This window comes from Lepisosteus oculatus, chromosome 24 (assembly GCF_040954835.1).
Source record: "Lepisosteus oculatus isolate fLepOcu1 chromosome 24, fLepOcu1.hap2, whole genome shotgun sequence".
NCBI classification, from domain to species: Eukaryota; Metazoa; Chordata; class Actinopteri; order Semionotiformes; family Lepisosteidae; genus Lepisosteus; species Lepisosteus oculatus.
In genome coordinates, this window is record NC_090719.1 from 2,868,945 (window position 1) to 3,147,413 (window position 278,469).

Sequence of the window (278,469 nt, forward strand, 5' to 3'; positions counted from 1 at the left end):
GTCCGCCGAAGGGACTCCTGTTACAGTAGACACGCACACGGCACACAGCGGCAGAGCGGTATTTCCCGAGCGTCTGTGATGCACAGCGACGGAATAACCGCCTTCTGAAGTTCCTCCGGTGTCATTTTTTTTTTCTCTCGTCACGTTTATTTTTCGGTTTCTCACAGGCGTGCGTGTGTGACTCCGGGAAGCGTACAAGGCCGTAAATAAAAAAAACAACAACCTTTTTTTTCCCCCACACCTGTGCCAAGCTCGGCGGGCCATATTAAAAGGACACATTCGCAGGTTCCTCGCTTTTATTTCGAATTGTTGTCACTGTTAGGCATTGCGATGTTTCTGCCTACGTTCGCCTTTACACCACAGTTGGACGTTTTTCCTTACACGATGAAATACACGACTGTAACCATCGCCAGCACAGCCAAAGGCCTCATTGTGGTGAGCAGGCCTGTCACTTAGTTCCTGGGTGGCCCGGAGTCTCCTGGGCCTTTTTACTTCTGCCGAGTTCTGTTACATAATTGGGCTAATTATTTAATTGACTGCAAAATTGCAATCCGTCTAAACGGGCTTTGATGTGATTTAGAGGTACGGTTAATGAAGTGAGGGTTTTGAGCGATCAGCTGCACAAGACCTTAAAAAACCTAATTAATACACTAACTAGGGTTAAGCGTCCGCCACCCAGGTTGGTATAAGAGAAGCATTAGGCGCTCCAGGTACGCGGTCTGAGGTCTTCGGTTCTCTAAGCGGTGCGGAACTTTGCAGACGCTCCCTTGCCGCCGGAGACCACAGGAATGTGCGGATTCGAGCGCTCCCGCACGACACACATTCGTCTCTCTCTCGCTGTCGGCGAGAAGAGCAGCGCTTAGCGCCTCAATAGAGTCACAGCAGAAGTGTTCATTTTCGAGCAACGTGCACGCTAACGGCCGCCGCACTTCAGCGATGTCTTGGAAGAAACAAAACAAAACAAAAAGGTTTCATTCCTCCCAGCAGGAAATATTTCAAGCTCCGAAGAGTGGGACAGATACCAGTTCTCGCATTCTAGTGTTCAGTAAAACTGAAAATCACACCACAGACCAACCTTTCGACTTGCATTAAAAATCTCCCAAGACAATCTTGTAATCACGGGTGCAACACCTATATGACGTCTATGCATGCACCTTCACATTTTCAAACGACACTTCAGTGAAAAAAAGTCCTATTTCTGTAGTGTGAGTCTTAACTGAATGCCACAAATAATTTCTAACTAGCGTGCCCTCTGATTGGCGCTCAAGGCCCGAGCACCTTACGATCAGATGACACGGGAGCTAATCTGTGCTGGTGAAATGCGACTTATTTTAAATGCTCTTTGTTTTTTGTTTCATCTCTCCGCAAGGTCAACCTGTCGCGGACGTGCATTTTGAAAGCGCTTCTGAAGTTCTGCAACCCGCACGAACGCAACGGGGATTCAAACGTCCAGAAAGGCAGCTAGAGACACAACACCGGCGGGCTTTCGCGGGTGCAATGAGAGGATGGAAAACTGAGACACATGCAGAGCACTGTAGCGCTAATACTCCGGAATAGGTCCCCACTGCACGCCTTACTGTGCGATTTGGCGCGCTTGCTCCTGACAGAAGACGTGACAGCATGGTGTGGGCGGGGCCAGAGGACTGATGGGCGGCACCCCCGCCCCCCTGGAACGGGTGTGACGTCTCCCCGGAGGAGGCGGGGCCCGGGCGATACAGTTCCTGACCACGTGTTTGCAGAGCGTGGGAAAGAGGCTAGGTTTTCTTCCCAGCACAGGGGAGAAGGGGAGATCATATATCGTGCTACCGCTTAAAGCTCAAGGCTGCTCGACTATAAAAGTTGAGGGTGAAGCACCGAGCCCAGACAGGGGGAAGGCTGAGCTATTTAAAAATAAAAAATAAAAACCGCACGAACACGGTTAGGAGCAAGCATTTCGGTGCCCTGTGTCTGAGCCTTACAAATATGTACAAATCAGATGGGAATCAAGGTTTAATTTGGGCACAGAGGGCGTAAAGGAAACCGCGGCTGTGAAAAACAGTTGCAAGTTGAAACAAAGGCTTTCTCCTGCGCCGCGCACAATGCCACTGTCGGTGGGAGCTGGATCTGAGCTACCTTTTCCCATTTTCCTGCCGAAAGCTGTGACTGTGACCTCGTGGCCCCGTTTTGTTTTTTAACCAGAAGCGATCAGCTGCGGTTCGGTATTTGTTTCAGAGAGGAATAAGAAGCATATTTCCCACCCCTCCCAATCTGTGTAGAAACCGTTTTATTTTGAAGGTTTTTTTTTTGTGTATTAGACGCACAACTACCCTCCAGCCAAATGTAGGGGGGTCACCTCTGAATCTAACGCTGCGCGTAGCTCTCACAAGCAACACGGCTTATATAGGGGTAGTCAAAATGCCGTCTACATTACAAATTACAGGGGTTACTATGACAAAAAAAGGTTTCAAAAGCATACATATCGAAGTTTCTAACAGTTACCTTACAATCCTTCGCCACCCGTGGAGGAGAAAACCAAACCGTTAGTAAAACAACTGGCTTTTATACTCGACGACGACATTTCGACCAACCCTGTATATATTCACGATAGAATGACCCTGTCACAAAATACAGGCGGATGGGGGAACTGTGTGATGTTATGAATCATGTGAAGGGGTCACCCATCTTTAAACGTCGCAAACGCCTCCCGACAGCACGCTCTGACGCGTTTTCAGCCACCTCTCCGAGGAGAGCCATCGAAGGAGAGTTCACGGGTGGGCTCGGAAAACAGAACCCCCCCGGTTCAGCTCTCTGCCTGCACCGGCGTTCAGGACTTCCAAAACCTCCACCTCCCGAGCACCCGGGCAAACAAGCGCTCGTCGCATGCTTTTTGGGAAAAGGTACCGATCTCGAGATATTGATCACCGCATGCTCCGGGAGGGCCACTGTGATTAACCAGTCGCTCCCGAGAGCGCGCCCAACCCACCTGAGGTGTTGCGTCAGTGCTACTTCACTCCCTGGACGAGAGGTGACTGGGCACGGGTGTTGAGCTGCCCGGCTGCTGCATGCCACCCCTGGGGGGGGGGGGGGGACTCTTAAACGACAAGCAAGAAGCAGCCAGGCGTTCCCTAAATGCCTTCACACCTGCTGAGCCTCAGTGGTGAGCTGCCAGTGGTGAGCAGCAGGGTGATCTGGCTGCTGGCACCCATCACCCCACACTTAATTTAGAGAACTGCGGCCCTTATGAGTCGGGGGGTCCTCAGCTCTTTGCTGTGGAATCCCAGTGGTCACGTGCTCCCAGTGGATCCGACTCGGCTGGCTCTCCCGCCAGGGTTTACAGATCACCGGACGGGAGAACAGGTCTGGGGCTGGCTATCCTCCGGACAGTCCAGAATCCGTGCCATTCCTATAAGGCTGACCCTGCGAGGTGCGTCCCTCCCACCCCCCTTTCCTGGGATCGCTCAGGGCCTCATGCCGGAAATCCGGGTACCGGTAGGGATTCGACCTCCCGTTCCTGGTCTCTTTCCGTCTCCGCATGCGCCCAGAGGCCGGCGAGCAGGGAATTCGGTTTTCATGCCTGCCCACCCCAAAAGCAACTCCCATGTAACAACAACAACAACAACAACAACAACAACTGCCAAACTCCCTTATACTCCAAATAGTCTCCACTCCACAGTACCCTGTGAACAAACGCCAGCTCTTTTTTACGACACTGCAAACTGTGAAAGCACGTGGCACTGGCCACACACATAATTCCCCTGGGGGGGGGGGGGTTGGAGATGGAAAAGGTCAATTTGCCAAGTCCAGGATTCCCAGCCTGAAGGCAGTTATCTGGGGACCACTGCCTTTTGTGGGTTTCTGTCAGAGATGGGGGGGCATCTTCCAAACTCCAGTCTTATGCCCGTGTGACCACTCCCTCCCCCCACACAGTGCTCAGCCTCTGCTGATTCACACTGCACCCTGAGCCCTGAGTCACTTCATCTCCCTCCTCTGCAAGCAAACATCTCCCATCAAGGTGCTCTGCTCTCCTTTGGGCTCTTCTGAGCAGAAAGGCACCTGCTCACGCCGGAGGGTCTTCAAAGCAGGGGGGGGGCCAGTGGAGGCCGAGAGCTGCTGGAATTCACAGATGCGCAAGAGAGGCGATTCTGAAACAGTGGTGTATTTATTAGGCGAATTATCGCTTACTGAGGCGACACAGACACGGTAAAACAAGTCCCCAGCCTCGGGCCGGAAAATGCGACACCCCTGCGGGAGAAGAGAAGCATTTTCCTTGCCAGAGCAAACCCATCCGAATACAAAAACAAAATTAAAACACGTTGTTCCCGCTTGGACTCGCCGATTATTTGAGGCGTCGGAAGACGAAAGAACTCAAATCTGCATCTCCATCGCGAAGCTTTAAAAGAAGTCTAGCAGAGACGGGATCATTTTTTGGGGGGGGGGGCAGAACAACAGAAGGTCCCGCTGTCATAAAAACAGGCTGACGGGTTTTAAAACAATCCGAGCTTTTACCCAAGAGCCCTACGAGGCAAGACTCGGGTGGGGGGGGGGAAACTCGCTAAAACAAACCACTCGTTCTCCTTCTGCGGAGAACTCCTCTGAGTGCACTGGCGCGCACTGGGTCTTTCCCGCCTCCCTATCCCCCACCCTCCCGGGGCCTCGGGATTATCCTGGCTCTGCCGTGAGCACTCCTTGTCGGGAGTAAACAAAAAAAAAAGGGGGGGGGGGGGAATTATTGTCAATCTGCAACATGAGAAAAGCGTTGTGTTGCAAAGCAGAAGCAAGGTGTGCAGATCCTACAGGGGTACAGACGACAGGCAGAAGGTGTGGACTGGGACAGTACTGGTGACTTATTGTTGAAGTCTGCTGCTGCAGCGGCTTCTGGGACGCCCTGTAGCGCCGAAACAGGCTGACCAAACGAAACCCTTGCTTTCGGGCTTGCAGACCAGGATGCCAAGACAAATCGGGGGCGTTGGGGCCCCTGGGGGGGGGGGCCTGCGGTCAGTCGGTCAAGTCCTGGTAGAGGGACTCGCCCTCCTCGATGTGCAGCACCTCCTGCAACTGGGACAGCACCCTCCCGAAGTGGGAGCCCTCCCAGAAGACCTTGCCGCAGCTGGTGCAGACGTAGAAGAGCTCCACCTTGCGGAGGACGCCGGGGGGCACGGCGTGCAGCTGCAGCGCAGCGCCGCTGGCGAAGGTCAGGGTCCGGGGGTCCATGTCCGCCGGGGGCGCCCACTGGCACTGCGAGGCGTAGCGGGGGGCGTCGGAGGAGGGGGGAGCGGCGGCAGCAGCAGCCGGGGGACAGCCCTCTTTCGCCCTCTGCTCCGGCTCTTCGGAGCCACTCCCCTGCTCCGGAAGCAGGCCTGGGAAAATCAGAAACGCACAGCTGATGCCCTCAAAGGCTCTAGGGCAGCCCATTCGGCGGAACGTTTAGGCACTCCCAGCACGGAACGAATTCGGGATAACGGACAGTAACCGTAGCCGGGGGGAAGGCGAGGAAGATTAGTTTCGTCTACATTCTTCTGGAGTTTGTAACTGCACTGCGGTGGTGGCGGCTCAGGAAGCTGGAATGGGATCGCTCAGGGCTCCCAGCCTCTGCGATTACGCACCTGGGTGCTCTCAGCTGCAGGACAGGACAGGCACACCTGGGGCGGCCCCAGTGACTCACTTCCTCCTCCTCCTTCACTGCTGTCCCTCCACGGAGCGCTCTGCCGCCAGGTGCCAGGCGGAGAGAGATGCGTTACTGCGCAGGTGCCTCCCTCTTCTTCCTGTCTCACACTGATCCAGGCGGCACCTGTGCCCCGCCGCTCAGCCTCTGTGCACCGGCCCTGACCACTTCCTTAGCCCGTGGGTAACTCTGCCTGCCCCCCCCCCCACCCACCCACCCTGGGGAGCCCTGGAGGTCGAGCTCCTTCTGCAATTCCCAGAGAGATCCGACTAGGCCCGCGTGCTCGACCTGAAGATCAGGAGCAACGCCCCCCACAAAAAAAAACTCACAGAAAAAAACTTAAGAGGGATTTTCTCCCGGCTGGAATCAAAGAACAGTCCCCTCTCTGCCCTTTGGGAATTCTTTTCACGGTCATTCAACATGCCTGTGGTACTCTTTTTTTGTTGTTTTTTTTGTCGCTCCAAGCTGACGGCCCCTCTGCTGGGAGACCGCTCTCACAGGAAGTTGTATTAGTTTGATTTGCTTTCCAGCACAGAGACCAGCGAAGGGAAAACCGACGTCGGGCTGGACGCGTATTCCCGGCCGACTCTGCCCTCCTCGAGCCCGCAGGCAGGACTGACGGATTTCTCGAGCGGTTTCCGTCCACTGCAAGGAAACTGTGGCCTTGCGGAAGTAGCATTCCAGATTTTGTCAGCTCCCTGGTCTTTGAAACAGAACCAAAAGCTGGGAAGTACATTTAGCACTCAGCACGGGAGACATGTCTCTTCGCAAAGGGTGCTGGGAGTCTGGAACGAGCGGTTCAGCCATATTGTGAAAGCGGTTGCCTGGCTTTTTTCAAGTAACGGCTAATAAGATTTTTCTCCTGTTCTTATGCCAATAACCACGCAGACGTTCTCAATCCAGGAACTACCAACCACAAAAAAAAAACCCTAAAAGCTCCGTGCTGTCTGATGGACGAATACACCACACTGGGGACATCCCAAGAGACAGCCCTCAGCAGGCTGGGAGGACTCATTCCCTCTCTCTTCCTCCTTTTTAAAGCTTTAACAAAAGATTTCCCATGGCCTCCGTCTGCCGACATACTGGACACTCAAGCTATGAGCTTGAAGTTGTCGACGCGCTGATGAATTAACAGCAGACACGCCTGCAGGACCAACAGGCCGTCTTCAGTAATATTGCTGCGTCCTTACCAGCTTAAAACGATCCCCCTCTGTGCTTTTTGGGGGGTTTATGATAAAGTAAAATGAAGCAATACTCCACTCCACATCAAGTCTGCAAAGCTGTTATCCAGCAGGGGAAAGGCACCTGGGACGGTTACTGAACAGGCCTGCATCTTCAGGCTTGCATTCCAACATGCGCCGCGCTGCCCACAGGAAATGTATACGACGACAAGCTCAGAGCAACCCTGCTTTTGAGCCGGGAAGACACTTCGATATATCCTCACAGCTCAGATATGCCGCCCTCCCCCCTCCGGCCCGGTCAACGCCTCCTGCGACGGTCTGCGCTGTCTGTACTTGTGTGTGTCGCTCCAGCGCGGTACCCGCTTGTGGGGCGCACGTCTCTGTGGCTAGCTGGAGAGGTGCACCCCCCTAGAGGTGCGTTCAGGGGTAGGGTGGTGGGCAGGGGATCCGGACTTAGTGGGGTTTAGTCGGAGCTTTGGAACACCAGCTCCTCGGGCCGAGTACACGCACCAGATTCCCGAACCTGCGGCTGCTCTCGTCCCGAGACACTAACACTAAGGACACCAGTCATCCCGGTTTCTCACTTTTCTCCCCCCTGCCCTCTGGTTAGCGCTACAGGAGCATAAAGGCACGAACGTCCGGATTCAGAGACAGTTTCTTCCCACAAGCTGTTAGATTACTGAACTCTACCCCTACCACCGGCTCACACTGGTGGGGTTTTAGTTTTCAAAGATGTATGTTATTCAACTTGTTGTGACTGTTGGTGCTGGTGCTGTTCTGTTTACCCCAGCACCAGCAGGGTAAAACGAACCCAGCTCACGGACTTATTAGTGGGTCGGCGAGGGGCCAGGGCTGGGGGGGAGGGGGGGGGTTGGTCGGTGTGTCTGAGGCGCCAGGAGGCGATGACGCGACAGGACCACGCGGCCCAGGATGCACTGGGGCCGGCTTGCGCTCCCCCACCCCCCCCCTCAGCCCCGCTGAAGTGCCCCAAGGGGTGACAGGTCGGGGTGACAGGTCAGGGCAGGCAGGCAGTCGCTGGCCCGCGACGGGGGTGGGGGGTGGGAGGGTATCCCTTTGCTAATGGGTGTGTTTAAAATCGTAACAGTCAACACAGGGCCCTTCTGCCTTCTGTTTCGTGTGGCATTGTGGCTTCTCTTACACCCATTAGATTGGGTTTCCCAGGCAGCGCTGGGCAGCGCGACTTTCTCACAGGCTGGAGGGCGAGGGAGGGGCCAGGAGCTGACCTCCGTCCAGAGACAGCCCCGACTCTTTCTTCTGTTCTTCTGCTCTCTCTCAGGGCCAGGGCTGTGAGAAAGTATTTGAGCAACAGGTGACAAACCTTTACCAGGCAGCTCAGATTAACCCTTTCCCCTCCGGGGGAAAACCTTTTCGCCTTCCTTGCTTTGCCACACGACATTCTGAGCCCAGAGGACACTATACATATTTTCTAAAAAATAGTGATCACAGACCGACTGGGTCTGTGATCACTGGGATCAGTGATCGGTTACCATTCAGACCTAACTTTAACAATGAAGCTAAGCCACTGCTGCAGAAAATCTAATCAACCCACCAATTAATTCATCAATCTCCACTGGCTCTAATTAGCCCAGCTGTAGGTACAATATAGCAATATATTTAAAGAAGAGCATGTATTTACAGTGGAGTGACATCAGCAATGTTACCGATTTTCCTCTTGTCTTTAGGATCCGCAACTTGTGACAGGGGCACGGACACATTTTGATGTGGACTTTTTACGGTAAAGACTGCCTTTCGGAAGAGGCCATCGATTGGAGATGGCAATGACGCTGGGCACGAAAGAACGTATTTGAAGAAACGTGAAATGGGTGAACCTTCAGGTAATGTCTGAGACGCGTGGAGGCAGGAGTTAAAGTGCCCCTCGTAACGACGTCACAGTCGGAGTTGGGGCGCTGTGGGTATTCCGAAAGAGGTGGCCTTTTCAGTTTTAAAAGGACGGGACATCATCAAGCACATGAGCACATCAAGGCATTATCAGGTGGACTAACGAAATGACATGAAACGCCACATTACTCACTGCCCTTACTCGCCGCTTGTCCTGCGAAGTTAGGGCCTCTGAACCGTCGGCTCATCTTTATTTTGCCAACGAAATCCTGGACCAGGAACTCTGGGCTTCCTGCTCCCAACGAGCTCTGTCGCAATCTGCTCCTTTCTTCCGGCCCGCTTCCCCGACTGCAGGTGAACGGGGTTGCGGCTCCGACGCGCTGAGAGAGGACCCTGGGACCCACGAGCCTTTCCCAGCAGCCGTCAGTATGACCTCACCTGCCCGCCCCGCGGTGAGGAAGCCGCGATCACGAGGAGATCGCGTTCTCCGGCATTGCGACATCCTACTCAGACATCCCACACCTGCCCCCCCCTCGACACCCTGCCATGTGATGGACAGACACAATGGAATCTGTCTCTCGATCTCGGCAGCCTGTTTCCGCTGCGGAGTGACAACTTGGCAGCTCATATCTGAAGCCCGAGTTACTGACTCGTTTATTGAACCGGATTGGCCACTTTAGAACTATTCTGTACGAGGGTGACCCGGTGACCAAGTTCATAGCCATCGGAGGGAAGTACGTTGTGCAAGTGGCGTTCCAGCTGGGATCTGAACCCCCCAGCGCTCTGGGCAGGGTTGGTTAATTGGAATGTTTCTTAAACAACAAATCAGCCTAATTGATCACTGAAACCTCTACAGCATTGCAGCATGCATTTAAGGGCATTCCTGAGAATTAGGACATTTAGAAAATATGTATAGTGTTATATATTTAAATACAAATATTACATTTAAATATTTAAATAATATATATTGTGTTCGCAATCTGTAAGTTGTTTAGTCCAGCTGTTCGAGCGTCTACAGTGACTATAAGTACTATAGAAGTCAAGACAGCCAGCAGGGAGTTTGAAGGCTTAAAACTGGCAGCAAAAAAGCAGTGAGAGGAGGAAAGTACATTTTTCTGCTTATACCACAAGGCAGAAAAATGTCGAAGCGCTCGTATACTGTGGTTTTAAAAATGACGTTGTGTATATACTGCAACATTAATGCATGCAAAAACAATATGTCCTCAATTCCCAGGCCTGTAAAGTTTTTAACCCGAGGTCTTAATGGCTGACCTGAACCAATGAATTCCGTAGCCGGTAATGCCGACTGTTTCCAGGGCTCGGGTTGATACGGGCTCGACCGGGTTCACGACTCACCTCTCTCGCGCAGCAGGCGTTCCATCTCCTCCCTCGACATCCTCATGTAGCGGTCCCCGTTGCACACCTGAGAGCAGACGGAGCAGGGTTACAGTGGACGCGCAGGGCAGGGGCAGGCAGACAGCACCCCTCTCCGCTTCCTCTTTTACTCCCGTTGTTACCCTGCTCTTGAGACGAGAGGCTTTCTAAACGCAGCCACACGCACGTCCGCAAGCAACACAACGGGTCACAGGCAGGCTAAACCCCTCCAAAATGGCACAGGGCTGCTTCCGCCAATGTCGGGCAACGGCATTCCTAAAATTAAATGCTTTTTCCCTTTTCTCTGCCCCCTCATCTCTGCCATTATTGCTCCTAAATCGTGTTCTAGCTTTGCTTAACAGCACCCTGAAGAAAGGTCTAAACCCTTGCAACCGTAACACGCCGTATTCACAAATGTTCACATTTTGTCACCAGCAATCCTGGTTTTGTGGGCGACACCTCTCACCTCCTCTCAGACACAAGGATCGGGGGGGACAAGCGGAAACTAAGCATGGGAGAGCTCCAGATGAAAATCCGAAGACGTGTCTCTACGTAGAGAGTGGCAGGGGTCTGGAGCGACCTCCCCTGAGCATGTTGCGGAAGCGTGACCACAGTGGGGGGTCCTTTTAAGAAAAAGTGAAGGGATCGCCAAGCCTGTGGCACTACTAAAAAAAAACCCACAAACGTCTCGTTGGCAACTTTCTGTAACTCCCTTTTGATACAGTGCACCAGGCCTCAGATCTCAACACACGTATGCATACATGCTCAGCCTAAATTAGGACGCTGGGAGAAGAGCTCGCCACTGGCCTGAGAGTGTACACGAGCTCACCCCAGCTAGGGTATTCGGCAAGAGGCAGAGTGCTGAATGCTGTGCACGCCAAGGGCAGGTGGCAGAAGAAAGGGTGCCAAGAGATCATATCTCTCCGCCTGTCCTGTGCTCTGCTTTTCACACTCATTCTCAGGCTGTATCGCGCTGCATCTCCTCCTCGCCTGCTATCTCAGGATCTCTGCTGTCACACTTTCTCACACAGCGCGCCTCTCTGCTAGCGGCGGCGGGGGCGGGCCTGTCTGGGGCTCGGGAGGGCACAGAGAAGCCGTGCAAACCGCCGCAGGAGGGGGGGGGGGGGGGGATGAAAGTCTCTCAGGTGAGGCAGCTGCTCACCTGCCCTCTACCCCTCCGGGTCTCTAGAGTGGCCCGATCCGCTCGGTCCAGGAGCTGGAGCCCGTGTAGGATGGGGGGGGGGGGGGGGGGGGCTGCGCAGGCCGAGCTGGCCCACGCTGAGAGTGCGGTCAGGATCCGTCCCCGAGCCGAAAAAGGCAGAAGCGGCTCTCCAAGGGAGCTGGGAAGACGTGCAGCTAAGTGGGACAGGAACAGAAGGCGCGTTTTTTTCTTCGCGGGGGTGGGGGGGGGGAACGGTGATTTGCCAGCGGCGCTCGTCTTCAGCTTTTCCCACGTTTCAACTCCGTTCGTACCACGCGGTTCCGTGTCTGTGCTGTGGTTTGCCTGTGGTTTGCATCATGCCCCGCTGTAGAGGGTTTATCTCGGCGCGCTGCGGTATGCTACGGCGGATCTCAGCACGCCGACGCGAGACATCACACCTTCTGCGCAGGAGGACGGACACGCGGCCGGTGGGAAAATGTGATCACGCCTCGGGCAGAACCCCCCCCCCCCCGAATGAAGATCAGACTTTATTGATCCCGAAGGTCATCGGCAGCCCAGCCCAAGAAAAGCAAGACAGACATCAGAATAAGTTCAAATTAAAATAACTCCAGCACGAGAGTAATTCAATAAGTATACAGAATACAAAATAAAATAAAGTTGGCAAAATAGGTGTGTGCAAGATATGCTAATTATCACTATAAAACAATAAAAGACGTGCAAAATACGCATAGGTGTGTACAGATTGAAACTACCCCAGCATAAACAGCATACTAATGCAGTGTCCAAAACTCCTCACGACATTCCACTGGGATGCATCCCGGCATTCAGATTCCCAGCTCTCATGCCATACCCTGGGCAGTAGTCTCTCAAACCTCTAGGGGGATCCAAGAGGGAGACCCCCCCCCCCCAAAAAAAAGATCTGACCGAAAGGAGGTCTTTGCTGCGAACGCCTGAATCTGCCCCAGCAGGTTCCCGGCCCGTCAGGAAGAGCCGCATTTTTAAAACGAGGCGCCGGGAGAGGCCCGGAACACGCCTGACCTCCTCAGGAATCCGCGCCGACTCCGGCTTCCGGAGTCTTTTCTTCCCAGAAGTCACCCACCTGACGCCAGCTGGGCTTTGAGCCCCCCTGTCGACGCAACTTCGGCGGACGGGTTTCCCCCAGAGCACCAGCCACACCATCCGAAACCTGCGGCAGGTTTAACCCCCCTCCCAAGCTCAGTTCAACACAACTCCTCGTGTCTCGCGGACATCAGGCTCTCACGGAAAAGCCCTACGGTAGGACCGTGCTTTTTAAAGCGTCTTTTCACGGGGCTGGCAGGCTGAGGCCTGCTGGAGGTCCTGCGCTCTGCTGTTCCCTGAGTGAAGGCACACCGGCCAATGGCACTCGGGAGAAGGCGCTCGGGAATGTGCCCGGACAATCAGGCCCTGCGCGCCAGGTCGCTTCCTGCCACACGGGAGTCAAGGCCAGGGTCCGCTTCAGAGCGGCTGAGACGCCTGCGCAGGGCTGCCAGCTTCTCTCCACCAGGGCACGGCGGGTCAAACCGGCGCCGGAGGGACCCGCTTACAAGCCGACACGTGCGCGCGTGTGCACAAATAATTTAAAAAAAAAAGGCACAGGCGACAGAACCCACAAGATGCACACAGGGGCCTGGCTGGCAAAACAAGTCTCCCTCGTGCTACAGGCCATCATCCTACTGACCGGTCTACTGGCCATCCTACAGGCCGGGCTACTGGCCATCCTACTGACCGGTCTACTGGCCATCCTACAGGCCGGGCTACTGGCCATCCTACTGGGCAACGCAGCAGGTGAGGACCAGCCCCGCATGGAAAGACTCTCCAGGCTTTATTCTCCCCAGACAAGGGCCGCGCTGCCCAGAAGCCCTCAGCAGACTCGCACAGCAAGGACAGGCTATGGGGGGGGGGGATTAAATTACAGGTCCTTCGCAAGGTGGGCACCCCCTGAGAAACACGACACCCCTCCCCTCCCCGTGGACTCTCGAGGTTCGGTGCCGATGGCTGCCAGTCGTGGGAGGGCACTGCGGAGCCCTTCTCGGAGGCTGGCAGCAGCCAGAGCCTTTCCCAGGGCGGGGAGAGCGAGAGAGAGGGAGCGGGCAGGCAGCTTTCCCAGGCCCAGCCTCCCTCCTCAGGCTGCTCCCATGGGAAAATCGTCTGCCCGCGCGGGAGGAGGGGCCAGGCGCCGGCGAGGGTCACGTGTGCCGGCCGGCCGGCCAGTGAGGGGGGAGTGATTTGATTCAAACGGGAAAGCTGGGTGTCAGGTGAGTCGGGGGGGGGGGGGGGCAGCCAGGCGGGAGGGTAACAGGGCAGCAGCGTGGGAATCGCTGCCAGAGGAAGGACGAAATCCAGCCCTTTCTTCTCTCTCGCTCTCTCTCTCTCTCTCTCTTTTCAAACGCTGATTGACTTTGGAACAAAAAAGAAAAGAGTAATCCCCCCCCCCCCCCCCCACACACACACGCACACAAGCCACTACCCTGCCAATTCTGCAATCCCAGCACTCCTCTCGGGGACACAAGCCCCACACACCCCCTTGTCACCCCTAAACGGGGAAAAAGACGGGCAGCCCCACACCCCCCCACTGCCTGCCCACCCGTGGCCGACTTGAGTGACTCATTACCTAGATGCACCAGACCCCTGACCCGGTGAATCAGCCCCCGCAGGCTGGGGGCGAGGAAACACTCTCCCATTATTGACAAAACAGCCTTCAAGACTATTTTTAAGTGGATCGTCTTAAAGGAAGACTTGGCAGGTTAAGAGTCCGCACAGAATCAGGCGGAAAGCACTTTACCATCGAAGCCCTGAGTCCTTTTCTTTTTTTTTTGTTTTTTTAGAGTTTTAAGCTGGTCATGCGATTGTGGAGGTGTTGTGTGCAGCCCGAAGACCGGAACGTTACCAAATTGTCTGTCGTGAAACAAAAGCCGCTGAGGTGTTTCAGAAGGGTTTTGTGATCAAGAAACCCTCTTTGTCACTGAACGCTGACAGACATTTACTTAAAGAGTTAAAACGTGAATCGGACTGGGGCTGCGACTAGTTTGGATTTGTCAGAGCGCGTGTTCAGATGTCGGCGAGGCCATCCAGCTGTCAAACATACCACGCTCTCTTGTGCGCTGCCACACCTCGTTTCCCAGGGGGTACACATGTCTGTCTTGCACATCTGGGGGCTTCAGAGTCGAAGCGCGTTAATAAGTCATGACCGAGCTGAGCTCCTACTCAGCGAACAGGAGTAACGCCAACAGGGCAACGACTAACTGGGTCTTAATCGCTGACACAGCTTGGCATTGTCATGCAAGAACTGCACGGCCATTACACATGAGCCCCAGTCGGTCCACAGCCCTTTTTATAGGATTCTCAGATCGAAATGAACGCTCCCCAGACACCAGCTATCAGTAGAGAAGAGAACAGAGTGATGGTAGAGTGATCTGCACCAGCAGCCCCACCTGGGAGACACACAGCGGCCATTCTGGACCAGCAGCCCCACCTGGGAGACACACAGCGGCCATTCTGCACCTGCTGCCCAACTGTACAGCAGATCAGGGGCATGAGCGAGAGAGCGCTTCACTGTTCAAGCTCCAAGTGGAGTTTAGCCAGGACCACAAGGGCTAACACCTCTGCTCCTAAGAACAGTAACCTAGAGGCTTTAATCACCAAATGGCCAAGACCTGAAATTAACATCTCATCTGAAGATTGATACCTCCGACAGCATTGTGTCCTGTCACCATACTGGGACGCTGGATTGAAGCTTCTAGTCCACAGGGAAGAATATCGCCTACTGGTTCACTAACATCACCATCCTGGCTGTCTTTGGGGGGTCTCCCATCCCAGTACTGATCAGGCCTAGGCCAGCTAAGCTTCTGAGACCGGGACACTGATGGGTTCATTAGTTACTTTAATTCTTCTGTAATCAAGTCCAAAGTCATTCTGCGACACAGTGTCAACAGTGTCTCCCAACCTTTATCAATATCATAAAAACAATCAATCAAACAACGAAAGGAGCGACTCTCTGGAGTTGAGAACAGGCTGCTGATTGAGTGATTTAAATGGAAATGCCGATACCTGTATGCACCCCATCACTAAGATTTGAAACTGGAATAAGGAGCAACTTGATGTTGACGTGAGTGGGGGGGGGGGAACCAAAAAACACCTTCACCAGTGGGAAAGAACGTCTGTTCGATCCACGGCAAACACAGGCCTTCCTCCAAACCCTTGTTTGCCTTTCCTATTTCGCCCCGTCCTATCGGGATTTCATCAGATCCAACCACAGTTCACAGAGAGAGAGGCTGGCGCCCGGCCAGCCCGGCCGAGTCTGAACATTCTCACGGAGACACACCTTAGAGCTCCGTTCCCAGCCCCACTGCCAGAGCGCGGCAGCCTTCTCCCTCTCTCAAACACACACACACACACACTCTCTCTCGTCAGCCTGGCCAGAAGAGGAGCCCCCATGAAATCGGTATTTCTTGACGCAGCTAAATAAAAAAGAATCCACAATCTAGCGAAGGCACGGCCCTGACTGAGAGGAAGCTGGTGTCTCTCTACCCTCCTGACCTGCAGTGCGGGGGCAGCGTCTCTGATCCTACCCTTGCTTGCTGCTGCTCCTGCTCCTGTATTCGATTTTGACGGTTGGGAACCAAACCGACGCCCTTCGCCCCTCGCTGTTCCAGCCTGGGGGGGGGCTCATTCTGAAAGCTGCACGCAGCACATGGGAAAACGCTTGACATGGGGTTCGAAGCCATCGCTTAGACGGTACAGGTGCACACTTGGAAGCCAAAAGGGGGGGGGGGGGGTGTGATAAGGGCCCCTTCTGAAGCTGCAACAGGTGACAACATGATCACGTGTTTGGAAGGCAAAGTAGGGACTTTTACAACCGACTTATCAGACGTCGCAAGCGCCAGGGGAAGGTTTGTCAAAGCCGTCTCTATGGGCAGCTGCGGACAGATTGGCGTGACTACACGGTGGAGATAGGTCCACTGCGCCATTGCGTGACAGCCGGCTATGCATTTATCTCTGGGCTGTGTTAAGGGTGTGTGTGTGTGTGTGTGTGAGTGTGTGTGTGAGAGGCCGTAGGAAGCCCCTGTAATTGTCTACTGGGTCCCAGCCTCTCCCTCTCTCTCGACCCACTGAGCAGCTGTCAGCAGGCCCAGGGGTCGGAGGTCAAACACCGTGGCCCCAGGCTGACCTGCACACTGAGCCAGGGTGACCCCTGAGAGGCTCCGACAGTATCCCACCAGCTCCCAGTACAATAGGCCCTTTGTTGGGGTGTGGGCATCTGAGTACAGGTGTCTCCCTGCACTGTTATTTTAAACAGGCTCGGAGCTCTCAGCCTGCATGCCAACCTGCTCGACCGCCTGTGAACGCCACCACGGGCCCAGCGCGGGCGTTGTACACATTCCTCAGGAGGTCTGTTCCTTTATTGCTGTGCATTTATTGCTGTTTTGCCTTTTAACTCCTTGCTGCCGGCATTCAAACACGGGTCCCACTCTGAAACACGGGAAGTATTTCCTTGCCTGTGGAGCTTTTCCCCCCCACATCGGGCCAGCTGAAAAAAATGCAAATGCTCATTTATGCCCTTCGCAGCCCTGGTTACATAACATGCTATGGAAAATTGCTCCATAAAATAGTTTATGACCACTACACAGGAAGCAATAAAACGGCAGTGTTCCTAAACTATCATATATACCGCCTTTAAAAATCACCTGAATTGCAATAAAATGACAACTCGCAAACTTCCACATGAAACGAGGCAGCCTCAGATCAGAAGAACGTCTCATCGGAAAAGTTCCGACTCGTACCCAAGTCCCTAATTTCCGCAGGGATAGGGCTTCTGAACTCGGAGGCACAACAGGAAGGGTCAGGGGACCAGCTGAGCAAAGGTCGCCCGGAGGGAGGGGAGTAACCAGACGACATATCGGCACTTGAGAAAAGGAAAGATCGCCCTGGATTAGCGGCAAACCTCTGTTGTGGCTGCATCTTTGCTTTACACACAGGGCGACAGCACGCACGGAAGAGCTGGGGGCCCATCGCCTCCCGAACTGCAAATGGCCTGGATCAACGCCCACGATGTTAGGATACCGAGTACTGTAAGCAGGCAACCAAACCATGTTGTTTTTTTAAATTTATTTTATAGCCAGGTCTGAGCACATTTATCTGGAGATTCTGAACGAGGAGGAGCCCTGTTTTGCCCCTGGAAGCGTGGCTGTCCGAAGGCGCACTCGAGCCTCTCTCTTTGGGGCTGACGGAGTAAGGGGAGAGAGAGAGAGAAAGAGCGAGCACACAGCAGCTGTGGCTGTTACACGGAGATCAGGGCCTGGGTGGTGTGTGTGTGAGCTGCAGCAGAGCTGTGAGTCTTCACAGTGCGTCTTCCTGCTGTGACCCACAGTGATAATTCACCGGGCTCTTCCCTGTGTAGTGTATTGTCTGAGCTGTGTGTGTGTGTGTTGCGGAGGGGGGGGGAGAGGTTAGCACATCAATCAACTGCCCATTAGCACCGCATTCCTCCAAGGAACTCCCCTCCTCCTCCTCCTCCAAATCCCTCCTCCCCAGCTTCTCCGCAGGGCAAACATCAGACCGCGGGCCACGCATTCCTCTGCTGTTCCTCTCCGGCCCTGTCCCTCTCCCTCTCCAACTCGAACATGAGCAAAACTGCGTCTCTCCGCCGCCGCTGGCCTCTCTCTCGCGCGCGGTTCTCATTCAGGAGCGGTCGCTCTGAGATATAGGATATGTCTTGTCTGTAATATGTCTGTAGATTTTATTTGACTTTTATTTTCTGTTTTGTTCCATGTTGATTTTATTCTTTTCATTGGCTTTGGCAACGTGTTTTCCCGAAAGCCGGAAACATGAGCTGACAAGGTGACAGGAACGTGTCTAAGAAGGGTGCCGGGGATAAAAAATTCAGGTGGTGAACGTCACTTTTTTTTTTTTCTACGCCAAAGTCTTAAATGTACTGTAGGAATTCTTTATTTACGATGGACTGAACACGTATCTAATCTGTGCTAACATTTTGATTAGGATAATCAAATTAATTTTGGCGGAGCTCGGGTTAGGCACGCGGTTAGGTGTGGAGTGGTCTGCCCCTGACCCTGTTTTCCCCATAAGCCCTGTTGTTTTTATGGTGCGACTTTGTATAACGCGAGGTTTTACAGGCACGCGTCCATCGCAGAGACGCCTGTACAAGTTATAACCAAACAAGTCACCCTCCCTCCTCACATCCCCCTCTCTAGCACTTCTCCTCTCTCCTCCTGCCACCCTCAGAGTCACAGACGTGAGGATCGACCGTCCCCCCCCTCTCTGAAATCACTCTCCGCTCACAACAACGCCCTGAACCACAGCTTCCTGACCCCCAGCTTCTCTCTCCCTGTCTGTGTGTCACACGGAGAGCAAGCTGGGGTCTGCCCAGAAGACAAGTTCCTAATGCAAGAAACTGTTTGGCCCATGAAGCAACTGATCAAATGGCCTTCTGGTGCACAGACTGGGGAGACACCCACCCCCTGCTGTGGCTGCAGGTGTGAGGACAGGGGTGTGGGGGTGCCCAGGCGCGGGACCCCGCAGACAGAGGGAGACAGATGCAATTACATCCCAACAGCACACACCCAGGAGACAGGGAGGAAGGGGCTGGTGATTCTGACAGAGCCCGCAAATCCCTCCCCTGCCCACACACACACACACATACACATACACACACACATACCACAACACCCTCCCAAAAGCCTTACAGTACCTCGCCATCAAAGGGACACAGAATCAAAGCAGTTGTAAAAGCAGGCTGCCATACTGCAGCCAGACAGACAAACACCTCCCCGGCTTAACCGCACTCTTGTACGAGCATGAAAAAGCTTCCTGTCATTAAAAGAGAGAGCAGTCTTTGGCGACGGACAAGGCGGAGTGGGAGCGACAGCGGCCTGTTTTTCTGGAACCATCTGGAGGCTACAGCCCCCGCAAAACTCCACTGGGTTTTACCGGGGTCCGGCGGGACCGCTGTGCCCATCTCTACCGGGATTTTCCCGGGGCGAGATCTCTGCCAAGCGCGGTGCAGACCGGGGAGGGAGTGAGGGGAGATGAGGGAGAGTTTGTCGGAAGGTGTGGAGCCGGGAGGGGGGGGGATAGAGACCTTCCACTCTTCGGCTGAGCTACATGAAGGGAAGCCACAGACCCAATAAGAGTGTAAAAACATCAGATGTAAGGAGGGAGAATGGGTGCCAGCTCACGCCACTTCTGCACCCCCCTTCCCCAGATGCAAAAGAGCTTTTGCCCCTCACATTGCAACTGCTAATCATGACCGCCTTCATTAAAAGGGCGACTGTCCCCATGTCAGCAGTCGAACGCCCCCACAGTTTTAACACTCTTGTGCTTCTATGTCCGAGAGAACAACCTGGCACAGAGGTCTGGGCAGAGATTCCCGGGCCAAAGACCTCACTCGGTCGGGGGGGGGGGGCTTGCCGCCTCTCTACCTTCTGTGCTCAGTTTGCTCGGTTTCTTATGCCAAACCTTTCAATAGTTAGTCCTGCCACCACTCTAGTATCCCAGAATTCCTTCCACATGTTCCTGAATAACGAGTTTCTTAGTTTCTTGGACGAACGTGTCGGCAGAAGAAAATCAGGACTATTACAATTCTGCCATCTGATTTTCCCCTCTCTGCCCCAAATCTCGACCCGGCACCTCTGCTGCAGAAGATAAAGCAAACGACAGCGAGGTAAAGGAAGTGCACAGCTCTCTGCCGGCATGAGAAACCAGGGAAGATTCTGCAGAAATGCACCGAGAACTTGTCATTGCGACTGAGCACAGTTAGAGAGAGATCACTTTATTGGCCAGATACAATTTCTTGCACTAGGAATCTGTCTTTGCGCAGACCCCAGCTTGCTCTCCATGAGACACACAGACAGGGAGAGAAGCTGGGGGTCAGAGCGCAGGGTCACCCATTTATACGGCGCCCCTGGAGCAGCTGGGGTGAAGGGCCTGGCTCAGGGGCCCAACGGAGTAGGATTCCTCTGCCGGCCGCGGGATACGAACCGGCAACCCCCCAGCCACAGGCGCAGATCCTGAGCCACAGGGCCACCACTCCGCCTTGTTAGCTGGCGTGGGTGGGTGGGGGGAGAACAGGTGGCGATCTGTGAAGGTGCTATCAGGGTCTCGGCAGCTCCTTCCTCCAGCTAGACAGAGGTGAGACGCCGGGGGGGGGGGGGCGCCACTGCGTTCCCAGGACGGAGAGGGGGAAATGTGAGGAGCCGTCAACACCTGGGCCCTGGGAACCGGGACAGGCAGGGTCACAGGCCGTGGGGTAGGTAGGTGTGAAAGAGGGGAAAGGCCTGGGCTGTTCACTCAGGATGGGACAGTCAATTAGCAAAGGGGAACTAACAACACGCACGTGTCAATCAGCCCATTTGTCAAGCAAACGACCTCCCCTCTTCCCGTCCTCCCCTGTCCAGCGACGCCGTGCTGCCTGGGAAATGTGTCGGGTTCACCCCATTAAGGATCTGCCAAGTGATCGATAATAAGGCCGGAGGAAAAGAGGGGGTGGCGTGGGGGGGAGAACCCAGGCTAGGAAAAGCTGCAGATCACAACATCAGTGCTGACGGACACCACTCGGATTCTGATGAGAGGAGACGGGAGAAAAGGGAGAGGAGGAGAGGGGTACAGTAAGACTTAGACTGGGGTGACGGTGCGAGAGGGGCCTCCTCTTCGCTTCTAGAACCGGAGCAGTCCACAGCTTTTGCGCGCTCAAAGGAGCGGCTGTGGATCCGACACGCGTGAAGCGTTTTTCCCTCCGTTTTCCCACACGGAACGTCCGCTCATTCATACGCTCTGTTCCCCCCCCTCCCAAGTTAGCCGGGCTCCACTGACACGGGCCGGGCCGGGCTCCCTGCGGGTCGGCGCCGGCGCCACGGCCGGGCGCCGCCTGGGGTAGCGGGGCGACACCGGAGAGATCCCAGGCCGAACACCGCCAAGCCCGGGAACTATTTCCGCCTTCTTGTCTTGGCCGCCTCTTAAAACGAGATCAGTGCGGCGTCCGTGCCGACGTTGCCGGTGCAGCATCGCCCTGCCACACCGTCTCTTCCTACCCCTCTGTCCCCTCTCGCACGCGCTCACTGCTCATCCGTTCCCATCTGGACGCCTCTGAAGGTGTCAACACAGCAACGGCTGCCTGCAGAGCCCCTCCTGCGCTGCTGGCTGTCGGCGCAGAGGGCTGGCAGCCCAGCTCTTCCTGCCGGGGGCCATGTTTATCTTTCAGGGAGGCGATAACTCCGTCCAGACATAACAGCAGCCCTCGCTCCCAGAAACAGACCTCCGAGGGAGCTACGGGGGGCCGGGGCGCGGCGGCGTGAGCGTGCCGCTGCGTCTGCGCGCTCACTGCTGCAGCCGCGGGAGGGCTGCCCGAGACCGGCCCGCAGCTGCGGAGAGGTTCGGCCCGACGCTCGCTGCCCGAGACCGGCCCGCAGCTGCGGAGAGGTTCGGCCCGACGCTCGCTGCCCGAGACCGGGCCGCCGTGGAGAGGCTCGGCCCGACGCTAAAAACCGATGTCATAGCGCAAGATCAGGGCGACAATTACCCCTGGAGCGAGACTGGACCGGAGCTCTGCATGGCCCCCGGCTGGAGAACACTGCTCTCGCCCCGGGGAACAGACAGCCTTCCAGGCTGGCGGGAGTAGGACCCGGCCGTGCTGAGCTTCAGCCCCCTCCATGAGCGAACTGGTCTCCACCGGACTGACCGCGCAGGACGGATCTGCCCCTCGTCGGGGAGAGGAGCGAGAGAGGAGAGGTGCTTCCCTGCTCTGGGCTCTCCGGCTCTCCCCCTCTCCCTCCCTCCCTTCCCAGGCCGCCCGAGCACCTAAACTCCCTCCTGGGAGCCGCGCCAGGCCGCGTTGCGTAATCCAAAATATTTTCACAAGCACACACAAGTATTCGGGGAATGTTATTGTAATGCTCCGTGATTCATCCCGGTTCTAAATATTGACTTACTCACGCTGGGCAGGAGTGCGTTCCCTGGGAGAGGTGTGGGAACCAGCCGCAGTCGGGCCCTTCGGTTGGAGGAGTCAAGAGCTGGGGTGTCAGGGAAGGGGGGGGTGGGGTGGGGGGGGACACTGCACGATGGGGCACGCACAGCGCACCGCAGGAAAATCTGCACGAGCGGCCACGATCCCAGGGATCTGCCGTTCTCCCTCGCTCGTCCCCAGACTACCTTCTCACCTTCTTTGATCTCCGCGGTCCGCCTTCTGCGGCCCCCGTCTGCGTCAGGCCCCGCGGGATGCCCACGGCCCGGGCTGCCCGCTGCAGAAGTGTGGGATCCCGCCGCACGCCGTCGTGCGCTGGGTGGAGGCCTGGCTGCGCGTGCGCTCCAAGTCCAAGCTCTTTTAGGCGTTATTAATTCTTTTTAACGGGACAAGTCAAGGTTGATTCCGTGCTGAAAAGAGAAGGAAAGAAACACAACGTTTCGGCTGTGGAGCCTTCTTCAGGTGTCGCACACACAGAAGGCTCCAGAGCCAAAACCTTGTGTTTCTTTTCTTCTCTTTTCAGCAGGGAATAGGGAAGAAACCTCGACTTGTTCCTTTGCAGCCCACGCGTGCTGACGCAGCTCCCTACTGGTATTATTTTTAATATCGGCTCGGACCTAACATGCTTTTCCGGTCCCGGATGTCCGAGGATCCAGCCGGAACAGGCCGTTCTCGAGGATCCAGCCGGCTGCAGGAGCGAGGGACCCCTGGCTGGGGGGGGGGGGGGGAGGTCGGCTGTCCCCCAGAACTGGACCGAAGCCGCAAGGCCATTGTGCTACAGCTCCCGGGGACCCTACAAATCACAGTTGACCCAACTCCGGGCACGCTGCAGACGAAATTCAAGGCAGCTGGGATCGGTGTCCACTTAACGCCTTGACTTTTCCTCCAGTGACAAAAAAAACTTCGGACAGATGCCCTGAAATTAAGCTAGAGAACAAATACCAAGCGAGTCTCAAGGTCACAGCACGGACACGCTTTATCTCCCAGTACCTCCCGCTGCGCAAACACGCCACGCCCCTGTAACCCCACAGTCCCTCTCACTATCCCGCACGATGAAACAGCATGCCAACACACGGGCAGCTCTCTGTGGCTTTCGCCAGCGGCTATTTCATACCTGCTGCTGCCCCGTAGGACAGCTTGCCAGTATTTGCAAGGGGAGGTTGCCGCGTGAGACAATACTGGATAGAAGCGCTCAGACTTTGCTGACCTATATCCGGGGGCTATATCAGGACCACCAGCCCAACAAGGACAGGGGAGCACATTCAGTCAAGCTGTTCCTCTCTCCTCCCCCTGCTCTGCAGTCCCCCCACTGCACGTGTCACCCAGGCGATGCAGGGAGTGGGCTCCCCCCCCATGTGCACGGCCCTCTGGGATACCCTGGGATGACGAGCGCTGTACGGATGTGACGGCAGTGCCACCTGAAAGCCGGCTCTTGCTCGTCAGCCTGTTTCTCCTATCGCTTAAGACGGTGTCCCAGGGCTGCCTAGCACCAAAAAACCCTTCTCGGCGTCACAGACAGACCACACCGCTGTGCTTCCACTCTCACCACCCGCTGCCCCGGCCCTGCGGAGCCCCGCGGCCTGCTGGCGTTGTGATACGGCCTCCTCGCTCTCGCCTCTGGCTCGAGCCATCTTTCGGTTTCTGAGAGCCGAGGGTTTTTTTGGGGGGAGCAGACGGTCTTAAGAAGGGCAAGGCCACGGAGGTGAAACCACCCTGCGGGATCCCAGCCACCCCGGCCACAGACCGTTCTCCTCCCCGCGCTCTGGCAAGCGGTACCTCTCTGTTAAAGCAGGGACCACCGGGGCTTGAGAACAGTTCTACCCCACTGCAGTCCGCATCCTCAACAGCTAACTGCACTGCCTCAGACTCAATGCACCTCTGCACTTTTTGCATTATCTACCATGTTTTTTTCTTTCACTACTATATATTTATTGTCCTGTTGTAATCACTTGTAATGTTCCGTCTACATTATGTGATGTCTGCAGTACTGACAGTGCCAGATTTCCCATGAGGCACTGCAGGCACAGTGCCTAGGGCCTACGATGGAGGGAAACACGAGTGACTAACGAGAAACGAGCTGGAGCAACTTGTTTGCGATCGCCTCTAGGTGCTCCAAATCAATAATCACACACCATCCAGCGGCTCTTCTAGAAACCAGAAGTCTCGAAGGGATGGTCGCTGGACTCGCTCCATCGATCACGCGGTTTATCATTAGAAAAGTTGAAAGTGCATCATATCAGTCGACATCATTCAATTGGCGTTTACCCCTCTTTTAGCACATTTCAGAGAGAAAGTGCACCAAAAACCCGCGCACACCAAAATCCTGCCCTGTGTACTGTGTAGCTCCCAAGAGATCAGCAAGAATAAGAATTCCAATGTACATGTATGTATGACTATGAACTCCTCTACTACTACACTCATACGGGGCAAAATTAAAAGGCTGAGGACATTCGCTTCCCCCTGTAGGCCTCCCTGGGACGGGGAGAGAGGACAGCACACCTGCAGCCCGGCCCCGAGACAGTTCAGTTCGGGGCAGGCATGCACCGTCTCGGAGGGGCGTGTCTGCTCTCCACCCTGCGCCCCGCACAGGCATGGAAAACATCCTGGGAATGCCGAGAACGGGAAAAACAAGCCCACCCCCGCTCGCTAATTACGCCGGCTCAATTATCCGCTAAATGAGCCCAATTATGCAACTCCTTCTCTTCCCCCCTCCGGGGGTTCTGGGAGGATAAGCTGATTGAGCGACGCCCACAGCGAGGCCTGCAGGCTGGCGGACTCCCGGGGGTCTGCCTGCCCCCCCCCCGACCCCCCCGTCAGAGATGCTCGGCTGTGGCTGCCTTTACCCCACCTATGGGCTTAGATCTCGGCCATCAGGCGCCTCTCGTTCCACAAAAGTCTCGCAGGGGCGCAGTCATCTACCTCATCTCCTCCCCTGAGCACTTCCGGATCCCCAGCTTCAACCTGCACCCCCCCTTCCCTACCCGATTTGGGATATGGGATGGCCTCCTAATAACCCCCATCTCTGCACTGGCTCCATCACTCTGCTCTCCTCCCCACTGAGAGCTGGTGTGGGGGGAGCGGACTGGCGCATCATCCAGGTGGGGCTGCACACTGGTGGCAGCAGTGGGATTCCCCATCACCTGTAAAGCGCTTTGATTGGAGTGTCCAGAAACGCGCTCTATAAGTTAAAGGAATTATTACTATTATTCACCGATCTGCCCATCATTCTGGAGCCCTCCATGCAGCTCTGGTGACCCGCTCACTCCTCCGCTGGCGACAGGACCCTCGCCTGTCTAGCACTGTCCAGAAGGAGGCCAACGCGGCACAGTTCTGTCTGCTCCTCACATCGGGGTGGGTTGGGGGCATGATTTTTAACAATAAACTGCCCTCCCCCCCACCCCCCAGAGCTCTCCCTGTCTGGATTCACCCCCCACCCCACCCTCATGCAAAAGAGCTGTCCCTTTCTCACACCCCCCCCCCCCCCCCCCCTCTGTCCGCCCCAGGATTAGTCCTGCCTGGGGACAGTGAGCTCTCTCTGATGACCCCTAACCTCTGATGGCTTAAGGATGCCCACCATCTCCCTCTGTGTTCCCACAGCGCAAAATCCCTTTATCTCCCTTCCCACTTTCCCACACTCCCCGCCTCATGGAAAAAAACAAATCAACAGAAAAAGCCCGGCATCTAGGAGTCATTCTAAATATACCGACGGAAATCCCCCCCGTTGCAACCTTCTAAGGTTCTTGCCACAAAGATGCGCCACACCCTGCTTCCTCTGTCTGCACACAGAACCCACTTGCTCACCAGAAGCAATCGCATCTGAAAAAAATCCCACATGCTTCCACAAGCAGAAGCTTGCACTTCCAAGCACCTGAACTCGCTGACTCAAAGCCTCTGCCTCCCACACGATCGCAAGCGCTTCACAACAGAAGCTAATCGTGCAAACGCGCATCCTCCCATAACACCCCCCCCCCCAACACACACACACTTCATGATAAGGAGATCCCTCTTCTTATTAGACAATAAACGCCAAATCCGTTTCCCCGCCAGAGAGGTATTCTTGAAAGGCCACAGATCAGATTCTTTTTGCAGGGTGATCTGATCCATTTCCAGGTTTCGTGTGCAGGCTCGTGTGCCTGGTCATGGATGGAGCTGACAAGCAAAAAGGGTTCATATTATTTTAACTCTGCACACCAGGCAAAAGCCAGAATAAAGCTGCTGTAAAAGGTTTAATTCACTGGCCAATATAAGAGCCTGCAGCCTCTGTAAAACATGAAATGGATCATTTTGCTCTGCAGCTGGAGTCTAACACGTGCCCTTGCCCTTTAACAAACGTACCTGTCAACCCAGACACATGACGCAGTCATAAATCTTTCGAATTGCCAGCTCTGGAACAAGACCGTGCACGAAGGCCTGGAGAGAGACTGATGATCTGCCCAAGTACAGTTCTGATCCGTATCTTTACACTGGTGCCCTTCCTGCCAAACGTTTCCAAAAAAAGTGCAATTCGGGATGATAAATGAGGAAATTGACAGTACCAGCCTGGCACAGTTCTGTAACAAATCTCTTCTGTAAGACCTCTTTTTTGGACCTAGGAGTTGCAGCTTTTCCGATAAGGGGACGTATCTCGATGGAGAGGGAGCCAGATGGCCGAAGCCTCCGGCCCTAGTTTTCCAAGTTTTTTTTTTTCATGCTTTGGGCCTTATTATTAAAAATCCCTAAAAAGCACAGAAAACCAGGGAGAAATTAACGAGAAAAGGGAGTCCCGGGCTTGAACGGGACAGCTAGAAAGAGGGCGAGAGAGAGAGAAACTGAGAGAGGAGGGGATTAGAGATAGAGAGAGAGAAAGACGATACAGTGTCATTCTCGAGCCATGGTAAAAACAGCGAAAGCACGAGATGGATCTGGGTAGCTGGGGGGCTGGGGGGCTGGGGGGGCTTGGGGGGTTCCGATGTCATTATTTGAAGCAGTGATTAAAAAAAAGGACAGAGAGGAGGGGGGGGGGGAGAGAGAGAGAGAAAGAGGTTTTGGAGGGAGAGCAGAGGGAGAGAGAGGACAGTGACATTCCCAGGCCTCAGTCGCAGAGACGGAAAAAGAAAGAGAGAGAGATAGGGAGAAAGTTGGGGGGGGCAGGGGGTGTTTTCCCAGGCGGCAGGTCCTGCTCTGGTGGGAGATCTGTGGGAAAGTGGGGGGAGGGGCTGCAGGCTGGCTGGAGATTAGGCCGCTGCCCGGGCCTGCAGAGAGGGAGATAGGTGCGGACTTTATAGCGTCCTGCCTCAGGGCCAGAGCCGCGCGCACCCACCCTTCTGGCGGAGGATTCGCCCCCCCCGATCTTTTCCGCGCCTCTTCCGGATACTTCGGGCCGGCGTGACGGCACGGTGCCCCGTCCCGGCCCTCTGAGGAAGCCAGCAGGGCCCGGGGGAAGACGGGCAGAGACGGGAGAAGGAGATCGGAAACGCCGTGGGAGCTGCCCCGATCTGCGGATTCCAGGCATCGGAATCCCAGGAGTAAGATCTAACTGGGGGGGGTGTAGTCAAACGATGTCAGAAAATCGCTGGTGCGGATCTTTCGGCCCTATCCCAGGTCTATCCCCTACAGGTTTTGTATAAAGTATCATCCATCCTACACCACCTTTCACACCCTTTGTTTAATTTGTTTAATTCCAATGACTCCCCTCAGAATGCAGAGACAGATTCCCCCGATCTAAAAACAAACGGGTGAGAAATACGTTCTCAATGACACCTGGGACCACAGCCCTGCTCAGCAGATGATCCTCTTGTGCACCTATATGTGTGCTGTTAATTTGTACATTTCTCTTTTTACTGCCTGCTGCTCTAAAATAAACTGCGACTTCTGGATAGTAAAGGCTCTCTCTACTCCAAAACCAACAACAGCAGACGCGTCTCAACCTACTCGGTTGTATTGAAGTTTCTTTCAAGAAACAGCTGGATGCTACTAACTACCAAATCGGCCTGAAACGTCTGAATGCTCAGCTCACTACTGGCAGCCCCACTGACGGGGACACTACTGTAAAAAAGGCGCCGTCCTTCGAATGAGATGTAAAAACGAGGTCCTGACTCTCCGTGGTCATTAAAAATTCCAGAGAGTTGCTTGAAAAGTCTTGGTCAAATATAACATCACTTTATTAACCCTGTACAATTTCTTGCATTAGGAATGTGTCTTTTCGCAGACCCCAGCTTGCTCTCCATGAGACACACAGACAGGGAGAGAAGCTGGGGGTCAGAGCGCAGGGTCTGCCATTGTACAGCGCCCCCGGAGCACCTGGGGTGAAGGGCCTGGCTCAGGGGCCCGATGGAGTAGGATTCCTCTGCCGGCCGCGGGATTTGAACCAGCAACCTTCCAGCCACAGGCGCAGATCCTGAGCCACAGAGCCATCACTCTGCCCCGGCCTTTACCAGTCATGGCCTCCTAATAACCCCCATCTCTGAACTGGCTCCATCACTCTGCTCTCCTCCCCCCTGAGAGCTGGTGTGTGGGGAGAGGATTGGTGCACTCTGGCTGCCGTCGCATCATCCATGTGGGGGAAAGTGCTTTGAGTGGAGTGTGCAGAAAAGCGTTACACATGAGTAAAGATAATAATAATAATTGCTTACACTTATATAGCGCTTTTCTGGACACTCCACTCAGAGATCTTTACAGGTCATGGGGAATCCCACTGTCACCACCAGTGTGCAGCCCCACCTGGATGATGCGACAGCAGCCATCGATAGATAATGATTATTTTCATAAGAAGAGGGGGAGAAGGCTCAGGAAAACACGAGGGAGAGAGAGAGAGAGCAGGGGAACTAAGCAAGCTGAGAAACCAGCAGCGGATGAAGAGAGGGGGCAAGGGCTTGCCAGAGGCGCGGTGGAGGAGAGAGGAGAACATTCCTGGCCGTAGCTCCTGCCAGACGGCGGAGCTACACGGGGAGGCGGCCGGCACTCTCGCTGTGCTGTGTGTGTGTGTGAGGTAGACAGCTCAGAGCGAGCGAGCGAGCGAGCGCGCCTGGGGAAATCACTCACTTGTCACTAATGGATTCAACTCTGACCTCCAGATGTGCTGTCCCCCCCCGAAAGGACTCCCCCCCCCCCCCCTCCCTCAGAGCAGAATGACCAGGATTCCTTCAGATCAGCGTCACACTAAACAACACAGCCTCTCAACATAAAAGCCTGCAAATCTGTAGCGATCAGAGCTGTCTTCCCGCAGTACTCCTGGAGCACCAGGAGCAATCATCAAGCTTTGCATAATCATGTTGTTTCAGGCCCGATACCGCGGCAGTGCTTAATTTACTCATTTTACAACGTTTAAAAGGTTTCTTCTGCGCCAGACATGTGTTAGAATCTCAGAGCCTGACACGTCTGACAGTCCTGCCTGTGACTCAAAAATTTGGCGAACGTGTCAAGACTCGTAGACACGCAAAGAGTGATACACACACACACACGCGCAGACACACAAACAAACCTACACAAGTCATTCATCTTCTCAAGGAGGCTGGTAAGGCCAATATCCTAACGCAGTACTGCCCTGGACGGCGAGAGGTGAAGCAGGGAAGGGACGTTCACCGTGTCCCCTGAATCAGGGACTCTGTCCTGAATATGGCTTTAATATAGATGCGAATGGAAATCGGCCAGACCAGTTACAACAGTGAGTAACTGCGGATTCTAGTGAAAACTGCCAGGGGCAGCCTGACGAATTCAGAGGAGACACATCGGCTCGAAAAAACTGGGGGTTCTGCGCGTTGGCAGCTGAGCTCGGGTCACAGGGAGAGACAGCGGGAAGACAGGGCGTCTTGCAGACAGCACTTGCTGAACATACAGGTTCGCCCCCCCCCCTGCTGCTGCAGTAGCAGCTTCATGGGAACTGTGAGCCACCAGCACCCAGAGCCCGCTCTCCGGAACGCCACGCTGTTTACGGAACATAAGGACGGAGCTGCTGGCGAGAAAACAAACACGTTATTTTCCGTACTTTTTTCATGACGAAACGGAAAACGCAGTGCCGCCCCCCCCCCCCCCAGCGCCAATTCTCCGGGGAAAGAAAGGGAACTTCCCCCCCCAAGAGATAAGAATTCTCTGCACTCGAGGAGCCCCGTGCTGAAGGGCCTGGAGAGACCGGGGAGGCGGAGGGGAGCGAGACAGGCGGAGGAAGACGAGTTCGCGCCGGGAGAGCCGAGCCGCCTGGAGGAGCAGGGCAAGGGGGCAAGGCGGAAAACCCGACGCGTAGATGATGGAGAAATAAACCGACTGCAGGGGAGAGAGAACAGATTCACGCAGGAAAAAAGGAGAGAGCTTACTGAGAGAGGAAATAACACCAGGGTAATGAGCAGTCAAGACAGGACAGGGCCTGCTGCAGCATCAGCAACAGCATTTAAATATCACTACTGGGGAGAAAAGACCCCCCCAGACTGATGCCACTGGCCCGATGTCCTACACAGCTGGAAATCTGGGTGAGTGACATGTTTTTCCCAGCGTCCACTACTGCCTTGCATCTTACTGCCTGCCTCCCCCTGTTACCTCCTTCAGATCGCCTGGGGGTCAACAGGTGGGTTCGGGGCTCTGAGAACCCCGCTTTCTTGTCCAGGCGTCTGCCGCCCCCCCCCCCCAAGACTGAACTCTTGCCACCCTACCAGCAGACCCCTCAAACACGCCTCTCGTTCTGGAGCGCCTTCTGCAGCCCCGCGGCCCTGCAGAGTCTGCGAGAGAGAGGGGCCAGGGCGTCTTTACACAAAGAGTGGCGGAGCCCTGCGGCACGTGGAAGCCGACTCCTCACTGGGACGGCGGCGAGGCCCGGTCGAGGGGGCCAGCAACCTTCCCACCAATCTCACCATCTCGGGGACGACAAGCAGACCAGGCTCCCAGCAGGCGATTTGGGAGGTGGGGGAGGTACCTCCTGCAGGGTCTAAACCTGGACACGACCCATGGGTGGAGCGCAGAGACGTCCACCTGCAGAGAGCTCGCGCGCAGAGCCGGGGCAGCCCTGCTGGTAACACGCCACCCCTCCTTAAACGAGCCAATTAGTCTCCGCTCGGGCAGAGAGGAGAGGAGCAGGGGGGGTGGGGGGTGGACAATGCTGGAATTCTTAGTTCATTCATCGCCTCGAGTTTGTGAAGCAGCACAGAAACAGCAGGCTGCTTTCGAGCCCCACCGAACCCGTGAGGTCTCGCACTTGCTCCGATCCCTTGCTTGCGCCCGGAACCCCAGAACCCGTCCTGGGGGTGCAGCTGGGTAAATCCCCTGGACTCTCCACCCCCTCTCCCAGTGTCTGCTCTGCAACAGCCAGGCGGTTTGACGACCGTCTCCGGACTGGCACAGCGGCCTAAAACGGTTTCTGGATTTTAGAGGGGAATCTTAAAACAAAAAAAAGAGAAAGAGAAACGCACCAGGCGGTAGAAGTGTGGGGTTAGCGAGGAGCCAAGGGGAGGAAGAGCCGTGTGCGTTACTCACGCCATGAGAGGGTGAGACCGCGATGGACGCAGATAGAGAGATCCCAGAGGGGGGGGGCGTGGGATAAGGCCCCTGTGAATTTCGGGCACAAAGCAGGGCCAGGCCGAAAACTTCAAAGCTTCCCAGGGAGATGGTGTCAACGAGCGGGGAGGGGAGGGAGAGGGGGACACAGACAGCGACCTGAGAGGCAGCGAAGGAGAAGAAAAAAGGAGGGGGGGGGAGAAAGAGAGAGAGAGAGAGAAGGGGATTAAAAAAAGGAAGCCAAAGACAACGACTCAGGAGAAGAAAAGGGAATAAGGGGTGGGGGGGAGAGGGGGGGGGGGGGCACCTCTAGTGTGAAAGAAATGAGGTAACAGCAGCGTGAAGGGCTGAGAGAGTTCCTGCACCCCAGCCCCCATCCCCACCCCCCCTCCCTTGACTGCAGAAACAGCCCCAGTGAATTCCCCAGGGCCAGAGGCAGGTCCCTTTCAGTCTCCTGTGACCCAGTAATTATAAGTGTGGGAACGGAGTCTCTCTCCCAGCCCCCCCCCCCCCCCGCTCTGCTGCTGAACAAGCCCGCTATCTCACAGCGCAGCGCTGATAGGCATGGGAACGGCACTGTGGGAACCAGCGACAGGTTCACAGATAGCGACGGACACGAGAGAGGAGAGGACGGAGGGGGGAGGGGAGGGCCAGAGGAAACAACAGTTTTCAGCACCGTAGGGACGGACGGACAGATGAGACGACCGAAGGGCTGGCCGGACGGGCACGTACGCCGACGCCGAGGCAGAAGGGCGAGGGGTCGACCCACGAGGACGTCCGGCCGGAAACGGCAGCGGAACACAGGACAGGACGGCTCCCGGTTTCGTCCTCCCCCTTCGACAGGCGGCCGGCACGGGCAAGACCCGCTCGGCGACCGGCCTAGCGTCTTCGAGACCCCAATCTCCGATGCTTCGGCTGAGCCTTCGGGACCTGTCAGTTCTAGAACTGCTAGAAAACAGAGCTGGGGGCCTCCGGCAACCCCCTGAGTCTTGAAAACAGGAGACGGGTGCCCCTCTGCTTTATTTACTTTTTTAACTGAGACACCGGCGTCCAATGTCTCACAGGCCTGACGATTCTACCACGGCAGTGGCCCTCAAGCCCCAGAGCCGAGAGCCGACAGCCTAGCCACTAGAGGAAAGACGCCTTGGGGTTGCACAGGGTGCCTGCGCTGGGTGACGGGCCCTCCAGTCTCTTGCCCAAACCACCACACTGGCCCACAGGTGCCGACATCGGGCTTTCATGTCGGCGTCGTCAGGCGCCAATCCGGCAGTGCTATCAACCCCCTCACAGAACTGTAAACGCGCTCAAATGAACCGATTTCACCCGGTTTTCCGATAAACCACACGCAGGAGGTTTGATTCGGCCCAGGTAAGCAAATAATGAAATGGAAACAGGTCATCAAAATAGGACGAAAACCCAAGACCCTGTGGATTTAGGGCCGAGAAGTAAAAGAAAAATAACAGAAGCCCCAGCCGAGCTCTGGACTTCTCGCATACAGTAAAGCAGCTCGGCAGACAGTGGAGTCGCAGGGATCCGGTCGGGAAGGAGCCACCGGGAAGGAGCACGGATCCAGCTGTCCCGTGTCGGGATCGGCGGCTCCCTGTCGCTCCCTGCGACGGCCCGCTCCGCCGCCGGTCCTGCTCCTGGACACAGGGCGCAGTGACTGCTGGGGCCACGAGCTTCACAGGCCCTCCCCCGGCTTCCGACCGCTGCGCCGTTCCTATGAGAACGAACCGGGCTTGGGGGAAGGACCGCGCCGGGACTTTCTTTATTTTTAAAAACACGGCATTTTTCCATTCCATTTTTATCCCCCGTCGCTCGCTGCTCGCAAGCTCCCAGCCCTTTCCCAAACTGACCTCACTGACCCTTGCCCTGCCCCCCCCCCCCCCTCCTCCCATACCCTCCGCCCCCAGTACCCCCGCCGCTGCTACTGCTGCGGCCTGCCCTCCCCCCCCCCGGGGTCCCCAGAGGGTCCCTCAGTCGCCCCTTCCCAGCCCCGGCTGCCCAGCGCTCCCAAAACAAACACTCCGCGTCGACCCTGATAGCATCATGCTGGCCCGGACATCACCCAGCAGAGGAAATGCCTTGCAGGAGCCTTTAACCCGCTGCTGGCCGGGAAGCGAAGCTGAAACGTCCCCGCGAGGGACCCATTTCGGGTCCGAAAAAAACGCCCGCGACCCGGTTCTCCAGGACCGGAACGTTTCTGCTGGGACCTCACGTTCTGAGTATGGGGGCCTAGCTATGCCGAGCTCGGCGACAGAGTCCAGAGAGCCCCTGGAGTGTTCCTGGACAGCCGGGAACGAATTCACAGGCTCTGGGACGCTCGGCGTACTGTAGCTCTGCGGTGCCACCCCCCTGGCCCTGCATCCCGGGCCGCGCGGCCTAGCGCCGTGACGCCGGGTCACCAGATTGGGTGGGTTGAGGTACCTCCGCGGTCGCCGCAGGGCAGTATGGGTTTCTCAGCCACAGACCGTTCAAGGTGGGATAAGCAAATGCACGCACCTGGGAAAATACGCAAAGAGTTGTGAAGTGCCACTTCCAGATGACGGCCCTGCCCTGTACTACCACGACTAATGATTGCGCAGCAACGAAGGAGAAACTGAAAATGTTCTGGGAGCGAGGGGTGCAGTCACCCCGCGTTGCGAAAAACAGGGCTTTACACATCAGGGGCAACTCAGGGGTAGCCCCCACCCAGGTGACGCGTGAAGTCATTCTGCACCAGCAGCTCCAGTGCACAGCAGGAAATGGGGAGGAGAGAGAAACTGCTTCACCAGCAGGAATTAAGGGGAACTTTAGAGAGGCCAGACATCAGCTACGACACCAAGATGAACACACCAACACCCCTACGCCTACGAACACAGGTCTTGACTAGGTCATTAAAGCATCCCCTGGCAAGAGCGCCACCTACTGGTCTACCAACAGGACTTCAAGCCCCGGAGGTCTCCTAGCCGGCCACGCGTGCCGGGCTAGAGTCCGGCAGGGAGAGCTCTCTCTCTCTCTCACGGCTCGCTCCACTCTCGATAAGCCTCGCCAATCCTCCTAGCCGGAGCAGCATGGAGAACAAGCGACGTTAACCCACCCGGAGCAAAGACGAGGGCTGGAATGCCCCTTGTATCTGTACACACTTAAGATTTTCTCAGTGGAATTATTTTCGCTAAGCCATGCAGTAACTAAAAAGCTAAGGCTGCTGGTGGAAGAGTGGAGCCAGTAGAGGGCTCTCACCCTGCGGTCTGTGGGTCCTAATGCCCCAATATAGTGACGGGGGCACTATACCGTAAAAAAGGTGCTGTCCTTTGGATGAGACGCAAAACCAAAGTCCTGACTCTGTAGTCATTAAAAATCCCAGGGTCTTTCTCGAAACGAGTTGGGGTGTTACCCCGCTGTCCTGGCCATATTTCCCTCTGGAGTTTACCAGTCATGGTCTCTTGATAATCCCCATCTCTGAACTGGCTCCATCACTCTGCTCTCCTCCCCACTGAGAGTTGGTGTGTGGGGAGCGGACTGGCGCATCATCCAGGTGGGGCTGCACACTGGTGGTGGTAGTGGGATTCCCTATTACCTGTAAAGCGCTTTGAGTGGAGTGTCCAGAAAAGCGCTCTATAAGTATAATGAATTATTATTATTTATTATTAACCTCCCTTCGGCTCATACCACACAACTCGCCGTGCTTTTGAGGCTCGTACTGCACTTTACCACAGAGCACCAGAGACAAACCGCAGCAGAGGGACAGCCGGCTCTCGGACCGGAGCCAGGCCCCTCTCCGAGCCGGGCTGCTGTCCAGGACGAGTCGGCGCCCTGTCCCACCGATACACGGCCAAGCGCTCGTTCTCGGAGAGCCGGGGAGCCAGCAACGCAGCTGGGGAGGACAGCCGGATGATTAAAGCTCCCTTTGCGGCCGGTGCACGTCTGAGGGGTCCTGACGAGAAACCAACACCGTAACCGTACTAACCTGCAGTGAAAAGGCCCGCACCGTAGCGTGGCAAACCTGCACTCGCAGAGAGGGAGAATCTGCCCAGTCATGCTGTGGACATGCTGAGTCACAGGTAGGGGTGGGGGGGGGGACGATTCCAGAGACCAGGAAACTGCAGCATCTTTCAGGGGACTGGCCATCGGATCCCACCAACGAGGTCCACTTTGCGATCTCCTTTTTAAAAACCCCAAAGTGGCCAGACATTGGAGAGCGCCTGGGATGCGTTCGGCTCCGGCAGGAGAACAGTTTTACAAGCAGCTCCGCTCCCCCGGGCGCTGCGGTTAGGGGGGGGAGACGCGCTACTGTACGAGGCAGCTGTTTTCCAGCATTCGGGGCAGTTAAAGCGAATGCGAAAAAAAAAAGTGCTCGCGGAGGATCTCATGTAATATTATACTGTTCAGGAAGGAAAGAAAAATGTGCTGGAAGTTGACACCACATCCCCCCTCCTCCGTCAGCTCCGGCAGGCCGGACACACAGAGAGAAGAAGGGGGGGGGGGGGTACGTCTCAGGGGGTCAGTGGAGGGGGGGGGGGGGACCTGATAAACACACAGTCTCATTAGAGTCGGCCCAGCGACTTAACGAGCGTTTAATCCGACAATTAGCATTAGGGCTCTCGAAGACCGCTGGTGCGGTGCTGGAGGGAACTGTGGGATCGCAGCAGGAAGTCAGCGTGTCTGTTTGGAAGGAAAAGAGGGGGCAGAGAGTTTGTGTGTGCGCGTGTGTGTGTGTGGCGGGGGGGGTTCGTTTAGTATGTCTGTCGACCTTCCAGGAGCTTGGACCTCTGTCTGTGCAAACATGCAAGGGGCTCCCGTGTCTGCGCACAAGGATGGCAAAAGGGTTCTGAGCTCATGTCTGCAGACTGAAACCTTAAAACAAAAACAAACTTAAGACGAGTTTGGACCACGGGCGGGAGCCAGCTGTGAGCGCGGGGAGCTGGGTGCCGGTCACAGCGACAGGACGTGGGAAGAGCGCAAGGGCAGGTCTAATAAACAGAATTCGCCCCAGCCAAGTCCCTGCACCGATCTGCCCTTGTGGAAAAGCCCGTGAACACAATGCACTCACCGACCGCTCATCAGAAGCCCATCTGGGCAGCCCCCTAAACCGGGTTCCCCCACAACCTGGGGCACTCAGACATTCATGCCTACAGACCAAGTTACACACACATCACTCAATTGAATGGCGCCAGCAACATTTCAAGGACAAAGAGAGATCCCAGCATTATTGCAATCGTTCTGGCGAAAGACTTCTTCTAAAAGCCATTTCTGACGCTGTGACGTCAGTGAAGCTCCCCCCCACAAGCCCAGGCGCCCACACTTGACGAATTGACGAATGACGAATTCCTAATACAAGAAATTGCATATGGCCAATAAAGTGATCTCTAATAGGGCGATGAGTGGACACACCGTGCTGTAGGAGGCGCCGTCCTCATTATGAACTGGTGTCCTGGCTACTTGGGCGTTAAAGATCCCATCCAGGGCACAGTACAAGAGAACGGGGGGGGGTTTTGCCCCCTGGTGCTGTGGTTCCACTCTCCTGTGGGTTGCATAGCCCCCCCACCCGTGTTCCCCCTCGATTCGCCTGCTTCACCAGGCCCCGTCTGCTGTGCTTTTGGGGTGCTGGTGCAGAATAACGACAATGTGGCAAAGGGGCGAACGGTGTCCCCTTCCTGTGTGTAAAAGCGCTCCGAGATCATGCAGGATGAAACCCGCTACCGGAATGAAAATGATGATGAAACGGCCGCTTCAAGCTGAAGGAGCCGGGGCGTGGCCGGGATTGGCATGAAGCCGGCAGGTGGCTTGGTCCTGGCGGCTTCCCGCCGGGACATGAGCCGGGCCGCTGCTTCAGAGACCCGACGAGGTCCGGCCGGCCAGCAGGGCAGGGGTTACCGGGCGCTTCGGCCACCAGCACACCCCGAAACCAGCCGGCCGGCGAGTCTTAGCTCAAGAAAGCATGCGTCCCCTTCTAAAGAGACGACGCGACGAGATCCGCTGGAAGAAAAAGCAGGCCGGAGCTGTGAGAGGAGGAGGAAGAGGAGACGGGCCGGGGCGCAGGGAGAGAGAGTCCTGGGGCAGCGGTGCTCGGCTCTCCCGTTCCCAGGCCCGCGGCCCTAATTGCCGGATTTCGGTTCACATCCTCCTCTCGGTTTGCATTAGCGTCCGGAAGAGTGCCGAGCTGGAAAAAGCCAAGAGCAGCGAGCGGGAGAGCGGAGTGGAGGGAGGGAGGGAGGAGAGAGGGGGCCGGCGAACTTGACCAACGCGCGCGACAGCTCCTGCCCGCGGCGGAACGGAGGGCCGGGGGACGTCAGGGCTGCCCTGGCACTGACATCTGCCCCGCTGACGGACTCCTGTCTCCGGCCACCTCGATGACTCTGCGCCAGAGCCGGCGCCGAGAGCCGAAGCACAAATAACCTCTCCAGCTGCCCGGCGTGCCTTCCGCTGTCGAGCCCGGTAGCACCGCTGGCAGCTGGAGAGGTTATTTGCGCTTCCGCTATCGGGCTGGGCCGGGCCGGCTCGCCGCCAGCCATAGAGGCCCAATCGGATGTGGATCTCCCCAGCGGCGGGCGCCGCACGGTGACCGAACGACGTCCTCCTGACTTCTGTTATCTCAGCGGGGCAGGATCGCGTCAACCAGCACCGGTTATACGTTTCAACAGGTCCCAAAAAAATACACTGAGGGCTGACAGGTCGAGTTCATCCATCCCTGAGAGACCACCCACAGATAACCTTTTAATAAACCGGGCAGAGGGAGGATAATCGCTGCCTTACCTCCAGCATTGCAAGATGTAAATACCATATGTATGCAGTCCTTTGAGACGGGCAGGCCTGAAAAGCAGACTGTGAGATCATTGGGGGCAGTAGAACCTACACAGACCGAGCGCCCCCTACTGGCCCCCCCTAACACCTCTTCCAGCAGCAACCTTAGCTTTCCCATCCAGGAGGGATGGTCTCCCATCCAGGTACTGGCCAGGCTCACGCCTGCTGAGCTCCAGTGGGGCTGCCAGCAGGGTGAGCAGCAGGAGATCTGGCTGCTGGCACGCGAACTACACTAGGCTTTGGATTTCTGTTGCTTCCTCTACACCCATCGCAACAGTCCGTCACAAAACCGGCCTGCGCTGACCCCCCCCTCTTCACTTCCCCTTCCTCGGGACAGTGGTGTCTCCGGTTCTGGGATCGTGATGCCTGCGCCCGCGGGGGTCGCGCTGGGGGGGGGAGCTGTGCACCGACGAGCGAGACGGGCTCCGGGCGCTCTTCCCTCCTCGGAAGCGTGGAGCTCCGACCGGGAAGAGGGAAACGCTGCCGACAGGGGGAGCGGAGAGAGGAGAGCCCAGTCTCCCACCCGGGAGGCCTGGGAAAGCTCCAGCCCCACCTACCGGCAGCACGGGGGAGTGCACGCCTCTCCGGCAATCCGCACAGGAGACGGAAGAGGCACAACGTCAACACCGTAACTTCGGACCGGAATAGTACACTGCAGGGGAATGCAGCAAAAAAAAAGATCGATAACATAAGACAGACAGACGCCAGATACCGGCCCTTCTTCAGTCTTCCACACTCCACGTTCGATGGTGGAAATGCAAACTGTAGGAGCAGTAAAGGAAGCCCAACGGGACAAAAGTCAGGATGAGGTAAACACCTGGAAGCATGTTACATGTTATTTAAGTGTAACATGACTGGAGGCAGATAAATGCAGGGCCTGTCATTACTAGTGCAATGTACTATTAAACACCCACTAAGAATGCCGTGCACAGGGTTGGTTGCCACATTACAGAGGAGAGATTGCTGCTCTAGGATCGATTCAGAGAAAAGCACTGCACAGCAGAGTAGCTGAAGAATAAGGGCTTTAAGAGGGTCGGACAGTACAAGCCCAGATTGGAATGTAGCTAGGGCCAACACCCTTGCTCTTACACACACCACTCCAGGATCTTTATTGCCCAAGCAGTCGGGCCGTCCTTTAGATAAGATGGTTTTTAAACCACTACTGCACATTGTCCCCTGGTCACCATGGTCTGTATTGGGCACTCAGCTCCAGAGCGAAGTGCACCCCCTACTGGTCCACCAGCACCACTTACACCATTATCCTGGATTTCCCTAGGATTTACTTAGTCTCCGAGATCTGACCACATCAGGCCGCAAGGTGGTGACACCCAAAAAAAAAATCAAGAGAGATATAAGGGGAAAAAAAAAGGACGAGTTGGGGTTGAGTCAGATGCTGCAAGACTGAAGTGACTAAAACAGGCAAGAGGTTGGACACAGCTGACTGGATCGCTGCTCAGCCAGGGAAAGAATGAAGTGGACTGGAGTCCCTACACCACCCCGGCTGGGCACCTCGTTCCCGATACCTTCCCACCCCTCCTGTTAAGAAGAGTATCCTGCCTCTTGGTCTTATATCAGCTTCCTGTTAAACACCGAGCGCTTCGGAGGCGACACATGCCCGTGCATCTCTCGCCCTTCCGAGCCCGGGGAGACCGGATCTATTCGGGATGCACTTTCAGCCGCAGGAGAAGTGCAGAGGACCCCCGAGCGAGTGGCAGGCGCCGTGATCCCTGACACACGGCCCCCACTGGCTCGGATCAGAGCTCGTCCTCCAGTCCTGCCCTCGCGTCTCCCAGCGTCCCTTTACGAGCGACCGCAGCCGATCGCACTTCCTAACGGAACGCTTCCCCTGCAAGAAAACATCCTCCCGTTGTGATCCCCGATTCCCCCCCCCCACCCCCAATCTCTGTCAGCCCGCGCTTCTCTCCCTGTCCTCCTGCAGGCATCTGGGGGCCCCCTTGCCAGTCCTATCTAACACCAACACCACATCTCCCGGCTCCCGCCCCCCCCCCCTCCAGTTCCTGTTCCGAAGAGTATAAACAGCGCTGTCTGCCCCAGGCCAGTTCTCATGACATCACCGCCCGGCAGGAATGCACGGCCGGCCTCAAAACATTTTTTGAAACTGTAAAACAGCTCGCGGAGGGAAGGAAGCGCTCTCTTCTCGCTTTTCGCGGAGCTCTGAACTCTCTCTCTCCCCCCCCCGAGGAGGGCTGCTGCGAGGGAAAATATTTAACCCCTCGTGCTCCCGAACGACTGTCACATCCACACACCTCCCCGGACAGCAATGGAGGTCATTCAACTGAAACTGGACTTGCAGTGCTGACCGTCCTCTCCACTGAAACTGTAACCTAACCTGCGCGACCTCGCCACTCTCGGACCCGAGCAGCTCTCGCGAGCCGCGTTCCCTCTCCCTCCACGCACCTCTCATCGATACCGAGGATCCGGCGGAATAACGAAGTGGGGGAGCTCAGCTCGGGGAGGGGGGGGGCGGTTTAAAAAGCACGCTCCAGCGAACCTGCCGTGCACGCTTTCAGAAGACCGTGCAGACTCCACACAACAAGATCGCCAAAGGCCACAACTGGAACCCAAACTCCCACAGGTCCAGGCGCCACAAGCCCCGCCGCACAGCGCGCACAGCGGCCTGACAGCGAGACAGCGGACCGGTGATCGCGGCCCGCCGAATTTTTTATAGTCTCCACGCGTCCTTCCACCCTGCTCTCTTCTGCTTGTGTGCGACTGTGCCGCAGGGAGGTGGGGCCGCCGGGTAGAGAACCCGACCCGAAAGCAGGGACGACTGCCAGTGTTATTTGTTGCCTTTCTTTATTTAATCGGAATTCCAGCCCCCCCGCAATCTTATCGGCAGCGCGCTCCCCCTTTTCCTCCCGGCCGCGGCCGCGCTGGGAAAGAGGCGAGGGGAAATGACGCGGCCCGGCTCATTGTGTCGGCTCTCTCGGCGGAGGAAGAGCCCCATCGAGATTGCTATCGGGCTGACGGAGCTGTCCGGGCGGAGGGGGGGTGGTTTGGGGGGGCTTTGGGGCAGGAAGACCCCCCCCACCACCACCACCGCATGCGCGAGACTTCGCAGACAATGGGGGGGGTGGGGTGGGGGGGCACATCAAACGGAGCGGCACCGGCAGGCCCTGCTGGCCTCACGGAAGAGCGAAACAGGGCCCAGCGGGGCCAACGAAAACAGACCAGGTCGCTCCTCTGTGCACAAACACACAGCGATGACAAACAGGACATTCCTGGTGGTGGTGGTGGTGGTGGGGGGGGGGCATTGGAATTTTATACGCCAACCCAACCGGAGACCAGTTTTGCTGTGAAGGTGGGTGTGGTGGTGGTGGTGGTGGTGAAGAGTCAGGGCAGTGTGTGATATTAACCCCTGCCCCTGTGCCTGGGACAGGAGGAGGCAGGGGGAGTTACCCCTCTACCGATCACCAATTCTTCCACCCATTTTGCGACGGGGGATGAACCCCCCCAAAAAAAACCACCCGAATTTGTCTTTTCTTTGCCGTGTCTGCGGCCGAACGCAGAGGCGCCCCGATTCGGATGAGAAGACCCGGCTCTCCGGCACCTATCCCTACACCCACGGGAGACGGGGCTGCACCGATCTGACCCGATAAGCCCATCCCTTGTTCGACAGGAACACTGGGCACCGCAGTGCCCGACGGGGAGAGGAAGCACCCCAAGAACCCCCAAGAACCCCAGGTGTCAGCTGGAAAAGGGGGAATCTCATGAAGGGCGAGCCTCTCCCACAACACCCTACTAGAGGAACACAGACATCTGCACCCTGGGGTCCAAATGACCCCCGGCTCCACCACCCAGCAACCCTGCAGACTGCTCAGTTACAAGCAACGACGCAAAAAAAAAACCCAAAACATAAATTCTATTAAACACCTCCACTTTTAAATAAAAATACAAAGGCCAGAACTCCCCCGTGTAGAACAGCTGCTTCCAGGTCCGGTTCTCCATACCACTGGTCCGGTGCACCAGTGGAGCAGAAAAACACACAGACTGTAGTCGGCACGTCGACAACATTTTGTTGGCTTCCGTACAAGAGACCTGCAGCTAACAAAAAAAAAGTATGAGAAAGAATCATTCAAACATGAAGGACGGGAACTGGTCTGGCTGCATATTTAAAAAGCCCACGTGACGTCCCCTTTTCTTCTCTTCCTTCACCCCTCTTGCCTCTTTCGCAAACAAGAGAACAAAACCACGGCCGAGGGAATCCGGATCGGGGCGACCCCAGAGAGAGGTCAGAGGGAACGGGGCGAGTCTGGGGGTGGTGTGGATGGCACAGGGGGCTCAGGCTGGGAGAAGACCTTACCGCTGGAGCCGGAGGGCGCAGGCATGCCGTCGCAGAGAGAGACTCCCCGAGTGAACCCCGAGACAGTGCACTGTAGACGCAATCACGTCCCCAGTGAACCCCAAGAACTGTGCACTGTGGACATGATCACGTCCCCCAAGAACCATGCGCTGAGGACATGATCACTCCCCGAGTGAACCCCGAGACAGTGCGCTGTAGACGCAATCACGTCCCCCAATGAACCCCAAGAACTGTGCACTGTGGACATGATCACGTCCCCCAAGAACCATGTGCAGTGGACGCGATCACTCCCTGAGTGAACCCCAAGAAGCGTGTGCTGTTGGACATGATCACGTCTCACAGTGAAACCCCAGAGCTGAGTGGTGTGGACACCATCGCTCCCCGAGTGAACCCCAAAAAGCGTGATCACCTCTCCAGTGCACACAGGGAGCTGTAGGCATCGCTGCCTGATCGGTGTCCTGACTCCGACGTACAAGCGAAGTTAAACAGGTTTGTAACCGAACAAACCTTGAGGTGGGCTGAACCCAGAAGCCACCGAGGCTGGCAAAGACCCAGGAAGTCTATTTTTTTACACCTCACAATGCACCAAGTGGCCGACAGCTCGCGGTTCGAATTACAGGGAAGCGCGGAGGGTTTAAGACGGGGAACAGTGAGCAGCTGAGCAAGACGCTGTATTACCCTGGGACTTCCTGAGATACAGACCAGACAGATCTGACAGACGCCTGTGCTCGGCAAAGGGGAGGGACAGCAACTTGCTAAACTAGAGGAAGCGGACAGCGGAGGTCAAACCCGCGTCCAATTAACAGGTGCAAGTTCACCACCAGGGAGAGAACACAAATGCCGAAAGCGCAGGACGTCGGAGATGAGCGCACCTCCTGTTTGGTCTCGGGGGGGGAATCAATCTCCCCGATAAGAAAGGAAAATTCTGCAGAAGAGAGAAACAAACCGGCGTCGGGTGTCTGGGACGAGCTGCCCGGCCATGTGGTCGAAGCCGATACCCCGGCTTCTTTCGGGAACCGGCTGGATGAGATTCCGGGATCAACGAGCTACTATAAATACCCAAATGGGCCAGATGGGTCCCTTTCTTTCTTGTTTTTCTAAAGGCAGGCCTGGCACCCGTTCGAGGTAAAAAAAAAAAAACCTTCCACAGGGCTCGCCCTTCTCTTTCAAGCCCTGGCCAAACACGCAGACAGCCCGCACAGTTAAAACGGAAACTGGATTAAAAACGACACCTCACGGTGAACGTGGCCGCTGCGCTCGTCGTGGTCGCGGAGTTCAACCAAGGGAACGCCGCGAAAAATCAGTCACATGTCTGTGGGGCTGGGTTTTCGAAAGCTTGACCTACCAGCCACAAAGCGAACTTTACACGATAGGCTACTTCGAACTGTCAGTTACACGACTCCGTATGTCTCTTAAGCCAATCCTATTTGGCTTTTTAGTTATGGAGGCAGAAAAGAGACCCCCCTCCCCTTCCCCCTGGGTGCCTGCTTGTCGTCATTTTGAACCGCTCTGTCTTCGAGCCACAGCGAATGAGAGAGACCAGTGAAGTTTGGATCTCTGAAAGCAGAGAGTTTCGAACTAGGTCTCGGAAACGCACACAAAAGAGAACATTTTCCATGAGCAAGAGATCCCGTTGAAGAAAAAGCCCAAGGGAAAATTTCGAGTCAAGGTGGAACGCGACGCTTTCGGGCAAATCTCAGAGCCACCGTAGCCCCCACCGACCCAGCACGAGCCGAGCAGAACCTGGGTTCCCCCTTTTATTCCCGGACGGCGAGTGCCGGTCAGCCTGTCGGCCGGGACAGCCCTGCCAGCCTTCCTGCAGCGGACCGACCGGCGTGCCAGTAAGCCCAGCGCTCCCCGGGGCTCGGCCAGTGTCGGTTTTGCCGGCGGCGTGCCCGGCGTCTCGGTTTCGCGGGAACAGGGCCGGGATCTGCCCGGAGCGTCACAGCTTAAGCAAGGGTACGGCCGCCTGAGTGAACTGACAAAAGGGAAACACAAAGACAGACCCCCCACGCGCACACACACATATACCCTTCTCCTCCCCTTTGAGAAATATTTGAGATTGTTTCCCTTGGAATGCTTTGGTGTTCCTGTGGAATGTCCCCTCCCTCCCTCCAGCACATCTCTGCCTTTTCACCTACAACACCTCCCCCCCCCCTCCCTCTCCCTCTCCCTCTCCCGAGCTTTAAATCTTCCCCTGCTTCCAGGGAGGGGATCAGCATCACAATAGATAAAGGCGAAAGGTGAGGGATCTAAGAGGGGAGGGGCTAAAGCATTTAAGAATGGAGACGGTGGCTGATGAAGACTACAAATCTCTGCTTTTACAACCTCTGTACCCCCCCCCACCACACACACACACACCTCACCTCCTCTCAGCCCATCCCCACAAAAATCACTGACTGCTCACGTCCAGCCTGGGGTGCCCTCCAAAGCAGGGCCCGTCCGGCGGCTCGTTCACCGGGCTCAGTCGGGCCGGGCCTTGTAGATCAAAGCCCAAGGCCGAAACCTCAGGCCTCATCTCGCATCCGAGACCCCCCGACCCCCCCCACCCCCTTTTTACGGTGCGGAAACTCTCACAGTTCTTTCGGCCTTTCCCCCCCTCAACAGCCCCCCACCCCAGCATCAATCTCCCGTCTCCTTCATCCTGCCCCCCTCTTCATCGCTGCCTGTGCCTCCTCCGTCCAAAACACACAGCACACCCCTCGGTGTTGTTCACACTGGGGTCCCCAGATCGTACAGTGAAAAAGCTCAGCACAACTATTGTGCAAGAGCACAGTTTCACGATCAAAGAGCTGCACAGTGTACCGTAGCAACAACAACAACTAACATTTCAGACGAAATCCTTTAGGAATGATGTTATAACAAGGACATCTGTAGAGGAATAGGAGGGAGTCAGAAAGCTTGCTGCTGGAACAGATCGCTGTAAAGGGGTGGAAAGCCAGTTTGGTGAGAGAAGGGGCCAGGTAGCCCAGGGAGGAGGAGAAGATTTAGCGGGAGGCACAGAGGGTCGCTGCAGAATTGGATTCAAGACGTTCAAGCAGGGAGCTGTATCAGGGTGTTATCCTGCAGCACACAAATGCAAAACGCGAGGAAGAAAACCCCATAAAAATCCCACGGGTGTAAAAGAAAGTGCAAACAGTAAGGTGGTATAAAAACTTTGATGCAATTATTCCTGCATTTCTGAAAACCTGATCACCCCTTCCCAGTCGCCCTAGGACACTGGGGATTCAAGGATCTCCAAAAGGTGTAAACCCTGTAGGACTTGCCCGTCCCGTTGGTACCGGTACCGGTACCGGTACCAGTACAGTACTGGCCGATACCGTCGAACGGGAACAGGAAGAGAGGGGATTCCTGACCCACAACGCCCCTGAGGGGTCTGGAGAACACGCAGGCTCTCCCGGAAAGAGAAGGAAGAATTCTGCAAGGATCCGTCTGTGCTTCCCGGCCCGGGGAGAAGCGGACGGGGGGGTAAACTCCGCCCGCGCGCCCGGTCGGCCACACGCCTTCAGCGGGTCCTCGAGCGGCGCTCCGGCCACAACATGGGGGGAAAAAATAAATAAAAAAGATGAATAAGGAGGGGAGGTGCAGAGAGAAGGAATTCCTGCGGCTGAGAGAATGAAACGCACCCCCCCCACACACACGGGAAGGGTTTTATGGAGTGTCAGTTTTCACAGGATGTGAGAGGGGACCGAAGTTTGAAAAGAGCCAGCGGTGGCAGGGTTAATAATCACCCTGATCCCATCAATAGGCAACCCCCCCCCCCACCCCCCCTCCGCACAATAGAGGAGATTCCCGGCTCAGGAATTTCTTTCTGCTGGGATGCCCGAAGAAAGCCCTGGGAGGGAGCTGAAAAGAAGAGAGAGGAAGGGGGGTGTGGGGGGCCCACCCACCCTCACCTACTGAAAAGGCTTTTATGGCCGGCTGACAAAGGGTTAAGTCCGCCTGGGAGGGCCATCGATCACTGCCCCCCACCACACACACACACCCTTCTCACATACAGTTAAGACCCCCAGGGCTCCTCTAAGACAGCGGCATCGCCACGGACGCCCTGGGAACCCGCGAGCCGACCAGGCGGGAGTACCGCGACGCGGTCACGCAGCAGACAGCTCCAGGTGCGCCCAGGAAACCGGTGGCAGAGCACAACGTAGACGACAAGTAGCGGGGAAGGGTGGAGGGCTGGTGGTGTGGGGACAAATCGTCAGGCAGGGACGGTGACTCGCAGAGCCGGGCAGTCCTGCCTTTTCGAGGGGCGCGATCCGCAGAAGAGGCTGCGGCCCGGCTAAAACCCGGGAACAGATCGCCCTGCCGCGCGGCGGGAGTCTCATTGTCCAGGCGACAATCTTTCTATGTCTCTCATCCACACCCCCAGTCGGCACACAGGGACAGAGCATTTAATTGAGCAGTTCAAAACTGCGCATCTCTTACAAGGGGAGAGAGAATGAAGGCCACGGGGCTCTGAATACCCCACGCCCTGCAGATCTCTTTCCAGACATGTAGCTTAATGACCTTCCTCTAATTCCTTCTTCCTAGGCCCTCAGGTGTTGTCTAAACAAAATGCACCTTTGTGCACATCCCGGGTTCGGCTCAGGTCATCCCGGGGGCCAGTGCCTTTCGCGGGAGCGGGAGCGGGAGCGCGGCTTGACGTGACCCTTCCCAGACACCCCCGCGCACGCGCGGGAATCCTGGAAATGTGGCTGGCACTGGGAGGCTTGGCGGTGCCGATCCTGAAAACTGCCCTCCATGTGGAAGAGGTAGGGGGACCCCAAATGATCCCAAACCACGCATCAGCCAATGAGCAGTGCCGGATATCCCATGAGGCACTGCGGGCACAGTGCCTAGGGCCTACGAAGGAGGCAAACACAAACGAGAAACGAGCTGGAACAACATGCTTGCGATCGACTCTATTGATTTGGAGCACCTAATCGCACGCCATCCAGCGGCTCTTCTAGAAACCAGAAGTCTCGAAGGGATGGTCGCTGGACTCGCTCCATCGAACACGCGGTTTAGCATTAGAAGAGCTGAAAGTGCATCATGCCAACCGACGTCATTCCAGTTGGCGTTGACCCCTCTCTTTGCACATTTCGGAGTGAAAGCAAACACCAAAATCCGGCCCTGCCAACGAGCCCCCCGAGTTCGCTACGCCACCCCCTCCCCCCAACAAGCCGGTGCCCTCCTCCAGCCTGCCACCCGTGCCAACACCCACGTCAGGAACGGGGAAAAGGAGGGGTGACTCTTGGCCGGAGTCCTGGCACCGCGTGGCACGACGCCTCTCGGACCCACAGCGGCAGGCGGGTTAACGACGCCGATGACCACCAACGACCGCTCCGGCCGAGGCAGGGACCGCCAGGCACCCAGCGCGCCGGCGACGCAGCCACAGCCCCAGGTAGGACCAGCCGGGGCTATGGTTTCCTGCAGAAGCCCTCGGAGTCCCTGTTCTCTGGCCCTATCGCCTGCCGTGCTCCCCCCCACCCCTCTCGCTCCAGCAATCTGCAGAGCTGCAGGAGACCCACCACAGTCTGTTCCGCACAATTTAGCTCTAATGTTTCTCCCCCACATGGAACAATTGGGTAGCAGAGATTGGGGGGGGGGGGGGGGGGGGGGGAGCTGGCAAAATCAGAACCATCCCCTGAAGCCCTCGTATCTAAAAAAAAAAAGGGCAGCCATCACATCAGCTCTCGAACAGGAGACCTCTGTTTTGTCAGCTGAGATGTGGCCGTGCTGTGGGGAGGGGGGGGAGAAATCAGGTGGAGAGGTGTGTGTGTGTGTGTCTCCAGTCTGAGCGACAGGTACAGCACGGTTTGCAGCGGAGGAACGCCAGCGCGTGAAAGCCCGTTTCGCAGACGAGAGGCCATTTGGCCCAGATGGCTCATTTGGCATTCCGCTCTCTGATCCAAGCTGCTCCTCCGAATGATCAAAGCATGCGTGCGCCCCCCCCCAGCCAGACACCCACCCACCCAACGCGGCTCTGCGGTTTACTCCAAAAACTGCGGAGTCAGAGTCAGGGGCTCTCCGCTCCTGTGATTCGCCGCAGGCTCGGAGAGAGTGCGAGAGGCTCGGGGAAGTCGCCCCCCCGCTGCTGGCTCTTAGTTTACAGACATTGGAGACCTCGTCGGGGGGGGGTGGAGTGGAAAAGCACGCTCCGGTTTTTAATCCAAAGTGTGCTTCTTTTCTAAAGGTTGCCCACTTACATCTGGTTAACTGACGCGTCCGGGGGCTGGCGAGTTCACAGTCCTGTTTGCTGGCTGGAGAAGGGCTCTTGCACGTTAAAAAACCCGCCGTCGATTTCAGAATTTTACATCACTAGAACCAATGATCGCCGCCCTTGCGTGAAGTTGGACCCGGGTGCATCAGCAACGCTAGGCGAACCCCGTTCAAGAGCTGTCCTTAACTCACGCGCACAAGAAACGATCTGCTAACGAGTTCACAAACGGTCGGATTAGGCAGACACATCCTCCTGATGCAAGTCACGGACGTCGGGGATCGCTTGGACAAAACTCTGCTCGAGAAGGCAGAAAAAGAGCTATCTTAATAGCAAACACGTTGTGCTTGCCGAAATGAAAGTTGCGTCGGACGGAGCTCAGTACTAACAAAGAACTGACCACAAATTCCAGAGCCCACAAAGTGTTACTACACTGCGAGTGCATGCCTGATTTATTACACAACATCAGCGTTGGGATCCTGTCCAGAATCCTACCAGTGACACAGGAAAGCAGACTGCACAGTTTGATTTTTTTAACCTTTGTTTTGCTTGGAGTTTGCTGAAACAGCTCCAGTTGAATCTAATCTCCAAAGACTAATCACTTGCAGGCTCAGCCTACCCCTTATTTTCGAGAAAATATGGTCCAGTAAATATACTATTGTTCCACTAAATACCATACTTATCTCGAAAACACATGATTCAGTGGAAATGCATTTCCGAAACCTCCAGTTACAGGAACAATTCTTTCCAAACTGTTATTGTTTAGTTCTACCAATACAATAATAATAATAAAAGGCTTCAAATGCTTCCAAAAACTTCATGATGCCTTTCTTGCATTTTTGCGCAAACCCTCTGCTCTTTGAACAATGCTTTCGAAAACCCCCTATTGATAAAAAGCACATTGTCTGAAACCTCAACTAGAATTCTTTCAATCCATAAACCGCAGCTCCTAATTGCTAGCAAAAACATTTAGAAATCCCATTCCCTGAAAACATTTCAAACCAACCTCTTCTTCAAAACAGATTTACTCGAAATACACAGCGTAGATGGACGAACCAGCATCCTACTCATTAAAAGCATTTACTGAAACAGACATGTTATGGATTCAAGAGCCTTCACCCAAAACACTTGTGGCCGGGGGCTCATATTAAATGACAAAAACTAATATGAGCGATACTGCTTTGCTTGGAAACCCCAGTTTATAGAAGAAATGTTATAACACAGACTAGTTTGATGAGAGAAGTGGCAACAATTTTTCCTTTCCGTGTTACAAACAGCCCTGTTCAGTAGGGAGTGCATGCCCACCTTCTGAAAGCAACGAAAGTTTTAATAAAACAATTTAAAAAACCAGCCCTATTGGGTCCAGATATTTACAGCAATGATTCAAAGCAGGGTTACCCAATCCCCATCCTGGTGACCCCCACACCAGCTGGTTTCCCCTTCCAGCCCGCCTATCATCAGATAACCGAAACCCCACTTGATCTAAGACAATTGATTCGATCGATTCAATGTCAAAAGGCAGGGATTTTATTTCACTTCCAAAACCCCGCAGTTAAAGCTCCAATGTGTTCAAGGGCTGGGAACAAACAGCTCAAATTAAGCGCATTATTAATATTCTGATCATCATCGTCGTTATGACGTCAGTGCGGGGTCTGGTCGTGTGGCCGAGGGCTCGGCCGAGAGCCACACCGGCAGGCGTGTGGGTCACCAGCACCGGGATCTGGGAAGCACTGGGAGATGGGCCCCCATCCGGACTCCGACGGGAGAAGGGGCGCAGGGGTGCGGGGGGCCGGGACCTTACCTTGCAGCGGCTGAAGATGGCAGCTTGGGTGACCTGGACGTTGAAGTGCTTGAGGACGCGGACCGCCTGGTCACGGGCCTTCTCCGAGCAGTCCACCACCAGACAGCGCCCCTCGCCCACCTGCGACTTCAGCTGGGGGACAGGGGCAGGGTCAGTACCAGTACCAGGGACAGGGGCAGGGGCAGTACCAGGGCTGGGTAAGTACCCGTACCAGGGACAGGGGCAGTACCAGTACCAGGGACAGGGGAAATACCAGGGGCAGGGCTGGGTAAGTACCAGTACCAGAGACAGTGGCAGGGTCAGTATCAGTACCAGAGACAGTGGCAGGGTCAGTACCAGTACCAGGGACAGGGGCAGGGGCAGGGTCAGGGTCAGTACCAGGTGCAGGGACAGAGGCAGGGTCAGCACCAGTGGTAGGGTTAGGGTCAGTACCAGGTACGGGCTCAGTATCTGTACCAGGGACAGGGGCAGGGAGAGGGGAGGAGTCCACACAGAGCTCTCACTGGGCTTTAGTGCACTATACAGTGCTTATACCATGATCTTTTAGCACCTTACAACACATTACTGTGCTTTCACCCTGATTTCACTGTGCATATCAGCCCGCTACCAGCTTTTTCACAGTACTGTGCACCAGCCCCCCCCCTCCGCGCTCACTTACTGTCTGGAAGGGGAGCCCAGAGGTGAGAATGACGCGGCCCTCTGTTCTGGCGATCTGTGGAAGAGAACAGTCTGCTCAGGTCTAACGCTGGGACAGTGGGAGGCCGGGGACAGGGCGAGCAGGCTGACCCCCCCCGGCTGACCTCGGCCGCGAGGCGGTGGTCATCGCTGCTGTCCAGCATGTGCACGTCCACGCCCACACAGCGCAGGTAGCGGCCCAGGCCCTGCAGCATGTTGTCGCAGACCACGCGCAGCTGCTGGGGCGGCCGGGGGCCGGGGGCCGCGGCGGGGGGCCAGGGAGACGGGGCTTCCGCGGGGGCCGGCCGCCGAGGCTCCTGGAGAGACAGGGAGAGGGAAGATGGGGCACCGCGCTGCATCCCGACACAAACCCTCCCACCCCCCAACTCCGCTGGCGACGGCCCTGACCTCCGGCGACCCGGGCGGCCGGCGCCTCTCCCGCCATTTCTTCTTCTCCGGGGGCGCGCGGTGGAAGTCGGCGGGGAGCCCGAACCTGGCGGGGTCCCGCGTCAGAGCGGAGTACACGTCCAGCAGGCAGTACGCGTCCGCGGCTGGAGAGAGGACAGAGAGAGACAGGGTGCGTGAGGGCCTGGGCTCCGGTGCCCCGCCTGAGGCCGCCTGAGGCCGCCTGAGGCCGCCTGAGGCCGCCTGAGGCCGCCTGAGGCCGCCTGAGGCCGCCTGAGGCCGCCTGAGGCCGACTGAGGCCGACTGAGGCCGCCTGAGGCCGCCTGAGGCCGCCTGAGGCCGACTGAGGCCGCCTGAGGCCGCCTGAGGCCGCCTGAGGCCGCCTGAGGCCGCCTGAGGCCGCCTGAGGCCGCCTGAGGCCGCCTGAGGCCGCCTGAGGCCGCCTGAGGCCGACTGAGGCCGCCTGAGGCCGCCTGAGGCCGCCTGAGGCCGACTGAGGCCGCCTGAGGCCGACTGAGGCCGCTAGACTCCTCTGCAGGGAGACACTGAGCGCCACGCTGTTGTGCTCCCCCCTGACCAGCAGGGGGAAGGTCCCCCCCCCCCACTCCACCACGGCCTACACTCCCGTGTGCACGAGGGCTGTGCGTGGGTACACTCTTCCTAGGCGTGGAACTGAACGGACACCGATGAGGACGCAGCCCTGGTTGCTTTCAAGAAAAGCCTGGGTGAGACTCTGGGATAACCCGACCAGACGAGCTATACGGACCTCCTCTGGGGTAGAACTTAACCGTAGCTCTGTTGAGGCCAACCGTATTTTGCTTTTCCATGCTTAAAAAGAAACGGAAATGCAGAAGTTTCAAAAAGAGAGGGGCACGTATAGAAGCTTTCTTACCATCCCATTACCGAGAGCTTCTCTACACGTCTTTCCCATTTTGACCGTCTTTTTAGAACCATTCTTATTTTATTTTTCTCCCACCTCGTACTCCGTGCGGGTGACCGACCCTTGTTCTGGCTCGACCGCGCGTTTCCAAACTCGGCGCTCGGCTTTGCTCACGCACGACACGGACCTGCGCGCGCGGAGGCAGGACGGGATGGAAAACCGTCGCCAACGAAGCGCTTGGGAATCTCGAGTCACACACGGGGGGGGCACCGAGACGGACGTCCGACGAGGGGGGAGAGCGCGCGCGAGGTGAAGAGGGAAAAGCAGGAGGGGGGGGGAAGAGACTGACGGCAGGGCGGCCGTGAAGAAAGTGACAGAAGGAAACGGTTCAGGCAACAAACGTACGAGTGGGAAGTGAAGGCGAGCGGAACAGATGATGGGAAAGATACCCTTGATGGAAAACACGACGGGCGGGGGAGCGACGGGTTCACGTCACGGGAAGGGGGAGGGAGCAGGACGAGGAGGAGGATGGAAGCAAAGAGACCGGAGGCCACGACGTTCCGGCCCTGCTGCGGACGCGCTCTGACCCACGACCTCCGACCTGCGTAGTAGAGCTGGCTGGGTCTCAGGGGCCGTCTCTCCCAGTTGGACAGCTGCTCGGTCTTGTCCAGCGGCTTGCCCAGAACCTGCTGGACCAGCAGGCTCAGCCCTTTCTCCGCGGGTCCATTACTGGCCTCCACGTTCCGTGGTCCTGCTGGGAGGCTGCGCTTTGCTCGCTGGAGCTGCAGGGACACACACACACATACCAATCGTGTTTAACAGCCAAGCCACGATCAGGTTCCAGATACCGAATGCTCATGGCCGTGTTTTGGGTACATTTGCATGGATGGGGGATGGAGTTCAAAGCATGTTTAATAAAAAATAAAAAGCTGCTGTTGTTCAAGACCTTGTACAAGCCGCAGCGAACACGGGGATAGAACAAACAATTCTGTTAAAAATTCTGGAAAAGGCAATTCAGCACACAGGCAGGAGAAAACTCATTTTTTTCAGCCATAAGAGATCACCAATTCGTGTCCTAAAGGAGGACTGCAAATGCTTGTCGCAGATTCGTGACAAGAATGACAAACGTGAGGAGGGACAGAACCGGCCCGCTCTCTGTACGGAGGCACGCTTGTGTTGTCACGTCACAGGGAAAACCACTGATTGGCCGGGCCGGGTTATGGGAGCACGCTGCAGCTGCTAACACTGGAGAAGGCTCAGAGAGCGCGAGGGGTGGCCTCACGTCCACGCTCGACCACAGCGCTCAGGCTCGGAGCGCGTGAAGGGAGATCACCTGTTGGTGTGTAGAGAGCAGGTCCAGGACGCTGGCTTCCTGCAGGGGATCCTGGCAGAACTCCGGCCATGTGGCGGACAGGCTCCGCAGGTCTCCTGACATCCCGTACCCTGGACCAGACCAGAGAGAGGGTTTTTTTTAGAATGTGTGTGGGAGGGGAAGGGGGGGCGGGGGGCGTCACTGATGGTTGATTTTTTTTTATCGTGTTCTTATCAGGAAGCAAGTGGCTGTGAAATTTCTGTGGTCGGCAAGCAGCAAGCAGCTCGTTTTGTCTACCTGTGAAACCGGAACAAAATAATTAGCATGGTTAACAAAAACTACACTAATGTCAACGTACTGCTTCTTATTATTATTTTGTTATTATTGCTTGTTATTAATGCTTTAATTTAATTTAATGGCTATTTTAATTGCATTAGCTATTAAAACCAATTAAAAATTTTCCATTTCATCCAGATATAAATGTACGCATATTTCAATGGAAACAAATTCCTACTGTATTCCAAACCCTACGCGTGTAATTTGAGAAGCCATCTTTAAAGGCGCTATATAAAATACAATTTATTACTGTTAATATCACGCTTAAAACAAAACAGTTCAACCGAAGGCACGTGGTGCTGAAAACGCTGACCCGATCGCAAGACAGAATCCCAAACATAGGCATGAATCAGGACAGATCTTCTGCAACGACCAGCCCAGGACAGCACTGGCACTGGAGTATTCAAATTGAAAACCTGGGTTTTAAAATGCTGAGCATGCATTTTAAAATGGCTAATTACTTACATTCTGGATAAGCAGGTTGTAATTGATTAAGGTGAACCCTTAAGATTAAGAGACTGTTGCTTTACCACAGCTTTTTGTACGCTGGGAGGAATATAAATGTTGAAAAGGAACAAAGCCTATTTATAAATATCGTCGAAGAGCGCAAAAGAGAACAGGATCGTATTCAATTAAAGTAACTGAGGCTGTGAGGGCTGAAAAGCTGACTGGACTCACCCAGCTTGGTGATGCTAGGGTCAGCGAACAGGGACCGAATAAAGCCGGCCAGCTCTGCCAGGCGGAGATGATCCTCATGCCCGCTCTCGCATGGGTCCAGCAGGAACACGAAGCCGGGCACTGCCAGCTGGATCAGCGCCGCGGGCGGCTTGGACACCGAGCCAAATCGGGCGCGCCACTCCATGTCAAAGCCCACCACTGCCCCCGACTGTCGGGGTACGAGGGGGGGGTGGGGGGGAAGAGCAGGAATAAAAACATGAGAAATCGGATGGAGTGTGGAAGAGGGAAGGACAGGGAGAAAAAGAACACGTACAGCAGAACCCAGGAAAGTGCAATGTTTTAAATCTGTCACAGTATGTTAAGATTTCTTCTGCTTCCTTAACACAAATGCAAAAAAAAACACCTTAATCTGAAGCCACATCCTGTCAGAATTATCAAAAGTATGAAACAACTCTCAAAACATAACAATGCATAATTAAAAAAAAAAACTGAGGAATGCAGACAATGGGGTTGTACCTTGAGCACAGTCTCTTGGCACCATCTCAGCCCTTCTACAGTGTCCAGGAAGTGAATGCTTTCCTTTGGCACAGGAAGCTGGTAGCAATTGTCCTTCCTGTGCAGGGGCAGCTCCCAGGTATCCAGAGTGTCTGCAGTGTCAGCCTGCTGGACGCTGTGAAAGTCCGGAAGGATAAAGTGAGTCAGTGGGCACTGCTGCCACAGGGTACGAGTGATGGCACCAGGCAGAGGGAAAAGGGACAGAGGGAGAGGTGGGAAGGCAGCGTGGACTGGGAGAGGCAGAGGCAGTGTGGGGCAGTGGTTAGAGCTGAGACACTGGAAGAGGCAGAGGCAGTGTGGGGCAGAGGTTAGAGCTGAGACACTGGGAGAGGCAGAGGCAGTGTGGGGCAGAGGTTAGAGCTGAGACACTGGGAGAGACAGTGGCAGTGTGGGGCAGAGGTTAGAGCTGAGACACTGGGAGAGGCAGAGGCAGTGTGGGACAGAGGTTAGAGCTGAGACACTGGGAGAGGCAGAGGCAGTGTGGGACAGAGGTTAGAGCTGAGACACTGGGAGAGGCAGAGGCAGTGTGGGGCAGAGGTTAGAGCTGAGACACTGGGAGAGGCAGAGGCAGTGTGGGGCAGAGGTTAGAGCTGAGACACTGGGAGAGGCAGAGGCAGTGTGGGGCAGAGGTTAGAGCTGGGGAGGGGGGCAGGAGGCAGCACGGACGTGTGGTTACAGTTAAGGGACTCGGAGAGAGAGGTGTGGAGGACCTGAGGGTGCCAGGTTGATTTACCACTCTCCTCAAGTTTCTTTCTTGTGTTTTGGCAGTGCAGCTGGAAAAGAAGCCCAACTCTCCATTCCTCCCCCCCTCCCCCTAAAAAACTTGGAAAGACCTAAGCTGTTCCAGTGGGGTGGAACGGAGCAAACCTCTTCTAAACAAAATCACCGCAATTTCAGTTTCTCCCTGGGCCACTTCCTTCAGAATTAGGATAAATAAGAGCTGAATTACAAAAGGAAAGGAAGAAAAACACCAAGAGAAAATTAGGACTAAAACCAAATACATATGCGCGGACTCCTGTCCAAACCTGCGGGCTATTGTGCTTCTCCAAAATTTTAACATAAAAGAAGAGAAAAGCCAGGCATTCTTGCCAACGAAATGATTTATTTACCAAGAAAGAGTTGCAGGGGAGGCCCTCTCGGTGCAGAAAAGCCGCAGACAGATTGCACAGCGCACAAACTGCTGGGGCTGTGGGCTGCTCGCTGGGGCTTGGCATCTCGCACAGAGACCCGCCAACGGCACTCGCACCTCCCCTCTCACAGAGCCGCGCAAGTCAGGTCCCCCGGACGGCTCGTTCCTGCGACAGGCTGGCGGTAAGGTAACACCGCCATACTTCAGATGATAATACTTCCTTACGCTTACAAAGCGTTTGACAGGTAATGGGGAATCCCACAACCACCACCAATGTGGATGATGCGACGGCAGCCAGAGCACCTCAGTCCGCTCCCCACACACCAGCTCTCAGTGGGGAGGAGAGCAGAGTGATAGAGCCAGTTCAGAGAGGGGGATTATTTGGAGGCCATGACTGGTAAAGGCCAGGGGGGGAAATTTGGCCAGGATGCCGGGGTAACACCCCTACTCTTTTCGAGAAACACCCTGGGATTTTTAATGACCGCAGAGAATCAGGACTTCAGTTTTATGTCTCATCCGAAGGACGGCGCCTTTTTACAGTATCGTGTCCCCGTCACTATACTGGGGCATCAGGACCCACTCAGACTGCAGGATGAGCGCCCCCTACTGGCCCCTTTAATACCCTCTTCCAGCAGCAGCCTTAGCTGGACCCAGGAGGTCTCCCATCCAGGTCGTGGCCAGGCTCACACCTGCTGAGCTTCAGTGGGGCTGCCAGTGGTGAGCTGCAGGATGATAATGGCTTCTGGCATAAGTCTGCACGATAACCAACGAAGCACTGCAGCTGTGCATCTAGGATTGCAAACCAAAGACCTTTCTTGACACACGCTTTTGGTGGAGCTGAGGGACTGTCCAGCAAAAGCACAGAACCAGATGCCCTGGGATCATCCAAGAAAAAAGCAGGATCTGCCCCCCTTCCCACCTCCCACTTGTTAAAAAAACAAGGGGCTACAACCAGGCAAGCAGGATGCCCTGAACTGGCTACGAGCTACTGTGGTGTTTGTGTCTTCTCCGTTTTGTGCTTGGTGCTGTGCGTGCCGAGACTGCTCGTTTTCATGTGACCATGCAACTAGACGCTAGGCTCGACTGTCTCGCACAGGCTTGACTGTCTCCCACAGGCTTCTCGGCCCTCTGGAGCAGAGCCCAGGGCTCAGGGAGATCAGCAAACAGTGCCTCTGGCTGCTGGTATGTCTGTCACGCTGGTCTGGGGGAAACCAATATTTGCATTCACTGTTTGGGGAAGGCAGGGCCGGGGCCGACTCAGGCAACGGAGCAGGGGCTCCCACTTACAAAGGTCTGGTTTGCAGGCAACGTGCTAACCTGTCAAAGCAAACTTGAAGATTCCCAGCCCTCCCTTCGCCTACTGAAGAAAACGTTAAGAGGCGAAACGGCTTTTCTTCTCTGCACGAACTAGCGCTGCTGACCCAGGAGTCCATCAGGCGCGGGACACACCATCGCCCTCGAGGGCAAGAGGGGGGAGAGAAAATGTCGCAGACGGGCAAGCAGCCCAGCTTCTTCATTTGGTGGCTTGCAGCTTACTGACCTGAGGGGTTCCATCCTGCTCTCTGTTTAAAAAAAGCCCAGTTCATTCCAGACCTTCACAACACTTTCAGCGAAGAAGAACTTCCTGAATTCATCCCTGAATGCACTTCTCCTTTGTTTTTCCCTCCCACTCGTGCGGCTGGGTAACTTTCTATGGATATAATACTTGCGTCACGTCTCCCTGCAGTCTCTCCCTCTGCAGGACTGAAGATATTCAGTTCCCTTAACCCTTTTTCACCTGAGAGCCATGCAAGAGGAAGTGGTCGGATCCAGAGACGAGGATGCCTGGGTGCGCGCAGTGGGGGGGCGGGACAGAGCGAGCGCAAGGAATAAAACACGCCAACAGAGAGACAGAACGACAGCAGGGAAGGAAAGAGATGCCGACACATCTGCCCCCCTGCGCGCTCCTTTTGCTCCACGAGATCCTGCACGAATTCAAAACACCAGTTCGAAACGCTCGGCTGCACATACCGGTGGGAGCAGAGCGTGGGCGAACGGGGCGGTTGGCAATTTGGCTGCCGAAAGACTTGGAAAAACCGAACTGGGTCATGTCACGCTAATCAAGCTCTTCAATGAACTTCTCCATTTAAAAAAAAAAAGACTTGCAGAAAGGCACCAGCGGCGAGCACCCAGGCAGGCAGACCAACTGCTCTTCTGTGCACAGCAACACACCTGGAGCCCCACAGCAGAAACACGGGATCAGAAAACGGGACAAGCGCCCACCTAAGCCAGCAATGACCGCGGTCAAGCGGTCTCATAATCGAACGAGCCGCACCCTAGCGGAGGGATGAAAGTTTTCCTTGAAGGTCGGGGCCACCCAGTCCTGCGGGGTACCTCGCTCGTGAGAGGGAGCGGCGGGCACGAGCCAGCCAGCGGACGGGTCCTTACGGTAGGTGCTCGGGCAGCCTCTGGACCTCGCTCCACACGCCGAAGGGCAGCCGGTCCCTGGGAACCCGGTACCGCAGGGCCCACTGGGCGGCCCCGGCCGGCGCGCCGTACTTGGCGAGCAGGGCGATGAGCTGGCACTGCAGCTCGCCGTGCTCTCCCACCATGGCCTGGACGAGAGAAGGAGGGCAGAGGTCAGAGGGCAGAGGTCGGCTCCGCACGGCACGGGCGCGGGAGCGCATAGCAGGCCGCTGTACTCACGCAGACCACACCCGTCTCGAAACCCCCCGGTTTTCAGTCCACCTGCAGTCCCAGTTACAAAACTAGGTGTAACCAGTCTATAGTTAAAAAAACCAGCCACCAATTAACTAGCTGATTGTGTAATTTTTTTAAGTCTTAATCAATTGCTTATTGAAAAATGCAACTCCAGGAAGGCCTCTATGGACTGGAGTTGTCAATCCGTGAAACAGACTCAATTGGGGTCCGATTCTGCCTCCGGACCCCTGCTGATGCCGAGCCCCCCCCCCCCCCCTCCTCCCCGCCCCACACATTTGTTTCAGGGCTGCTACAGAGCTGCAAGCACCCCCTCCATTCCCCACGTGCCCTTGTGCGGTCAAGCAGAGCGCGGATTTCCAGGAGACGCGCCAGGCAGGGTTTATAAGGGTGGGCCGGTCCAACCTGCCCGGCCAGTGGGAGCAGTTGCGTGTGCATGCGCCCACGCACAGACAAACACGCACACAAGCACACCAGGCACAGTCACGGGATCCCGAACACGCCGGCCACACGGGGCCCGTCCCGTGCCAGCAAGTGTCCTCGTCTCACACTGGCATCCTCAGCCGCTCAGAGAACAGAGACAAGCTACGCTGGCTCTGCCTTCGCAGGGCCTTGGTCACACTGCATGTCAACCAGTAGGTCAGCTCAACCAGTACTGGACTGTAGTTTTAGTAGGGGGCTGCGTCAGCACGCGTAGGCTGCAAAGGAACAAGTGAACGTTTATTCCCTGCTGAAAAGAGAAGAAAAGAAACAACGTTTTGGCTGAGGAGCCATCTTCAGGTGTCAAAGGCTCCTCAGCCGAAACGCTGTGTTTCTTTTCCTCTCTTTCCAGCAGGGAATAAACGTTCACTTGTTGCAGCCCTGCACTGGGTTAATAGATCAATAAACTCCCTTCCCCCTGAACATCACTCACATCATCGTCTGGCACTGTACTGTTCTAGACCTGGATTACCACAACTGTTTTTACTTTTATTGCACGACTGGAGGTGCAAAAGGTGCACAAGTCACAAGAAATCAATTCTTTTGGAGCTCCAAATGGCTGCAAAAGTTCAGTTCAGAGAACATTACAAGCTCGGTTTAAGAGAGAGTCCTGCCCGAGCGCAAACCAGTGTGAAGAAGCAGAAAAAATAAATTGATTGAGTTGAAAATCAAATGTGTTAATTTAGGGTTATCTGGCATAAACTGCAGCAGAACGTAAAGAGCCAATAATTGTACCTTGAGGCTTAGCTTCTGCAGCTAGTTTTACAAGACAGGTCACAACCCATAACGCATAGAAAGGCCTGTTCATCATGCCTCCAGCACCGATAAGGCTCCACATCCCTAGCAAACTAATCAGGCCGGTGTACTGAGTAGAAAGCTGCACCTTTCTGAGACGTGTGCTACTGGACCTGAATCCGTTGAACTTGATCTCTTGAGCGATAATAAGGGGCTTTGATTCATGCATATTAAAGGTCAGTCCAAATGATTGCTTCACAATCAAGGGCCAGAAGCTGAATTTAAGAAAACTGCAGACATGAAGTGCTTCTTTACACAAGAACTAGATGTTTGGAAAACATCAGTAAGACTGATGCCCAGAATGGGATCATTCTTGAAACTCCCAGAAGGCTTTATAGGATAAATAAAAACTCACACTTGTGTGAACAAAAACCAGGCTCTTGCTCTCCAGCAAGACTTCAGTTTTCCATGGACTGTAGACTTGGGTGTTTTTCAAATTCAAGTGAACTTCTCTGGGTTTTGCAAATGAAAACATTTTGACTTTGCATAAAAAAAGCTCTGTCAAAAAGAGCATAGAAAAGCAAAATGATTCTTTCTGAGCTTTAACGCCTCATTAGGGGTCAGATCTGATGTCTGAGGCTTTTGAAGTTGTGGACGTGTGCATCTGTATGTACACCAGTGGAGGGAGAGCTTTATCGCCAAAGGTCTTATGCAAAGGGAGCAACAGCCTCCCAGTCCATTCCTAATCAAAGTATTAATTGTCCATCTACCTGAACATGGTCCGTCCAGTTCTCTTCTGTCATGCTTTTCTGAAAAAGAGGGAGAGTAAAGGTGAAAGTCACCTCTGTCAATATTCCATGACTGTTTACTGACAAACATACAGGACAAACCAGCAAGGACAGGGGGACCAGTGATCGCTGCACTAGACTGATACACAACAGCCTGCTACATCAGGCCCTGCTGGACACACATCGTTAGTCCGATATGAAGAGGCAAGTGCGTGCGCCATTTTAAGCTTGGCGTTTTGACCAAGCTGCATAATGGTTAATGCTGAAGAAGCACATTTCATGCAAGTTTGAAGGTTTTGGGAACCACGACAGCAATTCCATGGACTTGCATAGATCCATTCATTTCCAAGGAAATCCAGAAATAACTTCCAGATAGAAAGCACCCTCTGGGAATACTGCTCTTATTGCTACCTGTTCATGCCAGACACTAAACGTCCTACCGCAGCACAGAGACAGAAAACCGCCTCACCTCCACAAACCTTTTATACATGAGGAATCTGAGGGAGTCCAGCCTTCTCTTGAAGACTGCATTGGGGCACAAGGCTGGAACAGAGGAAGGCAGCAGGATTAGGGACGATAATAACTGTTACCCCAAAAAACTTTTACAAAAGAGAGCAGGTTGTAGAACTATTTTCCTCGCAGGATGCTACCTTTGGCACAGTTCATCTGATCTATTCTGTGCTGTTTGTCCTTCATCCCCCTCATACAGCCCCCCTGGCCCTGCCTGCCCTAGGCTCCAGGCCTTGGACGGGCCGACTGGTCACCAGAGTCTCTGCAACGGCAGCTGTCGTCGATGCCACCATTCACCCCCTATAGTCAGCTCAGTTGGGTTTATTTGTCGTACACACCAGTGCAGTGAAATGCTTACACGGGTCTCTCTGGACAACAGAGGCGACTGGCGCCGATGACGGCTAACAATACCATCATCATCATCTGAATTATTACAGTCACACAGACGAACCACGCAGGAGAGGGGGGTAGGAACTCCAATATCGACACGAGCCTCAGCTGTCCGCTGGAGCGCAAAGCCCACAAGCGGAGCGAAGAAAACAAACAACGAGGGAATGTGTGGTCCGGGGGGGGGGCGCCCCTCATCAGAACCCTGCTCCGCCACTGCCCCCTGCTGGTCACGGCCCGGAGCAGCAGCCAGCCTCACTCCTCCAGCCCTGGCGTTTACAGACCTGGGTCGACGGCGAACCGCTCCATCAGCCGGAACACCTGTTTGCTGAGCACCTTGGGGTGCAGCCGGTCCCGGTGGTGCTGGGAGAGCTGGAGTTTGGGGTACCGGCTACAAGATAGACAGAGAGAGAGAGGGAGTGCAGGCCTGTGAGTGCCGTGTGAATGTCTGCGCTTTCGAACTCAAGAAATCCTGTTAAAAGCACGCTAAGGCACGCTAAAGTATGGTAAGGCAAAGCTAGACTCTGGAAATACATGGAAAAGGACTGTAAATCCACAATACACTCACAGGAGATCCACTAAAACGCACTCAACATTTACTATGGTAAACTTATGGAACGCTCTGCAGCAGAAAGGAATCTCCACTGAAAACCGACTTCAGACGGTACCAGCTCAATTGTCCACCCCTCGTCTATGACAATACCCATCCACCCTACCCCAAACGATATAACCTCTAACCCCAACCTGCAACCGCAATGCAAAGCTGTTGGAAAAAGACAAGACAAAGGGAGGCTTTTTTTTCCATCGAAGTGTGAGGCATTACTGTGCAGCACTGATAAATGTCCCTCTGTCACTTCCTGTCCCTGTTTTTTTTTTCTGTGTGTGCTAATTTCTCCCTGAAGGTTATTTTTGTCGAACTAGTATTTCAGAGTGGCAAATAAGAGAGAGAAAATAAGAATTGACAATTGCTCTAGGCTGGAGAACCTGAATTGGAGGATGTGCATTACTCTGCTGATGCCCTTACACGGGGCAATTTAAAATTAATAAGACAAACACGTTCATCAAACACATTTTGATGCCCTCGGGGGACGCTCGGCAGCAGAGCCCAACAACAATACAACATAAAACCCTCACCGAGAAAAAAAATCAACATTTCAAAACAAATGATTTAACTTTATTCAAAAGTAAAATTGCAGGGGGGGGGGGGATTCCCTCAATCTTTTTCTGGTGCACCTCGTGGCTCAGAGGTGGCCGTAGCGTCCATTCCAAATGACAGCCTTCAACAGACGGCGCAGATCAACCTCACAAGCTGCAGAGCACCTCGCGCAGTAATTAGATAATAAATGCGGTCAAAAAATGTAAAAAATGGTTGGTGGAAATATTTCCTTTCCCGTCTTCCCCTCCCTTTCCCACAGACACGGAACAGACGAGGCTCTGTGTGCTCAGAGAGGCAGCGGGGTCATTAAGCCAGCTATGGGCTACTGCGTGCGCTAATGACCGATGGCGACGGCTCGTTGGAGAAGGTGGTTGTGGTTTCAGCGCGTAGCTACGCGCTCGTCCGCTGAACCGCTGCCCGCAGAATTAATCCCAGCGGCGCGGCAATTAAAAAGGATCGACCCCAAGACGCACAGGGGCACTGGATCAAGCAACATCAGGCAGGCGCTTCGGGGACGTCTGCTACAAAAGCAGCAGCTGTGTTTTATGACCCTAAAACTACACTTCATTTCTTAATTGAATGGGTAACCCATGTCAGTTCAGCTGAGAAAAGTCCAGCTTCTAAAGTTCGTTTTCTTTCCAATATCTGGAACAGACATCGCGCTTCCTGTGTGAGAAGAGGCCGAAAGAGGATACGGCAAATCCGAGAGTGGAAAAATGGGTCTTTGGCATTTTCTTCCAGTGCGTTACCAATGTGCTAAAAAAAAAACCGCTTATCGCATTAAATCTCCAAAACTCTTTCCCATGTAAATGTATTTAAAAAAAAAACATTTTTAAAAGACCTGTATCTTAAAGCAGTTCGATTAGGGAGCTGCGTCAGCATGCGTAGGCTGCAAAGGAACAAGTGAAGGTTTTTTCCCAGCTGAAAAGAGGGCCTCCTGGAGAGCCTGTGGAGCCTTCTTCGGGTGTCCACAGCCGAAACGTGTTTGTGGACACTCTTCTCTTTTCAGCGTGGAATAAACCTTTACTTGGTCCCCTGCACCTTCAAGCCAAACATCAAAATATGAAATTAAAGAAGAATGGGGTGCAATAAAGGGCCTACATTCCGAAATGCATTCCCACCTAGACTCTTCCCGGTAGCCGGCAGGCTGGGAGGGGTCGAGATCCATACCTGAGCAGGTGTGCCAGACTGAAGTCTGGGCCGCACCAGGAGTCGAGCAGCCTGACCAGCCGCTCCTGCAGGGACGGGTGCCCGCGCACCAGCGACTCCACCAGGCTCTGCTTGTCCAGGAGGATCAGGGGTACGCACACCTGTGTGGGCGGAGGGGCGCGGTGAGTGTGGGCACCGCGTGGGAAACACCAAAGGCGCCCTGCTGTCCCCCCCCACACTCTGAACCGCTCAATTAAAAACGGTCTCCGGCCAGGAACCTGGGGATCCACCACCAGTTATAACCTCAAAAACCTCTGTTGCTTCACACTGTATGGACACCACATTAATTGCCACTCGATTGCCATTTAAATGAGCAGCAAGACCTTTTCCGGGGTGCAGCTCCAGCTACACCTCCCTAATTATTCTCTCAAGGGTCGTTAACCGATTGACAGTAACTCGGAGAGTGGCAGAAATCCAGACGGAGCGCCCCCTTCTGAGGGAACTGTTGCACCCCCACGCTCTCCGGACATCCCCACCTCCTCCACGTCCTGGTCTGCCTGCAGCTTCAGCTTCATGCTCAACAGCGCCGCCTGCAGGGGGGGGAGAAGATAGCGACGCCCCCGTGAGCGACAATAGAATAAATGTGGCAGTCGGTAACAAAAACCTGTTCCAGACAGCGGCTGCAGCCTGAAGGGGGGGGGGGGGTTGAATCTGCCCCTCACCTCTCTGTAGCTGCCACGGGCCAGCAGTTGCCCCCTCTGCTCCAGCAGCAGGTCCCGGTCCAGGGAGGCCAGCTGGAAGATATTCAGCAGGGCATCGGCGAAACTGGGCTGGTTCTCCACGATGAACCCCAGGGCCCGCAGCTGCAGGGGGCGCACCCTGGCCGCCGGCACCCCCTGCAGGCCAGCCTGGGGGTGCAGCCTCTGCCAGTGCAGGAACTCGGCGAAGATGCAGTAGCCCGGAGACGAGCTCTTCCCCTTCTGCACCCCGGGGCAGCCATCCAGAACCTCTAGCAGCCCTTCGAGGGGGTCTCCCAGGGCCGAGAAGCCCCTCTGTGCCACGGCATGCAGCTGGGGGGGGGGGAGGGGGGGCACAGAACGAACACAATCTCAATTGTTTTGTTCACCTCAAGCACTGCTAAGCACACACACACACGTGCATTAAAACACAGGCGCCGGGGGTGGAGCCAAGATCAACGTCAAGTCAAAATGGTAACGGAGGCGTTTCTGTGGACTTTGCACTCCAGGGAACACTGGGGAAAAAATAAAAGGGCTTGGCTGGCCACTCGCCCACCTTCTGCAGAATTCTCGCAGCTCGTAATAGTACATTAGGATTTCGACAAAAGTCACACTGTCTGTCTACCTGCAGTGCTGCTCCACCCAATGACAGCCTTGCAATGTGAAAGGGAAGACCTAAGCCTGAAACTTGGGTTCAAGGGCTTTCAGAGCTGCAAAAGTGCACATGGATTTCTCCATTCCTCATGAAGGGACGGGCCTGTCACACCCCTGCCATTTACCAGGCACTGAATTTGGCTCAGATTTGCCTGCTCTCGGGCTTCTCGAACCCTTCCCAGTGGTCACCTTCCATAGCCGAGAAGATCCCGAACAGGGGAGCCTGACCGAGCCCAGCACAACGTTAACTAAAGACCCCCCCCCGACGACCAGGGGAGCGTGCAGTTCAACTATTTGAGCAGCATCGCGGTTGTGCGGCTGACCGGGTTCCAAATGCATCCGGTTCCAAAGCCCGCTTTCTTCAACGCTGGGCGAAACCGAAAGAGTTTAAACTTAGGTGGAGATTCCAAAACGCCCCGCACATCCAGAGGACCACGCCAGATCACACATTTGACATCCCTGTCATCCCAGGCCGGCAGAACCCTACCTCTTCGAACTCCTTCCTGGCCCACAGAGCGAGCAGGGCGTCTCTGAGCTGGACGGGGTCAGCGTCTGGAAGACAGGAAGGTACCACTTTACTCCCTGTCCTGGGGGGAGCGCTGGATCAGTCTAACGGGGTGCTGGGGTGGGGGGGTTGGGGTAGGCGGACCACTGGGTCAGTAACACACCCAATCCTGGAAACCCAGAGGCCTCCGTACTTTGGCTTTCACCCAGCCCCTTCGAGGGCGACGCGCCCGGCTGACGGAACGACTGGGGGGCAGGTGGAAACTTGCGGCCTTGTGGAAGGGCGGGAGCCTTACAGCCTGTCACATGACCCAGCGAGTTCCACACTTAGGCCTTTTGCGCGGCACCGAGCCATCACAGGAACTTCCTTGCGGTCCGGCTGCTCCACGCGGCCTCTGTGGTGGAAACGGTCATACGGGGGCGATTCTATCGGATCACCACGGGCCAAACGAAGGAGCAATTTCTGATTTGTTTTTTTTCCTGCAGCCCCGCCACCATCGGCGAATCGACTTCCTCACCGAAACGCCGAGGAGAGCGGGGGGACTTCACGCAGATGGACAGGTGACAGGTGAGCCCCTCCTGCTTTGCGACCCTTGACACCAGCGTGGGGGGGGGGCCACCGCGGCACCCACTTGGGGAGCGAGTGGGGGGGGGGCACGAGACCCCCGCTGAGCTGCTGCTCTGCTGGAACATTACTGTATCACAACCCTGAGCCTTACCGGCTGTCGCCGCCCACGCAGTAAGAAACCAGAGCTGTTCAAGCCGCTTCCCTGTTTATTTCGTGCGTCTTGGAAGTTGTTTTTTTTAGACGGGACGGCATTGCGTAACTTTCAGCAAGCTGACAGCGCACGATGCAGTGGTTCTGGTGCACGCTATGCGCCCTACAGCTTCCCGGTACACGGCTCCTGTGGGCTGTACCCCACTCTCACCCCCCGACAGCGCACAACCCCAGCCCTATCCTACATGGTGCCGAACTACGGAAGCAAGATGGAAGAGGGGGGGGGGGGGGAGACCAAGGGGGATAAGCGGAGATCTCCTTGCACCCCCTTAGAGCCCAGGCTGTGTGCAGGGAGCCGTGGGATCACAGACAGCGCACGCAGGCGCACGCAGACCTCACACGCACACGCCCGCTCCCGGTGAGCCTTCCCTCTTGCCGTTATCTGCAACGCCTCTGCTTGCAGGGAAGCCTGGGCTCTCTGGCACGGCGGGTAATAGAAAACACATTTGCTCCTCTCAGCGCCGGGCCCCAGCGACAATCAGAGAGCGCGAGCGGGAGGAGGGAGGAGGGAGGGGCGGCTGGCACCCGCACAGCATCGTGGAGCCCAGCCGCACCAGCTGCACCAGCTGCACCAGCTGCACCAGCTGCGCAGGCCAGAGGACGCCGAGCCCCGGCGCAATGCCACCTTCACCTCCAAGCACTTAAAACTTCGCAACAAGCTAACTTACCTCTCTCATTTGCATTAGGTCATCTCTCCCCCTCCCTTTCCCAGTTATCATGCAAAGGCTACTTATCCCCTGCTGCCCGGTGTTTATTATTTCAAATATTTCGAATTTTTAATTAAAGGGACCACACACCCCAGAGGAGCTGCCCAGGGCCATAAAGAACGCACAACGCCGTTCTGATGCACCGAAAACACACGGCTTGGACGGGACGGATCGAACACTCACAGCCTAACAAAACCCCTGCAGCAGGACCCTGCACAGCACGTCGCCGTCGGCCTACTGTAGGTACAGGCGCTCGTGGCGAATGCCGGCTGAGCCCCGGTGATCACACCCTGCTGGACCGAGCCCGGACTGGCTGGCTGAGAGAGGGGCTGGGATTTCTCAAGCGACACAGGGGGGCCAATGACCAGGGCACCTGCGGTCCATCGGGAAGCGTGCAGTGTATTCAGCAGACACAGCACCTCTACACCCCCCCCCCCACCGCCACTCAATTCTAAACATGCTGCAGTCCCCGCAGAAGAAGCCAAAAAGAGAACGCGCCGAGTCGCAGCTGCCAATTCCAAAATGGAACAAAAAGCGACAGAAGCTGGCAGATCCGTCACTAAAGGAGACACAGGTGGATCGGCTTTCGCCGTTCGATTTCTGAGCTCGATTGGGGATCGAAGCAACAGCTCAAGGGGCAATCGGATCCAACTAGGCAGGTGCCGCCAACGTAACCGAGGGGCAGGGAACCGCCTTGGTTTTTCGGAACGGCCGAAAGGCAGCCGCAGCAATTAGGTCATAAGCCCGTCGCCGTCGCGGGCCACCTGCCAGGTCACGGCACCGCTGGGCAGGTACCACGCACACACGGAGCTCCGCCGGTGGGCGAGACAGTGGCCCAGCTCTCCCTCACTGCTTCCCCGGTGAAGGGGGGGGGTGGGGGTGGGGGAGGGGGTTCACAGGGGGTGTTTTTCTTGGCCAGGGCAAGATCCTGCTATCGGGATTCAAGATTCCCCGAGACGGGCTGCGGAATGGGAAGGAGTTGCTTTGGGAGGGGAAGGTGGTGGTGGTGGTGGTGGGGGGGGGGTAGATTTCGGGATAAAAGGGAAGCAAAGGGGAGACGAGCCAATCTAAACAAACCTCCCCTTGAGCAATCCCATCTGCTTGGACCTGCCTCGCTCCTTGCTCCCTCTCTCTCTGGCCGCCTTCTTCCACGCCAACACTGCCCCCCCCCCCAGCCTCGCTTCCCCCAGTTCCTCTCCTCGCTTTCCTGCAAACCCCCCCCCCACACACACACACACCACCTTTCTTCCCCCACCCTCCCCCCTCTGTTTTGGAGAGTTCTGCGCTTGCCTCGGATATCCCCAGGAAAAGGCAATGCTTTGGTCATGGTGTAAAAATCCCAAAGCCCTGAACTGCAATAACCTTCCTGACGGAGCGGTAGCCTGGGAAAATTCCTTCGCTGGCCTGGCCGGGCCGGGCCTCCCCTGAGCCATGTCACCGGGATGAACCCGGCAGCACAGTGGGCTCTCTATTCCATAGGTGCTGCCCGCCGACAGCGTCAATGCGGCATTGTCCATTCCATAGGCAGCAGGAAGTTCGTCCTGTGCACTGCCGGTATAAATGCTGCATTGTGCATCTAGAGGGAGAGATGGCAGGGACTTCCTTAGAGAGGCCAGAACGAGCCTAGAGCACGACCTGAGCTAATATTTTGCAGACGCACATTGCTCAGGGGCGGGGTGGGGGGTGGGGGGGTTGACTGAGAACATTATAAAACACGGAACAAAATACCGCAGGTGCTGACAGAGCCGGGTGACTTCAAGCGCTGCTTACGGGAGGGTTACCGCCTTGAAGCCTAGCCGGGCCGGACCCGATCGGTCCTGGCAGGGGCGGAAGGGTCCCGTTGCAAGTACCTCCTGGACCAGAACTCAATCTCTGGCGTAACGCTGTCCAGAATTTGAAAGGGGGGGGGGGGGGGGGTTTTGCTCGATCTTAAAAAAAATGGCGGTGACCCAATCAGACCGGCGGGCTTCCAGGCAATCGACGAGAGTGGGCCGGACCGGGGCGAATAAAACTTGGGAACAATTCAGGACCGAAAACAGGAGACATTTCTCCGGAGGGAGGATTATCGGAGATGGATGCCAACTCCCTAATCAAGTGGTAGATGCCGCCTTTTAGTCGGAATCCTGGATTATCGCATCCATCTCGCTCGTTTATGTTGGGAAACTCTTTTGTCAAATGTTAAAGCTTTGAAAGCGTCCTCAGGAGCACATCTCCTTTCGCTTTTCCAGCTAAACCTAATGGCTCCCACTTGCACAGTTCAGTTTTTTCCCCGGCACCAGCTTCTCATCAGCCTGTGACACACAGACGGAGCCGGGCTCTGGGACGGGAACTGGACCCCCGGCCACGACTGCGTTCCTCCGCACCTGCTCTCCGCCGAGGGAGGCCAGGAGCAGAGGAAAGCAGGATGTCGTCCGGTACCTCTGGGGGGGGGGCCGATCAGCAGGATCCGTGGGTCCGGCCAAATAACCCTGTCCCTTCTCTCTCTCTCTCTCTCTCGGACTCAGGAGAGCGCTCCTGCTGGAGCTCCCCGTTCCCAGGCTCCGGCGCTCTCAGGAGGGGGCAGGAAGACCTGGCACGGAGCTGCCCTTCCTGCCGGGCTGAGGGCACTTCCAGGCAGCGGGGCGCCTTGCCAAGGCGGCCAGAAAAACAGCGCCGGGGCGGGGAGAGGAGCAGGGGCAGGGAGCAGGGAGGATAGGGGGCGGGGAAGCCAGCGCAGCCGGACGGGGGAAAGACAAAAAAAAAAGACATAGCATCACCGCGCAGGTGGAGCACTGGAGTATGTCTCTCCCTCGCTGTGTGCAGTTTGGTCTCAACCGCCGACCACAGCGGCTGTACTGGCAAAATGAAATCGGTGCTCTCGGAGCACGCAACGCAAGAGGGAGGAGGGGGGGTGGGAGAAGCTGCTCGTGACGGAAGGAGCGCCCCCTCTTCCGGAAGAATGAGGAAGAACCGGAAGAAAACAGGAGGGATGGTTGAAAAGAAAAACACAAACGGTATATCCTGGCCAGGTACTGCACTACGCAAAGGCGCTTTCACATTTGACAAACAGCTCCCCCAACATAAGCGCGCGGCAGGTCTCCCTCGGGAGCTCCGACAAGGCTCGGACAGCGCGGGGGCGTTTTGTCCACCACCAGTTTGGCGCTCATGCATCACGGGAGGACTGGAAGGGTCTCCGATTTGCAGCTGCATGAAAACAGCTCCCCCCCCCCAGGAAAAACTGGTCAAACTCGGCTCCGTGATCTACCCGCAGGAACACTGTGACCCCCCCACCCCCCACCCCCGTGCTTCGCTGTCGGGAGGGGCTGCAAGTGCCAGGTCACGCGTCTTCAAACCAGCCGGACTCCCTCTTTAAAAAAAAAACCCCTTCAGCGCTATTGTAAACACTGAGAGACAGAAACCCCTGCAACTGGTCCCTGCATGGCTACACAAGACAGGTCTGGCAGGAGCTGCTTGAGCGGGTTTTAGTCCAGAAATCGAACCGCGGCGCACCGCGGTTCATCCCTTTCTTTGCCTTTCACTCTCTCCCCGACGCGAGGACTCCTGTTTCAAGCGCCGCTGACCCGCTCCGAACAGGGCCGGCCGCGAGGCGCGATCCGCGGGCCAGACCTGCCTGACCCAGTCCTCCGGCCCCAGTCCTCCGGCGAGGAAGGCCTCACCGAACAGGGTAACAAGCAAAGAAAACATTTGATCTGTGGGCTCCCTCTGGATCACCCCCACCCCAAAGATACGCTACATTAATCCACCCCCCCCCCTCAGGTTCCCAGGGCATGATCGCTGCCCCACTGCAACACTCTGGGGGCTCTCTGCCCACTGGGGTGCCTCAGACGGCTAGGGTGGTCCCAACAGTAGTCTAGGGCTCACAAAATGACACTGAGCAGAATACAAGCCAGCCTTCAATGCATTCCTAAAACATTCCAGATGGAAACGAGGGCCTGCTGCACGCCGCCTGGAGGGAGCCGGTGGTGTAAGGGTTAGGGTATTGTTCGTGCGGGGTTCAGGATGAGGGGCTTTGTTTCCAACACACGATTAATCAGCCACAGGGGTTACAGAGCTTACGGCAGTCACGTCACTGAATCATTACACTGAATATGATCAGAATATAACCTGCACCCTGTAATCTAGAGTGACGTCCACAAACGCCCATCCAGGGAAGAATGTACTCGCAGAGCCTGCTGTCAGCACCTCGTCACCTGGTTTTGTTTTCTTATCTACGTGAACCCAGCGTCGCTCCTCCGTTTCCGCGACGCGGCGCTGCCGGGCTCTGGTCCGATCGGACTCCCGATCGATTCCTTCGATCCACAGCGGGGCAGCACAGGGAAGGGGCTCCTTCTTCTCCCGGCGGGCGAGAGCAGGAGCGCTTGATCCGCCCTGTCCCTCCCTGGACCTCCCCGTCCCGTCCCAAATTGTCCCACCTCGGACTGTCCCTCCCTGGACCTCCCCACCCCACCCCGGACTGGCCCTCCCTGGACTGTCCCACCCTGGACTGTCCTGTCTCGCCCCGCCCCTGCACTCACCCCGGGCCTCGGAACCTGCGCTCATCTTTCACTCTGGGACGTCCCGGGATGACAGCTCCCCCGGCCGGCCTGCTGCTCCCGCTGCCCTGGGGGGAGAGAGGAGGCACAGGGGTGAAACAGCGCCGCTGCAGGGAGACTGGGGCTGGCATCTGGGGGGAGAGAGGAGGCACAGGGGTGAAACAGCGCCGCTGCAGGGAGACTGGGGCTGGCATCTGGGGGGAGAGAGGAGGCACAGGGGTGAAACAGCGCCGCTGCAGGGAGACTGGGGCTGGCATCTGGGGGGAGAGAGGAGGCACAGGGGTGAAACAGCGCCACCTGCAGGGAGACTGGGGCTGGCATCTGGGGGGAGAGAGGAGGCACAGGGGTGAAACAGCGCCACCTGCAGGGAGACTGGGGCTGGGATCTGGGGGCCGCGGGGAGTGCTCATGGAGCTCTGGGGGCTGCCGAGTGTTGTGTGTGTGTTTCGGGGTGGTGGGGGGTACCCCAAAAATCCTGGAGAGGCCTCAGTGCCCGACAACGGGCCCTGCAAATGAAATTGCTCGTTATAACATCCCCCCCCCCCCCCCCCCCCCACACACACACACACACACACAACCCCGTGCATGCTACACTGAACACGTTAAATCTCCGTTGGGTTCCCCATCTTCACGTGGTCCGACCCAAATTTAACCCGAGAGGCAGGGGACGTCTGGGGAGGGGGGGGCGGGGGGGGGTTCCCCCCTGAAAGTGCCAGCTTGGGGGAAAAAAAAAAGAGGTCCCCCAGCAGGGCGCCCCCCTGTCCCCAAATCCTACAGGTCTTCGCCCCGTGAGGGGCTGGAGGGGGCCGACGGCAGCCCGAGGTGTCGGGGCCACGTCCCCAGCTCTCTCTCGGCTCCGCACAGGCAGCGGAGAGGAAGGCTGGGGGGGCCGCTGGCCCAGGCCCAGCTGCCCTCTGGGAAACGCAGTCATAGACGGGGGAAGTCTGCCAGCTGGACCGGGGAGAGAGTTTCTGCTGGGTCGGAGGATGTTTTCTTAGGTCTGGAGTTGGCTGTTTCTTTTTCTCTGCTAACACAGTGGGAGTCTCTTGGCTCACAGCCCCTCACTTTGCAGCTCAGAGGAGTGTGAGCCAGGCTCCCACAGAGCAGGGATGCTCTCTGCCGCCCTCCGGTGAAGGGCCTGAGGCACTGCGTCACCAGCCCCCCCCTGGTGGGCTAATTCTAATTAGAATTAGAAGGAATTCTAATGCAAAGGGCTCTCAGTTCTTTCTGTTCATGCCGACCCGGGCAGGAACGCGTGGGCTCCGTTGTTTTCTGAACTGTCCAGATTTTCTGTCCATTTCATCCAATTCGGAGATTTGAAGCTTTTGAACTGCAATATTAAACTATCAAGGGCTGAACGTTGCTGTTAGGCCAGTTAGGAACACAGCTGAAGACCACTGTTAAAAAGTCATCTAGATATATTACACAAAAATAATTTAAATGTTCACAGTCACATCTTATATATGTAATCTGCATATAGCCACATGTTCATAAGAATAGCACTGCCTTTGTCGCCCCCTGGTGGTCATTCCCTGACAATACAGCTACGGTCTCCAATCGGCACTTGATAGTACAATAAGAGATGGTTTTGCCCTCATAAATTCAAATTCTTCATATATAACAATTCACACCACACCTTCATATATAACAATTGTAAATACACACAGTAAGAACCTGTGCAGAGAAATGGGCTGCTAATTCCTTAAGAAACTAGGCCCAAAAGAACAGGGTGATAACACACATTGCCCGAGACTTCACCAATACCACTACAGCAAGGACACTGAAGAGATGCACGTGTTCACTGCTCGCACTCTCCTGACCAGGTCAACCCAGTCAATACAAGAAGTGATGCAAGATATCGGTGCAAAAAAACCCAACAATCACTGTACGTTACTAAACAGTTTCTCGCAACTGGTTTTACAATGAGGCACGTGGAGTCACAACAACCTGGAAAACGACGGCACTTGCATAATCTATTTTTTCCGGCCTTCACAAGGTGCAATGAGGGATCTTCCCTGCATCACGGATGGAGAAACAGCCCACCGACAGACGCTGAAAATCTCTTTTTTGACCCCGGGCACGTCTCTCACCCAGCCATGCTCGACTCCAGCCAGAGCTGGCGTCTCTAAAGTGCGTCTCTCTCTGGCTCTCTGAGACCGCCCGTCCGCTGCCTGAGTGCGAAAAGAGCCAGGGGATTATTGCTGGGAAAGGCGAACGGTCATCACTGCCCAGAACTGCCCTGTTCGTAGCAAAGCCAGCGCTCAGGTTTCTCGATCAATACCGCAAGGCCTCCGATCAATACCACAGGGCACCCGATCAATACCGCAAGGCCTCCGATCAATACCACAGGGCACCCGATCAATACCGCAAGGTCTCCGACCAATACCGCAGAGATCCCCATCAATACCGCAGGGTTCCTTGATCAATACCGCACTGCCCCTGATGAAAATCGCAGATCCCGATCAATACTGCAAGGGCCCTGATTAATACCGCAGGGTTACAATATTCTTCTTCTTATTAATCCCTTACACTTCCTGATCAACACCGCAGGGCTCCCAATCAATACCACAGAGTCCCCAATCAAAACCTCCTTCCTTTGCTTGTATGAGAGGTGGAGGGACACACCCACTAGAGAACTGTGATGCCACAGGGCCCTTCTGCACCAAAAAGACTGAGAGCCCCCCCACCTTCCTTCTTGAGCTCTCTGCCCTCTGACCCAATGCAGTTACCCTTCCGTTTCCAAGGGGGGGGACGGAAACACGGGAAAAAAAGACGACAAAATCCTCAGTGTGCAGCCCCACCTGGATGATGCGCCAGTCCGCTCCCCACACACCAGCTCTCATTTGGCCACTGGGGGGTAACACCCCTACTCTTTTCGAGAAACACCCCAGGTTTGTTAATGACCACAGAGAGTCAGGACCTCAGTTTTACGCCTCATCTTTAGGACGGCGCCTTTTTACAGTATAGTGTTCCCCTCACTATACTGGGGCATTAGGACCCACACAGACCGCAGGGTGAGCGCCCCCTGCTGGCCCCACTAACACCTCTTCCAGCAGCAACCTCAGTTTTTCCCAGGAGGTCTCCCATCCAGGTACTGACCAGGCTCACGCCTGCTGAGCTCCAGGGGGGCTGCCAGCAGTGACCAGCAGGGTGAAAGAGCAGCTGGCATAAGTCTCTCAAGCGCGCAAAACAATTTTCCCTGGGATAACCGGGATAATCCGCATTCCAAAAGAGCTCATCACTTCCCGGGAGAGGCGCTTCTGGGAAGAAAGATCTGTCCCGCTGGTTTCCGGTGAGGAGGGGGAGGCTAGGCCAGGGGGTGAAGGGGGTCATGTCAACGGCTCGGTCCGGAATATCTGGGAAAGCAGGGAGAAGGGAGGGCCCGGATGAAAGCTTGCTCAGGGTCCCGGCCTGAGAGCCGAGGAGCGACACCTGGCTGGGAGCGGCCTGCCGCCTCTGGGGGCGGGAGGCTAAGGAGGGGGCACGAGGCAGGCCCACAGCCACACTCCCGACCCCCCAGGGGGAATAAAGACCGGCACGGGGCCGGGGACGCAGCTCAGCAGATTGCTGGCGTGATGCCTCCTTTTGTCATTGTAATGCCCCCCCACCCCCGCCAATTAGGGGAACAATAGAGGCACGCGCTCGATCCGCTGGGAGCCCCCCTACTCCCCTCCAGCACCGTGACGCTCCAGCAGACGCAACGCCAAGCGAACGCCAAGCTACTCGCTCAGCACCCCCCCCACACCACGCCAAGTAACGGCCTAACCCAGTCCGCTCCCCCACACACCAGTTCTCAGTGGGGAGGACAGCAGAGCAATGGATGCGATGGATGATGGATGATTTGGCCAGGACACTGGGGCAATACCCCCTACCTCAGCTTTCCCAGGAGGTCTCCCATCCAGGTACTGGCCAGGCGCACACCTGCTGAGCTCCAGTGGGGCTGCCAGCGGTGAGCAGCAGGGTGACAGAGCTGCTGACAAACACCCCAGCTTGGTGACATCTCCGTTTCAACACCGCATCACACTTCTCACCGAAAGCCCGTCTGGATTTTTTTCCCCATCCGATCTATCTGATTTCGACTCCCGCTCCTGAAGGGCCTCTCGTTTTTACGCTGCGCAGGAGCGAAAGTCAGCTTAGACCGTCTGCTGAAGAAGCTGCCCTATTTCATTTCCAAACGCTTGTTTTTTAACCAGCTGTGGAGAAAGTTGAGACTGAAAACAAGAGATCCCGTCAGTGTATTCTACACAGAGAGCACAGTAGTAGAGAGCCGAGGAGTTTACTGCCATAATTACACGTACACTGGGGTTCTCATGCGCTCTGATCTCTCGGGACACACGCAGTACAGCAGACAACACCACACAACGTAGACAGTACATCACAGAATAATTACAACCAGCAACAATAAATGAAAAAAAAAAACACTGTACACCAGGCAAAAAAAGTGCAGAGGTGCACCGAGTTTGAGGGACTGCAGTTATAGCTGTTGAGGTTGCATACTGCAGTACGATAGATGCTGTTCTTTAGCCTGATTAAGTCTAGTTGCAGTAATAATTAATAATAATAATAATAATCCCTTACAGTTATGTAGCACTTTTCTGGACTCTCCACTCAAAGCGCTTTACAGGTCATGGGGATCCCCTCCACCACCACCAGTGTGCAGCCCCACCTGGATGAGCACCAGTCCGCTCCCCACACACCAGCTCTAAGTGGGGAGGAGAGCAGAGTGATCCGGACGCCAGATCAGAGATGGGGGTTATTAGGAGGCCATGACTGGTAAAGGCCAGGGGGAAATTGGGCCAGGATGCCAGGGTAACACCCCTACTCTTTTCGAGAAACGCCCTGGGATTTTTAATGACCACAGAGAGTCAGGACCTCGGTTTTACGTCTCATCCGAAGGACGGTGCCTTTTTACAGTATAGTGTCCCCGTCACTATACAGGGGCATTAGGACTCACACAGACTGCAGGGTGAGCGCCCCCTACTGGCCCCACTAACACCTCTTCCAGCAGCAACCTGAGTTTTTCCCAGGAGGAAAGGAGTTGCAGAGTGATATGTTCCAGCTAAAGCGGGTCATCATTACAGTGGTTGGGGCGTTCTGACCTTGGAAAACTCCGGAGAGAGAGAGGCGACTCAGCAACTTACACGCGCAGCGAAGGGGCACCGCCGTGACTCCAGGCGCAACAGCGACCCCCACCGGCGGCGCCTGGGAGAACACACACACAAGAGACAGGAATGAGTCGGCAAACGCGCTTCACACGAAGTGAAAACATTCACACATCAGCTGGCATCAGACTCTTCAGACATCACCCGCGTACTTACAGCCGGCAAGGTCTCAAACTGAGCTCCAAACAGCGGCTGAATCACAATATTGCTCTGTGACACTCGGGACACTGTATACGGGATCCTGTCTCCCATCCCGTTTTCAGGAGCGCAAATATTAGCCATATTAGTAGACTTAAACTCGCCGAAGGCACATGAAATACAAACGTGAAGCAAGCGAGTTTTTTTTTTTTAATTTTAACGTGGAATTGTTTTTTTTTAACCACGAGTGCGGAGGTGAACGAGACTTTAAAAAAAAATCAAAGCTCTTCACTAGTTCATCTCCGACACAGACTTACACAGGTGGTTGTTGTTGTTGTTGTTGTTGTTGTTCTGGTTGGCTGTTTTTTTTTTTAATTTTTATTTCGTTATCCTGCCCGGCTGCTGCTTGGGTCCACACGGAAATTGTCAAGCGCTGCCTTCGGGACCCTACACAAACACACACACACACGCACGCACACGGTTAAAACAAACACAGCTGGCTAAAATAACGTTTTAAAAGAGGGCGAGGAGAGGAATAACTAAACTCCCCGCAAGACAGCCGCTTTTCTCCCGGACGCGACAACTGGACGAACCCTCCTAAGTTTCTGTGCCGTGTCCACCCGGCCCCGGGTTGTTGTTGTTGTTGTTGTTGTGTTGTGGTGCTGTCTGTGAGGGGGACAGGGCCGCCTGTTACCCGGACCGCTCCTCAGCGCGCGCACACGCTCGCGGCGGCGGCAGCGGCAGGAAGTCGATTCGATTCGCCCGTCGGAAGCGAGCGCAAGAGGGGCACGTGAGCGTGCCCCGCGGAAATGCTTCCCCCCCCCACCACCTCGGAACCTTCGCGGGCGGTGCCGCTTGTTCGCTCCGTGCCGCCACCCCCGTTACGCATGACGTGTTCAGCAAACGTGTGGATTTCGGACTGTAATTATCCGCGTTAGGACCATGTTACAAAACATTCTGTGCCTGTATATATATATACACACACGTTCATCAGTACCGCGAATTTGATCAAACGACTACTGTGATATTCTCACGACGTTTTAATCTGTTAAAATGACACTTTCTGGATTCGTTTTTTTGTGGATATTGTAGAATTCGTTACGATATATACAACGTTGTGTTGGCTTAGAGTCGCAGAACTTGATCTTTAAAAATTTAAAGGTGAATGTCGGATTTAAGGAGTTTGATGTTATGTTGTACGTATTGGCAGATGTCATATGAAAAAACATATCTAATTATATACACAGAACGGTCTGTTGCTATTCACACCTTTAATGCTTATAAGGTGTAAATGCAATTTTGCTTAAATTCCAGTCTTCAAAATAAGGCAAAAGGCTCAGGTGATGTAAGACATTTAAGTAACTGTTATGGTATTCAGGTCTGTAATAATCTCTGGCATCGTAATGCTTTGAGTTTTTTTTTTTGTTCACTTATCTTTTTAGGATACCTTTTCTCCTTTGTGTTGATGTTCAATAAAAAAAATGAAAGAAATATTCTCAGGAAGTGTCGACTTTATCATGGAACTATTTTCTCTGATGAAGAGCATTTGTTTTCTCATATAATACTAGTTAACCACATAAGCAAAACTCCCGATGGGTAAACAAATGTGGATTTTAGATGTTGATTTCAAAGCAGAAGAGGGAGACAGTTAAGTACTGTTTATTTAGAAGAACGAGTAATAGGTTTATTCCACGCTGAAAAGAGGAGAAAGAAAACACAGCGTTTCGACCTGAAGGAGGCGCCGCGGACGAAACGCGGTGTTTTCTTCTCTTTTCAGCAGAATAATCCTATTACTTGTTCCTTTGCAGCTTACGCATGCTGACGCAGCCGCCCACCCGAACTGTTTATTTAGAGGTTAGTCGATTAGCCTGCCCCGTGCTTCTCACAAGTACGCCCGGAGGGGTGTGTACACCAGAATAAAGAGACCCCCACCGCTGCAACGACAGCTTTCATTTTGCATTTTGTATTTGACTAAGGCGCGGTGTCCGCTACGCGCGGCACCTGGCAGGCTTGTCACGTGAAAGGCGCGCCCTCGCTGGAGCCGGGGCGTGCTGCCTGGCACCCTCGGTCACGTGAGCCCCCCCCCCCCTCCCCTCGGGCCCCTGGTTACGGGGGAAAGCGTCGCCAAGGAAGTGGAACGTCCGGGCGCCGCGAGGGGAGCAGCAGCGGTCCCTGCGTGTCCAGCCCCACGCGTGTGCAGGACACTACGCGTGTAGGTCCGAACAAAGCTGGCACCGGCACTCTTCCAACCCAGAGTGTGGAGGGGCGCCCGGGTAGTACTATCTGCCTTTTTAACGGGTGAGAGACTTCAGCATCCCCTTGCTGGGTGAAAGACAGCCTCTGTCGTTTTGCGATTTTTTCTCCCTCTCTCTCTATATATATTTAAAACATTTACGAGCCGAAATCGGAATCGCACGCAGTAGAACTGTAATAACCGGCCGGTCTTGGCGGATCTATGAAATACGAGCGCACACACGGCTCCAGCCGTGTCTGGGACGGGAGATCGACGGTGCCGCTCCTCACGGCGTGTCGGTCTCTTGTGCGGCTGTTCGTACGAGACTTGTATCCTTCCAGCTCATGCAAACCAGCTCAAATTCCGCTCCCTAATCGCGCCGTACAAATAACACAGTCCCGTATTTGAATAGCGCCATGCAAATGCGGGCAGGTTGAGTTTCCTCACACCCGTGCTGTTGGACGCGCCGTTTCTTCCTTGTAACTCTCGGCGGATTTTAGTCGTTTCCTTCATCTTCTTTTTTTTTTCTTTCGGGCGCGTAACAGATGAAGTCAAGCCTGAAGCCGGTCTCTCTTACAGCCACCCTCTTCCTCCTCTGCGCCCCCAGCGGCGGTATTGACTCTTTCCTGCTGTTACCGCCGCTTCTTTGGCGATGCTCTGGGGATGTTTGGTACATTCTCCGGAACACCGCAATCATGCCAAGCGAGCGGAGGCCGTTCGGTAGCTGCTGGGACTTTCCAGTGAGGCGCCAGCGCGAATCTGCGTATCTTGTTCCCTCCTCCCACCCCCCTTTGTGTAAAGAAGCGCCAGTTTCTGGAGACCAGCTGGGCGTCAGAGCGCAGGGTCAGGGTCATTTTCAAACAGCGCCCCTGGAGCAGCTGGGGTGAAGGGCCTTGCTCAGGGGCCCAACAGAGTAGGATTCCTCTGCCAGGCCGCGGGATTCGAACCGGCAACCTCCCAGCCAAAGACGCAGATCCTGAGCCACAGAGCCACCACACCCCCTCTCAATACCAACCATCCAGAGCCTGTAAGATACCGAGAGTCTCGGGACACACAGGGGCTGTCCCCATTAAAAGCTGCGAACTGAGGCTTTTCCTGCACAGGGGGTCAGGCCTGTAAATGGCAGCAGGGAGATCAGAGTCGCGCAGGCTCTGCTGGGGAGACACAGAGGAGACAGAGAGAGCGAGGCAGGGCCTCAGCTTATCCTACTGAGCCGTAATGCGGAGTAATAGGATTGACGTGCACCTGCTTCTGGGACGAGCAGGCACTCCGGGGTCCAGCCCCGAGAGTCGGGGGGGGTCGGATCCCCGCGGGTCAGAAATAACCGTTTCCTCTCTCCCTCCTCCCCCCACGCCGGCAGACCCAGGGGACCTGGCCGGGCCTCTCACTGCTCTCCGCCAGGCCCTTCCGGCGGTGGTGGTGGTGGGGGGGGTGGCGATGGCACCCGGAGGCAGGCCGTGACCCAGCGGACCGGCTGGGGTGGGGCGCCGGCGCAACCACGCATCCCGACTCCTGACCGGGCGTCCGCGGACATGGGGAAGCGGCAGAGCAAGGTCAGGCGACGGACATCGGCCTACAGGTAGGGGCCACCCCCCCGGGTGGGGCCGCCCCCCTCGAATTGCCCCCACGCCGTTATCTGTATTCCGAGATTCCGACAGGCACTTACTTTTGCCGGGGTTATGTAGATCGGACCGGATTTCTACCGTCATTTCCCCCGGCGGTCCCTCGGTGGGGGGGGTGCACATTGGTGGCGGTAGTGGGATTCCCCATGACCTGTAAAGGGCTTGGAGTGGAGTGTCCAGAAAAGCCCGATAGAAGTGCAAGCGATTATTATGACTGATCTAAGCGCGATAGAAGTGCAAGCGATTATTATGACTGATCTTTCGCCGGGTCGTTTTTGTTAACCCAAAGTGTGACCTTTGGGAACAGCAATTTTTGCCGGCTCTTCATCGGCTCATTTGGGCCGTTTTAATTCAGTGCGGGATGCCAGACACTAGACGTAATGATAAATAATAATTCATACGAGTCAGAAAGTGCTTGGCCGGTTTATGAAATCCAGTATTGCGCTATCCCAAGGAACAATACTACTGAACCGGCAGGCTTATCTGTAAATAGGACGAAGCACGCGCCCAGCGAGCTACTGCTGCAGAATGTAGATTTGCACATCAGCGTGTATCCCCAACATCTTCATTATTACCCCTGGTCTTCAGCTGATGTATCTAGAAAGGAGGCCCTGGTGGGTTTGTGTAAAAACCAGTCCAGACGTGGAAAAGCGCAGGATTGTAGTGAGGCACTGGTCACGCCCTGATGTACAGCAGCACCTAACCGATTCAAAGGTCCTGCTTTCAGGCTGTGAAAAAACGGACAGGATGACGTGATGGCAAGCAGGCAGAGGTGGGGGCCAGGCCCAGAAAAAAACAGCTTTAGATCAGTGAGGTGCCTCCTAGATTGAACCAGCTGTTCATCTGAATAAACGAGACCCTCTCCTCTGTAGCTGCACTTAGTTAAGATCAGATCACTTGATTGGCCCTATACAATTTCTCGCATTAGGAATTTGTCTTTTCGCAGACCCCAGCTTGCTCTCCCTGAGACACACAGACAGGGAGAGAAGCTGGGGGTCAGAGCGCAGGGTCAGCCATTTATATGGCGCCCCTGGAGCAGCTGGGGTGAAGGGCCTGGCTCAGGGGCCCAACGGAGTAGGATTCCTCCGCCGGCTGTGGGATTTGAACCGGCAACCTCCCAGCCACAGGCGCAGATCCTGAGCCACAGAGCCCCTGCTCCGCCTGTTTTCACCGCGCAGAAAGGGAATAATTGTGTCTCTGCAGGGCCGTGACGGGGGCGGAAGACAGCTCTCCCGGTGAGCAGGAGGTGCAGTACAGCGCCGCGCACAGCGGCGCCGTCAACTCAGTGGCGGCTTTGACCTCCGACCTCTGCGTATCTGGGGGAAGCGACAAGGTAACGGGGGGGGTGTATGGCGATTCTCCCTTGGTGGGTGGGTGGGGCACCCATCCTCAGCCTCCCTGTTAGAAGATGAGCCCCCTTTTCCTCTGTAAAGGGACACCGTGGAGCCTTGTGTGATGAGGCGTGTGTTCCCCCGAGCACCCACTTGGAAGATTTCTGCTGCCAGGGTGGAATCATCAACCTGCCTCCTTTAAAACGCGCTAGTAGGGAATATCACCTCAGCAACATTTCTCCGCTGAAAGAAAGTTTCTCTGCCCGGCTTCCTTCACAAGATCGGGCCTTGACGTCACGTCCGTTGTCACATGTTCTATACCGTTCGGCGTCGCGGGAAGCCGGAGCCTACCCGGCAAGCAGCTCATCGCCATCTCTTTCCTCCCAGGCTGTCGTAGTGTACAACTGGAGGTCGGGCCGGCTGTACCAGAGGCTTCAGGGCCATACGAGGGAGGTGACGAAGGTAGGTTCATCAGCTGCAGTCCCGAACAAACGCCCAGTATCGTCCGAAGCGGACGATCCTTGTCCCTGGTGGATCGGTGAACTCATAGTCCTTACAAGCCCCTATCTCTTTCTCTCCGTGTGGCTGAGCGTGGAGAAAAGAGGAGGTGATTTTCCCAACTTCCCGAGCTTCTCCTCTCCCCCCTGCCTTGCTCCGGGGGGGGGTGGCTGACCGCCCGCTGTCTGCGCAGGTGGGGTGCGTCTACAGCTCCGGGAGGGTCTTCAGCTCTTCCAGGGACAAGACCGTCCTCATGTGGGATCTGGACAGAGGGGACCAGCCGGTGGGGAGGTTCTGCGGGCACGACCTGGTGGTCAGCGGCCTGGCGGTCAGTCCAGGTGGGGACACTGCACACGCGCCGGTACGAGAGACGCCGCGCCGATACAGCCGCGCAGAAGCCGCGACCAGCAAACAAATAGCACTTTAGAAGAAAAGGCGTTCGGTTATGTTGGATCATTCTCCAATATGACACATAGCTTACTGTGAACTTACAGAGATCATTGTTGGGAACCAGTTATTAAAAGATAAAGGAAAACTCTGGTGAAAAAGTAATACAGGGAAAACAGGTCATGGGGGATCCCCTCCACCACCCCCACCAGTGTGTACCCCCACCTGGATGATGCGCCAGTCCGCTCCCCACACACCAGCTCTCAGTGGGGAGGAGAGCAGAGCGATGGAGCCAGTTCAGAGATGGGGGTTATTAGGAGGCCATGACTGGTAAAGGCCAGGGGGGAAATTTGGCCAGGACACCGGGGTAACACCCCTACTCTTTTCGAGAAACGCCCTGGGCTTTTTAATGACCACAAAGAGTCAGGACCTCGGTTTTACATCTCATCCAAAGCATGGCGCCTTTTTACAGTATCCCTGTCACTCTACTAGGGCATTAGGACCCATATAGACTCCAGGGTGAGCGCCCCCTACTGGTCCCACCAACAGCTCTTCCAGCATTATGTTTAATTCCATAAACGGACACTGACAGACTAGCTCTGCCAAAATGGACTGTTGTCAATAATTACACCGTCATGCCACTGTTAACGGAACCTACCACAGTCCCGTGCAAGACCGTGACCCAGCTTCAGTAAATTAAAAACAACCTGCGTGCTCCTCAAATTTGATCGCATCTTGAGGTGTAAAACAACGCTGTGATTTGTGTCTTCCCAGACGGCTCTCGGCTTTGCACGGGGTCCCGGGACAATTCCCTGTGCCTGTGGGACATCGAATCCGGGGAGATGCTGCTGAAAAACACCATTTCCAGAAACCTGGTAAGGGAGGCTGTGTGGTCAGTGGCCCACTGGCCCCCAGTCCCGTGCTGTGAGATGAGAGGCCCTTCCTGCTGGAAACCGCAGATCCCGAAGGAGAAAGGGAAATCTCAGAGGACGCATAACTGGCGATAAGCCAGTGAGATGATAATCATAGTAAAGAGAGAATCAGCACTGACGAGCGCATTTCAAACCACAACGAAAGTAAGATGCACACAGTAACTTGTTAAAACCTCCAATTTCCATCACAAAATAAGACAAAATTTCCAGGTGTGCGCCATGTTCTGCGATTCGGAACGAGGCGACCAAACTTCTCGTGCCAGGAAGCAGCCCTGTGCCATTGTAAACAAGCAGGCTCGTGAATCCAGCTCTTTTAATCCAATAGAACTATTGCTCTCGAGTTCGAGACAGTTTTGCCAACAAATACTACTCACTTGTTAACTCTGCCTGCAGATCACCTTGGAACATCTCTGCGGCCAGGCATCTGCTTTAAAACCTGTACTTATCCGCTCGTTACATCACAGCACATCAGTCAGTGCAGTGACTAGTGAGCAGGAAGGGCTGCCTCGCGTCGCAGTTTGTGCACAAGGTTAATGAATTTGTGTGTCATTTGAAATTTGGTAAAATGGTTCTAGACCGTCAATGATGTCAATGGATTTTGCTACCGAGATTTGAGAACCGGTCTGAGAAAGTGGGACTGCGGTTAATAAGCTGGAGGAACAAGAACACGTACAGAAGGTGGGTGACAAACGAGGGGAGGCCGGTAAACCGTTTGGGAGATGGAGATGGAGATACTGTGGCCCCCCTCCACTCTGGGCCTTCACACAGCCCTGCCCCTCTCTTTGCCCAGGTGACGCACCTGTGCTGGGTTCCTGGCGGCTCCTGCATCCTGCAGACGTCCGAGGACAAAACCATCAGGTGTGTAGCCCCCCCCGTGCACGAGTCCCCCCTCAACCCCCCCCCACCGTCATCACTGCTCCTGCCTCCCCGGTGGTGGTGGGGGCGTCCCGAGCAGTGCCACAGGGTCACTGAGGGCGCCCCGTTTTTTCTCGTCGCCCCCCCCCCTGCAGGCTGTGGGACAGCCGCTGCCTCGGGGTGGCCAGCGCCTTCCCCGCGAAGCAGCACATCCAGACGCACTGCGACGTGAGCCCGGACGCGCGGTACTGCCTGAGCTGCAGCAACGGATTCGGGGGACAGGGGTGCGAGGCCACGGTAAGGGGGCGAGGGGGCGCAGGGCGCCAGTCTCCGGCCAGGAGCTTCTCGCTTACGGCCCGAGTGTTGATTCCCGGATTCCCGGATTCCCATTCGGGAAGCGGATCAGAGGGCGGCACAGCACTGGGGCCCCCGGGTTCGACTCCTGACCTGGGGTGCTGGCTGTGTGGAGTTTGCATGGTCTCTCGCGGTTCGTGTGGGTTTCCCCTGTCCAAAGCCATGTGGCAAGGTTAACTGGCTTCTGGGAAAACCGGCCCGGGCGCGAGCGGACCCGTGCTTGTGTCCATCTGTGCCCTGGAAAATGGGACAGTGGGAGAGTGGATCAGAGATGGGATTGAAAACGGGCCGTGGGGGGAAACACTGGTTTGCAGAATGTAGGCCTGGAGCCAAGAGGAATAACCGGGTCCTTAGTACTGCTTGACGTGAGAAAGGCGTCATCCCGTTACGTGACACCACAGTGCGATTTCCCGTACTCTCACGGCAAGTTCCTGTCACTGCCAGGGACGCCTTGTTGCCTGGAACTGCATTGTTTAGGCAACTGTTCTTTCCCCGTTCCTGCTGAGAATTTGGTCAGCCTGTTAATCAATAATTTGCAGTCATTCGGCTCTTACCTTAAGGGCACAGTCCATGGATAAAGCCGTTATGCGAATACAGGTTTCAGCAGCAGAGAGAGAGAGCAGCTTTAATGCTGGAGTGCGCTCTCCCACAGCGAGGCTGAAACGGTTCATTTGTTTCGACGGGCTTTAGCACAGATCTTCAAAGGAATGGCGTGGCCGCCGTGTTCGTTGTGACCGATGCCAGGGGTTAGGCTTTTGGGAGGGTAGGAGACTTGCAAGAGCTTCGAAAGAAAACGGTCAAAACAAAACGCTGGAGTCAAAACTCTCCTTGTCCTCCTGCTGGCCCCTTCTATGCTGCATGAGCCGAGGCCCTCCCGAGGCAGAGTTAGCGTTGCCAGTTGCCAATAAGGCTGAATTCCAGGGTGTGGGTCTCTCTCGGGGGGAAGGGGTTGTGCTTTCGGAAGCTTCCCCTTAAAGATTGAGCACCCCCCTCACCCCCACCTGCCTTTCAGAAACGTTCAGTGACTCATTAATAATACTGATCTCTGTTAAGACGTTTGGCAGCGAACGTGCTGGTGTCGGAAAACAGCGGATGAAGGGATTAGTTGAAGTTCGAGGCAGGAGCTGCGTCGACATGTGGGGGCTGGGAGGAAGAGGGAGGAAGAGGGAAAGGTTATATCCCTGCTGAAAGGTGAACCAAAGCGACACGACCTGACGGGGGGCTCTGCAGCCGAAATGCAGTCTCTTTTCTGTTCCCTGCAGCAGGGAATAAGCCCTTCCCTGCTCCCGTGATCAGATGGGTCTGTTTGCTGCTGTCCCCTGTCCTTGCGTGCCGCTCGGGGGGTGGGGGTGCAGGGGGGGGGTCTCCCATGCTAACCCGGCCCTCCCGCGCGCCGTCTCGCTCTCTCGCCCCGTGTGCGGTGTAGCTGTGGGACCTGCGGCAGACGGGCGCCTGGGCCTGCGAGTACCGGGGCCACCTGCACAGCGCCTCCTGCTGCCTCTTCCTGCCGGCCCGCCCCGGCGAGCCCCCCGCCCTGGCCACCTCCTCCCACGACGGCTCCGTGAGGGTCTGGGACCAGAGCTCCGCAGGTAGGGGCCCCCGGGGCCGGCGTTCGGGGAGAGGGGTGGGTGGGGCGCGATTACGGGACGGGGACGGGCCCCACGGCAGGGTGCTACGGCGCAGATGCAGTGAGGATCCCAGAGCTGCACACTGGAGGTCTCTCGCCCTAATAAAGAGAGCCTGATCTCTCTTCATTTATTAGATCTCTCACACTTCGCTCCACGCTAAGAGTGAGAACACGACAGCCGGGTAACACGCCTGCCACTCACCCTCTCCTGTGTTAGACGCACCGAACGGCTTCAAAATTGTCCCTTATTCCCCCCCCCCAGATGAAAGGCATCTCTAAGGGTTCGGGGGAATATGAATCACCCGCTCGATCAGTCCGTTTTATCGTTAGACAGGGCCTTTCACCCCAGAGCATCCTCACAGCCAATAGTCGACCCCAGTCGTCTCCCTAGCAGCAGCGGTGGCCCACCAGCCCGAGCAGACACATGGAAACCACGCGGGGAAGGGCGTTTTAAAACCGAGAACAGTAGGGGCCTCTTTCCCCCAAGGGGGGTGGGGGGTGGGGGACTGGGACAAGACGCCAAACCCTGTTAATTGATTAATTATAATTGCCTACACTTCTAGAGCGCTTTTCTGGACACTCCTCTCAAAGCGCTTGACAGGTGATGGGGGATCCCACCGCCGCCACCAGTGTGCAGCCCCACCTGGATGATGCGCCAGTCCGCTCCTCCCACACACCAGCTCTCAGTGGGGAGGAGAGCAGAGTGATGGAGCCAGTTCAGAGAGGGGGGTTATTAGGAGGCCATGATTAGTTAAGGCCAGGGTAACACCCCTGCCCCGCTGTTGTCAAATCCGACATCCTGGCCTCTTCCGACAAACGGCCGGGTGAGATCCTCGGATAACTTCGCTGCCCACCACCACCCCCCCGCGAGGCTCGTCTCGCTCGCCGCCCCTGTCCCGCCGGCCGCGCGCAGGATAGTTTCTAGCAGCGTTTTCGCGAGGACCGGCCTGGGGCCTGACGGGCTTTCCCCTGCGCCTCCGCCCTCTTGCAGCCTGCCTGGCCGCGCTGCAGCTCGACGGCTCCGGCCCGCTGTCCTCGCTCGCCGCGGGCGACGCCGCCAGCCTGCTGTGCGCCGCCTTCAACACGGGCGTCCACCTGCTCCGCACGGAGCGCGGCGGACGGGGGGTCCAGCTGAGCGCCCAGGCCCGCTGGTGAAGTGCCCGCCTGCCCGCAGAGGCGACTTCCCCACCGGCGGCAAGAACACTGAAGCTGCGGCCAGCGGGGAATTCGAGAGGAAGGTCCGCGTGTGGCCAAGGCTGCACGCCTGGAGTATGGCGGGAGGGTTCGATCACCGGTACAGGGGAGCTGTAGTCCCAGTTTCTCAGACTGGTTATTAAATCCGTTACAAAATAGATTCCTGAACAGCATTGGGAAAAAAAGGCACCAATTTCAAATTAAGCATAAAATCGGGAACGTGGTGAAAGGCGCTGGCGGCGGCCATGTTCCCACAGACCCCTGCTCTTGCGGGCGAGAGCGAGAGTCCGCAAGAACCGGGACGGGAGGCGGGCCTTCCTGCTCACTAGTCCCCGCGCCGCCTGATGCACTGCGACGGCCCAGCGGAGGAGTACGGGCCGGGCCGCGGCCATCTCACAGCAGAAGCGGGGCCACCGCGATCTGCAGGCGGAGTGAACGAGGAGGAGGTGGTGGCAAAACCGGCTCGCAAGCCGAGAGGACTATTTCGATTGGGTTAAAAGAGCTGCATGCGCAAGCCTGCTTGTCGATAGTGTCGGGGGCTGCGAAACGCCACCGGGAGGTTTGTTGCCTCGATCGGAATCGCAGAACATGGCGCTGCGCAGACCTGGAAATTGAGGCTATTTTGTGATGGAAATGGGAGGTTTTACAAATTACTGTGTCCGTTTTACTTTCTTTGGGGTCTGAAATGCACTTCATCGATGCCGATTCCGTCTAACCCCGCAATATAAAAATAGGCCTGTAGTTCCCCTTGAAGGCGTGACAAGCCTGGCCTACCCCTTCCCTGCCTTCTTGAGAAACGGCGGTTTAGCGCCTTAGCGTAGGTGAGGAAAGTTAAGCTTACAGACAGGAAAAAAAAAAAAGTGAAGTTAAATAACGCAGGTAATCAGCTACATGCAAATAGATAATGCGATGGTGCTTCCTTTAGAAGTGGTCTAGATCTCAGGTTCATCTGGTAAATAAAAAGCAATTTCATAAGTAGATTGAATTTTACATTTTAAAGATGGTTAAAGATGGAGTCACCTCTAGGAAAACCGTACATTTTGTAGATTCCCATGTTTGTATGCTGAGGTTTAACTGCAAAGATCAATTAGTGTCTTGTTATCTGAATGCATGTTGAAGGCCACCTTTCTTAAATTAGAAATAATCTTCTGCCAAGCCATAAGCAGTCGTGCTAAGAAGGACAGTCTGGAACAACAGCCTGTATTTGCACTGTATACTCATAAACTCTGCAACTGCACTTTCAAACAGATTTTAAAGAAACATGGTCCAAATCTGCAAAATGTTGAATACAACACTAATTTATTTTAATAGGAGTAAAACAATAAAAACTAGCAATATGAAGAGCTGAAGACTTCCGATTCAGCATTTCTGAACTCTCTCTTGTAGGCCACAGGTGCTAAATACACCCACTGATTACCGAATCACTGTCTTTCCCAGCAAGAACCAGCAAATTAATTCAGTTCTTCATTTACTTTCCGCATATTGAACAGAGCAAAGACTAGTGATTTTAGTTTCTATCAGGTAATGTGCAATTAACTGTTTCCTCCCTGGTCACTCCAGGGGGTTTTCGTACTGCGAAATAATGAATTGTAAACACTTGAACAGAAAAGTCGTAACACTGCTGTGACACTGTGCTGTTGTGTATCTGTTTTGCTTTTTTGGAATAAACACTAATGAAGTTTTTAGCAGTACCAACCTTGCAGCTTTCTCCTTTGTATACAGCAAACCTGTTCTGCAGAGAGCAGATCTTTATCAGTGTTATTTGGTGTCCAGCATGGAAATAGACCTCTGTAAAAAAAATGTCTTTATTTCTGTGACTTGAGCATTGGTTCCTAAAAAAGTGTGTGTGCACGCTCATAAGCTCCGGGCTGATCTGGTTCAGTGTGCATCTGAGTTTGGGAAAAGAAAAAAAGTAAATACACATTTTACACTCCAGTGCACTTGCAGACATCGTTCAGAGTGTTTCAAGGCAAGACCCGCTCATCAAAGCCCCTGCCCTTCCAGAGTTAATAATAATAATAATAATAATTGCTTACACTTATATAGCACTTTTCTGCACACTCCACTCAAAGCGCTTTACAGGTAATGGGGAATCCCACTACCGCCACCAGTGTGCAGCCCCACCTGGATGATGCACCAGTCCGCTCCCCACACACCAGCTCTCAGTGGGGAGGAGAGCAGAGTGATGGAGCCAGTTCAGAGATGGGGATTATTAGGAGGCCATGATTGGTAAAGACCAGGGGGAAATCTGGCCAGGACACTGGGGTTATAACCCCTCTCTTTTCAAGAAACACCCTGGGATTTTTAATGACCACAGAGAGTCAGGACCTCGGTTTTACGTCTCATCCGAAGGAGGGCGCCTGTTTTACAGTATAGTGTCCCCATCACTATACTGGGGCAGTAGGACCCACATGGACCGCAGGGTGAGCGCCCCCTGCTGGCCCCACTAACACCTCTTCCAGCAGCAGCCTCAGTTTTTCCCAGGAGGTCTCCCATCCAGGTACGGACCAGGCTCACACCTGCTGAGCTCCAGTGGGGCTGCCAGTGGCGAGTTGCAGAGCGATATGGCTGCTAGCTAGTGACCAAGGGCTCCTGCTTGCGATCTCTGCAGCAGCTCAGAAGTGATTAAGGAGAGCAGAAGACAGATCGAGGTCGAGGCTGCAGGGATGATATTGGGTGCAGGGTTAGGCAGGATGAAGAGGGCAAAAACGCAGGAGCGTCAGTGGCTACTCACCGCATTAATTTTTGACTTAAAGCTGGACCCGTCTCCTGTAGCTCTCAAAGACTGGAGGATTCAACTATATTTCGGCCTCAGGAAATGGAATTGTCTGAGAGTGTCCCATCAAGGGGTGACAGGGAAAACTCCAAGGAAGGTCCCAGATGGACAATGTTAATGACCCTCTTCGCTCCAAGTTATAAAAGGGCAATTGAGCACAACCTTGTTCTCCCAGAAAAATCGCAAAATCAGGCCCCACCTTTCCCAGCCCTTTTTAACCAAGGCCTGCATCTGAATACAGTTCAGAAAATGTTTGCTAGAGCTTTGGTTCTTTGGTCTCTTTCCCCCCCCTCTATTTTCGGGAAATCACAAAATCGATGAGCGAGACGGACGCTCCAGACTAGTTTTTCCTCTCTATCCAGATCCGGATGGACAGACGGGGAAAATCTACCCCTCTTCGTCATCGATGGGTGTCACACGTGGCCCTGTGGTGCCAAGCGCCTGCAGTTCTCATTTCACACTGACCTGCCAGGACTGGAAAGCAGTGGTTTGATGCAGATTCCCAGCCTGTGGCTTCCCCCACCCCCACCTCCTCTGCCCCCTAGTCATACAAGCACCAACGTGCCCTCACACGCCCCCCCCGGTCAGCTCCGCACACAATGGCCAGGCCGAGACTCACGCCCTCCCTGCCTGTGTTTGATGCTCCCTGGAGCCTGGAGACCAGCAGCACCCCGGGCAACACAGGGGACACGTGCCAACGACGTTTCTGACACTTTTGAAAGGCAGTGTTGTAGGACCTTGCCCGTCTTGATCAACACCAGCCCGCTGAACATTTTGGGAAAAAAAGTTCAGACCTCACAAGACACAGTCCTCCCCTCACAAGATAAGAAGCATTCATAAGCATTAAGATCAAATTTATTGGATTCTTATAAGATCTAATTAATAGGAATTAGATCCTGCTTCAAAATCCACATGGATCATGAGACAAAAGTATTTTGAACCATCATTAACAACACAAAAGACCTCATTCCGGAAATGATGTTGTAATAGCTTCATTGATTCACTCATATTTTGAAAACCTGTCTGAAAAATCTTTTCGTACAGAAAAAAAGTGAAACATTGGGATGACAATGACGTTTCCAAAGCACATGACACATTACGTGTGTGTCTCGAATACATGTCAATCTATTTGAGAGACGTCACACGGCCTTTTGGACAAACCGAACTATTTTGTGCAAAAGATGGTAGTTTATAGTGCATTTTATTCTTTCAGCCCTTGTAGAATCTAATACACCACTCCATAACAGTCTTGAATGCAGTGGACTAATTATTGCTTTTCTTTAAACCAAATTGAAAATATCAGCACGGATTTCTTCTCAAGCCCTGCTTTCATTGTGCCGGTTTGATTTCCAGAGTAAAACAAGCCGACTCCCTGCGTCACAAACCTTCACAAGCCGTTGCAAACTAAACAGCGACTGTGCACCCCTCCAGAACCAAAACAGACCAGGCTGCCGTTCACAAAATTGTAGAAATTGAACAGATTTAGACGCTGGAGGAGATGGTTTCTCTCGATCGTTACACATTAGGAAAGCACCTGGGCAGAGCGGTGGCCCTGTGGCTCAGGATCTGCGCCTGTGGCTGGGAGGTTGCCGGTTCAAATCCCACAGCCGGCAGAGGAATCCTACTCCGTTGGGCCCCTGAGCCAGGCCCTTCACCCCAGCTGCTCCAGGGGCGCCGTATAAATGGCTGACCCTGCGCTCTGACCCCCAGCTTCTCTCCCCGTCTGTGTGTCTCATGGAGAGCAAGCTGGGGTCTGCGAAAAGACAAATTTCCAATGCAAGAAATTGTATAGGGCCAATAAAGTGATCTGATCTTCTCTCACAATCTTAACTGCTATGCAACCGGCTCGAGCAGTACCAAAGCATTTTTCCCCAAATAAAACACGCTCTTGAAGGGTGTGCTCAAATTCTTACCACCACAATACAGAATTTCAGATCTGAAATCTGCTCAGACAGAGATCCGGCTTCGTGCTCTCAGCAGTGAGGTGTACTGCTGACCGAATGTCCTTAAACAGCTTCTTGTGCAATAAAGGTCAGATTTTTTTGGCAAAAAAAAAAACTCAGTTTCCTGCAAACGTGGGACCACTTCTGAAGCAGTCTGGTCCAGTGCAAATTTGCCACGTTTTGTTTCCTCTCTCTCAAAACTCTCCGATTATACTGTAAATGGGAAACATTAGCAGAGAGACACTTATTCCTGTAATAGCACCGGGTTGCAACAAAACCTGCTTTTCTCGGTAGCACACACGCTGGATGGGACTCCAGTCCATCGCCGGGCACACACAAGCACTCGGAGACGCCTTAAACCCAGTCAGACTGTCTGTGCAGGGTGGAGGAAGCCAGAGAACCAGGATACAACACATGCAAGCCTGGGGAACATGCAGACTCCGTACAGAAGGAGCCCCAGTCCAGAGTGATGAAAACCGTACATTTAGCTTTTTCCCCACCCAAATTTATAGTCTGTCCCTTGTTTGAGCTGAACTTTCATAGTGGTGTACTTCCTCTCGCCATATTGGGAGCAAATTGTGCTCTGGGTCCTTGGATCCTGTATATCTTCAATCTACAAGGAGAACCGGAGCAGTGTTCTTAAAACGGGACACAGCCCACAGTTCCATCCCATCAAGTTATTGCACACAGTTACTCGATTTTGCTGTGGTAGTTCCATTACTCTGTACAAAGCCTCTCTCTGCTTGAGCACGATTTACCACCCTTCTCAAGCCTTTGAAAATTGTCCAATCAAAGCTGCGATTAACAGCAGTATGGGTCGTTCTTAATGTCCCCGTTACCCAAAGTGCACTATTGCCATGTGCAATAAAAACAGGTTCGTTTTCTCAAGGAAAAAAAAATAATCACCTTGCAATATCCAAAGCCTGAAGTAACCTAGGGAAGAGAAATGTCAAAGAAAAGCTGGGGCACAAACGACCTTTTGAAAATATGCCAAAGCATCCGTTACAAAAATCATCTCTACGTCAACTTTTAAAGCTGCAAACAAATTTCAACTTTACACCTATTTCAGACCCGTCTCGCCCTAAATATGTTAGCAGTGTTTTTGAAATGTAGAATCAATCCGACTTCCAATGCATTTCAATATGATGAAAAAAAGACTTAACTCGGTCAATAAAACCCAGCTTTCTTGACAGATTTCTCCTTCACGCGTTCACAGAGCCCTGCCGGTTTCAAAACCAGGAACCTGGGGAGACGGATCGAGACACAACACCCGTCACACGCCTGAGCAGACACCAACACACCCATGTCCGGTCGCAGGGCTCGGTGCAGGTGCATGGCCAGACGCAGATGCTTGTGCTGAAGGTTGATGGTTTATACCCCTGTTGGGGTGGGGAAGTCCTGTCAGGGGAAAAAAAAACAAAAAAAACAGTTTTTGGTGGTGCCGATTTCGAGGGGGCGGGGGCTCTCGTTCAGGGGATGCGCTGTGTGACGTAGATGGGGAAGAAGATGGTGCAGAAGAGGGCGACGAAGCAGACCGCGACCAGCAGCAGCAGGCACCAGAAGCTGTGGCACAGGTCCTGGCAGGCCAGCGGTCTGCGGTGGGCCCTGACCGTCACCAGGTTGACCGCCTGACCCGGAGCTGGATGGCCAAGGGGGCTCCCGGTCAGCTGGACCTTGACCAGCACGTCCTGGCCGGGACCCGGCGCCAGCGACCCCGGGTTGTAAGCCGGCTGGGGTTTCCAGTAGCAGAGCTGCGACCTCTCCAGCCAGACCCGCTGCAGGTTCCCTCTCTGGTCTGGGGGCAGCAGGGCCACCACCTCCATGTTGGGGGGCAGGCAGGGGACGCCCCCGAGGGGGAGAGGGACGGGGGCCCGACAGAGGGGGCACTGAAAGCTCTGGAAGGGCTTGAGGTAGAGGCACATCTGGGCCAGGCACTGCAGGCAGAAGGTGTGGGCGCAGGGGGGCAACAGCAGGGGCGTCCTGAAGGCGTTGTCGTAGGGGGCGAAACAGATGGGGCACTCGGGCGCAGGGGACGAGGCGTCGGCCCCTGGAAACGCAGCGCCCCCTGCAGGGAGGGGGCTGGAAACGGCAGCCAGGCCTGCTTGGAACTCCATCTCGAGAGGGCCGAACTCCTTAGGTCCCCCAGAGAAGGACGCCGTCTTGCTCCCCAGAGGCAGGAGTGGAAAGAGCCGAGGTGGTGGTGGAGGCAGCCGGAGGACTCCGAGCAAGGCTGCAACACGGTTGCGCACGGCCCCCGATCCACGCTGCAAACCGCTTATTGCAGTCTAACGGACAGCCATCTGCAAGCCAGCAACCTGCAGGACCAGTAGGGGCAGCCACTCCGCAGCAGGCAGTTTGCAAATTCCCGCTCGGCGAGCTCCTCCACAGCACCGCGCACGAAAGCTCCAGCCAGCTTTTTGTGCAGCCCCGCGGCGATCTCGACTGTAGTTTACCTCGCGGCCCTCGGACCTGCGGCCGGGCTGGCGTTGCGGCCGAGGACGCACCTCTGTCGAGTCCGAGCAGGGGGCTTCTCCCCCCCCCCAGAAAACAAATAAGGTACTGGGTGCTGATCTTGGCGGAGCTGTCAAAACGATGCCAAATGGAGGGGGAAAAAAAAACAAAAACGGAAGGGGTTTTTCGCCAGGTAGCCGAATAAGGGATCAGAACTCCCAAAAAAAGTCCACGTTGTCTTTCCGTCCCGGAGCGCGGGAAAAAAAAAAAAAACCCTTTTTGTCGTCACTCAGCTGGGACACAGGCAGCCCCCTCCACCCTCCTCTTCCCCCTGGGAGCCAGTCTAGGGCTCCCCGGACTCCAGTGGCGGCAGGCCCTCTGCCTGGAGATGCACACACGTCGGGCGGCTCGCCGGCCCCCCCCCCCTCCTCCTCGGGTCTCTGGGAACGTCAGCGGGAAAGCTCCCTCTCTCCCAGCAGCATTGCCGCGCACAGGGGCTCAGAGCGGAGACCTGCCGTGTTGTGGCAGCACAGGCGGCGGAGCCTGGGGTAACTAGGCTACAGCCACAACAAAGCAGAGCTCCGAGCCTTCAGGGCTCCAACGCGGGCCTGCCAAACCGCCGCGGCCCGCCCAGCCCGCCAGGGCAGCCCCAGCTGGAGGGGGTCGCCTGCCTTCTGGAACAAAAACAAAGTCGCTAACTTTAATCTGGCAGCAGCGCGAGTTGGGCCACTAACAGACTCGGGAAGAAGGCGCTGGGTGTCGCACTCATCCTTTATTAATGCGTTCCAATAAAAAAAACCCAATGAATTATAAATGGGGCGGTTTTCAACCCTGGAACGTAAAGCACTCATGATTTCGTTTCCTTCCCTTAACCCTCCTGCTTCCGGGGAACGTCTCCTTCCACCTTTGCCTCCTCTTGTGAAATGCGATGATTGTTGTTTTTGGAAAAAACAAAACAAACACTACCCCCCGACACAAGTCAACCATTACTAAAGTTGCATTAAACGTGCCGGGAGGGGTCTGGGAGAAGCCACAGTCCGGTTGAGTGAGGAGAGGTTGGTTTTCCTGTCCCTTCACGGACGCGGCTGAGGCTAGCGAGAAGAGGAGGTGCTGGCGTTGAGGGGCGATCAGGGGAGATGGGCAGGAGGGTCAGGGGCCGGAGGCCGGCCTCCCGTGACCCCTCCCTCCAGACCCTGAGCAAATTCCCTTCCTGGCCCGGGGGCAGCTGGGACATCATCTCCGTATTGGGTGGGAGGCTCGGGGGCCCCCCCAGGGGGTAAGGGGACCAGGGTCCGGCAGATGGGACACTGGAGGCTCTGGGAGGGCTTGAGAAAGACGCACATCTGGGCCAGGCACTGCAGGCGGGGACGGAAGAGTTGATTTAGAAGTCCAAGGAAGCCACCCGGGCGTCAGTTACACACTGCGCCTGAGTGCCGTGCAACAGCTCCGCCGTCGCAAGCTGAAGGACAAGAGCATTGTGCCGCGGTAGACAAGCCGGAGTTCCCGATTAAACCTGCTCATCGAGATCAGGCGTTCGGGCTGTGAATAATCAGTCGGCTTGAGAAAATCACTATCACTTCTGGGCTGAAATCAATTTACTCCATTTCTGGAAGTAATCGACTTAGATTGTGAAAATACCACATTATGACATTTTCACACTGTTCACCAAATTTAAGAATACAGAATTTCCTTCTAAGCACTGATGCTTTTGCAGAAACAGAAACTGCTGCTGCTAACTCAGGCAATGGAAAGTCCCCACTCAACAGCTGTCAAGAAACAAATCTCAGATTCTCGTCTTGCAGGCCTGGGCTGGACCTCTCGCTGTATGATAACAGCTCCACTGTTGTCCCAGCTACTCCAGCCGTCTCTGTTTTCTTGTTCTCCTACCCCTCTTGGCAACTTCGTGTTGGGTAAACAGCTGCCTGCAAACAGCACAGCTCCCTCCCAGCCCTGGTATCTTCTCGGCTCCAGCCAGAAACGCACCTTCCCATTCCTGCTGGCTGTCACTTACTGGAGCGGAGAAAGTCAGCCTTGCTTTTAGAACGGACGATTTCTCCACTGCCCCTGTCCCTTCTCACGAAGGGGAGCCCCGTCTGCTGGGAGAACTCCCTGTATCCAAGCCCAGAAAACCTCAACACCCCCCTTCAATGCACAGAACAATCTAGAGCAACCAGCCCCCAACTCGATTGATGAATTGTGATTGATGAATTCCAACCGCCTTCACAAGTACAGCGCTCTGCTCACCAGTAGCTCAAAACCGAGCGCTTTGCCAATTTCATGCCAAAGGGCATGACCTTCGAGCCAGTGTCCAAGCTACCCCCTGCAGGTCTACATTAATTCTTCACCAGATTCAGCATCAAGCACACTTTGCACATTTCTCCAGGATTCACAATATATATTTATTCCACAGCCGTATTGCACAAGAAGTCACGCATTTTGAAATTCCTTGCAGTTATTGCTTCAGTATTTGTATAACAGCTCCCATATAAACAGAAAACACAGATTTCCAGTTAGTAAGCTCATTCCACTTTACGGTTTATCCCGTATATTGATTTTCTGGGCAATGCTATTGAGTTTTAGTAATAACCAGCAAATAGCAAAGCAAAATAATGAGATCCCTGGAACCGTCACACTTGTGACAGTATTTTCTTGGTGGAATTTTTGGCTTCCGGGACATAAAATGTGGGATTCTTGTTTCTGTCGGTTGTTGAAGTTGCATCCGAGCCGACTCCACGCCAGGCTCACTTCAGTGGGTCAGTCAGACCCTCGTTAAGAAGGAGCAGATGTGCAATTCAAATCAAGAGCTGGAGTGGGGGGGAAAAACATCCCCCCCCTCTGATGGGGGCCGGGTCGGGGAGGAGAGAGGGACAAGACCGCTCCTACAGCAGCGGCAGGCGGAAGAGGGCGAGATCAGGGTCCGGCCTTCCCATGATCTTCCATTGCAAACTCCACGTGGGGCGACGAGAACTCCCCAGGAAAACCACTTCCCAACTGGATCGTTTCTGCGCCGCGGCGGAGAAGAGACGGCGCGATCTCCGAAGAAACCCCTGGAGTTTCCTTGACATCCAGCGTTGGGTCACAAAAAAAAAGACATCACAGCTCCTGGGCCTCGGGCAGAAAGCCACAGTATGACCGACTCGTTTGTGCGGCTCTGTGCCGTGATCTTGCAGGCGGTAGCCCGTTGTGCAACGCACATGTGGGGTCCAGCACTGCTGGAGGGTTGGAGGCGGGGGGTTCATTCCCATGTCTCTCGTCTGCTTCGTGCTCCAGAATCCAGGATGAGCCGTGGCCCAAGCGGGCTCCTCTCGTTCATATCCTCGCTCGTGTTGCCGTGCCCGGCCGTCACAGACGCCCCGTTTATCAACCACCCCCCACTGTGAGCTCACGCCGGCAGTTCCCCCACTCGTCTCCAAGGGCCCCGCCTCACCCAGCGCGAGGAGCACAATGACCATCTTTCTCTTCCTCATTTGACTATTCTGTCGCCGTTTCCTTATTTTATCCCAGAATTCAAATGAGGCCCGCAGAGTGAGCGAGCGAGCGAGCGACAGCAGGGACCGAGAGGGAGAAGGAGCGGGGTTGCAGAAGCTGGTAGCAGAGGGCTCCTGCAGGCACTGGCCGGAGGAGCAGTACGTCCCACGGGCACTGACCGGTAGACTCACCTGGCTCCGTGCCAGAGAGAGCGTCCAGCAAGTCCGACTACCGCCCCCACCACAGACACGGCAGAGCTTCTCCAGCGCCAAGCCAGGGGCAGCGTCTGTGGGCACACGCAGGTCAGGTGAGTCTTTTTGGATGCGAAAGAGATTACCAGCCTCGGACCAGCCCTGCCGATACTCCTGCGACATCTCTCTGCCTTAGAGCCTGAAGAGTTTGCCATTTGATCGGGTGCTTCACCCGACTGAAACTGCGAAGTATGGACAGGCACGTTTGCAGTGAAGTTGTTGTTGATGACGAAGATGATGATAGCACCATTATAGGGGTATCTGTGTGAAAGCGTGGCACAGAGAGAGGAGGTGCAAAAGAAAAATCTCTTGGGTCCAAGTTGGTATTAACAATGGTCTAAGTCAGCTAAAGTTCTTTCTTCTGAAATCAGCTTTATGCCAAGCAAATGTCTTTTCAAAATTCAAATTTTCCATAACACAATTCAAATTTTCCATAACACCCAGGCTCTTAAGCTCAGCGGTTTCAAGCATGCAGTTCAGCACAGACTGGACTGCCAAGCTGAACACCTACTTCCTAGCCACCTGTAACAGGAAGTACAGTAATGCAGCTGTAGAACTTCTCTTTCGGTCTTTCAGCACAGGAGAGTGAAACCCCAAACCGAAGAGGAAGAAAATGAAAACCGATCATTCCTCGCCCCTGACATGCGCTGAACGGTCTTCAGAGACCTCTAAGTATACTGTCCACAATTCTGACCACCACAACACAAAAAACACATTGTGCCACTACAGAATTAGTTCAGAACAGAGCAACCAGATCTATTTCCAAGCTTAAAACAGACATCTGTTACTGACAGAGCCCTGAATGTCTTGAACAGAGAAGATAAGAAATAAGATCACTTTATTGGCCCTATACAATTTCTTGCATTAGGAATTAGTCTTTTCGCAGACCCCAGCTTGCTCTCCATGAGACACACAGATCAAGACGAGCTGATCCAAATATTCAAAATCCTCACAGGTGCCGACAATGAGAACCCAGTAAACTACTTCAGAACGAACAGGGAAACGCAAGGGGAAACGACATGGAGGCATATTTAAAACGAGAAGAACCGGAGACACGTCTGTACGGGGCTGTGGGAGTCGGGGACAAGACGCCCACAGTGTCAAGAAGCGGCTCTTTGAGATCCTGGGATAAATTAGTTACCAAGTACAAGATGAGCCAGGGTGGGGTAGTATCACTGCCCGGGGATATGCCTGTGACCCGTCTTATCTTAAGAGTTGTAAAATCGCAGAGGGAGGCCCTGTTGTTTCCAAGAGAGTTTTCTCTCACTACATTGCCCAGGCCAGTTTGTTGCTGCGGGCTGGTGTGACGTGTCAGGGTGAACACTGTTTTTCTTCTGCCCTGGAAAATGCAAATGAGCACAAAGCATTCTGCACTGATCTGGTTTTCTCTTTCACCTGGCAGCCACGCTGCAACACTGACATTTAAAACACCTCACACCCTCTCTCCCTCTGGGGACAGTTTAACAGTTTAGTGCAAAGCGGAAACTGGCGTTCGGTTTTAAAGTGATAATATAAGGAATATGCCTTTGGATAGAGCTCTTTTCACCCCCGATGGTTCCAGCAGCCCCACTGCACAACAGATCAGGGGGAGGACCAAGAACCTGCCTTTCCAATTTAATTAAGAGAGAATGTGCGATTTAGGTTTTACATTCGGCATAACTGGGATCTAGCCTTAATCACGCTTGGCTAGGCCCAGAGTTGCTTTTCTTGCATCTTCAGCATCAAACCTCCACTGAAAACAAGGTGCGCCCAGTACACAATCTGCATTTCGCTTTGCTTGGTATCCTGATGGCGGCAAGCCTTCCAGAAACTCTGAACAATTGCGCCAGCTTCGTCACCCTTCACCTCTCTCCTTTCCTAATCTCCCGCCTTTCTCTTCCCATTTCCGGTTGAGCGTCTAACCCACCGCGCCTACGGCCCCAGCCAGTTTCGTCTCTGCTGTAGCTTGGGCCTAGAGAGCTACAGAGAAAGGTTCCCGCCCCTTCGTTTGGAGTCCCACTAGTTGGTGCTGGCCCTCAACCGTTTCCCTCCCAAACTTAGTCGATATTCCTAAGAGTGCAGCTCAGAATACATTCTTATCCACTACGCGTAGCTAACGTCAGAAAGCAGCAGCTCTTTTCCGTTGTCTGCATCAGGCTACTATTCTGGACTGCCGTTTTGCTTGACTGCCAAGTGATGGTTCTCTTCCCGTTTCTGTTTCACGCTGCAGTGACTGGAAGAGCAATATCTTCTGCTGCCTACCACAGACTTCCAGAGCTGTCTTTAGCTGTACTAGCATCTACCCAGGTGGAAATGTTCTCCATTTCCTTTTATCCAGATAGCTTCAAGGACTGTTGTGCACTGGGTAACATATGCATTAATACTGGTTTTAGAGTTTTATCATGTTATTTTAGAAACAATATAATACAGGTATTATTGTATTATATAGACTATTGTTCTTTTACACTGTGTGGCAATTTATTTCCCGACTGTCATGTTACTCTGGAACACAATGGGCTACAGTGAACAACACTGATGTGCCCTCACCAATCTTTTTTTCCATTTTCTCAATCCCTGAAACCTGAGCTCGTAAGCATGACAAAGCAACCAAACAGCACAGGATATTGTTACTTAACTGTTCCATTTCCCTGTTAACGTTAATATTCCCAGTCCTACACGCTACAATCCGAGATTTAGCTGTACCCGATTTCACAATGACACACGAGAGAAGCATTCTTCCATCACAAGGCAAGGACAGGGAAAAACCAAGAATATCTCATGTGAATTTACCCTGAAAAACAGGAAGGGATAAGCTAATAAACTTGGAGGGGGTTTTCCTGGTCTAGGGAACCATGGGAGCTCAGATGGCAAGGGCGTCTAGCTCCTGACCAGAAGGTCCTGGGTTCAATCCCAGGTAGGGGTAAGTGATGTAGCTCCAATTCCTTCCAGACAACTCCCAGGTCCACAACCTGCTTTCCAACTGAGTACCGGAGGTTAATCCTTCCAGGGGTAATAGGCTGGCCGGAGCGTGATACTAACCACATCACCTCCACCTCCAGTGTCAGATGGTTGAGAAAAAATGGTGGCCCTAGTCCCCCATGGGCCCTGATGGCCTGAAAAGAGACCTTCCAGGTCTAGCTGGTTTGCTCACAGGGTAGAAACCTGGAAGAACTTAAAACAAAACGGAGAGGGGCCGATGGGTTTGCCAACTCTCCCGGGCCCGGAGCTGAGCTACGTAGGTTCGGAGAACGGTTCTAATTGTGTTGTTCTGCAGGTCGGTCCAGCACCATGACAAACGTGGACAGCGACCGATGATCCGCTGAGGTCCAACCCCCATCCCAGCCCCAACGGGACACAGGGGTCAGCATGGAGCCGGAGCGCGAGCCACAGTTCTGGGGGGGCCCGGGCGAGGTCTCCCCCGACCTCGAGTGCGCCATCTGCTTCAGCCAGTTCAACAACGTCTTCCGCACCCCCAAGATGCTGCAGTGCCAGCACACCTTCTGCCTGGAGTGCCTGGCGCGCATGAACGTCAAGTCCTCCCAGCCGGACACCATCCGGTGCCCCCTGTGCCGGGGGCTGACCCCGCTGCCCAACCTGGGGCTGCCCAAGCTGGACAACAACCCCGCCATCCTCTCCTACCTCCCCGAGGCCATGCAGCGCGTCTACAGCATCCGCTTCAACCGGAACAAGGGGCGGCTGCTGGTGAAGAGGCCCACCGAGGTCCACGGCCTGCCCCCGCTCTGTACCGTCAGCCAGTCTCTGGACGTGGGGCTGCCCAGCGACCACGCCGCCAGGGGCCAGAGCCAGGGCAACGCCCTGATGCACATGTCCAGCAAGCCCCTCTGCCGCGCCTTCATCATGGTGTCGGTGGTGCTGTCGATGGTGCTGCTCACCTGCACCATCATCTTCATCATCAGCAGGAAGTAAGAGGTGGCCGCCGCAGCCCTGCGGGGAGACGGTGGGGGGGGGCAGGTTCCCCACGGGCTGCACCGCGGCACAAAGCACATTTCTTTGCAAAAGTAGGCCAAGAGAAGAGTGTAATCGGGACGACTTCGGAGGTGGCTGGCCTTAGCGCCATGGAGCAACGGAATGCCCTCTTCTCCCCGACCGGTTTACCGGGCGACTGGCATTTCGAGGACAGGAAAGCGAGACCTGATTTTCCTAACGACTTCCCACAGCTGGGCTGGGTTTTGACAACTCTTTAGAGCTCAGCTTAGAAATTCGAGGAAGAAACGCCTTTAACCCTTAATTGACGGTGAACGTACTGAATTGCCTGAAGACTGAAGAGCCGACAACTGTCTGTTTTACCTCGTATGTGGAGACGCATTAAGAATGCAACACCAATACAGAGTACTGGTTTTTACCACCCATCGGATGGGTTTTTAGTAAATGTACATGGGAGAGCAGGTGGCTCACCTGAGAGATCATCGTAAGGCTCCGACTTAAATATACTTCTGTATAATAACTTCATATGGAATAAGTTATCTACGTTATTACTTAAAGGAACGGATTTAACATACAAGGGCACTTCTGGAAGAAATTCTTAAAACAATGATTAAGACAGGAAAAAATATGCGGCAAGATATTGTGTAAATATAGAATACAAAAGAGGAAAGAAATATTCTATGCACTGTTTATATAAATTTACATACATATACAAAGCACGGAATACATCGCATGCAGTTCTGTGCATCCATCACAAGCCCCATGTTGCGGCTTATCTGCATCGTCTGGCACATCACGTTGGTTTTGGAGGGGGAAGTTTCTCTTTGAACCTCAACTGTAGTGCTACACTAATAAAACATTCTTCCCCCAAAAAAAATCCTTGAACTGAAATACCCCCACCACACAGGCATGTTGTAGAATATATGCAGCACCTTGTAGAAGTCTTCAGACCTTTCCTGTGGGATCCCATTTAGTGAAATTCACAAAACGATGCGTACACCTTGTTTTCCAAAACATACATGTTTTACTCCATTAGACTTAGGCCTGCCACAGCAAAGGGTTTGAATTCTTGTGCGATCGTGACCCTTCAATTGTCGGATCATAGGGTCTAATGATAATTTCACTGCATTCATTTTTGTGTGTGAAGTTGTGTGAACAGCCGGGATTATTAAAAAGAAGGATATGGATCTCAAGAGGACTGAACCGAAGCCCAGGGAGGCTGTGCCAAAGGTGTCATTAACCCATACAACGAGCACACTAGCGCATTGTATTCAACACTATTCAAGCATCAGATCTCACAATAGACCGGTTCTCTAGCCTAGATCATTCTGGCCCAAACACGAATTCACAAAGAACGCCTACCTGTTCTCTATCCATTCTTCTGCTGATAGCCTTCACAGGCATTCATTACCTTTGGAACAGCGAGATACCCCTGTCCCAGCTCACAGGTGGAGGGGTGGGAGGTTGTTCCTCTCAAGAGCCTCCAACCCCGTCAGACGCAAATCGCAACGTCTTCCCAAGCGGAACAGCAGGCCCCGCTTAGTGCGTCTGACAATTCGAGAACTGGACACTAGAGGGCGACATTGCTGCAGGTTTCACAGGGCAGGGACAGAAACGGGCTTCGCTCCAGTCTCGGGGCCGGAGAGACGCGCTCTTCCCCCGAATTATCAGCTGGGTCGCTGGCCGCCTGGCTGCCCCCCCCAACCCCAGCACAAACCCCAAGCTGAGGGCCTTACTGAGGAGCGCAGGGGCTGTTGAAACAGCAGCAGCTCTCCACAAGACCTGCCTGTATATACACAATTCAATGCAAACAGGTTCTGTTAATTAAACTCAGTACATTACATGCAATAAGCATCTATTAAATTCTAGGTTTATGTCTGTACGTATAATGTTTCCAATTATTAATGGAAATCCCACACTTTACTAGTGGTAAAGAGGAGTGTCTCCAGCATTATAATGTAGGGTTTCACAGAGCTGTTTGCCCTGAGGTATGCAGATGGGGGGGGGGGAGAATATGTGAATATTCCAAAGAAACACAAGGTGTCATCTTTGACTCACGAGGTCTCGGTAATCGATTTGCTCAATGCCATCTGAAGGTTAGGCACTTTCCTTCAAGTACGCCCGAGCGAAGCAGCCTCGCATTATAACACAGCAAGATACCACAGCACCGGTCACACTCCAGGTGCTTCTGCTCCTGCTGGCACTGCGCCTGGATAATAATAATAATAATAATAATAATAATAATAATAATAATAATAATAATAATAGCAGCTTACACTTATATAGCGCTTGTCTGGACACGCCACTCAAAGCGCTTTACAGGTAATGGGGATCCCCTCCACCCCCACCAGTGTGCAGCCCCACCTGCATGATGCGACGGCAGCCATAGTGCGCCAGAACGCTCCCCACACACCAGCTCTCAGTGGGGAGGAGAGCAGAGTAATTAAGCCAATTTATAGAGGGGGATCGTTAGGAGGCCATGATTGCCGATGGGAAATTTGGCCAGGACGCCGGGGTTACACCCCTACTCTTTTCGAGAAACGCCCTGGGATTTTTAATGACCACAGAGAGTCAGGACCTCGGTTTTACGTCTCATCCGAAGGACGGCGCTTGTTTACAGTATAGTGTCCCCGTCACTATACTGGGGAATTAGGACCCACATGAGCCGCAGGGTGAGCGCCCCCTACTGGCCCCACTAACACCTCTTCCAGCAGCAGCCTTAGTTTTTCCCAGGAGGTCTCCCATCCAGGTACTGACCAGGGTCACACCTGCTGAGCTCCAGTGGGTAGCCAGTTGTGAGTTGCAGGGTGATATGGCTGCTGGGATACACACTGCCGCTGCCAGAGGAGACCACGAGCACTGCAGGAGCAGGGCAAGACGGAGGAGGAGAAACAGGGTGGATTAAGGAAGAGAGTGGAGGGACAGAAAAGCAGGAAGAGAAAGAGGAGCAAAATTGCGGAGAAGCAGGAGACTGAGCACAGGAAAGACAGGCAGAATGGGGAGACGCCTCTTTTCCCAGCTGGCAGGCTCTCTGGACCACAGAGGAAGGCAGGAGAGCCTTGAAATGACTCGCTGGTTGGGGGTCAAAGCTCTCCGTTAAAAACCCGACATGAAAATACTGTTTGTCACAACCAGTTAGAGACACCAGTCTGCCTACGCACGCAAGGGCGAACGGCCCCATTGTACAGCTTAGAAGGATTCATACCATTGTACGCAAGGCATTTTGTTTAGGGTGATCTGGCCCACTGGTCTTCTTCCGAACACTCAATCGGGGAACGGATTGCGATATTGTAACCAGAGCCAGAAACGCACTTTTAGTGCCTTTCATCAGGAACACCAGCGGCTCTGGAGACTTAACATTTGTTTGCAGAACAGGCCGAGTCCTATAGTCTAGAAGCCACTGCGACGGGGGGTCAGTCACCCAAGCAGCTTCAAAAGGCACTAGCCCACTGCGACCGGGGGGTCAGTCACCCAAGCAGCTTTAAAAAGGCCCTAGCCCACTGCGACGGGGGGTCAGTCACCCAAGCAGCTTCAAAAGGCCCTAGCCCACTGCGACGGGGGGTCAGTCACCCAAGCAGCTTCAAAAAGGCCCTAGCCCACTGCGACAGGGGTCACCCAAGCAGCTTCAAAAGGCACTAGCCCACTGCTACGGGGGGTCAGTCACCCAAGCAGCTTCAAAAGGCCCTAGCCCACTGCGACGGGGGGGTCAGTCACCCAAGCAGCTTCAAAAAGGCCCTAGCCCACTGCGACAGGGGTCACCCAAGCAGCTTCAAAAGGCACTAGCCCACTGCGACGGGGGTCACCCAAGCAGCCTCAAAACTGGACGCATGTCCCCAGGGTGGAAGGCAAGGCAGCAGAGGCTGCTGTTGCGACGCCCATGAGCCGAAGCCTTTAATCAACACGGCGCTTTCCTCCTGTTCCGCGAGACTCCTGCACTGTTTGCCCTCACACCCCGTTCCTGGAAGTCCTCAGACAGGGCAAACAGCAAACATCGCCGTGTGAAATCTGGGAAAGACCAAAAAAGAACCACAAATCTCAAAACAGGCCCTCTGCCCAGGAAGGAGGAAGTGAGCCATGAAGTCATTTGTTGGTTAAAGAGCTTTGCAGTTTGGATAGACACTAAGTCAGTTTCCTGCTCTCAATTCCAGTAAGCCAAGACTGGAGCAACAGCAGTCAGTCCCGCAGGACATGAGAGCAGACTTCCAGCAATTAGGGACGCAGGTGCTACCGTAAATAATATCTGATTGCGCTTTATGCAAAACGCAATGAATCTCCCACAACACACCTCTTTAACCGATTTTCACTGCCAGAGTCGATACGCTTTGACAACAACATGGGAAACCTACTCTCAACATTGCACAAAAAAAAAAATCAAAGCTAACATACCGCCCCAAAGTCTGCAAAAACTGCGGAAGTGAAAAACTTACAACCTACACTCCTCATCCGAAGCCAAACCTTGGTATTCTGCACCTGGGTGATGATCTGCGTTTTTTTTTTTTTTTACCGCTAGTCAAATTAATCATAGGGTTCTCTGGCGGGGATCCCTCTATGTGCTCTCTCTTCTTTTACAAGCTTGTCGGAAATTTGTAAAAGACAAATCGGAAAAAAACAGGAGACCATTAGGAGCGGAGCCGCAGCTTTGTAATCGAATACACAGCCACCCCCCTCCCTCGGACTGGGTGGGCTCCTTCTGCAAAACCAAGCCCCTCCGAGGGGAGAGAAGGGGCCGGAATATCCCGGCTCCGAACTCGACTGCGGTTGAGGAAAGACAGACAGATTGTGGGAGAGTGGGGGGGGTTTGCTCAGCCGGCTGTGAGCAGACCCGGACCCGCAGGCTCCGTTCCCTGAAAAGCCACGGGCAGATTCTGGCGAAGCTCCAGCCCAGTAGCCGAGCCCCTTTTCCCCCGGGGAAGCCCGCCTGCCCCGAATTCTGGATCTGGCAGGATCAGCCCGGCGTCACGCGTGAGGAATCGGCAGCGGGTGGAATCGGCATTACAGAAGCCGCCAGGTATGCTTCCTGGGCTTTCTCCGCGTTGGTGGAGGCGTGACTCCGGCGCCGGTTTTCACAGCTTATTCACCCCCGCGCTTCCTCAAGCACTTTCACACACGCAGGCCTGGGCGCCTCTTTACTCAGGGCTGACGCGCGCCCCCTCCCCCCTCTCACGGCAAGAGCCAACAGCCCACCTCTAGGAAAAATCCCTCTCGAGAAACGGGCCACCCATGTGGCTTGTGAAGGCCGAATTTCCCAATAAAAAGGAGCAGAGAAAGCTCCTATGGGATTTGTTGGGGGTGAGATGGGAGATGAGAATGAGTTAACCGACCAGCTCCGCTGATGGTGGGCTTTACCGTTTAAATTCATGGACTCTTTCAACCTTGTCCAGCAGAACGCCCTGCGAAAGGCTTGCGCAAAGCCTGCCATCCCTTCAGCTCAGGTGAGCGTTCAATAGCTCAAAAGCTCAGCTGGGATGAAAACCAGGAGGCTCAGAGCTCAGGACTCCTACCCCAGCCGGCGGGCTGAAAAACCTCCTGTAGGCACAGATCTGCTGCTTACAGGACATCAGGCCAGCAGGGGTAGGTCATACTGGGGAGGACAGATGAATATAGGGGAGAAATGATCTTAGTAGAGAGTTTTTGTCTTTATTTTCAAGGACATTTTCCAAGTGATGCCTTGCTGCTCATGTCTCTTCCAAGAGTTTTGCCCACGATGTGGTTTTTTTTCTTGTATCCCAAGAAAAATAGGTCGGAGAAAACCAAAAAGAGACAAATCGACTGACCGGCCGCTCCCAATGAACGGCGCCCCCAGGCAGAAAACAGAATTCGCCCCGGGGAAGAATATGCCGGTGTTCGATCGTCCTTACCGTCAGGGGACCAGACGAGCCTCAGTAAAGCCTCTCTACTGAACCCGTGAGCTCGTTGGCACCCAAAGTGGAGTGGAATAATGAGCACTGAGCACCAGGCCCGGACCCCCCCTCTCTAACCCCGCCACAGTTCAACCACAGGAACAGGAAGTGCTCCCTCCAGCCGAACCTGGCCCAAACCCACCGCCCCCTAATCTCACCTGCCAGGGTCGATTTCACCCTGCTGCAATCTGATTTTGTGGTGGAGATGGATATTGCTTCACACGGTTTTGCGGCTTTAGAAAGCAGATCTCTTCTGCAGGGTTGCATAAACCAGATGCAGGCAGAACACCAGTAAAACGGAGCCCCCAGTTGTTACAGAGGAATCAGGTTTGAGGTGTACAGGTCAGCGCTGCCCCCCTGCCCAGACATGCCGTGTCTGGGTTGCGAAGTCTTATGGCGGGAGGCACGAATGATCATCTGCGACGCTCCCCGTCACACCGCGGTAGGGGCGCTAGCGAGCTTCCCCTCGGCAGACCACAGTGCCTGGGACTCCTGTCTGAGCTGTAATCAGATGCCCGAGGCCACAGGCGCGACTCTGTGTGCAATTGCAAAGGGCAGCATGGGGACTATTTTTATTAACATAAGTGTAAGATCTTTGCGAACAGATCTGGGGGGGGTGGAGGGGAGTTTTAGATGATTGGCAGGTTTTGGCCTCATCGTCACCGAAACCCAATCGAACAGCTCCAGACATCATTCCAGCCACCCACCAGACACCACCACAGGTCCGGACTCGTTCCTCAAGGGAAGCGGAGGAGAGCTCATGCTCCTGAATAACCATCCCCGACGCATGAGGAAATGACAGTCTCTCGTGCAACGGGCAAAGCCGAACCTGATCTCTGGGTTCCTTGACCCTTATCGTGGCTTTGATTTAAAACCAAAAAGCCGCTGCAGAAATGCACAAACCGCTGAAGTCAAGGAATGATCTGAACTGGGGAAGAAAAACAAACAAACTGTGGGGTTTTCTTTAGGCTGTTAAACATTTTTTCCCGCCCTGAATACACACTTGGGATTTCTCCCTCCTGTGTGGAGCAGAGGGATTCAAGGGCTCCTTGTGCCAGTTTTTTCCAGCCTGAGTAAACTCCATTTGCGTCAAGGTGTGACGTTGACACTAGACAGGGCCGACCCCATGCGCTCTGCTCCGAAAACCGCAGGAGCCATCGGAAACGTTTGGGCTCGGAAGAGAGAGACCAGATCCGTCCAAATTCTTAAAGCGCTCGCTCACCGGCAACTCGGATTTCTGGAGTTCAAACGCGGAGTTGTTTCTTTAAAACGTGCGCATCACAGGGCAAAAACCTTCAGTGCAAAAACTTCCAAATCGGAATCCGGAGAAATTCAACGTTTGCCCCTTTACGCTAGACTGAAGAAATCTGCTCTTCAGGAGAAGTTTGGAAAACTGGCGACATTTTTTTAAAAATCTGGGCGTGGCCAGGCATAATCTGTCAATACATAACCTAACCTCAAAGATAAGGGTATCTTAGCACAGGAACTCTTGTGTAATTGATGACACTGTTGAAGTATCTCTTGGCACAGCACCGAGTGTGAAAGGAGGCGTAAGAACTCCAGATATGGCCTTGTACAACAATACACTGCTAAGAGGAAACATCTGCCAATCTGTGTTTTTACTTCACAAAAAAAGACCAGCTTCGGCTGGTGATATTCAACCCGGAAAATGGAGAAGAAAAAAATCGCCAGGCAAGTTTCTCAAAATTGACTGGAACACAGCTCTCCTAGTCAGCACCCAGTCTCCGTTTCATTTGAAGGCTGTTTTGGGTAAATTTGTTTTTCAATTAAATATGGGGGAAAGTGGGCATCATCACCGATCCCAAATTTAAATTTGCCCATCGTTGCGTGGGCACGTGGCTCAACCCAATGAACTTAATACAGACCACAAGCAGAAACAGCAGCTCAGTGAACACAGGAAGCTCTTCTTTGCACAAACAGCGGGGAGGCTCTGGAACAGACAACCCAGCCATTTAGTCAAAACCAATTCAGAAGCTTTCTTCGAGACATCACTGAATTAAATTGTCAGAATATTGAGCTACTCACAAAACAGCATTGCAATCCAATATATATCCTGATCTGTTCAGATCTCAGACAGCCAGCAGGGCTGGGCCCAGTCTATACTGGGGCGAGACTTCAAAGGAAACTAGGTTGCTGCTGCTGCTGCAAGTGGTGTTGGTGGACCAGTAGGAGGTGCTCTTCCCACTGGACAAGAATTTACAAACAATTCTCTAGGCTGGGGTCAACAGGAAGTTGTCCTTTGGCCGACGCCTCCCATGGGGAAAAATCTCATGGCAGCGCTCGGGCAGGGATGTTAAATCTGGTGCCCTGGCTAAACTTCACTCTGGGCTTAAAGACCCTCAAGTATCCACTTAATTCAACCACTGAAGTCCTTTCCCACTTCTCCCTCTGACCAGCTGGGAAGGGGGGCTGCTGCTTGGCAACCAGTTGGGGCCCACACGTCAGTGGAGAACGATGGGGGTCCCCCTCCTGTACAGCAGGCCAAAGTGTTTCGGGGTCCTCCGGGATGAGCAGTTATCATTAACCATCACCGTGAGATGGCCCAATTGGCCTCCAGTCGCCTTACCGCGGCCAAAAGGCTCTATATTCGATGCGATTTATTTTTATATAGCGCCTTTCACAACAAGGTCGCCCCAAGGCGCCCAACAATGCAAGTGAGTGTACATTTAGTCAATACAGAACAGAAGACAACGGAGGAGAGGAACCAAAAACTCCCGAGTAAGGACTCCTCCTCATTTGTTTGACTCCCAAGTGGAAAAGTAGCGGAGAATCCGTGCAATGCGGATCCAGCCCAGTGTCCAAGACGGCGCCGTCCATCGACGCAGTAGCACAGCTGCGTTTTCGCCGTTCAGCAGGCAATGACGGAAAGGAACGCAAACACGGGGGAGAACTTCCCAGGCAGACCTCGGAGAGTCATTCGGGACTCCGACGGCAACTATTTTAAAACGCACACGGTCACGGTCTCAGGATACAGACGGAGGAGCGCGTGGGCTGGGGCGCTGGGGAGGGGGAGACGCTGGAAAAAGCCTTAGTCAGGGCGGGAGATGATGAGATCTGTTTGCGCGGAGGCGCCGCTTGGCGTCACGGGCTGACCCACAGCGCGGAGGGAGAGAGAGCCGTGGGGCTCAGCAGACGGGGAGCACGATGCCGTCTGTGAGTGAGATGGGACGTCCGGGCGGCTGGATTCACCTGTGATTCAGCACCACTCACAGACCCAGGCAGCAGGCGGAAACAATCTGGGAATTAAGGGCAGATCACAGTTTTCCAGCCCCCTCCTCAAATAAATAAACTATTCCCTCAACCATACCTTTCAAAATTGTTTAATTAAAAGGCGCAGTCAGCTATAAAAGTTGCTTAATTGACCGCTACTAAGAGCTCTGGTCTCCCTAGGGCCCGAGTCCGAGAGCTCAGATTTGCAGAATATAACTGTAACAGACTGTTTTTATGCCACCACATGGTAGAAAAGAGATTTCTGCTCTGGAAGTGGTTCAGAGAAGAGCAGGCGGCCAAAAAGCAATCCTACAGCTTAAGCAAATAACTCCGTACAGACAGGCTGGGGTAACCAGAGCGTTTTAAACTTGAATACCAAGCCCAGCAGGGGAATTCAGACAGTCAGCCCAGCGGATCGCCCCAAAACCAAGAAGTGCAGGACACAGGGGGGAAAACGACGTTTCAAAACGTCAGGAAGTGCTTCTTTAAACAAAGAGGGGGGGGGGGTGTAGGGGTCTGGAACAAGCTACCCTGTCAGCGAAGTCGATATCCTGGTTTCTTTCACAAAGCAGATGAAAGAGATCGTCAGATCAATGAACCACTAAAAAATAAAACTCCTCTGCTTCATAACAGTTCGAATGTTTATGTTCTCATGACAAGGTAAGTTAAACAGGGGGTTATGCAGTGCGATGTAGATATGAACAAGTATGTATTTATATACTGTAGCCAGACAGCTCGATATTTACACTGGGGAGTTATGATTAGCCACGCGGTCAGTGGTATGCTCCAAACGACAACAAAAACCGGGTTCAGACGATGGTCAAAAAGACACGTGGAAAATCTGATGCAACGCCCAGCAGGAAGTTTATTCGGCCACGGCCAACTGTGCAGAAAGGGAAAAGGATATCGTGAGTCACGAGAATGATGCAGACCCAAAATTTTACCGACCCCCAAAATCACAGGAAACGGTGAATTCACACTGAAGTGTAAACGTGACGAGATAAAAACTGGCCTGGTTCCATCTGGTGCTTAGTCAGCATTGGAAAAAAACCCTCGTAGCATCACAGCGGTGCTCCAGCAACAATGTCTTTCAGCATCAAAAATTAGGGTAACTGGCTCTTCAAGCCAAATACCAGAAGAGGCTCGTCTGTAGCAAATCATTTAGCTTCTCACTTCACTCTTAATACATCTATATATATATAACATGTAATTATGAACATAATTCATGCTGAAAAGTTGAACTAAGAAAACACGACTGCTTTTGTGGGTTTTTTTTTATTCTAGTTTTTCAGCGTGGAATTAACCTCCACCTGCTCCTTCGCAGTCGACATACCAATGCAGCTCCCTGCCCGACCCGGTTCAATCCGCACCAGGCCCAGAAGCTGAAGCTCTGCTCCGGGAACGTCTTAGAGGTTCACCAAAAAAAAGCACGCAACTATGCCAAAAACCCTTTCAATTCAAAACAAACCGGCCCAGAAAAACTTTTTCGCATTAAAAGGGTATTAGAAATGATCACAAAGAATCGTTTTAGAATCCGATTCTAGAACAGTTCCCCCCCCCCCCCCCATCTTTCCCTTCTTATTCAGTTCACCACTGCCACCCCTTGTACCAGGACAGCGCCAACCCAGGTCTTTAAATTGTTTAATAAAAATAAAAAAGCAGGACTGATCGAACGGCTCACCGGTTACTTCCTGTAGCGCGCTGCTGTGGTGGAAGGGAAAGGCCGACTTGGATCCCCTGAACCGTGGATCCATCGCGAGCCCCCAGTCACGCCAGGAGACACCAGCGGGGGATCGCCGAGAGGGGGCCTGCAGTCGCTCGTCCGGCCGACGAGCTGCAGGGGGCGCACAGCCCTGCGAGCCCGCAGCGGAGGCAGAGGAGCTCAGCCTGGTCACCTCGACCCTCAGGAGAGCTGCATCAGGCGCGGGCGCTGCCGTCTCTTCAACGGGGCCAGTGGACCACTCTCTCTGGGGGGGCACTGAAGCGGTGAATGTGAAACCTAGCAAGGCGCGTTGAAGGTCTGGCCTCCGTTGGGGGGGGTCACGGCCACCCCTCCGATGGGGTGCGGCCGATGGGATTCCCACCAGGATGACGGGGGGCTTGCATGGAGCAACTCAATTCACCCACCCTATCCACGCCTCGCCCAACGCAAACGAGGGAGCGGATGAAGACGCTGGTGCGCCAAGGTGGGCCTGCTCCTCGGACACCTTCCCCCAGCTGACCTGCAACAGGCCAGCGGCGCAGGGCGCGGATCGGATGGCCGAGGGTTATCCGACTCTCATCGGACACGTGGGAAAATCTCAGGAAAGGAGCCTCGGCAGAGGCGGATTCAGCCAGTCTCAACTCTGTAGTCGCCCTAGAAGAGGATATTGTGAATCATAAGAATGATGCAGACCTGCAACTCAACTACCAAACATGGGAAAGAGTTAAGACATTGTGATGGGGATGATTAACATGCCACAGGGGCTTCAGCAAGATTTCTTGTAGGAATGGGGGTGGGAGGAGGAGATTGCTGGAGGAACAGAACCAGGAGTGAATACTGGAGCTCCAGAGGGACCTGGGTTCCTCTAGAAATACGGCCGTATAAGAACAGCAGACAGCCTTGCTAGACTTCAGTTTCTTACTGTGGTTGCGGAGGTGCACAGGGAACCTGGAGTCCTCGTCTTCGAGGCGCAATTGCCCTCCTCCTCCTCCTCCTCCCCAACTGAGAGCTGGTGTCGGGGGGGAGCGGACTGGCGCATCATCCAGGTGGGGGGCTGCACACTGGTGGCGGGAGTGGGATTCCTCATTACCTGTAAAGCGCTCTGAGTGGAGTGTCCGGAAAAGTGTAAGGAATTAAGAATATTACTACAGCTTGAATAGTTGTCTCCATAGTTGTGAGGAGTAGGTCTATCCACAGCCACCAGAGGGCGACTAAAGCCCCACTCAAGGTCCAGAGAGAGAGAGACTCCCAGACTCAAACACATCACAGCACAGATCAAACAGCAATATCTCACACACACAAACACAACATAAACTGGAATGCTACAGAACCTTAAACAGACAATACACACTAGCTGAATATTTGACCAAAATAAAAAATAAACAGAAACAGACCCTGACGAAGTACAGGCTCAGTGACCACAACCTGGCCATAGAAACTGGGCGACACAGGCAGACCTGGCTGCCCAGAGAGGACAGGCTGTGCTCCCACTGCCAGCAGGGAGAAATAGAGACAGAGGTGCACTTCCTACTGCACTGTGACAGATGCTCTGGGATTAGAGAAACATTCTTCCCGAAATTCAGAAATCTAATCCCAGAGTTCCCACACCTGCCAAAACCACAACAGGTCCCAATCCTACTGGGAGAGGGAGGAGGGAACTCAGCTGATCTGGCAGCCCAGTATGTGATCTCCTGTCCCAGCCTGAGGAACAGTGAGTCCGTCTCCCAATAATGCTCCAGCCGCCTACAGTATATGTCAATATTTTATAATATGTCTCTGTTGTAAATGTCTGTAACATGTCTGTAGATTTTATTTTACTTCTATTTTTTGTTTTGTTCCATGTTAATTTTATTATTTTTATTTGCTTTGGCAACACTGATTGTACCCATCAGTCATGCTAATAAAGCACCTTGAACTGAACTGAGAGAGAGAGAGAGAGAGAGAGAGAGAGAGAGAGAGAGAGAGAGAACTGGTAGCTCAGTTGAACTGGCAGCCCAGTATGTGATCTGTCACAGCCTGAGGAACAGTGAGTCTGTCTCCCAATAATGCTCAATCTGTTTACAGAATATGCAAATATTTAATGATATGTCTCTGTTGTAAATGTCTGTAGATTTTATTTTCATTTTTGTTCCATGTCAATTTTATTATTTTTTATTTACTTTGGCAACACTGATTGTACCCATCGGTCATGCTAATAAAGCACCTTGAATTGAATTGAGAGAGAGATGCACATGCTCATCAGGGTGTGGGCCAACTGCAATGCCAACTATATGACTGGAAACTATATGACCCTAGCCCGCTCTCTACAGCCGGGAAGGACTGGGGAGGGGAGAGGGGGCTACGTCTTTTGTGGGGTTTTTTTTTAGGCCGAGTGAGACATTTCTGAGCCATGAGGCCCGGCCTGCAGCCAGGGCAGGTGTGAGCAAGTGGGGAAAGAGCAGCCAGCCCCCACCACCCCCCAGCAGCACAGACGTCCCAGGGGGGGTGTCTGGATCCACTGGCTGCGGCGTCTGTTCCGAGCTCACCGGTTCCCGCGCCGATGGTGGAAAGGACACCAGCCTGGGCAGCTGCCGGAATCTTAACACGTCACGCTAGCAGAAAGAGGGAAAAGTACAGGCCTCTCTATTTGTTCGGGTGAAATGCGACATGCAAGCCTCCTAGGTCTTCATCAGTTGCTTATTAAAATGACAGTAAGCATGTGCCATCGCTGAGTGTTATTAATATAGTGCGCCCATCCCGAATTGCACAGCAAAATGCTCAATCAACCGGGCTGTTCCAAAGAACCGGGCTCAGCCTTTTCCGAAGAACTCCGACAACCCAGCGTGACTCATCGCACACGGCTCACAGGCACAACGGTGCACGTCGAAGGAGACGAGTTGCCACTTATCCCCGATCCCAGTCCCGGAGAAAAACGTGGAAAAGCCGAGGGGGGGGGGGGGTCCCTAGAATTGGGAAGATTGGATTTTCCCCTACCTTTAACGGAATGGAGAGGCCGATCTCGCTCTAGAATCAGATTACTTAATTAGCCATATACAATTAGGAATGTGTCTTTTCGCAGAACCCAGCTTGCTCTCCATGAGACACACAGACAGGGAGAGAAGCTGGGGGTCACAGCGCAGGGTCTGCTATTGTACAGAGCCCCAGGTGCAGCTGGGGTGAAGGGCCTGGCTCAGGGGCCCAACGGAGTAGGATTCCTCTGCCGGCCGCGGGATTCGAACCGGCAACCTCCCAGCCACAGGCGCAGATCCTGAGCCACAGAGCCCCCGCTCCACCCCGTCCTGTCTAGGACAGGACAGCCCAACCCCGAGTCTCGACACGCATAGAAACACCGGCCCCCCACTTTAACCAAACCAGCTGATCCCCCAGTTCAGACGTTAAGCAGCACTTTCCTGACAAGAAGCCAGCAGGCTCCGATCTGCCCCAGTACAGGCCGCCTCTCCTGCCCTTCCTAACTGCTGCCACACAGACACAATCACTCCTCCCCTCTCCCAGGCCTGCTAGCACTTGACGCGGCGCAAAAGCGATAGTGGAGTGAGAAGAGATCGGACTTGGTGTCCTGCTGCTCACTTCCAATAACTTGTCTTTCGCTGCCAGAAAGCGTGGCGGTATTTTCCCCGGCCGCAAAGCCCAGCCCTGAGAATCCGCCGACAGGAAATATCTCACAGACCCTTGTAGTTTCCAGCATGTTCCCGCTGTCGGTTAGTTCGGGCCGATTCTCGGGACGTCGAAACGAGCCGATATACGGGGGAGACGGAGCCTACCTCGTACTTTGGCGTGAGCTGGCCTGGCTGAAGAAATGACAGGCCTGGTCAGCCATCAGCCTCATGGGGAGCAAGCGAACTGCAGGCAGGCAAGCATGTCTCTACACGAGCGAAGATGCAAGATTAGAATCTGACCTCTTGAACGTCTGTTAGAGAACACCCATTTTACCCCATGTAAGAACTAGAGCTTTTTTTAAAAAAAAAAAACCCCACCCAATTAAAATAATCTACTTCAATATTCTTGAAGTTACAGAAGCGGATGCACAACGCATTTTAGACCAATATTTCAAAGGCGATTTAGTTTTAGAAGTCATTTCATTTTTTAACAAGCTGGGGAATGCCACATTGGCAAATGAAAAAATTAGACGGAACTCCAAGCAAATTTTTAACCACCTCGTTATGTATATGGGTAGGGCTTTGAATACAACTGACACACTGAGCCAGGAAGGACTACACTTAAATCAATCTACTGACAAGAAAGGACAGTTCTTTCATTGTGAAATCGCAAACTCTAAGTGAAAAGAAGCAGGAACCGAAAACCCATTGACTTTAAAATCCTTCACCACACTGATCCAGACTTCTCCATCATTTGAAGAATTCGGCTCCCCCACCCTGCCCCCAAGTCCTTTCTGAAAAGGTTTTTATCTTTTACCTCAAAACCGCTTTGTGACAAAAGATGAACCGTGGAGATACTCAGGAGCAGTGAGTGGGGACATGAGGCTATTTTATCAGGTTTATCAGGTTTGAATGGCATCTACAGTGGGAGATTGTTTCACACCCACAACCACCAGCAACAAGGGCCAGGGAGTGGGGGGGACTTTTAATAGACTGGAGACGAGGGCTAAGAACCAAGCCAAGAGCTAAGGGAGGAATGCAAGCTCCACCTTCGAAAGACTCCAGAACTACAAATCCCAGAGGGCCACAACCCACTCCCCCCGCCGCAATAATAATTGCTTACACTTCTATAGCGCTTTTCTGCACACTCCACTCAGAGCTCTTTACAGGTCATGGGGGATCCCACTACCACCACCAGTGTGCAGCCCCACCTGGATGATGCACCAGTCCGCTCCCCACACACCAGCTCTCAGTGGGGAGGAGAGCAGAGTGATGGAGCCAGTTCAGAGATGGGGATTATTAGGAGGCCATGACTGGTAAAGGCCAGGAGGGAAATCTGGCCAGGACACTGGGGTTATAACCCCTCTCTTTTCAAGAAACGCCCTGAGATTTTTAATGACCACAGAGAGTTGGGATCTCAGTTTTACATCTCATCTGAAGGACGGAGCCTTTTTTTACAGTAGTGTCCCTATCACTATACTGGGGCATTAGGACCCACACAGACTGCAGGGTGAGCACCCCCTACTGGCCCTACTAACACCTCTTCCAGCAACAGCCTTAGCTTTCCCAGGAGGTCTCCCATCCAGGTACTGGCCAGGCTCACACCTGCTGGGCTCCAGTGGGGCTGCCAGCGGCGAGTCGGGCAACTGGACCGAACCCCAAGAGGTCCCTGCTCAAGCCCCTGCAATGCACTTGCATCAGTGGCTGTTGCACAAGGGGTGAGCAAAGAAAGATATTGCACTAATCGCACACCGATTCACCCTGATCGTGCTCCGTTTCAACTCGCTGGTTATTTCGGTTACCGCGCGATGCAATTCTTCCCTTGCTTGCATGGCTTACAGTACACTCGCACGTCCCATCTCCCAGCGGCCGCAGAATCGCAGCCCAGGCCCACGCGTCTGCTGCGTCATCGAGCCCCCGGCCCCTATCAGCAGCTCATCGGCGTGATATTCCGCCTCAACTCGAGCGAGGGAGGCAGATCTGAAGAGCTGTGCTTCCTCTCGCACCGAGATAAGAGCGCAGCGGGGCTTGAAAATGGAACAGGGCAACAGCGAGTGAAAGCAGAAGTGAAAAAACTTGCCAGGCCGAGACAGACATCCAGAGTCTTGCCCCTCTATCCCTTTTCAAATCCCCACCCCCATTGCATTTCCCCAGATTCCAACAGTTAGGCATGTAGCGTTAATGTGCATAAAATGACCTGCCAAGCAGGTGACAGTATTACTATTGATATAGTTGTTTTTTTTTTAGCCAGCAGCCATATCACCCTGCAACTCACAACTGGCAGCCCCACAGGGCACACAGAGGGACAGACCACACACTCACGCCAGGGCCAGGTTTCCCAGCAGCCAATTAACCCAACGTCATGGCTCTGGAGTGTGGCAGGAAAGCCATGCAACTGTGGGGAGACCATGCAAACTCCACCCAGACAGCACCCCAGGAATTGAACCCAGTGCCCAGCGCTGTGCCACAGCACTGCCCTGCCATTACTACTAATAATAATTATTAGCACTACAATCACATTTTGAGGCAGTGGACTAGATGCATCTTGATTAATCAAGATGATTGACACTACCGGAGACCAGACGCTTGGGTTTCACTGACAGCTGCCAGTCGCTCAGCTACCAAGTGATTCTGCGAGTTCTGCTTCACCTGCCCAGGTGAAAGTGTGGAAAGTGGAAAGTGGGAGAGAGAGAGGAAAATTCACACAGTTACACTCACAGTGACAGGCAGAACACTCTAGGTTCAAAACTAGTGAAGTTGTGCAGTTGTAGTATCCTGTAGGATACAATTCTCCATTTAATTAAACCAACTTCCCCACCAGTCGGTTGGAACTTCCAGCAAAAACTCCTGACACAGCAATTGAACGACTGACAGTATTGTAAGGCTGCAGTCTCCAGGAGCTGAATGTCTGGACAGCCCAGGGATGTGGCCATCTCTGTCCTTCCAACCTGTCCCATTTTCCTTAGCGGAAGAGACTTACACCCCCTTCCTCTGCAGCCTCAGCCCCTCCCAATCAGCTCGAACCCCACTCCCCCCAACACCTCCCCGAAGAAACACCCCACCGCCCCCCGCCTTTCACAAAAAAAACACGTCTTTGATCTTGCCGTTGCTTCAGATCAGCTGGTGCAGGAAAGAATTCCGACTAATCTGCGGCCGAGTCTGTCCTTTGATCGCCACAGGAGGGGGAGAGGGGCCGAACGAAGCAAATTCCTAAACCGCAGTCCACTCCAACACACGACATGCCCGCCCCCCCCCAAAAAAATGCATTTAAACAGGATTGAAAAAGGCCTGTGATCAACTAGCCTGCAGGAAGACGAAGACGTGTTCTTTTGGGAAAAGGAAAGCAAGTCGCAGAGGAAGAGACGGGTGAAGGAAGAAGGCATTGATCCGAGCCCGAAAGCCGAAAGAGGCGTCTGTGGGGCTATTTTTAGCGCCCTGGCTCCTCGCCGACAGTTGTGCAATTCTGGAGTATGCCACGTCACTGCAGGACGGTGCAGTGGTGAATCAGCCTTTGCTGGAGGGAAGTGCTCCTCTTCCCCTGGCTCCCCCGAAACTTGGCAGAATTTAACAACGTTTTATGGGTCTCGATGAGCAGGGAGCACCTGCTGCTCATAGCTGGCCTGGGCCGCCCCACACCACCGCGGGCTGCGGCGCACGAGGAGCCCACAGACGGCTTGCATGAGAGAGCAAAGCGTTCTCAAGCAGGGAACGCGACAAAGCTACCCGACGCAAGCAATCAAACAGCAGACATACCACCCTGGAACTCACCGCTGGCAGCCCCACTGGAGCTCAGCAGGTGTGAGCCTGGCCAGTGCCTGGGTGGGAGCATCCTAGGAAAGCTAAGGCTGCTGCTGGAGGAGGTGTTAGTAGGACCAGCAGGGGGCGCTCACCTTGCGGTCCGTGTTGGTCCTAATGCCCCCAGCATAGTGACTGTGACACTATACTGTAAACAGGTGCCGTTCTTCGGATGGGACGTAAAACTGAGGTCCTGACTCTCTGTGGTCATTAAAAATCCCAGGGCCTTTCTCAAAAAGAGTAGGGGCGTTACCCTGATGTCCAGGCCAAATTTCCCCCCTGGCCTTGACCAGTCATGGCCTCCAAATAACCCCCATCTCTGAACTGGCTCCATCACTCTGCTCTCCTCCCCACTGAGAGCTGGTGTGTGGGGAGCGGACTGGCGCATCACCCAGGTGGGGGCTGCACACTGGTGGAAGGGTGTAAAGCACTTTCTGGAGTGGAGCGTCTAGAAACGTACTTATAAACTACACAGAGGCGCTGACAAAGTCAACCCAGTGGACGACTTCAGAACGAACAGGGAAACTTGAACCAGAGGACACAAGGGGGGGGGAAATGACACAAAATGCATTTAAAATCCGAGAACAGGAGGCACTGCTTTGCACAAAGGTTGGCAGGAGCGTGGAACAGGCTACACAGCCGTGTGATGGAAGCCGAAAAACCAGCCCACCTATCTTGCAATGGCCTAGATCGTCCCACCCTCCCCTCTTTTGTAACCTCTTATGCAATCAGCTGCAGGCATGGCTAGGGGCGATGCAAACACAGCAGACACCCTGCTAGGAAAAAACAAACAAAGAGCTCGGCGGAACCTGTCCGAGCCGGGAGCACAGCCACGCCACTGCTGAAGGGTGGGGAAGCGCGGTCAGTCCTGATCAGCAACAGCGTGGCACCGACGAGGTGAAACCAGGGGGCTGCTGCAGCCTCGCTCTGCAAACTGCTCGAATCTTCCCCTCTTACGGGCAGCCCCCAGCGCAACGCAGAGCGACGTGCTCAGTCGCTGCCCCCACAGACACAAGGGAGAAACGCAGCAGGTCGTCCAGTTGGACGGGGCCCTGCAGCAGAAAGCAGGGAGGTTGTGTAAGGCAGTGCAGTCCAGGACTGTGAAATGTGAAGGGGGGGTGGGGGTTATGATAATAAAACCTTAGGGAGGGACTGGAGTGAGTTGGCCCTTAATCCTGAAGCTTTGCTGCCCTGAGGCAGAGGGTGTAGGGTCAGCAGGGCGGGCAGCCATGTGAAAAAAGGCCCCCAGGCAAGCAGCAGTCAAGAGGAGATAGAGGAGAGGCCAAGTGTCATTAGAATGGTATTCTAAACTATGCCTGTAAATACAGGCCTGCAGTTTACAGCTAGAGTGCGTTTAGGACACGGAAACTCTGAGCCCTTCCGCTCTCACACAGCGTGCCCGTCGCGCCAAACGGACCGGCCTGCCCTTGGCAACAGCCGAAAAATGCCAACGGCCCTTCCGTTTCCATTAGGAACGCTGGAACAGGGAACAGGGAAGTTCATTAATGCACAGCTGTTGTCATCCTGCGGCCCTTGTTCTCGGTTCTTATTGGTAGAAACCATTCCAGCAAGCAAGCCCGCGCTGCCATTTTGCAAACTTTGTTGCCAACGGTGCACTTTTGTGGTCCACAGCCGGCGTCGCGCCCGAGTCCCGACGTCACCGCGCTCCTGAAGGTCGGAGCAGGAAGGAGCTCGGGCAGCTGGGGGGGGGGGTCGATCGCTGCACAACGCGCACGGCGCCCCCGCCAAGCCGGACTCGCGAACGAGACGCCGACCACACACGCACGCCGGCTCGCACGCCTGCGGTCACTCGCACAGCTGCGCCCATCTGGACAGGGGCGCACCAGCACTCGACGGCTTCAGAAACACGCCGGCCGGGGAAAGAACCAGCAGGCAGAACCCAAACAAACGCTCCACTTGGAAACACTTTTGTTAAAACAAAATTCGGCAGGAACTAAATTCCTATTAATCCCTAGACTGCTACACCAGGAAAGGCTGCACTGCCAAAAAACTTTTATAAATTTTCTTTTCAGCATGTGACTGAGCTCTTTGTTTCTCTGCAGATCTCCAGGACCCATCATAAAGATCTGCAAAGCTTTTATTCTTTGACAGAATTCATAACTTGAACTTGAACTTTATTGCCATATGTAACCGGTACTGGTACAATGGAATTCTTACTTACAGAAAGTCTCTTGACTGTAAAACAAGTGTCTCTCTCCGCCTTACAACCTCTGAACTGATAAGACCAGCACTGCCCAATGCACAAGATAAAATCTCACCCTGACATAGTTGGTACTCCCATAGTACTGCATTCCCCCCTATTCCCTATTGTTTCTTGCACTTGTATTTCTTGTATTTTCAGCTTCAGGGTAAACTTAATGCATCAGGTTTCCGTCACCTTCAGCTAGTTATACCATAATAGTCCCCATGCAGGCCCGGCGTCTGCGGATCTGCATTACAGCTCAGCTCTGTTAATTAGACCAGTTCCCCCGCCCAGAAAAAACTTCTACCAGCTATGTGAGCGCTGCTGCTGCTTGAAAGAAACTCCGAAAACCTCCAGAAATGCTGGTCCCAAGCTAAAGCACCTAGTCCACTCAGCCTGTCCCGTACGTCTGTGGGAGCTCGGAGGAAACGGATGGACCCAAGATGACCTCCCCCCGCCATGAGCGCTCAGAGAGAACATGCAAACTCCACCGAGACAGACACCTCAGACCCAGGGGCGGCAGCGCTCACCGGCAGGCCAATCGCGCGGCCCCCGGGAGAGCACCGATCTACAGCCTCGGAAAAAGACTAGCGTGCCCGATTTGCCGGTTGGTGCTTTCCCTATCCCTTCTCTCCCAGGTCCTCCGAGAGCCCTTCAGTTGAGACTCCGGACTCCCGTGCTGCCCAGGCCAGGTCGCCACTTCCAGGAGAGAGAAGCGCAGCAAGAGACTCAAAACAAGGAAGCCGAAGAATTTGCATGAGGGAGGAGAACCGAGGGGTGGGGGTGGAGCTGGAGGAGGAGCTGGTGCCGCAAGCCGATAGCAGAGGAGAGCGCGAGTAGGGGCCGCGCAGTTGTGATGAGACCGAGCGGCGCTGGCGACACCTGGCTCTTGGTGTGCGCCCGCCCCCTGCGCTACTGCCTCGGATTGTCTGCGGAGCCCATGGGCCAGCCGCTGGGAGAGTGAGAGCCGCACAGCGAGGACAGCAGAGGACTGACGGAGCTCCTGACCCACAGCCCAAGGTAAGTCAACCACCTTGTCCCCTTCCTCTCTATCTCCCTCTGCTCTTTCTTCCTCTCCCCTCTGCAAGAGCAGCATGCACCGAAGCCAGGAAGTGGAGAGCACCTCTTTCTCTGCACTTCTTCGGCGCACGCAGAGTGTCCGGCCGCCACAGACCCCCCCTCTCCCACGTCTCGGCACAAGCTTGTGCGACACTGTTGTGCAGAAGCGTGCTAGGCGCTGCTGGTGCGCTAGTGCCCTTGCGCTCGGATGTCGAACCGGGACCCGTTAAAAAGGAGAGACGCAGGTGGAGCACCGTGCGCAAGCCCCCCCCGAGCTGCAGAGAATTTCTGGCAGCGGGAGAGGAAAGGGTGATTCTGACGAGGCACGTGAACCGATTTGACACCTAGGAACATCGGGGATGAAAGGAATTGTGCAGCATCGCTGACCCCTCTCCTTTCCATCCAGAACTTTTTCCGAGTGGGAATCCAGAAGCACGCTATAGCGCAGACATCTGAACACATGGCTTACAGATTGTCAGCCATCATCACTCACAGCCTTGCGTCACTTGTCTGCCCTGCGCATTTAATCCAAAGCGAAGAGGCTCTGTATTAGTACTTACTGAACCTTAGGAGTCTGCACAAGAAGTTCCCCCTTCCACCTTTTTATAAACAGAACTTCAGCTGGGGCTTTCAGTCATAAAAAACCCTCAGGAGTTCATCCTGCAGTTTAGTGTGTGTGTGTGTCAGCAGCAGGAAGGAAATTCTTCCCGTGCCTAAACATACGCGTGCTTATACTCCTCCAGCTCTTTTTCCTGGGCTAAAATCGCATATCGTCCTGCAAACGCAAGAGTAAATATTTCACATTGTTTTTTTAAAAAAAAGGAAGCCAGCAGCAAACTCTGCAGGAAAGCAAAGAGGTGTTTCCAGCAGAACTGTAGAGCGCAATTTTTTTTCCTAATCTCCCCCCCCCGACTCTCTCTCCTAACTCAGATGCAATCTTTGACTATTTCTGCAGACTTTCAGCTCTGCCCTACCTACAGCTTCCACTGTTACAATGTCGGCTCTGTTGAAATCTGCACCTGAACTACTTTAAAAAAAAAAATTCAAGAAAATCAAGGAGCACGAGGAATGTGCTTGAGGCCTTCCCTACCGTCTCCCCCTGGGGCTGACTTTAGCTGGTTTGGTGGTTACTTCACACACTTCTGTTTTAGGCAACAGGGAGCTGGTGTCACATTGCAGCTTGCGCCAGACTTCAAAAGAGCACAGCTGGGACAGGGGCTGTGAAGTGCACTACATCTGCGAGTCTTCAAGCGCACGATTGTGTAGCGCGTTCCTACAGAATCGGGGGCCCCTTCCACCGCGGTTTTATCATCTGGCCCGAGACATACGACACAGCACCTCGAAACAGCCGCGATTGCACGGCGCTTCCTAAACTCTAAACCCCCAAGCTCTGGAACTCTTTGCCCAAGGATATTAGAGAGTCACCTTCTCTAAACTCCTTCAAATCCAGACTCAAAACCTTCTTCTTCAGAAAAGCCTGTGCTTAACTGGTTCCATTCTTCACCCCTCTGCTCTTCTTAATACCACCTTCCATGGTCTCCTCTATTGTTATTGTTGCAATTATAATTGTGTCCTGTCTTGTGAAATCTTATTTATTGTTGTAGTCTTCTTATTTATTGTTATTGTCATCCTGTAAAGCACTTTGAGAAGCCACTTTTAAAGGCGCTATATAAAATAAAGTTTATTATTAAACCGAAGCTGCGATGGCGGGCACACCCCACCCTGCGGGCACCTGCCCCCTACGACACAAACCCGAGCCCTGACCCACTCCATCGGTCGGTCGATTCTTTTGCGCCCGGTGCCAGTCCTTCAACGCGTCGGGCTTTACGCTGCCAAGAGAACAAATACCAGCTACTAGCAACCCAATAATAATAATAATAATAATAAACTTTATTTTAGATAGCGCCTTTAAAGGTGGCTTCTCAAAGCGCTTTACAGGATGAAAATAACAATAAATAAGAAGACTACAACAATAATTATGAAGATTTCACAAGATAGGACACAATTATAATTACAACAATAACAATAGAGGAGACCGTGGAAGGTGGTACTAAGAAGAGCAGAGGGGTGAAGAATGGAACCAGTTAAGTAAAGGCTTTTCTGAAGAAGAGGGTTTTGAGTCTAAATTTGAAGGAGTTTAGAGAAGGTGACTCTCTAATATCCTATCCAATGAGCAACTAAATGAGGCCAAGCACACCCCTCTCACGTGTTCTTCTGCAATTTTAATCCCCTTTAACTCGGCCTCTGCTTTTGGAATCCGAGGTTTAAGCACAACCAGATTCTACCAAGTCACAGGTGACCCTCCCCCTGAGAGATCCCAGGTGCTCACACGGACCCTGTGTCTCGGGTAACGACAGCCCGGTCGTACCACTCAGACTGCGGCGCATATCTACTGCAGTACGTGCTCCGATCACAAGGAGCGAAACGGCAGCGTGCGGGGGTTTATTTATGGCTGGAGTGACCTCCATTTGCTTTCAGCAGTGGCCCCAAGAAAGCAGTTCCGCCCCCCCTCATTTAGTCCTAGGGCCCAAAATGCTTTGCAGAAGAGCAAAAGCCACCATCAGCAATTCTGCCTGTGGTTAGGTTAGCTCTTTGCAGTTTGCAGGCTGGCACAGACCCAGATAGCACTGTGCTTTGCTCATTGCCTATGGTCCTGTCAGCACACACATTGCATTGTGGTGTCACCTGACCCAGGAGGGCAAAACAATGCTTTTTTTTTTTTAAGCTTGACGTGACTGGGCATGCACTGCAAGCTCTCAGCATTCTGGGACCTCAACACTGCTGGTCTTGCTCATGCCTGGGGCATAAACAGGCTAAGGACTCCCTGGCCCCTTGTGTCTTTTCCTGTACCTGCTGTGGAACTGTGGAACCACAGAAGCCACCAGTGCTGCCCAAACCAGCCTCTACTCCGCAGGTGGGTATTTAAGTCCAGGAGTGCGCTCTGAAAGGAGCACTCTTCCACCACTATCACATTCGATAATATGGCCTTAAAAACATACTCAGGATGAACCCAGAAACAATCCTTCCCAGGAGGGAAAACCTTAAAGAGCCTGGTTTGTGGGACACCTGGTCCCCTATTTTCAACAGCACTCCTTGAGAGTCCTCACATTGCCCTCTCCCCCCTGCTAACGGGGCAGACAGCACATGAGGGTGAGCCCCCCTTCCCCTGGCACCTCCCCAGGAAGGAAGCAGTGGCCACAGAGCTTCTCTCTGGGTCAGAACGCAACCCTGGACGAAACTTTTCTTCCTCCGTCCCCTTGAAGCGCAAAAAAAAAAAAAAACACGCTTCCTCTTTCGTCCCAGGTTCCAGCGAGGGGAGGGGGGGCGTTGCCTTACCAGCCTCCTCGCCCAGCGCCAGGGCTGTAACAGCCTTCACGCTCCCCGCAGGAAGAGCCACCCTGAAGCTGCTCCGTGCCCCTCAGGACAGCTGATCTTGACACCCCACAGGGGGCGGCGCACTGCCTGCGGTAATCGCACACCGTTAACCCCGCCGCGCCACGATTACACCTTGCAGACACAGCCTCACGGGACAGGAAGCACGTTTCCCCACCGGGCTCGCGGTCTCCGTTCAGCAGAACGGCTCGGACACAAGACGAACACGTGGCCGGGGTCCTCCTGGGCCACACTCCCCCCTAAACTCTACACCCGGGGTGACCTGCGCTGGCACCCCAATGCCACAACCCAGCAGGTCCCCCTCCTCCAATGTGAAGCGCTTTCAGAAAACAACAAAGTCCTTGTGTGTTTTTATAACCGATTCAGGGCTGGTGGTGGTTTAAAAGAAAAAGAAAAACGCGTTACAGACCGGACCTCAGGGCACAAATATTTTAAAAAGCACCTTAAACGCCTAGACACCCACGTGTTACTCTCTAGAGCCTGTGACATTTTCACATTTTCGCCTCTTGCGCACGGCTGATGGAATGTAAATGTAGGCGCAACGGTCTTGCGACACCTTCGACACTCAAGGTGCTATGTTGTTGCTCAAGCGGTGGCTTAAGCACGCTCACGCAACATCACAACAACGAATGAGTTTTCATTCATTCATTCATTCATTCAACCGACACAGAGCTAGATGCGGCACCGACAGCGGTCGGCCCGAATCCATACTGATTTTTTTCCCTCCCTCCCCGCCTTTGCCGGAACGGGAAATGACGTAAAACAGCTTCCGGAACAAGTGGCCACGGCACTACGGAGTAAAACAAAGTAACCAAAACATGCAACACAAATAATTTCTCTAACTTACTACCTCCTAGAATGGCACTGTCCCATGTTGATGCTTGTGGATTTCAATTTGCGGTGGTATTAAGCAGGACAACTCTGATACGCATTTTACAATACATGCAAGTCAATCAATTTAGCAGCGTTACTGGCGCTCACCTTCCGGTGAAAAACTTCCTTCTTCTCCGTTTGCCCCCGGCGAACTCTTCAATAACGGCCACCGCAGGGCGGAAAAAGCCGTCGCTGATAATCACGGCCCACGCTTACAATATCGCTGGAGCAATAATTTCCCCTCCTTCGCTGTTGAGCAGAGGTGCCCTCTTTTTGAGAGTGCGTGGACAGTAGGAGACAGGTGTCCACGGGCAGTGCTAGCTGAACTCTCTGCAGGGCTCTTTGTAAATCTTCTGCGGCCTCACACTAACATTTCAAGATTAAACTACATGTGAAATCCAGTCTCAGGTGACTGGGCGGCACCACGTGTTTCGATCAGGAACTCTTGGTGTAATTGGAGCTGACTGCCCAGTTAATCAGTTCAATTAGTGACAATTGCCACCCGAAGAAGGCTCCACAGCCGAAACGTTGTGTCGCTTTTCTTTTCAGCGAGCAATAGACCTTCACCCGTTCCTTTACAGCCTGAGCATGTGCCGAGGCAGCTCCCTACTCAAGCAGTTCCATTCGTTTCACCCTGACGCCTCCTTCCGTTATAATTTCGTTCCAGCGCCCCTGGAACCCACCTTTAAAGACAGAACAAAGTGAGCAGCTGTGGTCAAGATTGTGCACGGCCCCGGCTCTTGAGAGCCGCAATATCCGGTGCAGCGGGACTCGCTCCGCCAGCGATGGACGAGGCAAAGGTGTGTCACCTAGTGACACGGAAAATCAAATCTAACTCGACGTTCCAAAAACAAACAAAAAAAAAAACAGGAGGGAGGTGTGTAAAAAGTATTTTCAGTTAAAATTCTCATTTCGGTTTAAAAATATGCCAGCATATCTGGCAGAACCTCTGCTTAAACTCTCGGGGTCCTCGGCGACGCGGGCCCAGTTTGTGCCCGTGTCTTTTAATCGATTTTACGAGCACGCGTGCTCCACCTAAAATAATCTCACATAATCGCTGCCCCCACACACCCACCACACGCACACGTTTAAAACATCTTCCCCTGAGGTCAGGTGCGTTGGCAGCAGTTTCATCGCTGGGAGGAAAAAAAGAAAACGAAACGAAAAACAAACCACTAATTTCGCTCGTTTGCCTGAACCGGCGACACAGAGTCGCGCTGCCCCGAGCCCCGCTCCGCCGTGCCAGCCGAACATCAGACTCGGCCACCCTGCACACACGTCGCGTCGCCCAGGTCGCCAGCAGCTTCTCTCCCACCCAGGGGAGAGCTCGCACGCTGTCGCCACAGACGGGCATGGAGACACCTGAACGGACGGGGGAGATGTCACCCCCCCAAAAAAAGAAATTAGCCCACACCGCGTTTTATTTGTGTGGGGAGGGGATGGTTCAGGCGTGTTCCTCGTGACAGAGCTAAAACCTCAGACACTTAGAAGCTGCGGTTCATAACTTGGGGTACACCCCCCCCCCCGGGGGTGTGAGATGCTCTTTCTGGGGGTGCGAGACTTTTTTTTTAAAAGGTTAAACCACGCAAAATTAAGCGCAGGCTCCTTCCATAAGTGCAACTATTTTGTTTCACCCAGCCTGGGTATTTCGAGGTCATCTTTAAAAAGAGGTCGTTGTTACACGTCTTCCTCTACGGTTGTGCTGTATCTTAAGGTTTACAGAAATTGACTTTCTTCTGCGGCTTTGGGGCAGGGGTGCGAGGGGGTTGTTTTGAGAAACAGGGCGGGGAGGGACCCGCGCGTTTTCCCGACTCGACGGAACCTGGGCGATTCACTCAGGCGCCGTGTTACCCGATCTCGCGTGTTGAAATAATGCCCCTATTTTTCTTACATTTGACTTGAAATGGAGAAGTTGTTTATCTCGTGGGTGTATCTATGTAAATTAGCGGCCCCGCGCGTTTCTTAGAACTCAGTTACTCAGCACTTTCTAGGTTTACTGTAAAAGTCCTCTGGTGATCCATCGACCACAAAAAAAAAATGTCCTAGTTCTAGTAGTGTTTGAGTAAGCCCGATTCAGCCCCGTGGTTTTCCAGGACTGTTCAGCTCGTTGGTCAGTATTTCCACGGAGGTCCACAAGGAGAGGACGACAGTCCTTCCAGGGCTCGTCTGCTGCTTTGCCCCCACAGACCTGATTTGCCCTGCATCCTCTCCTGTGACTTTCTGCCCCTGGTGGCCTGAAGGGTGAGAAAGCGCTCAGAGCTGCAAACTCCTGACCTCTTAACCCCTGACCCCTGACCTCTGCCTAAACCGGTGACCCAGCTCGGTCATAAGAGGCAGTTCAGTGGAAAACCGAATTACATACCAACTGTTTTAATTCCCATCACAATCTTCTATTCACAGAGTCGTAAAACGCCTTTTGTACAGCAGGGTAGAGTTATTCTCACCCGTTAACGTTAATCTGTAGCAGAAAGCGTAAAAGTTATCGACACTGTTTGCAGTCACCATGGGTTACCAGTTCTCGCCAACAAAACAATGATTTGCGTGCACACACCCTATATCCAAATGGCCACATCTCCTTATTGATGTTAGACATTATTAGACAAAAGTGGTCCATTTAAATAAACCTCATGCACGACACAAAATGCCCCTTTCCTTTTTTTTTTGTTTATTTGCACGCAGCCAGTCCTCTCACCCTGTATCTGTATTCTGTATTTACACACATAACCATCCATTTGTGTTTCAATGACTGGGCCTGCCTGGGTGCACTGAATGTGGCTCGTCACTGTTGAAAACAGGAATCTGGCGAACGTCACGAGCTGACACCTTCGTGCTTGAGTATTTGAAATCTGGAAAGCTCTGCGAGACCGAGCCAGAACTGAGCCTGCACGGAAATTCCAGGAACTACAGGAAATTCTGTGAGGATCCTGTTTATGGGGTGATGGAGGGGACTGGGCAGTGGGAGGGGAGCCAAGAACCAGCTGCAGCAGCACTGCATTGGATGTCCTGCAACAGAGCCAGAGACATCCAAGCTGTCAAAACACAATGGAGGCACATATGCATTTTAAGCAAATGCAGAGCAAACAAGCTTCAGGCGGATGCAATCTGCTATGCAAAAGAGCCCGCGACTCAGTACGGTACAGTTGCCGGAAATTTCGGACGAGGACAGTTTTTTTCTCTGCAGGGAAAACTCAAGATTAGTCTCCCTTGCTTATTTCCATAGACCTGCTCTAGCCGGGAATTTGCATGCGGATACAATGCCCGTGCCCATCATCAGCTCGGTTGCCTGGTGTGGGCTCATATAGATGTGTTATTGTTAAAGCACGCAGCCACTTGGGTTAACAAAAACATCCACCTCGCCTTAGGGCTGTTTGCTGAATGAGTTACCTCTGCCTGCCAAAACCAGTGCTTAATAAGGCTTAATTATTTATTCTGTACATCGTGGTTAAGGAAATGAATAGTTAAGCGTTGTTTCCACCCTGCAGAAGAAACGGACTGGGAGATGTCACGCAACATCAGCTGTAATTTCCAACCCACTGGCTGATAAAGCCAGCAAATCTGTTTTTCGATGGGTGCCGGGGTGGCGGGGTTTTACACTTTGGAGTGTCCATTCCTCCCGTGCGCTGGGCAACGATGTCTGAGAACCTTTCTGACAACAGAAATAGAGCGGATTTCAGATCACAGCACCCCTTTTTTAGAAACAAAGTCTTCTGCGCGAGAACAGGCTTAGCAGGGAGCAAAGAGCACGGTGCATAAATCCCCAACTGTATGAACAGCAAGTCAGACAGGCATGTGCTCATAGCCAGCAGCCATATCACTCTGCCACTCCCAGCTGGCAGCCCCACTGGAGCTCAGCAGGTGTGAGCCTGGCCAGTACCTGGATGGGTGACCTCCTGGGAAAAACTAAGGTTGCTGCTGGAAGAGGTGTTAGTGGGGCCAGCAGGGGGCGCTCACCCTGCGGTCCATGTGGGTCCTAATGCCCCAGTATGGTGACCGGGACACTATACTGTAAACAGGCGCCATCCTTCGGATGAGATGTGAAACTGAGGTCCTGGTTCTCTGTGGTCATTAAAAATCCCAGGGCGTTTCTCAAAAAGAGTTGGGGTGTAACCAAGGTGTCCTGCCCAAATTTCCCCCCTGGCCTTTACCCATCATGACCTCCTAATAACCCCCATCTCTGAACTGGCTCCATCACTCTGTTCTGCTCCCCACTGGCGCATCATCCAGGTGGAGCTGCACACTGGTGGCGGCAGTGGGATTCCCCATTACCTGTAAAGAGCTCTGAAAAGTGCTCTATAAGTGTAAGCAATTATTATTAATTATGTGAAAATGAGCATGCAGGCTCCTCACCTGGTAAAATTTGGTAAAATGGTCAAATTTGCCCGGACTTGTTTGAATCACACAGGCCTGGATGGAGAGTTTCAAATATCCCTGACTTAATGCCGCCCCCATCTCCCAAGACGAATGCTCGGGTCGGGGGGGGGGGTGTAGTTTTCCCACTTATTAAAAGCCCACTGGTGTTCACTGGACATATCCGCGATAATTAACACGCAGGGAAAGAGACGTGATCCTAGATTTCCGAGAGCGGATTTCTGATAGCTGTCGGGATCAGTCAGGCCCCAGGGATCGAGGCTTCACGTGGGAACCTGTGCTAACCCCCTGTCTGTCCGCTCTTCCCTGTTTTCATCTGCCCAGATGTCTGAGGTGGACACATCGGAGAGCCCGATGGAGGAGGAGAGCCAGACGGAGGCCCCAGCCCACAGCCTCTCCAACTTCTCCTCCAAGCTGCGGGCCATGATCCGGATCCGCCGCAAGTACCAGGTGATGAAGAAGCGCCGCGCGGAGATGAACGGGGAGCCGGCCCGCTCCGTCAACCCCATCCAGCGGGCCATGGCGCCTGAGGTCTTCACCTTCGACCGCGCCTCCCTCAGCCCCAGCCTCCTCCGCAAGAGGAAGAAGAAGAGGAAGTCCCGCGTCCTGTTCCCGAACGACAGCAGGAAGTACCTCCCCGCCAAGGAACGCAGCCGGGCCAAGAACTGCCTCTTCATGCTGAGCATCATCGTCTTCATCCAGGTGTACAACGCGATAGAGAACCTGGATGACCACGTGCAGAAGTACGACTTGGAAGGACTCGAGAAGACGATGAAGCGTGAGGTGTTCGGCCAGAGGGAAGCCATGGAGAGCATCCAGGAGCTCCTGACGGATTATCTCTCCACCTACGCCCACAATAAGCCTCTGGTCCTCTCCATCAATGGCCCCAGTGGCGTTGGCAAGAGCCATCTGGGCCGCATATTGGCGCGGCACTTCCGCTCAGTGGTTAGCGAGGAGCTTGTCCTGCAGTACTTTGTGTTGCACCACTGCCCCCTAGAGGACCAGGCCCCGCAGTGCGCCCAGGAGCTCTCCACCCGCATCGCCGAGATGGTGAACCACGGGGAGGCGGAGGAGAAGATCCCCGTCTTCATCTTCGACGAGGTGGAGTTCATGCACGGCGAGCTGCTGGACTCCTTGCACGGCCTCTTCCAGGCCAACCAGACCAACGAGTTCCTGAACGCCATCTACGTGCTCATCAGCAACATCGGCCAGGGGGAGATCACCAAGTTCGTCCTGCAGAACTCCTCCAGCAACGACTCCTTTGGCAAACACAAGCTCGGCCAGGAGCTGGGGAAGCAGCTGAGGGGCAACCTGGTCCACTACCACTCCGTGTGGGCCGAGGCCGACATCGTTCCCTTCTCGCTCTTGGAGAAGAGCCACGTCATGGCTTGCTTCCTGGACGAGATGACCCGGGAAGGTTTCTACCCCGACAGCTCGCACATCGAACGCTTGGCCGCGGAGATCTCCTACTACACAGCAGGCGACCGCGAGTACTCCATGAACGGCTGCAAGCAGGTGGTGGCCAAGGTCAACCTCTTGTAGTGCATTCCTGGGGAGGGGAGGGCAAAGCACGTGGACCCTTTGACCTTTGACACAGGAAGGGGAAAGAGGGCGCCGCCGGCAACGGTGGGCAGGGCGGGCAAACTGCAGGCAAGCGGACCCACTGGAGCCTCGGGGAAGAGACTGCACCAGGGGAGATGTGTTGGCAAGACTTAAAGCACGGTCTTTGTCTCCCGTGCGGGGGGGGAAGGCAGGACAATGAGTCAAGCTGCCAAGAGACTTAGCAGCCATTCTGTAAAGTGCAGAACAATGTTTTGTTTTTTTTAATCACTGGATCGGAATTCTTTGAGCTTTAATTTATTTAGCTTTGGCCAATAAACCTCTTCTTGAAAAAGCCATCCAGGTGCTGAGGTCTTTAAATACGGTATGAGACTCTGACGCCATGACGTGACTCTGACATGCATGTGACCACTGTGTTGGCTCTGCTAGGCCGTGACTGTAGAAGGAGCGTTGAATATGCTGGCCCACACGAAGGCTCTGAAGCCCCACTCTGAGCTCTGCAGTGGCTCAGCGCACAGCAGCGTCACGCACCCCGGCGCGCGTCTGAGACAATGCGATCTTGTGTCGAGGGCTGGGCTGCACTGTGGGTAAGAGGCAGCAGAAGTGTAAGTGAGCTGGACGTGAGCTGGGGCGGCCAACGTGTCACAGCTGGGAGCCGTACGGAGAGAAAAGTGCAAGAACCGAAAGGGCCGAAAATTGTGAGCCGTTGCACAAGCCGAGCGCTAAAACCTGTGCACAAAAATTGCAATAAAACTCACCTGGCCTGGGTGGGTGGGTGTTACGACCCCAAGTATCTAGGGGTAAAGGGGTGTTACATTTAGGATAATTCTTTTGGAAGCAGGGGGATTCTGGTGAGGGACTAGGAAGCGTGATAAAGGTAAGGAACTAGAGTGGTGCCAAAGGAAAGAAAATAAACAAAATGGAGCTGGCTAAGACAGTGAGGGAAAGCTAATCTGACTACAAAAGAAAACCCAAAACACACGGTCTTCGGCGTCTTCAACACCCTAGCTAACCTGCACTGACTACCCAAAACCATACAAGACAAATGGCACTCACCTGTACTAACCTAGTGTACTAATACAAAATCAACTAAGTGTGTAAAGTGTACCCAACAACCTAAACTAACCTTATATACAAAAGTTCACACAAAAACAAGTGAACCAGGAATGCAAATAAGGGAAAACAAGAGTTATCAACAGGAGCAGGGTACAAAAGAACACAAAAGTTGAACATGTAACACTGGGGCAAGGTAATGACAAAACAAGGATGAACACGCAAACAAAAGTACAAAAAAAAACAAACCAACAAATGAAGCCAAAGCAATAACCAGGAGCAAAGTCAAACAAAAGGCCTCTCTTTGCTGAAAACCTCCATGTTATATAGTGAATAAAATGTGTTCTGATTGGCTGAGGGCTGATTGATGATGACATCATATTGAAACAGTGGTGTGATGGTTGGCCAATGGGGAAGGGAGAACAATCAAGGGTCAGCAGTGTGGAACATAGAAAAAACCCACACAGAACACACACTGGGTCTCAGGGTGAAGGTGGAGAGGGTGTGTGGAAACCAGCTTCCTCCCCATGTGTTCTGCTCTGTAAGAGGAGTAAGAGTAAGGAAGGGTTAGAGTAGGAGTAAGATGAGTAAGAGGAGTGTGGTGAAACACGGTGCATTACTTGTGCAAGTCGGCACTGCCTCGCGGCTCCTGGGCCTGGTGTCTGATGTCTGTCTCTGAGTTTGCACAACTGCAGGTTAGCGTGCGTGCCTCACTCATCTCAGGCCAGGTGGCCGGCGCCTGTCTGTGGGGAGTTTGCATGCTCTCCTTCCATGCTGGCTTCTCCTAGGTTCCCCCTTGTGTGCCCTCCTAAAGCCACGCCGACCAAGTTCGACCGGCTGTTTCCGAGTCGTCCACCCACCTCTGGACTGGGTGGAACGTGCCATTACCAGGTTTTCTATAAATGGGAATATTTAAACCAGGGGATGCAGGAGTTTTGCTGTTAATGCCGACAACTGCGGACACCTTCTTTAATCTATCTGCAACTTTTAGCGCTCTCCCGCTGACTCAGATCGGATTGAAACATTCGGGATGGGGAAACGAGGATGACCGTACCTCAGACAACCTCTCCCCCTCAGCTGCCTGTGGTCTCCCTGCCTCCTGAAAGTGCTCCATTCACAACACACAAGGCGAGCCTGCTAGTTATCGGAGCATCGCACATGTTTCTAATACTATAATCATTTAAGACACTCCCAATTCGTAAAGCCCATAATAACTGGAAAATCATCATTCAAAACACAGACAAGATGCTCTCCTTTACAATCGATCACAGTCCACATGCCAGTGGGCACAGGAATTAGCCAGGAATTCTGGGTGCACAGGTACCCCAAAAGTAGAAATCACACAGATTCAGCTCAGACAGCAGAGTCTGAAGAACTACAGCGCCACGTCAGGTGCATAAAAGTGGTGATGTCTCTCGGATATCACTCTTCCTGCGAACACGACTTCTCACTAGCATCCCTGCTCGTAACGTTTCACAACAGACTCTCTGAGCTCTTTCTGTACACCCCTTGAAGACGGCCATCTTGATCGGCTTCTGAAAACAAAACCCCCTTCCCATCGTTATTTTAGCTGCGCAAAAGATCTGCGCTCCAAACTTCATACATCACAAACGTTCTGAATGCTCACAAGTGTCAGGAGGCCATCCCATAGATTTATACAATGCAATACATGCGGGCAGTAAATGTGTATATACTGCACGTCAACACACCGTATACACATCAGCGCGGATTGACTGTAATAAACATTTGTGATCACAGCTCCCTCTTGTGTAAACACGAAGACAATGTAGGGAATGTATGCAGGGAAATAGCTTGAGAGTCAAGTCTGAATTCTGTTCATGTTTTGCTTCTAATTTTGTTTTTATAACTTTAGATCACCCCACATTGCCATGTCAGGGCAAAGAGAAGATAACATGGAACTGAATTACAGCTTGGTGGCAGATAGGGCTTTATTCTGGGGTCCCGGCGTACAATCGGCATGGAGTTTGCACGTTCCCCCCCCCATTTGTGAGGGTTTCCTCCAGATTCTCCCACCGTCCAAAGACATCCTGTTAGGTTAACTGGCTTCAGAGAAAACCTGCTCTGGGGTGTGTGTGTGTCGGCCTGCAGTGACGTCGTCGCCTGGGCTGGGGGAGTTCTCCTTGAGCTCGCTCAGCTGGTTCCCTGTTGCGTTACGCCGGAGACCCGGGGCTCGCGCACCCAGGTGCGGCGGGGTGGAGCGACGGTCACGCGACAGGCTGGTGTCCTGTCCAGGGCGTAGCCTGCCTTGCACCCACGGCTTGCTGGGACAGGCTCCCCTACGCCCCTGAATGGGTTAAAGCAGATAGACGAATTACTTTCATTCACAGCCTCTGGAACCTACGCAGGTCCCCAAACAGGGGCTTTCGCACGGGATCGTTTCTGACCTTTCAGGCATCAAAGGAGCACTCAGCATCTCCTTCCGCGACAGCGGTGACGCACTCCAAGGGCGATGCGTTTCTACGCACAGGGACTAAAGAAACAAAGCCGCGCCGTTGTTTGTGAAAAGCCTTGCGCAACGCCGCAGGAAGGGCGCTATATGCGTCGGGCGCACGTGTACCGGAGGAGGAACGCACGAGGGCTGGAAAAAGACCCACTCAGCCGCGGTTTTGAGCAGCTCTGGGAGGGAGCACAGGGAGGGCTGTGTTTGGCAAACACTGATTATCTAAGGCAGAGTGTGTGGTCAGTGTGGTGCCTGTTGCCGTGCTGTGACTCAGCGCGTTTTCCTTCAGAGACACGCAGCCGTCTGTTTAAGAACCGCCGGCTTATCTTAGCGCAGGCCTCCACACCCCCTGTTGCCCACAGGGCAGCTCTTGCAATTATCGAAGGTGGATATTTTTAGGCCCAGGTTCAGAGGCATGTCTCCTCCCACATTCCAGGGGAAAACAAAAGGACCAAAACTTGAAAGGGCCTCGTCTCAGGTCCCTGGAGTCACATGGCTCTGCCGCTGACTCAGATGGGGTTGAAAAGGCCCAGATCTGGGCAGATCAGACACTTCCAGTTCCGTTCTTTAATCCTTTGTCTCCGGCCCAGTTCAATGCACAAGGGGTGTGGCGGGGTAGGGTAGCAGTATCTCCCAGGACCCACCTGTTTTAATGTTTAACATTAAGCACTTTTCTGGACACCCCCCTCAGGGCTCTTTACAGGTCGTGGGGATCCCCTCCACCACCACCAGTGTGCAGCCCCACCTGGATGATGCGCCAGTCCGCTCCCCACACACCAGCTCTCAGTGGGGAGGAGAGCAGAGTGATGGAGCCAGTTCAGAGAGGGGGAGTATTAGGCGGCCATGACTGGTAAAGGCCAGGGGGAAAATCTGGCCAGGACTTGAACTTGAACTTGAACTTTATTGCCATATGTAACCGGTACTGGTAAAATGGAATTCTTACTTACAGAAAGTCTCTCGATTGTAAAACAAGTGTAAAAAACAAAACTAAGTGCAAACAGTGCATCAAGACAATGTACAAACAAACTTCGGGGTAACACCCCTACTCTTCTCGAGAAACACCCTGGGATTTTTAATGACCACAGAGAGCCAGGACCTCGGTTTTACGTCTCATCCAAAGGACGGCGCCTGTTTACAGTATAGCGTCCCCGTCACTACACTGGGGCATTAGGACCCACACAGACCGCAGGGTGAGCGCCCCCTACTGGCCCCACTAACGCCTTTTCCAGCAGCAGCCTCAGTTTTTCCCAGGAGGTCTCCCACCCAGGTACTGACCAGGCTCCCACCTGCTGAGCTCCAGTGGGGCTGCCAGCGGTGAGCTGCAGGGTGATCTGGCTGCTCCCTAATGTGGGTGGGAAGGGGTAAGCATGAGTTTAGGAGGCCCGGTTTGGGGGTGTTTCTGTAAATATTGAGCCGGCAGCCCAGATGCTGTGTGTGTCTTGGTGTGTTCGGTTCCGGATTTGTGTATCGGGCTGTGTCACTCCAAGAAAGGGAGATAAGAGCCTCTTTTTCCCAGCTGGCCTCATCCATTACAGTCTTTGCAAGGAAGCAGATCCGGGAGCAAGCGGAACTGATTCATCCGAAAGGCAAAATCCTACAAAACCCTACACAGAGCCCTAGCAGTGGCTTCTGGTTGATGTGTAAGGCTTGTGTCATCCACCCATCCACCTGTTGTCACGCACTCCTGGTGAGGAACACAGAACCCGGAGCTCATCCTAGAGACAGCGGCCAGACTCCGATCAGCTTCCAGTTCTGCCGGGGGAGAGAACTCAGCAGGGCTGCGGCCCAGTGTGTGATGGGACTGTCTCAGCCTGAGGGACAGAGAGTGAGCCTCTCAGTTCATAGTGTTTGATTTAGGCGGTGCCTGGAAACGTCCACTGATGTGTTCTTTTTAAAAAAAAAAAATGTCTGTACGTGTTCTGTTCATCAGGTGGGTTTGGGCAAAACTGTCAATATTCAGCCAGGCCAATGCAGCTCTTCGGACCGTAAAACATCCGAATCGGAATGAAGGAGTCGGCCCGTCTTTTCGGAATGCTGAGAAGAACACGCAGACTCCACGCGGAATGGGCTCTGTGGCTCAGGATCTGCGCCTGTGGCTGGGAGGTTGCCGGTTCAAATCCCACAGCCGGCAGAGGAATCCTACTCCGTTGGGCCCCTGAGCAAGGCCGTATAAACGGCTGACCCTGCGCTCTGACCCCAGCTTCTCTCCCTGTCTGTGTGTCTCATGGAGAGCAAGCTGGGGTCTGCGAAAAGACACATTCCTAATGCGAGAAATTGTATCTGGCCGATAAAGTGATGTTATTTTTTATCTGATCTGAATGGTGCTCCAGTTCAGACTCGAATCTAGGACCCGACAGCTGTACGGTAGCGAGGAATCGAGAGCCATCGGGGGCTGAATCCTCACGGATGTTACTGCCGGTGCTCGAGCCTGCGGGATCGATATCCGGCCGGGAGCCCCTCCGTGCTGCTCAGATTACCGTCAATATTTGGAGGGAATGGAAGGGTTGTCAAAGAAACTCGATATATATTTAGGAAAGGAATGTCAACCGAGAGCAACACCCATCCAGAGGCGCTGAAAGCATCGCCTGTTTATCCCATAGGCAACGGAATAAAAAAAAAATAAACGTGTTTTTTGTTCCTTCTAATAAATGAAGTGGGAGCAGTCTGTGCCTCCTGGCGGGCAACGCTCCCTCTAAGCTCACTGGGTATGAAATCGGCGCACGGAGGAAACTGAACGGCGCACCAAAAAATTAATAAAAAAAAAATATGATAATAAAACAAAGCCGGTCGTCCATTGGAAAATGCTAAATTGACCAAATGGGAATGACTGCGAGAGGTCCAACCCGGCTGTGGGCATTATTATTATTATTATTATTATTATTATTATTATTATTATTATCGCTACTCGATCATCGATATCTATGCTCTCGTAGTCTCACAGCTCATCGCTCCTGCTCGCTCCGCACTCGGGTCTCTACGCCCGGGCTCGTCGAGTCGCTGCTTTTGGATCTTTGTGCTTCTGTAAGAGTGACTATATTCACAAAAAATAATGTCAGGTTTAAGAACTTTACACACACACGCACGCTCAGTGTGTGTAAAACACCCATGTTTATGTCACTGGAGGGGGGGAACTTGACATTTTGGCGCACACCGGCCATTCTGAACGAAGAGGGAACACTGGTCTTGGGTGCGGCAGGGACAGTGGCGGTGATCGTGCCGAGGGGTCAGTTCCGGTCACGGAGGTCCAACCACAGCCACCTTCTGGGTGAATGACACTGGGTTCCAACACGCCCACACCTTCCTGGACCCTGGCCGTCCAGGCGCTCTGATCTCACCAACGCTCCGGCGGCGCCGGGAGTGACAGAAAGCATGAACGTGCCTGTTTTCTCTCTCCCTCGAAGTAACAGGCTTTAACGCACGTCTTCTGTCCGGACAGCTGTCTCCTCTCCTCCTTCTTTTCAGTGCTCGGGCAAGTCCAGACCCACGGCCAGCCGCTGTATCTGCTCGGAACCCACGGGAGGAAACACGGGCTTGAAGTTTCCCTTCTCCTCCTCCTCCTGCTTGTGGTCGCCGAGCCGCGGGGGATTAGGGGGGGGGGTGGGACGTGTAAAATCAGGACAGTGCCCGCCTGGGCCCTCTGCGCTTTCCAGGAACGAGACAGCGCACTGTGATCAGTTCTGAAGGGGGGACTGTAAATACAGGAAATACTATGAAATAATTTGAAAAAATATATATATTTAAATACAAAAGGCGAAAAGACAACAAACAGGGGTACACACGTACAAATATACAGATGGAAAAAACCACACAAAACCAAAAAAACACACTTTGTCCACAGTACAGAGGTTATGTGGCGTTAGGGTGTTACATTGAATAAGTTTATCTGCTAAAATAAGCCTCACCCAGCTTATTTTAAAAGACTTTCAGTGAATGAGACCACAGCTTGAACGAGTTAGAAAAGTCTTCAAAGCGTATAGGATGCTTTTTTTTTCCTCTACACGTGTGGATGTCACATTTTGCAAACAAGAGAATAACGGTTACCACGACACGCACTCCTCCGGATTCGAGACACCAAGGACAAGATCTTTAAAAGCTTAGATGTACACGGTGGAATAATTAGGAACTCCGGAAACCTTTAGTGAAAAACAAAATAGCCAATCGCTAGACGACACTGGCGCTCCTCTCGGTCTCAGGGAAATCGCAGGGAGTTACGTTGCACGACCTATGAGACGCGAACCAGCCCGTGGGCGGTATTTTTGCAGCGATCAGGGAGGCAAGCCACACGTTTTTTCTATCACCGCCATAGTTACTGTTATTCGTTTTAACTTCTTTTAAGCAGCTTTGGCATTCGGCGAGGGGCGAGAGGCGGCGGCCAGTCCGGATGGACAGACTAGAGGGCCGTTGAAGCCCCCGTTGGCTAAATGCACACGGGCACTGCGGAGGGCAGCCTTGCAATGGACCCCTGCCCCTGTCCCGGCCTGCCGTGCGCTGTGCGCCCCAGTTCCGCGTGCGTTTTCCGCTGAGCCCCTGATCCTGGGCTTCTGAAGCTGCTCACCACGCAGATGCGGGTTGCAGTGGTGAGGGGGGCACTGGCACTCTGCCCCCCCAACAGGGCTGCGAGCTCCGCTGTGTCACCGGCCCCGGGGGGTGTGATGTCACTGCTGTAACCTGCTCAGCTCTGCTGAGCCCCCCGTGCCTGAACTCCTCCTACTCCTCCCCAGCCACTCTCCTCCTCTTTAATAGGACGACTGCAGTAAAAACACTGCTGTGAGAGGCGGGGAGCAGGGAGGAGGGCCTCAGGTGTTCCTCCCTCCCTCCCTGAGGGCAGGGCCCAGCCTGTTGCCTACTTAACCAGCGAGAGGAGAGCCAGGTGGGGGGGGGAGACAGAGGCTGGAGAGAGGTGTGAGCGGAGGCGAGCAAGCTGGAGAAGGAGAAACGACCGGGTGCCGAGAAAGAGAGAGAGAGAGAGAGAGAGCAGGACGCCGAGAGGGGGAAGAGACCGAGGAGAGGCGCTGCAGAGGAAAGAGAGGGGGCAAGGGCACTTTGGATACTGACAGAAAACAGGCCTGCTGCCAAAGAGGGAGAGAAAAAACCGAGGCTCAGACGAGAGCAGCAGGCCTCCTGAGAGACGAGAAAACAGGGCACCACCGGGCGTCCCCGGCTCCGGAGGACTCCCTGCTCGGCCCTCTGCCCGCGGCTGGCATGTGTGCCCGCTGTCGAGACGCCCTCCCCCGGCCCTGGCAGGGAGTGCAGGCGGGACAGACGCCGACCGCCAGGCTGCTGGCCGACCCCCCGCGCCCCCGGCCCAGGGCCCGCCGCCCCCCGAGGGTGCTGTACCCACCCCAGGTGAGGAAGCGCATGCCCCGGCGCGAGGCGGGCAGCGCGGCCAAGCGCTGGCTGGCGCTGCTGTGCGCCGTGGTCTGCCTGCAGATCTACGCCGAGGAGGCCCAGCCGGAGCAGGGGGCCCGCTCGGACCCTCCCCCCAGAACGGCGCGGGGGGCGGGCTCGGAAAATCACCCCCTGGCCTCTCCGGCGCCTTTTCGCGGCCCGGAGTCCGAGGCGCCGCCTTTGCCCTCCTCTTCCTCCTTTTGGACCCCCCCCAACTTCCTGCGTGTCGCTCCAACCGGACCTCCGGGGGGTCAAAGGTCAAGTGTCAGAGGGCAAGGGTCAAAGGATCTTGGGGGGTGCCCCAGGCCTGGCGTGTGGTCCTAGCCGAAAGGCAGAGAGGGCAGCGTTGCCGTTCAGTGACGCAACCTTTCCACTCCGGCTGACCCTCGATCTGATCAGCTTGAACTGCAGGCGCGGAAACTGTGTGCTTCATCCTTCCTCTTGTGAGGGTCAGAAAGGAAAGATGTAACCACATCCTACAGTAATAACGCTGACGGGTCCAGCGGTCTTTCGCAACGCAGCCTACCTACTCTAGAGGAAGACAGCTAGGGGTTTTTATGACTAGCAAAGCTGATAAAATGCTCAGGTATGTTTGTTTTTATAGTATTTATGTAGTACTTCTCTAATGATAAAATGAGTAAAGGGCGATCAATGTCTCACTGTATGGGGAGATAGTTCTTTGAACCCTGTGAAAGTTCCCTGCCTCGGGCTATGATGTTTCTGATTTTCAGGCACAGGGTGGTCTTGTTGTCTAGCAGCTTCAGAACCAGGACAGAGCAGGTAAAACAGTAACAGCAGAAAGTTGGCAAATCACCCTGCATGTCTGGTGCCTGCTACACTTTTTGTATCTGGTAATAGAAGCTTATTTATCCTGGCTCCAAGCCTGGTTGGAACACACCCACATGCATCAGCACACACACATATAGTGTAGCAGTTGGGAGAAATGCACTTTTATTGGGCCCGTTTTTATTCCTGCTGGATCAAAAATCTTTTTTTTTTTTGCCTTCCCTGGCTATACCTAAGCAGTTTCCTAAAAGTTCAAAGATTCAAAAGTTCAAAAGAAACTGTTCAAAGGAATTCATTCCTGATTAAGCCAATACCTTTTGTTTACATTGACAGATGCAGTTTTGTATGAATCTGTATTTAAATTGCATCCCTCTTGTTCTTATCTGCATTATTCTTGATGTTCTAGAATTGCACCACTGGAATATTATTGCACTGACCTGTATTGAATTCAAATTGTACTGTTGTATTATGATTATTGCACTACCTTGATTGGTATTTTCTCTGCCTGTGCATCCCGCCCTGAACTAAACAGCCTGTTAAGCAAATAAATAAGAAGAAGAAATAAGAGTGTTTTGGTTATTCTCGGTCAGTGCTTTCGATCCCTGCTGATGTCATACCATTTAGAACTCACGTCCTGCATGAACAGTGTCTCACCTACGTGGCTGAAACCCAGCAATGATGGCAGCCAGGGTGAGGGACAGTGACACACAGAGATTGCTACGGAGGTGCCTCGACATCTCCTTTTTACATGCATTTAAAATGCAGAACAGGAGGCACGTCTTTACACAAAGGGTGGGGGGAGCGTGGAACAACCTCCCCTGCCATGCCCTAGAAGCCGATACCCTGGGTTCTCTCGAGACACAGCTGGGTGATGAGATCCTCAGCTCAATTTAGCTACCGACTACCAAGCGATCTTTTTGTTTTTGAAGTTTTCAGACCATAACAATCTTCCAACACCCGACCGCAACAAAACACAGCAAGCTCATGTTAAGGAGGGGAATAGGAGGATAACCGACAGCATTTCTCAGACGTGACAACATGATCACGCCATCAGGTTTCATAGAAAATGTAACCACCGAGAGTCTTACCCAGAAAGATGTTAAGCTTGAAATGGTTAGAAAAGGTCAAAGCCACATGAGCAAGACCAAGAGAGAGTTTACAGCACTAGGATGAGGTCAGTGGGCACCGAACCCTATAGTCTGACATCAACATCGTCTGGATCTGACTACACTCTCTGACACATCATGCACTGATGACATCATCATGCACTGATGACATCAGCACTGCTTCTGCGAAGACTCCTACAGCTGGACCCCAGGTGCAGGGTAGCTTGCGCCACAAAGTGACTGCAGAAATCTAAAGCTGAGCTTTAAGGTAGCTACATATCAGAAAGGTCATTTGAAAAAAATGAATATCAAAGCTGTACAGTAGTATTGAATATATGGAAAAAAGACTCAACTTTATTAAAATAAGATGGGAAACAGAAACCAACACAATGATTTCTAGGGATCAGTGGAATTATGATGTGTAGATTTCAACAGGGCTCAGACTTGGAGAGGGTTCTGTTGGGAGAATTTGACCCGGATTTTTATCAGCCCTAAAATTCAAGCCAAAAAAGGCAGTAGTTCACAATGTTGGGAGATTCTGTGCAGAGCAAGATGCAACTCATTCACACACATTTTGCTCATGCCCAAAAATACACCAGTACTGGAAATCTGTAACTCTTAATAATTTAGTAAATGTGAAGATACCATTTGAATTTTCTGTTATATATACTTGGGCAATTTCGACCTTGATGATATTGAAGGAAAGGGTAGATTATATATTAGGGATTCTTCTAGCAGCTAGTAAAAAAGCAATTACACAAAAATGGCTTCTAAAAGAACTTCCAACACGGGCACAATGGGTTAATGTTGTGAATGAGATCTATATCATGGAAAAAATAACCTTTTCTCTCAGACTGCAGGCTTAGCAAAGACTGGGAAACACGGATCCAATTTATCTCCCTACAGGAACCCGATTCTAGTTTATGAGAAAATATGCAGTGATATCTGTGTGTGGACCGTTTTTTTAGTTTGTTGTGTTTCTTATCAGACAACTGTTTGGCCCTCCATACCTGCTGGCATAGTGGACATAGTTCGTTTTATTTATACAATGTGGCAGAAAGGGAAGATGAAGGCAAATGTTTATCCTGCTGTTATGGTTCTGTCGTTTGTGAAACCCTTTCGTCGCTAAATTTTAAAAAAAACTGAGCTCGAGACCACCTCCTGCATCTCTGACTGAGCCCCGCTCCTGGTGATCTGCTTACGCTGCAAAAGCGCGGGGGCTTGGCTAACTGTAAATATTTTGAAAGCCCGGGCGCGTCACCCATCCGGTTCGCGTGCTCAGCGGGGCTGCTTCTGACCCCCTCTGACACCTCGGCCCACGCTGGGACTTTTTTTTTTTGAAGCCTCCATCCCACCGTGCCGGACAACGTGGGGCCGCGGGGGGAGAAGAACTGTTTTTAAAACTGAGGGGGCGGGAGTGGAGGTGACTTTACACAAAGAGTGGCGGGAGACTGGAACGCGCCACTCCGCCGCGCTGCTGAAGCCGACACCCGGGCTTCTTCCAAGAAAAACAGCTCGTGAGATCCCCAGCTCACAATGAGCTGTTCGAAGAGTGGCCGGGAGAGCCACCTCTCTCATTTGTAACGTTTCGCCTGGTTCTTGTGTGAACAGGTGAATGAATGATCCCAGAGCGTAGCGTCTGGTTATTGTACGCATGAAGCAATGACTGCATCTATTTGTTGTCTTCCCAAGTGTCATTTCTTATTGTTTCTCAAGCCACACAGTGTTCTGGGATTCCTGCGCAGACAGCTCCTGGTGCCAGCAGCATGTATCATTGAGAACTGTGCCATGGCTCTTTTTCACTAAGTGGCAGGGCGGCTCTGTCAGTTAAGCAGGGCTTAAGACAGGCGAATGAGCTCACTACACAATCACGCCCTCATTTTCCCTGGAGAACAGAACCATCTACTGTCACAAAGGTCTTTCTAGACAATTCTATCTGAAGCTGATCTAGATCGGATAAACTCGCCTACCTCGACTCCTGAGGCTCAGTTTTGGAGAACTAATGAATCCATACCAAGCCTGTCCGGACTTGAACGTTGACTTTTAAATCACAATCATTGATGATATAACTCTTATAACCCCTAATGGGAATATGTCAATTTACAGTTTCCGATAGACAAGACTGTAATACTCTTAAATTAGGTTAAATCAACTGCAGTTCTGTCATGGGTAATTGACTCATTCAACCTTAAATATTTATAGCCTGTGATATATTTGAAGTCCTACTCCTCGCTTGTAGGGAACAAGCATGTGCTATTGGAGCATGGTATCAAATTTTGTGGTTCGTTTTTTTCAGTTCGTTTTATAAACGAACGGAAAATCGACACAGATTATCTAGGCAACCGCTGTTCCTCAAACGTGGTGCCAATTTGATCGCTAAAAAATGACTATTGACGAGTGCTGTCGTCAATAATTGCCAAACAAAACACAGTCCGCGTAGGACAGAGGGGCGTGGGGATATGAGGTGCGAGGGGCGCATTCACACATACACGTGCTGGGAAAACTTTACAGCTGGAAAGCAGAAAGGAAGAATTTGAATCTCAATCCCCATCAATCTCATTGATACCTTCTATTTACTTTTGACACACGGAATTGAATTGATGGGCTTTCCCCTTGAATTCAATGAAATGCGTATTTCATTTGCACAGTTCATCATTTCTGCTCTTACCTGGGTTATTTTTCATGTACTAGATTTGCACCACGGTAGTGCTACTAGTGCCGCAACTTGTATCGAACATCATTTGTAATGTATTATTGTTGTTTTTGTTTGTATGTTTGCTGCTGGACTGATAAATGAATGAAACCCCATTTATTCCAGGAAGGAGGATAAAAAGAAGGCTATTTCATTCCGAAAGCAAGAAAAAAAAAAAGATCTCCGACTCTCGGCGGCCTGCTTTTTCGTTCTCGGCTGACATCATACGGTTCAGAACTCACGCCCTGCATCACAGAGTCAGCGATGTTGGCAGCCACCATGACCGACAGTCACACACAGAGAATGCCTGTCATTTCAGTTGGGAAATCTCTTTGGTTTCAGCCCTGAGAGGCTGAGAGAGAAATACCTCACATAGTTTTGGGTGCTCCTCAATGCAAATTCTCTCCAGTGTCGTGACTCAGCAGCATTTCCTCTTGGATTTCCCTCTGTGTGATTTGCCAGCTGCGAGCGGCACATATAGATATGTAGAAAGATCTATATCACAGGTGTGTGACCTGAAAGGGCTTCCCACGGGAATCTGGGCCTGGTGACAGCAGCTATCCTCAGCCAAGAGGGTGACCTCACCGATTCTTAGAAGGGAACAGCCCCCTGAGAGGTTCAGTCAGCCCAGGTGGTAAGAACGCAGTGATGTCACCCTGAAACCCAGCACAGCAGTCCCAGCAGGCCGGGGAGACAACTGTAGCAGGTGTGCAGTCCCTGGAGGACTGCCTGTCCCGCCGATCACAGGCATTCGGTTGTCCTCAGCCGTTCGACACTCGTTTCTGTGGTTCGCCTCCTTTCCTCTCCTAATCCTCAACACCCAGGTGTGAAGATACCCAAAATGCTAAATTCCCTTTATCTTAGCAGCCCGCAGGACTCTGTCCTCATACGGCTTGGCGCACTGTTAAAAGAAAAACAAAAAACACTTTCCTGGTGTTTCCTTGTGGACGAGGCTTAGGGGGGCGCCAAAGGGGTCAACGGGTCTGGACCGTGGTTGGGCCTCAGCACTAACTGCTACGGTTGCTAGGGTTACCAGCGTCAGGGGAAGGGTCGCACCTGGATCTGATGCGGGGAACTGAGAACGTGTGGGGAGAGACTCGGATACCCCATGGGAACCCCCCCGGGCGCCGACGTGCTTCTCCGGCTGCTCCGCAGACCGCGCTGAGGATATTTCGGACATGGCGCTGGCCGATACAAGTTGCGGCACTAGTAGCACTACCGTGGCCCGGACATGTACCCCAACAACACCCACTCGTCTCTGTGCCCCGAAAGAGATGGCAGCCTTCAGCTCAGATCAGTGTCATGTGCACAAGCGCAAGGAAATGCGGACGTGGATGTGGGGCTCCCGATACAAAGACATCAAGGAAACACCGAAAACATAAACACGGAACAGCAGCAGCAATAAGTTAAATAACATACATCTTAGAAAAATAAACCCCACCAGTGTGAGCCGGTGGTGGGGGTAGAGTTCAGTAATCTGACAGCTTGTGGGAAGAAACTGTCTCTGAACCTGGACTTTGTGCCTTTATGCTCCTGTAGCGCTTACCAGAGGGCAGGGGGGAGAAAAATGAGAAACCGGGATGACTGGTGTCCTTCGCGATAATTCCAGCCTTCCTGGGACAGCGAGCTGTAACAATGTCTGAAGTAGAGAGAAGCTGTCCACTGATGGACTGGGCTGACCTGACCACCTGATGCTCAGGTGACCTGCGTTCAGGGGAATTGTGTTCAGGTACTGTAACTCGGGCTCAGGTAATGCGTGTTCAGGTAACACACATGCTCAGCTAACCAGCATTCAGGCGAATTGTATTCAGGTACTGTAACTCGCGCTCAGGTGACCTGCGTTCGGGTCAATGGCGTTCAGGTACTGTAACTGACGCGCAGGGGAGCAGCTGAGCTAAATTTAGATCCCCTGACCTCCCTGGTATGCCGTTTACCTGAAGCCAGATAATCCGAGCTCCGCTCAGAACAAAAGACATACAGGCATGGGGGGGGGGCTCGGTGCCCCAGAGGGGAACAGCCGCAGGCCGGTGAAACTGGATGTTTTAACGGCCTCCTTTGTCGACTGAAGGTCAGCGAAGACGTCAGCCCGGAGATACGGCAACTCTAAATTTAGCGCGTTCCTGCTCTGTCAAAACCTTTTGTTTGCGTTTTCCCATCCGCTCTATTATTTTTTTTCCCCCAGCTACTTGGCATGACAATCCCGGCGAAAACGCTTCAGGAATACGATGAGGATTGAGGCTGAGAGAGCGCCAGTCGACCGCAGCGCACGACAGCCCCCTACTACAATGCAGTTTGAAAAAAAAAAGTGGGGGGGGAACGTAATCATTTCAAAAGCACGGATACTAAGGCATCTGGGCGCTGTGATTCACAAAGACGTGATCTCATCTGCTGGTATGTTTTCTGTAAATAAAACACGGCCGTTGATCAAACTTTTAACAGTCACCACGCCTGGAGGGGTCAGAGACGAAAACGGTGTCACGGCTCTGGAATCGAGCAAGCGGACCTGTTCCCAGGGACTGGGGAGTGTCCTCTTGTCACAGGCCCGGGGAACCGAATCTCATCGGCCCTGTGCATCCGAGAACCCCCCCGTCACCCGACTGGAGAAGCCGCGTCCGCCGAGTGGTGGGGCTGCTGGCGCAGACTGGCTGCAGTTCAGGGGTGCACAGAGTGGGGGGGCTTTCCCGTCTGTACTCCCGAGACCCTCGGAGAAGACGTGTGCCACCAGACACTGCAGGGCATGAACAAAACGGGACGCGCAAAGCCCCCAAATCAACGTAATTCATTTTGACGGCGCAACACCCCTGGTGAACAGAGGAGGGCGTCCTGGACGGATTAAATAAACGATGGATTAAACGATACAAGCGCTGTCAGGGGGAGGCCCGCTGTGTCCCTGCGGCGGTTTTAAAACAGACACGCCCGCCCCTGAATCCCGGACAGGCACTGAAAAGGAGGTTGGGACCCCTGATCCTTCATTATCCTCACGAAAACTTTCCTTTAACCAAATTTATTTGTATAACAACAAACCGCTGCGTCAGTCTATGTGTGTGTGTGTGGGGGGGTACTTCTGTCTTTTGGGGGCTTTGTTTTTCTTCAAATTTACTCACCACACCGACAGGTAAACATATGCCCTCCCACGCAGAGGGGGAAATAATGTCTGATTCACGGGGCTATCTTCAAAACATCCTTTTCTGAACGCGAAGTTCGTCTTGAAAAGCACGCCACAGCTCGGCGGTTTTCCAGAGGAGAGAGAGAGAGAGAAAAAACACGGCCGTGTTTCCTCCATTTTAGAGCGGCCCTCGAGCACCTCCTGACCTCGCGAGGCGCCTGTGTCCACAGTCACGCACGAACACCCGAGCAATCCGGATGGCGTCGAGAGGACAATTTTCTTCATTTCCCTGATTACACGATAATCCGCCATCAACACTTGGCTGGGAGGCGGTATTATTTATAATTGAGGGTTCTCTCTTTTTTTTTTCTCCTCTTGCAGCGTTAATTAAAATGAAGTCATTACCGGCGCGGCGCCTCCAGTCACAGTGTGAGTCACAGTGTAATTCACGTTAAAATGTGCACACGCGGTTTTTTTTTTCTTCTATAGACATTCCTTAGGCCCCTTCTAATCTCATGGTATTGCTAAGATGGTGTAACCATTACTTAAACCCTGCAACACCCACGTTAGGACACCTAACGAAGCACAACTTATACTTCTGTCTTGCCCGAGACATTACCAACGGTAAGTGGGCCCCCCTCTTATCTACGCCTGCAGGCTACCCAAAACCCATCTTAAATTGGCTCCATCACTCTGCTCTCCTCCCCCCTGAGAGCTGGTGTGTGGGGCTGCGCACTGGTGGTGGTGGAGGGGAGTCCCCATGACCTGTAAAGCGCTTTGAGTGGAGTGTCCAGAAAAGCGCTCTATAAGTGTAAGCTATTATTATGATTAATTATGATGAAAACCAACAGCAGCACCCGGGCAGCTGCACGTCCGCCCGTGTCCGTGAACGTGTCCTGGGCCGCCGTTTGGCGAGCAGCGGTCGTGGGTTGTTTTGTTTTTGGGAAGAGCAACTGGTTTTCCGGGCAAAAAAAAAAGCACGTTTTACAGCCGCACAAAGCGCAGTGGAGGAGTTTAAACAAAAGCTGCCTGTGTTCTGGGAGCTAGAGAGAGAGAGAAAGAATCCGGAGGCTGTGCTGGAGGGGTGACGCGGCCCCAATGTCAATATTTTCCTTCTCCGTCCCGCCGCGGGATAACTTTTGTTTTCGGTTGTTTCGCGGAAGGCGTCCAACTCCAACGCTTTTGCTTGGAGGGGGAAATACTACCCTCATTTAAAAAAAAAGGGTATCGTGTTGTATACTTATCTGGGCATTTCGCCACGCTTTCTCTGAGATGCGATCTCTGCTCTTGCAATGGCTGGTACCGCTGTAGGCCGGGGGCACCGCTCGTCAAAGAGGTTTCGAGGAAGTTTCGAGTGATATTCATCGCTTGTTCCACAAGGAAACAAGCGTTTGGCGCGGAGCTAGCTTCTGCCAGTCCTTTATTTTAGATCCGTGCGTATCTCTAACCGTGGTATCTCTAACGCCTGCTATTGTAGACACAGCTAAGGTGGGCCCGTCCCCACTGCGGAGATAAGGGATCCCTTTGAAATCAGGACACCCCGCTGCATTGTAACGCGGGCCGGAACAAGCGAAGGTTCATTGCCTGCCGAGAAGAGAAGAGAAGAAACGCGACGTTTCGGGGGGGGGGGGTTGTCGCCCGGAGAAGACTCCACAGCCGAAACGTTGTGTTTATTTTCTTCTCTTTCCGGCAAGGAATGAACCTTCGCTTGTTCCTTTGCTGCCTACGCGTGCTGACGCAGCTCCCCAATTGAACTGCTTTAAGATACAGGTCTGTGACAAATGGGTTTGTTTTTTTAAATACATGTGCACGGGAAGGAGTTTTGGAGATTCAATGCGATCAGCTTCTCCCCACCATCACTTCTAGCACATTGTAACACACCGGAAGAGAGCCAAAGACCCATTTTCCACCCTCGGATTTGCCGTGTCCTCAATCGGCCTGTTCTCACGCAGGAAGCGCGATGTCTGCTCCAGAGATTAAAAAGAAAACGAGCTTTAGAAGCTGGACGCTTCCCCAGCTGGGCCGCCGTCGGTTACCCACGCCATTGAGAAATGAAGTGTAGTTTTAGGGGTCTTAAAACACAGCTGCTGCCCCGAAGCGCCTGCCTGATGTGGCCGAGGGCGCTCATCGGGAGACCGTCTACGGACCCATTCCCAACGCCGAGGCCAGAGACGGGCCGGCCGCTCGGCCAGCGCTCCGGAGTACAGTCCACGCCTGCTCGGTTCGGGGACCCCGCCGGACACCGCGTTTCTCACACCTGTATGTGTCCTGAGAACAGCTCCTCCGCGACGTGACGTGCCCTCTGGCTGCAGAACCGCCTGCTGCCGCCGCTGTCGCGCAGTCCGCGATTCAGATCAGCAACACCCGCTGAATCAGAAGGGAGCGTTTCTCAGAATAAACGAGATCATTGTCAGGACCAGAAGGTCACCGAACGAGTCTTCATTGTGGGCAGCAGCAGCAATAAGGGGACAGATTCGGTCAAACGCAAGGTGTCGATACTTAAGTCAAAAGCGTAAAATTATGAATACGGTGTAAAAGGAAGACACTCTGTGCACCTTTGAGCCATTAAAAGATATGTGTTGCAGGTAGGGCGAGACGTGTATGACGGGAGTGCTATTTTTGATGCGGCTGTACACCATATACCTAGAGAAAAAGGCAAGCATGTGTTTTGCCGTTAACCACCTGTCTCAGAGATGGTATTATGCGTGACAGCAAGCACGCACTCGTGCGTGGATTCTGCCACACACACACACACAAAAATCCCAATAAAATTCATACAGCTGTTATATCAATGATGTGGAGCTGGGTTTTGGAAGAAAGATGGGAACTTTCTCTTTTGTGAAATACGGTTCTAAATTTGGACAGCGCTGTGACGCGAGTCGGGGGGGGGGGGGCGGGACAGAGGGCTCACCGCTTCCCTATAAAAACTGGCAAAGCCGGCTCGTAGAGCAGATCGCGCAGCAGTTCTGAGCAAAAGTGGTGTGTGAGGCTAGAGCTGAGCTATTTCGAGTGTGCTTGACGACAGACGTTTCAAGAGCCCTCAGACGCCAGAGATGTACGTGAGATCAGACAGCCTGGTTCTGTCCGTCCCCGCAGGGAGCTGCTACCCCGAGTACAGCTCCTACAGGCCCCTGCCGCGAAGGACCGAGCCCGAAATTTTCACTTTCGAGCCGGTTGCTGTGCTCGAGCAGCGCCGGAGCTCGCTGCTGCGCCCCCGGAAGAAGACAACGCGGGTCATGTACCCCTCCAAGGTGCGCAAGTACCTGCCGCCCGCGGAGAAGAGCCCCGCCAAGCGCTGGTTGCTGGCCCTCTGCTTGGTGCTGTCCTGGCAGATCTACACCGAAGACCCCACGGCGGAGCCCGCAGCGCCGGCCGAGAGCGGCGCCCCGGCCGCCCCAGGCGGCGAGGATCTCTCCTCCCGTTACCAGTTCCTACCTTTCCTCTCCGCCGAGCTGCCCCTTCCCGAGGTGGAAAGCTTCGCAGCCCAGGGCCCGCAGGAGCAGGAGGAGGAGAGGGCGGCCGGAGCCGAGGTGCCGAGCGGCGGCGCCGAGGCGGAGGGCGCGCCGGGCCCGGATGAGAACGTCACCTGCCCCGGCTGGCTCTCCGACGCGACCGGCTCGTCTCCTCGCAGCGGGAAAGACGGCTGCGCCCTGGATGTCCTCTCTCCTCTCTACCCCACCATGTGAAGTGGGAGACCAAGGAGCAGATGGACTTGAAACGCACATTTTTATATATCTATAGAAACTTAACACCGGGATGGTGAAGAAAACTGTGCGTTGCGCCGAGAAGCTCTAAAGTCGAGTGAGGACGACGGAGGAACATCGAGGAGACGCGCGGCTTTGGAAAAAGAAGCAGAAAAAAAAAACCTGTTGCACTTAAACGGTGGGAAGACACCGCAGAAACTGACTTGAAACTTTGTTGATATTTTGTATTCGTGAACTGAAAGCAAATGGACACTTGACTTTGATGTATGAAGTTTTAATGTATTCGGTGTTCTAGCTGGGGGAAAAGTGTTTCAAAACAAAGAAGCACCGTCGCCCGGGTTGGGGAAGTGCAATTACTCTTGACACGTTTTTCTCTGTGGTCTCAGGAAAAGCTGCGAAAACTTCACTAAATCTGAACAAACAGCTGCAATACTTGAACAGTTTTCCATGCATCATTGTTTGTATTTATTGAGCCTATTTATTCATTATTCTATTGTTATTTATTGGTTGGATGTTATTTATGTATTTAAGTGGGGAGGGGAATTAAAATGCTCGCTAATAAAACACTTAAACCCATCTTCTGTTTTCTCCTGTTCTAAATTCATAATCGGGGAAAAAACGTGAGCCGCACAACACGTACAGAAATAACGGCAGGTCTCTCTGGGGGGGACTTAATTGTGGAGAAGCGTTTCACACACCTAGTGCTGCCGGGTTTATTGACGTTTGTCGAGGAAACGCTGAGAGAACGTGTTCTCTTCAAGAGTAGCACAGGTTCGGACTGCAGCGGGTTGTTTTTTGGAAACCGAAACCTACGTTGTCTCTAATTAAGTAAATCAATTAGTTCACGCATCGCAGCAGTCATTTCGTACGGAAACAATCACTGCGTTCTCCCTCATCAAAAAGTCCGGCTCTCTAGCGCACCGGAAACGTTCTTTTCATCGCGGATTGCCTGGAACTGCCCCTGCGGTTGATGACGAAACGGAAGCGGATAGTCTTTACCCTTGCGCCACACCGCCTCAGAGGGATAGTTTAGTGCCTTTATGCTGAATGGGGAACCCAGAGGTTCTCCAGTGTTTTTCCGTCGGTGCGTCTGCAGATGACTCGATACAACCACCCCCCCACACCCTCAGCTTCATCATCTCAAAACGGTGGGAGTCGAGTCGGAGCTGGGAGACGGAACTGGTTACAGGTTCATTTCTCTCATTCCCAGTTAAACCACAGTCGTCCAGGAAATCCCACTCCCGGCACCTGTGATCTCAGCGTGTTTAGCCGCCCCACGACATCATTAAACCCGCAGGACGCCTCGTCACTCTGTTAATTAGACTTTTGTCACTGCAAGCCCAGGACTCCTGGCTGTGCCGCTGCAGCGAGGCCACGCGAAACGAGAGCGCGGCGCAGGAAACTGGCGACTCTTAGGGGCAGCGCCGACGTCCACCCCAACCCGGGATGTTGGGAGAGCCGGGCCTGGTTTTACGGAGAGCCTGTCCCCCATCCGCGCACTCAAAACGCCTGTGCACGCAGGACACCACAAGACGACACTGCTTTCACAAAGACGTCAGGTCCGGACCGGGGGGTCGGGTGCTGCGTGTTAAACTCACCTCCTTGCAAATGACTGCTATTCTTAGATTACAAGAGTGCTAATTTCTCCTAGCGAGGGGGTAGCTAAAATGTTTGTGCCCCGTTTCAGGGGCAGGGCGTCAATAATAATAATAATAATAAGGTTTATTTTATATAACGCCTTTAAAGGAGGCTTCTCATAGCGCTTTACAGAATGACATAACATAAGTACATTACTTTATGAACCCTTTACAATTTCTTGCATTGTGAATTCATCTTTTCGCAGACCCCAGCTTGCTCTCCACAAGACACAGACAGGGAGAGAAGCTGGGGGTCAGAGCACAGGGTCAGCCATTGTACAGCGCCCCTGGAGCAGTTGGGGTGAAGGGCTTGGCTCAGGGGCCAAACAGAGTAGGAGTCCTCTGCCGGCCACGGGATTTGAACCAGCAACCTTCCAGCCACGGGCGCAGAGCCTGAGCCACAACAAAGTACAAAACGAAGATACCAATAGCAATGTGTTTGTTCACCCTCTGAGTGCTTGGTTTTGGCAAGCCTGGCTGTCCTGGTAGAATTCAGACTGTGGGGGGGGGGAGTTTTCTGCTTTTCCTTCTCACTCCTCTTCCTCTTTTACGGGAACGAATCTGAATTTGAGCTTGGAGCACCCTTGCAACAGCCTTGTGACAAGGAATTGATTGCAACCAGGAAGGCTCATTTTTCTGGAAATACCCAGGACTCCTAAAACCCTGTAATATTCCACCCTGATCTGGCACCCAGAGAAGTGAACGGAGAACAGTGAAAGCCAAGAACAGGTTTGGTGAGGCCTTTCTATTAGCTGAATTCATTTGGTGAAGTTCCCCTAGACCACACCTGGCTGGCACATTTTTCCCCAGGGATGAGGAATTTTACCAGCGTGAGGAAAGACAGAAAAACTCTCCAACAGCAGCACTCAGGCCCTTTGTGATGGCACAGTCATCATTCCCTCCCAGGGCAAGTCCCAGCTTGCAACACGCTGAGTTACTCAGAGTCAGAAAAATGGAGTTTGCAGTCTTGTGTTAAAATAAGCCATAATTAAAATAGTGCAGTCCTTTTTTTTTTAGAAGAGGCGGTCATTTCTTATAATCTCAGCAGCCAGGATGAGTGCTGGTGAAAGAGGAACGTATATATTTGCCGCGTGGAGTTCAAAGAAATCACCGAGGCGGGAGCACTGAGCTGTCAGCCTGGGCAGGGCTTGCAGATCCGCCTCTGACCCACAATGGAAACTGCCATTGCTTATTAAGAGTGATTTGGGGACAAGCCAGGAACTGGTCTCTGGGGTCTGAACACCATTATCAAGACACAAGACACACTTGTTTCAAGAATGTATCCTATCCGCTACGTTGTAAAAGCACAAATCACCATCTACATTTTTTAAACAGCTGCTTGCATTGATATTTTGACTGTATTTGGCTGACAAGTTTATGCAAAGCAATGCACATTTGCTCCCATATGTAGAGGGCATACTACTGAAGCAGTCTGAGTGAAGGATACAGCTGCAGGGTCTCATCTGGGTCTTGTAGCCATAATCGTCCTGTTATGATTTCTTGGAACTGGTCTTAAAATGGGAAACTTCCATCCATCCATTTTCCAACCACGTCTTCCGGTTCAGTGTTGGTGGGGGAGCCGGAGCCTATCCCAGCAAGCAATGGGCCCAAGACAGGGTACACCCCGGGCAGGACGCCAGTCTATCGCAGGGCACACACAGACGCAGACACGCACACGCTCACATGGAGGGCCAGTGTGTCTTTTGGACTGTGGGGGGGGGGGGGGGGAAACTGGAGCACCCAAAAGGAAACCCACGTGAACACAAGGGGAACATGCAAACTCCACACAGACAGCACCTCAGATCCAGAATTGAACCCAGGGCCCCAGTGCTTCAAGGCAGTAATGCTGACTATTACACCACCCCACTGACCATAATGGGATCCATCTGCTTGAATCACCTTGGATACGAAAAACAACGTGACTAACTGTGACTGTCCCATTCCCTTTATTAACTCGGTGGGCTCCTGTCCCCACAAAAACACCCCACAGGCCTTGGGCTTCTCTGACTCTTTTTGTTTGGAGGATTCCTTTCCTGCAGGAAAGAGAACCCTCAAGCTCAACACAAAACCAGACTGCTTTTTTTAACACTAACAAGTTAGACTGCTCCTATCTCTCACATAGAGGTCAGATCAATTCTGAGTAACTTCAGAGTAAACCTGTTACATGAGGGCGTCCAGCGCATGCAGTTCTACGCTATTGGGGTGTGAGGGGAACCCCATTATCTTGAATGGGCTCTTTCTACCCATTATGAAGCTGTTTTCCTTCAGAGCCTCGTGTGAACAGGGAAATCAGACTTCAGATGTCTAATTTAAATCAAACCAAAACAAAAGTCAGATCCACCGCGATCAAAATAAAAAAGGTGTTTTCAACAGCGGGAACGTTTTCCTGTGCCCCTGCAATGTCTAAGTCCTCTCTCAGCAGATGAACCATTGCCGTTGCAAGTGCCAGGCCTCGACTGCAACCAGACATCAGTTTGAGGAAGAAGTTCATCCAACAGGATGTGACATCGTCACGGGGGGGGGGGTGCCTTCCTGTCTCTCCTTCTCCCTCTCTTCTGAGCCGGAATTCCTTTGGGCTGACCCAGCGCCTGGCAAAACTGCTCCGATCCTGTCTTGTGCAGCTCTAGCTTAGAGAAGGGTAGAAGGAGGAGGAGGGATGAGAGGCGGATTTAGGGAAAAGTGAGAGGGAGAGACAGAGGGCTGGGGGGGCAGTTGGGAGTGAAAACTAGCAGGGAGAGGAGGAGAGACAGAGACAGAGCGGTGGGGGAGGTGAATGAAACAGACGGGGAAGAGAGAGAGAAAGAGTCTTCTTCATGTCCCGACAGGAGGAGAGGGTGTGGAGCGCCTGAAATGGAAAACTACCCAAATCCACAGTTCCCAGCCCTGTAATGTAACACGAAGACGCTTTCATTTTTCTGTGTGGCGTCCTTTTGAAAAGCAGCACCTGCACGGAGCTTGAATTCCAATGCCTTGATCTGCCACGTAGCAAGAATTGCACCGCATAGGTATTCGTGTTAACCGATTCAGAATACAGAGCGCCGCTATGAATTTCATTCGAGGCAATTGATTTTTATATAGCGCCTTTCACGACAAGGTTGCCCCAAGGCGCTTAACAATGCATGTAGCCATACATTTTGTGAATAATAATATCTTCATCATAATAATAATAATATCTTCAACGGTATATTTGTGGTGGAGTACTCATTTATTTAAAGTACAGATCTATATCCTTAACAGGCACCCAGATTTTTGCCATGTCTCCCCCTGAAGGTTCTGAAATCCTGACTGCAGGTGATCTTGGATCATTTAGAAAAAAAATCACAGATATCGCTACCCTGCACTGGGCTGCCTCCTGGTTCAGTATTTATTTCAGACGGCAGCTGGCGCAGGCGGAGGTTTCTGTCACCTGCTGGTTGTTGCTTGTGCTCAGGTGCTGCACCGCCAACTTGGCCGCAGGCCTTCCCAGCAGGCCCTGCTTCCTGTGACCTTCTCCTCACCTTGTGTTTCCCAACGCGATTGCACCACCCGCCGCGAGAGGATGGGATCGTGACAGTGGGGCAAGAGCGGATTCCTTTCATCCCTGCTCACGAGGGAGCGCAGCCTCTTGGGAATGTCTGGCATGCCGGGGTCCCACAATGCACTGGTGGGCGGAGTTCAATGACAATAAACTTGAACTTGAACTTCAACTTGTCATTCCTCGTGGATTTAGCTGATGCTGAACCCTCCCTGCCTGCCAGCACCACCTGCTCACAGATATGTCTTCCTCAGGAAGGAGCAGTCCTCAGGTGCGTGGGGGAGGAGCTGGAGAATCTCTATGTGCGAGAGTTTCCCCGCAGTGTCACTATGTGTAGAATGTGTTCCTGAAGGGCACGAGAGTCCCGGTTTCCGGAAATGAGCGTCCGGTATGAACACAGTACTGGTGACATGATCGGATTTCTGCCCCTCCTCGAGTCCGCAGGTGAGCATCCACGCCCAGCTGCGCAAAGCAGGCATCTTCGTCACACCAGGCCTGTCTTTCCAAGAAGTTGGTGACAGCTTCCCTAGCAATGCTTGAGAAGAAACTATGCTCAAATGAAATGCCATCTTCTTTAGATGTCACATTAATTCTTTGACAGAGGCGTTCATCCAAAGTAACTTATGTTCGCACCCATTCACACTGGTTAGTAGTTTACTGAAGAAATTCAGGTTGAGGAACTTCACTCTGGGGCACAACAGCTTTGCCTCCCTGCTGGGATTTGAACCCACAACCTTCCAGATAAAAGCTGAGACCCTTAACCACTGCTCCACACTATAGCCTGGGTTAAGTGATGCCCCCCAGTTGTGTGCGTGTGTGAGCCCTGTAAAGGCCTGGCACTTCTGTATCTGCTTGGTTAGACTTCCACTCAACCTGTCCTACTTAGACTATTTTCAGCTTTTTAAAATCATGTCACTAAAATCGGACAGATGCTACACTTGACCATTTGTTTCTTCAGTAGCCCTTTAGGCTTCTACAGTGCTGGTAGGCAACTAGCAAACAAATCAAATGTTATTACTTATACTGTTCACAGCTTTTTGAATGAAGAGTGACCAGGGCTGCATGTCGTACCCCTGACAAAGTTATAAGAACTGAAGCCTTCGAAACAGAAGACACTTAAGCATTAAGCAGTCCTCAAAGTCATTTACAATGTCGACCCAATGGACTTCTTCATGTGCATTCAAGACTTTACACAAAGGGTGGTGGGGGTTTGGAACAAGGTAACCGGCCATGTTGTTAGAACAGATACCCGGGTAGGATCTTTGCATCATTTAGCTGCTAGCAACCGAACAAGCCAGACAGGTGGACCTGAGCTTCTCCTTTGGCCCTGGCCTCGTTTAAATACTGGAAAGCTTGTGATCGGGGAATACACACAAGGCCGATGGCCGGCTGGCTCAGGGAGGTTCGGGGCCGGATGTTGCAACGCCCTGAATCAGGAGCTGATGGCTCAAGCTCCTGTTGGCCATAACGCAATGCTAGACCGGTGGTAGTTTCCACACCCGCTGACCACAGGAGTGTTCTTGTGATGAAAATGCAGAAATGCCTGACTCCACTTCCTCTGAACCTTTGCCTCTTTTTCTTGCTGTTGTGTGCAGTTCCTGAAGCCAGCAGGGCTGTGGCGGCCCACCGCTGTCATTGGCTAATCCCTGGCCCGTCAGGTCAAAAGCCCCCCTGTAAGGCCCACTTCTTCAAAAGTCGACCCCCACGACTGGGCGTCAGGAGCTCCTCAGCCCAAATTCTCATTGCAGCGGAGCTTATAGCCAGGTCGCAGAACCCTGAGCTGGACTAGTAGTTGTTTTCATCTCCTGAAACAGTGAAAAAAAAGATATCAGATAATCGCAGTGCTGTTGAAGGCGATACCCTTCCAGGGGGCTGGGGGAGATCCTGGAATCGCTCAGCTACTGGTAACTGGACCAATAGGGTGGCTCAAATGGACTCCAGATCGGTCCAACTTTAAAGGCATCGGGGGATTTGATGACAAACTCTCACGGCGTCTGGGATCTCTGCGATCGGCTTGGATGTAGGTGAAGGGAGAAGGAGAGGGAGACGAGGGTGTGTGTGTGTGTGTGTGTGTGTGTGTGTGTGTGAGTGTGACACACTACAGGGGGTCATGGAACTCAGGGACATTTCTGCAGGCTGTGCGCGGGACGCCCCGTCCTATATTCGCACAGGCAGTGACGTCAAGGCCCAGCCGAGATGCTGCCCGTAGATCAGAACGATAAATATCAGATTATCTTCTCAATAAAAAGCCTTCAGTTTGTGGTCCACGCTCAAGCCGCAAACAGAAAATGAAAATAACGACTGTGTTCGCCTTTCTGGCTAGGAAGAAGCCCTCCCACACACACACTAGATCTTAGAAATTGCACATTATCACTGAAATACATAATGTGTAGGACTTCCCAGGCTCGTCAGAGGAAAGCTCCGAGGAAGACAAGATGATTGAAGCGGTACCTGTTTTAGTAATAGATTCATGAGTCAGTGAGGCTGGGGGTGAACCTTCTTTCAACGCTGTCTGATTCTGGTCCGGTTCTGTGTCCGTGACCAGGCCTGTTTACAGAAGCAGCGCTTGAACAGCCGGTCCTGATTGACCAGCTGATTTGGCTCCTTACGACCCGAGTTGCAATGAACACCTGCAAGCACAACCGGCCCTGGATGGTAACCCCCCCCTCGTGCCCCCCTCCCCGACCTCCAGATTTTCCCGTGTCTGCCCCCTGCGCTCGGCTCGTGACAGGCGCCTGCCCACCCGCTCGCACGGATGTCTCCCAGACTCCGGGAGCTCCTTCAGGAAACAAACACAACTCCCCCCCCCGGCAGGTGCTGAGTGATCTTCCCCCCTTCTTCAGGTTCCACTCCTGGCTCTTGCACAAACACTGACCGAGTCTTACACAGTACACCACAACAAGCTGGAGCATGATCTAGCGCAGGGGTGTCCTGCTCCTTTTCGCTGCAGCCGAGCTCTGGGTTGGAAGAGCAGCTCTAATGATTTAACTCACAGCAGAATCGTCGACACTTCTAACTGGGCTCGACGGCGATTCGCGGTGAACCGTGCTCTTGCCAGAGTGCATGATCTTGGCAGTCAACCTTAAAAGACCCGAAGACAAATCTGTGGTGAGCATTGTTGCTTCGCAGCTCTGGGGCTCTGGGTTCAGCTCTGGCCCTGGGTGCTGTCTGGGTGGAGTTTGCATGTTCTGTCCCAGTTCACATGGGTTTCCTCCCACAGACCAAAGCCATGCTGGTGGGTTAATTGGCTTCTGGGGAAAATTGGCCTAGGTGTGAGCGTGCGATGGACTGGCGCCCTGTCCAGAGTCTACCCTGCTTTGCACCCCTTGCTAACTGGGATGGGTTTGACACTCCTGATCCTCCTGGTGTTGTTTAAGACAAGGACTCTTCCCACACTGTTTTCTCTCCCCTCCTGCAAAGACCGTTAAGACTACCAGCTGCAACAACCTCGTTATGAAATAAATAATTGACGAGCTGCTGGCAGGAAAGCCTCACTAGGAATTTAGCTACGTACTGTCTCCTGCACCTGGCTGACAGAGAGAGGCCCATTCACAGCCTCTGCTCTCCCTCCTGGCACTGGACAGAGGCCGCCCTGCTGGTTTAATGGAGAAATCACATTCCTTCACACCGTGAGCCTGGGAAAGAGACCAGCGGACGTGACTCGACTGACTGATTGGAGTCTGGCAGAGCTCAGCTGGAATGAAAAGCAGAACGCCCTGTGGCTCCCAGGACCTGGACCTGCACTTGGAGTGAGCAGCTCTGTCCTATCCGGTGGGGGCAGCGGTGGTCCAGTACGGGACCTTACAATCCATTCCAGGCCTGCGATGCAGCCAGTTCTTTTTAAGCGATAAAACTGAACTAATCAGCGATTATTCAACAATGAAACATCGGGGAATGTAGGGGAACACATCTGTCGGAATGAAGGGGAAGGCCTGCTGTTGGACTGGCTCCCTGGACGATGACACAAAACGCTTTGGGGTTGTCGTTCTTTAATGCGCTCGAGGAACCGTAGGCCTCTTCCTGTGTCACGAGTGAAGCAGTAGCAGCAGCAGTAGCAATAGAATAGGGGCAGTAGGAGCAGCAGTAACAGAGGAAGAAGCAGCTGCAGCAACAGTAACAGAAATAGCAGCAGAAGCAATTACAGTCTCAGCAGGCGCAGTAGCAGTAGCAGCAACAGGTACAGGAATAGCAGCAGCAGCAGAAGCAATTACAGTCTCAGCAGGCGCAGTAGGAGTAGCAGCAGTAGCAGAAGACGCAGCAGTAGCAGCAACAGGCACAGGAATAGCAGCAGTAGCAGCAGCAGTAGATATACAGTAGCAGGGGCATTAACAGCAATAGCAATGCCAGCAGCTGTTGAATAGGAGCACCAGCAGCCGTGGCAGCAGTAACAGAGCCAGCTGTAGCAGTAAGCAGTAGGAACAGCAGCAGCGGCATCAGGAATAGTAGATGCGGCAGCAGGCAAGCGAGAAAACGAGCCGAGACACCCGCGCCAGCTCGCCGCCGCCGAACTGCTCTCGGGCTGATCAGGCTGATAAGGGGCTCGGAGAGCGATCTGAGACAGGATGTGCCGACACGGGCACAGAGAGAGAGGGGGGGCTGCTGAGATCTGAGGTCAGTGACAAAGGATCCGCTGAGCCGGGCTACACAGCGCCCCCCTGCTGTCGGATGAGTAGCTGCTCATCGGAGTTGCCCACAGGAAATAGAAAGACTGGATTTTCCCAGTGTAGGCCCAACCATCTGAGGATACGCTGTCTCTCAGATCGCACTGCCCTGCACTCGGGGAGCACTATCCCTGCAGCCCCACGGTTGACCTTTCGAGAGAGGTCAACGTCCAAGCCACACTCCCAGGGAGCTGGGGACTTCTCATTTCCCTTGGTTGTGTGCGGAAATAACAGCATCAGGAAATATCTGCAGGCAAATCATAGAGCCACCCAGCATGTTCCTGGAAATCTCACCCTGACTCAGCACAACCACTGTGTGGTTACAGATGATAGGTGAAATGTCACGTACCTCTTAGGCAAGGGAAAGATGCAGCAGAGCCATCCAGCTCAGGTAAAGGTCATCTATCTGTCTTCGGGGCTAGTGCAACATCTGAGGAGGGGTTAGGTTTGGCTGTGGTGGTGCCAACCCTACTGGGAGAGGGAGGAGGGAACTCAGTTGAACTGGCAGCCCAGTATGTGATCTCCTGTCCCAGCCTGAGGAACAGTGAGCCTGTCTCCCAATAATGCTCAATATGTTTACAGTATATGTAAATATTTTATGATATGTCTCTGCTGTAAATGTCTGTAATATGTCTGCAGATTTTATTTTACTTTTATTTTATGTTTTGTTCCATGTTAATTTTATTATTTGCATTTGCTTTGGCAACACTGATTGTACCCATCATGCGACTAAAGCACCTTGAATTTGAATTGAAAAGATACCAGGCATGCACTCAGAAACAAAAGGAAACGGGGCAAATGTGTTATTTTGAGAGGAAATCATGGTGGTTATCAACTGCTTTTGTGGAGATCAAAGCAATGCCCTTGGTCCCGCTGTTACAGGAAACCACCAGTTATTTCTATAGTGTGGAGATAGGCTGCCACCTGCTGGACAGTCTGGGCCATCGCAATCCCATTTCAAAGGGGTTCCAGTGAGGCAGGTAGTCTTCTCTATGACTAGAACACGGGCGACCCTCACTGGTCCAGCTGAAAAAAAAAACCTCAAGCCTGAGAAGCAAGCTTTTAATGACACCTCAGGACCTTATCGTTTGCAACCAGCTCTTCAGACATTTCTATCACGGCCCATCGCTGTCTTCAGGGTTACTATCCCTTTCGATCTGGAGTGATCGCAGTGTGCTGGGTGGGCCTCCAGGATATCTCAGCTTGGCGCTCCAGAGTCTCTCCTTGTCTGGCCGTTTGCTGCAGAGTCCTGAAGGTGCTACCGGTGTAAGAAGGAGACGGCCATGGCCTGAGGGCCAGCTTTTACCCAGCAGTGGAAGGAATGGCCCCCAGTGTGTGCTGGATTCGGGCAACACATTTGTCTGCTCAGCGTGGCCATGCTTGTCTGTAATACTGCATTATCTGCCTGCCTCTGCCCCTCTGTGTCACACAGCCCTGGAGTGTGAGTGGTCGGACCTGTGGACAGTCACAAATAATAATAATTAATTAATGCTTATACTTTTCTGGACACTCCACTCAAAGCGCTTTAATAATAATAATAATAATAATAATAATAATAATAATAATTGCTTACACTTATATAGCGCTTTTCTGGACACTCCACTCCAGTTGTGAGTTGCAGGGTGATATGGCTGCTTTACAGGTCATGGGGAATCCCACTACCGCCACCAGTGTGCAGCCCCACCTGGATGAGGCGCCAGTCCGCTCCCCACACACCAGCTCTCAGTGAGGAGGAGAGCAGAGTGATGAAGCCAGTTCAGAGATGGGGATTATCGGGAGGCCATGATGGATAAAGGCCAGGGGGAAATTTGGCCAGGACACCGGGGTAACACCCCTACTCTTTTCGAGAAATGCCCTGGGATTTGTAATGACCAGAGAGTTTTCATTTTATGTCTCATCCAAAGGACAGCACCTTTTTACAGTATAGTGTCCCCGTCACTATACTGGAGCATTAGGACCCACACAGACCGCAGGGTGAGCGCCCCTGCTGGCCCCACTAACACCTCTTCCAGCAGCAACGTGCTTTTGCCAGCTGATATGCAGGATTATATGGCTGCGGGCACAGAGAGACACAGGCTTCCTCTGCATCACATGGCCCTGCAGACTGTGTGGTTGTACCTGTGGACAGTCACAGAGACATGCAGGACTCTCAGTGGGCCCCTCCAGAATGTGCTAGATGGCTGATCCAGAGCGCCCTTTTTCCTGTGGCCCTGGGATGGCCAGGAGTTCCCATCCAGGGGGATCCGTCACAACCCCCCGGTCCCGTCTTGTGCAGCTCCCTCAAGGGCCTTGTGTATCCTTTCTTCCCCATCTGTGTAGTCAATTAAACAATTAATTATTTCCTATATTAGACATACACAGTGTAGGGTTTTCCTTAAGGTCTTTTAGACAAGGACCCAAGACACCGTAGACCCGAGAGGAGGTCAGTAACCCTGCCAGTCTGATGGCTCCTTTGGTAGAAACAAGCTGGCTGGGTAGCTTATTCCCTACTCCCACAACTCTTGGCGTAAAGAACTGGACTGCTTGAGAAGTGACTAAATCCGTTAACTTTGGTAAAGGCGTTTTAACGCTTTGGAGGCTGATTAGAAATGCTGTCTTTTCCCAGTTCATTAAAAATATTAGACGCACTTTTTAAGCTTGTGACTCAGATTGGGAGCTCAGATGACACCATAATTTATAATCAGGTCAAGATGAGCTTTATCTTGCGTGCATTAGTGCAGTTAAAGGGAAACAGCAGATAAAGCACCATAGTCAAAGATAGTAATAACACAAACACTCTTTGCAAGACAGCTCAATTTCCATATATTGCACAAACATTTAGAGAGCTAGCTTGCAGTGTGATATCATCAACACTCATAGCTGCATCGCCACCTACCTGCTTTTCAGCTCTCAGCCTAACGTCTGTACAGAAATAACTTATGTGCCCTGTCCAGTACAGTACAGTTTGAAAACCCAAGCTTGTCATATTATGATGTGATGACTCAGACTGTCCAGCAGGTGGCGTCATTGCAGCCCGATTGAGGGTCCTCCCTCCGCCCCCGTTAATCTCGTGCTCAGGCTCTCCTGCAACAGATACATATGGATGTGTTTAAATATTCCAATCCCAAACACAACCCCTAATCTTGAAGAAGGATCCAACCACCACCTTTAAAGGTCACTTATTAAAGGATAAATAGCAGTTCATATGAGGGGTATTACGGGCTCTGTTCCAAATATCTGCCTCATTGGCTGTGCATGGTGTGGAAATATACATCTGGAATATGTGAGTATGGTTTTCATGCTATTATAATAATAATAATAATAATAATAATAATAATAATTGCTTACACTTATATAGTGCTTTTCTGGACCCTCCACTCAAAGCACTTTACAGGTAATTGGAAATCCCACTACCACCACCAGTGTGCAGCCCCACCTGGATGATGCGCCAGAACGCTCCCCACACACCAGCTCTCAGTGGGGAGGAGAGCAGAGTGATGGAGCCAGTTCAGAGAGGGGGGTTATTAGGAGGACATGACTGGTAAAGGCCAATGGGAAATTTGGCCAGGACGCCGGGGTTACACCCCTACTCTTTTCAAGAAACGCCCTGGGATTTGTAATGACCACAAATGACCATGGAGAGTCGGGACCTCGCAAATACAATCACAAAATCAAACCCAATGGTGAACAGAATAGTAAAGCAGAGAGCCAAACGTAATGTAATCGCATGCGACCCTCTAGATTTGGAGTTGGCAGCCCTGTGTAAAGTGCACGCAGACGTATACGTGCAGCAAATGTACATAGTCCCGAGAACATTTGCTGCCCCCCCCGGGTGAGGATGATGTCATCGCCGACGCAGCACTGTCTGACCCATGAGCTGAGCCGGCCGCCGCCCCGCCCCGTCTCCGCCCGCGGAGAGGAGTCGAACGCGCGACAGCTTTGTCCCCTCCAGCTCGCCCGCTTCTAAATGGCCGTCATTTCCACACGAACCAACTACCAGGTGAAGAGCGAGGAACACGCCGGAGATAAGCGCCGAGGCACGGCGAGAAATCGGAAAAAGGGTCCCCAGAGGCGTGCTTCTGCAGAGTCGCCAAAAAAAAAAAAAAACACCCCAAAACGTTGCGCCGTCTCGTCCGCCAGTTGTGCGCCGGCTTTCCGAGCGAACCGTTGGCTAGCGAATCGCGTCCGCAAGAGGAGCTCGCCGGAATTCCCCTCTTGTGTAAGGCTCGTATTTCTGAAAGGAGGAAAATGTGACGGACACAGGACACAGGAAATGCAGTTGGAGATGTAGCCCCCTATCCGTCTTTTCCACCTTTTCCGCCTTTTCCTCCCTTGTGGCGAGTAACGTAAAGAGTGAAAAAGAGTGCATTCGGGGAGGGGAGCTCTGACTGCCCCCCCTTCACGGTCAACCAGCGGCTGTCAGATCCAAATTCAGAGGGCTTTGTTGGCAAGGCCAGTGGATTGCATCGTTGCCAAAGTCATAACAAAGCATTTCGAGACCTTTCCGATTCAAAAAAACACACTGGTAGACATTTGCAAAGAAAACATTATGATGTGAGCCTCGCTGTGAGCTTCCTCTCATTGTAACAGTCAGGCTGGGAGCAGTCCTGCTTCAGACAGGGTGTGGAATTCGGGGAATTCTGGGAATACACTTGTCGTTGCGGATGAAGAACGTTTGTCGAATCCCTGAGTACCTCCTGCAGGAGGGGGTGGACCTCTGTCACTGCTTGCAGGAGGTTTCCCTCTGGCGACATAACGTTTCACAAACGAGCTTTGTGCCTCTCTCGAATCCCGGGAAGAGACTCCCGTTTTAACCTGCAATAAGAAAAAAAGATGGAAAGACGGGGGCATTTCAAGAAATTCCCATTTCACTTGGAAAACCTAGACCACTCAGAGAGAGTTGGCATACCATTTGTAGTCCAATTTACTGACCTAATTTATCTCGTCATGCTCCCAAACTTCACTGACACCACCTACGGCCACCGATCTTAAGCTTGAACACGATGAATGTAAGAGGCCATCTAGTGGTCCTAGTTGCCCATTAAGGCGTTAGTGGCTAAATTGATCCATTTGATCAAAAACACCTTACACAAAGAGTTGTGGGAGTGTGGAACAAGCTGCCCAGCCAGGTTGCGGAAGCTGGTTCATCCAACTGTTTCCTGAAGGAAGCCAAGGCATCAGCTTCACCAACGTGGCTGGGCAGCTTGTTCCACACTCCCGCCACACTTTGGGTAAAGGGTGTCAAAAAAGACTTGGAAATCAGACGTCAGCTTGGAAAAAAAGTGTGGCATTTCTGTTCAGGAAAGTTTTGGCGAAGCTTTACAATGCGGTAGTCAGAAACAAAGGATATAATATCCTCAAAAAGAGTTGAAACAAGAGCAAGAGGAAAGAATCCTAGTCTTAGAGGACTTCTGTAGACAAACAGAGGACTAGACAAGGAACTAAATCCCTTCAGTCTGGAAAGAAAGGAGATGGAGGGGAGATTTGATCTAATTAAAGTAATTACATTCCAAAGAGGTATTGACCACTTCACACTAGAACATTAGAGTCTCAACTGGAAACTAAAAGAAACTTCGTTTCCGATGGAGAATAGGAAATGCTTCTTTACACAAAGAGTTGTAGGTGTCTGGGACAGGCGTCCCAAGCAGGGGGTTGAGGCCAAAACTCCGAGCTCTTCCAAGACGGGGAAGAGCTGCTATACTACCTAATGAGCAGGGAAGGTCTCCTCTGGTTTGGATACGTAAGATCTTATGCCTCCCTTGTATCTGAGCTGGGCTAAGTGCCACATTTTACCACGTTGCACACAGAAATGATGTAATTACACATTTACACAGCTTCAATAAGCAGGGAGCAGATGGATATTTTAGCTTTGAACCTGGCCTGGTTCACACTGCTGTCATGCAGGATGTGGGTAAAAAAAAACTTAGGCCATTTAATTCTGCGTGGTAGACCTTGCGCCATTCCATCAGCCACCTAAGGTGCCTTTAGGAGTTGTGTAATGGGTGACCGGGCTGGAATGCGATCATTTAGCGTTTTCTTTGTGGACCTGGGTTGGAAGGAGATCTGTCGAATATGCGGCACCCCCAGGGGTACACAACCGAAAAACGGGCACAGAGGGTTTAAGTTTAGTGAAGAGGGACAGCGCGCAGCTCTCAAGCTGCTCCCATTAGCTAAAAAAGTTCATTTACATGTGTAGCCCCTGCAGCCCCCACACTCCTAAACCCCACCTCTTAAATCCTCTATCCCCCACTGACACCCCTCTGTTTTTGCACTAAACTCAAAATCCTGCCCCTGCTGGAATTTTGCACTGGACTCAAAATGCAGCCCCTGCTGGAATTGTGCACACAGCTGCAACCTAAATTGCCAGCAGCCATATCACCCTGCAACTCACAACTGGCAACCCACTGAAGCTAAGCAGGTGTGAGCCTGGTCAGTACCTGGATGGGAGACCTCCTGGGAAAAACTAAGGTTGCTGCTGGAAGAGGTGTTAGTGGGGCCAGCAGGGGGCGCTCACCCTGCGGTCCATGTGGGTCCTAATGCCCCAGTATAGTGACGGGGACACTATACTGTAAACAGGCGCCGTCCTTCGGATGAGACGTAAAACCGAGGTCCTGACTCTCTGTGGTCATTAAAAATCCCAGGGCGCTTCTCGAAAAGAGTAGGGGTGTAACCCCGGTGTCCTGGCCAAATTTCCCCCCTGGCCTTTACCCCATCATGGCCTCCTAATAATCCCCCTCTATGAATTGGCTACATTACTCTGCTCTCCTCCCCACTGATAGCTGATGTGTGGTGAGCGTTCTGGCGCACTATGGCTGCCGTCGCATCATCCAGGTGGATGCTGCACATTGGTGGTGGTGGAGGGGAGTCCCCATTACCTGTAAAGCGCTTTGAGTGGAGTGTCCAGAAAAGCGCTATATAAGTGTAAGCTATTATTATTATTATTATTAAATGCTGCTTAAAACCAGGCCTGTCCCCAGGCCCCGTGATGTCATTGGTGACGTCATGTTTTGTCTCGCCGCTGCGGCCGTGTTTTATGTCCTCACCTGTTGCGTCATTCGGCCTGGGAGGCCAACACGCTGCACGTTCCGTTGCACTCGGCCAGGTATGACGATAAGCCTGAGCTTAATATCTCAAAGCCTGCCCCTTAGAAGTCAATCAGAAAATGCGTACAACGACCATTTCGATTATGAAGGGAAAGTGAACGAGAAAGAGGACACGACCTTAATCCAGAAAAGCGCTATATAAGTGTAAGCAATTATTATTATTATAAATTATTAATTAATCATTTAAGGACGACGTCAGGAGGAGAAGTGATGACGCTCCTGCCTGCTTTCCGCCCTGAGTCCACTGTATGGTTTCAAATCTTACAAACCTTGACGATTGTGTGGGTGTGGGTGGGGGAGAGTCAGAGTGTCGTTTACCTCACAACCAGCACAAGGGAAATAAAAACAGCCCCACAGTCCTCATCTCCGTTCCGACGACGGCGGGGGGGTCTTTTAAAAGTGAATGCTCGGTAAATAATTCATTAAAGAGACAGGGTGCGTTTCTGACGAGGGAGAACCGGCGAGTGGGTGCGGGGACAAAGGTTAGACAAACTGAACCACATTACTGCTGCTGCTCCTAGAAATGAACTTGTTATTGTGTTATTGTCCAGTCCAATTCTGTGACTGTGTGGACGCCGTCAGTCTGGAGCTCAGGAACGGGACGAACAGCGCTCTCCCGTGTCCTGGGAATCGGCTTCCCTCGCTTTCCCTCCCTCCCTCATTACCACCCTCTCCTCCAGTGGCCGGAAGGGGGATGTGATGTCAAAATCACATTGAAACTTTTTTTCCCCCATTTTTTTTTTTTTCCTTGTGTGTGCAGATCTCCCAGATACATTTTTAAGGACGGGAGAGAAACATTTTTTGTTTAAAAAAAAAAAGAGAACTTGACAGGAATCGCGGCGACCTGTGATTTCTTTTCTGTCGAGACTGGATGAGGCCGGGGAAGGGACCGGGGGGCGGGTGGTCGAAGAGGAGGTTTTCTTTGGCGTTTTAGAAGAAGACCACCGGCGAAAGAGCGCAACAGGTAAATTATTTTTTTTTCTCTCTCTCTCTCCAAAAGTTGGGGAAGGCGGTGTGGAATGGAAGGACAAAAAAAGTTTTCGATTTGTTCAATGTGTGTGTGTGTAGGGAGGGGATTGCGGCCGTGTAAACGTGTTTAGGCGATTCCGAACCGGGACAGAAACGCGGGGCGGATCATATGATCTCAAACACTGAAGCCAGCGGTCTTGTAGTTTTTGTCGCTTTTTAATATATTTTTTTTAAAGCGAAGCGAGTAAGGGAGCTCCCTCAGAACTTTCTCGGGGCTCCGAGAGCATTTCAGGTCTTTGTTCGCGCAGAACTGGGGGGTGGGGGCGCGGATTAATGAGCAGGGATCGATCGACCCTTTTTTTTTTCCTCTCCTCGAGAAAACGGAGATCCGCTCTCGAGTTAGCGCTGGCGCGGAGGAGGACCGTGAACTGCAAATTAAGGGGCAGTTCAGTACAGCTGGTTGGCCCGGAGTCGCTTTGATTTTCTTGTTTTGCACGGGGGGGGGGGGGAGTGGGAGTGTGTATTGGGGGGGCACTGGCGTCTCTTTATCCCCCAGGGCTGTCCTGCCCCGTGCAGGAGCGTGCTAAGCGGTGGGTCTCGGGGGACCGCGGTGCGGGGATCCCACCGGATCCGCCGCTCGTGGACTTTTCCCCGGGGGGAATCTGCCCCGCGGGATCAAGTCGGAGGTCACTTCTCCTCCTCCAGAGATCCCCTTCTTGCGGGAAATGCAGTCTGAAAGCAGACGGAGCCTGGGCACGTACAGGCATCTGAGCGCCCGGGCGCAAGGCGCTGATGTAGCCTATCTGTGCAGCCGCTTTCTCCCACTCGGTTGTGAGAAGAAAGCGGGGCCGGACCGGCGACGACACCCCGGAAAAACAGCTGGAAAAGAGACAGACTAATGTTGCCCTGTCCGCCGGGGTGCCTACTGTCCCGGGACGGCCTGTTTTGTTTAGTTTTTTGCGCCACCCCCCCGAACGCCTCACGCACACGTTTCCAGAAAAGCGCAGCGACACGGCTTCGCCCGGCTCACACGCACATGTGTGTCATCTACACGGTTAATTTCTGAGGCGAGAGCGCCTGGTTCCGCCGGCACCGCGGGGCGGCCGTGATCTCGCCAAATCACAGCGAGGGGTGTGTGAATATCATGATAGAATATTTACGTTTTCCTTATTTTTTGTTCTTGCATATTGGAGCATTGCATCCGCTTTGCTAGTGCTGCGAAAGCAGGAAAATGTATTTCCTGTCTTATCGATCCTCGATCCCGATGACGGGCAGTCGGTTATTTGGGGCAGCAGGGAGTAGAGACTGGGTCTCTGAACTCTCCTCTGGGGGCTCAGGCCCCTGACACTGTACCCTGCAGCCCAGTCATCCCCAGATCTCCCACCTGCACCCCAATAACGTGCAAAGTGCAGCAGACCCCAGCCTGCTCTTTCAGGCCTCTCCCAACCACACAGCGTCTGACTCTCTCTGATTCCACTTGGTTACGCTTACGAGCACAGAATCTGCCAAGCTTGCAGACCATGGAGACCCTCAGTCCTTTGACTGGAATTCTGCTCTCCCGCAACACAGGAGCCCTGCTGGTCTCAGGTGGACTGGCCTCTGGGTTCAAGGAGTACCGAAATCCTGATACAGGGTCAGTAAGGGGTCCTGGAATTGGTATATTTGACCTTGTGGGGGGTGCCGTCTGGATGTCTTTGGGGTGCTTAGGATGTTGCAGTGAAGGTTGGGGGTGTGGCCTCGCACGGAGAGACTGTGCACGATCAAAACTGGCACCTCCCATGCTTGTACCTGGCACTTGAAGCACTGTACAGGCTGTGGGACCCTACCCACCCTTGGCAGAGGGGGGCAGCCATGTGTCTGGGGGCGGAGTGGTGGCTCTGTGGCTCAGGATCTGCGCCTGTGGCTGGGAGGTGGCCGGTTCGAATCCCGCGGCCGGCAGAGGAATCCTACTCCATTGGGCCCCTGAGCCAGGCCCTTCACCCCAGCTGCTCCGGGGGCTCTGTACAATGGCAGACCCTGCGCTCTGACCCCCAGCTTCTCTCCCTGTCTGTGTGTCTCAGGGAGAGCAAGCTGGGGTCTGCGAAAAGACAGATTCCTAATGCGAGAAATTGTATAGGGCCGATAAAGTGATCTGATCTTATCTCATGTGTGTCCCTGCTCAGTTGTGAGGCCTTGTGCACATAACCTGGCCCTGGAGTTCTGGGTTGGCTCTGTTGATACGAGAACTGGCTATGTCGCAGAGTCTTTAATTCCATAACCCACGGAGCCGGTCCCTGGAGAGACGCAGACGCCAACCTAAAATCCCTCCGCAAGATCCGAGACTCCTACTGCATAGCTTCTGGATCCATGTCAGGTTTTCTGGCTGCTGCCACTTGGCCATAATTGTGCATTGCGTCATTTCCATAATACTTGACGGGAATCTTTTGGCGTCGCTCGCACCTCGGTGCCAGTTTATTCCGACAGACGTTGGCGATCGGGCAACACCCCGGGCGCCGACATCTCATCGTTTGGCTGGAGGTGCCAAGGCCTTGACGTTTCGCGCCCGGAAAGAATCCCACTTCTTCCACCACGGTTCCCGCTGCCTGCCTCTCCCACTCTGTTCTGGCACGAAGACGTCTGGCAGGGGAGGGTCTCCTCGGGCTTCCCTGTGGGTGACGGGAGCCCAGCCGGATCCTGGGCCGAGTGCCGGGGATCCACACCCTCTCTCTTCGCCCCTCCGGCCCGCAGTTTTTGCCCGCGGGCAAGCGCCTCCTCCGATTGTCTGGAAGGATCCGCTTACCGCCAGTAGCGACTGGCTTTGAAGAGATGGGCGCGGGGCCTGTCCCTTCTCTTGCTCAAGAAGGCGAGTCTAGGGGCAAGGGCACAGCCGCCATGTGGTTCATCTTGTAAGGAGTTCTCAACCAAAGATCACACCAAGGTGTCATTTGGGGACAGGCAAATCCTAAGAGATACGGGTCGATTCTGCTTGGGTTCTCGAGTACCAGACACCTCTCCGTGCTCATTCGGTACCCAACCGGGTGGACGATGTCGATGCCTCTGCCTTGGATTTTGAGTTCCTGTCTTGGGTCCCCTCGTAGACTTCTCTGTCGAAGCCTAAAAAGGCTCGGTTCCTTCAGCCTGGCCTGGGGTGGACGTTCCTCGATGCCCTGAGACGTCTCCGTTTCCTCTTCTCTGGACTGATTTCCAGGGCAGCGGTATTACTTGTTACTGAGCAGAAGGAGAGGACGGTATGTTTTTTCCCGAATCCGCGGCTGCCCGAGCTGCCTTTGATCCCTGTTAACCAGAAGAACGTTGGCCAATCGGAGCTCCTTTCCGGGAGGCGGGCTCAAAAGCTGGATGCAATTACGTTGCGCGTGTCGGAAAGGACGCCCTGTGGGTTCTGATGGAGGGGGCGGGGCCGTGGGCGGGGCTTGGGGTGGCCGAGGGGGGCGGGGCGTCCCGCCTCTCGGAGCTCTTGTGCAGCTGTCTGGAGTTTGATGTCCAGGAAGAAGACACCGGCCTGCTTGCTGTGAACTCGGATGGCTCCCAGCCAGGGCTGTACAGCGCCGCCCTTTCTGTAAGATCAGGTACCTGGGTCAGCGCGGAAGTTGCTGCACACTTTTTTCCCCAGGCAGGGGTGACGGGAGTGTGTGATTTCAGCTGCCCTGGGGAGGTCCTGTTACAGTATTTTTTTCAGGAGTGGGGGGTGGGGCGGTGGGGGGCTTGTAAGAGAATCTGGGCGGCCTTTCACCCCCTGGATCCCATGGAGCGGGACTGCTGTTAGGAATCCGGCGGGTGGATAGGACTTTCTTTCCATGGGTCGTATTTATAAACTCTGAGCTGGGAAAGATTTTATCAGGTGTGCAGCGTCCGGGCCCTTCTTGGGTTACATTTTCTCCCCCCACGTCCCTCCCTGGAGTTCTGTTAAATCCCCCCCACCCCCGTTTGAAATAACACACCTGTGAAAACAGAGCATGGAATCTTGCCCCGAGCCTTCCCACCAGAGAAGGCCAATATTCTTTGAACCAGGCTGATTCCTCAATCCCTCAAGGATTGTCTTTTGCATGGACAGGTTACAGGAACAGAATCTCTTTAGTTTCTTGGGAGTGGCTGGTCCCACTCGGTCTCCGAGTCTCCAAATGTCCTGTCCGAATTCCAGCAACGCTACGCTCTCCTGGGGTCAATCAGCAGGCTGTCCAAGGCCTTTAAGCTCAGGACAGCATTGTGATTGCTAACCTATTAATCAGGAAGACCCTGTTATCTCTCCCCCCCACTCTCCCTGGTCTGTTTTCTGCCTCTTCCTCTGTGCCCACATTCTTCACCCTCTGACCCGGGTACGATTCTCGCACTGGGCCATGTTCAAGGTGTTGCCGGAGTGTTGCTGGCTTCTTTCAGGAAGCCCTTCTTTTCCCCATTACCTGGAGAGCGCTCGGAGTGGAGTCTCCGGAAGAGTGCCGTGTAAGTGTAAGGAATTCTGACGAAGAAACAGCTGGAGGAGGTCCTGGCTTCTACATCAGCCAGAGTGGCTACAGCTGAGACCAGCCGTTCTCAGGTTCATGGTGGAGTGAAGGGGCTGAAATTGTGCCAATGGAGGCTGATGAGCATTAAAAGATGGGTTGTGTCCCTTGCAAGACTGAGGCGAGGGGTGGACAGGCACAGTGATTAGATTGGTAAATGTGGAGAAGAATGTCTAATCCCAGAATATTTGTCTCGCAGTGCAGTAGGAAGTGCACCTCTGTCTCTGTTTCTTCCCGCTGGCAGTGGGAGCACGGCCTGTCCTCTCTGGGCAGTCAGGTCTGCCTGTGTCCAGTTTCTGTGTCCAGCCTGTGGTCACTGAGCCTGTTCTCTTTGGACAGCCAGGTCTGCCGTGTCCAGTTTCTGTGTCCAGGCTGTGGTCACTGAGCCTGTCCTCTCTGGACAGCCAGGTCTGCCTGTGTCCAGTCTCTATGGCCAGGCGGTGGTCACTGAGCCTGTACTTCATCAGCATCTGTTTCTCCTTGCCTCTCTCTCTCTCCCCTCTTCTCTCCCTCTGTGCTGTCAGAGAATTCTGGCTTGAGTTGAAGCTCTCTTGCCAACTCAAGCAGCGCTCGGGGTTTCCTTTGATGGTAGCAGGCTGGAAAGCTCACCACAGGGAACCCAGAGAACACCTGCCGAAAACTGGGCTCCAAGCCTCCTCAGAGCTGCAACCCCGAACAGGGGTCTCCTGGGCCACTCTGAGACAGCAACCCCAGTGTTAGCAGAGCTGAACCCCAACATCTTTATTCTACAAGAGCGAAGACATGACCTTGAAAATCTGCAGAGTTGCAGACTTGTGCGACTTATCATTAAACTGAGCACAGCCTTATGAGGTATATAAGACTGTATGAAGAGCATACCTAATTTTAACAATTAGCAGCCAGTAAAAGCTGCTAATTGGTCAAATGAATATTTCTGGTCTTGACCAGAGCTCTCCCAAGGGCGTGTTGAAGAGACCTGCTGGTTAGGCTAGTTTGTGCAAACATTCCCAATGCAGGAAGAGGACAAGTGCTCAATTTCCCTTTGTCGTCTTTTTTTTTCTTCAGAGGTCACGCCTGCAGGAAGTAGCAGAACAGGACAGGAAGTGACATCGCCTGCCGGGTTTCACAGCTTTTCTCCAATCAGCGCGCAGAGCCCAGGTGACTGGTGAGTGCGAGGGCCGTGATTGGTGGACTGGTCAAACTGTGGAGATGGATGATTTGTATTGGCTTGTAGCAATACTGGTTGTATTCCTTTGAGAATACAAGTGGTGGTACTGGGGGACTGGGGCATCATCCAGGTGGGGCTGCACACTGGTGGTGGTGGAGGGGATCCCCATTACCCGTAAAGCACTTTGAATGGAGAGTCCAGAAAAGCGCTATTTTTGTGTAAGGATTATTATTATATCTGTTTCCTAAAAGCATCCTGTAAGATGATTGAGATAAAAACCTGCGAGTGATCGTACTTTGTGTTCCTGATGAGCATAGCCAGGAGGGTCGTATGGAAAAAAAAATTAGGGTCTGTTGGAAACTGCAGACATTTTGTATTCACCTAACACAAATGGCACACACAATATGGTTTTCATTTCTAATCTGGTGCTGTTTGAAACAAGACATTGCTCTAAAATGAGTCTAGAGAAGGATAGTATTTTACATGGGAAACAAGAAATGGATCTGTTTGTTCGTAGTCTGGAATAGAGGAGGCTATGAGGTGACTTGGTTGAAGAACTCCACATCTTCAAAAGTAGAGGTCGTCTTTCGCTTTCCAACAATCGAGAGACACATGGGCTAAATAAGATCAGATCACTTTATTGGCCCTATACAGTTTCTTGCATTAGGAATGTGTCTTTTCGCAGACCCCAGCTTGCTCTCCATGAGACACACAGACAGGGAGAGAAGCTTGGGGTCAGAGTGCAGGGTCGGCCATTTATACAGCGCCCCTGGAGCAGCTGGGGTGAAGGGCCTTGCTCAGGGGCCCGACGGAGTAGGATTCCTCTGCGGGATTTGAACCGGGAACCTTCCAGCCACAGGCGCAGATCCTGAGCCACAGAGCCTCCGCTCCGCCCCAACCCCCTCTTGCTGGAACTCTTGTCTTATTTTCTGGCGTCCTGTCCAGGGAGTACAGATGAAGTGGTTAAAAAATGGACAGCTGGACGAAGGGAGGGCAGATTGTACAAGACCAGAGTGGGGTTTAGCCAGGAGATAACACCCCTACCCAGGGATCAGTAGTGACCAGTACTCGGCACCTCTCAGTGCCATCAGAATTGGTAAAGAGTGCTTTAGGAATGGGCTCCATTGAGCTGCAAATAATGGGAAAATTGAACCAGTGGGATGAACGTCTTCTTCTGGACTTTGAGACGAGGAGCAGAGAGGCAGGCCGCAGTTGGCTTTGCTGAAGGATTCAGGGGCTGTAGGCCCTGCGAAGCAATCGGCCCGCTGCTTGGCGCGCCTCTCTTTTGCGTCCCAGGGGGTGCGCGCGCTTCGGAAACAGAGGTTCCGATGCGCCGGGGTGCCGCGGTACCCGGCGTCTCTGTGTCTCGGTCACCTGCAGGGCTGCGTGCTTTTGGACGTCAGCTCCAACGGTACCCCATTCCTTCCCCCCTTGCCTTCAGGGAGGGGCCCCTTTATCTCTCGGCTTCTTGCAGTCGAAGGGATTTCGCTGTTGTTGTTGTTTTATTTGTGCTCCTAACCTGTTCTCGCTGCAACGAGAACCAGATGGGGTGTCCCAGCGCCCCCCCAATCCCTTCTCTAGAGGAATCAGCTCCCCGAAACGTACTGCTCAAGTGGACAGGGCGCCTTACTGACTCCTGATGCATGAGCAGCCATGCACTGCACATGCAAAAAAACTTCTTTTCTCATCTGATGCATCTGCTGATGTCTGTGCTGACCTTTGGCCTGCAAGTTGGATCTTAGCAAAAAGACCCCCCCCAAAAGATTCTCCAAAGACCACCCTACACATATGTTTGTGGGAGAGTTGCAGGGGGGAGGAGGATTGGTGTAGCACAGTCGTCTCAGCCCTGTTGCTGCTGGAGCATAGGGTGCAGAAACCCCTCTCGCCACCCCGGCCCCCGCGCTGCCTGGAGGGGGTGAGGAGGGGGGGGGGGGGTGTTTTTCCGAGCACACTTCGTTGTTGTTCCTGGAACGTTTAGCTCAGCACGGGGAAAGGCGTCCCTGGAAGAAAGGAAAATGCGAGGTCGGCCTGCGGATTTCTTGAAAACGCAAATAAAAAAACGGAAAACGGGAAAAAGACACGCGCACGTTGGGGGTTGTGGCGTTATAGGTCTGCTGTGTGCAATTTGTTTGGAAATTGCACGCGTGACTTGCTTGGTTACTGGAGTTCCTGTGGCTCAGTTTGTGCTTTTGCCTTCGGGTCTTGTGCTGGAAAGAAGACTCGGGGTGCGCTTTTCAGGTTTCGGAAGCCGTGGCGTCTGCTGTATATGAAGCTGCAGGAACATGTCAGGCATTTGGGCACGCTGTGCTGATGAGCTAAAAAAAGGCACGTAACCTGACGTGCTTAGGGTCTAAGGCAAACGCCCTGCAGTTTGGAAGGGCTTCACAAGGCACGTACACGCACTCGGACACAGGCGTTCACCCTCACAGGAGTAGGGAGGCGGGGGGGCAGCTGGGGCAAACCCCCCGTGACGCTGTGAGGACATGCCGATTATACGGAGCCCTGGGTCCGAGAGCTGTGAGGTGGCTGTGCTGCGCTGCCCCCCCCCCAAAACTAGCAGTGCCAGCAGCCTGCACCCTGCAACTCACCGCTGGCAGCCCCCCTGAAGCTCAGCAGGTGTGAGCCTGGTCAGTACCTGGATGGGAGACCTCCTGGGGAAAACTGAGGCTGCTGCTGGAAGAGGTGTTAGTGGGGCCAGTAGGGGGCGCTCTCCCTGTGGTCCTTGTGGGTCCTAATGCCCCAGTATAGTGACGGGGACACTAGACTGTAAACAGGCGCCGTCCTTTGGATGGGATGTAAAACCCAAGTCCTGACTCTCTGTGGTCATTAAAAATCCCAGGGTGTTTCTCGAGAAGAGTAGGGGTGTAACCCCGGTGTCCTGGCCCAATTCCCCCCTGGCCTTTACCAGTCATGACCTCCTAATAATCCCCATCTCTGAACTGGCTTCATCACTCTGCTCTCCTCCCCACTGAGAGCTGGTGCGTGGGGAGCGGACTGGCGCCTCATCCAGGAGGGGCTGCACACTGGTGGTGGCAGTGGGATTCCCGTGACCTGTAAAGCGCTTTGAGTGGAGTGTCCAGAAAAGCGCTATATAAGTGTAAGCAATTATTATTATCATTATCATTATCATTATCATTAAGTGCCCTCATCCCTGCAGCTGGACTATGGGATCGTTCCGGGATGTTGGCGCTGCCGGGGATCACTCTGTTTGCCGGGATCCCGGAGAGAGTGCTAGGAGAGGGATGGATTTCCTGAACCTCTTCGCCAGGAGCAGGGCTTGTTTTTTCTGAAGCACGAATGACGGCCAATTCATTTTGCAAAACTTGCACACCCTCTTGGGGGAGGGGGGGGGGCGGAAAAGCTTCGATGCATTCGGAAAGCCTTTACACAAGTCAGCTGGGGTGGAAAACGAGGGGAACGAGAGCCCAGCGATGACGTTAGAAAATGCCTCGAGTGATAGCTGGAGATGTTTGAACCTTGACCCGACAGAGTGTTGTGACATCCTGGAGAAGTTGTCGTTGTTGCCGGGGCAACGCCGAGTACAGCCCCTCCTGCTCTCGGGCAGCTGTGAAGTGTCCGGGGGTGAAATCCGCCAGGTGGGCACTGGAGCTGGTCTCTCCGCGGCTGGTGGGAGACGCCAGGGTTGTGTGGTGTGTCGCGGGCTCCTCTGTTTGTGTTTTTCCTCCTCCTCCTCCTCCTCTGAGGAGGGCCTGGGCTCTTCCGGCTGTTTGCCCTCATTGTTCCCAGCCGGTCATGTGACGCCCTTGGAAATATGAGCAACAGCAAAGGAATCCGATAGCTGAGCCGGGGCTGTGAGGAGGCCAAACATTACATAAAACAGCCGGGACTCTCTCTCTCTCCTTCGCCCTTCCTCTCTTCCCGATTCAGTTCAGTTCAAACAGCTTTATTACAGGGCTGAATTTCAGTGTAGCCAAAGCTATATACCACTAACACAACATTTACTGCAGTTTACAATACAGACACATCGTACGATATGAACAACATAGAGCATTATTGAGAGACAGGCTCACTGTCTGCTCCTCAGGCTGGGACAGGAGATCACACACTGTATTATTATTATTATTATTGAGAGACAGGCTCACTGTCTGTTCCTCAGGCTGGGACAGGAGATCACACACTGTATTATTATTATTGAGAGACGGGCTCACTGTCTGTTCCTCAGGCTGGGACAGGAGATCACACACTGTATTATTATTATTGAGAGACAGGCTCACTGTCTGTTCCTCAGGCTGGGACAGGAGATCACACACTGTATTATTATTATTGAGAGTCAGGCTCACTGTCTGTTCCTCAGGCTGGGACAGGAGATCACACACTGTATTATTATTATTGAGAGACAGGCTCACTGTCTGTTCCTCAGGCTGGGACAGGAGATCACACACTGTATTATTATTATTGAGAGACAGGCTCACTGTCTGCTCCTCAGGATGGGACAGGAGATCACACACTGTATTATTATTGTTGAGAGACAGGCTCACTGTTTGTTCCTCAGGCTGGGACAGGAGATCACACACTGTATTATTATTATTGAGAGACAGGCTCACTGTCTGTTCCTCAGGCTGGGACAGGAGATCACACACTGTATTATTATTATTATTGAGAGACAGGCTCACTGTCTGTTCCTCAGGCTGGGACAGGAGGTCACACACTGTATTATTATTATTGAGAGACAGGCTCACTGTCTGTTCCTCAGGCTGGGACAGGAGATCACACACTGTATTATTATTATTGAAAGACAGGCTCACTGTCTGTTCCTCGGGCTGGGACAGGAGATCACACACTGTATTATTATTATTGAGAAACAGGCTCACTGTTCCTCAGGCTGGGACAGGAGATCACACACTGTATTATTATTGAGAGACAGGCTCACTGTCTGTTCCTCAGGCTGGGACAGGAGATCACATACTGGACTGCCAGTTCAACTGAGTTCCCTCCTCCCTCTCCCAGTAGAGCTCTCTTCCCTTCTCCTCCTTCCCTGTCTTCCTCTCCTGCTCTCCCCTCCTCCCCCCTTCCACCCGGGTCTGTCTGTCTCCTGATCTCCCTTGCTGTATTTTCCTTTCAGGATTCTGGCCATTCTGCCCCCCTCCCCCCCCCCGTCTTGCACTCTTCCGATCTCTCCCTCTAAGAAGAAAAAGAAGAACGGGGCCAACAGCACAAATCCCAGGGTCTTCCCTTTTCCTGGAGAAAGAGAAAGTTATATTGTTCGGCTCGGAACAGCTGGTCAGCTAAAACGCCTGGCAGAGACCCCATGTTTTCCACTCGGGAATGTCCGCACTGAGTAACAAGAAGAAATTAGGCAGACGCACAGTGCAGGGGTCACATCAGTACCCGGGTGGCTGAAGCTGTTCTCATTGGATGTCCAGTGCAGGTTATAGCACTGCCTAGTCTGGCTGATGAGACCCACCGCCCTTAAGACTCAGAGGTGTCTTCAGGATTTCAGAAGGGTTGACCGATGGGCTAAGATCTTCCACCAGCTTTCTTGGGGTTATTAGTGCTCTGGAGCAGGAATTTCCAGTCACAGACTTCCGGAGCCCTGCGTCTGCCTGATGTCGCCGAAGACGGAGCTCGAAACGTTTGCTGATGTCCAGCGCGTTGGTTCACAGCCTGGGGGGGGGTGGTGAAGGCCGTAGATGTCTGGGAGGGGGAGATGTAGTGCCGCCCCCTAGCAAACAGGTCGAGCGGACGTTGGCGGCTTTCAGAGCTCTGAGGCCCGGCCTCTCGGGGGCGGCTGGTCCGATCCGCGCCTGTTCTGAGTCTCGTAAAATGTGCCGCGCACGCAATTGAATCGGCGCTCCAGTGAATTAGCTCATTTGGACGGCAGGGCCAGGATTGACACCTGTGGCCATCAAGATGGAACGGGGGGGGGGGGGGGAGTTGGCCGGGATATATATATATTTTTCTTCCTGCTTCGCTTCGGCAGTTCAGCCATTCCAGTCAAGGGGAAAACCGGCGTTTGGAACTGGCGCCAGGCTTCTCACGTCACTTAGGACCCAGCGGTTGGATAACAAGCAACGTGAGGTTGTGTTATGATCTCCTTTGTCGTCTCTTTCTAGGGGAATCGGTCCTTCCGTCTTGCCCTGCGGGGGGGGGGGCGATCGGTTCTTCAAAGACAATCTCTTTGGCCGTTTTCCCCAACTGCTTAGACTCCCTCTTAATAACCGACTGAATGGCACAGCCCTGGTGTCATTGCTGCATCTCTTGGGTCAGGGACAGAAGGTGGCCTCTTCCCTGTCAGTCTCCAGCTTGAATCCCGATGGTGGCCTGTGAAACAGCCAGGAGAGAGGAGAGAGCAAGGAGAGAGACACGAGGCCAACAGCACATTGTAAGCTTGCAGGACGAGGAGGAGGGGGTGGGGGCTCTTGCATTCCTGTGGAATGGGCTCATCGGCGATTGCGTCAGCGGTTTTTGGCTGGGGAGTCCGGCGGAGCAGCAGGCCTCGGAGCCCTGTACTTATCTCTTCGGGGGACGGCCAGGGACCGCTTAACCTCGCGGAGACGCGGCGCGGCGACGGGCTCCCAGGGGCGAATTTCAAAGCCGGTGGCTCTCTTTCTCTCTCTCTGGGGGTGTTTTGGTTTTGCCAGAGAATCCAGAAAACGTCAGGCCTGTTTTTTGAGGTGGTGGGGGGGGTCAAACAACAACAACAAGAAAAGGCAGTCCTGTCCTGGGTTTGGGCACGGGAGACCCCGACTTCCCAGCAGCCCTCCTGTTGTCAAGGTAAACCTGGCTGTCTTGGGCTGGCCTGGTTGCCATGGGGATGGAGGCCTAGTTCAGATTCAGGTCTGAGGCTCTCCTGCCTCTGCTGTGAGCCTGTGTTGTGCTGTGTGTCGCAAGACGCTCTTCTACCATCACTGACTCCTTGACACAAGGGAGCGGAGCTTTAATAATCAGCTGATAGGTCTTTGTTTTCTTTTTTTTTTCTGTGTGGACAACCCTCTTTGCTGTGGGCGACTTTGTTTGGCTTTGTCTAGGCTTCAAAGTTGCTAGGCCCACCCCCCCCCCCCCCCCCACCTCCTCCTCGCTCCCTGTGCGTGATGCCTCACTCCTCCCCTGACTTGAGCAAGTTTCTCTGCGCGTGAGATTAGGCCTCTGTGTTTGCACTTAAGCCTGCAGGCTCTTGGAGGTATGTTTCTGACCTTCGGGGAGAGAGAGAGCTCTCTGGCACAGCCCGAGGCTCGAGGCAGTGCTCCAGCCTGCCGCCAGCGAGCCGGCCTCGAGAGACCTGTGAGAAACGAGAGAGAAGACAAAACGTCACAGGGCTGCAGAGATGGGGAGCGAGAGAGGGAGTGAGAGAGGAGGAGAATAGAAATAGGAGACAAGATGGGGCTCTCTTTCGGTAAACGAGTGAGAAACAAGAGGGAGCCGGTTTAACGTTGATGGTTCCAGAGGAAACAAAAACATTTCTGGGTTGTCTTCGTTGTCCTCTTAATGCACATGGGGGACCTGAAGGACAACACAAGGACAGGAAGTGTGTGGTTAGGGAGGGACGAAAGGTGGCTAGAGTTTGCCAGTTTTATCCAAGACATCAAAATGTTCCATCCATTCTTTTTCTAAACCGCTTTACCTAGGACAGGGTGGCTATCCCAGCAAGCAGCAGGCACAAGGCAGGATGGGATGCCAGGGCAGGGCACACACAGACACGGACAGATACACACAGTTTTCACCAGGGCCAGTTTTCACCAGAAGCCAGATAACCTACCAGCACGTCTTTGGGAGCGTGGGAGGAAACCGGAGCACCCGGATGAAACCCACGTGAACATTGAGGAGAACATGCAAACTCCGCACGGATAGATCCCCATTGCAAGGCGGCCAGTGCTAACCTCAACGCCACCTCCTTTAAAAACATATTACAGCAGAAAAGCAGTGTGCATCCAGCTGTCCAGTCTGAGGGAGGGGGTGGGGGACTCGTGCAACAGAGCAAAACGTTGCAAAGGCACACTTCTGTACTGTTCCCAAGTGAGCTCTCCCCCAGGACGGAGGAGCTGTGAAAGGAGAACACGAAGTTTGAGGAACTTAGTTTGCACACAAGCAGGATTTTCTGCTCAAGTTCATCAAAACGCATTTCAAAACTGGATTTCAAAAACCCGCTGAGGCCCAGTGAGCAGAAGCCTTTCCTTGTGGGAGTGTTTTGCAAGGCAATTTGAAGTCCGTCTGTATTCGTAAAATCAGCGTAGAGGCCCATGTGTGTCAGATCTGCGTGTAAACTGAGCGCAGAACGTGCCACAGTTCAGCCCAGGACAGAGAGAGAGAGTCTTAAGTGAGGTGGAAGAGGAGTGCCTGCTCTTGGAGCTGCCTGCCCCTTCCCTCTCTTAAACACAGATGGCCTGTTTCTACTTCACTCTTGTCTGCTGCCCTTTCTCCCCCATCTCGGGACATTTGACCCTCTCATCTTTTCTCTCTCTCTGACCTCTCTGAAGCTCTCCCGTCTTCTCTCTCATTGCTTCACTTCTGGCGCGTTTCCCAGATCTCTGCCAGTGATGCTGTTGCAATCCACACACCGTGAGCAGCAAGCACACTCTGTCTTGCACTAACATACTTGTGCACACACTCTCTTGCACTAACATACTCGTGCACACACTGGCACCCACTAACATACACATGCACACACTCTTGCACACTTACATACTTGTGCTTGACACTGTCGCATACTAGTATACTCGTGCACAAACTCTGCCTCTAACGTGCTCATACACACACTCTTGCTCACTAACATACTTATGCACACGCATTCTCACACTAACATACCCATGCACAAACTCTGCCACTAACATACCCGTGCACACACTCTCTTGCACTAACATACTCATGCACACGCACTGGTAGAGATGGAAAATACCCCTGCACACACTCTCTAGCACACTGGCATACTAGTGCACACACATTCTCACAATAACATACCAGTATGCACACACTCTCTCTTGCACTAACATACTTGTGCACGCACTCTTGCTCACTAACATACTCATGCACAAGCACTGGCTCCCACTAACATACCCATGCATACACTCTCTCCTACTAACATACTTGCGTGCTCACAAACTCTCACGCTAAAATACTAGTTCCTGCACACTCTCGCACACTATCATCCCCGTGAACGCACACTCAGACACTGACATACACGGATGTGCAGTTGCACACATATATTCCCTCTTGCACAGGCACGTCCGCTGTCATGACCACACACAAGCTTGTAATTGCACACCCTTTTCTGTGATGTTTCGAGTGACTTCCTGTTTACTCCTGCTGTAATTTAATTTAGGTTTTCTAATTCTCCTCAGATGAAAGTCCACGCTGGGTTCCCGTCTTCAACTAAGAAAAACTAAAGCCTTGTCCTGCTTTTTCCTTGCTGTTCTGTCCGCTGCCTGAACTGAGCTGCTTTTTCTTCTGTTTCCTTCTCTTTCTCTCTCCTTTCTTTCACCCGCGGAGACGCAGAGAGACACGAGACCAGCTGCCAGTGATTAACACCCCCTTCTCTCCCTTTGTTTTCTCCTCGTGTGCTTCGTGTTCCTTGTGCGACGCGTCTTGAGTTCCTGGTGAGAGGCAATGTGTTTTTCATTGCCCTGTCAAGATTTAAGTTTTATTGTAGATGTTAAACACCCATCAACCGCACAAAACACTTTTCTTCTGTTTTGCTGGGGAATAAAGACAGATTAATTAGGCTGGGATGGGAGTTTATGGGAAACCACCACAAAGATAAAAGTGAGCTGCATCGTGCTGCTCGTGTTAAGCCTGGACTCTCTCTCTCTCTCAGCTCTGCGGGTCTCAGTCAACTAATGAACATGTATTCATCCCACTCTTTGTCTGTTTTGAAAGACCCAAGTGTCAGTCAAGTCTATGTCAACCCATCTGCCTGTGTGTCTCAGGGCTGTAGGTCTCATTCGATGTGCGTCACTCTGTTGTTTCTCTCTCTGCCGCCTCAGAGATGTAGGTCTCGGTCTCTGGCTCTCTGGACAGACGCCCCGGACAGCTGCCCTGCCCACAATGCTGCTCTTCCTGCTGCTGGTCCTCCCAGGTGACACACGTGGTCAGATAGACCCTGGTGAGCACCGGTCCTTACGCACCCTGATAACGACCGGTGGTAGCAGCCCAACATCATAAATCGGACTGTGATTGGTGCTCCATGCAGCTTATAGTAGCAGCCAGACCAACAGCCGTTCCTCAGTGACTCTGATAACATTGTGTCCATACAGACTGAAACATGAGCTGGGCGATGTAGCCTTTAATAAGTATCATTGTAAAGTAGAATTATGGCTCATGCCTGGTATATATAGGCTGACATAATAGCCAGACCATATAGAAATTAATAGGTTTATACGTAGTCTGTTCATGTAGTAGTCTTTACAAACTACACTCAGACGGCTATACTGCTATACACACTGTAGTTACATCTGGGCCATGTATGCTGTAATAAGATCTGCACAGGAACCAGTAAAGGTTTATTTCTTGCTGGAAAGAGAAGAAAAGAAACACAACCTTTCCGCTGTGGAGCCTTCTCCGGGTCCTGAATAAACCTTGACTTGTTCCTTTGCAGCCTGCGCATGCTGACGCAGCCCCCTGCTTGTGATAACACTCAGCCAGACCTACGGCCTAATTGTGAAGCTCGTCTGTGTACCGTAGGGTAGCGCTTTCTCCTCCCTGTGTGGAGAAGAGAGCCGCCCCCAAAACACAGGGCTTTGTTTATGCCTGTCTCCATGGTGCTAGCTGTGGGCACCTTGGCCCTTTGTGCCCCCCCTAACCTCCCCTCCCTCTCCGCTCCGCAGCACATTGCCGCTACCCTCTTGGCATGCAGGATGGCAGGATCAAGGACGACGACATTACGGCTTCCAGCCACTGGTACGAGTCCACAGGCCCACAGTATGCCAGGTATGTATGGGAGCTGGGACTGCTCTGGCAGTCCTGGGACCTTTCAGACTTACCTGAGCATTCAGGAAGAAGATGGCGCTGATATTTGTCCTGTCAAAGTGCTGAAATTCGTTCTAGCAGACTGGAAGTTCTTTCTTTCATAAAAACCCCCACCCATTTCTCTCTCTCGTTCCCTGGCTCCGTCTGTCATGCCGTTGTGCTCCGCCTGGTTGTGTCTTCATGTCTCTCTGATTTCTTGCTGCAATTTACTCTCGCCCTGAGCCGCCGTCGTGGGAACATCAGTCTCGGGTGAAAGCCAGGCGGTAGGCTGGCACAGCGTGGGAGTCCTGCAGAGATGTAGCTTTGTCAAAGACCCCGGGTGGTGAGGTCGTCGTTGGCAATCTCCAGTCGGCAGGCGTGTGTGTGACTGTGCGTGTGCACGCAGGTTGGAGAGGGAGGAGGGCGATGGGGCGTGGTGCCCCGCCGGGCTGCTCCAGCCCACCGACGTCCAGTACCTGCAGATCGACCTTCGCCAGCTCGTCTTCCTCACCGTGGTGGGCACGCAGGGCCGGCACGCCCGTGGCAACGGGAAAGAGTTCGCCCGCACCTATCGCCTGGACTACAGCCGCGACGGCGAGCTCTGGATCTCCTGGAGAAGCCGGACGGGAGTCAAGGTGACGGGCTTAGCCGAACCCGAGGGGAGACCGGACGGTTTTTCGCGACCCGGCTGGGGTTCTCTATGTGTCCTTGTGCCCTCCACTCTGCAGCTCGCGCTTCTTGCCATCTGGGAAATAAATCGGAAAGGGCAAGGCCACTGGAGGTCGAGTAATATTTAAAAAAAAATGCAAATTTGCTTTTCTGGTAAGGCGGTGTCTCTTCTGTGTGGAGTTGTCATGTCAAGAATATAAGGTGGTCAGTATCTAATCCAGCTATTTCTGGAAAGCAGCTAGGGCGTCCCATTCAACAGCAGTGATTGGGCAGCTTGTCCCATGCTCCCACAACCCTTCACTTCCTTATCTTTGTTGTTGTTCCCATCAGGGAAATTTGAGGTAAAAGACATAACATAGTGCCAAAATCCTTTCAGTAAAGAAGTGCTTCAGCAACACGCTAAGGGAACCTGTTCCATACTTTCCTGTCTTCCCCATGTCGGTGCTGCTATCTTCCTTTACTCTCTATTCCTGCCACGTTCCAAGGACATGCTGGCTAGGTTGCTTGGTACATCCTAATTGTCTTTGTGTGCACTGGTAACCCATGCGGGGCTTAGTCTTGCTAATATGTCTGGGATGGGCTCTGGGGTAATATAACCCTTACCAGGAAGAAGCAGACTTCGAATCATGGATGAGTATTATAACTGAGGCCTGCAGCTCGTTGACACCAAAGGAGAAAGTGTTGAAGCAGGATCAAGTTTCCCTTTCCAAAATCATATATTCCCAGATCCTTGATCCAGCTAAATAGCATCCCAATTTTTTTAATATCACTCTCTCTCTCTTAATCTCTGTGTCCAGGTGATTGAAGGGAACAATAATCCCTACGACTCTGTGATCAAGGATCTGCATCCCCCCATCATCGCCCGCTATCTCCGGGTCATCCCTGTCACCAATGTGCCCACCACAGTCTGCATGAGAGTGGAGTTGTATGGCTGTCCCTGGCATGGTGAGACTACCCGCAGCCTGGTTCTGCTGTGATAGAGACGTTGCTCTGTAAAGGTTTTTAATCAGTATTATGATCTGTAGAAGGTAAAGATATTGGTCTGTGATGTATGGTATTATAATCTGTATTTAGTAATGATACTGGTCTGTAAAGTATGAAATTATAATCCCTTATAATAATGATGTTGGTCTAGAAAGTGCCCTATTGTGGTTTGAATTTAGTAGTGATATGGGTCGATATAGACTTAATTTGTTATAGTTCAATTCAAGCCTGATACTGCTGTGTAAGATACTGTATTGTACTTTTCATTTGCGATTGGAGGTGGAATCTAATATTGAGCACTGCAGTTTCAATTCACTAGTTATAGAGGATCAAAACACACTGTACTGCATATTTTGGTCTTCTGAAAGCAGATTAGGAATTGATTTTCAAGAACCAGAATTAAGTTACAATTTCTGAGCTGTAAAAACGGACAGATATCAGACAGAATCCGATGGTCATTCTCTCAAGCTTGTTCAGTCATTGTCTGCCCTGAATCATATGATCCTGGTTGCTTTACGCAAGCGATGGTCGTAGCAATAGCCATTCGTTTTGTATATGTCACGTTCCAGCCCAGTGGAAATCCCATGAGTGAATTTATATTTGAAAAATGATTCCAGGCTTCAGTGATAAAAAAAAACCTTCATCTGTATCGTTGCCAATGTGTAAAACTACAAATCAAAGTAGAAACAGTAGTAGGTGTCTTTCTTCCTCTGTCTCATTTCTGTAGCCCCACAGCTTATCTTCCTGGGTCATTGTTTAGCTGATACAGTGGTAATATCATGTAACAGCCAGGAGACTCCAGCAATGTTCCCTTTAAATGGAGTTGTCAAACCCGCGGTGTTATAAATTGGGTCTCTCAACAGCAAGCTGTGCACTGTTTGTGATAAAGGCGAAACGAGACTTTTTCAGTGACGATCCTGTCGTTCCTCCTTTCTGCTTTCCCTGTCCCTCTGCTTCCGCTCTGTCCAGATGGGCTGGCGGCCTACAATTCCCCAGAGGGCCAGGTGATGGCGGAGCCGGGCTATTCTATCGCCTACCTCAACGACTCCACGTACGACGGCTATCAGGAGCGCAGGTAGCGTCCTCCCTGCTGCACTTCCAGTTCTCCTTTGCTGCCTCTCCTAGAGCCTTAGGATCTTTTCCCTCTTCCTGTAGGTCCCATTTGTTGGCAGCACCACTTACGGAAATATTTGGAAATCTTGTGAAATCTCTAGTAATTGTAAACGGAATGGCACTTACAAAAAACATGAACAGCGGGTCAGCAGCTCCACTGTAAAACGCTTTCTGAGCAGATCAGACTACGCGTTACTTAATCTGCTGACGTACGAGACTGGAAGGTTGCAGGTTCAAATCCTGGGTTTCGGCGGCACAGCTGTTTTTACCCTTGTGCAAGGTGCTTCGCTTCGATTGCTTTAGTCTCCTTGGACATCTAGGATAAAGGAGTCAGTCTAATCAGTTATTGTCAGGATATTATTTCAGTATTTTTCTTATTTTTCAAGCTGCCCCTGTATGGTGTCTTTAACTTTTGGAGGAGCACTAAGTGAATGGAGAGGGTGCTGCTCCCCCTTGTGGGAAGCTGTAGTACTGCAGGTGGCTTCCAGCAGTGGAAACAGATGGTCCTCATCTAGGCTGCAGGACTGACTGAAGCGATCAGTAGACTGTGTTGCTGACAGTCACAGCTGCTGCATCTAAGTTGTTTCTAACTCCAGCCCCATTCAGCGCCGGTCAGGTCCTCGGGCATTGCTAAACTGCAGCCGTGGCTTCTGCGAGTGTACGTTAGCGTGCGGTGTCACCCGCGCAGGCATCTCTACGGGGGGCTCGGCCAGCTGACGGACGGGCTGATCGGGCGGGACGACTTCCTGCAGACCCACCAGTACCGCGCCTGGCCCGGATATGACTACGTGGGCTGGAGGAACGAGAGCCAGGGATCTGGGCACGTGGAGATGGAGTTCATCTTCGACAAGCAGAGGAACTTCACCTCCATGAAGGTACAGCGTGGGGGAGGGAGGGCAGAGAGGCGACAGCAGGGAGGAGAAAGAGGCAGAGATGAGAAGAATAATCCTTACACTTATATAGCACTTTTCTGGACACGCCACTCAAAGCACTTTACAGGTGATGGGGGAATCCCACTGCTGCCACCAATGTAACTTGGAAAACCTCCAATTTGCATTACAAAATAAGACCAAATTTCCAGGTACGTGCAGCACCACATTCTGCAATTCAGAAATTCACGTGAGCTCGGCAAGACCAGAGATTTGTGACAATATGGAGACTTACAGCCACTTTCACAAAAGTTCTCGATTGTGTGTTTCACTCGGTATTTGAAAAACGTATTCAAGTTACTACGTTACCGAGAGGTAAGTGTGGGTACCAGGGTGTGGAGCGCAGGTGTGTGTGACTGTGTCACCCCCTGCTGGCAGGTGCACTGCAACAACATGTTCGCGCGGGGGGTGAAGATCTTCGCGGCGGTGTCCTGCCTCTTCAAGCCCCGGCTGATCGCGGACTGGGAGCCCCAGCCCGCCGAGTTCAGCCCGGTGCTGGACGACCGCAACCCCAGCGCCCGCTTCGTCACCGTGCCGCTGGGCGGCAGGCCCGCCAAGGCCCTGCTCTGCCGCTTCGCCTTCGCCGACACCTGGATGATGTTCAGCGAGATCTCCTTCCAGTCTGGTGAGGGTGCCAGATACCTGGCGGGTGGGTGGGGGGGGGTGGATCTCTCTCCCCGGGCCTGGTCTAGCGGGGGGACCACCTGTGTTGTGAAAACTCAGAACAGGGATTTATGGACCCCTAGGGGTTCGTGACGGTACTGCAGGGAAGTTTCGCGAGATTGTCCAGTCACTCTCCAATTCAATTCAGTTTGAAAAATGTATTGATTTTCTGGAAAGTAAAATCTGTTACGTTAAAACAGTCAAGTTTTGCGGAGGAATCCTACTCCGTTGGGCCCCTGAGCCAGGCCCTTCACCCCAGCTGCTCCAGGGGCGCTGTTTAAATGGCCGACCCTGCGCTCTGACCCCCAGCTTCTCTCCCTGTCTGTGTGTCTCATGGAGAGCAAGCTGGGGTCTGCGAAAAGACAGATTCCTAATGCGAGAAATTGTATAGGGCCAATAAAGTGATCTTATTTTTACCTGGACTTTATATGCAAAAACCAACGATTGAATTAACTGATAGAATTGGCCCTGTATTTACTGAAGGTTTGATTTAGTTCAAATCTCAAGGGGTTACTTGAGGCAAATAATTTATGTTGAAGGGGGCTTCCGCTGAGAAAAAAGGTTGGGAACCCCTGAGTTTAGAGTGTCCTAGATAATCGTTAGAATAGTAGGTAGTGATGTATTTAAATTCTCTTGCTGCGAAACCGATTGCAGTCTGATTGGGTGATCTCCCTTCCCTCTGTCTCTGTCGCTCCGTCTAGACATGGTGAACCCCAGACTCATTCCCATCAACACCCAGTTGCCGTCTGGACTGAGCACCTCGAACCCGGAGCAAGAGTTTTCGACCCCCACCCCCACCCCAACCTTCAGACAAGGTACTCTCATTCGTCTCAGTGCTGCCTTGACACCCATAGCATGAACAGCTGGGACACAGAAGACTGTTGAGCGTCTGTAAAGCTCTTGCAACAATAACCGAGGGCGTGTTGTGTTAAAGGGATGTGTGCAATATTGAAACGGTGCAGTACGGTCCTCGTTTTACAATGCAGAGCTTATCCCCGCTTACTGATGCAGTTCTTTGATAGGCTGATGAAAGAGAGTGATTTATCCCGCTGCATTAAGATCGTTTGACCCTCAAACCCCGCCCCCCTTTTTTAGAAACCACGCCCCCGGACAAAGATCACCAAGACGACAGCAGCACCTCGGTGCTGATTGGCTGCCTGGTGACCATCATTCTGTTGCTGCTGGTGATCATCTTCGTGATCCTGTGGTGTCAATACGTGTGCAAGGTGATGGAGAAGGTACGTCACAGGCCTCCAGGCGCCTGGCCTTGGCTGTGGTCCTGGGACGAGCGCGCACGGTGTCCTCCTTCGTCTCCGGGGCCGGGCAGCTTCTTCCAGCGACTGACAGCCCCTCTTCCCCGTCCAGGCCCCCCGCCGCATCCTGGAGGAGGAGGTGACCGTGCGCCTTTCGTCCTGCAGCGACACCATCGTCATCCAGACGCCCCCCACGGCCCCCCAGGTGGACCCCCCTTACGAGCGGGTCTACCTGCTGGATCCGGAGTACCAGAAGCCCCCCACCCCGAGGCACAAGCTCCCGGAGCTGTCCCAGAGCGCGGAGGACTCGGGTACGGGCCGGCGGGCGGGCGGGCACGCTGAGCATAGTGAGACTGAGGGATCGTGGGACGGGGACCGGTGATCCCTGCCTGCTTGTCACGTGGAAACCGTTCCAGTCCTGATCCCGGCTGTTTGAAGAGCCCTGGGGAAGTGTGCCGTTTATCTCTTCTTGCTGGAGCCCGTTTCCTCTTGTCTGTCCAGTTCAGTTCAGTTCAGTTCAGGATCCTTCATTGCCATGACCTGGGATGAGGCTGGCTGGTGTCGGGTCTCTCTCTTCTCACCCCTCGATTCTCTGCCCCCTCCCTCTCTTTCTCCTGCTCTCCCTGTCTCCCAGCAGTCACGCTCAGTAACCCTGCCTATGACCTTTTCATCCCCACCTCCCCCCCCCTCTGCTGGCGGGAGATGGGGCCTCACCTTGCCTGGGTCAATGGTAAGAGTGCCTGACTCTGTCCCTTTCCCGCCCCTGTGTCCCTCTCTCCATCCCTCGCTTCCTCCTCCTCCTCCTCCTCTTCCCCAGTCTCTCGCCCTCGCGCCCCCTCTGCGCACCACGGTATCTGTCGCCGGTCTCTCCCTCTCTCGGCGTGCGGTCAGGGTTCCTCTGGGTCCGCGCTCTCGGAAGGTCGCATTCGATGGTCTTTACAGACAAGGCTGCGGGATTACTGTCTCGCCAATGCGAGAACAGTTTGTAGACCTTTACAAACATTCGGGATGGCATTATAATATTATCTGAGAGGCTCACTCTCTGTTCCTCGGGACGGGAAATTGCAGCATGGGCGGTCAGGTCTATCTGTGTCCAGTGTGTGTGTCCAGGCTGTGGTCACTGAGCCTGTGCTCCCTGGGCAGCCAGGTCTGTCTGTGTCCAGTGTGTGTGTGTCCGGGCTCAGGTCACTGAGCCTGTCCTCTGTGGGCAGTCAGGTCTATCTGTGTCCAGTGTGTGTGTCCAGGCTGTAGTCACTGAGCCTGTCCTCTCTGGGCACCCAGGTCTCCTGTGTCCAGTGTGTGTGTCCAGGCTGTAATCACTGAGCCTGTCCTCTCTGGGCAGCCAGGTCTCCTGTGTCCAGTGTGTGTGTCCAGGCTGTGGTCACTGAGCCTGTCCTCTCTGGGCAGCCAGGTCTCCTGTGTCCAGTGTGTGTGTCCAGGCTGTAGTCACTGAGCCTGTCCTCTCTGGGCAGCCAGGTCTCCTGTGTCCAGTGTGTGTGTCCAGGCTGTGGTCACTGAGCCCGTCCTCTCTGGGGAGCCAGGTCTGCCTGTGTCCAGTGTCCGTCCGGGCTGTGGTCACTGAGCCTGTACTTCGTCACTGTCCCTCGCCCCGGTCCGACCCCCGGCCCCGGTGTGTCCCGGTCTCGGGGTCCGTGTCTCAGTGCGCTCTGTGTGTGTGTGTGTGTCCCTCAGTGTGCAGCGGGGACTATGCGGAGCCAGACCTGACCCAGTGCACCCCCCACCAGTGCTTCCAGAGCAGCGTGCCGCACTACGCCGAGACGGACATCGTCAGCCTGCAGGGTGTCACTGGCAGCAACATGTACGCCGTGCCGGCGCTGACCGTCGACTCGCTGACCCGCAAGGACATCTCCGTGGCCGAGTTCCCCCGGCACCGCCTGCTGTTCCGGGAGAAGCTGGGAGAGGGGCAGTTCGGGGAGGTGAGGGGGACGGGCTGCTCTTTCACGGCGGGCAGGGGGAGGAGTCGGGGAGTTTAGGGCCGCCGGTGTGAAAAGGAAAAGGCGCGGTTCGGGGGGGCGTGTCCAACGTCAAGCCGAGGTCCCATCGCAGGAGACTTGTTTCAGGGGGTGATGTCCCGTCTGGTCCCAGAGTATTTGTCGCAGTGCTGGAGAAAATTCGTCTGTTTCTGCTGCTCCGGTTAGGAGCACAGCCTGTCCGCTGTGGACAGCCAGGTCTGTCTGTGTCCAGTGTGTGTGTCCAGGCTGTGGTCACTGAGCCTGTCCTCTCTGGGCAGTCAGGTCTACCTGTGTCCAGTGTCTATGTCCAGGCTGTGGACACTGAGCCTGTCCTCTCTGGGCAGCCAGGTCTGTCTGTGTCCAGTGTCTATGTCCAGGCTGTGGACACTGAGCCTGTCCTCTCTGGGCAGCCAGGTCTGTCTGTGTCCAGTGTCTATGTCCAGACTGTGGTCACTGAGCCTGTCTTCTCTGGGCAGTCAGGTCTACCGCAGTCAGGTCTACCTGTGTCCAGTGTCTATGTCCAGGCTGTGGACACTGAGCCTGTCCTCTCTGGGCAGTCAGGTCTACCTGTGTCCAGTGTCTATGTCCAGGCTGTGGACACTGAGCCTGTCCTCTCTGGGCAGCCAGGTCTGTCTGTGTCCAGTGTCTACGTCCAGGCTGTGGACACTGAGCCTGTCCTCCCTGGGCAGCCAGGTCTGTCTGTGTCCAGTGTGTGTGTCCAGGCTGTGGTCACTGAGCAGAGCAGGATGATAAAGCGTTCTTCTTGCCCTCCGCCCAGGTGCACCTGTGTGAAGCTGAGGGGCTGTCCGAGTTCCTGGGGGGGGTCCCCGACTCGGACGGCAAGCCGGTGCTGGTGGCCGTGAAGAAGCTGCGGGCCGATGCCACCAAAAACGCCAGGTGGGTGCCCTGTGGAGAACGTGCGCAGCGCGGCGCTTGTGGTGCCTTACAAGGTGGAGGGGTAGGGTGTTGGGGGGGCCACAAGTGTAGCCCTCAAGTAGCCTGAAGGGCCACTTCACATCCCCAGCTTCTGTGAGCTACAGGGTGCTGCTCAAAGGTGTGAGCCCTGCCTGTGTTCAGGTGTTCCTCAGGGGTACAGTGCAGGGACCACATCTCTAGCGCTTAAGATCCTTAGAGGGACCACAGGATCTGTTCCTACATTATGATTTGTAGTAGTAGTAATAATAATAATAATAATAATTCTTTACACTTGTATAGCACTTTTCTAGACACTCCACTCAAAGTGCTGGGGATAATGGGGAATCCCACTGCCACCACCAATGTGTAACACCCTCCCCAACACCTGGATGATGCGACGGCACCAGTGCACCAGTCCGCTCCCCACACACCAGCTCTCAGTGGGGAGGAGAGCAGAGTGATGGAGCCAGTTCAGAGATGGGGGTTATTAGGAGGCCATGGGGGAAATTTGGCCAGGACACCAGCAGTAACACCCCTACTCTTTTCGAGCAACACCCTGTGATATTTAATGACCACAGAGAGTCAGGACCTTTGTTTAATGTCTCATCTGAAGGACGGCACCTTTTTACAGTATAGTGTCCCCGTCACTATACTGGGGCATTAGGACCCACACAGACCACAGGGTGAGCGCCCCCTACTGGCCCCACTAACACCTCTCCCAGCAGCAACCTTAGCTTTCCCAGGAGGTCTCCCATCCAGGTACTGGCCAGGCTCACACCTGCTGAGCTCCAGTGGGGCTGCCAGGTGTGAGCTGCAAAGTGATATGGCTGCTGGCTGTAAAATAACAATTCTGTATTGCCTTAATATAAACAGCACCCCTACTTTTCCTCCTGAAAAGCTTAAAGACTTGGAAAGCAGGGTGATTATGAACTGAGGTGTGCAAGTCCACCAATCCTACACTGAAGTCAGTGAGAGTGGTGATGTTTTGCACAGGTACAAATGGGACAGTAGGGAGCTTGTTTGCATTGACAGGAGCCGTTTACCTTAGTCTGCCACTAGGGGGCAGCAGCATCATTAGTGGCCACAATCCAGCAGGTTTTACAGAGCTGGTAATAACTCCCAGCACCCACACAAATGGGGAACAGCATTCTATCGCTACAGTGCAGCCAATAATAATATCAATGAGGTAGTTAAACGTGGAATAAAAACTGGCGATAGTCCAGACTAATGACCTCTCTTAAGCACAGCCGTTCTCCAAAGCAGTGCATGACCACTTCCACCATTTTTTGAGAGCTAGATGTGGGGGCAGTTTGACCCTGTACGAAGGTAGCCGATGATTTCCGTAGGAGGCCCGCAGCTCACCCTGTCTTGTGTCTCCGTGCGCCGCAGGAACGACTTCCTGAAGGAGATCAAGATCATGTCGCGCCTGAACGACCCCAACATCATCCGGCTGCTGTGCGTCTGCGTCAGCTCCGACCCGCTGTGCACGGTGACGGAGTACATGGAGAACGGGGACCTGAACATGTTCCTGTCGCAGAGGGAGGTGGAGAGCACGCTGACCCACGCCAACAACATCCCCTCGGTCAGGTCAGCATGGCCCCCCGGACTTCTGCATAGCTCCTGGGTGCTGCGCGCGTGGCCTCGAGAGCTCCTGGGTGCTGCGCGCGTGGCCTCGAGAGCTCCTGGGTGCTGCGCGCGTGGCCTCGAGAGCTCCTGGGTGCTGCGCGCGTGGCCTCGAGAGCTCCTGGGTGCTGCGCGCGTGGCCTCGAGAGCTCCTGGGTGCTGCGCGCGTGGCCTCGAGAGCTCCTGGGTGCTGCGCGCGTGGCCTCGAGAGCTCCTGGGTGCTGCGCGCGTGGCCTCGAGAGCTCCTGGGTGCTGCGCGCGTGGCCTCGAGAGCTCCTGGGTGCGTGGTACTGCAGTGTGGCCCCACTGCCCGGCTCCATCCGTGAGCCTATGTCCAGCAGGTCCAGCAGTGCCCCCAGGGCTGGTCCACGCCAGCGTGCTGATGACCCCCTCTTTCCGTTCTGTCCCCCCCCCAGCCTGGCCGACCTCCTGCACATGTCGGCCCAGATCTCCTCGGGGATGCGGTACCTGGCCTCCCTGAACTTCGTGCACCGCGACCTGGCCACACGCAACTGCCTGGTGGACCGCCGGCTCACCATCAAGATCGCCGACTTCGGCATGAGCCGCAACCTCTACAGCAGCGACTACTACCGCATCCAGGGCCGAGCCGTGCTGCCCATCCGCTGGATGGCCTGGGAGAGCATCCTGCTGGTCAGCGCACCCCTGGTGCTTGTGTGTCTGTTTGTGCGTTGTGCGTCTGGGGGAGAGAGTGTGTGTGTCTGTTTGTGCGTTGTGCGTCTGGGGGAGAGAGTGTGTGTGTCTGTGTTTGTGCGTTGTGCGTCTGGGGGAGAGAGTGTGTGTGTCTGTGTTTGTGCGTTGTGCGCCTGGGGGAGAGAGTGTGTGTCTTTGGTTGTGTGTCTTGGGGGAGACAGTGTGTGTCTGCTTGTGTGTTGTGTGTCTCGGGGGAGACAGTGTGTGTCTACTTGTGTGTTGTGTGTCTGGGGGGAGAGTATGTGTGTCTGTGCTTGTGTGTCTGGGAGGAGAGAGTGTGTGTGTTTTTGAGTCTGGGGGGGAGAGTGTGTGTGTGTCTGTGCTTGTGTGCCTGGGGGGGAGAGAGTGTGTGTGTCTGTGTTTTTGTGTCTGGGGGGGAGAGAGTGTGTGTGTCTGTGCTTGTGTGTCTGGAGGAGAGAGTGTGTGTGTGTCTGTGTTTTTGTGTCTGGAGGGGAGAGAGTGTGTGTGTGTGCTTGTGTGTCTGGGGGGGAGAGAGTGTGTGTCTGTGCTTGTGTGTCAGGGGTAGTGTTTCTGTATCCTGTGACTGTATTTGACAGGCTGCGGAGTTTAGATCGTCAGTGAGATGTGTCTGATTGTGAGGTGTGTGACTGTGTGCCTGCGTGTTACCAATCTTGACTATGTAGGTATGCATCAGAGCTACAGTACATAAAGCCCCTTCAAGGGTTGTCTGTCATTTCTCCATACCTGTGCTTTGAAAGCTCCTGCGTCACCCTTTCACCCGTGTCTTTTGCATGATATCACCGCGGACAGGCCTTCACGCTGCTTTTATCACAGTGTGTGACAGTCGGCCTTTGTAAGAGAAGATAGGCTGAAAGAAGCAGAGGGGGGTCTTAATATCGGAGCCAAACGTGGTTTACATTTCCAGTCTGTTGGCACTCGTTTGCCGGGGCCTGAAGATGGTGTGGTTTCTGCACGCAGGGCAAGTTCACCACAGCGAGTGACGCGTGGGCCTTCGGCGTGACCCTGTGGGAGATCTTCACACTGTGCAAAGAGCAGCCCTACAGCCTGCTGTCGGACGAGCAGGTGATCGAGAACACGGGGGAGTTCTTCAGGAACCAGGGCCGGCAGGTACGCTCACCTGGGGAATGGGGGGGGCACGCTAGGGTGTAATGTTCCCACCCCCCGGTCTGCCAGACAGACACAGACCTCTGGGCTTTAAAAATATACATATTGCCTTTTAAACTGACACGTAGAGGCATCTGGGTGCCCCTCAACATGAGTGAAAGGCACTATATGAAAATAATCTTCTATTATTACAACTTTATAAAGACTGGGCACAGGACCGGATTTTGGTGTTCATGGGTCCCAGGCTCTTTAACCCCGAAATGTTCAAAAAGAGGGTTAAACGCCAATTGGAATGACGTCGACTGACGTGATGCTCTTTCAACTATTCTAATGCTAATAGTTGAATGCTGGAGGAGCCCAGAATCCTAGGCTCAGAATAAGATAAGATCAGATCACTTTACTGGCTCTATACAATTTCTTGCATTAGGAATGTGTCTTTTCGCTGACCCCAGCTTGCTCTCCATGAGACACACAGACAGGGAGAGAAGCTGGGGGTCAGAGCACAGGGTCAGCCATTTATACGGCGCCCCTGGAGCAGTTGGGGTTAAGGGCCTGGCTCAGGGGCCCAACGGAGTAGGATTCCTCTGCCGGCTGCGGGATTTGAACCGGCAACCTCCCAGCCACAGATCCTGAGCCACAGAGCCACCGCTCCATTGCGGTCGCTGGTGCATCTCGTGCCTGAGAGCCGGGGATTCGGCAGGAAGCTCGGAAAGCTTGCTGGGCTGCCCAGGTCTTCCTGCGGAGGCCGAGTTTGGGGCGCGGCGGCTCTCCCTCTCACTCTGCCCCTCTCTTCCCTCCCCCAGATCTTCCTGTCTCCGCCCCCGCTGTGCCCGGCGCCCCTCTTCGAGCTCATGCTGCGCTGCTGGAGCCGCGACATCAAGGACCGGCCCACCTTCGAGCGTCTGCATCAGGCCCTGCGGGAGCACGCCGCCTAGGGGGGCGGGGCCAGCACACGCAGGGAGGGGGGGGAGTGGCCTCGATGCTCAGCACACCTGTGTGCACTCCCAGGGAGCCGCCCCCCCCCCCACATCTGGCACACCAGGTCGCTGCGGGAGACTGGAGGGGGGCGAGATTCCCTGGACAAACTCCGATGTCTTCCCTTCTGCCTCCATGGAAAGCCCATGTCAGACATGCAAGTGGAGTTGGAAGTACCCCAAGTGTACAGACACACGGAGGGGGTTCACCCCCGGACCCCATCCTCCTACAAAGGCAGTGCGTTGTCTCGCACCCCGTGGCAGTTCTGGAAGGGCTGGGCTGCTGGAGTGCAGTTTTCCTGTGGAAGAGGGGGCGGGACTCTTGCAAGGGCAGGGCACTGCCCCGCCCACCCTGCCCCTTCACCGATTGGACCAGGGTTAAGTCACTCTTCCGGGTCGCCGTGGCAACCAGAGAACAGGAAGAGGCCTTACTTATTCCTTCCCTCCTCTTTGGACTCGGTGCGATCGGCATGGCGCTTTTAAAAAAAAACACAATTCCATTGCCTTCTATCCAAAGCGTATATACACTCCCCTTAAAACACGGGAGGCAGACTCTGAGCAGAGACCGAAATGAGCAAGCCCTCCTGTGTTTGGTGAGTTTCTGGACTTCTGATTGTGTGTGCGTCCTGTGGTTTTTATATCGTAAAGCACTGCTGTCCGTTTGTTTTCACCATTTTTATTTTCCTTTTTTTTTCCCTCCCCCACACTGGAGTTTTTTTTGTTTTGTTTTGTGGAGTATTGTGTATTTTGTTTGCTCGTGGCTATGAATGTTCTAAAGGTTTTTTTTTTTTGGAGGTCAGAAGGGGGGGGGGAGGGGATGTGGCCTCTGACCTTTGACCTCTGACCTCTGAATGAAGCAGAACTACTGTCATGGAATGGGATAAGAACCTTGACTGACCAGAGGATTGTGGAGCCCAAATGGACTGACGTGCGATGGACGCTGACTCCCTTCGGAGCACCGATGGTGCCTCAACCTGTCTTATCCTGGAAATCCTCACCACCTGGTGCAACAGCCCGACGAGCCTTCTGTCTCTGACTTGTTCTTTTGACCCACAGGGACCCCAATTCGAGGTCTGTATCCCTGGTCCCAGAGAACCAGTGTCTCCTGAGTTCCTTTGTTCCAGCTGAATGACTTCATTGGACCGGTTTCTGGTGCCTAGTTTCTGGGCGTGTGCCAATGGCCCAGTTAAAGATCCCTGTTCGACCAGCTAGCCTGTTGTGCAGGCTGGTGTCCTCATGAGACATCTGCGGAGTGCCAAGCCCCGAGCAGTGACTTCAGAGTGTGTACAATGGGGGGGGAAAAAAGTGAGGGCGCTATGTTACAAGCACTTTTTAATTTTGGGCTACTAGGGCCTAGTTTTCGGAGACGCATGTCCGATGAGGGGATCCCTGTAGGGGGGGGGTACACATTGAGCATCGAAAGGAAGTTAGCGCTTAAAACGACAAGTTATTATCGGGGAAAATGGCGATCCTATTTGTAGTAGGTGCACTAATGTTTCTTTGGCATAATACCCTTGGGAATGTTGGCTTGCACCCCTGCATCTGTCCAGACGTGGTAGGGGCAGTTGTAGCTGCCACTGATCAACAACCAGTTTACCCAGTTAGTCTCCGTGGTGTTTACAGTAAGCCCTGGCTGAGCCCCGGCTCAGCGCTCTGTCATTGAGTTTTCCCCTGAGAGTCCTGTTTGCGTCGCTGTGCTCCGCTCTGCTTTCGCCCTGCTGCGCACTGACCTCTTGCTTCTTCGGACTCCCCACCGAGTTCCCGGATCCTTCCTGGCTTGTCTGCCCCCCCCGGCTACCCGGCTACGAACCTCTCCCGCCAGTCTCTGCATTTTGGAAACTCCGTAGGAATCTGCCCTGTGGCTCCCCATTAATCTCCACCTCTCTGCTTGGCCCCCCCACTGCGCCCCACCTGATGCAAAAGCCTGCTGGGAGTCATCACCCTCTCCCCGAGCGCGCATCCTGTCCAGGTCGCCGGCTAGAAGTCAAGTCGCCATGCCGATTTGGCGCCAGCAGGGGGCGCCGCTGTGAAGGTCGCAGGCGAGCAGTGGGCGAGTCATGTGCGGGAAGCTATACCGTCGGCACCGCTGCGCCGCGGGCTTCGCACCAGCTGCTGGGTTCTCTCCCTTTCCCTCCTGGACGAGCGCGTGGCTGCTCACTGGTCTCTGAGCCACAGATAGTCCCAGCTAGCCGAACCCCGAAATGTTCAACGGGGCCGTTCCCCGTCGCGTTCTCGCCTCGCAAGAAGGCCGCTGCTGGCCGAGCAGCAAGAGGTGGGGTGTTGTCATGTCGGGGGGGAGACCGCAGGAGGGGGCAGCAGCTGCCCTGCGGTCAGATTGCCTTCAATCTCTACAGGCGGAGCTCTGCAGCGACTCGTCAGGTCTGCCCCACGTGCGCGACAGTGGGCGTGTCACGCCGCACACACACACCGCTCCTCACATGCTGACTCTGCGCCTCGACTCGTCTCTAAACGGGACCGAGGGGGTCTTAGTCTAGCCTCCATCGCGCTGACGGTGCAAAAGCATCATTCTCTCGATAATCGGGGGGAATATCGATTCCTGTCTGCGTCTTCCTTTCTTGATTTTTTTTTTTTTACCCGGCTCGACATTTCGGCGGGTTAAATCAGCTCCTCAGTTCTGCCCATTCAGCTCTCTCACTAATGAGGTGGTTTACGGCGAAAGCTGCACTCTGATGCATCACAGATAAATGCAATTGACCAATTGACTAAATTGGCACCTAAAATCTTTACGCAAATCCTCACACCTGCTGTTTGCAAGATGCACACGCCTACGTTAAGCAGTGATTTTCTTTCGATGCTTCATGTGTCGGGGAAGAGGACGAAAAACCTGTTCCTTATGCCTGTGGTGTTGTCTTTCGTTGGCTGGGCTTGTTTTTGAATTGCACAGGGGGTAGATTTCAGTGCTGGAAGTGTAAACGTGTGCTGTAAGCGTTCTACAGGAAGTGGAAACTTACTTCACGCCCGGCGGGCTGAGACTGCAGTCACCTTGCGCAGAAGGTTGAGCTAAGCCTGAAAACCACTGATCCCATCTTTGCAAGTCACTGGATTTGAGACCTGGTTGTACCCAGCTGGCTTCATGAAAGAGCAGCGTAATAAATCACAGTTGTGTTCTTTTTTTTTTAAGGCAATCAGAAGCCATCGCTGGTCATTTCTGGCATGTGCTGTTGACTCAGAGCGGACAGGAAGGCTCACATGCAGTGATGTTGCACTCATTTCCTGTGACATCATTCCCCTCCCTTCTGCTCAGTTTTACAACACAGCACCTGCAGGGCACAGGAGCAGCCAAGAACTGAAATTGCGATGTAACAGTGCATTGCATAGCCAACCTCGAACGTTTGGGGAATTCCAAATCATTTTTGCAGAATTTTTCAAAAGCACGCTAAAATGTAATTGGATCATCTGTAGAATTATAGCAGAATAAAGACAAAAAATGCACACGGAAGAGCATGTTGCGTTAGGGGCACCCTCCGGGCTGTTTTCTGTCTGTAGTTTGCAACGTCAGACATCGCAGCTTTCTTGCCAGAATTGACATGAACAGAAGCACAGCTAGGCCTTTTAACAGCATATCCTGAAATACCGTTCCTTCCGTACCGAAGACATAATGAACTGTCATCTCTGCGCACCTTAAAACGGGAAACTCATCCCCCTTCTTCATGCATTTAAAACCACTTGAGTACACAGCGGTGTGTGTGTGTGTGTCTTGTTTATGCCTGTCCTAACGGTGTCTGAGGTTTGAAACACTGGTTCTTGTTTGCCCTTGCTCTCCTGCCAAGTGTTGAGAGTGGCCGTTTCAGGCAACTACAGCGGCCTGTTGGCGTGGGCGGAGAACAGGTTTGCCCTCGGAGAGCCGAGTGATTGTCTGTTCCAGCAGTTCCAGCAGGCACCAGGATGTGCTCCGATGCCACCTCTCTGCCAGACTGATGCCATCAGTACAACTGGCAGCGCTGCTGTGACTGGGGGGTGGGGGGGAGGGGGTATTTATCCCTGCTTCTGGAGAGCCTCCAGTCTGCAGGCTTGGTAGGTAATCATGGATTGGTCAGTTTCTTGCAGAAGATTTGGGGTGGCCTTTAAGGCGGACTGGATTGGGAGTCGGGGACTTCCCCGGACCAGGGCTGCAGACCCCCCCAGCTTTCTGTCCCTCGCTCGCCTGAGTGTGCACTCCCACCCGGGGGGCAGGTTTTAGGTTATCATACAAACGTTGTGACCCTGGTTAAGCTCTCCTGCTGCTTCACGACCTGTGTGCAAGAGCGTGCGATCTCCCCCAGGAGCTGTGGACTCTGGTCACTCGGGCGTCGTGTGTCTCTCTCTTCGGCCATGATGTAGACAGACCCCCCCCCCTCCCCGGTGGGTTCCAGTTTAAGGAAAAGGGGATCGGAAACAGGGTGGAGGATATCCCTCGTGTGATGTGGGGCGGGCAGGTGCCCCCTTTGTGTTTCGGGACGGACCAGCCTGTGGATTGTAAGATTCTCCCGATCGCGAGGGTCCGGAACAAAATATTTGCGGAACAGTGGTTACGTTGTGTAACAGAACAAAATGCTGTTTCTGCTGTTCCTTTTTTCTGTTTGAAACCACATTGTAATCTCTTGTACTTTTTGTGTTTTATTTCTTGTTTTGTTTTTTTTTTATTGTTAAGTGTTTCGATACCGCTTGTATAGAGCCATACAGTAAGTGAGGCTTCTGGGAGATCCAGTATTGTGCAGAGTGGACTTGCATGCTTGTGATGCTGGGAGCTATAGATGGCGGTCGGGGCCTGTGTGGGAAAAGAAGAGGTTAATGAGAAATTGGGGTAGGAGGCGAGGGGGGGGGCTCCTGTTCTTGCACTGTTCTTCCTAATGCTTTGTGGAGTGGGGCAGAACCACAAAACTACATCTCCCAGAAGCCTTTGCTGGAGTGAGCCTGTGGTTTCCTTTTGTAACTGGGTAGGAAGGAATGTCTGAGATTGTAACAGACTACATTAGCCCTTGACCATTGCCTAAGCCTTTGTTGGTCTGATCTTGCTGTAACCTAAGCAATTATTGGCCAAGACTGAGCCTGTAATATAATTTAGCTCCAGCGAGTTCCGATGTTCTGGGGGCTGGAGCTTTTCAGAAACTGGTTGCAGATCAGGCTTGGGTAATGTCAAAGAGCTCATATACACCTATCAAAATAAAATGAAATACCTTTGTCAGTTAATTTAGCATGATTCAACTTACCAAGCTTTTGTGCTCTGGAGATGGTTCTGAATGATTTCTATATGTCAACACTAGCTTCTCAATTTGTAGTGATACATCTGCCTCTTTAACAGAACCAAACGAAGTCATTGACAAGTGTGTATGAGCTCTTCGAGGAACTAATGCAGGCTGAGATCACTGCATTTGCGTGGGAGTGTGCGTGAATTTGAGAAAACACGGACTGCATCAGGGGTAGTGGGGGTCAGTCTTGGAGAGTAACCAACAGGGGTGAAAGGTCACACCTGGATTAGTCGGATGGGGCTGTCCTGGCTTCAGGCGAAACAGCGCCCCCCTAGTGCCTTCCCCTGTTGACGCCGAATCCTGCGGAGACTCACAGGCAGCATGGGAGTAACTGTGAGCTAAGCCAGGAAGAAAGAACAGCAGGTGCCCAGCAACAAAAAAGATCATTTCACTTTATCAACCCTGTACAATTTCTCACATTAGGAATTATTCTTTTCGCAGACCCCAGCTTGCTCTCCATGAGACACACAGACAGGGAGAGAAGCTGGGGGTCAGAGCGCAGGGTCGGCCATTTATACAGCGCCCCTGGAGCAGCTGGGGTGAAGGGCCTGGCTCAGGGGCCCAACGGAGTAGGATTCCTCTGCCGGCCGCGGGATTCGAACCGGCAACCTTCCAGCCACAGGCGCAGATCCTGAGCCACAGGGCCACCAGTCCACCCTGCAAAGTGTCATGAATTCACTGTACAGGGTGAGGTGTTAAAAGTGCCTGATTTTTGCTCTCTAAGTGTCCTGCTTTTGGTATATGTGAAATGCACATAACAGTATGTCACACAAGGGCCAGGTCCCGGAGGGGTGTGACGTGTATGTGTGTGTTGCACTGTGTTCCTGTGGAAAGTCAAGGGTGCGATCAAGACATTTCCAGGAGTGTTTTGAAAAGCCCCCCTTTTGCAATGGCACTTGTTGCAAGCTGGAGATCTTTTGCGTCGCTGGGCTTTCCGTTTTCTGTTTGGAAATTTGCCGGGGCTGGAATCGGCGGCAGGCTCTGTCTGCCGAAATCCGATGGCGCAGGAGGGCCCGGAAATCTCCGAGAGACGAGGGGGAGCGGCCGGCCACTGGCCGGGCGAGGTTGGCCGACGGGGCACTGACGATGATGAAGCGAAACTGAAATTCGGGGTCAGCAGACCCAAAAACCAAAGTCAAAGGATATGCATTTTAAAGCCTCAAGATGATTTAAAACACCATGCAGTCTGGGCCATTTTTACTGCTACGATGTCTCTTGGTTTTATAGCACCTATAATGGTTTAGAAATGCTTCAAGGACTCGATTAACATGTTCTTTTCTTGTGTGCAAGCCCTGGGGGGGATGATGGGAAGGCCCGGTGACTTGCTCAGTGAGGAGAGTCTGGAGTTAGGAGCGCATCCCGCTACAGGAAGTGGTATCTGGTCACTTCCTGCTCGTGTTTTGGTCCGTTCTTGGTACGATCTTAACCTTGTTGCTCTGTGGTTGTGTGTCAGGCTCGAGTTGCTGTCGTGTACATAGTGTAATCAGAGTAGATTTGTACAGTAATATATTGGGTGTTTAGGAGGACATTGTAGTAACATTGTAGTGACGTTGGCTCTAGGTTTTTGTTTTTTTTCTAAGGATGTCAAACAGTTACACGTGAGAAACAAATGCAATAAATTCATTCTTGATCCTCCGTGACTTTTTGAAATGTCTTGTTTTTGTGACAAGTGTTATTACGGTTGTTGGCATCCTTGCCTGTTGGTGGCATTAATGTTGGCGACAGCCTAAGAATGCTGCCTAAGGTTCTTGTACCTATCAAACCTAATTATCCCCAGGTAAACACACAGACAGCATGTCCATGATGAATGAGCGGGGGCTTGGCGGGCATCACTGCTGACAACAAATATTGCCAGCGGGGAAGGGGGGGCATCTCAGCCTATCCCATCATGCAGGTTTGCCCTAACGGTATCCAAGTAAGGGACAAGGTCAAGGCTGGTGTGACGAATTTCCAAGGAGGCCATACAGCTATCAGAAGTGATAGAACAGGAAAAGGTTCATTAGGAGCTGAAAAGGCAAGCGTCTCTTTTTCTCAGCATGGAATGAACCTTTTCCTGTTCCTCTGCAGCCCTCATCTTGGACTTTTAGAAGAAGTGGTGTCTGGTTAGCTGTATGGGCACCTAACCAGTGCCAGATTTCCCACGATGCACTGTAGGCAGAGAGCCTAATGCCTGCGAAATGTTTATGGCCTACGGAGGAGGGACAAACGAGTGACTGATGAAAATCGAGCTGGAATAACATGCTTGCGACCGACTCTGGGTGCTCCAAATCAATAATCACACGGCTCTTCTAGAAACCAGAAGTCTCGAAGAGATGGTCGCTGGACTCGCTCCATCGAACACGCGGTTTAGCATTAGAAGAGCTGAAAGTGCATCATGCCAACCGACGTCATTCCAGTTGGCGTTGACCCCTCTCTTTGCACATTTCGGAGTGAAAGTGCCTGGGGCCCACGAACGCCACAATCCTGCCCCTAACCCCTCTGCTGTGCCACACGTAGCTCCATGTGTTCCATGTGTTCGACCGCTTAATCCCCCCAGCTTTCACAGCGTTTTCGTGGGAGAGGAGCAGCACTCACAGAGGGCAGAGCTCCAGCTCCAGCACAGACTGTGAACAAGGAACTGCACTGATCAGATCTGAAAGGCCTGCTGAACCCCCTGACCTTTGGAATCTGCCCCCCCCCCCCCGATCGCCCAGCCAGTCAAGGGTAAGCAGGATCTGTCCGACAGGTCCCCCGAGTCAGCTCTCCAGAGCAGAGACGCCGTGCAGCACATGCCCGACCAGTGAGTGCCAGATGGTGTGTTTATGAGACTCTGTAAATTCATGACGGGCTGTGAAGGAGGGGTGGGCCTCTCCCGGTGAGCTCCCGATAATGTCCTGACGTCTGGTCCCCGGCAGCTCCAGACACTTTATGTACCAGGTGTCCACCAGAACAGGGTGAAAATTCCAGAAAGGGGCTTTGAAAAGCCGTCGCAGAGGGGAAAAACAAGACCCCCCCCCTCCCTGCTGTGGTATTATGGGAAAGCTGTTCCTTTGCCCCTCACGCCAGTAGGGTACGGTCAGTAGGGGGTCGCCCGCACCACTCAGCGACCTCGAATACCGGTCAGCGAGACACAAGGTCCCTTTTGATGTTAAGTTAAAATGGTAGAACACACTGTTAATGCCTCATTTAGAATATTGTGTACAATTTTGTACCTCGGGTTTCCTAACAGATGGAGAACGCGAAAGCAGAGAGCATCAGATCACCCTGCAGCTCACCGCTGGCAGCTTCACTGGAGCTCAGCAGGTGGGAGCCTGGCCAGTACCTGGATGGGAGACCTCCTGGGAAAAACTAAGGTTGCTGCTGGAAGAGGTGTTAGTGGGGCCAGTAGGGGGCGCTCACCCTGCGGTCCATGTGGGTCCTAATGCTCCAGTATAGCGTAAAAACAGGTGCCGTCCTTCGGATGAGACGTAAAACCGAGGTCTTGACTCTCTGTGGTCATTAAAAATCCCAGGGCGTTTCTCGAAAAGAGTGGGGGTGTTACCAAATTTCCCTCTGGCCCTTATCAATCATGGCCTCTTAATAATCCCCATCTCTGAACTGGCTCATTTACTCTGCTCTCCTCCCCACTGAGAGATGGTGTGTGGGGAGCGGACTGGCGCATCATCCAGGTGGGGCTGCACACTGGTGGCGGCGGTGGGATTCCCCATTACCTGTAAAGCACTTTGAGTGTCCAGTAAATCATTATATACGTGTAAGGAATTATTATTATTATTATTAGTAGTAGTAGTATTAATAATAATAATGCCTGGTTGTCCGTTCTCCCGTTCCTTCTGCCTCCCAAATTCCTGAGCACCTGGACGTGCGTGTCAGCGCAGTAACTCTCCCGAAACCCGCGGTTTCTCAGGTTCCTGGAACTCGCTGATATGTTGCCCGGTGTTATTAACCCTGATGGTCTCCATGTTGCCACTGTAAACATTTGAAATTATATGTTTGCAATGCCAAGCACTTCCCTGTAAACACAGTGGAGTTATTGCTTTCATTCTGGAGAATTCGCGGTTTGCCATTGAGAAACCGGACCGACAAGAAACTGTTTGTGTTTTCGTTTTGTTGTTGTTGTTTTTTTTTTTACCAGATCTTGCAGAAACGGGAGCTGGCTGACCTCTTTTTCTCCTGGGCACACGCAGCCTTGTCTTCTACGCCAGCGGACGTTTCTCCAGCAGTCTTCATCGGCCTCTTGTGAAGATGACCCCCCTGATGTGTGGAGGTAATGGCTCATCATAAGGCCGCCTGTGTTTCCTGCTACAAGGGGACAATCTGTTAATCCCTCAGTTTAAAATTAAAATCCTTTCTGGCCTATAGGGCCAAATCTTTTCCTGGTTTATAGTGTTAACTGAGCAACATCCCTCAACTTTTGGATTGGGAGACTGGTCCTTCAAAGCCCATGACCAGGAATCCAAGAGCAGCAGGTTGGGATCAGGGTTGGGACTGGTCCTTCAGAGCTCTCTTGTCCTTCCAGCTAACAGCAATCCCAGCAGGCCTGCAGAAGCATCAGTGAGAGACAGGCCACTCTTGGTAATTAGTGCTGCTCTGGACGCCCATCTTTGATTGTACTATGTCAAAAAGCTGGGACTCCTAGAGTCCTGTTTAGAAAGTAGGAATGGTGGGAAATGAGAGGAGGAGGCTGTCATATCCAATTTTTTATATAGCAGCTAACCAGTCTGAGCACCTCATCCAGCCACATCTTGAAGGAGGGTCAAGTCATCGGCTTCAACGCCACACGCTGTCCCATACACCCACAACCCTTTGTGTAAGGACGCGCCTCTTGTTCGCTTCCCCCTAGATGCTGCATGTCGGGGTGCCAAGGAGGAGCGCGTCACATGGTGCACGGCTCTGCAGGTGAGCGTGTCGTGTCGGAGTCCCTGCCCGGTCCTCTGAACAAATTCGACGTTTGGCGCCCGAATAATGAAATATCACGTGCTATTCCAGCAAAACACCCGGCAGTCCCCGGTGGATGAGCCACGTGTATCATGGGGGGTCTCGTGCCGGGGGGTCTCCGCACAGGCAGAGCTAGGGCTAGGAATGCCGCCCCTGGAACCCCTAGATGGATATGTCAGATGCCGGTTTAATAAAAAGACCCCCTTTCCTGCTCGGCCTCTGGGTTCCCCCTGGCCCCAGGCCAATATCCTTTACAGCCCCAGCTTCACAGGCTTAACGAGCCCATCAAAGGAGCAATGATGGGCCCGTCTTGCACAGCACTAGGCGGGGCGGCCACAACAGGCATGCTTTGTAGAGGAGCGAATGTGTCTCTCATTTCCTGGGTCAGAGCTTCAGCCACTGTCGGGCACAGTCTGTAATAATAATAATTATAATAATTGCTTACACTTATATAGCGCTTTTCTGGACACTCCACTCTACAGGAGTTTACAGGTAATGGGGATCCCCTCCACCACCACCAGTGTGCAGCCCCACCTGGATGATGCGACGGCAGCCATAGTGCGCCAGAACGCTCCCCACACACCAGCTCTCAGTGGGTAGGAGAGCAGAGTAATGTAGCCAATTCATAGAGGGGGATTATTAGGAGGTCATGATTGATAAGGGCCGATGGGAAATTTGGCCAGGATGTCGGGGTTACACCCCTACTCTTTACACTGTCTTTATACAGCACGGGTTTTAAACTTCTTCATTGCAACACAGCGCGTTCAGTGTTGCGCAGTGCTACGGATTGAAGCTGTTTGAGACTGCGATGTGGCTTTTTTGTTTTTCCTCGTGGATGTGTACAGAGGCGTTCTGGATACTTGCTTTCCGGCGAATTCCAGTTGTGTGTCGTGTTTAGCTAATGCACTGCAGAGCACGTGTCGACAGGCGAAACCACCAGCAGTTGGCTGCAGTCTGTCCATGAGACCTTAACAGCAGCATTGGGGGCATCTCTTCAATCTACTGACACATTTGTCTTCCTGTGGCGAAGGTTGCTCATAAAGACGCAAGAACTTAAGAAAGATTCCAAACCAGAGAAGAGGCTGCTCTTATAAAAAACCTTCTTTATTTATATATGGTGAGGGAAACTCCATGACGAAAACCTGGCTCCTCTTTGAACTCTACCTGAACACTTTTACCACGAGCTGCGTAGCTAGGCTGCTTGCCGATAAATAATCCCAGACTCTCTCGATTTAAAAGAAACCAAAATGCTTCTTTTCCAAACCTCACAATGTCATGTACGCCGGTCAACAGCCTGTCGTTCTCTTCCTCCCGATGTCCCTCTGGCGCAGAGTTTCTGCTGTTTTCTCCTAGACATAAAACACGGACCAGCCGCCGATGAAAGCCTCCTCTTTCTGGTTTTTAGTGGCCACCCCACCAATTGTTAAGCCCCAATTGGTCAGGTGTCAAAGCAGTGCTTTCTGGGAAATGTAGTTCAGGCAAGAGCAGCCATCTTGTTTCAACCTACCATCCTCTTACAATATGTGTGTTGTAAAACACTGGTGTCATATACGCACGGCTCATTGGATCCATTGCAGCCCCAGAGTGCTGGTCTTGATGAGCAGACTCTGGCATCCACAGAACGTACTGGTGGAAGGTGCTGCTAGGCTTGTAGCCTGCTCTACCTGTTTGGGTTGTTGACTGTGTCACCTCTTTCCCCTGGCATTCCTCATGTTGCAGACTTCCTGTCACCTGGGTGGATGCACTCTCAGCAGGACCCGCATGGAGACTGACATGTGGCTGAGGGCCGGGAAGCGGAAAACCCAGCCAGCCTGGGTAGGACAATGACTTATTTTCCCTTTACTGTCTGTTTGTTCTTAGTGTTTTTCTCCTCCCCCCCCCTTACCAATCTGTGTAGACGTAACACCCTGCAGCCCCAGCCTGCGAGCTCCTTTATTCTGTGTATCTGCTTCTTCCCTTCCCAGCCTGCTGTTTCTGCCCCTGGGGCTGTGAAACCTATGTCTCAAGAGGCACTGGAATGTAGCTCTTTCAGTGGCCACTGTGAGGTCTTTTCTCAGCCTGTACAAGGGGAAGCGTGCCTGACCTCACCCTGGTTGCGTAGAAATGTCCTTTTTGTCTTTCGGGCTGGGGAAGGCGTCGGTTCTGATGGACTACGCAAGCATCAGGGCCGACGCGCGTCTGTCTAGAGAGCGCCCCGAATTCCAACACGGCAGTGGCTTTGCCAGGGGGAGGCGACGATCGATGGTACCACCTTGCCTGGCCTCTCTTCCCCAGCAAGGAGACCCCTACCCCCACGCCCCCCCTCCCCCGGAGAAATGCTGTTTCCAGCTCTCGAGCCGCCAGGGCCGGTAGTCGATCACCGAGTCAGCCGGCCGATCCGCCCGTTCCCGTGGCAACACGGTCAGGCTGATCATCAGTACCACTGGCTTGTACTTACCAGCGCTTGAAAAAGCCAGGGCTTTCTTTCCCTGCTGAAAAGTGTAAGAAGGAAACACAACGTTTCGGCTGTGCAGCTCTCTTCGGGTGTGGAATCTCCACAGCCGAAACATTGTGTTTCCTTTCTTCCCTTTTCAGCAGGGAATAAACCTTTACTTGTTCCTTCGCAGCCTTGGGCATGCTGACGCAGCTCCCTGCGTGAATTATTAACATCACTTGCCTTGTCCTCAGCAGGACATTTATTCCCACACTTAAGGTATTACAGGGCTCATGACTGTCTCGCTGTTGCTTTGAATTTCTCCCTGGCTCGACTCCTCACGTCCTCCTCTTCCCTCGCTTCCCGGACCTCCCTGTTGGAGATCCAGTCTCCCGTGTCTTTGCCCACATATCCCCCCCCCCCGGGATCCTTCTCCTCACCCAGACCCCTGCCCCCCTGCAGGGTCGTTCACCCTGGGGGGTTCCACGCCCTCCCTCAGGAGGGACAGAGTTGGAGAGCCTGGAAAAATGCTGGCTCAGAAAGCACATGGCTTTTAATCATGTGTGAGAGTCTTGGGGGGGTTGTTGTTAATAGGGGCAGAAGGCTTGAGACAATGTCCCTGACAATTCTGGGTCCACCAGCAACCAGTGATGGTATTTAAATGGTACAAGCTCTGTGCTTCTTATCTCCTGTATCCCGGGGAGACTTTATTTGGAGTGTCTTGAGCAATTGTCCGCAAAATATTTCTTAAATGCATCTTAGCTTTAATCTTATTTCTTGCAGATGCAGAAATGCATCACCCCTCTCTGTGCAGCACGAGTGTCTGGGACAGAACCTGGCTTTAATTGAATGCAGGCTTCGCCCTTCGTGTTTTGCCCTTAAAACGCATAAAGCTTTTACCCGGCTCTCTGCAACTCCCATTGAGATCCATCTGCTTATAGCAAAGCTTTTACAGCCCAGTGTGCTTCCTTCTTGAGTGTAGGATTTTCGGGAAACGCCTTATGCCGGCTCTTTCATCATATTCACTGGGACAGCGGAATTCTCTTTGAAAATACCCTCCTGGGAAAGCAATTAATGCTGTCTCAAGAGCGCAGTCCTCACCTTCGAGATGAGAATATCAGCAGTGACATGCCCTGTGTAGTTCAGGTAAACATAAGGGATATTTTAAAACCAATTCAACAAGCATTCAGGCAACCAAACATTGCTTGTTTGGGAGAAAAAGAGAAAATAGAATTGCTCTATTTAAAATGAATATATCCCTGAGCCTTCAGCAAACTCGGATCTCTGAAAGCTCCGGTCTCTACATGTACAGTATGTATAAGAGCTGGTCAAAGTGTTCCTTTCACACCAGTCCTGCTGTGAGTATTGAGGGTATCCTTGCCTGGCTGTGGTCTTATCACTTATCAGGCACGAACAGGGCAGCCTCTCTTGTCTGCAGGTCCCCTGGCGCAGGAGGTGTCTAACCTCAGTAGTGACTCTTACTGACTGACTGGGAGACAGTGTCTGTACCCTGCTACACTTCTCTGCACAAATCATATCTTCAGTGCAGGAGACCCCAGCTGGAAATACCCCCAGGAAAAAGCTCTGCATCAAAACAGCATTCATATACCAGCGGGTGAAGGGCATTGCTCTGGTGGAGTCAGAAGTCAGAAGCTACTCGTGAAAAAGACTTTGGTGCTTCTTAGTGTTTGTTGACACATGACTCACATCTTCTAGACAAACAGTTTGAATACATTAAAGAGACACGGAAGTTATGAGGATGCCTAGTTAAAAGTACAGAATCCAAATGGAGTCTTATCTGCAGCTCTGGAAACCTGCTCAAAGAGGAGCAGCGAGACGTTCCCGAGCTCAAGGGGAGAGTCCTCCACTGACAGGTCTGGAGGAACTGGACCTTTTTAGTCTTGAAGAGGGCTGGTCACAAGGAGAGCCGATACCAGCATTCAGACTCCTCACTTTCACTGACCCAGCACACGGCTCCAGAAGGCAGGGTTCAACTTGAGCCGGGGAGGCTGGATGGAAAGCTGAGAAGGAACAGGAAGCACTTCTTCTTTATCCACGGGGCTGTGGAGCAAGCTGCCCAGCCATGTTGGGGGAAACACCCTGGCTTTGGCGGGATGAGGCTCTCTGGGATTCGTTTCCCAAACAATTCTGGCGCTCCCCCCCCCCACCTCTGTTTTGTTACCTTTCGCTCCATGGAGTTTAATGACGAAAGCTGGGGAGGAACATCAACAGCCCAGTTCCGTCCGACTCGGCCGTCATTGGCGCCCCCTCACCCCTGACATCACTTCCTCTCCCGAGAGGAAGTGACTTTCTGCACCCCCACCTCCACCTCTGGAGCCGCCCCTTGGTCACCCCTCATTCTGCATGGAGGGTCCCAGTCTCCTCGTCCTCTGGCCAGGAGGTCGGCCCCTAAACCAAGCGGGTCAAGCCAAACGTTTGCCTAAAACGCCCCATAATCCCCATCATCCTTGGGCGTTGTTGTTCCTTGCACGTGTGAGCGTCGCGGTTTCCGGGCGGGCTCGTGCCCTCCGCCGGTTCGTCCCGCAACACGAACCCGGGTCTCCCGGCGTGACGCCACAGGGAACCAGCCGAGCGAGCTAAAGGAGACCCCCCCCCAACCCAGGCGACTGAGGTCCCTGCTACGCGCAGGGAGGGCGATGACGTCACCGCGCCCGTACGAGCTCCTCCACACATGGTGCAATAATTGATCAACTTTTTCGCAAAGCCTTTATCAGCACCGCTGCAGTGGGTCCGCCACGCCCAGCTCCTGGAGGGGGGGGGGGAAACTAGAACTGAGGGTTTTCTTTCCTGTGTCACAGTAACCACTTCAGAAAGAGGAAGATCGCGGGCTCGCTGGTGACGGCTTGGCTTCCTTCCTCCCTCCTCGCGCCGGGAGGCTGCAGCAGCTTCTCTCCGCTTCGCCTGCTTGCAGTCAAGTCCTAGAGGGGCCAGGCAGTCCGCGGCGCGGGTTCGAGACACCGGGACAGAGCCCGCAGGCACCATGGCGTTCCGCTTCTCAGGTGAGCTGTTTGTGGGGCTCTGTCTTTTAAAAGGGAAGGAAAGCAGCAGGTGCATTGTGTAGCTGCAGACCCTCATGGTGTCCCCCCCCCGCTAGCGTGCAGCAGGCTAGGTCTGTATCGCTCTTGGAAGCAGGAAGCGCTCACTATCTCCAACAGGCAATGCACGCACACACACACACACGCCGCCTCGACCGCGCCAGGACGGTTATCTTGCAAAGGCCAAGTCTTTTCGGCGCTCACCCCCACCACGTCCCGTTTCAAAGACCGGGGGACTTGTCGGGCCAAATGGGGAAAAAAAGAATTATCTCGCCCGGCCCTCCCGGGTTGGACTCGGTCCTCCCAAGGCAACAGCCCCACCTCCGGGGGGCACTGTTCTGCCCACCAAGTTATGTTATCGCAACAACTTCAAATGCACCCTGTGCTTGTGGAGGGTGTTTAAGCCCTAGAATAATAAAGACCTACCTACTGAGCACATGTTACTTTCTGTTCCTTAGCATACACTAATAAATATGCATATACAGTATATACTAAGTTATTTAATGAACCTTTCTTTTATATACACAAATATATGCATATGCATAAAGTATACATGTCTTTTGCATGTAAGTCAGTTACTTTTCTGGAATACCCTGCCTGGCACAAATATCCTAGAGAGAAAGGTAATAGTTGTTGTCAGTCTGGGTCTGAACTGAACTGATGTGGAAAAACCTGAGCTCTGAATTTTCCTGGAACTAGCTCTGGCCAGAGAGAAGGGGGTTACGTTATTTTTTCTATCGCAGAGCTGGCCACAGCCCCCCAAACGCAGTCGCTTGTCCGGTTGGCAAATAACGAAAACGCAACCGAGTCGTCAATCGGAGGGCCTGTCTGACATGCTGCAAGCTCTGCTTCCTCTTCCTCTGTGCTCCCTGGCTTCGTGGCGGGCGTTGACGAATGCCAGGCGAGCGAGGAGCTCCGGGTACGAGAGTCTGTTACCGCTCTGCAGCTCACCACTGCCCCCTGTAGCCCCTCCCCCCTCAAACTCCTACAGGGTAGCAGCTCCTGCAGGGTGGGCTCACTGACACTGAGCTCTTTTCAATGCATTCAAAGGATCACTTGAGAGCAGAAGCTCGGACCCAATGGGGATTTGCCTATGCAAATATAACCCTGCGCCGCCAGCCACCACTACAGAGGCAGGAGAGGAACTGGCTGGAAACGAAAGAGAAAACTTTCCGCATTGTGCACGAGGTTGGAATGAGTAAACCGATCCACCTGCCCTGTCTCTACCCAATTTGTATTTAGAAGGACCAGTTCACTTGTAGAGAGGGGCTGGGTGGCTCCTGTTTCCCCCTCCCTCACGGCGTGTCACAAGCTTTTATTGTAGTGTGCTGTGTTGTATAATCTTTTGTTGTCTCGCACAGTGTTGGACAGCCTAACGGGCTTCGTTGCGTGTTAAATACACAAATTCCTGTAGGTCTGTAGAGGACAGGAACGACCTATTCCACAGCCAGGTAGCACAGACAGCGTCTCCACGCTGGGGCCCTGTCGGAGTTCGGGCTCTAAATTTCCCAAACCTGGGAACCCCGATGACAGTTGTCTGTGGGACTGTGGGCACACCCATGCAGGCAATTAATTTTTTTTTTTTTAAAGCGTGGGGCTGCAACAGAAGGATCGGGTTGCTAATTGCAGTGGTTAAAGTGTTTTGTTGGTGAGAAACCGACGCCGTAGGATCAGAAGAAACGCATGACATGCCTTCCTCTGGCCGCAGACAGTTTTCCGTCAACAAGGAAAATGCATTGCAACCCCCTGACAAACCCATCCGAAACTGTTTCACAACGAGGCCCCTATCCAATTGAACCATCTAATCGACAGGTTGTATCATTCCCTCCCGGCCTGCAAGAGAGACGCCGACGCAGGTCCAGCCTCTCTGCCCCTCACAGACAAGCAGTTCGAGCTCAGGTTTCCTGTCGTTATCCTCACACACAGGTATAGGGCACTGGTACAGACCTGCTGTTTTGCTATACTGAGTGTCGGTCTCTGTCCAGCCCCACAGGTCTGTCTGTCTCTCTGTCATGTTGCTACCTGGTGTTTGATGATGGCGATTTCTCCACCATCAACATAAATGTGGAGGGTGGAGGGGCCGCCACCAGATCTCCGAGACGTGTGCTTAATTGCATCACGAATGCCGAGACCAGCTGGGTCAGTGAGTCTTCCAAAGGACAGATCAGAGCAGCATTAATGTGTGTGTGTGTGTGGCACTGGGGGGGGGGGTGCCAGGGTGGATGTCTTTTTTTGAGATGAGTCTCCACCTTGTGCAGGGGAGGGGAGGGGGGGGGACGGGCTGTCAGAGTGAATATATAGCACTGCAGTGCTTGGATGAGAGCACAGCCACAGAGGAAGAGAGAGAGCTCAGCCCAGAACGGAGAGAGAGAGAGAGAGCTGTCACAGGCTGAACAGGGACGCGCACCAAGCTGCTACACAGGTGTGTAACGGCGACGAGTGGGGTGGGAGATGTATAGACACAACGCCAGAGCAGGGGGGTGGAGGGTGGGGAGGTTAGCTGCATGAGAGGCTGGAAAGCATGCTTTGAGCTCCGGCTTTCAAATGCACAATCCTTGTTTAGCTTGCAGGCACCAGTCTGCAGTTCTGCAGAAGCACTGGAATGCAGCGCACAGCAGGGTCATGCACGGGGACTGGCAAGAGGGATATATACCTTCCCGGAGCTTGCGGTGGTGCGTTTTGGAGTTGCGCGGGAGCACGTTTTCAGACTCCTGTGCGGCGGACACCTGTAGGCGCGAGTTATGTGGCTGACGGCGCGTTGCACGAAGCGATTGATCCGCGAGGCTGGCTGGATCAAGAGTGATCGGCGCCGTCCCTGTGTCCCTGCGCCCCCAGGTGCTAACACAGCCGGAGCAACGCTCCGACCCCTTCCTGGGGAGCAGAGCATGGGCAGCCCTGTCCGTCTGATCAGAGAAGTCTGTCGGTGGGTCTCCTGAGGGTGCTCTCAGCTGCAATTAAGCTCGTTTGGACAGCCTGCTGTTATGAGATTACCCTTCCTTTCAGCGAGCGATTAGCCCTTAACCACAGTTTCTGGAGCTGGAAAGGTGCGTGTTCGTGCAACACGAGTGAGCGCGCAGCCAGATGCATTCTTAATAAGGGCTGGGCATGTTTTGCGAGTACATGTGTGTACGCCGTGCCTTCGGGATGAGCAGGGGAGCTGGTGCACATGCCCTCACGCGAGTAAAGGCTGCTGAAGTATTCCGTTCTCCTCCGTGTCCTGCGCTGCTTCTGCTTAGGGTGCATGATTGATTAAAAAAACACTGTCTGTCACCGATGGCGCCCATCGAGGTGAGTGAGGAGAAACGAGAATGGGCAGGCAAAAACGATCGGAGTCGGCGCGAGAAATGCCAGTTGCACCTCCTTTGAGATGTGCAGGTTGTTTTTTTTCATCTAGACACCCTGCTTCCTCTGCCGGCTCTGGGCTGCGAAGTCTGAGCACCTCACCTCTGCAGGGTCTCGCCCCGGTGGGCGCAAGATTCCTGCGGTGTGGCAGTTGTCGGCCGGCGGTGGGAGCAGTGCATTCTTTCAACTTGTTTTTACAGTTCTGCTGCACCCGAGTCCCGTTTCTCAATAGGGCGCCGTCACCTTCGTGCAGGCGCTGAATGCGCGAGCAGATAATGGCCAAAAACCTCAGGCAGGGCTGTGGCGTGGGATGGCCCTTAGAAGGGGGTTATCTCCTTGTCCAGATACGGAGCGGCGCACCTGCGGTGCAGAGAGTAAGGCAGGTGATCGCTGGGTGCTCCGAAGTCCCTGAAGTCCCAACGCCACCAGCAGTGGAAAAAAACAACAAATCAGTTTTTTGTAAGACTCATCTCAAACTTGCTAGACAAAATATTGGCAATCAGAAGCAATCCCCATGGCCAGATTGTAGTGTCCCTCCAGCGTGCTTCCTGACAGATTCAGACACTCCGTGAGCTGAGGTTCACCGTGGCCCCCTGCCTCCAGGGCTAAAAAAGCTGGTCGACAGTGTCACAAGTGCCCCACCCACGCCCACAGTCGGGCTTTACGACCTGGGCCGTCCCATCTCTGGCCGGGGACTCTGTTTGTTCAGTGTGTCACAATGCAATCAGGCTGGCGTGCCCGGCAGGTACCGCCCAGACACTAGTGACCCAGTGTGTCTGTGTGTGAGTGAGTGTGTGTGAGTGAGTGTTCCTGCTGGGTTCATGCCTTCAGCAGTCAGTCTCGGTTTGGGACATCACTCCTGTTTCTCCAACACCTGTCTTCACTCTCTGACTGACTGACCGACCGACCTGCAGGGCCCCACGACTCCCAGCGCTGCCCGAGCTCACTTGCCGGACTCCTGCCTTCTTCAAACGAAGCGCTAGAGAACGTGGGTGAGCCCTCGGTGTGCTTATCCACAGGACGTGGATCGATCAACTCCCCAGGGTGTCTCGTCTGTCAGATTTTTAACAATGGGCTTCGATTCATTTCTTTTTTCGTGCTGAGTGCTCTTGTGTTCTGCGAAGCAGGCCGTGCTCTGTTCTGTGTGCCTCTCTATCTGTGTTTGATCTGGGGCGAGTTCCGTAGTACTGCAATGCGAGCTGCTCGTGTTGACATTAGAGATACAGAATGAAAATTACAGGTTATCAGGTGCTCCCGTGCATGTTTGACCCTAATCGCTTTTCCTGAGAAGCAGAGAAAATGTTAACCAGAGAAAGGATTGTGTCACTTTCTGTTTTCCAGTGTGGTTCGTGCCTGATCACACTGCTGAGTAAACCTCCCACAAGCAGCCCCAGCCCAGCGCTAAGTTAACATTTGTCTTTTTTTGTTTAACGTTTGTTTTATGTTTGTTTTTGTTTTTTTGGCAGTTTTCCGGAAAACCAAAGGCATGGCTGGTGAGTTCGACTTTTCTCTCCTGCTTTGGTCTCTGACCGTGCTCCCGAGCTCGGATAGAGGGAAAGAGCAACAGGATCTGGGGTCTCCGGCCCCTTAGAAAATGTGCAGTCCTGAAGTTGTACTGCAGTGAGAATTCTCCCGATCATTAAGAGATTCAATCTGCAGTGTGAAGGCATGCTGTCGTTATATGTTCCATATAATTCCTGGGAATCGTAGGATTGTTCAAATGGGAGTTTAGAGACTGCCGGCATGAGTTTAACCCCAAATTACCTGTGCGGTACTGACGTCATTCCTGATCGATATTCAGTTTTCAATCTAAAATTTATCATTAACATCACTTTATTGGCCCTGTACAATTTCTCGCATTAGGAATTCGTCTTTTCGCAGACCCCAGCTTGCTCTCCATGAGACACACAGACAGGGAGAGAAGCTGGGGGTCAGAGCGCAGGGTCAGCCATTTATACAGCGTCCCTGGAGCAGCTGGGGTGAAGGGCCTGGCTCAGGGGCCCAACGGAGTAGGATTCCTCTGCCAGCTGCAGGATTTGAACCGGCAACCTTCCAGCCACAGGCGCAGATCCTGAGCCACAGAGCTATATTCACTCAAGACCTTATCCTTCAAAGCACGAGCTTGGAGGTTAACTAAGTGTTTAGCATCAGCGCCGTTGTTCAGATCGTGTCTGTTTAATTTTGGGGTGAGGAGGGCTGCGTGCTTATTGAAAGCAGGGGTGCTTCGTGAACGCGATGATAAAGGGGTTTTGCGACCCCCGACTTACTGCAGTAAGATATGGTTAAAATGAGTTCAGTGAAGAGCAGGGAAAGCCAGGACAGACTCGGACTGCTGTGGCAGGGCATGATGGGATGGTGAGCCATTCTAAAAGTGCAAATGCACCATGATGACCCATCACAAGGCCCAGAAGGAGCTGTATCTGTAGTCGTCTCAGCTCACTGCAATGAGCCATTTCACCGACATTTTCTATACCAGCCCTGCAAGCTGGGATTGAAGACTCAATGTGATTTGGAATGCTGTAGGCCACCACTGAACCTAACAACTGGAAGTCTCCGAAACTTCAACACAAACCCCATTTACACACACAACACCTGCCTGTAATCCGGCAGCCCAGACGGTTTTTTTTCCATGCTTGTTATCAACGGCTTCCTGCACAGTGCAAACGCCGGGGGTGTATGTCAATCAGACCCTGAGCTCTGTGTTCTGTCTGTGTGTGTTCAGACAACAAGCTGTCCAGCTTTGACAAGGAGTTCCTGGACACCCACAATGACTACAGGAAGAAGCACGGGGCCCCTCCCCTGACCCTGAGCCGGGAGCTGAGTAAGACAGCGCAGGCCTGGGCCGACCACCTGCTGTCAATCAAAACCCTGCAGCACAGCGAGACCAAGAACGGCGAGAACGTCTACTACGCCTGGAGCTCCGCCCCCAAGAAGCTCACAGGTACCGGCTGATTGGCTGAGCCGCCACCCAGCCCTTTCATTCACGATTTACTGAGACCTGCCGGAAAATGAGTACAGGTTTTGGATGCATACCAAATATCTTTTTTTTTTAACCATTACTTCCAATATATATGCATAACCAAGCAATGGACAAAAAACATAGTCCTTTCACATGATACCGTTGAGCAACAAAGTTTGCTTCTGTTGTAGACTGTATAAGCCTGTACTATTGAGAAAATTTGAATTTTGTTGGGGGGGGGGGGGAGTTGAGTTTAGCTCTTGTGGGGGCGATGTGCCAACGTTTTACTGTCAGTCTTCACTGGTGTGTGGCATCAGTGTTGCCTCTTGTGCTCAAAGCTCTTCTCCTTTGTGTGTCTCTGGTGCAGGGAAGGAGGCAGTGGACAGCTGGTACAGTGAGATCAAGGACTACGACTTCAACAACCCTGGATTTCAAAGCAACACTGGTAAGGCAGGGGAGCAACGGGCCTGCATCTTTTTATTAGAATAATCTGTTAACCTGGGAGATAATGCCCAGAGCAGAAAATCACACAGTTGATGTGACTGAGTAATGGTTAATAAGTAAAAATGGTACCGGAGAGGTTTATCCAGTCTTCAAGCCCGGGCTTGTTCAACCCTGGGTCGTGGGATAAGGTGGTCAGATTGGCTGGTAGGTTACAGATTTCTCAGCCTGGGCGTCAGTCTTCTGGATGCTTGCAGGCATGTGTAGTCAGAGAGCCCCCACCAGGTGGCGCCAAAGCCCCCATCAGGAAGTGTGGTGGTGTGTACACGTGAAAGGGTCAAGGAGCAGGCAGGCTGGAAGGAGGTTGTTGCCTGCTCTTTCACAGAACAGGAGTCGCTACTGTGAGCCGGGGCTTTGAGAAACAACTGCAGATTCCACTTCCCAAAACCGAATTGTTAAAGAAAACTAACTCCGTGTTTGCAGCAAAACATACAGCACTATGTAGATACCGCACTGTTTCTCCTAATTCCATTGGCAGGTGAAACATCACTTTTACTTTTAGCCTCACAATAATTCAAATCCCATAAATGGAGCACTTATTTCACTTGAGCAAACAGAGGGCTCAGTGGACAGAACAGCAGAGGAAACACTTGTTCGCTAGTCACTGCAGGTGGATGCTGCACATTGGTGGTGGTAGTGGGATTCCCCATTACCTGTAAAGCGCTTTGAGTGGAGAGTCCAGAAAAGCGCTATATAAGTGTAAGCAATTATTATTAATTATTACACCGCCAGGATTAAACAAATGTTGGTGCCGCTGGACATGGGTGGGCTCCAGTTCGGGGCAGTGCTGCTCAACAGCGCCCCCTACGCAAAGGAGACTGAGAACTAGCAGTGCTGTCAGCGAGGGCTGTGTCCGTCCAGTGACCTCCAGCTGGGACCCGGGTCAGAGGAAGGCAGCACTTGTGCTGTACAAGGGCCGAGAGAGTGAACTGAACTCACCAGCACCGGGCTGTGGTCTTAATGCGAGTGCAGGGAGGGAGTCATGAAAAGAACAGGCCCACTAAAAAGAGTCTCAAAACAAAAGCCACAGACGGCGGTCTTTTTAAAGGGCACACCAGAGTGACACCAGTTAGTTTCTTTAGATTTCCAGTCCGTGCTTTCAAACTTTATTTATATAGCTTTTGACTCAATTCCAAAGCATCTGGGCTAAAGCAAACCTGTGGGTCCTGTTTGTAAGTCTTTCTTTATTGTCGGCTCTCAGTTTCAGGCACCCATAGTAACTTTAAGGTATCTTAGTGTGGGCTGCTCTAAGCTCAGCTCACGAGGAGAGTTTGTTAGACCCTCAGCTCCTCTTTCCTGGTGTGGCAGTCATATAAACAGCCGGGTACAATCATCATAATTTCTTTCTTGGAAGCACAAAATGGATCAGTAAGGTGTTCACAGCTCCTCTGGGAGGTGAGAGGTGGACATTTGTGCACCAGTGTGACGCCACAGCGCCCCCTGCTGTTCCCCGCAGGGCACTTCACCCAGGTGGTGTGGAAGTCTTCGCTGGAGGTGGGCGTGGGGCAGGCCACGGATGGGAACACCGTCTTTGTGGTGGGCCAGTACAGCCCGGCGGGGAACATCAGCAACCCGGGGTACTTCGAGAAGAACGTCCTGCCCCTGGGCACCCCAGGTAACCCCACATGGAGCACGATAAATAAGGAGAAATGGATGCATGTAGTGGCAATGCATGGCTTAGTACTCCTGTTACAGTGGGATAGCAAACGGTTCTTTCTAGTTTCTTGCAAGCCACAGTTGCCATTATATCAAGAGAACATTTTCTTCCAAGATCTTTAGTTGACTTTCTTGGTCTGTGCCGCTCCCCCCCACCCCGTTAATAAAAGCTCCTAACAGCCTCCCCTCTCTCAGGCTTTTGCACAGTCAGTGTTAAGTTACCCCCCACTCCATCCAGGAAGAGGAATCAGAGTGTGGCTCCTGAGGTACCGCACTCTGAGCTAGTGGGCGTGACGTGGAAGCAGGGCTCTCCCTGTGCCTGTCTCCTCCTCTGCCTGGTGCTAACCCTAACCAGCACTGGACTCCGCTGGAGTCCGGCCTGCGATGACTAACCTGGCCGCCACTGGCCGCGCAGACACCCCTGACTCACCAGTCTCCGTTCCGTGTCTTTTTCCCCAGTCGATTAGAAGGTGGTGCAATTCACAGCTGGCAGAGACGCTGGAGAGGAGACGGCGTGGTGGCCGTCCTGCAGAGACGAACCTGCCAGCTTACACACCATGCCAGCTTGGTCCTGCCCCCCCCCCCGTCTCCTGGTCCATCCAGGACTGATAGTTTGACTTCTCGTTAATGAAAGCAACCTTTTCCAGGGGTGCACACGCTGGGTCTACAGTATCAAAGGCGAACCACTCACAAGGCAACGAAAATCCCTGACCTGCGGAAGGCCAGAGGCCACATTTGTTTCAAAGAGCGAGTGATGGGTTCAATTAAGCAATTAAGGGCTCAGTGCGAACCCGTTCCAGAAGGTCAGAGTCTGTGCACCCCTAATTTAGCCCCTGCATTTAATCTTTTATAACCTTTTTATGTCGATTTTGTATCGTACTCCCTGTCTATATTGTATACTAGTAAAGACAATAAATAATGCATAATAAATTCTTCTTTTATATAAATGAGCGAAATAGCACCTTGTGTCTGGTCACCTCCCCTGCCCACAAAGACAGGGTCTCTCTTGTCGGCTCACTGCACAGGCCTGTCTTGGTGCACAGACAAGCAGACCTGCAGGTTCACCCCGTGATCAGTGCTGTGCAGACATTGCAAACTCCGCCCTTTCAGGCGTCTCAGAGAGTGGTCTTATGGGGTATCTCCTACAGCACCCAGGGACTTTCTTAACGTATCAGGTTTACAAAATGAAAGCCAGGCACCACCACAGCATCTAAGAGGACTGTGTCCTCCCCTCCTTCAGGGAATGAGCTCTGCTCTCGGCTCTCTTAGTGCCCACGGGCATACTGTGCGGGAATGGGTCTATTCAAATACAGCCACCTGCATACCTGACACCCAGCCACTCTGAAATCCCAAAGTCTCAGTTAAGTCCACTGCAGTTTCTACCACTGACTCACATATAAGAGTTCTCCTCTTTCCCATGTCTCTGCCCTGCTGCTCCCGAGCTCTTGTGGGCACGCCTGGTGGCACTGCCTCACCTCCTCCACGCCAGATCTGTGGTTTGAAAATGAAAACGGCCGCTTCAAAATGCGTGCAACGCAGGCATGTTTAAAGGTTGCTATTTTAAAAGCAGGCATTCGTATAAGCATTGACGTGGGTGCTTGGGAAGCATAGCTTTTCCATCAGAGTATAGCAGTGCACACTGCTCCTAAGCACCGACGTGCTTTTTAATATGTCTGGGAAGTGTCGCTCTCAAAGTCTGCTCTGTCTGGGTCCGATTGATTCAGTCTGTTTCCCTGACAACAGCGGAATGCTGTTCCCAGTCGCCTCCCTATCTCCCTGACGACGGCGCCAGCTTCCCCTCCTTGGAGCTGCAGGGCTCTGGTGCAATAGGGACACCTCCCTTAAAACCCCCCAATGAACCCCTTGACATTAGCATTTTCAGCAGCACGCCCTTTAGGAGGGTTTGAAGCAGGTTAGGGTGGGGGTTAAGATCAGCACCTACAGTGAGTTCAAAGATAAAGCAAAATTCGGCAACAAGTTTACCCCCGTTAGGTCTCATCGGCACGACGTAGCAAACTGTGACCAGTGCTTGCAGCTCGCAATGAACTCCCTTCTTCGCGGGGTTGTAAATCCCCAGCCGGGATGCTCAGAACAGCATCCCTTGTTTTTAAATTCATGACAACACAGAGAGGTCTCTGAAACTCTTCCACATCCTGTCGTAGCTACTGTACTGCACCATGAGCCTGCTGAGCAAAGAGAGTGACATTCCCCAAAAAAGCTGGAAGTCAGGAAGCGCTGGGAACTTGAGCCCTATGTCCCTTCACCCTTGGTGGTCTCGTGGAATGAAGTCTCCCATTGTTAATTGGGAAGGGCGTCTTCAATTCCCTTGAGTGGGGGGGTGAATCTGGTGCTGATCAAAGTTTTGGGGAGACACACATCGTGCCAGCTGTACCCCAGCACCGCTGCAGGCGTGTCACTGTGACGTGTGCTTCTGTTTTCCAGCGGGAGAGACCGGGGGGCCGGCGAAGCCCCCCGTCAGGAGCAAAAGCCCCTCCCAGATCCAACAGGATGCTCCCCGCCCCTCTCCCTCCCCCGCCGACACCTCCCGCTTCCAGAAGGAGGCGCTGGAGGCCCACAATGCCCGGCGGCGGCTGCACGCGGCCCCCCCGCTGCGGCTGGACCCCGCCCTGTGCCGGCAGGCGCAGGAGTGGGCCGATCGCCTGCTCTCGCTGCGGGTGCTGCAGCACAGCGACACCGGCCTGGGGGAGAACATCTGGCACAAGTGGAGCTCCAACAGGGCCGAGGCCTCCGGTGAGACGCCCCGGACCCGGCGCTGGGCCCGCTGCCCTCCCGCTGGGACAGGCGTGGGGGAGCATGGGAAATAACTGCTCGCTGGGGGGGGGGAGGATGATGGGAAAACCGTAGAAAGGGCGAAATCTCCAGCGCGCGTTCGCCGTGCCGATCGCTGGTAAGGGAGTGAGGAGGGGGGTGCCTGGAGGTGACGGGGCGCTCGCAGCTCTGATCGGGGTGTCCTGTGCTGTGCCTGCAGGAGAGGAAGCCGTGGAGTCCTGGTACGGCGAGATCAAGGACTACGACTTCAGCAGGCCGGGCTTCTCCACCAACACAGGTCGGCCTTAGCTCCCGATGCCTCGATCTGCCGGCCGTTGCGTCCCGCACACATCACCGAATTGTGACCTGCGGTTACCTATCCCATCACCCCTCCTGTCCCCCCCCCCCCCCCCGCAGGCCACTTCACCCAGGTGGTGTGGAGAGACTCTCAGGAGCTGGGCATCGCCAAGGCGACGGACGGGAAAGGGATGGCGTTTGTGGTGGCGCGGTACCAGCCGGCCGGGAACATCACCAACGCGGGCTACTTCGAGAAGAACGTGCTGCCACCAGGGGCGAAGCCTCCGGAGGCCGCCAGCAAGGGCGCAGGACTGAAGCCCCAACTTCAGAGCCGCCCAGGGCAGAGAAATGGGCAGCAGGCGGATGGCAGCGCCCCTGGTAAGGGCATCTTTACTTGAGGATGGACAGCATAGTAGAGCAGAGTCCTGCTGGGTCAAACTACTTCAGAATCTTTTAAGTGTCTTCCTTCCTGTTAACGTATCGGCAGAGGTGAAAAAACACGAATGTCTCCCGTTTAACGTAGTGAAGTCCTGATCACACCAAAGGCGAGCGGAAGCATTTGGCCTGAAGAAAACATGTTTTTGTTCTGTTCTTTTGCTTTTCGTGGCTCTATGATAAAACCTAGCAGTTCTATCTGGAGATTTGCATGTGTTCGGTGAACATTAGCAAATGGCTCAAGCTACTTACAGCGGGACAGGGGGGAGACCCGACTGTGCACGGGTGAAAGAGAGGCACCACGATCTTGATCGCTCCTGAGCTCCGTCTTGTGTAACACAGTGAAAAACACCTGGTGTCGACTGCGGCTCACAGCCTTCCCTGAAGAACGTGTGTCGTTTCGTCTCTCTACTTTATCATCATATATCCCTCAAATAAATTGATCTGCCGCTTGGTTTAGGTTTTGTTATGCTGATTTTACGCCAGCAAGGCCCGTGTGAAACCAGGACGAGTAGAGCACTCCAGGGAATATTCCTACAGATGCTTTGGGTGTATTTCTGTGCAGTGGGTCACAGAACCATTCCCCTGAACCTTGTCCATGTCTTTGTGTGTGTGTGTGCACAGTGCACAAGCAGTCCGGCTTTGACAAGGAGTTCCTGGACACCCACAATGACTACAGGAAGAAGCACGGGGCCCCTCCCCTGACCCTGAGCCGGGAGCTGAGTAAGACAGCGCAGGCCTGGGCTGACCACCTGCTGTCAATCAAAACCCTGCAGCACAGCAAGACCAAGAACGGCGAGAATGTCTACTACGCCTGGAGCTCCGCCCCCAAGAAGCTCGCAGGTACCGGCTGATTGGCTGAGCCGCCATCCAGCCCTTTCATTCACGATTTACTGAGGACAGCGGACAACAACAAACAGGCCATCGGAGTATTTTTGGGTTGCAGTGTGAAATGTTTCATGCGTGTGTATTAGTGCGCTGGGCGAAGGGCATTTTCAGATGTGCTCATTCTGCAGCAGAACCGTGCTCGGTGCGTTGCGATGTGCATGCCCCTCAGCCATCCCTGAAGGAATGGTGTTTTCACTTTGTAGCAGGTCCAGATTTTTCGGTTGCCTTCATAATCAGAGAGCCTGACACCCGCCTGTCATTTGAGCAGTTCACTATCCCATCTCCCTCTCGTTTTCACCAGACGTCTGTCTTCAAGCTCGTTTCGATGAGCGGTTCTAGGGTTTCCCAGCCGGGAGAGGGTTGGGTTTTTATAACCCAGAGAGGAGGTTTCCAACGTGTTGCCTCCTGTGCTCATACTCTTCTCCTTTGTGTGTCTCTGGTGCAGGGAAGGAGCCAGTGGACAGCTGGTACAGCGAGATTAAGGACTACAACTTCAGCAGGCCTGGCTTTCAAAGCAACACTGGTAAGGCATGGGAGCAACAGACCTAATAGCTAACCTTTCATTAGGGGGATACTGGGAGTGCTCGATGTTCCTCTGTGGGCCTGGAACTGCGTTTCCTTCTTCACAAGAACATAAGAAGTGTTAAAAACAAGAGGAGGCCTTTCAGACCATCTATTTCATTGGCTAGTACCGCAGTGATCAGAATTGTAGGCAGTGTTCTGAATGAGGCCTTACTAGTGTGTTATACCATTTTACAATAAGTTTCTTTGATTTCATGTTTGTGCTTTTAAACTTTATTTATACAGCTTTTGACTCAATTCCAAAGCAGCTGGACTAAAGCAAACCTGTGGGTCCTGTTTGTAAGTGTTTCTTTATTGTCGGCTCTCAGTTTCAGGCACCCATAGTAACTTTAAGGTCTCTTAGTGTGGGCTGCTCTAAGCTCAGCTCACGAGGAGAGTTTGTTAGACCCTCAGCTCCTCTCTCCTGGTGTGGCAGTCATATAAACAGCCGGGTACAATCATCATAATTTCTTTCTTGGAAGCACAAAATGGATCAGTAAGGTGTTCACAGCTCCTCTGGGAGGTGAGAGGTGGACATTTGTGCACCAGTGTGACGCCACGGCGCCCCCTGCTGTTCCCCTCAGGGCACTTCACCCAGGTGGTGTGGAAGTCTTCGCTGGAGGTGGGCGTGGGGCAGGCCACGGATGGGAACACCGTCTTTGTGGTGGGCCAGTACAGCCCGGCGGGGAACATCAGCAACCCAGGGTACTTCGAGAAGAACGTCCTGCCCCTGGGCACCCCAGGTAACCCCACATGGAGCACGATACACAGCAGCCCAGCACTGCTTATCTTAACAGCACTGGGCACCAATGGGATTATCCATGTCTGGATATCATGCTTGTATCTAGGACACTGACTTATATTTCTTACACAATATTGACATTTTTCTTCTTTCATTTTCTGATCTGATTTGCAATCTCGACTTTCAATTCCTGTTAAGAACTTCCCTTATTCATCATCCCGCGCGCGGTCACCCTCGCCACTTCCTAAATTCCACAAACGCTGACTCGAACGCTAGACCGCAGCGCCCCAGATTCTCCGATGGCACTGGGCGTCCGCGTTCTGGAGGTCCCGCCCAGAGAGACAGTTAGACCTAAAGCATCAGTTCAGGTGGTGGGTGAGATGAGCTAGGTCGAGCGTGGTTGAAACGCTGAAGGATTTAGGAGCACGGACTTACCTATTACACCAAAAATGTGCCGTGCAATATCTACAGTTTTGTTTCCGCCCTCGCTTGCACAATTAGGCTTTCAGTACAGTATCTGCAACATGAGATCTCGTCAGTGGACAGGCAAAGATATTCAACTGTATATTCAGCAGCATCAGGGTGCCAAGTGTGACATGTGCTTCTGTTTTCCAGTGGGAGAGACCGGGGGGTCGGCGAAGCCCCCCGTCAGGACCAAGAGCCCCCTCCAGATCCAACAGGATGCCCCCCGCCCCTCCCCGTCCCCCGGCTACTTCGAGAAGAACGTGTTGCCACCAGGGGCGAAGCCACCAGTGGGCGCCAGCAAGGGCGCAGGACTGAAGCCCCAACCAGGGCAGAGAAATGGGCAGCAGGCTGATGGCAGTGCCCCTGGTAAGGGCATCTTTACTGCTTAATTGACCGTGGAATCTTTTTTCATCTGTTCCCCTTTCTCCTAGACTCTAAAGAGATTAATTAACTGCTCTCCCAATTCAGTGGCGACAGCTGTTAATGACAAAACCAGCTGCAGTTCTTCAATTTAAAGAAGGCCTCCTTTTGAATATTGTCTGCAGTTTTGGTCCACAAGATATTGCTGCACTGGATTCGGTCCATCACAGAATAAGCAGAAAGCCCTTCACTGACACGCTGAGGAACTGAACCTTTTTAGTCCTGAGCAGCGAATATGACAAGGTGACCTGATACAGTTCTTTAAATTCCTCAGAGGCGTTGACTTAGTCTTCAGGATGAACAGTGTGGGCACAGATGGAATCTAAACAGAAATGCCATTTAAATCTGAGAACAGTGGGGGTGGGGGGTGGGGGGGCACGTCTATATGCTAAGGGTGGCGGGAGTCTGGAACGAGCCACCCAGCTATGTGGTTGAAGCTGATACCCTGGCTTCTTTCAAGAAATAGCTGGGATGGGACATTCAAATCATTTAACTACTAACCGCTGTAAACCAGCAGTCAGGACAGCCCCAAATAAACCAGACCGGAGACAGACAACTAGACAAATTTTCTTCCTTCAGTCACGATGTGCGCACAACAATACAAGTGAAACCCAAAGTACAAAGCAAGCATCAGAGTTCCAGGTGGGTGTGGCTGATTAACTATTCCCCCACCTACACTATCACACTCTGTCTTAATTGGTTTTATAAGTTACGCAGTGCAGTAAACGATCACCATTTGACCATCCCATGTCCCCTCCCAGCTTACATCCCATAATTCTCCTCCCTAGTCTTCTTCACCTTCATCACTGGAACCTAAGCCCAGATAATGAAGGTCTCCATACCATTCCCCGGACCTGGAAATGTCGAGCTTAGGGTCCCCCTTTCGAACCGGAGGGGGTAGTATGTTGGCCCCCCAAAATGTTCCCTGCAAACCAGTTAATACCAACTCGTATCAGGCTGTCGTAGTGCCGCCATTCATAAGTCCCCTCCATCAAGGTTGATATGTCTCCCTTGACAGTTTAATAATAAGATAATCTGTGGAATGCCAGGCTGCTAGTCCAACAGCGCCAGTACACATGAATATAGGGCTTTTCACCGAGCTTTAACCAGAGGTACAAGCTGGGATGATTTAAAATGAGTCTAATACTATAGTTACATACAGTATATATTAGTAACATATTAGTGATAACAAGGTAGTAATAAAGTAATTTAGATTAATCATCTCAGAATCAGAAGTTCAACTAATAGCCGTGATCCATAATGGTGATTCCGCTACAAATGATTAGAGCACAAAAATGAGGGATCAAATTAAAATTAATCATTCAGTCCCTTCACGACGGAGGGCTGGGTGGCCTGGCGCTGTTCTTCTTGTGTTGAAGGTCTTAAGAGCCCCACATAGTCATGGCGGCTTGATATGGGGCTGGCGTGTTTCAGCCAGATTCTCCTGGAACACGGAACAGCCAGCAGCCCCAGGACTGGAGCTCTGATCCCGAGCTGTTCTCTGCGGACAAGAGTTGGGGGACCCCCTGCCCCGCAGCAGCTGACTAGCCCCTCTCTCCGTGTGTGATATTCCCCCCCAGACCCCAGAATTAGTCTCATTCTTTGGCTCAGAATTCTCCCCTCCCCTCCTTTACTGCTTCTCTGATTACTCTGATCGTCTTGCTGTTCCTCCCTCGCTCTCTCTCCCAGACTCCTTCACCAGGGACATCCTGCAGGCCTGCAATGAAAAGCGCCAGGCTCACGGTGCGCCCCCCCTCTCCCTGAATTCTGAAATGAGCCGGGGGGCGCAGAGCTGGGCCGAGAGTCTGCTGGCAAAGCGAGTCCTCAAACACTCCACCACCGCCTATGGAGAGAACATCTGGGCCAAGACAGGCGGCCCGGGCATTACTGCCACAGGTGACACAGCAAGCAGAGAGCTCCTTCATAGTCATAGCCAACAGCTAGAGTACAGTACGTCGCCCTGCAGCTCGCCGCTGGCAGCCCCACTGGAGCCCAGCAGGTGTGGGCCTGGGCAGTACCTGGATGGGAGACCTCCTGGGAAAGCTAAGGCTGCTGCTGGAAGAGGTGTTAGTGGGGCCAGCAGCTCAACCTGCAGTCTGTGTGGGTCCTAATGTCCCAGTATAGGGACGGGGACACTATACTGTAAAAAGGCGCCGTCCTTCGGATGAGAGGTAAAACCGAGGTCCTGACTCTCTGTGGTCGTTAAAAATCCCAGGGCGTTTCTCGAAAAGAGTACTTACAAATTACTTACAGATTTCCTTTGGCCTTTACCAGTCACGGCCTCTTAATAACCCCCCTCTCTGAACTGGCTCCATCACTCTGCTCTCCCACTGAGAGCTGGTGTGTGGGGAGCGGGCTGGTGCGTCATCCAGGTGGGGCTGCACATTGGTGGTGGCAGTGGGATTCCCCATTTCCTATAAATCTCTTTGAGTGCGGTGTCCAGAAAAGCGCACTTAAGTGTAAGGAATTATTATTATAATATCCTTCCTCCAGACTTTAGCCATACCTCCACCGCGACCAGCAGAGCAGGCTTTCCCTGCATAAGCAAAACCTGCAGGGACAGTTTGATTAGGTTGTTAGGTTGTTGACAGGTCTGACAGGTTGTTGACAGTGATGAAATCATTAAGCCTTCCGATTTGTAGAGTGGGTGTTGAAACGTGTGAGGGCTGGGGGGAGTGGGGGGCATTGTTGTGAGCAGGAAGGGAAGAGGTCAGTGAGGGTTAAGGTGTAAGAGTGAGGGGGGTCACAGATGGTCAGGGTACCCCCATGAAGCCCAGCAAGTAACCCCTGCGGGGCTGCAGTGCTGTCAATGAGAGAAGCACCACTCATTCCTCAGTGCCAACTCTGCTGTGCGGTGCTGTGGAACCAGTGTCCTCTGACTTCTGACCTCTGACCTCTCCGTCTCCAGGCCAGGAAGTGGTGGATAGCTGGTACAAGGAGATGGGCAACTATGACTTTTCCAGACCGGGCAGTCAGACAAAGACAGGTACTGAGATCACAGTTGCTTAACAAAACATGGATTCATCTTGCTTAAAATGCAGGAGACAAAAATTTAAATCCACAATTGTACTGTAACTACATATACATGTACAATTATTTAAAAAATACAATTGATTCAGATAGTTAAATTCGTTTTAGTCAAACTTTTGCTAAAAATGTGCTCTGTCCATCCTTGTGCGTAACTTAAACGTTATCTTGCACAAACCAAACACACCAGCAGCTTGACATCAGACTGTGCCTGACCCCTGACCTCTAACCCCTGACCTTCTCTTCTCAGGTCACTTCACTCAGCTGGTATGGCGCTCCTCGCAGGAGTTAGGCGTGGGGCTGGCCAACAGTGGGACAGGCTCGGTCATTGTGGTGGCGCAGTTCCAGCCGGCAGGAAACATCACCAACCCTGGCTACTACAGCCGCAATGTCTTGCCCAAGGGGTCGAAGGTGACCGACGAGCCCAGAGAAGAGGATTCTGGGGAGAAAGGGGCAGGACATCCCGTTGTCACTCTGCCAGGTCTGCAACTCTGTTTCGTCCAATTGGACACAGCATGTGTCGCCCAGTGCACTGGTTTGTCATGTGTGAACTTTTGGTGATCTCGGCCCACTCCAGTCCAGGTCATTGCATGATTTCCCACAATTGCCTTAATTGTTTAATTGATAGCAACTCAGATCAATGTAACAATGGAGGCAGTGGCTGTGTTTACATGCTTCAGTGTGGTGGGCGAAAAGGAGAGCACCAGGGATGTGTGCCCTGACGTCTGATCTCTCTCTCTCTGCCCCGGGCCCGGCAGCCAGCCAGCTGTCCCAGTTCTCCCAGTCTCTGAGGGAGACGATGAACCGGTTCCGGCAGCAGCACGGGGCCCCGCCCCTTCAGCTGAGCTCCGCCCTCTCCAAGGAGGCGCTGAGCTGGGCGTCTCACCTGGTGCAGAGCAAGGCCCTGAAGAGCAGTGGCAAGGACTATGGAGAAAACCTGTGGTATTGCTTGAGCTCCAGCACAGCACCCCCTACAGGTACACAGCCCCACCTGCACCTCCCACAACACTGTGGTTTGACTGCAAGCTTCTGCCTGATGGCAGTAACACAGCGCCGTTAAATTATTAGATATGAATTAGTCGTCATAAAAAAACTACTTAATGATAAACAGTCATTATAATCTCATATTGTTAGACACCAGAAATACACATCTGAAACCGAACACACTATTCGCAGAGATTGAAGGAGAACCACAATGCTGTGTTTGTATTTCAGGGTTAGGAAGAATCAGCACCGATGAGTTTATTTCAAACTGCAATGAAAGTAAAATGGACACAGTAACTTATAAAACGAGACAAACCTCCGGTGAGGTGAAGTGGCCCTTTGGCACTGTAATCAAGCAGGCTTGTGAATCCAGCTCTTTTAATCCAATCGAAATATTGCTCTCGACTTCAAAACGTTTTGGCTGATAAATGAAACATACTCGTTAACTCTGCCTGCAGACCACATTGAAACATTTCTGCAGTGGAATGTCGACCTGTGCTTATTCGCTCGTGCATCACAGCACATCAGTCATCACAGGGACTAGTGAGCAGGAAGGGCCGCCTCACGTCACAATTCCTGGGACCTCGAAGGCGAGTTTGCGACAGCACGACGGCCTGCGGCGCTTTCACAAAGTTCGCGATTCTGTGCCTAATTCCAAATTTGTAAAACTGTACGATACGGTCGCAGCCTTTAATAACAGGTCTGAGAAACTGGGCCTGCGGTTCCCCTTTAATACGTGTGCGATATCTAGCATGACATACATGAGAGTTCATCTGTTCGCAGGTTCAGAGGTGGCCGAGTCCTGGTACAAGGAGAGCAGCAAATACGACTTTGGCTCTCCGGGTTTCAAGAGCGGAACAGGTACTGTCACTGGTGAACCTGTGCACTGTGCACAATTCTCACTATTGTGATTATGTTTCATCTTGCTCTGGGGTTATTTATCACTTCTGGGGAGTGAAAGAAACAAGAATAGCATTTACCCCCCCATGATAATCCAGAGGTAACAATCCTAGGCTCCTCCGTCTCCAGCCAGTCCTTTTTGATCTTAATGGACTCTTGATTTTCATCGTTTATGCTTAATTGCTTGAGCGGTCTTGCCCCTTAGCCGCCTGTGGCGAACACCCCACAGCGGAGCGGTCTCCCCGCCTCACCCCTCTGCCTTCCTCCCCCGCGCCCAGGGAACTTCTCCCAGATGGTGTGGAAGTCCTCCAGGGAGGTGGGCACCGGCCTGGCGACGGATGGGGCGGGCATGTTCATCGCTGTGGTCTTCTTCAGCCCCGCCGGCAACATCACCAACAAGGGCTACTTTGAAGACAACGTGAAACCCAAGGGAACCAGGATCTAGGGAATTAAGGACCTAGGGAATTAGGGTCTATAGAACCAAGGTCTAGGGAATTAGGGTCTGGAGAACCAGTCTTGGGAATTAGGGTCTATAGAACCAGGGTCTAGGGAATTAGGGTCTGGAGAACCAGGGTCTTGGGAATTAGAGTCTATAGAACCAGAGTCTTGGGAATTAGAGTCTATAGAACCAGAGTCTTGGGAATTAGGGTCTATAGAACCAGGGTCTAGGGAATTAGGGTCTGGAGAACCAGTCTTGGGAATTAGGGTCTATAGAACCAGGGTCTAGGGAATTAGGGTCTGGAGAACCAGGGTCTTGGGAATTAGGGTCTGGAGAACCAGTCTTGGGAATTAGGGTCTATAGAACCAGGGTCTAGGGAATTAGGGTCTGGAGAACCAGGGTCTTGGGAATTAGGGTCTGGAGAACCAGGGTCTTGGGAACCAAGATCTAGGGAATTAGGGTCTGGGGAACCAGGGTCTTGGGAATTAGGGTCTGGAGAACCAGGGTCTTGGGAACCAAGATCTAGGGAATTAGGGTCTGGGGAACCAGGGTCTTGGGAATTAGGGTCTGGAGAACAGGGTCTTGGGAATTAGGGTCAGGGGAACCAGGGTCTAGAGAACCAGGGTTTGGGGAATTAGGGTCTGGGGACCTGCAGGCAGATGGGGAAGGGGGTCCCCCCTTCCCTTCCCCCCATTGCAATCTGCCCTGTCCCCGTGCCAAGAGCAGGGCAGAGAGGCTGCAGAACCTCTCCTGACCGGGCAGAGTAATGGGGTGGGGTGGGGGTGGGGGACCCCAGTTCCTTTCTTCATGGTGGGGGGGGCAGTTCTTTTCTTCATGGGGATCAGGGATCGAACCCCAACAGGAACAGTTTCGGACAGCCTGTCCCTCCTGTACTCAGGCTCCTGTAGACTGTTTGAACCCCACCCAGCCATGAGAACCTGCCTTTAAAGTAGGGAAGCAGTTTAACCAGAGCTACTGAAAGTACTACCCTTGCGTTCCAGTCCACAAATACCATTAGCATCTCAGCTGTGTAACAGATCCTGCTGGTAATTCATTCATTATGGATTTGTAGTAGGAAAGGTATAGACACTGATTCAAAATGAGCCACTGATGTGCTAAAAAGCTTTTCATTGCTGATGTGGCAAGTTGTGGTGTACAGTTAATGCTAATAAAGTAAACAGGAGATCTACATTATATATAATAGAGAGTGATGGATCATTAGGTTGATACAGTGATGGATCAAACGATTGATACAGGCCAACAGCTGAAATGAAAGGCCGGCTGCTGTCTTTATTTAGACAGATTGATGGCTGTCAGGGTAGGGTTTGCTGTTTCTGCTTGGTGTTTAATTTGGGGAAAAGGGAAGAATCTCATCTGTTTTTTTTTCCATGCTGCCGAGTCACTTGCATGTCTGCATGGACTCATTTTCAGAAAGCAATGTCTTGAAGCGACTATTTTCATACAGGTACACTGGGATATGTAGGCATGCTTTGTGTACAATTGTGATCGTTAAACATGAAGGATGGGAGTGTGATTTGACACGTCCTGAACGTGCTTGATGAATGCGGTTTTGTCTAAAACCTCTGTGCTGCTTTCGTGGTTTGGTTTTCAGGATTATTTTCTCTTTGAATGTAATGTTATTGTATTTTGATTTTTAAATAAAGAAAAAAAAAAGATACGATCAATTTTAAAGGCTGCTGGGCTGTCATTACAGGGCTCACCGCTAGAGGGCGGTACGTACACGGTGACTTTCATTTCGCGGTTTTCAAGAGTCCCAGATCAGCTTATCTGGATTCTGCATTGCAACGTCGTACTGAGAAGCGGGTAGTGAGGTCGGTTGTTGTCGCCGCCCTCCCCTCCCCCTCTCCCCTTCGTGTTTTTGCTCAGTTAACAGCCACACGTTTGCTGCAGAAGTCTTCCTCCTTCAGTTATCGAGACAGGAACTATAACTCTATCAACGAAATCAAAAGAAGTTTGAGCACAGTCACGGCATTGTCATTCTGAAGAGGAAACTCGGCTATCGATCTTTCAGCTTTGTTGCTGAATGTTTTTTTTGTTTTAGATAAAGGTTTAAGCCCATGGCTCTTTTGGGTTATTATCATTACTGTCAAAGCAATTGAGTATTTGTCAAATATAGCTAAGTAAAATGCATTAGAAAAAGGATATTTTCTCAGTCAGGTCTTGGGTGCTGTTTTGAGTTTTCAGTCATCAGAAACAACAGATTTTTATTTAGAGCATAAGAACAGTTACCGGCCATGCAGTTTATCCAGCCTCTTTGGTAGTTAGGAGCAAATGTTCAGCTGTTTCTTGGAAGAAGCCCGGGTATCAGCTTCAACAACATGGCTGGGCAGCTTGTTCCAGACTCCCGCCAGCCTTTGCGTAAAGAATTGTCGCCTGTTCTCAGTTTTAAATGCACCCCCTGCGTAGTTTCCACTGGGTTGACTCTGTCAGCGACATTGAGGAGTCTGAGTCCCCTTTGTTCGGGACTAAAGAGGTTCAGTTCCTTCTGCCTATCCAGTGTAGTTCATTCCCTTCAGCCGTAGAATGAACTTAACCGTTCTTCTCCGCATTGTTTCCAGAGAGAATCATAATAATTGCTCACACTTCTATAGCGCTTTTCTGGACACTCCACTCAAAGCGCTTTACAGGTAATGGGGAATCCCACTACCACCACCAGTGTGCAGCCCCACCTGGATGATGCGACGGCAGCCAGAGTGCACCAGTCCGCTCCCCACACACCAGTTCTCAGTGGGGAGTAGAACAGAGTGATGGAGCCACTTCAGAGAGGGGGGTTATTAGGAGGTCATGACTGGTAAAGGCCAGGGGGAAATTGGCCAGGACACCGGGGTAACACCCCTATTCTTTTCGAGAAACACCCTGGGATTTTTAATGACAATTAAACCTTGGTTTACCTTAAAACTCAGGACCTTGGTTTTACAATATAGTGTCCCCATCACTATACTGGGGCATTAGGACCCACACAGACTGCAGGGTGAGCGCCCCCTGCTGGCCCCACTAACACCTCTTCCAGCAGCAACCTTAGTTTTTCCCAGGAGGTCTCCCATCCAGGTACTGGCCAGGCTCACACCTGCAGAGCTCCAGTGGGGCTGCCAGCGGTGAGTCTCAGGGTGACCGAGCTGCTGGCCTGGAGAACAGAAGGGGTTTGGGGGCATACGAGGGCATGAGGGAGCGGTCGTTCTCCTTCGGAAGAAGAAAGTGTGAAATCTGAAGCAGCTGTCAGGCGACAGCTCGGTCCAGCCTCTCCTGACCCCCGGGAAGAACAACTAGGCCCTGTGAGGGAAGACTCGCTACTCTGATTGGACCGGGAAACTGCCAGCTGTTTAGAATTGGTCTGGCCCAGTGTACTGGGGAACGCCAACAAACCTGCCGGACTGGTTATCAGCCTGTTAACAGGGACGGCCAGTGTCAACACCTCCCGCGGACAGACGGCAGACACCTGAAGCACATTCCCCTGACCACGAGCCTCTCCCACATCCCCCTGTGAGACCTTTTCACGAGCAGGGCTGCTGTCTTTTTTTTCTCTTTTTCGGGCCGGAACGTTCCAGAAAGGCGCCAAACACGCCTCGCGTACACCTGAGTAAAATCGCACTGCATTGCAACCACCGTCGCCTCGCCCGCTGATGAGCAGGCTTTCCCGGATATTATTCAAAGCCTTGAGTGACCTCGCGTTGCAGTGCCAGCCCACCAGCGGCCCTAGCAAATAAGTCAGGGGAAAGGTTTAAATTAAAAGAAACAAGGCTGTTTTTGCAAAGCTTCTTGCTTCTTGGGCTGTGGTGAACAGTGGGAAAGACGCCCTGTGGAGAGTGAGGAACATGGGGCTGTTCAAAGGCATCGAGGTCCCAGTCAAGGCAGCAGGTAGCCTGGCCCTGCCCATCACCCGAGAGAACTATTACCTCAGAGATCTGTGGAGAGAAGGGAGGGAGGAAGCAGAAAATCTGTGGGAAATAGAGAGTATAGGTCAATATCTCAAGAAACTGTGAAAAACATTATCATGTTTAAGATTTGCACCAGAAAAAAAGAAAATTGTTGCTATGTAACTGTTACCGTGTCAAAATGTAATGAGATGTGATCATATATACTGTTTTAAGTATGTATATTAATGTAAAGCTTTCTGATTTGTGATGTCCTGTATTTTTTTGTGAAAAGAAAAGAAAGTTCTTAAAAATCGAAATCGTCTTTAGATTCGTCGGATTCGATTGCCAGTAGCAAACAACGGGACAGAAATATAACTTGCACGCCACCCCCAGGAGTCCACGTAATGTCAATTAAAATCGGCGCATTGCAACTGCATTGCTGCAGCTTTGCTAAAAGGAGCGGCTTTCAAAGGAAGCAGGCGTGCATAAATAATTTAGCAGCCGTTGCATCTTTTATTCAGCCGCTGAAAGATCGAGCAGGGAAAGAGCAGGTCAGCTCCTTGTCCTCTTAGGGCCAGCGCAGCTACTAGGCACATGTGTCCTGGCCTCCTCTGCAGCCGGGAGCCTGCGGTCTGGGCAGGGCAGGGTTAACGACAGCCGAGCTGTGAAACGTGAGCACAGGCTGCCTCTTGCATTATTGATCTCTCTCGGGGGGGCGGGACCTCTGGGCCTGACGGCCAGCTGCTCTTGTTGTGCATCAGCCCGGTAACCTGAGCCCCACCTTGTCCAGGCATCCCACCCTCCCGAGTGCCCCCCCCCCCCCACAACAATCCCCCAGCATCCTCACAACACGTCTGACCAGGCCCTGCGAGCTCTTCGGTGACCCCGGATCTAGCATCCACCCGGAGAAATTGAATCTGGAGAATTGGAGGAGCAAGGTCAAACGCATTGGGGTTTTCTTTTCCCTTGAATAAAACCAGGAGACATTAGCAGGAACCCCAAAGGCCCCAGCTGATAAAGTGCAACCCGAGCGATCTCTGTCGCTCCAGGGGGTAAGAAGAGACCTGACTTTGGACTGCGACCAGAGTGAAGTTGCATTTTCCAGAGACCTAAAGCACCACCTCAGCACAAAAGGCCGCTGCGGACAAGCTTCAGGTTTTTTTGTCAAACTGGAGGATGTGGTCTGTGCCAAGAAAGTTCAGCTGCGCACTACCATCCGTGATCCAGCTCTTCAGTTCTGCGGGGAATGCTTTTATATCGACAGGGCCACGCCTTCCATGCTCCGGATGCCTGCTGACGCGCTGCAGCAAACTCGGGCGGCCACTTGTGCTTCACCCATAATCCCCTGCCTCCCCCATCCGAGAGAGGGCTGTCAGGGCAGCAGGGGGGCTGGAGCTCACCCCCTCTGCGTTCCCTGCCTCGCTCCCAGAGAAGAACCTGCCATCAAATCCATTTGGTCTGGTCTCTTGAAGATAAAGCACTCGCACTTTGTCGAGAGGTCGCGCACAGAGCCCACACACTGGCTGGCGGCATCATTGCTGAAACGTCCCGAAAAACCCACACAGAGATACACAGGACAGCCTGGCCCTCGGACGCGGAGGAATTTTGAATGCAAACGCTGATTCCTGCTCTCTCTCAAAACTCTGCTCACTAACGCCTGTGAAAAGTACTACACAATGCTAACCCGCAACCCCCTGACCCTTTAATCCTTTTGCAATTTGTTTCCTGGTCTACTTCATCTCCAGTTCACCTCTTGGTTACCTGTCGTGGGGTGTAGCTGTCCTTCTGCCCTGTGGGTTTTCCCTCCATGCACTTCTTTTCAGAAATGGCAGTGCGAGTGAGGAATAAACTGTCGTGTCACAGCAGGGATGGGGGGGGTAACTTCTTTACACAAAGAGTTGTGGGAGTGTGGAACAGGTTGCCCGGCCGTGTTGTTGGAGCCGAAACTATTAGTTACGGACTACCTAAACAGGCCAGATGGGGTGGATGATCTTTCTTGACTGAGCTTCTGGCAACAGGACAAGCTCGGTGGCTGGCATTGTCTGCTGCTTATGAGAGAGAGATACACAAATGCCTCAGTCACAAGTGTTATGAGTCTTTGTTTGCCTGAGAGATCAGCTTACTGCTCTCGCGGCCCTGTGGACTGACAGTGCTCAGCTGTCACCTGCCACACCCCGAGTCCCCCTCTCCCGGTTTTCCTCTTTTCCTTTTCCGGATGAGGGGGCGGATACTCCGGCTCTCCGGCGGGAACCGGGCCCACTGCTCGGATTCGGGCCCCCCCCCAGGGGACAGGCAGATACATTCCGCGCCGGCGGAGTCTCTCTCCCGGTCAGCGGGCGTAGAACCACACAGAGGCGCTATTATAACCAGCTTTGCATTAACCCCGGAACTTTATCGGCGGGCTTCCTGCTCATGACAGGAAGAGGAAGCTCAGCCAGGGCGCATGCAGGCGATGGCCATCGGGAAACCGCGCGATAAAAGGCCAGTCGGTTCCGGCTCGCAAGGTAAAGTTGGTATAATAATAATTGCTTACACTTATGTAGCTCTTTTCTGGACACTCCACTCAAAGCGCTTTACAAATGCAGGGCACCTCGTTCTCGCTCTTTCCCAGAGGTCCTAAATGGGGTTCCCCCCGCCCTTTCGGAAGCCCTCGACAACACGCCGCCCCGCGATGGGGACGGCATCATTCCCACCCAGAATTCCAGCCTGGCGGAGAGGCCGGGCTATTAATATCCTTTCCCTGCCCTCATTCCTGGGCAGTGAGGCCCTCTCCACCCCCCACCCCCCCCCCGTTCCGCCTCACCCCACCCAGACATCCGCAGGGTTGTGCCTCAGCTTCCATTCCGAGGGCGGCACATTCTGGGATACAGCGCCGGAGGCACCGGGCCGCATTCCGACGATCCGAGATTCCATTCCAGGTGCCCTACCAGGGAGAGAGCATGTGCCGCTGCCTTCCATGCAAGTCGGCTTCTTGGGCCCTGTTTTCTTTTTCCTTTCGCGTTCTCTCGCCACCCCCCCGGGTTGGAAGACGGCGCAGGGGGATTTCCGAAAGCTCTTTTCCCTCCGGGACGGGATTTTGCCCCCGGCTCTTTCTCTGCAGTCAATTGCCAGGCGCCTTGCTTCTCCACTCGAGACTTACTCGCCTGAGACGCGCTGGCTCTTTCACTGAAACGCGATTTTTTTCACCACGGCTGTGCTTCGCGAGGATGGAGTGAATTCTGGGGCCTGACCGGAGTGCTGTGATGACAGCGGTCCTGAGGGATTGCCGATGGTTTTGACAGCCTGTTCAGCGCCACTCTGACCCCTGTGGCTGTGTGTCTCACAGAGAGCAAGCTGGGGTCTGCGCAGAAAGACAAAGTCCTGATGCGAGAAATTGTATACGGCCAATGACGTGATCTCTCGCTCTCTAACGGACAGGAAGCTGCCGCACTGGTTGATGGGAACTGTGCGTCTAAGCCTCCTTGTTTTAAAACAGGAAAAAGGGGTTCACACCAGCACTCGTGACAGAGCCTTCCACCTCTGTGGGCACCGGCAGGAATCGTTCGAAAGCAGGGCAGGAAAGAAAACAGAAAAACGTCTCTTTTCCCCCTGAGTGTCCCCGGCCTGTTCGAGTTCTAAGCCAGAAGCTCTGCATGTCATCCCGCAATTCCGAAATAAGAAAGACAGAAAAATGAAGAAACTTGCCCTCCTCAGCCAACGCCATCCCTATTCAGAGCAGGCCTCTGCGGGGGTCACTGAAGCAACAGCTCATCACCGCAGCAACCCCCCCTCCCCAAGCACAGGCCTGCCTGATCCCTGCTGCTCACTCACAGTCTCCGTGACCTTGACCTGACCTGCTCGCCCCTCCCAGTCAGGCTGGGAGCAGCAGCAGCAGCAGGGAAAAGCACGACTAGACAGTGGGACAGGACATCTCTGGGGATAAACATCCCTGAGCTCAGCCCTGGCTGGGATCCAAAAGGAAGACAAACGCTCGATGCAGAAGAAATGCAGAAGTAGGAAAAAAGAAAGTTTTTTTGGCAAACATTTGTGTTTAGTGGACTTGCACATTAAATAATCTATTATGTTAAGATACTTAGTCATTGCTGTGTCATGCTGAGACTAAAGCTTCTAATGCAGTCTGTACCCTTACAGCAGGACAGCGCACACCGAAGTTCAAGGCTGAAATTCGAGCAGCTGAATCACCCTGCTCGTACTTTATAGAGATCGTATATTCTTCACCTATTTTACAACTCAACCCCCCCTGTGCTCTTAAACAACAGGACGGCGATCAAGAGCCACGATGCCCTCATACAAAGGCAAATTCCTGCTAACCCACATTCTGCCAGTGCAGATACGATGATACCGGTCGATGAGAAACTGCAGCCTTTTTCAGGGTTTATAATGAGGACTTCTGTTAATAACCTGGTCATTTCTGTTTTATTTTGCCTGAGCAATTCAGTTATCGTCAGCATACTTGATATAAACTCGGTGCTTCATCACCCAATCACAACAGAACACGAAGCATGTATATCAGAGTGCATTGCTGCGTTGGGATTGCACGAGTTACACAATAATGAATCGTTCGGGGGGCTTGGAAAAGCGAGGGCACAGGCTACAGGGTCCATACAGGCTGGAGCAAGCACGGTTTATCAGGTGGAAAATGTGTTTTGCAAGCGACTCCTTCTTTTCCCACGGTGCATCTCCAGCCCGCTGGGTTGTGGTCGCGGGGACGTCACACAGCTTTCGTGAAGACGCGAGGCAGGGGTCCGCCGTTACCGAGGTAAACAAACACCATAGCAACGCCACGGCGCCGCGGACTGCGACATCTCCCATCAGCCCTGGGGCGGGGGTTGTTGGACAGCCCACTGTGCGCCACCCCTTCAACACACACACACACACCTTCTGCTGCGCACTAGAGATGATTCAGCGTGCAGGCGGCCATACTCACTTCACAAGGTTTCAAATCACAATCCGGGCCGGTCAATTCGCCCAACCAGTTTTCCGAAAACTGCCTATTCCTCGTCAGTCGGAGAGATATTCCAGAAGTACCAGGGCAGGGCGCAAGGCAGGACACCACCCTGGACAGGGTCCCAGTCCATCCCGGGACGTGCGCACTGGGTCCAATTCAAAGACACAAAATAACCGTGCCATCCTGTCCCGTCAGAGGCTCAGTTGCTGGGAGACAAGTAAGAGCCCTGGGACATTGTTGTTGTTGTTGTTTTTTTTATGGGTGCTCCTGTTCCCCCCCCACCATCTGGGTGCCTAAATTGTGTGTGTGTGTCTGTGTGTCTGTCTGTGTGTGTGTGCGCTGCCACTGGCGTGTTGTCCCACCTCACAGGCCTGTGCTTTCTGGACCTTCATGGTCAAGGATAGGAAGGGCCACGATGGGACAGCAAGCAGAAAAGCCAACGTTTTGAACGTTGAGATTTCTGTGCTGGCAATGGTAAATCCACGCCTGCTGGATAATCATTTAAAGCTAAACAATAATTAACTGGGGGGAAACAGCATCCAAAGAGTGAGTGCTGGGGATAAGATCACCTTATTGCCCCTATACAATTTCTCACATTAGGAATCTGTCTTTTCGCAGACCCCAGCTTGCTCTCCATGAGACACACAGACAGGGAGAGAAGCTGGGGGTCAGAGCGCAGGGTCAGCCATTTACACGGCGCCCCTGGAGCAGCTGGGGTGAAGGGCCTGGCTCAGGGGCCCAACGGAGTAGGATTCCTCTGCCGGCCACGGGATACGAACCGGCAACCTTCCAGCCACAGGCGCAGATCCTGAGCTAGGTGAGGCTGGGATTCTGCTGCAGCAGCACAGATGCCACCAGGCCTCGGATTCCCATTCCGAAGGGAAACCAACTGCCCCTCCCACCCCGGATGCTCCTTCTCCTGCATGGGGAGAGCTGGGACCGGCCAGTGGTGGGAAGTGGAGCTCGGTTGCCGTGGAGACAGACCCATCAGTATCCAGGCAACCCCAAGCGCAGATGTGGGTGCGTGTTGCTGGGGGGAGGGGTGTTTGTTTACTGGCACCCTAGGCAACACACACACTCACTTACCAACACAAAACCCAGTGTGTGAATCCCTCTGAAACAGACACGGGCAGAGGACCAGGAGGACTAATTTCTTGCCGTGAGGCGAAACTAAGACATTGACAAATCCCAGAGGGCTCACCGTCGTTTGTGGGCGACAACTGAGGTACCCCTTTGGTGCAAGGCGCTCCGCCGACGTTCGCAGAAGGCCTGTGTTATTGTAGGCCTGTCATGCTGTTACCATGTTACACGAGACCCAAGTAAAAGTCCCCGGGCGACACAGTTCCATTTGTTGTCGTTCGCTCTCACTGCATTGCCATGATACCCTGCTCTGTTTGGGGAGGGGGGGGCTTGAAACATTTTGGGGGGTTTGTACTGAAATGGGGGGCTGCAAGAGAAATGCTGCCTCAGAGGGTATCTCCCACTCCTTCTCCCCAAACAGCTGTTTAAGATCAGATCACTTTATCAGCCCTATACAATTTCTTGCATTAGGAATCTGTCTTTTCGCAGACCCCAGCTTGCTCTCCATGAGACACACAGACAGGGAGAGAAGCTGGGGGTCAGAGCGCAGGGTCAGCCATTGTACAGCACCCCTGGAGCAGCTGGGGTGAAGGGCCTGGCTCAGGGGCCCAACGGAGTAGGATTCCTCTGCCGGCCACGGGATACGAACCGGCAACCTCCCAGCCACAGGCGCAGATCCTGAGCCACAAGGCCCCCGCTCCGCCCCGTTTGAAAAACAGGGCAGTGGAGGAGTTGGAGGCTTCGGTATTCAGCTGGTGGATGAAATATTTATAATCCATCCACTTTGTTACCACACCCAGTACAGGGTCACAGGGAAGCCAGAGCCCATCCCGGCAAGCAACAGGCACGAGGCAGGGAAAGAGCTATAACAAGGTCCGCAAACCGTAGAGAAAGAGCTTCTAACTGTTCCTGCGTTTGCAAGACACCTACCAGTGAAAAAGCTCTGTGCAAGATGGCCGTGCCAGAGCAAAAGAGGCCGGCTTGCTTCGCCTTCGGGGAGCAGAACATGATCAGAATGAGGAGAAACTCCTCAGGGGCTCAGAGAGCGAGTTCTTCACGCCAGAACCCCCTGTGAAGTGCCACCCTGCAGGCAGGAAAGTGTGCGTGTGTGTGTGTGTGGGGGGGGGGGGTCACACCTTGGCGACGAGGAGACAGGTCACGGGCCATCACCATGGCGACGCCAGGACCTACCCATGAGGCTCAGGGGTGTGACGGGGCTACAGGACTGCCCCAGCGGCGGGGGGAGGGGGAAGAGAGACACCTGCCAGAAGCACAACAACTCCCAATCCTGCTGGGAGAGGGAGGAGGGAACTCAGATGAACTGGCAGCCCAATATGTGATCTCCTCTCCCAGCCTGAGGAGCAGTGAGCCTGTCTCTCAATAATAATGATACAGTGTGTGATCTCCTGTCCCAGCCTGAGGAACAGACAGTGAGCCTGTCTCTCAATAATAATGATACAGTGTGTGATCTCCTGTCCCAGCCTGAGGAACAGACAGTGAGCCTGTCTCTCAATAATAATAATACAGTCTGTGATCTCCTGTCCCAGCCTGAGGAACAGACAGTGAGCCCGTCTCTCAATAATAATAATACAGTCTGTGATCTCCTGTCCCAGCCTGAGGAACAGACAGTGAGCCTGTCTCTCAATAATAATAATACAGTGTGTGATCTCCTGTCCCAGCCTGAGGAACAGACAGTGAGCCCGTCTCTCAATAATAATAATAATACAGTGTGTGATCTCCTGTCCCAGCCCGAGGAACAGACAGTGAGCCTGTCTCTCAACAATAATAATACAGTGTGTGATCTCCTGTCCCAGCCTGAGGAACAGACAGTGAGCCTGTCTCTCAATAATAATAATACAGTGTGTGATCTCCTGTCCCAGCCTGAGGAACAGTGAGCCTGTCTCTCAATAATAATAATCCAGTGTGTGATCTCCTGTCCCAGCCTGAGGAACAGTGAGCCTGTCTCTCAATAATAATAATACAGTGTGTGATCTCCTGTCCCAGCCTGAGGAACAGACAGTGAGCCTGTCTCTCAATAATAATAATAGTGTTTAATCTCCTGTCCCAGTGATGCTCCATGTGTTTATATGGAAACATCTTACGATTGTGTCTTTATTGTAAATGCCTGTAGATTTTTGTTTTATGTTCATTGTATTTGTTTGGCTTTGGCAACGCCGATTTTACTCGTTGGTCCTGCCAGTGAAGCATCTTGAACTGAATCGACAGACCCTAGTGCCCCGCGAGGAGTAAAGGCTCACCCTCGCCAACAACACACAAAGCCTCTCGCGTCTGTAAGCTGCCCTGTTAACGGAGGAAATTAACGGTAATCCTGCCCGATAACGGAGGGGTGACCTCGACACTTGTAATGAGAATAAACGACATCAGAAAGGTTACACAAGAAAAGAGCCGATTCGGCAGCAAATAAACTTGTGATTTGCGATGCTTAGCTGTGTTCTCATTAAAAGCTACGCCTGCAGTTTATGAAATTCTGCTTAGTAATGATGTATTTTTTTGCCACCGACATAAACTGTAAACTGTATGCTCCTGAATTAATTATGTTTATTATTACGTTTAAATGCTGAAGGGGTGAGAAAATGTTTTAATACTTTAATGCACAGAACGACAACATGAAATGAGACTTCTGTATCATCAAAGACATTTTATGTAGATATTATCCAAGCGAACAGGCATTTTAATTGCAAACGTAGGCGTAGGCCTCTTTATTGTTCGTATTAAAATCTCGACAAAACCTTTCAGGGTTCATTTTTGAGAGGTGACGAGCACACAAAATATGCGTGGACGCGCAACTCGAAAAAATCTGCCGAGTCACTCCAATTCATTTGTGAAATAAGCTTTCCAATATCATTGCCAATCTTTCCACGACTGAACATTGCAGCTCAGACACTTTTTCCCCGCTTGTTTTGACTGAGTTGCATTTCCCTCATAAAATTACTCTTGCTTCCTAGAATCCGAACAGGCCGTAAATTTCTATATCAACCCTCTACTACAAGTAAGCCCATGAACACAATCCTTCCCATCAATCATTTAAATAAACCAATAGTCACAAGCCTCCTTGTGCTGTGCCGGAGTAACTGAGAAACTATCCAATCATAAAGGGCAATATAGCTGTGGGTGGGGCAAACTTTGATTAACTTATTTTTCAACGAATCGAGTTTGTAGAACGGAGCCGGCAGCCCTCCTTTGTAAGGCGGGACCCCAGAGAAAATCATCCAATCGCTGCTCCAGCTGCAGTGCCAGTGGCCAATGAGGGCGTTCTTCCATCTTGAATAAAACGAGGAACGCTGACAGCCGAGACTTAAGACGACGAGAATTATTTAGTCGGACCGTGTTGTTTTTGTCGCAGTTCCTAGGTTTTGTTGAGATTCTGACAATTATCGAAAATGAGGGAGATTGTTCATCTTCAGGTTGGACAGTGCGGTAACCAGATTGGTGCTAAGGTTAGTGTTCTCTCTTGCTTCACAGTGAGCTGTACGTGTACAGAGTCTTTAGACGTCGTAACTCCTGTAGAACAGTTATTTTTCTGGAAATCATTTTTGTAATAACGTTTTCTACCATTTACGAGTTAGCAAGATAACAAAGGAGCAATATGTCCTACAGTAATAAGAAACTGCGTAATAGCTATTCAGTTTAGCGACAAGCACACTAATGCGTTTAGTAATTTGCTTATTTTGATCTGCGAAGCACGAGTATTAAATTACGAGAACGCGTTTATTAACGAAACCACAGGTTTTATTCGGACTCTGGTGAAACATTGACTCGTGCTCCACCCGGCGAATCCGCATTGCGGGACAGACGGGAAGTAACCTTTGTTTTCCCCCCAAAAAAACCTTGAGTTGGCTCCTAGTTCACTGAACAGAGCCGCATTGGCTTCTTTTCGCACTAAAAGGGGGCAAACTCAAAATCCGAACCGACTGCGATTGATTTAATAATCTCATTTTAAATGGATGAAAAAGACCTTCTGGCAAGCTGCCCAATCACGGGCCGCAGGGGCGCGCCCACTGCCTTCGGCCTGCCGGAAGTGGGCGGGCCCGTCGGGCTCGGAGACATGACGTCACCCCCCCCCGAGATTCAAAAGCTCGGGCTTGATGGGCGGTGGCGCGGGCGCGCGCATCCCCCCCCTCTCCCCCCCCGGCGATGACGCGCCAGAGATCAAGCGTGTGGGAGACGCCTTTAAATCTCCAGGGCTGGAACAGAATTGCAGTTTTATTAGCCCGTCTAATCTTGGGTGTTGGGGTTTTATTCAGACCGGTTTTGACTCGGGGATGTCTTTAAACGTGCTGACGCTTTAAAATGCGCCATGCCCTTGTTTTCCCCCCGACGAGCTTCTGGGTCATTCCATGAACAACATGAAGTCTTTTTGTGGTGTTATTTATTTATAACAAGTCCTTCCTGTTTAATTGTAGTTCTGGAAGCAGGGAATTGACCCGACGTGCATATACCATTGTAATATGTATGTAACCTCACCCCACCCTCGACCCCTTCTGGGATTATCGACGAATGTCGTATTGCGGTATACAGGGCGCTGTACTGGAGATATGACAAGTTCGCAGTCCCCTTTTAAATCTGCCTCTGCATTCTTGCCATTTTAGTAATATTTTTTTTTTTGGCTGGATGTTTTAATGCCATCGGTCCTTTTACTGTTTTTGTCCTCTGTAGTTCTGGGAGGTGATCAGCGATGAGCACGGGATCGACCCCACGGGCACCTACCATGGCGACAGTGATCTCCAGCTGGAGAGGATCAACGTCTACTACAATGAGGCCTCAGGTGGGTGATGGATATCGAAGATTAAAATATGACGCGTTATAGCAGGAGCAGTGATCTCGCAGGCTGTCGATGCGAGTCGATGTATATCATCCAGGTGGGGGCTGCACACTGGTGGTGGTAGTGGGATTCCCCATGACCTGTAAAGCGCTTTGAGTGGAGTGTCCAGAAAAGCGCTATATAAGTGTAAGCCATTATTATTTAGCTTTTTTTCTATGCTTATGGAAGTCGGTGTTCCATAAGCATAGAACCCCCCCCTCAGTGAGCAAGCCCTAGGTGACAGTGGCAAGGGATCATAGTGGGAAGAAACCTTGAGAGAAACCAGGCCTCCAAAGGGGGATCCTATCCTTCTCCAACACCGGGTTCGTTAAAATGAGCATGTATGAGAGTTGTCTAGATTTTAATGTCTTATGTAGTGCTTTGCAAATGATAGCATCTCATGATGCTTCACAGTGAGGTGAAAGATGGGATTTGAAATTGCTGACTCGTATCCAGGTTCAGATACGTTTTTTGCTCTTGTAAGTACAGGTAATTGATGTCTAGAAGTTTCTCAATGTTTTTTTTTCCAAAGTGAGACGTGTAATTGAGTGGAAAATGTAATCGGAGCATTTGATTTCAGGTGGCAAGTATGTGCCCCGTGCCATCCTGGTGGACCTGGAGCCTGGCACCATGGACTCTGTGCGATCTGGGCCCTTCGGACAGATCTTCAGGCCGGACAACTTCGTCTTCGGTAAGTAAACTTGCAACCATCTGGTTTAGTTGAGCATAAGAGCAAGGAGAGCAGAGGAGCATTCTCTCAGCCTCCTGCAGGTACTGATGAGCTGCTTTTGTCCACAGGCCAGAGCGGTGCCGGCAACAACTGGGCGAAGGGTCACTACACTGAGGGCGCGGAGCTGGTGGACTCCGTCCTGGATGTGGTGAGGAAGGAGGCCGAGAGCTGCGACTGTCTGCAGGGCTTCCAGCTCACACACTCCCTTGGGGGCGGCACTGGCTCGGGCATGGGGACCCTGATGATCAGCAAGATCCGCGAGGAGTACCCCGACCGCATCATGAACACGTTCAGCGTGGTGCCCTCTCCCAAAGTGTCAGACACTGTTGTCGAGCCCTACAACGCCACGCTGTCGGTGCACCAGCTGGTGGAGAACACAGACGAGACCTTCTGCATCGACAACGAGGCCCTGTACGATATTTGCTTCCGCACGCTCAAGCTGACCACGCCGACGTACGGAGACCTGAACCACCTGGTGTCGGCCACCATGAGCGGCGTCACCACCTGCCTGCGCTTCCCCGGCCAGCTGAACGCAGATCTGCGCAAGCTGGCCGTCAACATGGTCCCCTTCCCCCGTCTGCATTTCTTCATGCCCGGCTTTGCCCCCCTCACCAGCAGAGGGAGCCAGCAGTACCGTGCCCTCACGGTGCCAGAGCTCACCCAGCAGATGTTCGATTCCAAGAACATGATGGCGGCCTGCGACCCGCGTCATGGCCGCTACCTGACGGTGGCCGCCATCTTCCGAGGGCGCATGTCCATGAAGGAGGTGGACGAGCAGATGCTGAACGTGCAGAACAAGAACAGCAGCTACTTCGTGGAATGGATCCCCAACAACGTGAAGACGGCTGTCTGCGACATCCCTCCTCGTGGCCTCAAGATGTCCGCCACCTTCATCGGCAACAGCACCGCCATCCAGGAGCTGTTCAAGCGCATCTCTGAGCAGTTCACCGCCATGTTCAGGCGCAAGGCCTTCCTGCACTGGTACACCGGAGAGGGCATGGATGAGATGGAGTTCACGGAGGCCGAGAGCAACATGAACGACCTGGTGTCCGAGTACCAGCAGTACCAGGATGCCACCGCAGAAGAGGAGGGCGAGTTTGAGGAGGAGGAGGGAGACGAGGAAGTGGCATAAGTTTTGTGCCAACTGGAGCTTTGGACTTTCATTGACATGCTAAATATTTTTTTGTTGATCTGTGCCTCAGTGTTTTGCTGTCATTTCTGCTGTCTGTTGTATTCTGTACAGAACTAACTGAAATAAAATGTGCATTTTCATTCCCACTACTTCCTTTTATTTCTGTTATGGAGTTGGAGTAACTTGGATTTAGCCAAAGAGGTTGCTTGTTTAGATCCATAAGCCTTTAACATCCTATCACCTTCCCCCTACTTAGATGGGTAGTTTGATCCAGACACCCCCACCCCTTATTGTAAATTGCTCATCACCAGTTCACTTGGTTTTGTTCTTCTCTGTCCTGTTTATGAAGCAGTGCACTGTGGGTGGCGACCAGTACAGACCAGGAAAGGTTGACCAGATTTAGAAACCTTAATCTGGTCATGTAATAGACTCTGTGTGTGAGTACTAACCATTGAATAAGTTTTCGCCGAACAAATTGATCAAGTCCCCCTTCTTGGGTGTTTTCAAATAGAAAAAGGTTCCTTATTGTCATTTTTCTATTTTGTTTCTGGTATAGAACAATGCCAGGCTGCATACTTTCTGTAGATTCTAGAATAAGTTTTAGGACTGATAGTTTAGACATTGGCATTGGTTCAAGCCACTGTTCAGCCTAAAAAGAATCACTTGAGTTGGTCTTTAGTGAGGTAAATTGCATCTAATATCTGAAGAGGATATGAAATGGACAAGAGCCTGTGTTCCCTCAGGACAGGTGAGAGGGCTTGGAAGAAACACGGTACCTTTATGGTTTTTCAATTGGTTAATTATAGGTCCAAATGTGACTGGATTTTATAACCTTTTTCTTCTGTATAGCTGTGGTGGCTGTTTACAAATCCAGACGTGTCACCTGTAAAACTAAGTTCTAAATATTGCACTTCTAGGATTTGTGAGGACCTGATCTCGGGAAAGTTGCAAGTCATCTAGGGCGAGATCCGTCTTGCAGCATGTGCACCCCGAAACCAATTTTGCCTTTTGGTCTCTCTGTAGACGAAAAGGCAATTACTACTATCTCTATAATGTAACGTCACGTTAAAATAATTTTCCCCACAAGCGTGCATGCTCCTATACTCAAGCTACAGCGCATTACGGATGTGAAAGCTGATATGTTATTTAAAATCGAATTCATAGGCGTACAGTTATTGTTACCGAGGGGATATTCTTGTTTATCTACAGTCTTATATATTAGAACAAGTAATAGGTTTATTCCGTGCTGAAAAAAAGAAGAGAACACAACGTTTCGGCCGTGGAGCCTTCTTCGGGTGACATGTCTTATATATTAGTTTGTCTTGGGTGCATAGAGGTGTCAATATCTACGCGAAACGTGGCGTTCGGCTTTTACACATTACATCGTGACAACAATCTTCGCTTGGCCTGATGCGTGCTCATCGGATTGTTTCTGAGAAGTATGTTTAAAAGGATTGTGATGAGCACGTTTATGAATCAGGCTCCCAGTTATGTTTAAACGGGAACTACCGGGTACGATTATCTATCTTCGGAGTGTACGGTGTGTCCCAAAATATTAAATAAGCTTAACGTGCCCACCGCATCACGTGTGGATGTTTAACAAACAGTCATGTTTGCCATGTTTAATTCTATATAACTGCGCAAAAAGCCAGTTTAATGACCTAATGACAAGCTCACAGTCGACATTTTGATGCATCAGTTAACTTCGCTAAAGCGCTCAGCATTGCAACCCCACCTTACGGGGATTCAACGTGACTTTTCCTCCAGCCAATGACATTCGCCCCCCTCCTCCTCCTCGAGAAGGCAGCGTCCAATCAAAACGTAAATCAATCATTTAAATCGACCAATCACCGCTCGCAGGCGGGCCCCTGCGGCAAGAAGAATGGGTGGGCGGAGTGGTGAGGAGACCAATCATAAGGCGGGATGGGACTGTAAGGCGGGGCTTCCGCCTGTGTGACGAACGAGGAGCGAGCGAATAGAATTCTCCTAAATGGTGGTGCGTGGGCGGTGCTTATGCAGACCTGAAGGGACATTTTTTTTCCTGAAAGCCCTGCCGCTTAAAACCAGGACTGCGGCTCGAGTGAGCTACCATTTGGAAGCAGGAAGTGTCGTGAGTCTCTTTTTTTCCTCCCTCTCTCCACCTTCTTATTGCAAGCTCGAGATCACCCCACGGCAAAAGCAAGACCATGAGGGAGATTGTTCACCTGCAGGCCGGTCAGTGCGGAAACCAGATCGGCGCCAAGGTAGGTGTTGGTTAAAGACGGACGGGTTCCGAAATGGAGCCGGGTTGCAACGCTGGGCGTGCGGTCGCAATGCGGAAATTGATTCAAAAAGGCCGTTATGGCGGTGCTCGTCAAAATCCAGGGTAGGCCTGACACGCCACAAAGGATCTGCTTGTGATCGGGGTCCGTGTTGCAGTACTAGAAATGCATGAATCTCAATTTTTGCTTATCTGTCCTTCTTTAGTGTTGGGCATTTTAGAACGATTATCCGTCTTTACTGCGCCTACAGTCTGTTTTCATCAGGATTTGTTTCTAACTGCATGACGGAGATAGCCCCCCCCACACCCTTCTGTTGTAATATATGCATAGAACACCCTCGACCCCACCACCACCACCAACCTGTTCGGATGATTTGGCGAAATGTTCAGTGTTGGCAGACGCCTCCTGAGGTGTGTCACTGCGTAAGCCGCCATTCTGCCATTCTTGCTGCCCGAGCGCGGTTTCGAAAGTCTTCCCGCAACAATGGCGAGCGACATTATTTTCTGGATTATCGACGAATGTCGTATTGCGGTATACAGGGCGCTGTACTGGAAATATAACAGTCCCCTTTTAAATCTGCCTCTGCATTCTTGCCATTTTAGTATTTTTTTTTTGGCTGGATGTTTTAATGCCATCGGTCCTTTTACTGTTTTTGTCCTCTGTAGTTCTGGGAGGTGATCAGCGATGAGCACGGGATCGACCCCACGGGCACCTACCATGGCGACAGTGATCTCCAGTTGGAGAGGATCAACGTCTATTACAATGAGGCCTCAGGTGGGCAGTTTAAAGCTGAGCTGTGGTTCCACTCTCCTGTAGTGGTGAATGGAATAAACAATAAACAGGACGGTATTTTGCATTTGTGTGCGAGAGGAGTGGTGGCTCAGGACCTGTGGCTGGAAGGCTGCCGGTTCGTATCCTGTGGCCTGCAGAGGAATCCTACTCTGTTGGGCCCCTGAGCAAGGCCCTTCACCCCAGCTGCTCCAGGGGCGCCGTATAAATGGCTGACCCTGCGCTCTGACCCCCAGCTTCTCTCCCTGTCTGTGTGTCTCATGGAGAGCAAGCTGGGGTCTGCGCAAAGACAAATTCCTAATGCAAGAAATTGTACAGGGCTAATAAAGTGATCTTGGAGATCCCCCCCAAGCACTAGAATTGTTTGCACTGGCCGAGTTTTAAACTTGGCCATGCCATAGTTACAGTCGTGTAAGTTTAGCAGGTAAGCAAATAAACCTGCAATTACAAGCCTTTGCATTGCAAAACAGCCGAGCCCTGTGGCAGAGATGGTGGAGAGGGCTTTATCTACCCAGCTGTATGACATCATTGCTCTTTGAACGCTGTCGCTTATGACATGGAAATGTGTTGGGTTTTTTTTTTTAGTTTTCTGACTGCTTGGGTTTCTGTCCACAGTGGACATGTGCACTCTGTTCAGATTATACAGGGGGTCTAAATGTCCCCTGTGTGTATCCCCCCCCCCCCCCCTTGCTAAGCTGCTGTCCCAGCTGGGTTGGGCCCCATCTCTCCACCAAAAGAACAAGACTCTGAAGATCAGTGGTGGATTGAAAAGGGCTAATTAATATAGCATAATAATTAATTAAAGTATAATTAATATAGCACAGGGATGGCCACCCCTAGACCTGGAGCAGTGCAGGATGTCCTATAGTACACCCTTAAAGTTCCACCTTCAAAAGCCTTGTAAAGCAGCAGCAGCATTAATCCAATAATTCCAGGTGTATTTATCCACGCACGAACAGTGCAGCACACAGCGGTGTTGTCGGCTGTGAAATGCTTTGTCCGCGAGCTCGTTAAGAGGGGTAGCAGGACAGACGTTTATAGGGATTAGGTTAAGATTAAGATGTAATAAATTCTACCATTGCAAATTACAGATTGGGCGAAAGTAACACAAGGAGATATGGTAGGATGGGGGGTATTAAGCGCTGTTCATATGTGTCCTGAGAGTGCAAAGTGACAGGAGGTTGCCTGTTCACCAGCGGCCGTTTGGGTAATCGCAGGTGTCTGCAGTCCATTTCGTAGGTTAGTTGCACCAGTGGATCGGGTAAGTGCTTAATTGAGCAAATTGTTTTAACGGGACACCTGGAAACGCGGCTGGACCGTGGCCCTGCGGGGTTGAAGGGGCCAGCCAGTGGGCAGAACCCGTAAAAACGGCTCATTTTGTTTCTCTCGGACTGGATCTTTCAGGTGGCAAGTACGTGCCCCGTGCCGTCCTGGTGGACCTGGAGCCTGGCACCATGGACTCTGTGCGATCTGGGCCCTTCGGACAGATCTTCAGGCCGGACAACTTCGTCTTCGGTAAGCGCCGCGGGTGCTCTTGGGAGAAGCTTTGCACAGGCTGCAATTGAACCGCCTTTGTGAGCGAATTAAGGCATCCTTTGTCCTCTGAAACCATGGAGTGCAATAAGTGTAGTGGCCAGTGCCTCTTCCTTGATTGATGGATGAAGATTATTTTTGCTGATTAGCTAAAGTTGTCTAATTGTGAATAATGAGTGCATTTTTAATTGTGCAGATGGTTGGATGAACACATGATACAACCTTGTGACAGGATTCTTAAGAGTCTTTGCATATTTTAAACATTACCTCTAGGCTCTTCTGCAGTAATGTAGCACTGTGCTGAGAGAGAGGACTCACACCCTGTTCTTGTATTGCGCACAGGCCAGAGCGGTGCTGGCAACAACTGGGCGAAGGGTCACTACACTGAGGGCGCGGAGCTGGTGGACTCCGTCCTGGATGTGGTGAGGAAGGAGGCCGAGAGCTGCGACTGTCTGCAGGGCTTCCAGCTCACACACTCCCTTGGGGGTGGCACTGGCTCGGGCATGGGGACCCTGATGATCAGCAAGATCCGCGAGGAGTACCCCGACCGCATCATGAACACGTTCAGCGTGGTGCCCTCTCCCAAAGTATCGGACACTGTCGTCGAGCCCTACAACGCCACGCTGTCGGTGCACCAGCTGGTGGAGAACACAGACGAGACCTTCTGCATCGACAACGAGGCCCTGTACGATATTTGCTTCCGCACGCTCAAGCTGACCACGCCGACGTACGGAGACCTGAACCACCTGGTGTCGGCCACCATGAGCGGCGTCACCACCTGCCTGCGCTTCCCCGGCCAGCTGAACGCAGATCTGCGCAAGCTGGCCGTCAACATGGTCCCCTTCCCCCGTCTGCACTTCTTCATGCCCGGCTTTGCCCCCCTCACCAGCAGAGGGAGCCAGCAGTACCGTGCCCTCACGGTGCCAGAGCTCACCCAGCAGATGTTCGATGCCAAGAACATGATGGCGGCCTGCGACCCGCGTCATGGCCGCTACCTGACGGTGGCCGCCATCTTCCGAGGGCGCATGTCCATGAAGGAGGTGGACGAGCAGATGCTGAACGTGCAGAACAAGAACAGCAGCTACTTCGTGGAATGGATCCCCAACAACGTGAAGACGGCCGTCTGCGACATTCCTCCTCGTGGCCTCAAGATGTCCGCCACCTTCATCGGCAACAGCACCGCCATCCAGGAGCTGTTCAAGCGCATCTCTGAGCAGTTCACCGCCATGTTCAGGCGCAAGGCCTTCCTGCACTGGTACACCGGAGAGGGCATGGATGAGATGGAGTTCACGGAGGCCGAGAGCAACATGAACGACCTGGTGTCCGAGTACCAGCAGTACCAGGATGCCACCGCAGAAGAGGAGGGCGAGTTTGAGGAGGAGGAGGGAGACGAGGAAGTGGCTTAAATTTCCAGTTCTAGCTTCACCAGAATTCACACTTTTTCAGCTTCAACACCTCTAGTTTTTCTGTCACTTTCCTGTTCACTTTCCCCTGTTGTACTGACGAAACCTTCAATAAAAGCACTTGATCTGATTCGCTGTTTGTCTCCGAAGCTTTATTTTAGAGCCGACGCAGTTTCTGCAGACGAGCACAAAACATCTCATGGGGGTCTTGCATCCAAGAGATTAGGAAATGGTTTTACCCTTGCCTAGTCACCAGTTTCCCGGGTTTATGTTAGCATTCCTTTCCCAAGAGGATGACTTAATACATCTGAGTACCTGTCCTCAGCTGTTTTCCCCACCAGAAATGGCAAATCCTCCTGTATTTGTACCGCAGTCTCTGCTGGAACAGGTCTCGGGAGCCTAATATGAGCATGAAACATTAATAGACTCCAAAAAAATCATTTTAGGGTCTCAAGCTTAGACAGGCCTTCTGTTTTGCACTGCATGCTCCTGCATGTTGTAGAGTTCAATGTTGAATAGTTCGTGACTGCAGATGAGAACGCTGCGCTGGTGTATTGTGGTCAACAATGGCTTATCTCTGCAGGCCTGTTTCTCCCCATTTAGCTGCTTGTTACTCCAGTTTCTTCTGATTTTTTTTGTTTTTGTTTTGTTCTTGCTGTGCTCTTTGATTTGTTCGACCTCCCCAACTCCAGCTGCTTTAAACTCCAATTTTCTGAATGGCTTTTGAGCTCTGGAGCCCAGGTAAGTCTGGAGTTGAACGCAAGACACAGGGATGAATCGTGCTACTCCAAGCTTCTGCTGCCAAGGTGACCTGGCGTATGAAACCCCGACCCTTAGGGGTTTAGACCTTCAACATCGGCTGAAAACCAGCGCTTGGACGTGTGAAGACAAGGTGATGCATCAAGCCCTGTCTCCACACGTGGGGTAACCATTTACACGTAAAAGGCCTTTAAAGTCTGACTTAATTGACAAATGGACATTTCTTAGCCCTTTCCCATACTGCTCTTCTCCCTGAGAAAGCAGAGGGAAAATCGCACCGTCTTTTCGAGGACTAACAGCAGAGAGGAGCTGATGATCAGAGAGTCACTTTCTCTAAACTCCTTCAAATCTAGACTCAGAACCTTTCTTTTTAGAAGAGCCTTTACTTAATTGGTTCTGTCCTTTAGCCCCTCTGCTCCTACTGTATTCAGTACCTCCATCTCGTGTCTCCTCTCATTGTGCCTATCTTGTGTATTTTGTATTGTTCTGTAAAGCTCTTTGAGAAGCCACCTTTAAAGGTGCTATATAAAATAGTTTATTATTAATCGTTAATCACCATTATTATTAACATCTCCCGGAGTGAGGTGTGGGCTGGTGTGTATCTGCAATGCACTGTTTCTCAGGCCCGGCTGGAAGCCTGTTATTTATACATTGGCTTTTCTTTCTAATTGGAGTAGAATTACAGGTCTTGTTATGGACGTCTTTTATCGTTCCTCTTTATTCTTCTTACCTCCAGTGGTTTATTTCCTTCGTTTGTAGTGAGATCCGTGTGCCTCAAGGCAAGGAAGGTGCGTGTGTGCGTGTGAACTGTGGTGTTGCTTATCCTGCAGGAGTCAAAAGGAAATGACTGCAGAGGGTCAGGCCTTCGTGACAATGACGGTGTTCATCTTTCATATCTGGATTGTTGTGGCTCATTCTCCCAGGGCACGATTACCCGAGTAACAACACCATTTATTGTTTTAAAAGAACACCTCAGCTCCGGCTTCAAACACACCACTCGGCACCTAGAGAGTAAAAGAACAATGTCTGTTTGAGGAAAATGATCACGGCACCTTTTCACAAACACAACAGACACAAACACATTAGGGGGTTGTCTTTCTCTATGGTAACAAGTGGTCTCAAAGTGGCAGAGATGAAAACATTTGCAACTAATCTTCTTCATGACACTTAAATTCAGCTGGGTTAGCAGGCATAATGATCATAAGGGAATTACCAGGAAGAGACGGGTATGCTTAAATGCGTTTCAATATTTTACGTGTTGTTCTTCACAATATTTAATTGCACCCCACGCATGACAAGAAAGCTGGTTATTTCTGATAAAGGTTTTAGGGGAGCCCGTAAGGAAGTATAGGGTGGATAGTCGGACTACAGCCTTGCAGGATGGCAGTGTGTCAATTGCAGGGTATACATACAGCACAGGTCAGCTTAGAGAGAGTGGTTAACCAAGCCAGCGTGTCTTAAGGAGGTGGGAGGAAGCAGGAAACTGGGGCACCTGGGAGAAATCCCATGCAGACACTAGAAGAACACGCAAACTCCCCCTGGAAGGATCCTCAAGTCCACAGAATCAAAACTCAGATCCCAACAGCTGCGAGGCATCAGTGCTAACTGCAGTGGTACAAAACTTTGTGCAATAAGTGCTTTCCACCTGTTGGCTTAATTTAAAAGTGTTTGAATATCTACGGCAAGAACTGTGAACCCTGTCCAGTTACTGGAACAAATTGAAGCCATCGACTTTCCACGCGGAATTGTAGGTGTGCGTGATCTTTAGATCAAAATGTAGCAAATATTTATTTACCCACCAAAACTCAGTATTGGTTGGGGACACGTATGCACCTACTGTTTGGGGGCGGAGCGGGGGCTCTGTGGCTCAGGATCTGAGCCTGTGGCTGGGAGGTTGCCAGTTCAAATCCCGCAGCTGGCAGAGGAATCCTACTCCGTTGGGCCCCTGAGCCAGGCCCTTCACCCCAACTGCTCCAGGGGTGCCGTACAATGGCTGACCCTGCGCTCTGACCCCCAGCTTCTCTCCCTGTCTGTGTGTCTCATGGAGAGCAAGCTGGGGTCTGGGAAAAGACAAATCCCTAATGCAAGAAATGGTATAGGGCTAATAAAGAAACATTAAACATTAACAACATTACATTATATGCTTTGGGAAAAGGTTATAGAATGTTTTACGTTACCGGGAGCCAGTAAAGCATCGTTTGTAATTTATTTCTTAAAATAATAAACCAAAATAAGAACGAGGTGGTACTATGTGAAGGGGCAATATTGCTCACAAATCTTTAGTTGTTGTTGTTGTTTTTCGTGGTGTTTTTTCCCTCTCTTCTTCGGCAGCTTTTACTGGCTAATTAAACATTTCTAAAAGCATCTACAGGGAGTTCAAACCGAACTCAAAACTCAGGGTCGCCGGGCAACGGTACACAGGGAACCTCGTTGTGATAAAGAAGCGCACTCGTTCATTTCGACGTATCTGACAACCAACATGCCTCGACAAGTACATGTTAGCATCGTGCTGCTAGGCTACATTTGTACTGTAAACCACAGGGGGTAAAGTCCCCCTCCCCAACCACCACGTCAAGCAAAACAGCGTATCTAATTTGAAGAACAGCAGGCCGGTCGCCTCGGCTGTTGTCACCGTTCACAACTGAGAGAACTTTCCACCCGCCGTTTCCAACGACAACAGCCAATCAAATCGCACATCAATCATTCAAACGGCCCAATCGCGGCCGCTGTTTCAAACCGGCTTGGGCCCGAGGACCTTGACGGGCGGCTGCATTGTCCAATCAAGTCCCGGAAGACCGCACCGCCTGCGGGGGAATGCCTCAGATGGGCAGGTGCGAGGGCGAATGCCAGGCTTCGTATCGCCGAGGAGTGGGCGGTGCTAAGCGGGAACGAAAAGAGTCGTTGAGGATATATAAAGCTCGGGCTCTGACGGTTACTGGAGAAGAGAGCGGTAGATAACGCGGGCCGGTTGTCCAGCTTTTGTGTCTGTTGTGCGCGGTCAATTTTCGGCGAAAATGAGGGAGATTGTTCACCTGCAGGCCGGCCAGTGCGGGAACCAGATCGGGGCCAAGGTGGGTGATGGTTTAACGGAGAGAAAATGGAGTTGGGCGGAATTTTAATTTGGGACAGCGAGGTCTTTCCTTTTTTTTAAAAAAAAAGAAAAGGAAATGGCACCGGTCATGGGCGGTAACGGGAGAGGAGGAGGAGGAGGAGGAGGGGGGAATTCGGTAACACACGTCGACATAGCTGTCGTTTCGTAAAAAATACTAAAGTTTCTGCGTTCCATTTGGTAAAGCTACGCTTATATCCAATTCCTCATTAACCGGGAGTTTTTTTTTTTAAAAAACCCGTATTTGAACGACCCCAGCAAAAAAAAAAAGAGCGAACGGGGCGGTTATCTACTTGGATATTTTGCGATTAAATATCTTGGTGTTAAGCTTACAGGTTAAGTTTTTATCCAGTTCTCTTCTTTGACCTACTTTTACCGCTCCGTCGGCCAGGCCGGGCGGCCGGGGCTGTGTGTGTGTGTGCAGGTCCGCTGTAATCGGAGCTGGGAAACTAGATCCTCTATCCCATGCGATAAAGAGAGGGAACCAGCGTCTTGGTGTGGATTTCGGTTTTCGTCCACACGTACGTGTGGTACTTCCGATTTTCTGCCGGTGGAGGGGGAAAGAACCGGGAAGCGGTGGAGATCAGCGCGGTGAAATGCCCCGCCGTCAGGCCGTGTGCTTGCGCAGGGGGGGCCCCGGCGCGCCTCGCTCATCTTCCCGCTCAGGAATGCGATCCGGCTCTCAAAATGGCTTTTGTGTGTGTGCGCTGTATTCGCTACCATCTTGAATATTCTTTCTTCTGGTGTTTTATTTTTTTTTTCTCCCGTCTCCTATCGAACAGACGACGTAACGGTCTCCGGAAGGCTAATGCGTTTCGCTGCGTTAACGTGTTGGCGGCAGACGTCTTCGCGTGGCGCTTCCGCCTTGGGTTTTTTTTTATGGCGTGTGATTTCTACCCCTCGATATCGACGATGTTTAATCTCTTTAGATCTTATGTCGGATTTCATTTGAGATTTGCTCATACTAGCAACGATGTAGAACGTTGTCCTTGCAGTCATCCTGGGCTTTTTTTTTAACGTTGTTGATTCTCTGTTGCCGTGGTTACACCGATCTTGGTTCTCGTTTTGCTGTAGTTCTGGGAGGTGATCAGCGATGAGCACGGAATCGACCCAACCGGCACCTACCATGGTGACAGTGACCTCCAGCTGGAGAGGATCAACGTCTATTACAATGAGGCCACAGGTGGGCAATATACTACTATTGTTAAATTTATTTAGGGGTCTCATTGTATTGCTCAAATACCCCCCCACACAGACTCCCCTTGTCCATTTACACCTTATGGAGGTGATGGCCTTTTAACCCAGTGTCCTGAATCTTTCAGGTGGCAAGTACGTGCCCCGTGCCGTCCTGGTGGACCTGGAGCCTGGCACCATGGACTCTGTGCGATCTGGGCCCTTCGGACAGATCTTCAGGCCGGACAACTTCGTCTTCGGTAAGTAAATTTGCAACCATCTGGGTTAGGCAAGCACTTGAGTGCAACGAAATGTCATTTGCTTTTGTGTAGAGCAAGTCTATTTAGGGAGGAGATGGGATAATCTACTGTTGATGGTAGCTCAACCTTGTTTGAAGAACGCTCTCAGCCTCCTGCAGGTACTGATGAGCTGCTTTTGTCCACAGGCCAGAGCGGTGCTGGCAACAACTGGGCGAAGGGTCACTACACTGAGGGCGCGGAGCTGGTGGACTCCGTCCTGGATGTGGTGAGGAAGGAGGCCGAAAGCTGCGACTGTTTGCAGGGCTTCCAGCTCACACACTCCCTTGGGGGCGGCACTGGCTCGGGCATGGGGACCCTGCTGATTAGTAAGATCCGCGAGGAGTACCCCGACCGCATCATGAACACGTTCAGCGTGGTGCCCTCTCCCAAAGTGTCAGACACTGTTGTCGAGCCCTACAACGCCACGCTGTCGGTGCACCAGCTGGTGGAGAACACAGACGAGACCTACTGCATCGACAACGAGGCCCTGTACGATATCTGCTTCCGCACACTCAAGCTGACCACGCCGACGTACGGAGACCTGAACCACCTGGTGTCGGCCACCATGAGCGGCGTCACCACCTGCCTGCGCTTCCCCGGCCAGCTGAATGCAGATCTGCGCAAGCTGGCCGTCAACATGGTCCCCTTCCCCCGTCTGCACTTCTTCATGCCCGGCTTTGCCCCCCTCACCAGCAGAGGGAGCCAGCAGTACCGTGCCCTCACGGTCCCAGAGCTCACCCAGCAGATGTTCGATGCCAAGAACATGATGGCGGCCTGCGACCCGCGTCATGGCCGCTACCTGACGGTGGCCGCCGTCTTCCGAGGGCGCATGTCCATGAAGGAGGTGGACGAGCAGATGCTGAACGTGCAGAACAAGAACAGCAGCTACTTCGTGGAATGGATCCCCAACAACGTGAAGACGGCCGTCTGCGACATCCCTCCTCGTGGCCTCAAGATGGCTGCCACCTTCATCGGCAACAGCACCGCCATCCAGGAGCTGTTCAAGCGCATCTCTGAGCAGTTCACCGCCATGTTCAGGCGCAAGGCCTTCCTGCACTGGTACACCGGAGAGGGCATGGACGAGATGGAGTTCACGGAGGCCGAGAGCAACATGAACGACCTGGTGTCCGAGTACCAGCAGTACCAGGATGCCACCGCGGAAGAGGAGGGCGAGTTTGAGGAGGAGGAGGGAGAGGAAGTGGCCTAAGCTATTTGTTTTTAAAACCATTCTCCTGTTCTGTTTTTTCAACTTTTTATTTTTCACTTTGCTGTTTCTTAATGTTACCTGGCTTTGTCTATCAGCTCAATCTGTACAGATGGAAATCCTCAATAAAAAGAGCTCATTTGATAGTCCATGCCTTTTGTGTCCATGTTGGCTCTACTGAGGTTTCTGTTCCCAATAGGACTCTCTGGAGCTCTGGCCGAAGGTTAAACCATGCTTGTATCGCACACCTGAGTTGAGAAGAACATGACATACTTGGTGAGAATTGGATAAGCCACAAAGCAATATATCAGTTTATCATTAATGTAAATATACAGTTTTAGATAATAGCTTTAATAGGTCTTTTCCACTTACTCAAGGCTCCTTTAAATGTGGTATAATAGCTTACCTGGTATGAAGCCAGTGTAGTGTGGCAGCATGCCTGTCTTAGTGTAGAGTTCTGGCAGTGATGGTAGTCTTGCAGTTTCTCCTGTTTTGCCTGGGTTTTGCAAGATAAACTAAAGAAAACAGTAGCTTCAAAGCCACATTGTATAAAATGTAGCTGGTAGGTTACTGTAACATTGAAATAAATCTCTAGGCTGTACCCCAAGATAGTAATTGAGTACTGTATGTGGAAGTTTTGGTTTCGCTTAACTGGAAGCTCCTGTCGAACATACCTGATTGTGGTCAAAGTTCCCCATGGCCTCCCGGACTGCTGGCTGATAGCTCTGAGCCAGGCTCCAGCGGTAAGTAGGGACAAACCCAGTGTACCCTGCCAAAGAACTCTGAGTAACTTGCAAATTTGACGAGATAAAGCAGTTTCTGTTTTCACAGGCTTCTGGTTCTCATTTTCTGGGAGCCATTTCTATTCAAACAAGTTGTGAATGAATGATCATTTCACAATCGGATTGTAGCACTAACTAGAGCAAAGGTTCCCTCTTAAGGTTTTAGTGTGTACTGCATGCAGTTTCACTGCTATGTAAAAGCATTAAGCTACATTTTCCATAAGTTACAGCATTGAATGAAAAGGTACAGTATATATATTAAATATTTTAAATTGCTTATACAGATCCATTTTCCGTCATTGTCCCTTTTGTACCAGAGAATTTGCTTAAGGTTCTACCTGATGCACGAGGCCAAGGTGCTTGATACTGCAGACTGAGTTTCATAAAGCAAGACTTGTTCTACCACCATGTGCCACATTGCATTTAACTGAGGACCCAACTACATTTCCAGCAGGAAGTGTGCCTGCTTTTACCTGCGATGGCACGCAGAGGAGTGTCGCGGTCTCTTGCCAGGGATGATGGTTTAGGATCAAGATGGGCTGTCCTACCAGCCCAGTCACCGGAGGGTAGGGGTTTAGCTGTCAAGGGTACGGTCTTGTTTATAACAGAAATCTGATCAGACAGGAGGAGGAGAGAAACTCTTAGGGCCAAAGGTACTTTCCAGTCTTCCAAAAGCAACATTTTCAGTCCTCAAAACACAGTTTAGACAAGGAGTCTGTTTCAGTCCTCTCTAGTTCACGTGGAGTCGATTAGACAATTGATCCAGCCCGTTCAAAATAGTCTGTGGCGAGTCACCACATCAGAGCTGCAAATGGGCTTGAAGATACTTTACAGAAGGACCTTCTGGTAGGATGCTGGAGCACAGTAATGGGCATTTCACATTAGTGGACCTGTCAGTTCACTGTTGAAAGAGCTGAAAGCGTCAGGTCAAGTGAAGGAAAGAGAATGTTCCCCTTCAGTGACGACCTGCCTGTCCCTACCCGTTCTGAGCCATCGCTGTAGGTGAGGAGCACAGGCCTCTCCCTGTTGCTGTCCTGCTGTCTCCGGAGTCGGAGGAACTTCTCCTTGGCTGCTGCGGACTCGCTGCAGTAGGGGCTGCCGTGCAGGTCTTTCCTGAGTGGGATGCATCCTGAGCGGGGGGGGGGTGAGAGTGAGGTGGTGGGTGCTCTCTCTAAGCAATAAACGAGCAAGCTGAGTCTTTCCGTAAAGCTGAGTCATAATGCACCGAAAACCTTTTGGATGCCCCCCCAAAAAATGTTCTTTTATTTTTGCTGTAAAATAAAAACAGCAAGAACCCTGCTGTTGGCCTGCTTTACGCACGGACTGAGCTTGCATTTTCTATCGCGTGCCAAAATGCTCATGTATTGCAGGGAGGCACTTCCTGAAGGGTTTGGCACCAAGCAGGAGGGGTTATAGGCTTTCGACAACCTGAGAAATAAGACCGGCCCAATTCCCTGCTCTCAGCTGTACGATGTTTGCACCTGCAACGGGCCGCTGTGTGTTTTAACAATAGTTCTGAAGCTGTAGTCCTGTAAATGTGCGTATTTATCCGCATAAAGATCGCCCACTGACGCAGATACACTGTTTGCGCACACAATGCACCAGATATCGGCCTCGATGTTTCAACCATTCGTGTATGTTTTACACTCTGTGCAAGAGCCCCGGACAGCTGTGATGTGGCAGGAGGGTACAAGGTTCTGAAGCGACCCAGCTCTCTTTGAGCCCATGTGTTCGTGTCGGCGGGGTGGTAAGTACTGAGGCATCTGACTGGGGGAGCTGCTCGGTCTGGCGAAGGCTAGGAGACTGCAGTCTGTAAGCTCAGACGCTTGGCTCTAGCAATACATGAGCATTTTATTGTGCGATAGCAAATGCAAGCTCAGTCTCTCCGCCAAGCTGAGCGTCCTCATAGTGCACCACGTGCCGAGGACGTTTCAGCGGGCCAGAAGAGAACGTCTGTGCTGTAAAACGGTTTTTGTTTTTTCCATGCAAGCCACGTGAAGACTCTCTCTCAGTTTCTTTTTGCCAGGTTGCACTGGGTTCTGCGGCTCTGTGTTGGATGGGAATATTAGATTCATATAATTTAATGAAGAGTTAAACACGGCGAGCGATCTCTCTGCACCCGTTTCAGTTTCGACCAGCTGCCTTTGTGCTTGTATGGGGCCGTAGAAAGGTGCCCCTCTTTGTCACCAGATTGCGTCTTCTGATAAGAGAAGCATGCAGTTTCGATCCACAGAACACAGCTGATCCGAGTGACTCTCCTCTCCCTTTCCCCAGGCTCTTATAATCAGGCAACATCCCCCCCTTTTTTAGCTTAATTGGCAACACTACCATCACTACTAATAACACTACTGAACTACTGTCATCCCTCTCCCCACCTCGCAACCCTCGCTCTTCTAACTCTGGTCTCCTGTCTGTCCCCCAAGCCCGTCTACACTCTGCGGGTGACAGGGCCTTCTCCTGCTGCGCCCCACAGCTCTGGAGCTCTATCCCAGAGGATATCGGAGAGTGGCCTTCTCCAAGCTGCAGACCCAACTTGACGTTTCTTATCCCTTTCCCATACCGCTCTTCTCCCCGAGAAAGCAGAGGGAGAATCACGCCACCTTTTCGTGGACTAACAGCAGAGAGAAGGTGACTATCAGAGAGTAAACTCCTTCAAATCCTGACTCAAACTCTTCTGTAGAAAGAGCCTTTACTGAACTGGTTCTGTTCTTTACCCCTCTGCTGCGACTGCATCCAAGTACCCCCATCTACTGTCTCCTCTCGTTGTGCATTTTCATTGTGCATATCTTGTGTATTTTTATTGTTGTTGTCATTCTGTAAAGCACTTTGAGAAGCCACCTTTAAATACGCTATATAAAATAGTTTATTATTATAATTATTATTATTATTATTAACATCTTTGGATGCAGTGTTTGAAAGTGCACAGCGCACACCCTGCTTGTGTTGCTGAAGAAAACAGAGAGTTTCTAGCCAGCCCTGAAGCAGGATGAGATTTCACATCGAATCCCCTACCATGCTGGCAGTATAAAATACCCACCTGAGTATCCAGGTATTGCCCTAAGCCCCTTGATTGTGCCCTTTATGGCTGGCAGGGCATCGGGGGGTTTCTCTAGATTCGTGGTGGGTGACAGCACAGTACTCCTGTTTTGTCGGACTCTGGGGTCGGTCAGCAGATTGTGGGTCGTGGCCCCGTAGGAGTGTCCGATCTGGAACTGGAACTGCGGGCAGAATCCTCCGTAACTGGGCGCAGAAACCGTAAACAGAAACACCATCGCACGTCAGCCCGTGGCGTGTTCTTGATACACACACACACACCTGCTACAGTGAAACATCAGGGCCTGTTTGTTTTTTTTTTTTAATTCTCCTCTGAGTTACGACATCGTTTATCCCCGAGCGTGGAAAAACCACGACTTGCATCCACGTGCGCTGTTGTACAGTATCCATTTCCTCCTTACTTTAATAATTAACATTTTAAAAAAATGGACAGCAGATGGTAAATAAAAGAAATGGCTCCGAAAGCTATCCTCTTTTAATTCAACGTATTAGAAGAGGACATCTTTCCTTCATTTGAGAATTACACTTTAACGTGAAGAACGGCGAGTGTAGTGCTGCTGTTTTTCAGGTGCTGAAATCTGAGCTTATCCCGTCGCAGGTTTACCCCGGAATGAAGTAGGGGTCCGCCGGGAACAAGCTGTGTCGGTCCATTCCCAAACAGGATAAGCGGGACAGTCGGGACCCTGGCTGCCCGCCACTTGGGCAAGAGACTGCATCGCCATTGTGATGCGCGCCCCCGGTCGCCGTGGCAACCCCGTTGTTTGTCCTGATTGACCCCCTGCTGGTTAATGTGGGGGGCGCGCTTTCTACACCACGCCAATGATGAGGGTATCGCGTCGAGTTTTATTTTTGAATTTGTATTTATGCTTAAAAAAAGAACAAAAATCGCAATGCAAACAAGAGTACATATAACAATTCAAGACAAGAAAGGTCGCCAGGGGTAAATTCAAGTAATGAAAAAAGACTGAACACATTAAATAAGAATAATGTCCGCGCCGTTTTCATATTTTTGCACTTCGAAATAGGCTGCAAATACCCCCTTACTTCCATTTTAAAATGCTCAGACAAAGGGTTCTTCCCAGACCACTTCCTTTTATGTATACAATAGCGTGACGTTATAGTAATTCAATTTATTGCAAACGAAATTTTAATATTGTTTTCGATGCGGCTGAAACTTAACGTAACATCTTTTTTTCATCAAAACAAATATCAACATTGGTCTCTTTTTTAATGGAAGTCTGCAACTTAATCCAGAAAATGTTTACCCTTAGGACATAACCAAAACAAATGCTGACTAGTTTCAGGGCTATTGTCACAAAAAAAAAACACATTTGTCATCTATATTAATTTTAAATCGCTGGGTAACAAGAGTCTTAACTGGGTAAGGTATCGCGTCGAGGTCTGATGTCTTTCGGTGAAGCGAGATCTGGGTTGGTGTGGGAAAAAAAAAAGATCTGAACATTCTCAATAAAGAATTTTTATGTTTGAAGTTATGTGCAGTACGTCATACATCAGTAATACTAACTGTACCGTATACTTGACACAGCTGTTTCGTGTATACAATGCTCACCTTAAAATACTTGCGTATAATATAATTTATCCCTGTACACTGCATATAAATTATAAATCCACAGTGCATTGCTACTCAAGCTGTGTTTGGACATTCAGCGCGACTAAGAAATGCACACCTCTTCATGAAGTTCACTTGTTTTGTAACCTTAATTTTGTGATTTTGTGATTCCCCCCCTCCAGGTGAGCTCACGCTGCACGCTGTGTTGTTGTGCATGTGATCAACTTGGATTGAATTCCTGTAACTTGAAAAGTAATTCACACGGCCAGCAGGCAGAGCAGCACGAACCCTCCGACCGCTAGAGGCCGCCCTCGTTCTGCACTTTCGTTGTCTTAGACGTCTGTGGTGCAAGAGCGACTGTTTGGTTGTAGGAGATCCGGTATTTAATTATGAAATGTTGTTTAATTACTCCGCCTGCAAATCACGACCGTGCTTTATTTATTTTTTTTGTTTAAATCTCAACTACGTCGCCAGGAAAAAGAAGATGACAGGCTCTCTGGCCGTGCGGTTTTGTCGACCCCCGAGGTATGTACTGGTATAACATTAAGAACTGCTTGGGCGATAACTCGTGTTGGCCCCGCGACCTAGAAGATAAACTAAAGCTGTTTGCATAGTGTTACCTGCTGTTTGTGTCATAAGTAGATGCCCGTGTATTTTCTGAACAAACGTGCGAACGGTGAATTGAGAGCGACGCAGGAGCTGCTAGTTTCCACCAGAGGGCGCCCTTGTCTTGCGCTTGTCTGCGTGTAAAGAAGCCGAATCAAATATTTCGAGTCTCGTCGAAATAAAATAATAAAAATAGCCAACTTTATTTTTATATAGCGCCTTTAAAGCGGCTTTACGGGAAAAAAAGACACGCAGTGGAAGGAGATAGCAACAGATACAGTTAAGTAGCACAGTACAATTGCAATTACAATTAATCACAGTGCCGGCGAGGGTTTGGAATACAGGAGGAAAGCAAAGCAGGCAGACTCAGAAAGAAGAAGGTTTTGAGTCTTGATTTGAAAGAACTTGGAGAAGGTGACTCTGTGATATCCTTTGGGACAGGAGTCCAGAGCTTTAGGGTGCAGCGGAAGGCTTGGGGTACAGACAGGTGGCCAGAAATAGGTTGCGAGGTGGGGAGTAGGATGACAGTAGCTCGGACAGGTACTGAGGTGCCGTGCCATGCCAGAGCCTTATAGGTGAGCAGGAGGTTTTTTAAAATAGACACAAAACGTGATGGGAAGCCAGTGCAGGGACTCCAGGATAGGAGTAAAGTGGTCACTTGCACTAGACCTGGTCACTGGCTGCTGACGTCTCGACATAGTGACGTTTGTTCAGTGTGGATTTAAATTGCCCAGCGAGCAGGGCACCAGAGTAATCAAGTTAAGAAAAAAAAAACTAATGAAGCTATTTTTTTCCCAAGGCCAGTATTTTCTGTTGAGCATGCTTGTAAAGTAATTGATGGAGAATCAGAAAATAGTTGTTCAACACACACGACCCATCATCACTTCATCACTTCGTTTATTTCTTACAATTCAGTTTGTTCTGAAGTCCCATCCAGTTAATTGCAAGCAATACAGTAGTCCCACAACAGTTTTTGAAAATAAATGAAAAGACGATGAGTGTGTCAAAAGTATTTTTTTTTAAATTAGCGACTTGCTAGTGGGTTCCAGAGATGGTAGTGTCTAAGAAAGCAGTTTGTTTGCCACCTGTGCAACAGGTTTGATTTGAAAAAGGACTCCCCTGTGTCTCACACAGACATGTACCTGATGCCTCTGTTGGAACAGATGTTGGAAACTGAGCTTGGTGTTTAAAGATGCCACCCCAGCAGCTGGTGGTAATCAGGTCCACAGATCCATCTGATCCACAGGTCAAATCCACCTGATCCACAGATCAGGTCCACATTACTTCCGAGAAGCAGTTGGAGACTTGAGCAGCCACCGGTTAGTCCCTCTGGATGGGCCACCCTGCGGCTCCAGAGACTCCTGTGATTGGTCAAAGTTGGCTCGTGTTGGCAGGCGCAGTCCCCCCTCCAGCCAGCAGGGGGCGCCAGGGGGGTGGGAGGGCTATGCAAGTTTGCGTTTCCACAGCAGGTAGGAGAGGAGGCTGGTCACCAAGAGCAGCAGAGTCCACCCACACACTCGCCACACCTGGCTCTCCAGATCCTGCTTCCTGCAGTAGCGCGAGGTGAAGCCAGACTGGCAGGCAGACAGACAGACAGACAGGGAGAATCTCAGTGAGAGGACTGCTTGATTGCCACGCCCACCATGAATGTGGGCTCCCTTCCAGCAGGCTGATGGTTTAGGCCAGTGGTTCTCAAACTCTTTGGACCAAGTACCACCCCTGATCAAACCAAACCATCCAAGTACCACCTACGAGTCATCTTCTCTGAGGAGCCAGAGAAAATCTCAATGACCAACATGAGTGCGTAGCGCATACACACTCACACACCCATATAATAAAAATAGCACTGAGTAAAAACTGTATAAATGTAATGTGTAAGTAAATCCCAAACCTAGATCATTTGGATCCTACCACCTTATAGCCATTTTCCAATGCTTCCCAACACTAGCAGGGCTGTCTGTGTCAGGTTCAGCAGCAGAGCTGGTGTCGGTGGCCGATGTATAATCCTCCCCGTTCTCAACGGGTGTGCGTGATCTATCAGAGCTGGCGTTGGTTCTCTTGGCGTCTATTCCTTTCAGCCCTGACGTGAGGCTTGGTTTGTGCAAGGTATTCAGTTTTGGTTCTTTGTTCCGTCGGCGAAAGTGGCACTGACAGCTCGGGAACAGTATGGAGTGTTGGCGCGCACTGTATGGACAGAGCTAAGTACGTAGGCTGCGTGTTTGACGAACGAACACATTTTTTTAAAACCACGTTTTAATTCCCAGTTTTTCAGTGCACACAACAAATCTCCAGGGTCATCTGGCGTACCACCAGTGGTACGCGTACCACAGTTTGAGACTACCCAGACTAAAGTGGCTATTCACCTGTTTAGGTGGAACACGTGATTGTATATTTTACCGTATTCATTTATTTTTTCGTCACACGTGTGTCTAACGTATTTACGTATATCTTACATAAGATTCCTAAAGCCGCCTCCTTGTTTCTCCCCATCTTTGGCATGGGAGTTTCTGTCTTACCCGTTGTCAAGTTTGTGTTGCGAGAAATACGCTGCGTCTTGTGTTGTGTCTTTTTCCTGCCCGCAGAGTTCCCTTCTGCAGCAGTGAAGGAAACAAATAAAGATGCCCTGGGTGAGGATCAGACGAGCAGAGGTGTTGGCACCTGTTGTTCGCAGTGCGCCACCTAGTGGTGGGGGCAGGCCAGAACTGCAGTAGTCAACTGGGTTTAAAATCGTGGGCGTGGTGGAGTTTGGGTTGTTTTTGTACCAGCATTTAGTGAATTGCCTACACAGCTCTGGCGGCTCTCTCGTAAACCCCACTGTTTATTTTTTGCACTCGAATACCAGACTTAAAAAAGAAACAAATAAATCGCATGGATTTTCACTGCCGAGACCTCTGCCGCCGACCAGTCTCGCCCAGACTTCCGTTTGACTGCCACCAGAACAAAAACTTGCGTTTTTGGAGCACTCTGTGGCCTTTAATCATCCGGACTTTGGCGTGCTGGAGATCAGTGTAGCAGGCGATAAGGGGGCTCGGTTCTGTTCTCTTTAATTTAGTACGTGCAGTGTGGTGCAAAGCTTGGGTGAGGGTGTAATAAGAATGTGTAATAATACACTTTATTTTATATAGCACCTTTAGCGGTGGCTTCTCAAAGTGCTTTACAGAACGACAGCAACACCAATAAAGCAATACACGAGATAATGAAAATACAGTAGGATACTGGATACAGTAGGAGCAGAGGGGTAAAGAACAGAACCAGTTAAGTCAAGGCCCTTCTAAAGAAGAAGGTTTTGAGTCAGGATTTGAAGGAGTTTAGAGAAGGTGACTCTGATATCCTCTGGGATAGAGCACCGGTGCTTTGGGGCGCAGCAGGCGAAGGCCCTGTCACCCATAGAGTGGAGACAGGCTTGGGGGACAGACAGGAGAGCAGAATTAGAAGGGCGAAGGTTGCGAGGTGGGGGGTAGGGCGATAATAGCTCAGACAGGGCCTGAGGTGCCGAGCCATGCAGAGCCTCATAGGCGAGCAGGAGGATTTTGAAGTCGACACGGAACTTGACGGGAAGCCAGTGCAGGGACTCCAGGATAGGAGTCACGTGATCACTTGCACTAGACCTGGTCAGGATTCTGGCTGCCGAATTCTGGACATAATGAAGTTTGTTCAGTGTGGATTTAGAAACCCCAGGGAGCAGAGCGTTACAGTAGTCGAGTCGGGGGGGGGAGACAAATGTGTCGGTCAGCTTTTTCAGCCACAGTTAGCGGTCTGGTGTATTATTCGAATGAATGGGGCAGCGTTCGTGCTTTTGTGCGTAGCGAGCCGGTGAAGGAGTGTCACGCGGCGGTCTGCGGGTGAGCGTGAGAGTCCCGCGGAGAGGCAGCAGACTCACCCAGCCTCCCTGCCGCCGGATCGCTGGGCAGATCACCCTCTCCACGTACTCCCCCACGCACTGCTGCAGCCCGGGCAGCACTCCCATCATGCCTCTGTCCTGGCAGTGCAGCGCCATCTGCCCCGCCAGCACGTAGACGGACAGCACCGCGCTCCAGGCCAGCTCGCGGGGGCGGCCCCCGGGGGGCCGGGGCCGGAAGTGCTCGTCCAGGATGCGGAGCAGCGTGGGGCAGGCGGTCTCCGCGGTGACGCCCTGGAAGAGGCGTGGCCAGCGCCGGAAGAAGATGGGGAACTTGAGGAGCAGGTCGTCCCCGGCGTGCCTCAGCGCGGCCGCCGCCTCCGTGGGGGGGGGGCGGGAGCGTGGCGCCAGCCCCGTCACGTAGCTGATGTAGTCGTAGGACAACAGGTAGCCCTCCCTCACCAGGGGGTCGGGGTGACGCAGCCCCCCCGCGCCCCCAGCCTCG

General features: G+C 52.8%; 13 protein-coding genes and 1 long non-coding RNA gene across 36 annotated transcripts in view; 9 read left to right on the top strand and 5 right to left on the bottom strand.

Moving 5' to 3' along the window:
* Window positions 1-4,119: 4,119 nt before the first annotated feature.
* On the bottom strand, window positions 4,120-78,631 carry exd3 (exonuclease 3'-5' domain containing 3). 7 transcript variants are annotated; one of them, XM_069183475.1, is made up of 23 exons: window positions 78,454-78,629; window positions 78,178-78,307; window positions 77,702-77,762; window positions 72,544-72,629; window positions 66,528-66,592; window positions 65,372-65,719; window positions 65,186-65,239; window positions 64,671-64,810; window positions 62,629-62,735; window positions 61,917-61,990; window positions 61,430-61,468; window positions 59,175-59,341; window positions 55,580-55,733; window positions 55,064-55,271; window positions 54,071-54,180; window positions 53,339-53,519; window positions 51,861-52,003; window positions 51,578-51,769; window positions 51,436-51,489; window positions 50,778-50,909; window positions 31,650-31,829; window positions 10,039-10,105; window positions 4,120-5,336 (listed from the first exon to the last, which is right to left on the bottom strand). In XM_069183475.1, exons 4-23 carry the CDS (start codon window positions 72,566-72,568, stop codon window positions 4,975-4,977), a joined length of 2,802 nt encoding a protein of 933 aa, XP_069039576.1. In that variant the 5' UTR covers window positions 72,569-72,629; window positions 77,702-77,762; window positions 78,178-78,307; window positions 78,454-78,629; the 3' UTR covers window positions 4,120-4,974. The 7 variants fall into 7 exon arrangements, with proteins under 7 accessions (XP_069039576.1, XP_069039579.1, XP_069039577.1 ...); XM_069183478.1 differs by lacking the exon at window positions 78,178-78,307 and having other exon boundaries at window positions 72,544-72,624; XM_069183476.1 differs by lacking the exon at window positions 78,178-78,307.
* Window positions 78,632-79,776: 1,145 nt separating this feature from the next.
* Window positions 79,777-99,808, top strand: wdr31 (WD repeat domain 31). 4 transcript variants are annotated; one of them, XM_069183200.1, is made up of 10 exons: window positions 79,777-80,158; window positions 81,454-81,672; window positions 82,919-83,048; window positions 83,434-83,508; window positions 83,738-83,882; window positions 84,706-84,806; window positions 85,654-85,721; window positions 85,874-86,015; window positions 87,499-87,661; window positions 89,151-90,584. In XM_069183200.1, the coding sequence occupies exons 2-10, from the start codon at window positions 81,626-81,628 to the stop codon at window positions 89,519-89,521; spliced, it is 1,242 nt and encodes a 413-aa protein (XP_069039301.1). In that variant the 5' UTR covers window positions 79,777-80,158; window positions 81,454-81,625; the 3' UTR covers window positions 89,522-90,584. The 4 variants fall into 4 exon arrangements, with proteins under 4 accessions (XP_069039301.1, XP_069039304.1, XP_069039305.1 ...); XM_069183203.1 differs by lacking the exon at window positions 89,151-90,584 and adding an exon at window positions 88,263-88,672; XM_069183204.1 differs by lacking the exon at window positions 89,151-90,584 and adding an exon at window positions 99,568-99,808 and having other exon boundaries at window positions 79,778-80,158.
* On the bottom strand, window positions 92,646-119,568 carry LOC138224944 (RING finger protein 223-like). Of its 3 annotated transcripts, none has more exons than XM_069183205.1 (3): window positions 115,462-119,568; window positions 114,519-115,193; window positions 92,646-96,737 (listed from the first exon to the last, which is right to left on the bottom strand). In XM_069183205.1, exon 3 carries the CDS (start codon window positions 95,724-95,726, stop codon window positions 95,082-95,084), a length of 645 nt encoding a protein of 214 aa, XP_069039306.1. In that variant the 5' UTR covers window positions 95,727-96,737; window positions 114,519-115,193; window positions 115,462-119,568; the 3' UTR covers window positions 92,646-95,081. The 3 variants fall into 3 exon arrangements, 2 of the variants coding, with proteins under 2 accessions (XP_069039306.1, XP_069039307.1); XR_011183448.1 differs by lacking the exon at window positions 92,646-96,737 and adding an exon at window positions 113,469-113,720; XM_069183206.1 differs by having other exon boundaries at window positions 114,519-119,568.
* LOC102697187 (RING finger protein 225) lies at window positions 99,765-104,129 on the top strand. The gene is made up of 2 exons (XM_069183207.1): window positions 99,765-99,838; window positions 103,036-104,129. Exon 2 carries the CDS (start codon window positions 103,128-103,130, stop codon window positions 103,686-103,688), a length of 561 nt encoding a protein of 186 aa, XP_069039308.1. The 5' UTR covers window positions 99,765-99,838; window positions 103,036-103,127; the 3' UTR covers window positions 103,689-104,129.
* A 5,395-nt stretch (window positions 119,569-124,963) lies between the features above and the next one.
* Window positions 124,964-135,722, top strand: LOC102697388 (torsin-4A). Of its 3 annotated transcripts, XM_015366862.2 has the most exons (4): window positions 124,964-125,153; window positions 127,918-128,106; window positions 128,496-128,659; window positions 134,151-135,722. In XM_015366862.2, the coding sequence occupies exon 4, from the start codon at window positions 134,151-134,153 to the stop codon at window positions 135,366-135,368; it is 1,218 nt and encodes a 405-aa protein (XP_015222348.2). In that variant the 5' UTR covers window positions 124,964-125,153; window positions 127,918-128,106; window positions 128,496-128,659; the 3' UTR covers window positions 135,369-135,722. The 3 variants fall into 3 exon arrangements, with proteins under 3 accessions (XP_015222348.2, XP_015222347.2, XP_015222346.2); XM_015366861.2 differs by lacking the exon at window positions 127,918-128,106; XM_015366860.2 differs by lacking the exons at window positions 127,918-128,106; window positions 128,496-128,659 and having other exon boundaries at window positions 124,965-125,153.
* Window positions 135,723-154,897: 19,175 nt separating this feature from the next.
* ier3 (immediate early response 3) lies at window positions 154,898-156,258 on the top strand. Its single transcript, XM_069183400.1, has one exon. The coding sequence runs from the start codon at window positions 155,032-155,034 to the stop codon at window positions 155,662-155,664; it is 633 nt and encodes a 210-aa protein (XP_069039501.1). The 5' UTR covers window positions 154,898-155,031; the 3' UTR covers window positions 155,665-156,258.
* Window positions 156,259-172,876: 16,618 nt separating this feature from the next.
* Window positions 172,877-209,869, top strand: ddr2l (discoidin domain receptor family, member 2, like). 4 transcript variants are annotated; one of them, XM_069183155.1, is made up of 19 exons: window positions 172,877-173,540; window positions 179,086-179,185; window positions 189,127-189,245; window positions 189,967-190,069; window positions 190,494-190,722; window positions 191,554-191,701; window positions 192,710-192,815; window positions 193,542-193,728; window positions 194,161-194,407; window positions 195,147-195,260; window positions 195,541-195,683; window positions 195,811-196,009; window positions 196,336-196,428; window positions 197,391-197,635; window positions 198,450-198,568; window positions 199,976-200,173; window positions 200,626-200,860; window positions 201,860-202,009; window positions 202,810-209,869. In XM_069183155.1, the coding sequence occupies exons 3-19, from the start codon at window positions 189,188-189,190 to the stop codon at window positions 202,939-202,941; spliced, it is 2,706 nt and encodes a 901-aa protein (XP_069039256.1). In that variant the 5' UTR covers window positions 172,877-173,540; window positions 179,086-179,185; window positions 189,127-189,187; the 3' UTR covers window positions 202,942-209,869. The 4 variants fall into 4 exon arrangements, with proteins under 4 accessions (XP_069039256.1, XP_069039257.1, XP_069039259.1 ...); XM_069183156.1 differs by having other exon boundaries at window positions 179,086-179,178; XM_069183158.1 differs by lacking the exon at window positions 196,336-196,428 and having other exon boundaries at window positions 172,884-173,540.
* Window positions 209,870-212,068: 2,199 nt separating this feature from the next.
* glipr2 (GLI pathogenesis-related 2) lies at window positions 212,069-240,682 on the top strand. 3 transcript variants are annotated; one of them, XM_069183276.1, is made up of 21 exons: window positions 212,069-212,472; window positions 213,049-213,104; window positions 214,863-214,958; window positions 218,376-218,576; window positions 223,421-223,447; window positions 224,677-224,895; window positions 225,281-225,358; window positions 226,871-227,029; window positions 229,513-229,821; window positions 230,060-230,137; window positions 230,257-230,514; window positions 231,196-231,414; window positions 231,905-231,982; window positions 232,605-232,763; window positions 233,378-233,593; window positions 235,337-235,543; window positions 236,556-236,633; window positions 236,925-237,155; window positions 237,433-237,651; window positions 238,442-238,519; window positions 238,837-240,682. In XM_069183276.1, the coding sequence occupies exons 4-21, from the start codon at window positions 218,558-218,560 to the stop codon at window positions 239,001-239,003; spliced, it is 2,799 nt and encodes a 932-aa protein (XP_069039377.1). In that variant the 5' UTR covers window positions 212,069-212,472; window positions 213,049-213,104; window positions 214,863-214,958; window positions 218,376-218,557; the 3' UTR covers window positions 239,004-240,682. The 3 variants fall into 3 exon arrangements, with proteins under 3 accessions (XP_069039377.1, XP_069039376.1, XP_069039378.1); XM_069183275.1 differs by lacking the exons at window positions 212,069-212,472; window positions 213,049-213,104; window positions 214,863-214,958; window positions 218,376-218,576 and adding an exon at window positions 220,914-221,034; XM_069183277.1 differs by lacking the exons at window positions 212,069-212,472; window positions 213,049-213,104; window positions 214,863-214,958; window positions 218,376-218,576 and adding an exon at window positions 221,161-221,535.
* An 11,504-nt stretch (window positions 240,683-252,186) lies between these two features.
* LOC102697845 (tubulin beta chain-like) lies at window positions 252,187-255,730 on the top strand. Its single transcript, XM_006640518.3, has 4 exons — window positions 252,187-252,358; window positions 253,578-253,686; window positions 254,303-254,413; window positions 254,521-255,730. The coding sequence occupies exons 1-4, from the start codon at window positions 252,302-252,304 to the stop codon at window positions 255,582-255,584; spliced, it is 1,341 nt and encodes a 446-aa protein (XP_006640581.1). The 5' UTR covers window positions 252,187-252,301; the 3' UTR covers window positions 255,585-255,730.
* Window positions 255,731-257,608: 1,878 nt separating this feature from the next.
* Window positions 257,609-261,700, top strand: LOC102698167 (tubulin beta chain). Its single transcript, XM_015366578.2, has 4 exons — window positions 257,609-257,827; window positions 258,511-258,619; window positions 260,039-260,149; window positions 260,510-261,700. Exons 1-4 carry the CDS (start codon window positions 257,771-257,773, stop codon window positions 261,571-261,573), a joined length of 1,341 nt encoding a protein of 446 aa, XP_015222064.2. The 5' UTR covers window positions 257,609-257,770; the 3' UTR covers window positions 261,574-261,700.
* Window positions 261,701-262,840: 1,140 nt separating this feature from the next.
* LOC138224956 (uncharacterized) lies at window positions 262,841-265,164 on the bottom strand. Of its 2 annotated transcripts, XR_011183463.1 has the most exons (3): window positions 264,507-265,164; window positions 264,167-264,389; window positions 262,841-263,333 (listed from the first exon to the last, which is right to left on the bottom strand). It is a non-coding gene; the product is annotated as an uncharacterized lncRNA (long non-coding RNA). The 2 variants fall into 2 exon arrangements; XR_011183462.1 differs by having other exon boundaries at window positions 264,167-265,164.
* An 84-nt stretch (window positions 265,165-265,248) lies between these two features.
* LOC102697972 (tubulin beta-4B chain) lies at window positions 265,249-268,263 on the top strand. Its single transcript, XM_069183302.1, has 4 exons — window positions 265,249-265,400; window positions 266,513-266,621; window positions 266,761-266,871; window positions 267,057-268,263. The coding sequence occupies exons 1-4, from the start codon at window positions 265,344-265,346 to the stop codon at window positions 268,115-268,117; spliced, it is 1,338 nt and encodes a 445-aa protein (XP_069039403.1). The 5' UTR covers window positions 265,249-265,343; the 3' UTR covers window positions 268,118-268,263.
* On the bottom strand, window positions 268,146-272,721 carry LOC107079818 (ciliary microtubule inner protein 2A). Of its 3 annotated transcripts, none has more exons than XM_015366581.2 (7): window positions 272,555-272,697; window positions 271,934-272,136; window positions 269,877-270,025; window positions 269,370-269,508; window positions 268,789-268,883; window positions 268,521-268,610; window positions 268,146-268,362 (listed from the first exon to the last, which is right to left on the bottom strand). In XM_015366581.2, exons 1-7 carry the CDS (start codon window positions 272,599-272,601, stop codon window positions 268,339-268,341), a joined length of 747 nt encoding a protein of 248 aa, XP_015222067.1. In that variant the 5' UTR covers window positions 272,602-272,697; the 3' UTR covers window positions 268,146-268,338. The 3 variants fall into 3 exon arrangements, with proteins under 3 accessions (XP_015222067.1, XP_015222066.1, XP_015222068.1); XM_015366580.2 differs by having other exon boundaries at window positions 268,521-268,629; window positions 272,555-272,691; XM_015366582.2 differs by lacking the exons at window positions 268,146-268,362; window positions 268,789-268,883 and having other exon boundaries at window positions 268,541-268,629; window positions 272,555-272,721.
* Window positions 272,722-275,006: 2,285 nt separating this feature from the next.
* Window positions 275,007-278,469, bottom strand: part of bcl2l16 (BCL2 like 16) — a 3,530-nt gene continuing 67 nt past the window's right edge. Inside the window, exons 1-2 of one of the 2 annotated variants that reach the window (XM_006640602.3) lie at window positions 278,007-278,469; window positions 275,007-275,700 (exon numbers count right to left, since the gene is read on the bottom strand). The exon at window positions 278,007-278,469 is cut by the window's right edge and continues 67 nt beyond it. In XM_006640602.3, coding sequence (XP_006640665.2) covers window positions 275,569-275,700; window positions 278,007-278,469 — 595 coding nt within the window. In that variant the 3' untranslated portion in view covers window positions 275,007-275,568. Of the gene's footprint in view, window positions 275,701-276,642; window positions 276,718-278,006 lie in introns of those variants that run through there. The other variant, XM_015366826.2, reaches the window with a different exon arrangement.

Excerpts from the sequence above, each read along its gene's own strand:
- LOC107079818 (XM_015366580.2), bottom strand. The coding sequence starts at position 272,601 with ATGGACCGACACAGCTTGTTCCCGGCGGACCCCTACTTCATTCCGGG. Across the intron at positions 272,137-272,554 it reads GACCCCTACTTCATTCCGGG|TTACGGAGGATTCTGCCCGC; the intron begins GTAAACCTGCGA and ends TTCTGCGCCCAG. Across the intron at positions 268,363-268,520 it reads CTACACTGGCTTCATACCAG|GTGTGCGATACAAGCATGGT; the intron begins GTAAGCTATTAT and ends TTCTCAACTCAG.
- LOC138224944 (XM_069183205.1), bottom strand. The coding sequence starts at position 95,726 with ATGGAGTTCCAAGCAGGCCTGGCTGCCGTTTCCAGCCCCCTCCCTGCA.
- glipr2 (XM_069183275.1), top strand. The coding sequence starts at position 220,929 with ATGAGAGCACAGCCACAGAGGAAGAGAGAGAGCTCAGCCCAGAACGGA. Across the intron at positions 231,983-232,604 it reads TGGCTTTCAAAGCAACACTG|GGCACTTCACCCAGGTGGTG; the intron begins GTAAGGCATGGG and ends TGTTCCCCTCAG. Across the intron at positions 236,634-236,924 it reads GGGCAGTCAGACAAAGACAG|GTCACTTCACTCAGCTGGTA; the intron begins GTACTGAGATCA and ends TTCTCTTCTCAG.
- ddr2l (XM_069183155.1), top strand. The coding sequence starts at position 189,188 with ATGCTGCTCTTCCTGCTGCTGGTCCTCCCAGGTGACACACGTGGTCAG. Across the intron at positions 195,261-195,540 it reads CACCCCAACCTTCAGACAAG|AAACCACGCCCCCGGACAAA; the intron begins GTACTCTCATTC and ends CCCCTTTTTTAG. Across the intron at positions 197,636-198,449 it reads GAGAGGGGCAGTTCGGGGAG|GTGCACCTGTGTGAAGCTGA; the intron begins GTGAGGGGGACG and ends CCCTCCGCCCAG.
- LOC102697972 (XM_069183302.1), top strand. The coding sequence starts at position 265,344 with ATGAGGGAGATTGTTCACCTGCAGGCCGGCCAGTGCGGGAACCAGATC. Across the intron at positions 265,401-266,512 it reads GGAACCAGATCGGGGCCAAG|TTCTGGGAGGTGATCAGCGA; the intron begins GTGGGTGATGGT and ends GTTTTGCTGTAG. Across the intron at positions 266,622-266,760 it reads CTATTACAATGAGGCCACAG|GTGGCAAGTACGTGCCCCGT; the intron begins GTGGGCAATATA and ends TGAATCTTTCAG.
- LOC102697187 (XM_069183207.1), top strand. The coding sequence starts at position 103,128 with ATGGAGCCGGAGCGCGAGCCACAGTTCTGGGGGGGCCCGGGCGAGGTC.
- wdr31 (XM_069183200.1), top strand. The coding sequence starts at position 81,626 with ATGGGGAAGCGGCAGAGCAAGGTCAGGCGACGGACATCGGCCTACAG. Across the intron at positions 84,807-85,653 it reads ACACCATTTCCAGAAACCTG|GTGACGCACCTGTGCTGGGT; the intron begins GTAAGGGAGGCT and ends CTCTTTGCCCAG. Across the intron at positions 85,722-85,873 it reads TCCGAGGACAAAACCATCAG|GCTGTGGGACAGCCGCTGCC; the intron begins GTGTGTAGCCCC and ends CCCCCCCTGCAG.
- LOC102698167 (XM_015366578.2), top strand. The coding sequence starts at position 257,771 with ATGAGGGAGATTGTTCACCTGCAGGCCGGTCAGTGCGGAAACCAGATC. Across the intron at positions 257,828-258,510 it reads GAAACCAGATCGGCGCCAAG|TTCTGGGAGGTGATCAGCGA; the intron begins GTAGGTGTTGGT and ends TGTCCTCTGTAG. Across the intron at positions 258,620-260,038 it reads CTATTACAATGAGGCCTCAG|GTGGCAAGTACGTGCCCCGT; the intron begins GTGGGCAGTTTA and ends TGGATCTTTCAG.
- exd3 (XM_069183478.1), bottom strand. The coding sequence starts at position 72,568 with ATGAGCGCAGGTTCCGAGGCCCGGG. Across the intron at positions 61,469-61,916 it reads TGTATAAAAGGTTTGTGGAG|AAAAGCATGACAGAAGAGAA; the intron begins GTGAGGCGGTTT and ends CCTCTTTTTCAG. Across the intron at positions 55,272-55,579 it reads GCCAAGAGACTGTGCTCAAG|TCGGGGGCAGTGGTGGGCTT; the intron begins GTACAACCCCAT and ends GTACCCCGACAG.
- LOC102697845 (XM_006640518.3), top strand. The coding sequence starts at position 252,302 with ATGAGGGAGATTGTTCATCTTCAGGTTGGACAGTGCGGTAACCAGATT. Across the intron at positions 252,359-253,577 it reads GTAACCAGATTGGTGCTAAG|TTCTGGGAGGTGATCAGCGA; the intron begins GTTAGTGTTCTC and ends TGTCCTCTGTAG. Across the intron at positions 253,687-254,302 it reads CTACTACAATGAGGCCTCAG|GTGGCAAGTATGTGCCCCGT; the intron begins GTGGGTGATGGA and ends ATTTGATTTCAG.
- LOC102697388 (XM_015366862.2), top strand. The coding sequence starts at position 134,151 with ATGTCTGAGGTGGACACATCGGAGAGCCCGATGGAGGAGGAGAGCCAG.
- ier3 (XM_069183400.1), top strand. The coding sequence starts at position 155,032 with ATGTACGTGAGATCAGACAGCCTGGTTCTGTCCGTCCCCGCAGGGAGC.